The sequence below is a fragment of the Leiobunum rupestre genome, chromosome 2, assembly GCF_980474605.1.
Source record: "Leiobunum rupestre chromosome 2, qqLeiRupe1.1.hap1, whole genome shotgun sequence".
Classification (NCBI taxonomy): Eukaryota; Metazoa; Arthropoda; class Arachnida; order Opiliones; family Sclerosomatidae; genus Leiobunum; species Leiobunum rupestre.
Genome location: NC_143385.1, coordinates 41882478 through 42170835, shown reverse-complemented (window position 1 = coordinate 42170835; position 288358 = coordinate 41882478). Strand labels below are relative to the sequence as shown.

General features: G+C 36.7%; 2 protein-coding genes and 1 long non-coding RNA gene across 10 annotated transcripts; 2 read left to right on the top strand and 1 right to left on the bottom strand.

Annotated features, from left to right (window-relative positions):
- Window positions 1–96234: 96234 nt before the first annotated feature.
- On the bottom strand, window positions 96235–214515 carry LOC149957549 (centrosomal protein of 290 kDa-like). Of its 8 annotated transcripts, none has more exons than XM_090165617.1 (48): window positions 211186–211274; window positions 210988–211117; window positions 210800–210925; window positions 205546–205670; window positions 204773–204844; window positions 204464–204601; window positions 203675–203812; window positions 198755–198964; window positions 198557–198670; window positions 198418–198486; window positions 195120–195209; window positions 194720–194836; window positions 194090–194383; window positions 193957–194027; window positions 192814–192991; window positions 192504–192577; window positions 191771–191858; window positions 191379–191529; window positions 191073–191287; window positions 190582–190734; window positions 189886–190101; window positions 161130–161360; window positions 158046–158219; window positions 157377–157458; window positions 148144–148383; window positions 147622–147852; window positions 146599–146719; window positions 146134–146463; window positions 144716–145013; window positions 143990–144079; window positions 143214–143417; window positions 142681–142902; window positions 141119–141273; window positions 139903–140080; window positions 139452–139652; window positions 139253–139367; window positions 138900–138985; window positions 129875–130000; window positions 123219–123353; window positions 122028–122153; window positions 121348–121482; window positions 103710–103793; window positions 103059–103256; window positions 102272–102421; window positions 101677–101898; window positions 96890–96982; window positions 96451–96591; window positions 96235–96388 (listed from the first exon to the last, which is right to left on the bottom strand). In XM_090165617.1, exons 2-48 carry the CDS (start codon window positions 211028–211030, stop codon window positions 96296–96298), a joined length of 7143 nt encoding a protein of 2380 aa, XP_090021743.1. In that variant the 5' UTR covers window positions 211031–211117; window positions 211186–211274; the 3' UTR covers window positions 96235–96295. The 8 variants fall into 8 exon arrangements, with proteins under 8 accessions (XP_090021743.1, XP_090021745.1, XP_090021746.1 ...); XM_090165619.1 differs by having other exon boundaries at window positions 103065–103256; XM_090165620.1 differs by having other exon boundaries at window positions 103146–103256.
- LOC149957548 (uncharacterized) lies at window positions 214169–214820 on the top strand. Its single transcript, XR_016478490.1, has 3 exons — window positions 214169–214379; window positions 214468–214555; window positions 214620–214820. It is a non-coding gene; the product is annotated as an uncharacterized LOC149957548 (long non-coding RNA).
- Window positions 214821–269747: 54927 nt separating this feature from the next.
- Window positions 269748–271282, top strand: LOC149957547 (uncharacterized). The gene is made up of 4 exons (XM_090167086.1): window positions 269748–269765; window positions 269838–269944; window positions 270528–270729; window positions 270836–271282. The coding sequence occupies exons 1-4, from the start codon at window positions 269748–269750 to the stop codon at window positions 271280–271282; spliced, it is 774 nt and encodes a 257-aa protein (XP_090023212.1).
- The last annotated feature ends 17076 nt before the right edge of the window (window positions 271283–288358 follow it).

The following is a 288358-nucleotide window of genomic DNA, read 5'->3' as shown; positions in this document are numbered from 1 at the left end:
CAAATACGCTAGGTACAGCACCATCTTTTAACAGCTTTCTTTAATTAACTCGACATGACATATAATCAGAGGTTTTAAAATGGTGAGAACAAACAAAAATGTTTGTCACGTTTGGAGAGTAAATATAATCGCGACGCCTTATTCGCTTGAGCCAAAATTGTCTTGTCACCTGATCTTTGGGTACTTTATGATATGACACCTTTATTAAAATTCATGACTTCGCAATTTTAATTATTAAATTGAAGTTGTAATAGTCTTACAATTTTTGATGGCATTCGCTGCTTGCAACCCAGCACACAACAAACTTTTCCCATTATGACTTTAACCAAGGCTTATTATCACTTGAATATAAATAATCAATATCTTAAAAAAATACTTATTTAAAACTTTCAATTTATAGAAAGTAACACTAAAACAGTAATAAAAGTCTTACTTATCGTATTGATACTATTTTTTGCTCAATTCAATAAAACAAATTTTTTTTAACTTGGAATAAACACTGAGAATCTGAGAAGCATTCCACAGAAATACAATTTCTAAAAAAAAGATTTTGACCAATCAACCACTTCGATGCAAGTGCCATCTATAGGCGCTTTAAGATATTAAGAGACGAACCTATGATGATTGAATAAGTAAAGGGGTCTATCTCAATAGCAAATGGACAGAGGGTCAATCGCGGAACCTTTAGTGGGCGATATAGAAATAGTAGCTTATATTCCCTTTAAGAGTTTTATTACCTAGATTATAGGCTCCCCCCCCCCCCGACCCCGGCTGACTTTATATCTTTTAAGCCCAGCACGTTTCTGGCCCCCGAATGTTGTAAAGATAACACTGACCTAATTAAAATGTTTGATTAAAGATTTTGGAAGAGGTGCTTCAAGTTTTATAAAATAATTATTAACTTGGATCAACAACTTTAATTTAATGCCATAATTTGTGGCATTTAGTTGTTATTAAGTTATCCAGTAGAAAAATATTTGTTACAACATTTTAAACCTTATTGCAATAAAATCACAAACGTAAAACCAACTTAAAATGTAAAACTTTAATACTTTAAATTATACGGTACACAAATAATAACAATAAAAAAACCCCACACGAACACTTAGGGCAGGGAGTACAAACAATCACCTAAGGTGGCGCCCGGAGGGAAAGTGTTTAGTACTGAGGCCGCATTGCCTCTGCACCGCGATGGCGATCCGTTGCAAGAGGAAAGTCACCGACCGATGCTCGCCTGTGACCTCCTTGATCCGACGGCCTATCGAATGGATCAAGGCCAGACCATCCCGCCCGAAGGATCCCAGGGTTGCAACCGTGACAGCAGTAAAGATGAACCGATTTTCCAAGCCCGCGTATTTGGAGTTCTTCCGTAATTCGGCCTGGGTTGCCGCCCAGAGGGGGGCTGAAGAGGAAGACGCCAAGTAGGACGGGGATAGAGGGTCGGTGCACGTAAAGTCCCAGACCAGGGATTTTCCACCGGACCATGGGACCAATGTCATGCCATCGGGTCGTTTCCCATCGTCCCGCGACAGGCCGGGGGGTTCAAGAATGGCCGGAACACCGGCAGAAATGAGGGCGCGTTTAAGTAGGTCATTGACGGAGCCGTGGCGCGACAGCCGACCAGAGCTTCGTTTGCAACTCAAACCGTGGGTGCCCAAGGAGTCCACACGGCTACCACAGTTGCAAACGTGCGGGACACAAATGTCGGCACCCAACCGAAGGCCGACAGCGATCCGGAAGGAGTCGTCGTCTAAGAGCGTGCCCAAAGACGGCGAAGGAAGGGCGTTTAGGCAACACCCAGAGTCCGCGGAGCTGACCGAGAGTAGCCGAGCTTTGTCCCTGTCGTTGGAAGTACGGGCGGACAACCGAGTGATAGACAGCTCGACAAGAGGGGCCTCCCACGCGCGTTGATGACTTCGGAGATCCGGCCATGGCAAGACCGCACCCGAAAGGATTTCCCACTGAGATGAAGCGTCGGAAAAATCTAACCCGTTAGGGTCGATAGATGCAGGCAGAATAGCGCGGACTAAGGCCTCCACGCTGGATACCGACGAGAGATAGGCGGGGAGAGCGAGAGTAGAGACGTGGCGAATACCCAGGCCTCCCCGAGACACGGGAAGTGACGACTGTAGCCAAGGTGCCTCGACCATGAGAGTGTTCGTAACTGTTTGCAGCGCCGAACGAAGGGTTTCGTCGAATGACGTAAGGCCAGAGACGTCACGCCAAACGGGGGCGCTGCGGAGGAGATACGATAGCTTCGGGATAGCAATTGAGTTTTTCAATAGAAAAAAACCCTGATGGGCAGATATTTGCTGAAGATTTCCGACCATGGTAATTCAAGGCCTCGGCCTTAGAGGACAAGCAAGTGGAGATAGCCTCGTCCGAAAGGGGAGCTCCTATGAGGATGTATTCGGAGCGCGATAATAGTTTAACGCCAGGAGCCACCGCATGGAACATAGATTGGTAGTGTTGAAGGTCAAAGCCGCCGGGGTTTAGGAGTAATAACTCGCATTTGGAGGGGTTGAGCTCCAGGCCGATATCAGCGGAAAGTTCTTGGAGAAGTAGCAGGTCGTCGAGGACGGAACGTGGACTGCCGCCCCGCGTTGAATCATCGAAGTACCAGATGTTAAGCTCAGATCCCATGCGGGAAGCCACTCTATGCACAAGGAGGCAAAAGAGCGCTGGACCCAATGGGTCGCCCAGCTGAACACCCCGTTCGGATGACAGGATTGATTCACCGTAGGCGAGATGTGATGTCGCCCTATAGCATTGGCGTAAGAACCAATAGAGGTCGGGGGTATCCTTGCGAACGCATTCAAGTAGACGGTCTCGTCGGATCATGTTGAAAGCGTTTAAGAAATCGACTTTTAGTAAAACAGTGGGAGCCTGATGAGGGTGGTTAACGTAGCGCCAGGCGACGTGAGCCGCGGCTTCGCCCCCCCCTCCCATGAGTACCGAACCCCAACTGCGATGGACGAAAAAAAGGGCCGAGAATTGGCGCAATATGCGAGCAAGCTAACTTGGCTACCAGACGCCGAACGGTATGGCCAACAGCGATAGGACGGATACCCCCGTCCTTCTTCTTGAGAGCGCACAGGGAGGCGCCGTACAGCACAGGGCAGATCTCCTGAGGGACGAGGCCATCGAGCATAAGATTACATAGTCTCGTGAGCGACTTCAGCAGACAATCGCCGGATACCCCAGAATTTGGGCCTGCAAGATCCTTGAGGTGCTGAGGGGACAACGAATCGAGGCCCCCGGCGGAGCCGGCTGGAAACGATTGCAGAGCTGTGCGGACGGCTGAGTCAGAGACGTTTAAGGCAGACAAAGTTGACCGATCATTTTAAAAATAATATGTAACTTCCTGACTACAAAAAACCAACTAATTTCAAACTTGAAAAAAGAAGTATTTTCCTAACAACTTATTACCCCTTCAACTAGTAACTCGTAATATGCTGACAACTTGAGCCTACTTAATACCAAGTTAATATCAACTAATAATGTGTATACAAACTGAAATCCAACTTATTTTTTGGTAAGTGTAGATTCAGGAGAATCGTATTTAACGTAAATGTTCATTACATCAAACCATTCATTCACTGTTTCTATGAATTCGGCTGTTTTACTCGAGAGCCCCATTCTTTTGACAGCTGTTGCCACGTTATGAGATAACCTTACATTTGGTCTTTGTATTTTAACACAGTTGAAATGCATAGTAGTAAGTTTTGGGCACATTTTGATTTCACCATTATCTTGTCTAACCATTTGTAAAACTGGTTCGTCTGAAATTTTTCGGTCATCAAGAATAAATCCTGTATCCAAAAACCAGTTTCTTATTAACTTTAATAGATGGGGAGCGTCAGCAAAACAATTTTTTTCTTAGAGTCAGTTGGGTTTGAAAAGCATGTCCTATTTAAAGATACCCCTAATTATCTCCGAAACCCCTAATTATCTCCGAAACCCCTGATAACCACCACCCATATCATTTACACAGGCGACTACTTCAACCCCCGCTTTTTTCAACTCTAATATGGCAGAGGATAAAATAGCCTAAAGCCCGATTTTGACTTGGCGGATTTTGGGGCGGAAAAACTCGGTGTCGACGGCAAGCGATTTTATCGATCCGCTCTCCGCCAGCGGTGACGCATTTTCACTAGGCGAATTTTATCGGAAGATTTTTGGCGCTTTTTATTCCGATTTGGAAAACGAAGCTCGTGAGTCGCCCCTTCGAAACCACGTTTGCGTAGGCCTAAACATGGATGATTTATCAGACAACAACGAATTAATAACTAAAGCACATATAAGCCTGATAAATTTCCTTTTATTCTACACCAATTATCGAGTTCAAAAACAGAGCTGATATGAAAGGTCGGTTTGGGTAAAAGAAATTTATAAGAGAAAACAACCAGGCTACTTGGTGAAAGAAATTTGATTTCGTGATAGGGAGAACCATTTTCGGTATGTTTACTCAATTTTACTTAAGGTAATTGATTAATGAAATATACTAAATTGTATTTTCGAAGGTTTTTTCGGATGTTGGCCGATCAATTTGACAAGCTTCTTAAATTGGTAGGACCAACCGAGGGGCTGATCACTCCGCGTAATCGGTGTACAGAGCCGTACCTTTGACTGTACTAATGGGATTACGCGTATTCTTTGAAGTCCCTGCCTTTGGCAGTGCTAATCTAAGCGTAATCTGGTGTACAGACTTTCTAAGAGTGGTTAGCCCCTCGGGACCAACAATAGCAAAAAAGGACACTAAGTTTAGAGCTGCCATTCCCCTAGCTGAACTAACAGTGCGGTAATTTAATTTAATTGGTATGGCCAGCTTAACAGTAAACAAAATTATTAACTAGCTTTTTTCAAACCTAGGTATTTGGCAAGTGGTGATATGAAAATAAGTTTATCATTTGGATTTAGAATAGCAATATCATCCAAGAAACATGCGCTTCAATTTGGAAAATATTACAGCCACTTCATATTAAAATGCTACCAAACGTACCCGAATGGTTAAAGATAGCGGAGGGTTTTGAACGTAGGTGGAATATGCCACATTGTTTAGGCGCTATTGATGGCAAACACGTAATGATTGAATGAACTGCGAAATCTGGTTCGAAGTACTTTAATTATAAAGGCACATACAGTATTGTTTTACTAGCACTGTGTGATTCCCAATATCGCTTTACAATGGTGGATATAGGAGCTTTGGGTAGTCAAAGTGACGGGGGCATATTTTCTGCCTCGTTGTTTGGACATAAATTGAAAAAATAACACATTGATACTACCAGAAAATCGTTTGTTACCAAATAGTGATATTCCATTTCCCCAGTATATTGTTCAAGTCGAGCGAGAAGAGTGATCGAAAATTCTTTTGGAATTGCTGCTGCACGATGGCGTATATTTCGCTAGGCTATTAAAGCCTGAAAATTTAGATAATATCATAAAGGCAGTTGTGTGCCTTCACAACTTTATGATTACTGAGGAACTGAGTAAAGTGCCCCAAGAAAGAAAATACGATTGTCCTGGATTTTCAGACGCAATGGATAGTGATGGAAATACCATTGAAGGTCAATGGATAATGTAAAATTCAGAGAATATACTCCGTGACCTACAACCTACTTAACGTACTAATCATCATAGCGCAAATGCTAGGAATTTAAGAAATACGCTTACTAATTATTTATGTAATGAGGGGCAAGTACCCTGGAAATTAGAATATGTTAATAGATCATAACTTAATTACTGAATACTTAAAAATTTAATCACTATCATCCTCTAATTGATACAAAATGTTTTCTTTTTGGTGTCTAAATTCCCTTTGTTTTTTTTGGTTTAATTTTTTAAACCTTTGCATTAAAGAAGAAAAATAGTAAAATTCTTCCCCTTTGTTATTTTGGTTCCCTACTAAATTTTGTAAACACTGTTTTGTCTCATTCATCCATTTCATCTAACTTTCGATTCTTGGTCAAGGTTGGCTTTTTGCAGCCATTCATATGACTACTAGTTGCATTAGCACATTCCGATGGTCAAAGTCCTTGGATGATTCATCTTCATTGGATAAATCTCTGCAATTACTTAGATTGGTTAATTATCTTTGTTACAATATTAATTTATTATACAAAAGGTTTACTCATTAATTTTAATCTCCAACATTTTGTGAAATATTTTTGAAGCAGTTGCATCATTATTTCCTTCATTGTTAGCCTCACAGTTATCCATATCCGCTGTGAATTGTGGGCCATCCATATTTGTCGTAGTACTAATAATTATAGAAATGTTCATTGCAACAGATATTGGTTCATTATAGGGCTGTGAGAGTACTCGGCCTCAAGTCTGATTCGGGGACTCCTACTTTAAAATCGTGTTTCTCGAACTCAATCGGGTACCAGAGTTCGTCACCAAGGTTTAAGTGGACTGAGTTTATATATAAAATTAAAATTACCCAGAGAGTTCATTATTTTAATACCACTTGGAAATTAGTCAAGATCATAATCAATAATTAGTTAAAATATTGGACTCTGAAGAGTCAAATATCCATTTCTTTTGAACTCAAAGACTCGAACGAGCATTAACAAATTGGAATCGTAAAATTTGGATCATGAAGTGTAAAATTTAGATCCCTGGCATCCTGGTAATCAGACATTGATTGTACTTTGTCAAGATTCACGACTAATTCGAAAATTCTTTTGGAATTGCGGCTGCACGATGGCGTATATTTCGCCAGGCTATTAAAGGCAAGCCTGAAAATTTAGATAATATCATAAAGGCAGTTGTGTGCCTTCACAACTTTATGATTTCTGAGGATCTGAGTAAAGTGCGAGCCGCTTCTGAGCCATAGCGGCTCGCTTCCTTTCGCTACTGTCCATATTTTCTTCAAAACGGCTTTGGACAGTATTGGGTACGAAATGCGGCATAAGCGGATCAGTAGCGGCGCCAGCAATAGGCCGGGGTAGGCCTGGGCCTACTTGAAATTTTGGTAGGGGCCTCTATAAGTCGTCTTAAGGGGCCTCCAAAATGTAATATATGGGCCTCCAAATTATTTAATATCAGAAAATTCTGTAATTTGTTTGCGAAATAATTTATTTGGGTATTAGCCTAGCTGATTATTATTATTATATTAATTTTCCAATATTCAATGCGAGTGATTGGCTTAACGACACTGCTGTTTTTATTCCTTTTAAAGGTACGAGTAACTTTTCTTTGACAGTAGTTTATTTTTTAGTTTTAATTTTTCGCGAGCGTTACTATATAGAAATTGTATCTTTAATTTTATCTTTACAAATTAATGGTTCTTAAACTTACTTAACTTAGTGTACCTACGAACATTCATTTTCGTAAAGTTGTAAGTTCTGATGTAAGGGATGTACATGCGAAGTACTGAAGGAATTAATGTAAATTGATAGACTGGAATTCAGTGGTAGAAATAAGTAAATAACCACTCATTTGTAAAGTGTTATCGGTACACAAAAAAGGATCAACACACACTCAGTTTTTAGTAATGTTTATATTCATAATTAACTCTAATTTTTCGTCGCGTACCCATTTTACCCACAAATTGCACCACTTGCTTAAAAAAATTAAATAATCCACGTGGACGGATTTGAAAAAATTGTGGTGGGTGGGGGGGCCTCCACATGGTTGGCCTACCTCCCCATAAATCCTATCGCCGCTACGCCCGACTATCTAGAGTTGGTACCAGGTGCTGCACGCCCAAGTCACACATGCTTTTATTCTCAGAGCTAAAACTATGCCCTGATATATCAGCGCTTATAGAGGGAAGGTTTAAATCGGGCTCAATATCTTCAAAACGCCTTTTCTTTCTTTGGGCCTTTTCTCTTTCTCTGTATTGAGGATCTTTTCTTTTAGCCGCGATCCTCTCTCTGTCCTTCTTTTTTCTCTTCTCTCTCTTCTTGTCGTCAGTCATTTAACTCAAAATCGGTTACAGCTCAAATTTTTCCCAATCAGGTAACACTTACAGTACTAAGACCTTCTCGTGTGTGCAGTTACGGGTTTAACCCTTCTCCTGCTTCGTTAACACTTTTTTCCCCTGGTTCGCTACCAGTAGTGTAGAAAACACGACTAGAATAAAAGTTTTAAACGCGAGTTTAAATTATGAAATACATCTTATTTATAAATTGCCACCTGAGAATAGAAAGATCATCACTCTATTTCGAAATTAAAAAGAGATGACTAGTTTCTCAAAAGGTTTGAGTTTAAAAATAAAGGTACAAAATTATTTAATTAAAGAATATTAATTCACCGTCTAGTTCCTAAAAATGTTTCAGTTTAAAAATAAAGGTACATCATTATTTGGTTTTACCAAGAATGGATTTTTTTATATTCCGGGGGAATGATTTATTCAGACGCTTTTCAGCATTGTCTCCATCCCCCCCGCTCTCCCAACGCGATTTCTCGCCTCCGTCCCGCGTCGAAATGATGCCAGCATAGGTGGCAGTTCATTAGTTCCTTACAACTTACGTCTCCTGACGTGGATCCTTTCCCGCCTCCTGTGAAGAAAGCTTAACCCGTCCATGGAGCTCGCGGACGGAAGGAATATAAATAAATATTTTCTTGATTTAACCATACAGGAGTAAGAATAAAGAGTGGAAACCTCGGGGCCTTCAACATATCAGAAAAAACCCAATAAATACACATGTTTTGAATTTGAAAAATTTAATAAAGGTGGAAGACAGTGGTAGACTTTTAACAAGCGTACTAGCAAAGTCTATCAATGATTATGTTTTCATGAGGGTAGCAAATACGGATTTCTTTAGCACGGAGTTTTGGAAAACCGAACTACCTTTCACGAAAACACCCGCGGCCCGTATTTTGTGGGAAGAAGTGTATTTCAATACAATGAAAACGCTTCAACACGCATTTCAAAACACATTAAAGGGAATGTTTCTCTTATAGTAGTGAAACGGGGCAATTTACTGGACACCAGAAAGGGTAGATTTGTTAAACGTATGGTTCATTTGAGGCACGGGCCGTGTAAGTTAAATATCGAGGATGGATCTTCAAGAGAAAAAGAAAAAAAAAAAAAACAATGGTCAGATGGAGACACGATTTTATTAATGAATTTAAAATTTTGGATGTATTAGAATACTTTAGTGTTTAAACAACTCGCGGAAATATTTAATAAAGACGTGGATGAAACTCGCTGGAAATTATTAAAATCACAATATAATAAGGCGAAAAGAACCGCAAAAGTTTCGGGAAGTGGAGCGATTAAAGGAAAATTTTACGATGAAATTGCTTGACTTTTGGGCAATCGTCCAATTTCAAATATGGATTCGATTTAAGTTTGTGCGTTTAGACGTCCAATTATGGGTCTCAGCACTCCAGCTTGCCCATCTCAGATGCAGCTCCACACGTTTACGCTGAAACGCCCGCTCATTTTTGTTCTCGTCGTGAATCTCGAAAAGTTCCGTTGCTTTATTCGTCTAGTTACCCTGACGGTTGGCGAATGCTTGGAACTTTGAAAAGACTGTAGACATAAAATGTCTAAATATTACTTAAAAATGTAATTTATAAATAGTTTAAACCTTTTCTTCTGAGAACAAAATGAAACGAGCTAAAACATCTCGTGGCCAGCGCAATAGTTGTCGACAGAACTCCCGTCGGACTGCTTTATGTCGCGGTGTTAGAAACGGCTTGCATTTATTTTATTAATGTTCGTAATCTAAAAAAGAAATAGAGCTACCAAGGGAAAACGTATAAATACAAATGCAAAGTAACAGTGGCGTAGCGTGGGACATTGTCGCCCGGGGCGGAATCATAATTTGCCGCCCATTTGACGTCATAAAAATAATGATGTTGGTGTTGGTGAGAAAAAGTAATAATATGAAAGAACTGAGCGAAAAATATTTATTTCAAAACCATATAATATAGTACGTCTGTGTTCAAATCGTATTACCATATGTAACATAATCACTCATAAGTATGCCATAAAAGCATTTTCGTTAATGAAACCTTGTTCAAGGGATATGACGTAAGCTACGTCACTTATAACTACATGACGAAATATGCGTCATCAACTTTACTGATGGGAAACGGAAGTTAGTGAGAATTCCTCACGCGTTTCTGGCTTGGCCCATGTCAAGTTTAGCTCGTGCCTCGCGATCACATGATTTCATTTCCATGGTAACCTTTTCAATAGCGCAGGGATTATAAGCATTTTTGCATTTTTGGGTCCACTCAATGGATGCTCCGCGTGAAACAAGGTCTCATTGAATTTTTTTCAATGAAAATATTATCAAGAAGCATACTTATGAGTAATTATGTTACATATGGTATTACACTATAAAAATAACGTCTAAAATTCAATTTTTCGGGCCTTACGCGCAGTGAAATAATTTATAACTTCGTCAAAGTTAATTTCGTCCGTCACACTTTGTTCTATATTGACAAAATGGCCAAATTACTCAATCTTATGGAGCTCATGGTAGACCTCAAGTAATTTTTTATTAATTTCAGCTTTGAGAAGCTACGTTCACATGAAGCAACACTGATAGCTAATATATACTAACATCAACAACAATCTAACTTAAAAATTAAATTTTTAATCAGTCTGTATTAACAATAATAAATTTTGGAACTAGTATGTACTAACAACAATAATCAAAAATGAAACTATAACCAAGGAGGATAGGAAGAGAGGCGAAGTAGAAGGGATGAACGTGCCAAAATCATCCTTGTAAAAAGGGGCAATTTTGCCGCCCTCCTAATGGTGGCGCCCGGGGTGGTCCACCCCCCCTCGCTACGCCACTGCAAAGTAAGTAAAGGTCCTCAGTTCAACGCTTCCCAAATACTGAGAAGTAAGCCTGTTATCAGCGAAGATCAACGAGTCCAAATTATAACCTTAGGACAATATGGCGCGTCTTGGGTGGACATAGCAGCAAGAGTTGGATGTTCTGTATCTGGAGCGAGATATCGATACGCGCAATTTTTGTGACATGGAACAGTAACTGTAAGTTGAACTTCTATGTATTGGACGTCATTGCTTTACCAAATTATGTTACCAAACTTTAGGGTTTATAATTCCAATAACATTTATTACTTAGGACCGACCTAGAAGTGGGCGTCCAGGTGTTACGACGAATGCCGAAGACGGAGTTGGCAGGAATTGTTGGCTGGGATCTCTCAGAAAACTCAGAGATCGCTGGGCGTTAGGTGGTGTAAGAATCACTGCCACCACTGTATGGCGCAAGCTAAAGAATCGGGGACTACATCGCCGACGTTCCTTATGTAAGCCGTTTCTAACGCCGCGACATAAAGCAGTCCGACGGGAGTTCTGTCGACAACTATTGCGCTGGCCACGAGACGTTTTAGCCCGTTTCATTTTGTTCTCAGAAGAAAAGGTTTAAACTATTTATAAATTACATTTTTAAGTAATATTTATGTATTACATTTTATGTCTACAGTCTTTTCAAAGTTCCAAGCATTCGCCAACCGTCTGGGTAACTAGACGAAATCTGACGGATAAAGCAACGAAACTTTTTGAGATTCACGACGAGAACAAAAATGAGCGGGCGATTCAGCGTAAACGTGTGGAGCTGCATCGGAGATGGGCAAGCTGGAGTGCTGAGACCCATAATTGGACATCTAAACGCACAAACTTACATCGAAATTTTACGCGACTCCATGTTACCGTCGTTAGCGGTCATATATGGATTGGGCAACGCTGGAAGGTAATGGCATATCGGGGGTAATCACCATTATCATTATAATTAGATCATTTTTTGTTTTTATGGTCTTTTTCATTCACGATAATTGCCCGGCTCACACGGCGAGGGTAGTCAGAGAATTCTTGGAAGGAGAAGGAATCGATTGGCCACCTTTGTCTCCGTATCTCAATCCCATTGAGAACTCCTGGGCCTTAATCGTGTCTCTAATGGACAAAAGAATTCCAACCAACGTCGAAGATCTGAAGAACATGGTCTTCGACGCGTTTAACAGAGTAACGCCGCAAAACTGGGCCAATTTAACCAGGTCGTTTCGTAGACGACTTAGAGAGTGTTTAAGAAGGAGTGTTTCAATACCCTATTAAATCTTCGTGAATTAATTTTTAAAATAGAGACTTTAAAAAGCATTCCTCGAACTTGTAACCGTTTGTATTTGGACTTGTACAAAAAAAATTATTTGGCAATTTGACATTTTTCCGAAATTCAATGCAGAGACCGCGGAAAGTCAGTAGCGGCGCTAAGGGTGGGCTGAAGTGGGCTTTAGCCTCCTGCATTTCTGAGAGGGGCCACATATTTATATTAAAAGGGCCACATATTTATATTTAAGAGGCCAGATATTTAAAATTTCTTTATGTTTTTATTGCCAAGTAAAGTTTTTCGGGGGGAAAAATCCTTAAAAATCAATTAGTTTACTCAAAAAGATAGTAGACCATAAACAGATAGATTCGGGAGGCGAAGGGAGCGGAAATGGAGAGAAAGTTTAATGAACAATTGAAAGAAAAGAAAGGGGCTTGAGGGAATTTCGGGAAATACCCCAGCGGGCATGCACGTCAATGCTCGGAATCCGACGCTCGGATACAAGCTCAGAAGGGGTCCAGTAGACGCGACGATAGCCACAACAATAAAACGACCTTGCTCTTCTCGCTTCGTGGAAAATTCTGCGGTTTTTCGATTTCACCACTTTTGCGAAATATGGTCAATGCCAGGCTCGACCGCTAAGCTGCTTTTTTTTTAAAACATTTCTCTCCATTTCGTCTTGAGCTCCAGAACGAGTCAGGTCTATTTTGAAAGTCTTCCTCGAATTTTAAGTCTTTAGTCTTTCTGTTCTATTATTTTGGCAAGAGCTGACTTCTACCTCCTCGAGGTTTAAAGAAGCCCTAATGCGCTTGTTTAAAATATAAACACTTAGCTAAATGACTAGTTGATAGTTTAATTTTATTTCAAATTATTTCAACAGCCTTTTAAAGGCTAATTAACTATTAATAATTAATTTTTCCAAACAGCCTTTTTCAAGGCTAGCTAACTATTAGTAGCTATATATTTTGAAAGTCTTTCTCGAATTATAAGTAGTTTAGTCTTTTCTGTTCTAATTAAAAAAAATTGTAGAAATGAGTGGGAGAAAATTTCCGTCCGGAAGCCAAAGTCGCAAAAAGCGAAAACCAGTCAAGAATTTTTAAATTCTCAAAAAGGAGCTCTAAATAAGTACTTCAAAACATCAATTCCAGTCTTAAAACAAACTCAATTAAATGCAATTGCGAACAAACTTGACTTACCAACCACTACTGAATCTTTAAAAAATCAACTTTCCCACAACGAAAACAAATCGCTAGAATCCGAACCAAAACAAAATAGTACTGACAATAAAATAAGCTTATTGAAGGACGCTATAGGGGTTCATGTTGAAAGTAATCTTTCAACTAATAAATCGAACGATGTTATAAATAAACATTCTATGTTGAAAACGAGTCAAAATGTTTTCGATAAAGTTGTAGAAGGCATTGAAGAATCAGTTAATGATAATATCTTAATAGGAGCTCCTAGTGAAAGTGAATCAAACAATTCAAATGACATTGCACTTTCATTTGTCGCTTCCAGGAATTCCCGAGAACGCCATGAGAATAGCAGTATCGTGCACCATTTAACTCCTGCTCTATCTGATTTAAATTCAACTCAAATTATTCCTGACATTAGTATCGACATGGATTCTCCACTCGCTCAACCAAGGCTCTTATCATTTCCCCAAACGATTATTAGGGGTCAAAAACGAAGTTTCAATAGTATTTATGTAAAATATCCCTTTTTGGAATATTCTGTAGAAAATGACATGGTATACTGTTTTTGCTGCCGTCATTTTCCAAGCAGTGGTAAAAAAAACATATTTCACAACTGGTTTTAAAAATTGGAAAAATATGAATGAGAAATTTCACGAACATTTTACTTCCGAGAAATCGACCCACCAATTAGCGGAAACGAAGTACATACATTTTTTACAGTCTAAGAAACGAGGAGCTATAACTTCACAGATAAATAAGCAACACCGTTTAGATACTATTCGAAACAGAGAAGTTTTATCCGCCCATGTGCAAATTGTTTTAACATGCGCTCAACAGGATATCGCGTTAAGAGGGCATCGAGAGAACGACGATCAGCAAAATCGTGGAAATTTCATTGAAATCCTAGAATTTTTAAAGCGCATTTCACCTGACTTAAAGAAAAAAGTAGATAGCATGCCCAATGTAGCAAAATATACCCACGGATCAATACAAAACGAGCTTATTAACACTAGTGGTGCACTTGTTCAAATAATGTTTATTCAGGATATTAATGATTCGGGTGGTTTTTACGCAATAATTGCTGACGAAACTAGGGACAAAGGCGGTGTAGAACAACTAAGTGTTTGTGTTCGATTTACCACCACTAAGGGAGAGGTTCTTGAAAGGTTTTTGTCTTTTGTTGATTTACATAAATTTGACGCTGAATCTTTATCTTCCGCGATTATTAATATTCTTTTATCAAATGGGTTAAAAATATAAACTGTGTAGCGCAAATATATGACGGAGCGAGTGTAATGAGTGGAAGTAAGTCGGGAGTGAACATTAGTATTAAGGATGCTGTGGGTGGGATGTGTCCATATGTGCACTGTTACGCCCATCGCCTAAATTTAGTTTTGGTGGATACCTGTAAGAATGTACCAATAATTCGTGAAACACTTGGTTTGTTACAGGCAATTTATACATTTCGAAGTGAGTATTTTCAAGAGGCCCAAAAAGAGCTTGAATACGATGTAATATTAAAATTACCCCAGAGTTGTGACACTAGATGGTCCAGTAAAAAAAAATGTATACTTTAGTATTAGCTTTAGAAAACTTAATTGAAAGTGGCAAATCTGAGGAAGCAGCTTCAAAATTTTAGCATTTTATTAATGGTCGTAGCATTAGAAGAGATTTTAGGCGTAACAAATGTGTTGTCTGAATATTTGCAAAATCCAAAAGTAGTTATAACTCAAGCCGTAGCAATTTGCGGTGACACAATAAAAAAGTTAGAAACAGACCGAAATTATGAAATATTCGATCAAATTTGGGATGTTGCGAAACAATTAGCTCTCTCAGCCTCAATTCCAGTACCAGAAAAGAATAGTTCCGTCAAAGTACCCATGAAAAGAAAAATTATTCAAAACAAAAGGTTAAAAGGTACCATAATAACGGGTACTATAGGAAGTCGGGAAACGGAGTTCAAAACTATTGGCGACCAACTTAAAGCAACTTATTTTGAAATTTTAGATAGATTCGTATTAGAAATAAAAAAAAGATTGTTAGAAAATTGTTCTATTTATGAAGAACTTTGCGCATCAGACCCAAATTCGAGCGAGTTTTTGAACGTTGAAAAAATTACTGCGTTTTGTCAAAACAACAAAAGATTTAATTTTGAAATGGAGTCTCTGAAAAATCAGGTCAACGTTGCTAAAATGTTATTTAGTACCAAAAGCGGTGAAAACACAGAAAGTTTGCAAACCCAGCTTGAAACCAATGAATATCTTAAACCTCAAAATTTGCAAAATGTTTCCGATTGCTATAAATATTTATTGACAAGGCATTCCCAGATCTCGTAAAATATTTTCAAATTGTATTATGCATACCTGTTGCTAATACTATTTCAGAGCGTAGTTTTAGTACACTTAATAGACTCGAATCATTTTTAAGAACAACAATGTCTGAAAATCGATTAACAAATTTAGCCTTGCTCTCTATAAATAGAGATTTATCTAATAGGTTAAGAGACAATCCTTTGTTGGTTGTTGACAAGTTTAGTAAAAAAAGAGAAGAGTGCAATTTATACTTTGAGTTAAATTTTCAAATTTTTAAATATGTAGAAGCTATAAGAGACATATTGGAGGGCAAGCCACAGCTGCCACCAAATTATAAGGGGTAACTAAAATGGTAAGGGTCACAAAATTCTTAAGGGCCACAAAATATTTAGCCCACCCGTGAAAAAACTTTAGCGCCGCTACTGCGGAAAGTGCTACAAATGTTTCTCAAAAATCTATAAAAAATCTTTATTTCCTCAGAAAATTCTTAAAATACCACTAGTGGCTCTATTATTGGCGAAAGTCCTCGAACGCGTCGAAGCAACCTTGCCTCGAATGAATCTAGTTTTTACACCATGTTGATAGACACAGTAACTTATAGTTTTAACATTGAAACTTATGATATTATGTTAACTGTAGTCAAAACAAACTTTGGCGGAATCGGTTTAGGGAGTTAAATGGTGGCAACAAATAATCATATTTTTCTACACCAAATTTTTACTTTTATTGTTTCCATTCTCGTCAAGCCTTTATTAATTGTTGTTGAAAGTCTATCAATATTCGGAAGGAATGCCAAAAAGGGACAGTTTACGTCTTTTAGTTTTTCGCAAATCAAAACCAAAATTGCAACCGACTAATGCTCCTCAACCGTTGGTCGTAGAGCGATGACAGTGACACTTTCTAAATATGAATCGACCACCCTGAATCCGAAAATGCTGGTTTCAGGGGCGTTACTCCATTATTAAAAGAGTTGTCAAAAACGACATCTGGCGTTCCCGCCGAAACAATTGTTGCTTTGAAAAAACCGACCACCCCACGTGAAAGGAAATAAAAAACTATTAAAAATTGCGTATGGTTTTATTTTTCTATCGTTTACACGTTTCGAGAAAATTTAAGAAAAATGCAAAAACTCCCTATGTCGAAGACTTTTGTAACAGACTGTGTGTTCCGTACAAAAGTGTGTATTTAGATTTTGTAAAGTAGTGGTAAATAAGATCATGAAAAACAAAATAGTGTTCCCTGACGAAGAAGCGGTTCGGGTAATTTCGCAACAGTTCGAAACAAAAGGTTTGATGCCACAAATCATTAGCGCAATCGATGGAACACACATCCCAATATTACCTCTGACAGAAGGATACCGGGATTTGGTAAACCGTAAAGGATGGCCGTTGTTGACAACAAGTTCAGGTCTGTTTAAATATCAAATGAACTTATTTCCTTGAATTCCTTCACTTTCCATATTTTCGTGAACAAAAATTTTGAAGAAGTTCTTCCAAAGGTGCGAAATCAAACAATTTATTTTAATTAATACACACGTGAAATGAACGTGAATAGTCCATGAGCCAGTAGACACCCAAAATAGGACTTTCGATAACCAAAAAAGTGGCTAATTTTTAATGTTATTTTCATAAAAAGGGGTGCTTTAGATATGCAAAAATCGGTGGTGTGGGGTTCTATCGCCCAGCTATCCAAGATGGCACCCATTTCAAAATGGCGTCGATAGAGATTATTAAATTGCTTATATCTCGACCGCTATTTAACTGATTGTCATGAGCAATACACCAAATTAACGAGAAGTGTTTGTCGTAAATTTTATGATTTATGACGTTTTTTCATAGATGGCGCCATCTAGCGGCTACATTTAATTAAAGATATTTTCATTTTTTTGAAAACCGTTTTTTTACTTAAATAATGAAAAAAATTATATTAATTTTTTTTAACAAATATATATAAGTAGCTGAAGATTTTATCAATCTTTAAATATAAGTACTAGTCACCTATCCTAAACGGAGATATATAAATAATCGTACAGGGGGGCGATTTTCTAATTTTGAGGTTACTAGCATTGTATCGCACATAATCTCTACCAGCCACCACTTGTTCCGTTCTTTACGTATTAGCACCTTGGTGTTATATTTCTACTAACTCTCTCCTTCGATTTGTTGTTTTCCGGGTCGAAATTGAAGGTCACACTGTCAAAGTTCAGCCAACGATGCCCCATATATACTGGACGCTTTTAACCTGACCTTTTTTCAAGTCAATTTTGTATAACTCTCTCGCTTTGGCAATTGTTTCTTGTTTTTGTGTAAATAGCGATATATTTTTGCTTCGACGGTTTAAAAAGTGTTTTTCAGGGATTACCTCATTTTTCAACCACAGTGTTTATTTCTATGAGCAATTGCGTGAAGGTTGGATTTTTCCGTCCATGTTTTAAACATGTCGAAGATTTGTGAAATATGTAACAAACGGTCAGCTGAAAGTGAGTCTAAGTAGATCGCAAGATGAGAGATCGTGAAAAACCCTTTGTGACGCTGCTAAAGTTAGATATTTTGAGCCTATTCTTACTTTATCAAAAGACCCCTCTACTTTATTTACGAACGTATACTACCATCGGAATTGTAGAGCTAGTTTCACGTCGAAGACTGACCTTGCTGTATTAGAACGAGAACAAGTATCGTGTAGTCAAGGTAACAGTTCATCACTGGAAATTAATCCTAGACGCTCATCCCGAAGTTCGGAGCAAGTTGCCTCAGGTTCCACAATTCTTGAAAAAATTTGCATATTTTGTCAAAAAACCAAGTACTTAAAAGGAAAGAACCATTACTACAATCCGTGGAGCTAAGGTCGGATAAAACTGCAAGAGAAATCGCCACTGAAAGGTGTGATAAAAGAAATTTAGCCATTACATCCAGAGACATTATCGCCGCGGAAGCGCATTATCATAAAACGTGTTATAGACTCTACACGAAGAAAACTACCATTACAGTTTCGGAAAAGTCTCAGAAATTAGAAAGTCTTGATGACTACCAACAAGCTGAAGAAGCGTCTCTTAAGAAATTATATCAAAGTCTTCGGAATGATTTATTTTTAAATGCACCAGTGTGGTCGTTGAAAGACATTACCGCCAACATGATATTATTTATGGAAATAAATGGAGTTCCAAACCAAGAAGTGACCGAGTCAACTAAAAATCATCCGCGAAGGCACATTGAAGAAGAATTCGGTAACTCTTTGCACTTTATTAACGTTAATCGTAGAGTCTTTGTCAGAAAAGATAATTTATCTTTGGAAACCCTTTTTTATCATTTTGTAAAACTCAAGATGAAATACGAGACATGCCTAATTTATCCAATGTCGAAATCAAATTTTCAAGAGACAGCTATCTCCCTGCGAACTGAAATTAAAACGTCCATTCCGGAGTAGCATTGGCCACCCCAACCCGAAGAACTTAATTTGGACTACTTGTCAATACCTCAGAACCTAATGACATTTTAAAAAGATTTGCTTTGTGGTACTAGTGCCAAATCAACTGATCGAGTAAAACGACTTTCATGGTCCATCGCGCGAGACATTATTTACGCCGTAACTACAGGCAAAGTATTTACTCCGAAGCATATATTACTACCGTGGGTAGTCAAAACACTGACTTGAAACGTTGAATTAATTAAAACATTAAATAGACTAGGGCATTCCTGTTCGTATTCTAAATTAGAAGAAATTGACACAGCACTATGTAGCGAAAAGACTACAATGACAGCACCGTTTTACTTAATGGCAGGGTTTACCCTAACGTGCCTACTATACTGGCGTTTGACAATATAGATAGGCAAGAAGAGGTTCTTAGCGGTCTGGAACTTCTCACCGCGTAAACGGAATTATTGTTCAACGCACGTCAGCTTCGTGTCTCGCGCCAAGACCTTTGTCACAGCTGAATAGACAGGAAAAAAAAGAACCATTCATACACCCGATAAACCGATTCATTTGTACGTTGTAGGAAAAAGGAAGGGTCCACGACCCATTGAAACGCTAGATATCAGCGCGCACAAAACCAGTAACTTTTAAAGCTTAAGTTAAAGATTTTGTATGGTTTATGGTACGAAATCTTCATCCCCTCGATCAAAAAATAGCATCATGGACTGGTTTCAATATCTTGACGAGAAATAATATCGTTATCGACACCGATACCGTCGGATACTTACCTACTATAAATGCTCCAGCGACTGAATTGGCGACTGTTCAGGAAGTTTTACGAAACTCCTTGGATATTAAAACAGCGCTAAATTTGAATAATATCGCCGTGGTATTTGAACAAGCTTTATACGCGAAAATCTCCGAAATAGTATGGGCCAATCAAGAGGCATTTAGTGGAATTTATTTAATGATGGGGAACTTTCATACTATCTGCAACTTTATGTCAAGTATTGGGAAGATGTTCGGCGATGCGGGACTTCGTGATTTAGCAGTCGAGTCTGGCGTAATAGCAGAGTTGTCGATAAACAAAGTACTAGATAGAAAGCAGTATAATCGCGCAGTTTGTTTTCATAAACTCATGTTTGAAGCTCTCTTGAGAGTGGCGTGGAAAGGTTTTCGTGCGAGGATGGGAAATCCAGACGACCCAACTAACGAAATTTTTAATAAAAGTCTAATCGTTTTAAAACAAGTTGGCCAGAACACTTGCCAAGAAACGTGTATGACTGCAATTTCTGAGGAGCCTTGCGAGGCGATTATTCGAGAGCCACGGATAAAAAGAGACGAAGCGGATATTTCTTCAATTATTGACCTATTAGAGAACACATGGACTAATCCTTTTGGAGAAGACCCGTCCGATATTATTATCATTTCTACCGCTACTCGAGCTCCTTTGGACGTAGCGAATGATCTTTTGTCTGCTAGAGAGAAAGGCGACTCAGCCTATAAGTCTTTCCTCGAGAATCGTTTGTCGAAAGGGTCAGGCTTCTACGATCCAATTAAAAAGTTGAAACTGAAGACATTAACTGACATGAAAAGACCAATTCGTAAAGGAAAAAACAAAGAAATCACTTTAAAAGCTGACCAAAGACTATTCGCGAATATGCTTCTCATATCAGAAAGTCGAAAACTGGATATGCAATCTTGATGATTTCAGTCACCCTTTAGGACCATTACCGTGGACGTTGTCGAATCCCGACGGAACGATGAAAAAAACCAACAACGCAGTGTTAGCGAACTATCTAGAGAATCAAATAGCCCCCGTTTCTGTTGTTGCTGTTCCAAACTCTACAATCATAGACGGTATGTCATTAATTTAAAAACTCCAAGGCGACAACCACACATTTGACGAGCTGTCGGATAATTATAACAAAAACAGTTCTTCGAACTGAAAAAACAGTTAAGAGCTCGTTAGAGGTGCGGCCTTAAAGGGACACATATTATTTTTTATTGTTGAATAATTTGTCAAATTAATTGAAATAGAATTAAAAAATACTCCTGTGAACAACAGAATGACGTCATTCTGCTTTCAATACACAGTCCACTGCTCCTCCAATAAATCCAGGTCAAATTTTGCCCACAAAGGTATCCATATTTATATTTATTATATAAAATTTATTATTATTAGTTTATTAGTTATTTATTGCAGTAATCTGCAACAAAAAATAAACTAATAATAAAATTTTTTAAAATTTTAATGTTAAATGAGTAGTGAAGAAAATAACGAGCTCAAACGAGTAGCGCATTAATAGGGCTACACGCGTTTACTGGCTGTGATACGGTTAGCGCTGTAGCCGGTCAGGGAAAACTAAAAGCCTTAAAGATTGTTACTTAAAATGAGAAATATCGAAAGGCAGTCGATGACCTCGGTTCCAGTTGGACGCTGTCCGAAGAGACTTTTAATGAAATTCAAAAATTAACATGCCAAATGTACTGCTTAAACACGAAGGTGACAGATGTGAATCGAGGGGCTAACCACTCGTGAAATCTGGTGTACAAAATTTCTGAACTCTCTTATGAAGTCTGAAAAATATTCTCGGAAGTCTTCTGTTATCTCACTTATTTCATGAAGTCTTAGAAATTTTGAATTCCCAAATGAAGTCTGTTAATTTCTTGTAAAACTACCTGAAGTCTCGTGAAATCCTAAAAAAATGGTAAAACTAAACTGAAGTCCGACGAAGTCTCTGCTAATTCTTTTTAAAATAGAGTGAAGTCTTAAAAATCTACTCGTATTCCCACGTAGTCCCGTCTAACCTTAGTGAAGTCCGATAAATCTCACATCTACATTCTTCTGGCGCAGTAGCGACAACGTTGTGCACTCTTCCGCAATTATTACGTTGAGAGATGGCGGTGCCATACAGCGTACGAACCCAAAAGCCGGTAAGATTGAGCCACACGTCGCAAGCTTTTCCCTTACAGTTTGGCGGGAAAAGAAGGACGCTCGATAGTCCCTTTGTCTTGAATTCACTTGGGCTAGTCATTGCTATAATAATTATGTCTTTAAGAGCTTCTAGTTTCCACAATAACCCGCTAGCTTGATCAGTTTGGAGCATACATAGTGTGAAATAAATTGTTAATAATGTCTGGAAACGAAAGCCTCGAGGAAAGCCAAGTAAGTGTCATTAATCCTATTTAGACTATTTTTATTTACTGACAAGGAAGGTATCAGCTGGCCGGTTTTTTGAGCACAGTTTTATGACCTTTTGAAATTTTGAGCTTGGTAGAGCCTGTAATTTCCTATGGAATTTTACATGCTAATTTCATGGGTCCCAACTCCCCATATGAAAAATTTTAAAATTGGACTTTTGTCAGGCCCATGCCATACAGGGTTAAAAGTGGTCATTCAAAGATAAAATTGGTTAAAATGGACCATACCGAACAGTGTGAACCGGTAGTGGTCAAGATGGTCAAACATGGTCAGTTTGGGTTCGGAGCGTCCACAATGGGCAAAATGGACAGTTTGCGATGGGAATACACGAAATGTACAAAAATGGCTAGTTTGAACTGGGAGTGGCCTCAAAATAACAAAATTTTAGAAAGATATGATGTTTTTCGGTTAGGTATTTTCGCTGTATTTAAAACGCATTTTAGGGGTGAAAATAGGGACCTTGGGCGACGAAAACATACATACTATCTAAGAGATAAATTATAGTTTTGTAGGGAGATATTAGAGAAAATAATTTGTGATCCCGGGTTGCATTTACGAGCTTTTGTTTGAGAAATTCGCCATGATTTTTTGGTTCCGTTTCACTAGGCAAAATTTTACTAGTTATGATATCACTAGGTACGGTTCCAGATGTCCCAACGATGTAATATAAAAATGGGTCTGGTACGCCCCCAGTCTATTGGTTCTCGTAAGACCCATTATGTACATAATGTTTAATTTTCATATCCATTTTTTGTGATACAGTGAGCTTTATTGAGATTAGGCGTTTTTTTTAAATTGAGATTTTAGGGAAACATTCGGGTTTTTCGGAATAAATTAAGTTCGTATTATTTCAGTTGATACGAAGTTAGTAATGTTTTGCATTTCAATTGTATATCTTTTGTCATCACCCCTACTTTAACCAAAACGTGTTCAAATCTAGGAATATATAGAATCGTTCTAGGTAATATGCACTCTTTTATATCCTTATTTGTGAGAGCTGCCATTTTATTACAGGTCTGATTTCAAATAGTGCATGCGACGTCTCGAGCTGATGAGCACGTGCAGGCGCCCTTGCCTGTACTATTTTAAATTAGGCCTGTAAGGAAATGGCCGACTTCGTAAAAGAGTGTATAGCTATTGTAAACTTCACCTTAAAATGTTAATTAAACCACGCATTAAAGTAATTAAGTTAAGTTTAATTTTAGTATGTTGTTTTGTTTGCCATATTATTTAAAACAATAGTGCTATAATAATTTGTATGTTAAAGATTTATAATTATATAGCGATATTAAATGTTTTAAATCATAACCAAAAATTGTATTCCTATTTAAAATTAGACAAGCCCATAGTTAATAAATAACATAATTAATTGTCAAAGGAATAGGTTCCATTTAAAGTATTTGTTATATAATTTAAAAGAAAACTTATGCCTAGAATGTATTTAATAATACTTAGAGATAATGCCTGTTGAATCGATATTTAACGTTTTTCCCACAATAGTCATAAGATAAGTTATTCTCCTTTCAAGTCACTCTGACGTTTTTCTCGTCCCCACCCCCTTCCTCCCTCCCTTTGCAGGATAAATATAGACCGTGGTGTTGTTGCAGGCTGTCGCGACATAATCATTCTCCCTGAATAAGTGCATTTTTGGTTTCTTGTTAATTCAATTTAATTTAATGTAATATAATTTATAACTTTGAAATTGTCATTTCATATTTTAATTTTTTGGTATTGTTTGGAAATAAATTAAATTAGTTAAAATTGTTCATAAAATTACTAAGGGGCCATACGCAACGAAAAAAGAGGGGAAGCTCTGTAAATATTTTACTAATTTAAATTAATTTAAAATTAAGTTTATTTGTTCAAAAATTACGAACGTAATTTTGGTATTTATTTTTCATCTTCAAACGAGTTTTCAAATCGATAAACACTAGTTTTTAAATTCTGATTACATTACTTCATTAAGTAAATATTTACTTGAAAACACTTAACTTTTATTGAAATTTGATACGCAATTTCTCAAAAAAATGCCATTTAGTACGCTGTTGAAACCTCACTGAAAATTTAAGGAAAGGGCGAGTTCCCATTTTTTCACTTAATTATTTTAAATGCTTCGGAATTTTGCTAGAAATACAAGCTTTACACGCACACTTAATGATCACGTTAATTTCAGGTTGAACAACATTTGCCTAATATGGAGGATAGGTTTTGGAAAGTCATTAAATGTGGCATGGGAGTCGAAATTCCGACGTACTTGAAAAATTTGATGAAAATGATGGGGTTTGATAACCCTTACTCAGTTAAAAATATGTCTTCTCAAGATATAGAAGACATAGAAACCTTTGGTCGGGAAGAAATGAAGCATTATCGACTCTCAATTACGCGATTTGTATCTGGGGGAACACCAGCTCACAAAACTTGAATAGAATTCAAAAATTCCAAAAAAGAATCCTACGTTCGATCCACAAAGCCCCTTATCTTGCGCACACTGAAAAGCTATTCCGGGATAGCAAAATATTAAATGTAAGCCAGCTGTATAACTTTGCTAGTTTAACCTTCCTATATAAAAACATCAATTCCGACCTAAATATTTTCGAAAAATCTACCCAACCCCGAATCAATAGAGCAAACAAACTCCTAAAAGAACCAAATTGTAAAACGTCCAAAAAAATTAACTCAATTTTCTACAAAGGTGTTAAAAACTATAATAATCTGGAAACTAAAATTCAATCGGCCTCGTCGCTGTGCAAATTTAAAAAATTAGTTAAACAAATGCTTTTCACTACGGAGATGCCTTCAAATTAAATTAATAAAATAAATAATTTAGCCAAATGAAATGTATAAGTTTAAACGGGAACCGGTAAAATATAATGTTAATCAATTTTGAATTTTTTTGTTTATGGATTTAATTTTGCTATAGTTGTTGTTATGTTGCTTTTTAGCTAATCTTATATATATATATATATATATATATATAGTTATTTTTTTTTCTTTCTTTTCTTTTGTTTTATTTTGTCTTTTTTCGGACAGTATTGTAGAACTTCTTTTAGTTTTATGTATTCGCCTTTTTGTATAAAAAAAATGTATTTCTCCTTACAAAGGGCTTACAAGTCGCATGATGACTTAGCCCTTAATTTTCCACCTGTACACAAAAATACTGTGAAAAAATAAACTCAAACTCAAACTGAAAGATTATTACGGAATGTTTTCAACAAAACCAGAAAGCTTCAGAATTCCGCCAGGTCACAAGCGCCTTCTCAATTGTATAAAGAAGTATGTTGAGGATAAGCCAGACAACTATTTTGGTACATTTAATTTGTTGGAACAATTAAGTCAAACTAAGATTGCTCGCCAAAACAAACCCAAGAGGCGTGGCGCACTTAATACCTCGCGCAACGATGATACCTATTCAGAAATAAACGAACCAAGTAACCTAAAGGACTCTAATTCAAACACGCGAGCAAACACAGAACAAAAGGTTAAATGCAGTGAAAAACTGTTTTTTAACAGATCCCAAAAATGTTGAACGGTTCTCTCAATTTGAATACTCAATAATTGAGCTTACACCATATACCGGTGTGGGGCATGTTACTTGCCCTGATTGCCAAATTTGTATTACAATTGCAACGGCCACTAGCAAGAGTGGGTGTGGGAGGTGGATAACTTCAAATTATTCAAGGCACGTTAAAACGCACCTGAAGAATTCCAATCCAAATGTGAAGAACACGCAGAAAAACACTATTATCGCTCATTTCGGTTCAAAAAGACCCAATGACAAAGATACTATGGAAGTTAGTGATAATGCTATGGACGTTGTTGATATTACTACGGATGAGAGTTCTAGTCTCGAAATTACCTCCAAAAGGCATTTCGAACATTCGCGTGAGCCAATTACTAATTCAGCGCGCGAAGACAGCGGACCACCAGCTAAGAAAATCAATGTACAGGCTTCGGGGGAAGAAATGGAAGCAATTGAAGTATAGCAGATCGGAGAAACGAAAACTTGAAATTCAAGATCAAAATCAACCCTCAATAACCGAATATTTTACAGTAAAAAACGCTGTTCAACAGTTGATAAAGAAAAATCACGAGCGGAACGACTGCTTTACACAGTACATGAACTGCGGCAAGAACATACATCATAGGACTGATCCAAAAGAAAGTTTGAATGTTCTGTTGTCAGGGTTATTAAAAATTGCAAAAGAAAATTGCAAAAAAAACAAAGAAGGAAAACGGTACAGTCAAACTATAAAACGTTTCTGTACGTATCTTTTCTTGATTGGTGGACGATTGCCTTACGAGACATTACAGACAAACCTAGATCTCCCTTCGGTTACCACAATTAAAAGGTGTCTAAGCGTAAAGGGACCCGAAATAATTGAAAGCAAACTTCGAATGGCTGAACTTAAAGCTTTCAGTTTGGATGAGTGAGGACGCTACTCGTATAACAGGAAGGATATAATATGATGCGAAAACGAATCAAATTGTCGGTTTGGTCGCACCAACTAATATCGTGACAGGTTTTCCCGGCCGAATCGGCTAAACAAATTGAAAGCCATATTCTAAATCGGGTTCCGGCATATCTAGCTTATGTTATTAGGGCCCAACCAATTGAAGATAAATCACCCTCATTTTGCTTGTGTATATTTGGAAGTGACAACAAATTTACCGCGGCAGACGTAATTTCGAGATGGAAAACCATATTAAAGGCCGCTAAGGAGCATGAAATAGAGGTCCTTGGGTTATCGTCAGATGGCGATAGTCGCCTCCTTTAAGCAATGAGACTTACGACGAAGCTACCACTGCCACAACCTTCTAATGGGAAATATAGAGAATGGTTTCAGGAAGACAATAACCCAGAAATAGTTTGCGTCCAAGATACTGTTCACATAGGAACAAAATTCAGAACTAAACTGCTGAAAAATTCCAACATTTTACCTTGCGGGGAAAAATCATATCTTTAACGCACATCAATGTCCTAATGGAAACATTTCCAAACGATCAGCACGGTCTTTCCAGGAGTGACCTTAAGCCGAAAGATAAAATGAACTTTCGAGCAGTCGAGAGAATAAGCGCTCAGAGAGTTTTAGATAATCTAAAAAATCTACCTGAGTATAGGTATTTGGTAAAATTTTCAATTAATATAGGTAAAAGGTCGTTTATTTGAAAATATTGGCCAAAATACACAAAAATCCGATTAGTACAGAAACAAGTTAGACTACTATCTTTTTAAAGATTTACTTTACGCGCTTTCCTCATTGCGAAGTCCTTGATTACGTTTTAATACGACAGGAGCCGTGCTATGTCGAGTTCAATCGATATAATTGCTAGACCAGAAAATCTTTCTTGGCCCATCGTCGACCGCAGGTACGTTTTTATCAATTTGAGCTTACTGAAGGACCTCTCACAGGAAGCTACAATCACTGGCATAGTTAAAACATTTTTATAGCGACTACTACGTTGGGAAACATTTCCTTTAAATCCAGTTCCACTATAGCTTTAAGAAGACCCAGACTAGACTGGCATTCACATTTATCAAATAACTTTGTCGCTTCAACTTGACTCTTCAGAAGCATTTATATCTGCAGAATATTTGATACTCAAATCAGCTGCACGTTTTTTTGTTTTTTCAACTGGATATTGTAATATGTGTTCTACCGTCCAAAAATTGAAAAAGTTGTGAATGTTGTGTAGCTTTTCGAATCGCCATGTTAATTCAGAAATTATTATATCTATTGCTTCATGTATCTGAATTTTGAATCTTTGTTGCGGGGTAATGTTGTAGCCAGCGTCTGAACTTTCGCCTAAATCGTGTCTTTTTACTCGCTTTCTTCGCTGTTCAGGAAAATTGTCTTCAATATCACATTCTTCACAAACTTTTTTTGCCTTTTCGCAAACATTGTCCACAGTCTCGCGAATTTTCTGAATCTGCCTTGTTAGTCCCTTGATTAATTCAGAGGCTTTGTCTATAGTAATGGTTTTCGACTGTAGATCTACATTCACTCTATCAACAGATTCTAAAACTTGATCCCAAATTTTCAGAGTGCATATGAATTTATAATTTATTAGACCCATGATGCTTTTAGCTGTAGCGATTGTTTCCGCATTATAGTCGTTGGTAGTTAAAAGCCTTAGCGCACACCAGATTTGGGCTATTTGCGTGTTTAAAGCTTTGATGGCTCTAGCTTTAGAGTCCCATCTAGTGTCGGCGTGTTTTTTCAAAGAAATTTTAAAATATTTTGCAACGGTTCGTGCGCCCTCCGATAGAGGCCGCCACGCCCCGTGCAAGGTTCATCGACAAGCGGTAAGATGACCGCATAGGGGCGAGTTTAAAAATTGTTGCTAAAGTCAGTTGCAGGCTAAGAAAGACAAAATAAATAGTACAATCGGCGCAAGGATACCTCAGATCGTTTCCGGTCATTCCACCGCGCGAAATTTGAATTTGGCCATTTTACGGTTAAATTCGAATTTTGCTCTTTTCGTCGTCTTTTAGCGCCATCTAGAAACCAAAATTGGAATCTTTATTTGTGGTGGCGAGCAAATTTAAAAGATAAGACATTCCTATCATTCTTAAATTTAAAATAGTATGTATAATTATTTAATTTTGTAAATTTATTTCTACGTCTTACCAGTTAAATTGGCAGATTCTTTTAAAATAGTTACCATGCTTTCTTGGGGCTAACGTTGTCTTAATGAGCTATAAACGTTTATAATTATGATTTTATTTTTACTTTTTAACAACAAACCTTTATCGTGATTTTTATAGTAACCTTTTGGGCCATTTAAAGTATTGGAGCTTCCATTATCGAACTTTCTTTAGCAAAATAATTCAGCTGTATTCAGTAATTAAACTCATGACAACATGAAATTAAAAAATAGATTCCAATTTCGGTTCCTAGATGGCGCGAAAGACAATGAAAATCACGAAATTGGAAATTGACCGTAAAGTGGTCAAATTCAAATTCCGCGCGGTCGACTGGCCGGAAATGGTCTGAGGTATCCTTGCGCCGACTGTACTATATATTTTGTCTTTCTTAGCCTGCAACTGACTATACCACGCGTAATAAGAGCCGAGCGTCATTATTTCGAACGCGTTCAGGACTGTCCAGAAAAAGCTGCCACCACGATGACCTCCGCTTACAATCGGCACGAGATAGACGGGTTAGACTATATTGTAAGTTATTATTAAAATTCAAATTTTGTTTGTTCCAATTAATAAAAGCCAATATTAAACGCACTCCATTTATGTCGTTATACCATAAGTTAAGCCTAACCAGGAACTGAGTCCGATCTATAACCGTTGGTCTCGAATTGCTCGTTTGATTATTAAAATAAGAGTAGAGACCGGTTACTGGGGCTCGAAAAAATTCCTGGTTGGGTTATTGTTAGGAACGACGATTAAAATGGATTTCAATGGGTTCGCTCAAATGTTGGCGGCCGCGTTACAAACAAGCCGAGGCCGAAGGAATTGTCCTGCAGCAGAAGGCGAAACGAAAACGCGCCTGAATTTATCATGGCCCTAAATGATTTTAAAAATTACAAAGGCTAATCTGATGAAGCCATGTTGCGGATGTTACCCTTAGTATTAAAAGATCGCGCTTTAGCTTGGTATCGACAACAAGCGGCAGATCTTGAGGGGGTAACTTGGCTACAATTTCAGGGAAGATTTCGAAATTATTTATTTCCCTCCGAACAAGAAGAGACCATACAGGGTAAACATGAATCAGTCGATAACTTATTCTGTCGAATAATTAAGTTAAATCAGTGAAGTTACGACCGCAAAAATAATAAAAAATATTATAAAAAATTCGAAACAAATAGGCCTAACAATCGGGAGACCCCTACGGCGAAAAAACTGGCACCGCCCTCCCGAACGAAACAACGGCCCGCGAAGAGATTAGGAGTATTACGAACCCTTTTGGTCTTTCATTTGACTCAAAACCCAACTTGGAAAAATCATATACCAATTGGAACTCAGTGGTAATTATTGATTTTTCAATTGGAATATATGTACCCCAATTGGAACCAATGCATCCTCCATTGAGTCCAATTAATCCCCGGTTGGGATGGTGGAATACCAATTGGTACCAATATATCCTTCAGAAAAAACTATATACACCAATTAGTTTCAAATTGTGGCCAATGGGTCTCTCATTTGGCTCAATTGGAATATGATGGCTCTAATTGGAGATTAATTGGAAATACAATACCCAACTTAGAAAAATCATCCCAATTGGAACTAATGCATCCTTCACTCAGTTAAAGTTTGTTTGTAAACCAAATGGGTTCTAATGGTTTCAATTGGAACTCAATGGGCTCCGACTGCGACTGGGTTTTCTTTAGAGTATCATTTGGAAACCTAATGGGCTCTAATCATTGATTTAAATCACCTATTATATTTAAATGTAATTTTAAATGTCAATTTAGTGAAAATTCTAGCTACAGCCCTGGGTTAGTGATGGCCCACTGCCATACTTTTTCAGACATAATTACTGTCAGTAAAATTAATTTATCAAACAAATACCCAACTTGTTTTTTTTTTCTATTAAAGTCTCCTCAGATTTTCTTTATCATCCAACTAAACTGACTGTAATACAATTATTTAAAATTTATCTTTAATATTTCCTTGCAAATTCACCCGTCTTAAAGGTAAATGCAAACAACAACCAATCGAATGCTCTCCCTAATTACATTTCTTGTATTGTCACAGTCATATTCGTTAACGTAAACTGTAAAAATATAATGTTATTGGCAAAGTGTTACTCAATTCATTAACTGCTTAACAATGATACTATCATAACAGTTGTGGAAAATTCAATGCATTATACAATGTATAATTCCTGTGTGAGTACGAAAACCACGTATCATGAAAAACATGTTTAGTTCTTATACTGGAGTTTCTCGACAAGTGTACAAATAGCGTAAATGTGTTGATATAAAACCAATTTGAACCACTGTAAAAATGCAATTGAAACTATTATCGACCTCTAATTGGGACCACTATAAACCTCCAATCGGAACCACTACATACCTCCAATTGGAACCACTATAAACCTCCAATTGGAACCACTAGAAGCCTCTACACTATAATTGGAAAATCTAAATATCCCATTTAAAAAAAACAAAACCATTTGGAAAATAAAATTCTACAATTGGAAAAATGAAATATCCCATTTAGAACCAATAAGCAAAACCAATAAACTCTACAATTGGAAATCAAAATATCCCATTTAAATACAATAAACAAAACAAATTGGAAAAACAAAATATCCCATTTAGAACCATTAAAAAACCAATTTAATCCATCAACAATACCAATGTGGAAACAAATGGGAATGGTCCAAAAATACAAGTGGAACCAACTAATCGTTACCAATGTGTAAAAAACAATTGGTTAAGGGAAGACCATCAGTTGACCCGCCTATTGCTATCCAAGTCAATTTTGTTCATGGTTCTCGCATTGCTCGTTTAGACTCAGGGGCAGATGTCTCGTTTATGAGCCTAGAGCAATGGCGGGAAATCCAGGAACAGACTTCTAGCAAGCTTGACCTACCGACTCTAGAGGAAATAGTGTATAATATTGGGGGATGGAAGGAACACGTTTACGAAGGGTTCTGCCAACGTAGCGTTTAAAATTCAAGGTCGACAGTTTGAGCAATAATTTTTAATAGTCCCTTCCCTCCTATGCGATTTCATCTTGGATCGAGACTTCCTGAAAAAGGGATCGGCAGTTTTAGATTTCGGTCTAGGTACTTGTACCCTAGGAAATCTAAAGATCCCATTTTCAAAGGGAGACCCGCAAGAGGGACCCTCTCCCCTAGTAATAGACGATATAAAAAGGCGGTCAATCAAAGCTCTCTTAAATACCACCGGCGTATGGAATTAAAAACACTTCTATATAGATTTCCCGAAGTCTTCTCTAGAAAAAAGGGAAAAACTAGTCTAGTTTACCACGAAATACACACGGAAGACGCGCCTGCGGTGACAAGCCGCCCCTATAGGGTTAGTGAGGAAAAGAGGCGTGAAATAGAACGGCAAATCCAACAGATGTTGAAAGACCAAATGATTAAACCCTCTATAAGTCCGTGGGCGTCTCCGGTAATATTAGTGTATCGAAAATGTGGGAAAATTCGCTTTTGTGTGGATTATCGAAAATTAAATAAAATGACACGAAAAGATCCATATCCCCTTCCACGAATAGAGAAAATGCTATGTAGAATGAAAAGGGCAAATTTTATAAACGCGCTTGATTTAAGGTTTGGCTATTGGCAAATAGAAATGCATCCCAATAGCGCATCCAAAACCGCTTTTGTTACGAAATCTGGCAAATACCAATTTAATGAAATGGCGTCAACGTTCCAAAGATTAGTGGACGAATTATTCCGTGGCGGAGCTTGTTTTGATGTGTGTGTTTATTTGGATGACATACTAGTTGTGTCGGAGGACTGGGATCAGCATTTAAAAACTCTCGAGTATGTGTTATCCCAATTAAGAAATGCCGGCTTAACCCTAAAAATAGAGAAATGCGAATTCGCTAAAAAAGAAGCTAAGATTTTAGGACACATTGTCAATGAAACCGGGATACATATAGATAAATCCCGATTCGAGGCTATTGAAAAATTTTATGAACCTCGTAATGTAAAACAAGTTCAACGCTTTTTAGGGCTCACTGGGTGGCATTCCCGTTTTATTCCACGGTACTCGCAGAGCCACTGAATAAGCTAAAACGTAAAAATACTCCTTTCCGTTGGGCAACCGAGCAACAACGTGCGTTCGAAACGCTTAAGGGAGCGATATATCGCGCTGGCCCACTTTCAATTTATTGGTATGAATTACTACTTGAAAACAAAGTACCTTAAAAATTATTTATTGTCAAAATAATACAAAATTTATTTTTGCATTAGTGGTTAATTTATCACAATTCCAGAAGGAAAATAATTAATCCGGAAAGAAACCTCTCCTAAATCCCTTATAATCGCCGCCTGGACTAGGGAAACGTTGACGAATTTTTAGTACTGTGCACGCAGGCAACACTAAACGGTTACCCACCCCCAATCTTCCTTAAAGCCAAAGGCAAAGGTTTGAATATGCCGCAAACCGAAGCCTACTATGTTCAATGATGAGCATATCTCTATCTAAGAGAAGTTCATTTCTCATCCGCAGGTTTAGAACTAGGACAAATGTTTCCAAACACAGGAGACGAAACTCCTTGGAAGTGGTTAGACAATTTGGGTCACGACAACATTTATTTTCTTCCTCCCGGGGCATAGGGCCACAAATAAAATTTCACCTTTTCGTTGTTGGCACCTTTTTTGGCTTTGGTGGGTTTGAATTATTGGTTGCAGTTTTATTTTTTTTCGGGGTTCCTGCAGATTAGAAGGGCTTTTCAGCGTGGGATACTGTAGCAACAAGTGGGAAAGCCATTTATTCCGGAGGCAAATCAAGATCATCGGCAAGTTCGTCAGCGTTCATAGCTATTTGAAAGTATAATTAGTAAAATTATTTATTTTCATATTTTTTTTTTAATTTTACCATCTTTTGTCATGCACTCAAATTCTGGTAATAGTTTACCGAGGCATAAGAGAAGCCTGTCTTTTGCATCAATTGACATGTCCTGAATTATTTTCTACCACAGAAAAAGTTATTTATTATGTTTAAAATTTATAAAAGTTAAAATTTTGATTAAATTGATTAATTATAACTAATCCGAATATTAGCAGTATGTTCTTCAAGACTTTTGGTGAGCTTGTCCATATAGCTTGGGTCAATTGCTGACATCGCCTCTGTCAGCAGTTTGTTTCCTTTCACACCTTTTTTCACTTTAGACCGAGATGGTGCTTTGATAAGTTTACCCTGCTGCTTCCCTTCCTGATGGTTGTCGACATAATGCCTTTTCCTGCCAATTTTGCAAGCCACAAGTCGTCCGCCAAGGTTTTCCTTATGATGAATTATTATTGAACTATTATTGAAAAGTTATCGATATATAAAGTTATGGAAAACAAATTTTTATACCTGGTCACTTTCATCCAGTTCTGAGCTGCTGCAGTCCCTTTCAATGCATTCTTCAAAGTTTTGGTTTGTCTAAAATAAAAATAAAAATGTTATGGCCTGTTAGAATATTATACAAATGATTGTAAATTTTTTAAATACCTTTTCGAGCAGTACATTTGGTTTTTGGATCATTGCTTCTGGTATAAAATCTGCATCTTCTACTTCTTCAGAAGAGCACGAGGAAGGACCTGTAGACGCCTGATCCAGCTCTTCTTCCGAACGCGATTTATAGACTTAAGTCGAAATATACTTTTTTTTTCACTTAGATTTTTTGGAAATTCCCACAACTTGTTTTTACAATCCACCTGAGTTTTTCCGACAGACCCACATGTACACGAATCGGTACAATTTTTACCCGCGGCTTTACAAGGACAAACATTTCTTCCTTTTAACCTAACGCAATTATGTTTACACGCACAACTTAACTCCCAATTAACTGTTGATGCCAATTTAAGCGCAGTTGGCATTTCCATTGTATTTAAAAATATGACTAACCGACCCTCCACACTTAAGCAATTAATCCAAGCTCCACGTGTTGATCTCCGAGAGTGAGGGAGGTATAATGGGTATATAATGTTTTAGATAAACCTACAGATAAGAACAGATGGTGGGAAAAGTTATATGTTATCCTCCTTTAGTGCGTTTAGAAGTTTAAAAGAAAACAAGATGATCAAAGACACGATAAAATTGCCGATGAAAATATGATTTTTTGCATGTTATAAACGTTGCTGTATCTACACACCTTGACGACGTTTACCTCGCATAGTTTTTGCATTGTATTCTACACAATTTTATCCACGAGATAATTCTAAAATTACTTGCATTCACTTGCACTCTTTTACAAAAAAGCCATTTGAAAATGCCACATTTTGATGAAATTTGAAGCTTTATATTCAATTTTCAGCGGTTTTATTTATTATAGACTTACCAAACTTTCAAGTAACGTCTATGACCACCCTTAACATAAATTGCGCAAAAAAATCCCGAAAAATTCCGTAAAGAAAACGTTTGGCCTCCTGGTGTCACTTAGAAAAAAATGATCAATGTTTTCAGATTCTACGCACAAAATCACATAAGAATATATAATGTTATGTTACATTTTATCGGTATTTAAATTTGGCCGTAAAAAGTCGATTTTAAAACACCGTGCAACGGGGTCTTATAATCTTACTTTTCCAGGGAGGGAGACATTGGTGGGGGGAGCATAAAAAACGATTCCTTACGCCCTCACCCAGTCACCCTTGCTCTCTAACGAGTCTCTGTTCTGTTGGAACGGCCTTGAGAGATAGGTTAGCGGATGTTCGCCCAGCGGGGCATCTCGTTTATTTTAGCGAAGCACGAGTTTTCTGGACGGTGGACTTCGACCTTGCGATTTTTATAGAGTAACGCGCGCGACTCGGCGATCCGTCTTTTTCAAGGGTTATCCCTCAACCCGAAAATATTTTATTGAAATAAGTTTCCCCTTGTGAAGTTGTGACCCATTCAAGGAAATGGCAGCGAAAAGTATGTTTATTCTTATGACTAATTATTATTGGTATATGTTATTATGTATACAGTATACTAATAATTTTAATGCAATATTAGGTACTAGGTTCAAAGTTAGCATAGGAGATGCTTTTTCGTTATGGAAATTGGAGCGTGAAAAACGGGGAATGTCAAATGAACTATTTGCGCAATTTCTGCTTAGAAAATTATCAGATCAAGCTAATTGTGTCGATTGCTAGTCAGACTGACATAATTCATAAAGTGGAAACTTCGACAATGGTTGATTATTCATTCCGAAACCCGGCGACATTCAAACGGGCATCAAAAAGGCGTAAGCTATTTGATTATTTGATAAAGTTGTAAATAATAAACAAATATTTAGACCTAAATATTTTTTTCTCTTTCAGCCTTGGCAAAACATTTAGAATTGGGCATTTGCATTGAATCGGATTGTGAAACTCCACAAAAAATTAAATCCATTCCATCAGCATTTTCAACCCCTTTTGGATGTGCAACACCCCTAAGGAATAATTCAATAAAACGAAAAATTATGTTGGATGAATCTGATCTTACCCCTATGTAAGAAAATATCATATAACTGTTCAAGTTTAACATCAATAACTATAATTTAATTACAGTCCTAAAAATTTGAATGAAAATTTGAATAGAATCGAATCGAGAGGGTTGGAACGGATTATTTAGCGAATGGACTGGAAAATATTGAGTATGTAATTTTTTTTCAAACATTCAATTAAAGTAATAAATATATAAAACTGTTCAATTAGTGAAGAAGATGAAAATGACCAAAATTTTTCAAACAATTTTACTGATGGTGGAGAAATTGGGAGCGAACTAGAAAAGGTAGATGGTTCACTAAGTGTTTTTCTTTTGTAAAGTGGAATTATGTTAATTGACAAGCTTCTTAATCTTGACAGACGCTGACAGATTTTCCAGATAGAGATGATTATGACTCTCTGATAATTGACGAAAATGAGGTAATAATCGTAGTTAAATGTCAATTTGAGAGATCAAAATTATAATCATATTTATAAATTAGGTTCATCCAACCGAACCGCCATCAGTAGAAAGAATAATATCTGAATCTTTGACCCTCGTTCACCTTCCTACCCTAATGACACTCCTAAAAAAGGCGAATGGTTCCTCCAAGTGTTCTGGGTGCCAGGAGGAAGTTCAGTACAATACAAGATATATGGGAACAGCTGTTCTTGTTAACTGGACTTGTACTGGGCCTGGAAGTTCTTCCAAAAGACATACAAAGGTAGTTTTGTTCACTAGTTATTCTATTTAAATTATTTTTATAATTAATTTATTATTTTATTTGTAATCAATCAAGGGTAATTGGGCCAGTCAGCCATTTGTCAATGAAGTTCCTTCTGGAAATTTAACTGTAGCCAGTAGCATTCCATTGTCAGGAAACATGTTTGGAAAAATCGCCTTATTTATGAGGCATGCAAAAATCCTTTTTTTTTCAAAAAAGACACCTACCTTAAGTAATTTTCAAAAAATTTCTATGCTAGGCTTTACTATAATGCAACCTAATCGGCATGAGGGAGACTTTGGGAATCAACGCCTGGCGTGTATTGCTTTCCCCCTTGAAGAATGTTATTGTTATGAGAGGGTTGGGGAGAAACATGGGGTACCCGTTATCCCTATTATACGCGCATAATTTTGCCTGTAGTCGTCGTCACGTTTTCCAGCGCGGGACGGTCAGAAGCCCCGCCAGGGATTTTATGCACGTAGGCCCAGCCTGAATTAGAGGCCCCATCTATAATGTTTATTTAAAAAATTCCCGAGTTTCAAGGATTTTTTTATTTAAATGTTTTAAATTTTGACATGATTTCTATTTTCCCATTGAATTTTTTAAAGGCATTTTAATCAAGGAATGACACTCTTCGATTAGTTTTTTTTTTTCAAATTCGTCGACTACTAACTTTGGGTTTTCTTTTAAACAATTCGACAAATCACGATTTATCGACAGTGTAGCCAGATTTGAAAGCCTAAATTCTCCCATAGTTGTCCGTAGACGTGTTTCAATTCTTTTGAGTGAACTGAAACTTCTTTCTGAGATTCTATTTGCCACAGGAATGCAAGAAACAATTTTGTAGTATTTCACTAGGTCGGGGAACCCATCTGCCATTTTAATTATATAGTGGAAGCAGTCGATTACGCTGGTAAATTTCCTGGGGATAATTAAATTTCTGGCTATTTTAATTTGGCTTTTTAACGAATTCAGGTCGAATTGAAACCGATTGTAAGTGTTACAATGGGTTACGATATCGTTTTCGTTAAGAAAGTTTTCCGAGTTAGGGTCAGACGCCATTATACCTTTGAATAAGCCAGAGTTTTCCAATTATCGAATTTTCATTTCTGAAATAAATTTATCAACTAATTCGAAATAGGTGGACCTCAACTGGTCAATCAGGGTTTTTGCTTCCGTTTCCCTGCTACCCGTTGTACTCGTTACCACACTATGTTTTAATCTCTTGTTAGGGATTATTTTACGTTTCCGTAAAGCTATCGGTTCGCTGTTACGATCAGGTATTGCAATAAAAGCAGATTCTGCTATTTTAGTAGCTTCTACCCAAATTAAATCAAAACGTTCCGAGTTGCTACATTCTTCTAAGGTCTTAACGGTAGCTTGGCAAATGGCAACGGCTTCCGTTAAAATAACTTTCGAACTTTGCAAGTATTCCGACAGGGAATTCGTTACGCCTAATACTTCGTCTAGTGCGACAATTAATATTAAGTTGTTAAAGTTATGTAATTGGGATATATACCCAGCTTCCTCTGGTTTTCCGTTTTCAATTAGATTCTCTAACGTTAAAACTACGGAATCGAGTCTATTTCTAAAATAACTAACACCTTTTTTTTTACTCCACCACAGAGTGTCGCAGCTTTGTGGCATTTTAAGTATCTCATAGCCCAGATCTTTTTGGGAGTTTTCAAAATATTCGCTTCTAATAACCGAATTGCTTTGAAAATTGTATATGGCCTGAACCAAACCAAGTAGTTCCCTAACTGCCAATATTTTGGAGCAACAGTCAACTAAAACTAAATTTAAGTGGTGCGCGTAGCAATGCACGTACGGACAATGTCCGCCTACTGCCTCTTCTACTTTCACCCTCACTCCTTTTACGTGTCCGCTCATTACACTTGCCCCGTCATATTCTCCAGTTTTAAACCACCCTCTGTCAAAAGATTTATTATTGCCAAGCTGATATTCTCAGAATCGAACTTATGTAAATCAGTGAAACCTAGAAATCTTTCTACGACACCTATTTCTATTCTAGTATATCGAATACAAACGCTTACCTGCTCCACCCCTGCATTGTCTCGGGTTTCATCGGCAATTACAGAGTAAAACCCACCGGATTCGATGACCTCTTCGACAATCATTTTCCTTACTAAATTTGCACAAATGTCAATTATTTCATTTTGTACAGTGCTGTGAATATATTTTGCATTATTGGGCATACTCTCGCATTTGGCTTTCAAATCAGGACATTTTCTTTTCAGAAGTTCTAAAATTTCCTCTGTTTCCAATTTTATCGGCAGATGTATTCCCCTGAAGTGCTAAATCTTGTTGAGAACATAAAATTATGACTTCCACGTGTGCAGATAATACCTCTATTTCTAATTACGTCAAGTCTATGGTGGCCGTTAACCTGACACGCTATTGATCCACGAGATTTTAATTCAGTGTAGTCTAAATACATTCTATAGGCTAGTTGGTGGGAAGATTTATTCGAAGTGAAATGTTCTTCGAATTTGTTCGCCATATTTTTCCAATCCGAAAATCCGTTCACAAATCCAGTATTTCTACTGCCTAGAAAATGACGGCAACAAAAGCAGTAAACTGCATTTTTTGCAACTGAATACTCAAGCATTCGATATTTGTCGTACCAAGAAGAAATGAAACCACGATTTTTACCACCCATTAAAGTTTTAGGAAAAGGATTGAGTTTAGGCTGAACTGGAAGGCAATCTTTATCTAAACTAATATCCAATTCGTGTAAGCTCACTTCTGTTAAATTAGTTAAATGTTGCACATCGGCAGATATAGTAGGGTTTCTAATAATTTCGGCTTCATTACTTAGTGCAATGTCTAAAGCAGAACTGACGTTTGGAAGAACCTCAGAAATATTACCACCTTCGAATTCTAAACCCTCTTTATTTCCCAAGCTTTCCCCGGGACTATCATTATGACTCTTGCCTGACGATTTCAAAAAACGTTCCATTGCGCCTTTCTGACTACTAACAACACCATCTTCTCTCTTGCACTTCGGGCGTTTTTTGGCCCCAGATAAAAACTTTCGGGTGCTCATATTTTAAAACTTAATTTAAAACCTATTCTAAACGAAGCTTGTAATAGCTTAGTAGTCTCGAAAAGACTGTTTGGATAAAGCAGAGCTATAGTATATGTAAATATAATAGCTAATTAGGTTTCAAAAAGGCTGTTAGGAAAATTAAGCTATAAATAACAAATTAGCCTTGAAAAAGGCTGTTAGGAAAATTAAGCTATAAATAACAAATTAGCCTTGAAAAAGGCTGTTTGGAAAATTAAGCTACAAATAGCTTATTAGCCTTGAAAAATGCTGTTTGGAAAATTAAGCTACAATAGCTTATTAGCCTTTGAAAAAGGCTGTTTGGAAAATTAAGCTACAATAGCTTATTAGCCTTGAAAAAGGCTGTTTGGAAAATTAAGCTACAATAGCTTATTAGCCTTGAAAAAGGATGTTTGGAAAATTAAGCTACAATAGCTTATTAGCCTTGAAAAAGGCTTTTTGGAAAATGAAGCTACAAATAGCTTATTAGCCTTGAAAAAGGCTGTTTGGAAAATTAAGCTACAATAGCTTATTAGCCTTGAAAAAGGCTGTTGAAAAATCAACTATTAAATTTAGTTAAATTCTGGTCAAAAGAGACTCGAAATTGAGAACTATCTTGCTCAGGAGACGAAAACGAAATGACGATTGACGAAACGTGAGGCCCTAATCACTGACGGACCCCGTTCGATGGTCACTGAAATCACGTGACTTCGCAAAAGAGGGAAAAAGGGGAAACCCAAATTCCTCAATATTTGAAAGAATAACCCCATCCTATCAAAGCAATAGGCTTGGGCTTTAACTCTGCTGGGACGAGAAAGAGAGAAATCCAGTTTTGGCAATCCCCCCCTCCGGTCCTCTTCACTGACGTCGTCAAATTCCAAGAAACTAAATGTCTTTGTTGTGTGTATTGTAGCTTCTCACTGACACCGAGGCAAAAAGACAGGTGTCCCTGCACTTTGCACATCGGCAGATATAGTAGGGTTTCTAATAATTTCGGCTTCATTACTTAGTGCAATGTCTAAAGCAGAACTGACGTTTGGAAGAACCTCAGAAATATTACCACCTTCGAATTCTAAACCCTCTTTATTTCCCAAGCTTTCCCCGGGACTATCATTATGACTCTTGCCTGACGATTTCAAAAAACGTTCCATTGCGCCTTTCTGACTACTAACAACACCATCTTCTCTCTTGCACTTCTGGCGTTTTTTGGCCCCAGATAAAAACTTTCGGGTGCTCATATTTTAAAACTTAATTTAAAACCTATTCTAAACGAAGCTTGTAATAGCTTAGTAGTCTCGAAAAGACTGTTTGGATAAAGCAGAGCTATAGTATATGTAAATATAATAGCAAATTAGGTTTCAAAAAGGCTGTTTGGAAAATTAAGCTATAAATAGAAAATTAGCCTTGAAAAAGGCTGTTTGGAAAATTAAGCTACAAATAGCTTATTAGCCTTGAAAAAGGCTGTTTGGAAAATTAAGCTACAATAGCTTATTAGCCTTTGAAAAAGGCTGTTTGGAAAATTAAGCTACAATAGCTTATTAGCCTTGAAAAAGGCTGTTTGGAAAATTAAGCTACAATAGCTTATTAGCCTTGAAAAAGGCTGTTTGGAAAATTAAGCTACAATAGCTTATTAGCCTTGAAAAAGGATGTTTGGAAAATTAAGCTACAATAGCTTATTAGCCTTGAAAAAGGCTTTTTGGAAAATTAAGCTACAAATAGCTTATTAGCCTTGAAAAAGGCTGTTTGGAAAATTAAGCTACAATAGCTTATTAGCCTTGAAAAAGGCTGTTGAAAAATCAACTATTAAATTTAGTTAAATTCTGGCCAAAAGAGACTCGAAATTGAGAACTATCTTACTCAGGAGACGAAAACGAAATGACGATTGACGAAACGTGAGGCCCTAATCACTGACGGACCCCGTTCGATGGTCACTGAAATCACGTGACTTCGCAAAAGAGGGAAAAAGGGGAAACCCAAATTCCTCAATATTTGAAAGAATAACCCCATCCTATCAAAGCAATAGGCTTGGGCTTTAACTCTGCTGGGACGAGAAAGAGAGAAATCCAGTTTTGGCAATCCCCCCCTCTGGTCCTCTTCACTGACGTCGTCAAATTCCAAGAAACTAAATGTCTTTGTTGTGTGTATTGTAGCTTCTCACTGACACCGAGGCAAAAAGACAGGTGTCCCAGCACTTTGCGGCCTAGCATGACGTATTTCCCCCTCCCGGCGTCACCATCTCTTATCAGTCAATTCAAAAAAAAAGTTTTTTCAATAGGAAAATCTATAATCACGGACAGCGTTGCCAACCGTACTCTAATTATACAACATTTCGATAAAATTAACTATCGATTTTCTTCGTTTCCAATCTGTTATATTACTCTCAGTTGGCTAAAAATGGAAATATCAAATCTTATTTTACAAACTAGTAACTAAAAATATTGAGTGTTATAATAGGCACCGTTTCAAAAATTTAGAGGCCCCCAAAGTAGGCCTACACTTTTTCAACGTAGGCACGTTCCTACTTGTGCCTATTGCTGGCGGGGAGCCTGGGGACGGTTTTCTGTAAAAGGTGGAGAGAGAGGAAGTTTCGCGAACCAGATAATTGACTTGGGTTTGCTACCCCAGAGTATGGGGGAAAAGGGGGCGACACGTGGAAACAGGAATTTTTCGCGCGGGAATATTTTCTGTAAAAGGTGGAAAAGAGATAAAAAGTTTAACGAACAGTGCAGGGGGGGGGGGGTTGACAGAAAAGGTAGTAGGAATCGATCTCTCTCCATAGACAATAGCAACCCGGAATGGTTCCTTCCCCGCTTTCTGTCGGCCCTCCTCGGCAAACTGGAATAGGCTAGCCAAGGTAAATAGCTTCCTTCTCTTCCGGGTACCTAGGGGGAAAGGGGTATCTCTTTATCGCGTGGGTGTCTAGGAAGTATGCGCGCCCAGTAATAGTATAACAACTGAGTCGGTTCTAGCTAAGACTGTTATGCATTTAGACTCTAATTATGTATTTTATTCAAAAAAATAGTTACCAAGATCATTTCATATGCCCTGCCGTTAACGAATTTTGGCGAGGATTACAAATTGAAACATTTATGGAATTGAAAGGAAAGGATTTAGTTATAGCTGGGGATGGCAGAATGGATAGCCCAGGGCATTGCGCAATGTATTGTTCCTATACATTGGCTGATATTGAAACCAAAAAAATTATTTCTATTCAAACTGGAGATGTTCGACAGGCAGAAGGAAAGAGTGCTAACTTGGAGATAAAAGCATTTGAAATGGCTTTTCGAGAAATTTATGATTTATGTCAAGAATATGAATCTAAAGTTACAGAACTAGTTACTGATGCTCATACTGGAATTAAATCACTCTTAGGTTAGTTCAACATATTTTCCTATTAATTAAATTGTAATCAAAATTTAATTACATTTTAGCCAGAAAGAAAGGAATTTACGCATTTGTGAAACATTCATGGGATATTTGACATGCTTCAAAAAATCTCTTAAAAAAATTAGTTGAAGCTGCTAAGCAAAAAAATTACGAAGACCTCAATCATTGGGCCCCTTTAATAAGAAACCATTTTTGGTTTTGTGCACGTGAATGTTCCGGGGATGTGAGCATTATGAAAGTAGGTTCGGTATTAGAAATATTATTTACAATCATCGGCAATTATTTTACATTTTAACTATTGTCATTTCAGGCTCTGTGGCAAGCACTGTTAAAGCATGTATGCAACGAACATGAATGGCAAATCCCTTTATCATTTGGAGCTCCGACATGCTGCATGCATGAAGATCTGACGGAAGACCAAATTGCATCGCACAATTGGTTGGAACCAAACTCTCCCCAATTGCACGAGTTGAAGAAAGTGATCAACAGGCCTTATCTTTTGAATAACTTCGGTTATAATGTCAATTTTCGGTAGCGTTTCTTTTTCAATATTACACATTATAGTACCAAGATTGTATTTATTTATATTTAGGAAGAATGATTATTTTGCGACAATCGCAGGGCACGTTGATCGCCTTTCCCCCATCTCGCGCGGGGGGAAAGACAAAACGTCACCGGCGTTTGATTTCCATCGCGTTAGGTGACGTAAATTTTAAGCAGCCAATGAAATACTGGGACTATTCGTTTTATTTTAAGCGGAGGAGCGTACTGGGGGGACCAACGGGTGGATTGAGAGAAAGGCTAACAAGTCGGCCCAGGCCGTAATATTAGTTCCACATCAGTGTATTCGAGTGAGCAAACCCATACACCCTTAGTAGACACAGGTAGTCAAACTAATACAAAAACTGTTGAGGCTACGTGATTTCTTAACGTTGGACAGAGCAGATATTTAATATGGATTATTAACAACTGCATAAATCATATTATTGCAAGAATGTATTTATGTACTAAGAATATGGCAAGACGGAGATTCTGTCCCCATGGTCGCATACTTTTCAGCTTAAGGGCCTCTAGCCAAAGTGCCAGCCCATTGAACTTAACATGTTTGATTCTAGCAAAGCAGACTTTTGCAACACGCCCTAAGTGCGACTGCTTTGGATTTTTTGGTCTCACTCTTTCAAGTAGACGCTAGCGTAGACGATCCAATCTTTTACTTTTATTGTTCTATGAGACCAAATTGTTTTTTTCGATCACTCTCCCTTTAAGGGGGTTGATCGGAGGGGGCGGAAATTAACGGCACTGCGTGCGCGTCAAAGAGCTCTATCGAATGAGACCAACTTGTTTTTTTCGGTAACTTTCCCTTTAAGGGGGTTGTTCGGAGGGGGCTGAAATTAACGGCACTGCGTGCGCGTCAAAGAGCTCTATCGAATGAGACCAACTTGTTTTTTCGGTCACTTTCCCTTTAAGGGGGTTGTTCGGAGGGGGCGGAAATTAACGGCACTGCGTGCGCGTCAAAGAGCTCTATCGAATGAGACCAACTGGTTTTTTTCGGTCACTTTCCCTTTAAGGGGGTTGTTCGGAGGGGGCTGAAATTAACGGCACTGCGTGCGCGTCAAAGAGCTCTATCGAATGAGACCAACTTGTTTTTTTCGGTCACTTTCCCTTTAAGGGGGTTGTTCGGAGGGGGCTGAAATTAACGGCACTGCGTGCGCGTCAAAGAGCTCTATCGAATGAGACCAACTTGTTTTTTTCGGTCACTTTCCCTTTAAGGGGGTTGTTCGGAGGGGGCGGAAATTAACGGCACTGCGTGCGCGTCAAAGAGCTCTATCGAATGAGACCAACTTGTTTTTTTCGGTCACTTTCCCTTTAAGGGGGGTTGTTCGGAGGGGGCTGAAATTAACGGCACTGCGTGCGCGTCAAAGAACTCTATCGAATGAGACCAACTTGTTTTTTTCGGTCACTTTCCCTTTAAGGGGGTTGTTCGGAGGGGGCGGAAATTAACGGCACTGCGTGCGCGTCAAAGAGCTCTATCGAATGAGACCAACTTGTTTTTTTCGGTAACTTTCCCTTTAAGGGGGTTGTTCGGAGGGGGCTGAAATTAACGGCACTGCGTGCGCGTCAAAGAGCTCTATCGAATGAGACCAACTTGTTTTTTCGGTCACTTTCCCTTTAAGGGGGTTGTTCGGAGGGGGCGGAAATTAACGGCACTGCGTGCGCGTCAAAGAGCTCTATCGAATGAGACCAACTGGTTTTTTTCGGTCACTTTCCCTTTAAGGGGGTTGTTCGGAGGGGGCTGAAATTAACGGCACTGCGTGCGCGTCAAAGAGCTCTATCGAATGAGACCAACTTGTTTTTTTCGGTCACTTTCCCTTTAAGGGGGTTGTTCGGAGGGGGCGGAAATTAACGGCACTGCGTGCGCGTCAAAGAGCTCTATCGAATGAGACCAACTTGTTTTTTTTCGGTCACTTTCCCTTTAAGGGGGGTTGTTCGGAGGGGGCTGAAATTAACGGCACTGCGTGCGCGTCAAAGAGCTCTATCGAATGAGACCAACTTGTTTTTTTCGGTCACTTTCCCTTTAAGGGGGTTGTTCGGAGGGGGCGGAAATTAACGGCACTGCGTGCGCGTCAAAGAGCTCTATCGAATGAGACCAACTTGTTTTTTTTCGGTCACTTTCCCTTTAAGGGGGGTTGTTCGGAGGGGGCTGAAATTAACGGCACTGCGTGCGCGTCAAAGAGCTCTATCGAATGAGACCAACTTGTTTTTTTCGGTCACTTTCCCTTTAAGGGGGTTGTTCGGAGGGGGCTGAAATTAACGGCACTGCGTGCGCGTCAAAGAGCTCTATCGAATGAGACCAACTTGTTTTTTTCGGTAACTTTCCCTTTAAGGGGGTTGTTCGGAGGGGGCTGAAATTAACGGCACTGCGTGCGCGTCAAAGAGCTCTATCGAATGAGACCAACTTGTTTTTTTCGGTCACTTTCCCTTTAAGGGGGTTGTTCGGAGGGGGCGGAAATTAACGGCACTGCGTGCGCGTCAAAGAGCTCTATCGAATGAGACCAACTGGTTTTTTTCGGTCACTTTCCCTTTAAGGGGGGTTGTTCGGAGGGGGCTGAAATTAACGGCACTGCGTGCGCGTCAAAGAGCTCTATCGAATGAGACCAACTTGTTTTTTTCGGTCACTTTCCCTTTAAGGGGGTTGTTCGGAGGGGGTGGAAATTAACGGCACTGCGTGCGCGTCAAAGAGCTCTATCGAATGAGACCAACTGGTTTTTTTCGGTCACTTTCCCTTTAAGGGGGTTGTTCGGAGGGGGCTGAAATAAACGGCACTGCGTGCGCGTCAAAGAGCTCTATCGAATGAGACCAACTTGTTTTTTTCGGTCACTTTCCCTTTAAGGGGGTTGTTCGGAGGGGGCGGAAATTAACGGCACTGCGTGCGCGTCAAAGAGCTCTATCGAATGAGACCAACTTGTTTTTTTCGGTCACTTTCCCTTTAAGGGGGGTTGTTCGGAGGGGGCTGAAATTAACGGCACTGCGTGCGCGTCAAAGAGCTCTATCGAATGAGACCAACTGGTTTTTTTCGGTCACTTTCCCTTTAAGGGGGTTGTTCGGAGGGGGCTGAAATTAACGGCACTGCGTGCGCGTCAAAGAGCTCTATCGAATGAGACCAACTTGTTTTTTTCGGTCACTTTCCCTTTAAGGGGGTTGTTCGGAGGGGGCGGAAATTAACGGCACTGCGTGCGCGTCAAAGAGCTCTATCGAATGAGACCAACTTGTTTTTTTCGGTCACTTTCCCTTTAAGGGGGGTTGTTCGGAGGGGGCTGAAATTAACGGCACTGCGTGCGCGTCAAAGAACTCTATCGAATGAGACCAACTTGTTTTTTTCGGTCACTTTCCCTTTAAGGGGGTTGTTCGGAGGGGGCGGAAATTAACGGCACTGCGTGCGCGTCAAAGAGCTCTATCGAATGAGACCAACTGGTTTTTTTCGGTCACTTTCCCTTTAAGGGGGTTGTTCGGAGGGGGCTGAAATTAACGGCACTGCGTGCGCGTCAAAGAGCTCTATCGAATGAGACCAACTTGTTTTTTTCGGTCACTTTCCCTTTAAGGGGGGTTGTTCGGAGGGGGCTGAAATTAACGGCACTGCGTGCGCGTCAAAGAGCTCTATCGAATGAGACCAACTTGTTTTTTTCGGTCACTTTCCCTTTAAGGGGGGTTGTTCGGAGGGGGCTGAAATTAACGGCACTGCGTGCGCGTCAAAGAGCTCTATCGAATGAGACCAACTTGTTTTTTTCGGTCACTTTCCCTTTAAGGGGGGTTGTTCGGAGGGGGCTGAAATTAACGGCACTGCGTGCGCGTCAAAGAACTCTATCGAATGAGACCAACTTGTTTTTTTCGGTCACTTTCCCTTTAAGGGGGTTGTTCGGAGGGGGCGGAAATTAACGGCACTGCGTGCGCGTCAAAGAGCTCTATCGAATGAGACCAACTGGTTTTTTTCGGTCACTTTCCCTTTAAGGGGGTTGTTCGGAGGGGGCTGAAATTAACGGCACTGCGTGCGCGTCAAAGAGCTCTATCGAATGAGACCAACTTGTTTTTTTCGGTCACTTTCCCTTTAAGGGGGGTTGTTCGGAGGGGGCTGAAATTAACGGCACTGCGTGCGCGTCAAAGAGCTCTATTCATGCCCTTTCGATCTCAATGTACACCTCCAGGGATATTGCCACGGTAAAACTCATCACGGATGGTGGTGGAGAGGTTACTATGGCATCGGCATACCTACCGTACGACAATGCTTTACCCCCCCCCCCTCGCAGGGGATGGCCAAATTGGTCAACTACTGTGAGAGTTCGGGGAGGAGGCTGGTCATCGGTTGCGATGCTAATGCTCACCACGAAATCTGGGGCAGCTCAGACTGAAACCAGCGTGGTAAAGACTTAATGGAATATCTGGTTAGTACCAGACTTCACATTCTGAATAGGAACAATGTACCAACTTTTGTTACTTCTATCAGAAGTGAGGTCATTGATCTCACACTGTGTACAGCGAATGTCGCAGATAAAATCAAGAACTGGCATGTGTCTAACGAACCGTCTTTGTCGGATCACAGACACATTTGCTTTAATATTCTGGTCAAACCTGTATGGGCTTGTACCGCTATTCGTAACCCTAGGGGCACAGATTGGTCCGGTTACCCTTCTTCCTTAAGGGTAATAAGCCACGGCTGTCATCGATGTTGGATTTTGATTTGGCTGTTGATCGCGTTCAACAGTCCATTATCGACTCCTATCACCGCAATTGTCCAGCAAAGCCTGCCAACCGGCCGAGGATAGTGCCTTGGTGGAACAACAAGATTGGCAGGCTGCGCAAGGAAACTCGTAGGCTCTTCAATAGGGCAAAGAAGGGGGGTGATTGGGATGCCTATAAACGCACCCTCATCACCTACCAAAAGTCTATCCGCGATGCCAAGAAGGATTCGTGGAGGGACTTCTGTGAGAACAGAGTGGATGTTCCCAGTACGGCCAAATTAATGAAAATTCTGGCACATGATAATACTAAGCATCTTGACACCATTAAGTTGAAAGATGGTAGTTTTTCCACGTCCGGTAGGGATACTCTGACACATATGCTAGATGTACACTTTCCGGACTCTAAGCTCACCAGCAATGGTGGCAATGGCACTCGCCCTTTGAGGATCAATCGAACCAAAAGGGAAGATTGGGCAGTGGCGAATAAGGTCGTCACGCATTCTAGACTTATATGGGCTGTAAAGTCATTTAAACCCTATAAGTCCCCGGGACCGGATGGGATTTTTCCTATCCTCTTACAGGAGGGCAGTGATATTCTATGCCCTCTGCTGCTGAGAATCTACAGGGCTTGTATTGCTCTAGGGCATTTACCTAGCACCTGGAAGCTGTCTCAAGCAATCTTCATACCCAAACCTGGTAAATCTCATTACGTGGAAGCTAAGGCATTTAGGCCAATTAGTCTTACCTCTTTTATCCTAAAAATTCTGGAGAAAATGGTGGACTACTATATTAGAGAGAAGGTTCTTTGCAACTCTCCTCTGTCGGCTGCGCAGCATGCCTATCAGAAAGGAAGGGCTACTGAGACCGCCCTACATGGTATCAGCAGCTGCCTAGAGAAGGCAATTGAGCACAAGGAAATTGCGCTAGCAGTTTTTCTTGATATTGAGGGAGCCTTTGATAAGGTCTCCAGCGCAGTTATACTTAAGGCTGCGAAAAGGTTTGGTATCAATGACACATTGTGCCTTTGGATCAAATCTATGTAACGGACCAGAAAGTGACATCCTCCTTGCTGGGCGACTCCCTTATGGTCTCCACCAGTCGTGGTTGCGCACAGGGGGGGGGGGTTCTTTCTCCCCTTCTGTGGTGCCTGGTGGTGGATGAACTTGTTCGGAGGTTGAACAGGGGAGGATGCCGCTGTTACGGTTACGCTGATGATATTGCTATCATCAATACTAGGAAATTCCCGGTAACAGTGAAGGACGTAATCAGTTGAGAGCTGGTGCAGAGAGGTCAACCTCATGGTAAATCCTAATAAAACTGTCTTGGTTCCTTTTACTCGTAAAAGGATAAAAGGCATGTTCGAGGGTATTTTCTTATTTGGAAAGGACCTAGTGGAGAGCACCGAGGTGAAGTACCTCGGGGTTATCCTGGATAGCAAACTAACATGGAAGCCACACCTTGACTATATAGTCAAGAAGGGCAAAATGTTATTTTGGAGAACTAGAAGTGCAGTTAGCAAGACCTGGGGCCTAAGCCCCAGAGCTGTGCACTGGCTGTACACCATGATCATCAGACCTATCCTGTCTTATGCAGCTGTGGTCTGGTGGCCAAGAGTTATTTTAAGGACTAAGCAGTTTGATCTGCGCACTCTACAAAGGCTGGCTTGTGTCGGCATTACAGGAGCCATGAGAACATCCCCAAGCGCTTCTCTGGAAATACTCCTGATCATGCTTCCTCTCCACCTTTTTATTGAGGAAGCTGCCTTTTTTGGTGCTTATAGGCTTAACCAAAATGGCTGGTGGAAGGCTAATAATTGGGAGCAAAGCCACACCAAGCTTTTTCGGGATATTTCCAATCAGATTCCGATTCTGACAATGGGTTCTGATATGATGGTTACTAAACTTCACTTTAGTAAACCTTTTGAGGTCAACTTCCCTAGCCGTGCGGAGTGGAGTAACATGACCCTCGGTACCAGAGGAGAGATCGTCTGGTTAACTGATGGGTCTAAGGCCCACTATGGCACTGGTGCGGGGATGTACTGCCTTACTAATAATTTTGGCTTTTATAAAAGCCTAGGGATACACACTAGTGTATTCCAGGCGGAAATTTTTGCCATTTGCTCCCGTGTTGCTTACTGTTTACATCAGGGGTATCATGGGAAGGTTATCCAGATTTATTCGGATAGCCAGGCCGCTCTTAGAGCTCTTAGCCAGTATAGTATTCTTTCTAAACTGGTTCTTAGCTGCTTAGATCTCCTCTGCGCTCTTGGGTTGCACAATAAAGTTCAACTTTGTTGGGTACCTGGGCATCTTTGGAACGAGAGGGCCAACGCCTTGGCCAAGGAAGGTGGGAGGGCTGGGTTCATTGGGCTAGAACCTGCTCTCCCCATCTCCTGAGGACTTGTACGCGGCTTGATCTACAAGTTTATGTCAGATCGTCAACTCAGACAATGGTCTGAGATTGAGGGTCAAAGGCAGGCCAAAGAATTTACTCTTGGCCCTTCTAGGGAGAGAGCCAGAGAATTACTCTCGCTCTCTAGGTCTAGTATTAGGATTGTCATTGGCCTACTTACAGGCCACTGCCATCTAAACAGACATTTAACGCTTATTGGGGTAAGTGATGACCCGATTTGCAGAGCTTGTCTAGCTGAGGAGGAAACTGCCTCACATGTACTCTGTAGCTGCGATTACTATGCAGCCCAGAGGTTTGAGCATTTGGGTATGCATCGGTTGGAGACGTATGACGTCTCTAACATCACGGCCAGGCAGATTTTAAGCTTTGTGTCAGCAATAGGACTTGTTTAAGTCACCCAGTTTGGGGATGCACAATGGACCTTAGGTCGAAGTGTTTGGCTTGCCACCCCACTCAATTATTATAATAATAATAATAATAATAATAATAAGGGTCTCGTCTTAGCTCCTGAATTAGACAATATATTTCTTGGTCTCGTCTCGTGCTCAAAATTTTATACTTTTTTTTTGAATGGTCTCACCCGAGGCTCGAGATTTAATGAAATTTAGAAGGGAATCGTCTCGGGCTCAAAAATTAATACGAATATTTAAGGACTCGGTCTCAAACTCACAAATTGGCTCAAAATTGAGACGAGCCCGTGCAGCTATGGTAAAATACGGTGACCACGATTATTATATCTCGTAAGCCTCTATTGTTAACTAATTAACTGGAAATGAATGCAATCAAATAAATAATATAAATATATTTAAATGTTAGAACATCTTATTTACAAGGTATTAAATTATAACGTTAATACTGAGCTGAGGAGGGAACCGCCACTATGCCGCACTACAAAAAAACTAAACTCTATTTTTTATCAAGGCGTAATATTATATAATATGTATCACATCAGTATTGAGGGAATAAAAACAGTGGGCGCCGTCTTTAATGCGTTTAAAAATATAATAATGAATAACTTCTAACTTTTGTATGAAACTGTGAGATAGTGTTTGAATATTATATGTTTTTTTTTAAAGTGTTTTTTTAATGTTGTTTTTTTCGGTTTAATATTAGATATGTTAAAAAAATGTTTACTTAATTAAATTTGTTGTTTTAATAGCAAGTGGCAGGGTTATAAGTCGCTTGAAGACTTGGCCCTTTAACAACTTATGTATAACTAAAAAAAAATTAATAAATTTGAATTTGAATTTGACAGCCTTACTGACCCACGTCAAATAAGCAACTAACTTTCAGACTGCAAAGGCATAATACATAATGACTATTACACCTAACTACGGCAACATTAGTATACACAGCACTTCACCACATCATTAGTAACCATTCCATAAGGTTAATGTCATTAGTCCTAGTTATATGGTAAAGTCCAAAAAATCCAATTATAACACCTCCCCTATTTTAACATACTAAAAAATATTTAACTTTAACTGAGACACAATCATTAGAAAAATACACTATTACTTAGTTTACTCTGAGAGCGATAATAATTTTATAAAGCCTTCTAATTTCTCTCTATTTAATGATTTCGTAAATATATCCGCTACGTTATATTTCGAGGTAACATATTTTAAACCGAACAGTCCATTAGCTAAATGATCACGGACGAAGTGGTACCGAACATCTATGTGTTTAGATTTATTATTTTCCACACAAGTTTCGCTATAAAATATCGCTGACTGATTGTCACAATGCACTTATGGATTTAATAGAGGTAGTTCAAAGCGATAGAGTCCTTTGGTAATGATCTGTGTAATCCAAATCAGTTCTTTCACTGCCTCAGATAACGCTATATACTCTGCCTCCATAGTAGACAATGACACAGATTTTTGTTTTAGGGACCTCCATGATATGGGACAAGAACCTAGAAACCAAACATACCCGCTGATAGATTTACGTACATCTCTATCAGCACACCAGTCACTGTCTGAATACATAATTAATCTTAGTTCTGAATGTCGTTTATATATAAGTCCGTAACCCGCAGTGGATAACGCATATCTCAGTACTTGTCTAAGTCGCATCCAATGTTCAAAACCCGGGTTATTATGGAATTGTGAAAGCGCGATAACCGTGTATAATATATCGGGTCTCGTCTTCAAAGCGATGTATAATAAGCATCCAATTAATGATTGGTATTCTTGGATGTCTACTTCACCCGGCTTATCAGGGCAATCTTTCTTCGTTAAGAATGGAAACCGTATCTTCCGCATCAATATTAAATCGAGTAGCTACCGTTTTAATATATCGTGTTTGATGTAATTTCATTGACTTGTCTTCCCGGACTTCAAAATCCACGCCCAGTAATTTCTTAATAGGACCCATGCATTTGACTTCATACCGCTGAGCAATTCTTGCTTTTATCTCTTCTAATATTTGATGATTCTTCGCTATTATAGGTATGTCATCGACATACACAAGAATTATAGCCTGCCCAGGAATACAATAGACACAGTTTGTGCGTATGACTTTCTGAAAATCAAGTTCGCCAAATGTTCGATCCAGTTCTTCGCACCATTCTTTACCACTTTGTTGAAGGCCGTATAGTGATTTTCTCAGTAAATAGCAATGTAGCACCGGATCATGAGCTTCAAAACCAGGAATCAAATTCATATATATCTCCCTATCTAGACATCCGTACAGGTATGCATTTTTGATATCCAGAAGTTCATGTACCCATCCCAACTGGCGAAAATGTCTCATCAAAATCAACACCCGCAATCTGGTTATATCCCTGAGCTACCAAGCGTGCTCTAAAACGAGTAATCTTGTCTTCACTATTTTTCTTGATGGCATATACCCAACGGCATCCAACTACCCTTTTATTACTGGGTCGAGGTACAACTTGCATGACTTTCCGTGTATGTAGAGTCTGAATCTCGTCATTCATCGCCTCTAGCCACCTGTCCTTTTCGGGTGACTTCATGGCTTCCGGATAATTTTTAGGTACCAGTACATCAGTACAGAGTGCTTCGAAAGGTTCTTTTGGTTTTGGTGGTATATCTACCGCTACTGGACCTGATAGTAAACTTTCAAAATTCTTCTTACAGAAATCAAGATCATCAAAGTCTGTGAATGGATATTGAAACATTGCATCATCTCTTGATAATTTCAAATAATGTATACCGAGATGATTTTCATCAAAGGAGACGTGTTTACACTCTAAGACCTGGTTTTCCTGAGGAAACCAGATACGATATCCTTTCGTATGCATAGCATACCCCACCAGTATGCCTTCCTTAGCACGTTGTTGTAATTTACTTTGCCGTTTTTGTTTTGGTATATGCATAAATGCAGTACTGCCAATCCTTTTTAAATGTCTGGCACTAGGCTTATGTTTAAACCATCTTTCAGCTGGGGTTGCGTCGCCAAGTTTAGAATGTCGAAGACGATTTCTGAGATATACTGCTGTAGATACTATTTCAGCCCATAATTTCGCTGGTAATTGGGCATCTTCAAGGATCGCTCTGACCATATCTAAAAGCGTGCGATTCATCCTCTCTGCGACGCCATTCATGGCGGGAGAGTAGGTATTTGTTTTTTCGTGTCGAATGCCCTCCTTGCTACAATACTTTTCGATATACCCAGCGCAAAACTCCATCCCATTATCTGTACGAATAGTTTTGATATGGTGTCCAGTTTGCTTTTCAACGTAAGCTCTATACTTCTTAAAGCAATCAAATATTTCATCTTTCTTAATCATGATATAGATCTTCGTATATCTACTAAAGTCATCTCTACTATTGTAAAATAATATCTGGCACCGCCTAACGAAGGGACCTGAGTTGGCCCCCATACATCCATATAAAGCAACTCTAAGCATTCAGTACTTCTAATGTCGTTTAGACTCTTATGCGGTTGCTTAGTACTTTTCGCCAGCTGACAAGGAGCACACATTAGGAATTCCCCCTTCATATGATCGAGTCCATCTAACATTTTGTGGTTAGACATATACTTTAAATCAATAGCATTGATGTGTCCTAAACGTGCGTGCCACAATTGAATATTATTATGCATACTAGTTGCAGAGCTATTATCTTCCTCCGGGGGACCATCAACCAAAGCTTTAGTATCAAGTACATAAAAGTTATTTCTTAATTTGGCCTCAAAAATTTGGCCTCAAAAGCTGGATGACCTTGAGGGAAAAAGCCAATTAACCTTAATTCTTCAAACACACCCTTCCAGCCTGCATTATCCATGCATCTTCCTGACAATAGATTTTTCCGCATAGCAGGTATATATATTACATCATTAAGATGAATAAAATTAAATTTCCCATCAAGTGCAACTTCCAGCCATATAGACCCACGACCTTCAGCTTTCGTCTTTCCCTCGCCTACCGAAACATCCTGAATCGCACAGGATTGGTAGGTATAAAACCATTCTCTACTATTACAGAAATGGTGCGTTGCACCCGTATCAATAATCCATTCTTGGGTAATATCCCCTGCACTATATTCAGTAGCAAACATGCCACCTCTATTCACGGTAACATCCTTCCTTTTATCTTTATCCTTCCCTCTCCATTGACTTTTCCCTTTGCCCTTCTTAAATCTGCAATCAGCCGCACAGTGACCATATTTTTCACAATTAAAACAAGTTCCTCTAAAACCTCGTTTATTCTCATGCTTGCCGTCGTCTTTAGGCCTAAAATTCGTATTCTTCGCCACTAAAGCTCTTGAGTTATCATGCAGGGTATTGTCCTTTGCTACTTGTCTACCATATTCTGCCAATAACATAGGCTTTATTACATCGGTCTTAAATGTTGCATCTTCAAACAGATAAATCTGCAACACTAAGGGACTATATTCTTCGGGTAACGACCCAATTAACTGATAGGATAATTCATCATCCGCTACTTGATTCCCGGGATTTTCTAATTGATTTTTAATATTGTATAAACGCCCAATAAACGTGGCCATACTTTCACCTGGCTCAAAAACTGTACCAAAATTTTTTTTTCTTAAAACTGCTATTCTAGCCCTTGTCTTTGCCTGGAAAACATTGGCTAATGCCTTCCAAATTTCCACAGAAGTATCTGTACCTTCAACTAAGCTTCTTAGATCCTCACTAACACTTAAAGCAATCAGAGCATATGCTTTTTCATCTCTGGCCTTAAATTTATAAATAACATCTTGGGCTACTGGTGCAGCAGTAGTACTAACAGGTACTCGTTCCTTTTCATTCACAATTGATAAATAACCATAATGCTTTAATAATTGTTCCATTTCATATCTCCATGATTTATAATTAAGAGGATCTAGCTTACGAATGTGTCGAGATAGACTCATGCCACCCTCCGCCATAGTTGAAGTACGCAGTCAGCACGTGGGTTGCTTGTGGGCCTTTGATGTCCAAACAAACTATTACGCATTTCATTCCAAAACCACGCGTGCTACCATGTTAACTAATTAACTGGAAATGAATGCAATCAAATAAATAATATAAATATATTTAATTGTTAGAACATCTTATTTACAAGGTATTAAATTATAACGTTAATACTGAGCTGAGGAGGGAACAGCCTTACTGACTCACGTCAAACAAGTAACTAACTTTCAGACTGCAAAGGCATAATACATAATGACTATTACACCTAACTACGGCAACATTAGTAATCATTCCATAAGGTTAATGTCATTAGTCCTAGTTATATGGTAAAGTCCAAAAAATCCAATTATAACATCTATGAACTAAATGTATTCTATCGTAAATTATGATGACCACGATGCTTTCTCTCGTAATCCATGAAGAACACGATGTTTTCCCAGAAACATCACAGGCCAACAGTGGTTTTACGCAAAAATCTCAAAGGTCGCGATGTTTGCTCTCGAGAAAACAGGATAACATTGACATTTTCTAAGCTAAGTTGAGTCAAATACCATATGAAGAGCAAACAGTTTACGGATGGGTTTAAAAAATCTAAATGCGTTTAGGATCAGATTAATCCAGAGGTGGGCAAAAATTGTGAGTGCTCGTTTTTGAAAATAACCTCACAACGAGCGAGAATCTCAAATTCGAAGGTCAGCTGATCTGTCTCAGAAACTTGCCAAACTGAGCGAGCTCTAGGCGAGCGCGAAATATACTTCTCAGTCAGTTATGGTTCACGGCGCGTTGAGAGAGATCGGCCGATCTTCGAACGAGTCTTCTCATTTTTAAGAAATACTCCCTCTAGCGGCGTGGCGGTTGGTTCAGATGAGAGAGATGACGGCGCGCTGTGCAAGATGGCGCCGAGAGAGATATTTTTATCGTATTTGAACGCTAGCTCGACGCGGGTCTTGATCCCACTGAGGGACGCCGAAGTTTGTTTACGCCGGACCGCTTACAAAGCGGCGAGCAGACTTTTGGAAAATTCTATGATTTCTCTTTTATTCGTATACGCGTGGCTTTTTTAAATAAAAAAATACCAAGAAATTAAATGAAGTATACGCGGATCTATTTTCACATTTGATGGTACCAACTCGAAATCAACGAATATAGAATGTATACAAGTGACATTTAATTCATAAATTATATTTCGGGAACGACGAATAAATTTAATTTTATCTACTATTCAGGCCTATTCTCTGTAATGAAGCATATGTCGATTTTCCGAAAACAGTCAATCTTACAAAATCTCGACACATATATTATATATTAAATATAGCTCGCAGATGGCCGTACTTAAAAGCCTAGGTTTTCTTCTGCCTATTACCATTTAAATTAAATTTCCTGCCAAACAAATACCATGGTGGTAGGCCAACGTGTTCCGCGGTTGGCTTACCACCAGGGTATTTGTTCGGCGGGAAGTAAACTTAAAGGGTAACAAGCAGAATTCTAGGTTTTATCTGACCAGCTCTGATTTTGTCTACTCTATTGATAGAATGGTCAGGGCCAGTGCATTCAGTAGATCTAACCACGAAGTTAACTAAAATGTAAAATATATGAGTGAACCCATTTTTTGACAGTGCGGGATGCACGTTCCTGTAACTAGGTTTCAAATTATATTTAATCGCAACCAAAAATTCAGTAGCGGCGCTAAGGGTGGTCATTTCTGAGATTGGCCACAGATTTATATTAAAAGGGCTACATTTTTATAATTAAGGGGCCACATATGTAAATTTATGATTAATTTTTAAGAACAACTACATGTATGTCTGAAAATCAATTAACAACTTTGGCCTTGCTCTCTATAAATAGATAGTTAACTAGTAGGTTGAGAGACAATCCTTTTTTGGTTCTTGACGAGTTCTTTTAGAATAAAAAGAGAAGACTGCTCTGAGTTAAAGGGGGGGGGGGGCACAGCTGCCACAAAATTATAAGGGGTCACTAAAGTTGTAAGGGCCATAAACTTATAAGGGATCACAAAATAATAATCTTTGAAATATCATGTAAATTTCGTGAAAGTTAATTGAGCCGTTTAATTGTATCCAACTATTGGTATGCAAGAAAAATGTACAGTGTGAACAGAAAATTTTAAACAATTGTTGCACTTATTCTGTTCACACTATGAAAATTTCTTGATTACAATTGGTTGGATACAATTAAGTACAATTTGTACAGTGTGAACTGCACTATATACCGATGTTTATAATGAAATATCCATATTTATCCTATGGTTATGTGAAATAGATTGAAGAGTGGGAGAGCGTATAACGTAAAGGCGGACTGAAACACCTCTGAAACTTTGTAATGGCGACTCGGGGGGGTTAACTAATCGTTTATTTCACGCTTTGACGGGAAAAAACTAGACTTAACTAAAATCAACAAAATATTTATTTACAAGTTTTAAAATCGTTACATCTTGGAGGAATAAACTGAATCTCTACACTAGTTTATATACCCGATACATTATCTTTTTTATCGTATTTCGAAGTTGTTCCTTATACTATTGTTTTAAATCTATAATTAAGGGCGTTTTTATCTATTCTTTAAAGTATACGGTTTTTATATTTTAATTAAAGTTTGAGTTAAGTTTTTAGTAAAAAAATGTTTTAACAGGTTATACTAACGGGCTTACGAAGGCGGGAAATTCAAATTTCAATACCTTTTTCTCTCATTAAATAATCACCTCGAAATTCTGATGTGATTTAATGAAAATCGAGTTGCATTATGACGCCTAATTTCGAACAATTATTGTATGAATAAAGGTAGTTGTAAGTGGGAAAGACTTTCGATTAAAGATAAAAAAATATATTATCAAAATAGTCAAATATAAAAATAAAAGGTCTCGCATAGGACCCCGTATTAACGTCATTGTCCACGAGATAAGAAATATAATGACCCTAGATAAGGATAGCTGCGCCATATTCGTTTAAAAATATTTTTACGAAACTAATTTTGAATAATTAGTGGTAGTCTACGAAAGTATATGTTGCGAGTAAATACGTCTTTCGTATAAGACATATATTAGTGGATTTCAGATTTATTTAAACCTCGCCGTTTATATAATATCATGAATATATCTAGCTAGATACATTCTTGATAATATTAATAAGTTTACAAAGTGCAGAAACCTTTAAAAAAAATGCAAGAATAAGATGATGATATATACAGAAGTAAATAGAGGAAAGGGTCCTTTTTACTTTTGGCACGTGCAAGTCTTCCATTGACATCGAACTCATTTTCCACGGAAAATCGCGGATGAATGCATTGTTTAAAAAACCGCTTACCCTAATTTTAAACTAATTAATGAATATCTAACAGGATTTACGGCAAAAAAGCGCAAAAAGTCCGAAGAAGTGACGCCTCACCAAACCCAACTAAAGGGCCACTTCCCCTATTTAGTTACTGTTTTGATACAACCTTATCCTAGTGTATGAGCAAAGAATTCTTTGGTATGAGATTGCGGCGAAGTCTATCTTAACGCGATTTAAGCGATTACCAAGCTTTTGCTGCGTCCAGTGTTTGTATCAATGCATGCCTAGATAAATTTTGGCATACCAAATTAACGTAAGCCTATTCAAACAAATTTTGATATACCATTTTAACATTTGTCAAGAAACCTTAAATCAAATCTTGATGAACAAGCTTTTTTGAACAGTACCAATATTTTCGAGGCCAGTACGTTGATTTGTGCATGGAATAACGTTATTCCATGAATTGTGTAAATGTTTACCCACTGGAGGAATACGTCCAGGGGGCAAGGTGGTATTTTAGGGGGGATTTGGGATTCCAACCCCCGAAATGTTGTGTTGATGACCCCCCCCTCATGGAAATTTTGACTTCAACCCCCCCCCCCCGAAATGAAAGCCTGGATACTTGTGTAGGTAATGGACGCGGACGGTGAGAATAAACCCTTGGAGATGCTTATAATGGGACAATTGGGCGCCGGTCTGTCTAAACGGGAAGATAAGCTGTTTGGCCAATTTAAGTCAAAATTTAAAGGGTCTACGTATTAAGTTGTAAATTCATCCCAAATTTCTCCAAAAAATTTATTAAATCGTATATCGGTCAATAATAAAACCAATACGATAAAATGAGGAAATACGAAAATAATGAGAAATTATGTTCGAACAAATAAATTTAATAAATTTTAATTATTTACAATATGACACCTTTTTTATTGGCGATATGGAACTATTTTTAGTTCTCGCCTCCTTCTAACGAGGGGTCCAACACGGATTGCTGGAGGACTGGTACTATCCAAGCCACCGAGCTCCCAATACCTTTCCGGGGTTTTCGGTGTTCGATGGCCAGCTCGGTGCTTGGATACGCGATTCATAGCCGCTCCTCTCTGGTCAAGCGGCAATTCTTCGTAATACTGGGGAAGAAAATAAAATAGATCAGTAAATAAAAATCACTCTATGATGTAAATTTCGATTCTCGAGAGCAGCTCTCGCTCGCGGTCCTCTGAAACTGAAATTAGTTCAAGAAAATTAGGCTTTTAAAAAAAACTTCCACTCGCTGATAATAAATAATAATTTATGGTAATCCATAAATATGGAGAGCAATTCCGCTATGTCCGTCATTCTATTCGAGATATGATATTAGATTTTCTATAAAGCAACTAAAATTTCAAAATATTTACCTGAAACGTTTCAGCGAAAAAAAGGAACTATATTTCTGAGCGTGCAAAATTGTTGGAAGAAACATGAAATGAAGTGACAAAAAGTCTGAATGCCTACCCCGAAAGGAAAGTGGATGGTAGATTTAACGCTAGGTAGGGCATCACATTCATTTCCATTTTCCGGACCGATTCCCTACGAAAGGTTATGACTTTGGCGATGCTACCGAGTCTTGATCTTTATGGCGACGATTTGACTGCTTTGCATCTGTTATAACAATTCTAGATAATTGTAAATTGGGGGGGAGTAGGTTAAATATCAACCTTCTTGGTTCCTGTCCGAGATGAAGAACGATAAAAAAACCCGGTCAAGTGTTCTCCCGTCTCGGAGGCGCCGGGATGATTTCGACAAAAGAAAGTGTAACGGATTCAGTCACCAGATGGTGACTGAGCCGTTATGCAAGCCCGCGCCCTATTATTATTTTTAGTTTCGCCGCCAGGGCGACTCACGGCGCTTGGTGGCCAATATAAAGGTGACTACACCAAGTGCCGTGCCCTGACTGGTTAGAGAAGATTGTCCAAATTGACAGACAGTTGTTATTCATTTTTTGTCCCAAGAAGAAGGGAAGTAATATATAGAGACATGTCAAGTGAAGGTCTACATTTTATTGTAAGTTGTTAATTAATTTTCCTAAGAGGGAACAATAAATCTTGTTCTTATTTATTTTACCGTGTCTTGATTCCTTATTATTAAGCCTTGCCTCTAGCGCTCCCCACATTGTAACCGTTACCGTCTTGACGTGACTCATCTTAATCAAGATACGTTAAATTCGAACTGGGAACGGTTACACTGGCACCCGAACTGGGGCTAGAGGTGTCTTGAAGGTAATTAATAAGAGGTTATCGAGAATTTGATTTAATGTCGGTACAAGATTTTATCGCGGGGCTCGCGGCCGCCCTAACCCAACACCAAGGCCCGCCGAAGCCGACGCACGACTTGAAATATTCCGGCACCGCTGAAGAAAACGCGGCCGAGTTCCTTTTATCGTTTAACGAGTATCGGAAATATAAGACATTATCGGACAACGCCGTAATAAACATGTTGCCCTTAGTATTAAAGGACCGCGCTCTGTCGTGGTTTAGACAAACGATAACACCTCTTACTGAAAATTATAACGTGACATGGGATTATTTCCAACGCGCCTTTCGATCATATTTTTTTCCTCCTGAACAAGAGGAGGACACGTTGATGACAATTTTACAATCGGTCCAGGGAGATCGCGAGACCGTTACTGAATTCTTCAATCGTATAATAAGCTTAAATCAAAGGTTAGCGACTCCACAACCCGAGCAATCGCTAATTGCTGTGTTAAAACGAAACGTTCAACCCCAAATCCGTTTACAAATTGCGCTAGTAGAATTCACGCAGTTAAATGTCCTCCAGGCAAAATGTGTCACCGTGGAGAACGCGATAAGGGCTGTTGAAGAAAACACCATGAATTTGAAACCCAAACATGATAGGTCACAGGCGACTACTGCCACCGATACGGGCAACGTCCCTCTACAAAGGCGAAATGCCACGGCACCAGTCAGTACATCCCACCCATCGAGGGGCTATTTTTCCTCAACGTCAAATCAACCCAGAGAATTTAGAGCAAATACTCAGCGCCAATCACCAATTGCCCCCCGGACGAAACACGTCGCAATATACGCGTTGCTATAATTGCCGAGGTTACGGACATATTTCGCGCAATTGCCCGAGAAAAAATAGGTCAAACTACGGCGGGGATCGCGACGGGGGAAGCCGCGCTCCCGGCGAGTCAAGAGGCCTATTTCCCCGAAACAATTAGCTATTTTGAAACGAAAAGCGGTAGGCCCTCCTGTGGCGATAGAGGTTGATTTTGTTCATGGGTCGTTTAACACTCGTCTTGACACTGGGGCTGACGCTTCTTTTGTCAATCTCGACCAGTGGCGACGGATCCAAGAACAAACCTCTGCGACTGTTGCCATTCCTACCAAGGACGAACTCGAGTGCATAATGCTTGGGGATGGACGCTATACCTTTTCGAGGGGTTCCACTCAATTGTCCTTTAGTATAAAGGGCAAGGTTTTTGAGCAGGAATTTTATATAGTGCCCTCCCTGTTATGCGATTTCATCCTGGGACGAGATTTTCTACAACGGGTATCGGCTGTGTTAGATTTTCAGACAAATACTTGTCGACTTGGAAATCTAACGATTCCGTTTATAGAGGGCGCCCTTAGGAAGGAAGTCGCGCCGCCAATATTTCATACGATTGATATCGCCGTCAATGCGACATCATTAACACCCAAAAAACGTCGCGAGTTACGAAGTCTGCTTCGACAATACCCCGAAGTATTTTCGGAGAAGGAAGGAAGAACCAGCCTTGTTTACCATGAAATACGCACTGGAGACGCGCTGCCCGTTAGTTGCCGCCCGTATAGAGTTAGTAATGAAAAGCGACGAATAATTGAAGAGCATGTGAAACAGATGCTAAAGGACGGCATTATTCGTCCGTCGATCAGTCCTTTCGCCTCTCCAGTCGTATTGGTTCATCAAGAGGGAAACAAGGTTCGTTTTTGCGTTGACTATCGCCGACTAAACAAACACACGCAAAAGGACCCTTATCCTCTACCACATATTGACGAAATGTTACGCAATATGAAGTCGGCCAAATACATAACCGCTTTAGACCTACGGTCTGGTTATTGGCAAATTGAGCTACACCCCGACAGTACCGCGAAAACGGCATTCGTTACCGACTCCGGTAAATACCAGTTCGAGGTAATGCCGTTCGGTGTCTCGGGAGGTCCATCAACGTTCCAACGTCTAGTTGATGAACTTTTCCGAGACGGAATGTATTTCGACGTTTGCGTATATTTGGACGATATATTGATAGTATCTGACTCCTGGAATTCCCATTTAGAATCCCTTGATTACACATTGAATCAATTGAAGGGAGCCGGACTTACATTAATGGCCGAAAATGTAATTTCGCTCGGGGAGAAGCGGTTGTCTTAGGTCATATCATAAACGAGACCGGCATTCATATCGACAAGTCCAAATTTACAGTCATCGCGGAATTTCCCGCTCCGCGAAATCTAAAAGAAGTCCAACGGTTTTTAGGCCTGACTGGATGGCATTCAAAATTTATAAAAAATTATTCCCAGCTTGCTGAGCCCTTACACCGTTTAAAGCGAAAGGGAACTCCTTTCACTTGGGGGGCTGAACAGCAGCGCTCCTTCGAGGCCTTGCGAGAAGCGATTTATCGGGCTGGGCCGTTATCTACCTATAGGTCGAATATTGCTTGTATTCTTACTACGGATTCAAGCGACCTAGGCCTCGGCTCGATGCTCTCGCAAGTCCAAGATGGAGTTGAAGTACCCTTGGCATACGCCAGCCGCCTTCTTAGCGCGGCGGAACAGAAGTATACCACGACAGAAAAGGAATGCTTAGCCATCCTGTGGGCTGTGAAAAAGTTCCGGCCATATTTAGAAAATCTTCCCTTCACAGTGGTCACGGACCACAAATCTCTAACTTGGTTATATAACGTCAGTGATCCGTACGCTCGTCTTGTACGATGGGCGATGTACCTACAAACCTTTCATTTAAAATGCAGTACAAGAAAGGGGTCGAGAACGTGGTAGCGGACGCTCTCTCTCGCGCCCCGGTAACCTTATGCGCCATGGAACTTCGTTCCGGAACCGAATCCGATAGCGAAGCAGTCGTCCTTCCGCCGGCCCCGCATGCAATGTTCAATGCCTTCACGCTTGACGACCTCCGCACAGCTCAATTGGATGACGCTGAAACTCGCGATGTCATTGATCGTCCTGATTCTTCGAACGAGGGATCACGATACGAGATCCATAACGGTATCCTTTATCGAAGGGCTTGGGGCACTCTTCCGAGGAAGATTTACCTCCCGGAACGATTCCGTCGCGAGGCAATAAGGTTGCGGCACGACCATCCGACAGCCGCCCATCGTGGTCGTGACAAGACGATCGCGAGGATCCGATATCGTTATTTCTGGCCCACTCTAGTGAAGGACGTGACCAATTACGTTCGGCAATGTCTGGTATGCCAGCAATATAAAAGTCGTAACAGAAAAACGCCCGGTCTGATGACGTCCACGGAGCCGGTTGCGCCATTTGATACGGTCGGGGTCGACATAATGGGGCCCCTTCCACTCAGAATCAAACGCAACCGATTTCTCATCGTATTTGTGGATTATTTCACAAAATACGTTGAAATGGTTCCGGTCAAAAGAATCACGGCCGACATCTGTTGCGACGCGTTTAGACAGTTTATATTGCGCTGGGGTTCTCCTTGTCACATCTTCAGTGATCAAGGCCGACAAATTACTTCGACATTGTGGAAGGACACATGTAAACTACTAAAGGTTCATTGTAAACTAGGGATGCACCGATATGGGTACATAAAGTTATGTATTTGTACCCCGCCGTTCCGCTAGGCACTACGGCGGCCCACAACACTCAACCAGGTCCGGACAAAATGCGCTTTGCGAAACAAACGTTCGGCCAGTGAGACAGCTATAAAAACCGGCTCACATATGGCAAACAAACGCCCTCATCACGGCCCAACAAAAGGCGACACCATGGGCCTGCCCGAGAACCCATCCTCGCACAGCTGAGGGCTAGAGAGACTTTATCATTCACTGCAATTACCATCCCCGATAAGGTTATCAAATGAGAGGTATGGAGCGAACCATCGCGCGAACCCAAAGTCCGAGCCCAGCAACCACGAACACACCCGTCCCCCCTCCGGCTGGCGGCGAAGGGGGCGATGCGAACTGGCGCGCAAGCCCAGAAATCAGGCCCGGCAGCCGCGAACGACACCAGTGACCCCATTAAAGACAATCCGGATAGGGACAGTGATACCTGTGCAAATCAGCCGCAGGTTATTAGCCATACGTTGCCCGGCTCTCGCCACGAGGAGGCTTTGCAATCAGGGTTTTCAAGAGAGCCGGCCGATATATCGGCTAATCGTGGCCGATAATATCGGGCGATATATCGGTCTAGGATAGCCGATATATCGGCCGATATTAACAAAGTTACCTATCACAATATTATGCTTTTTTGTTTACTCTCGTAACCACCTGTTAAAAAATGATATGATCTAAGGCTTTTGGAGTCTAAAAACCACTTATGATTCCTGACCGTTTTGGACGCGAATAATTATTTCCTACTACAGCGATCAAAAAGAAACACTAGAAAATGTTTTTCTAATACCAGAAATATCGGCTAATATCGGCCTCGCTTAAGCCGATATTGGCCGATACCGATATTTGAAAAATTAGCCGATATATCGGCCGATATATCGGTTACCGATATATCGGTGCATCCCTATTGTAAACTGACTAGTGGTTACCATCCACAGAGCAATATCGTGGAACGTCTTAATCGTGTCATTGGGGAAATGGTGTCGATGTACGTGGGTAACGAGCACCGCCATTGGGACGAGTAGCTTGAGTTTTTGCAATTTGCAATTAACTCGGCTCCCCAGGACTCTACCCGTCGATCACCATTTTACCTGAACATGGGATGCGAGCCACGATTGCCCTGGACCGTGGAAGACGATGTCCCTCCATCGCTCTCTGAGTTCGCGGATCGCACCCTAGCCATCCAGACACTTCACGATGAATTGGAGCGATCCAAGCTCATGATGCAACGTGCCCAAGAGCTTCAAAAGAAATATAGCGACAGGCGTAGAGAGGATGTTGAACTGTCTGTAGGCACTCTGGTTTGGATTGAAACACACGACCTCTCTCAGGGCGCGGCCTTCCATGCCGCGAAGCTTAGCCCAAAATGGGAAGGACCGTTCAGGATAATCCGAGTGAGGAGTCCACTCGTCTACGAGTTGGAGGATGCCGTCACTCACGAAAAACGAGGACTAAAACATATTAGTCAGCTGAAATTGTACTGGTGTCACAGTAATCCTCGACTCAGCAACGATGTGGAAGCCCCGACGTCCACCAGTGACCCTTCAACCTCACGCATCCAGACCACCCACCAGGACAAGCCTTCTCAAAGGGAGCCAGAGTCGTCTGATGAACACCACCCCGACGCAGACAACGACGAGGAACCGACGGACGTTCCCGATCCACCAAGACCGGAGCAGGACGGATCGACCGCCGCTCCGGAAGATGAGGAAACTGAAAACGATCCCCAAGGCGATAACTCACGAACCGAGGCGGTGGTTGGATCCATTGACAAAAGTGATCCGCTTCAACTACCGTTTCGCCTCGGTTGGATCCGCGAGTTGTGTCATCGCACGAAGGTTCGTCCGAAGGGACCAAACCTCGACGTGTATTATTATTCGCCCCTGCACCCACGCTGCACCCTTCGTTCGAACCCTGACGTTCGTCGCTATCTGCAACAAAACAAAATTACCAATCTGTCTCCGGCCAATTTTTCATTTGCGAGAACGGCTATCTCCCAACCACCTTGGGAGAGAGTGCGGAGGGCTGGTGAGAAACTGAATTAATTGTTATAACCTTTTTTCAGGGATTCTGCCAGTCGCACGAATTTCTGGCGTATCGTCCCATCGTCGAGGACGATGCCATCTCCGAGATCATACCGGTTTATATTGATTTTTGTCCCTCCCAGTGGACCTCATAACGTCGACACTGGCGATCTCCTTAGGGTACACTTACCCGTTTGCCGACTCACCCAAAGACCAACTGTCAGCGCTACACGCCAGAAGCCCCAACGTACCGGAAAACATGGTGCTCGGCAGAATCAACCAACTGATCGTAGAATACCATGAAATACGCCAAACCCTCTCCTCAGTTCTCGTACTGCACGACCATCGACCTCTTCTCATGTTAGGTCCTCTGACCTTACGACTTCTACGTTTACAATATTGTCCCTGCACCTTGTGCATTGAAGCAAATGGAGGCTTACGCCGTTATAACACTATCGCTTCCGAATGTCATCGCCAACCCTCCTTGCAAAGGCTACCCAGTCATTTGGGGGTAGTGTCAATACCCCAGGACAATGTACCATTGACCAACGACGAATGGACAACCTATGTCCCCCATATCGGTGTATCAACTCCTCCCAGATCTCTCGCAATTACCAGCGACAACCAACTAATTCCAGTCAACAGCACACAGCGAGTGCGAATGAATACACGACCCACCGTCATCGACTCCTTGAGGCAATCCCTGAAACGACTTCGCCCTTCATCCGACTCTGACGAGAGGGCGCCAGACTCTCCGGGTGACCACGCAGAAGGTCTCACCGATCATGTACTCCTAGACGACGTCATCACCCTCACCGATGACGACGACGAGCTACTTCGGATGTGTGAGACATTGCTATCATCAGGAGTCATGAATGAACAATTCAGCTCGGACAGCTCCGAATCGGACGGCACCCTCACAAGCTACTTACTACGAGTTCCCTCCCTCAATAGCGTCCAACAAAACATTCCAGAATCCCAGGGCAGCCCTCATGCATTCGGCCAGCCGTCCCCAGATGTGTTTCTCCCCCGTGCCTCAACCTCTTCCAAATCGACAACCTCTGCTTCCACGACGCAGATAGACGATCCTACCAGCTCCTCAGCCGAAGCTCAACCTGAGGACGAGAATCCGAGGGATTTATCGAAGTGTAGGTGCCGTCGGTGTTGGAAGCTGGGACACCTCGTAAGGCACTGTCCCAAAAGGCAGCGACGATCCTCAACTGCGAAATAGTCGCACATGAACCCTGATGTTCTCATAGTTCTAATTATGTTCCTGTTCTACATAATTGATGTAAAATTCCTCATTCCTTCACGTTGATGTCTCTTTTTCTTTTGGTGGGAGGATGTAACGGATTCAGTCACCAGATGGCGACTGAGCCGTTATCCAAGCCCGCGCCCTATTATTATTTTTAGTTTCGCCGCCAGGGCGACTCACGGCGCTTGGTGGCCAATATAAAGGCGACTACACCAAGTGCCGTGCCCTGGCTGGTTAGAGAAGATTGTCCAAATTGACAGACAGTTGTTATTCATTTTTTGTCCCAAGAAGAAGGGAAGTAATATATAGAGACATGTCAAGTGAAGGTCTAAATTTTATTGTAAGTTGTTAATTAATTTTCCTAAGAGGGAACAATAAATCTTGTTCTTATTTATTTTACCGTGTCTTGATTCCTTATTATTAAGCCTTGCCTCTAGCGCTCCCCACATTGTAACCGTTACCGTCTTGACGTGACTCATCTTGATCAAGATACGTTAAATTCGAACTGGGAACGGTTACAAAAGGATTAAACGAAAGTTTTTAAACCAATATTTTTCGTACGAACCCACTTTTCGCGGACGACAACCCGTCGCTTTCTGGATACGGGAATTTTCAGCGCGGAAAGCCCGAATCACTGGCACGATCCGTAAATTATATGGGGTGGGGGACTACGCCAAGGTATACGCTAAGGGAAGGTTATGTCTCGGGTTATGTGTAGACTAATAAGCAGTAGACTATACTGTCCACTTAAGCGTTGCGCACTTTTTTGCGAATGGCAACCAAATTATACGATTACAATAGAAATATAAGAACATTTTATTTTAGATTCGGTTTTCAATTGTAATTAAATACAAACATTTGTTTAACAAATTTTTATGTTTTTAAATTAAATTCCTTCCATTTAATTATAAGCTAAAAATAATATAATTTTCCACAACTTACTTAATATAGTTTCAATTTATATGTCCGATTAATTTCCAACCTAAACTAACGACGTAAGTTCCCACCAACAAAGTTTCGAATTCCTTTTAGCCGTTTTTTATGGTTCTTCCGTTGGAAATGGTGTTTTTGTATTTTATATGTTGTTGTTGTTATTATTATTATTATTATTATTATTATTATTATTATTATTATTAATTAATTAATTGATTGATGTCTTATTATTTACAAAGATTTTCTATTTATATCGTACATCGTCCCAGTCCCACATAAGCAATATTGCTTGTGCGTGGGTGGGATTCTCTTACATTAAACAAATATCATACAAAGGAATAAATTAATTAAACAGTATCTCTGAAGACTCATATATAAATTACGATTCTAACATTTTACATAAATTTTCCATGCCAACATCAATTAACCATTGTACAATTTTAATTTTAAATACATTTAATGAGTTACATAGTTTTATATTGTTGTTTAGTTTATTATATATTTTCGGGCCTAAATATGTGACATGTCTTTGACTAATACCTTTATGAGTTCTAAATTGATTAACATTTCTCATTTCAACGTTTCTAGTATTATATGTATTTTGACATAATATCGGGTCTTTTATTTTATATGTAAATAATAAAATTTGCTTAACGTACAATTGTTTAACCGTTAGGACTTTAAATTCATTATATATTTTTACGCGACTTTCCAAGTAGTGGGCTTTGAGACAGATACGTACAATTTTATTCTGCATAATATCAAGGGGCTCAATGATTGAATTATACGTTCCCCCCCAGCCTAACATACCATAACCTATTATTGATTGAATCAGTGCAAAATAAACAACTCTTAACCAATGGACAGTTAGGAAATTACGCATTGAGTAAAATTTGTATAGACACCCTCTAAGCTTTTTAATTATCATATTAATATGATCTTTCCATTTCAAAGAACTATCTAGAATAATACCCAGATATTTAATTTTAAATACTCTTTCTAATGTTAAACAATCATTCGAGCAATTTGTACAATTTGTAGTTCTATGCACTAGGATTTTATGGTTAAGATTATTTTCAGCTCTAGCTGAAAAACAGATATATTTAGTTTTATTAATGTTTAATGTTAAGAGGTTTATATTTAATAATTTATAGATCAATAGTCATGCTATTTTGTGCTTTATCGAAAGCTTCAAACCAAGAATTTCCTTCAAATAAAATGGCTGTGTCATCAGCGAAAGATATTAATATGCCTGGGAGGTTCGTATTACATAAGTCATTCATATATATCAAAAATAATATTGGACCAATCACAGTACCTTGAGGAATACCATAAATTAATGTTGTCGGGTCACTTAAAGTATCCAGAATTTTTACTGACATTTCTCGGTTTTCTAAGTTGGTTTTAAACCATTGTAGAGCGATACCTCTCACACCAGCTTTTTCCAATTTTTTTAAAAGAATAGAATGGGACACTGTATCGAAAGCTTTTTTCAAATCTAAAAAGATGCCGATTATTTTTTTATTTTGGTCTAATGAGCTATATAATTTTTTTGTTACTTCTAAAATAGCATCGTTTGTGCCTAATTTATTTCTAAAGCCATACTGAAAAAAAGTTTGTCTTTTCAAGAAAATTAACTAATTGTTTTTTATTATTTTTTCAAAGATTTTTGAGATATTACTTAGTAATGCTATGAGTCTATAATTTTCACAATTACTTCTAACACCTGCTTTAAATATTGGTACAATGATCAATTTTTTTAGAATATCAGGGAAAACCCCTTGTGTCAAGGATAAATTGATTATATGGGCAAGAGGTACAGCTATGCATTTTCTTAAAGTTTTCAGTGTTTTAATATTAATTTTGTCATGTCCCTTAGACGTTAGTTTTTTTAAGCTAGAAATGCATTCTTCAATGTCTTTCGGAATAACTGGTTTGAAAAAATGGCTCAACTCTTGGTCCCGAATATTCGCAATATAATTGTCTAAATCACCATTAACATTTCCTTCAAGAATATTTTTAGCCAAATTAGGACCAACAGATGCAAAATATTCGTTAAACACATTAGCGACATTTTTACAACTATCTTTCACAAATATATCTTCAACCCCGTTGTTTATTTTATCGATGTTTTCATATTTTTTATTCCTGTTCGTTACTTCGTTTATTGTATTCCAAATCAATTTGGGATCTCGGCTGTTTAATTTTATTTTATTTTCAAAATAATTATATTTTACGGTTCTAATTAGGCTTGCCAATTTGTTACGATATGTTTGATAATAATTTCTGAGGTTGGAATTAAATGGTTCACGTCTAACTTGTTTCAAAATACAGTCACGTTTGCGAATTGAGATCAACAATGCATTAGTAATCCATGGTTTAAGTTTTTGATTTTTATAACAAAGGCTAATATTTTTTTAGTTATCGCAGCGTTTATGTTCTTTTGTAGAATTTCAACGAACAATTTAGTCGCTGTGTTGCAGTCAATTCCACTAGTTATACTGGACCAGTCTTCGTTTTTACTATTAGATAGTAAGAGGTCATAATTCAAGAAAGGAATTTGATCATATCTTTTCTTCATACTATTTGCATTATTAACAGTTCTTAGGTTAGGAATGTTAATAGCAACTGCGAAGTGGTCTGTTATATTTATTTTATGGGTTAGCGATGAAATATTTGTAGCGCCACCATTTTTTAAAAATATATGATCAATGGAGGTTATAATCGAAGTTATTATTTAGTGACGCTAAAGTCAATCCAAATTTAGTAAGAAATTTAGTAATGGGGTATTAGTGATACTTATTAGGGAAATTGCACCTTAAATTTTCGTTGGAATTTAGTATTTGTGTGAATTAGGAAAACGAAGTTATTACGTATTGAAATAACCAATTAACCATTACGAAGGAAATTGTCATTGACAATTTTGATAGAAACTAGTAATGACCAAATTTGCAGTAACGAAGTTACACTTATTTCTTCGTATGTATTATTTTTCTGTTACGCTAACTGATATATATAGTCAATGACATTAAACGATTCTTGAAATCACCTAGATCTGTTTTAAAAAGCCCTTGAACTGCCTGTAACTGAGTAAAAGCTTCCTAAAATTAAAAAAAAAACACCTTTGTTAGTCAGTCAGCCATTAGACTTGTGATTTTTGAAATGGGAAACAATTATGACGTTTCTAGCTATTGTATAGGAATTTTCTTAGACCTGGAAAAGGCGTTCGATAGTGTCCCTCATAAAAGACTTTTGCGCAAACTTGAAAGGTTAGGCATAAGAGGAATAGCTCTTAACTGGCTCAAAAGCTATTTGACTGGAAGGAAATGTGTTACGAAAATTAATAATAATTTATCTACTCCAATGGACATATCGGTCGGTGTACCCCAAGGCTCGATATTATCGCCTATATTATTCAATTTGTATGTTAACGATATTACAAGTCTAGTCCCTCATGGTCTATTAACATTGTATGCTGACGACACTGTCCTTTTGTTGAAAAATGCCTATCTGGAACCGCTTATTAAAACCGCAAATACATATTTAGAATTAATTAACAATTGGCTCGAAGAAAATGGTCTTAAATTAAATAAAAAGAAAACAGAATACATAATATTCTCAAATATCAATAAAAAATAAACCAGAGCCTGTGTAAAATTTATGTAAAGGCAGTAGAGTTAAAAAGAGTTTTAAAATACAAGTACCTAGGAATCTGGTTTGATCATAGGTTGAACTGAACTGATCATATCAATTCGCTGTGCCAAACATTATCATATTCTACCAATCTAATTAAAAAATGTAAACAATTTTTTCCACGAAAGTTGTTATTTGAAATTTATTACTCGTTTTTTTATTCGTACGTTATTTATGGCATTGTTACATGGGGTAATACATCAAAAAACAATCTGAATAAAATTAAAGTACTACAAAAACGAACATTAAGATCTATTTTTAATGTAAAATGGAATTCGCCAACTAAAGAATTGTATCAAATATTTAATTATTCCTGTATAAATTTCATCTATAAGAACATAAATAATGGACCAGAATATTTATTTGAACTGAAACAAACGAAAAGACTGACGAGGTCAGAACAATTTATAGAACCTCCATATTGTAACACATCTAAGAAAATAACCTCTTTATTTTACTTTGGAGTAAATATTTACAACCAAGTACACAATGTTCTCGAAGAATGTAAAACTTATCAGACCGTAAAACGCCTTATAAAATCGAGCGTTTTAAAAAACGCATAATGAGTCATAAAACGTTTTTAAAGTAACTAAATTGATCTTTTGGTTTTCTTATCAGTGATTACGATATGTTAAAACAAAAATCATTTTTTATAGTATTGTTTGTTAGTTAATTTGTTTTGAATATTTGTTTTTATTTTTTTTTTGTTATTGTAGTTTTTTTTGGTTTTGTTATATGCAAATGTACACAAGAGGGCTATAAATCGCTTGACGACTTGGCCCTCAACTCCACATTAATGATTTAAATTAATAAAACGTTTTTGAATTTGAAAAAAAAGTGCATTGTGTCGAGATTTTGTATGATTGACTGTTTTCGGAAAATCGACATATGCTTCATTACAGAGAATAGGCCTGAATAGTAGATAAACTTAAATTTATTCGTCGTTCCCGAAATATAATTTATGTATTAAATGTCACTTGTATACATTCTATATTCGTTGATTTCGAGTTGGTAGGATCAAATGTGAAAATAGATCCGCGTATACTTCATTTAATTTCTTGGTATTTTTTTATTTAAAAAAGCCACGCGTATACGAATAAAAGATAAATCATAGAATTTTCCAAAAGTCTGCTCGCCGCTTTGTAAGCGGTCCGGCGTAAACAAACTTCGGCGTCCCTCAGTGGGATCAAGACCCGCGTCGAGCTAGCGTTCAAATACGATAAAAATATCTCTCTCGGCGTCATCTCTCTCATCTGAACCCACCGCCACGCCTCTAGAGGGAGTATTTCTTAAAAAATGAGAAGACTCGTTCGAAGATAGGCCGATCTCTCTCAACGCGTTGTGAGAGCTTTCATCTGAACTAACCGCCACGCCGCTAGAGGGAGTATTTCTTAAAAATGAGAAGACTAGAAGGAAGATCGGCCGATCTCAACGGGGGCGCATCTCTGATACTCGTTTTTGGAGAGAAAGTCGAAACGCAGAGAGAGAGGTAGCGAGGCATTTGACCAGTGACGTCACTGGCTAGATTTTCAAGAGAGCGATTTATAGGGTGGCTATGTTTGTCTCTATCTTCGTCTGTCTCTTAAGTCGCGTTTCATTCTGGAATGCGAAGTATTATTAATTTTGTAGATATTTAGAAAATCGATATAATTTGTGGAGTTAAAAAAATTGCCTTTAAAGTTGGAAAGAACTTTACAGAGATAAAATAGTATATATATATATAATATATAATATTTTTATTTATATAATATAAAGTATAAATATATTCGTATATCCCACTCATGTAGTTTTATAATTGTCTTAGAAATTTACCCAAAAAAATCGGACTGTGCACAGGACTAAATAAAGCTATTTACGTCACTGAAAGGTATTATTTATTTAGCTTAAAAGCAATCAAAAGTGGCGTACAAACAGGAATCCAAAAAAATTTAGAGATCAATTCCATTAAAGAAAGCAAAAAAGGTGTTTTACAAAACCTCAATTCATAATTGTTATTATATTTAGTTATCTTTTTTGCCTGCCTCCTGTTTTGAGAGTCGGAAATAAACTTGACATTTAAATACTTCATTCGTACAATAGTTCGCATTTTGACATACGCGAGTATAATTTCTCTGGGGTATTTGGTTATTTTTTCAGAAATTATATTTGTTAAATTTTTACAAATATCTCTTTCTTTGCTCAAAGAAATGTCTTTGGAATTTTTGACTTCGTGAAATTTTATAAATTCCAATTCCATTAATTTCGTATCTTTTAGGAAGTTTTTGGAAGGGATAGTGATACCGCCATAACTCAGGTGTTCCACCCATGATGGCACCATATAATTGTGGTCGTTGCTTTCAATTGATTTTAAATTTAATTCTGGGTACTTATCATGAAACTATTTGGCTACCCATCCCGTGAGGTACTCCATTCCACCTTCTTCATAACTCGTCAGGATTAACCCATTTTCTTTATTAAGCGTAGAACTCGTAGAAGGCAAACTTAAAGGTAATTCATTTAAATTGAGAGGTTGAGACTCGGGTTGAGAACCTGCTATTTTACTGATTATTACCAGAGGTGGCCTACGGATAACTTTCGAATATTTTTTTACAGGGGATTGTGTCGGTTTTTTAAAGTAATAGTGCCCTGTTTCTCGGTAGTAAATCGATCTACGAACCCCAAACAATCTAATTCTCCATTTGAATCTTCAATGTCAATGGCGTCTACGGAAATTTCAACCCGTTTTAAAATATTTGTAAAAAAATACTCATCATCCGATTGAGATACCGTGTTAGTGTTTGATTTTAGCACCCCAGGGTTTTTCCCAAGTATGATCATTCTAACTCTGTAGATCGCGTTGAGAGGAGTTGGATGGTCATCTAAGCCTCCACGGGTTCTTAATTGTGAAAAAAAAATTCTAAACAATCTTGGTTGACACGGTGAGTTAAGATATATTTAACGCTGAAGTTATCCCTAAGGTAAAAATATAAACTTATCATTGATTCAGAGGTCATGATGATACCTTTTTGGAATTGTTGAATATTTTTTTTGCCAATGACAGTCATGGACTTCATAAAATTAACCATTTCCTTCAGTATTTTAACTTGTTCTTTTTTGTGAACCCCAAACCCACACTTCGGAACTGTCGTATCAATAGCAATATAACTGTTCATAACATCGAACCACTGGTTTACTAAATCTAAGAAGTCTGCCGTTTCACTGGCAGAATCAGTTCTCCTTACAGCAATCGCCACACTGTGATACAATAATTCAGCTGCAAGTCGAACGTTTTGCCTTTGTGTTTTCTGGCATTCTAAATGGAGTGTAGTGAGCTTGTGTAGTGATTTTATCTCTGCATTATCTTTTTTTAATATTTCTAAAATTGGTTTCTTGTCTATAATACACCCATCGTTCAGAAAACCATAATCAATAAACCAGTTCCGGATTAGTTTCAAAGGATGTGGAGTATCAGCAAAGAAAAACAATTTTAAATCGGGATTTGATGGGTTTTCTATGAAGGTTCGGTTCATCGAAATTCCCAATGACCTCCATAAACCCTGATTACTACCCCCCATGTCACTGACACAAGCCACAACTTTAAACCCAGCTTGATGTACCTCTTTTATTGTTGAAAATAGAATTTCTTTCGTCATACTTGTGTCAAACCCAAAATAAATGAGCTGCTTCCAGCTAGAAAGTAGCCCACGTACCATTATAACCTGCAATTGCTGGTGTTCACCAACTATCTGGTTATTGTTTAGGTCATATTCCAACAAGGGTCTTACTTTAACTTCATCAAACGTTAGTGTAACAATTTTTTCCACCTCTGTCATATTTTGGGCATTGGCTTTCATTATTTTTAAAACGTCACTTAGAACTCCCTGACTAAAGTCCAATTTTGCAGCATGTCGCTTAAGAGTAGCTATATGTGGTAATGGATAATTTATTTTCTCCCTAAGATAGATATACGCTTTCTTGCTTAAATAGCGTAGTGCAAATGCATTAGCAAGGTCCTCATCCGACCATTCCAACTTCTTTTTCCCTTTTAACCTTTAATTTGAACTGGGGTGAAACATTTAAAAATAATACCTTCATATTCACGATTTAGTTTTGAAAGTTTGATGTTTTCTTTTTTTAGACGTTTTACATCTTTTTGGAGTTTTTTGTTAAGGACATCTGAAGCCGCTAAATTGTATTGAATACTTTGAATTTTTTTGCTCTTTTTTATCAATTTGAAACAAATATTACTGATACTTCGATTTTTCTTTTTAAGTTTGCCTTCTAAAATGGAATGTTTTTTTATTGCCTCTTGCAAATCGCATTTGCATGAATTAATTCTAGGGGTTATTAATTTACCATCTACAAATGTTTCTGCACATGTGCGACTTCTGAACAACGATTTCACTGGTTGGGAAGTATTTGTGAAATTTACCTTATTTTTGGGATGTTTTTGCGTTTCTTCCAAACTTATCACAGTTTTAGGAGTATCTGTACCTCTCATCACCGCATTGGAGCTTGTATTTTGGAAGCTTATCTCAGAGTCTGACATATTTGGAAAATGTACTACGGTGGTTAGGGTTTCTTCTTAACTCACAGTTTTGGGGCTTTCTACAAAGCTCATAAAAGCGTCAGAGCTTGTATTTAGAAAGCTAATTGCGGTTTCTGGGGTGTTTGGCACGCTTCTCACGGTTTCGGGGGTATTAGGCAAGCTAATCACAGACTCTTCGGGTTTAGACACACTAATCGCAGATTTGGGGGTTGAAGACAACCTTATCACAGATTCGGGAGTGGCAGAAAACTGTATCATAGATTCGGGGGTGGTAGACAACCTTATCACAGATTCAGAGGTGTTTATCAAATGTTCGGTGGTCATAGGCGCGTTTACCAAAATTTCAGTGGTCTTTATCAAGTTCGTAAAAGGTTCCGGTTGAGATAACTCTAATTCAAGTGATTTGCACTCATTCTGAATAGGGCGAGGGTGCGGAGAGTTATTAATATATTCATCGCTATTCCGTGTTTGGCTCTCTCTTGACAGTCTTTGAGTAGGGATGGTTTCATTTAACGGAAGTTTTAAAGTTGGAATTGCATGAATTTTTAGCCGTTTTTGGTTTTTTGATTAATCAATTCTGCTCGGAAATCTCTCTAAAAGTGATCTGCTGAAAAGTGGTCTGAGCACACTCTAGCATATTTTATATTTATTTTTTTACTTTCGTTTTGAGGTCCTAAACATTTGGCTAACCAAATAACTTGAATATTAGTGTCAGATGGGAATCGATGCGATGAAACAAGTGAATTTGAGTTAAAATAATTTTTACAGCCAAATACAGAACATTTAGTTGCAGGCATCGCTATATTTAAAAAATATTAATCATTAAAATTAAGCAATAAGACATGCAGAAATTGAGGTCCTAAACATTTGGATAACCAAATAACTTGAATATTAGTGTCAGATGGGAATCAGAGAGATAAGGGAGGTGATCTACCGATAGGGGTCCCCGCGGGCGGGGGAAACGGGGGTGAAACAGGCCCCTATGGGGGTAAGCATTCCCCCCCTTCCCCCCATTTTGCGTACATTTTCGGCAGGTCAAGAGGTTAGATGATTTACGATGTTATACCACCTCATAAAACCTAGGTGGATCTCCCTATTCGGCCGGCGGTGTGGACTGACACGATGTTATGCAAACAGCTATAAACCGTTAAATAGGCCCGTCAAAACCCATCTGTCATAGTGAATGTCGGGCACCTCTCTTTCGAGTTGGTAATAAATAGTTCAATGTGTTTCCGCCGACAAACACTTTCAAACACTTTCGTGCCCCTAAGGGTTGTAAAAGGGTACCGTATAATAGCGGGAGGTCATCGGTAAAAGTGTTTTGGAAAAAAAAGAGCAGAGTGTATACAAATTATATGGTTTTATTAAGATATTTTTCGAGTACAGGCTGTATAATACGATTTACATTGAAAATACGTCTTTGGAAATGTATTTTATTTATATCATGATAATTACGTCGATCTTCGTAGGGTATATACCGAAGTTCACTCAAAGGGTTGAAACGAACCATCTGAAAGCGTTTTTACGAGCATTTTCATTAAATGTTCTACCTCGAGGCGTTTGATGGTAAGAGTTACGATTACGTCGTCGCCGTGTCCCTAGGGGGTGGTTGTGGGTCCGCCGGAGATGTATTTTTCGGATGGCGGGATATCTTGACGCTCCAAAGCTTAACGAACTTATTGGGGCATGTAAAAAGCGCGGTGCCACAATGGTATCAACCGAGTCAACTACATCTAACCTGCCAGCCGAATTAAAAATGCCGACTGAAAAGGAAATGGCTGCTCTGATTTATTTTCAAGAATATTGTAAAACTAATCAAATTCATAATATTAAAACCGTTGGAAAGAAAATGTGAATAAACGTATTTATATTGAATACATTGTTATTTTTAAAGGTGACCGTATAAAGTAATTTTTACATTGGGTAAATTGACACTTAATATTTTTAAAATTATAAAATACGTTTATAATATTTTTCCAACGTGGGCGAATGAATGGACACAATGAACTATTAATTACGTAATCTAAAAAAATGACGCGAGCAATGAGAAATAACGAGTCTGATTTATAAGATAATAAAAAATATTTATTTTTACAAAAAAATTTTATAAGATGATATATTACAAAAATTATTTTTCTTTTACGAGTCAAAAAAATATTATATGGTGATACAAAAAAAATTAAAATGGACATCGTATTTGACTGTCTATTTCAGCGCGGTTCTGGGTAATCCAGTCGGCGAAAAGTAGACTTCGTTCCAAAGAACACGGTTGTCGGGTGTTTAGAGTTTGATGTCGGAATAGACATTTCACTAGCGGGGGCGTATCAAAAGTCGCAGCTCGGGGACAGTCAAAAGTTTCCAAATCGTATATGGCGGTCTCAGTATAATCGGCTAAAAATTTACACTTTACGTCTCCTTTTGTAAAAATCATATACGCACTCGATACAGCTGATATAAGGCAGGCGGGTAGTTTATAATAGTGGAGATACCCCGCGGTCCGGCAAATACCGTGAAGGTTCCTAGACACCCAGCCGTTTTGTCTTTTAATGGCGTTCGGAAGTTGTTGTACTGGATAGGGTTGTTCGAAAGTCCAAGCTTGAACGGCGGGAGGGGTCGATACTGTTGATATAGCTAGCTCCTTCACGACAATGTCGGTGGCCTCTCCGCCGGAGCGTGAGGCGGATTTTCCTAGTAGAAAGTCAAATTCGACAACGGCCATTCTCGCCATGCCACCGACACGATACTGAGGGTTTAGTTAGGAATAAAACGGGGTATAGTCGCGCGACGGGAATTTATACTCCGTTTTTGATGACGTAACAGGTTGTTAAATTTTCTCGTGGCCATTATATCATTTTTGACGTCTCTTCGTGAAAAACCCTTAAAGAAGCTTTGGTGACTTCTACGTTTTGATCGGTGACGTATATAAATCAGGCAATAATGTCCGCAAGTGACGCTCGTTGTCGATTGAAGTCGCCGCTTGTTGGGCGTGATTTTTCTCGAATTTTGTTTTAAAAAAAGTTTAATGGCTGGCAAAATGGGCCGTAGCGCCAACGAGTCAAAATACCAAGCCCGTTTTAATTTATCAAGGTAAATCGCGACCCAATGACTGCCCGGTTCATCGTGGGGGTCGAGATTTACAACTAGTGACGCTGGAAAAATATTTATCTTATCGGGTAGACAATCCGAGGCGAATACGCCCATAAAATTGCGCATATGTCTCAAAATGTCTAAAATCTCGGATCCGCGCATAATTACACGTTTTCAATAGAAACGTTACGATCTTTGTCTACGCTAAAGCTGGCTTGAAATTCGGCAAAAACTGGTGAACATAGAATAACCAAGATAATTTTCCACTATAAAGCCAACTTTCCTTACATTTCACTATGAAAACACTGAAGCTTCTTTCAATGCGATAACTTTATTACATGCAACTTTTTTCCCAGAATTACAATTATTGAATCGAAAAAAATATGTAACCACCTTAGAATTACCAAGCAGCCCCCACCATGGGTATACAGACAGCCCCCCCCCATTTTCGGTAGGTCAATAGGTCAGATGATTTATCTGACACGATGTTATGCAAACAGTAATAGGTCGAGCCTTTGATGTTTTCGCCGACAAACACTTTCCATTATTTTCAAACACTTTGCGCGTGCGTCTTATATGGGCCCTAAGGGGTGTAAAAGGTAGCTTACCCTTAATAAAATGGGCACAGTGGGTGTCCCCCCTCGCTAGCTAAAAGTGTCGTTTTGAAAAAAAAAGAGTCGGTAGGTCAATAGATCAAATACCGATAGCTGGAGGATCTCCCATTTAGCGTCCCTATTCGGTAGGGGTGGTGGAATCATCTGACATGATGTTATGCAAACAGTCAGTAGTAATTTAACCATCACTTTAAAAACTTTGCAAGTCTGAATAGCTGTGTAGAGTACTATTAACAGAGATAAATATTTCTTGGTTCAGTTAATGTGATGATTCGAGTGAACAATTTGCATATGTTAAAGTTATTGGATTGAAGGAAACTTCAGTGTTTTCAGGGTGATAATTAAGGGAAGTTACCTTACAATATAGTTGAAAATTATCTTTTTAAGTCTGTGAACACCTATAGAATATGTTAGGAAGTGAAAAAATTTCATTTAGCAAGCTTTTCTTCAATTTTGGTATCCACCCTGTATCATTTAAAAGCTCAAGCATTGTTTTTATCAAGTTATTTTTAAACATATCTTAAAACAAGCTTCCCTAAGTCTGAATAGCTTTGTAAGGTAATAATAAAATAGCTAAATATATTTTGGGTTTAATAATTGTGATTCTTAGTGAAAATTTTGCATATATTACAGTATTAGGTTGGCTAATTATTTTTTTAACCTGCTACCATTCTCAACGGGTGAACATAGAATAACAAAGATAATTTTCCAATATATTTAAAGCCAACTTTCCTTACATTTCACTATGAAAACACTGAAGCTTCTTTCAATGCGATAGCTTAATTACAGGCAATTTTTTCCCCAGAATTACAATAATTGAATCGAAAAATTATCCAACTCAGCTTATCAGACTTGGGCAAATGGTTTTAAAGTGATGGTGTTAAATAATAAAATATACTTCAGCTTTTGAATAAGATTTTTTTCTATCCAACCTATATCATTTATATAAAAGCTGAAGTAATTTATCCATTCAATTCAACAAGCATTAAAAAACCAGGTTCAAGTCAGAATAGCTGTACTAATAACGTAGAAAATGTTTTTGGTTCAATTGACCTGATGAAAAATCTTCATAGGGTAAAGTTACTGGACTGATGGAAGCTTCAGTGTTTTCAGAGCGAAGTCTTCTATTTACCCCCACTGAATATGGTAACGAGTGAAAAAATTTCATTTATGTCCATTTTCAATTTTTTTTGTATCGCATTATAATATTTTTTGGCGCGTAAAAGAAAAATAATTTTTGTAATATATCATCTTATAAAATTTTTTGTAAAAAAATAAATATTTTTATTATCTTATAAATCAGACTCGTTATTTCTCATTGCTCGCGTCATTTTTGTTTTTAGATTACGTAATTAATAGTTCATTGGGTCCATAATAACGTAGAAAATGTTTTTGGTTCAATTGACCTGATGAAAAAGTTTTATAGGGTAAAGTTACTGGACTGATGGAAGCTTCAGTGTTTTCCGAGCGAAGTCTTCTATTAACCCCACTGAATATGTTAACGAGTGAAAAAATTTCATTTAGCAAGCTTTTACTAAATTTAAGTTTGATATTTTGAAGAGACTTTAAACGGTTTTAAAATTCTTAATATATTTATTTAAAAAATCCAAAGTTTAGGAGGAACTGTTCCTCCTTCTTTCATCCCAGCATGTATCCCCTTATATCATGGTTTCTCTCCAAAAAATAGCCAAAAATCTTAAATCAGTAGGTCTCGATCCTATTTATCACCCACCGCCCAAATTGTCAGCTTTATTATGTAATAACAAAGAACCAACTGCCCTCCTCGACAAGGCCATCATTTATAAAATCTCCCGTGATTGTGATGATTATTACATTGGGCAATGCCGTCGCCCATTTCATCAAAGACTTAAAGAGCACAAAAATATAAACAACCCGTACAATAATTCTCCCCTTAGCGAACACCTTCGTGTTTTTGGGCCATAATGCTAGGTGGGACTCAATAGACATACTAGCTCGACCAAAATTATATAAAACTCATTTTAATGTACGCGAATCCATCGAAATTTAAAAAAATAAATCTGGGCAATGTTTAAACCATGACGATGGTCCCTTTAACTTATCCACGTTTTCTCCACTTTTTAAACGTGTTTATGGTCCTCACCCTCTCACACACACAACAAACCAATTCCTCCTCTCGCAGAATCCACCCATTCCGACAATAGTAGCCTCGAGCGCGAACGAAGATATCGAGCCCGTTGCTGATATAACACTTCGACGGGGATCGACTCGCCTTCGGGAAAAAACGCTCGCGGCTAAAGAACAGTAACCTCCACTATATGTATGCATAAATATTTTTTCGTCCCAAAGTTTTACCATTGCACTGTCAGACTTGTAAAAATCCCTGAAGAAGGAAGAACAGTTGATCCTAAACGTTGGATTTTTTAAATAAATATATTAAGTATTTTAAAACCGGTTAAAGTCTCTTTCAATTAAGTATTTTTAAATATTTGAATATCTGAATTGTATTTTGTTGCGTTAAAAGTAGAGTTTAGATGTATATTCGTTTTAAGAAATACTCGTGATATAGGTTCAAGTGCCAAGCATATTTAAGTACTACAATGATATTAAAATAAAGTTTAAAAATATTTCCATTCTACCTTACTTTAACAACGAATATTCTATGACGTCAAAACACTCAAATCCATGTTTCAAATTCAAATTAACCGCGCAAAATACTTAAATCTATGTTTTCATTTGATTTTTAAATTAACCGCGACGCGCCCCCAGACCGCGTCCCCCCAGGGGAAATCCGAGCCACAGACCGCGTCCCCCCGGGAAATCCGCGCACGCGCGCAAGACGGCGAGGTGGGGAGGGCTTCGTATATCAACATATTGTGTTCAGGCCAACTTGTTCACTATGCTATATTGTTTTACTAGTCACTACATAATGTCTGAGTTTTACGCGCACTGTGGTTTTCGCAACTTAGCATTAATATATTACCATCTCTGTATAATGTATATAAACTATGTATAATATTTTATTTCACAAGGCGTCGGTTAACGCAATGCAGTTTCATTAACATCTCTGCAAAATATCGCGCTAATCATTCACTCAATCAGCTAAAGCACATATCGTGATGCCTACATGTAAGTCGTTCCGGATTCGTAGGTATGTCTCTTAAATAAATAACTAAATAAATAAATAAATCTAACCGTCATATAAACATAGGTAACTACACATATTACACTTTCATTACTTGAAACTTCAGATTAGCTATATTGTATCGCTAATTAATCCACTGAATATTTTAGTAACCGTTTTGTGAATAATTCCAAACCGATTTAGTTTTGTTTGAAGTTACGAGCAGACCTGTTTCAATAAAGTATTAAAACGGAATTTATTTTTCCTGTGTGACAGAGAAAAGATTCGTTCATATCAAAAAAAGGTAACGTTGTCCATCGCACGTTAATGCGAACTTGTCGTATTGTCGAAAACGTATACCGTTAAATTGTTAAAGCTCTTAAAGGCTGGTTTCCACTAGGGCAAAAAGGACAAAACGGCGACAGTCGACGCAAATACTTCCCCCCGAGTTCATCGGTTTCCCCTTTCGATAATAACTCGTGGAGGTTTAAGATAATAATATGTAATGACTAAAGTAGCTAAACGCTACTAGTAAGTTATGACTAACGTAGTTTAATGATAATAGTAAGTAATGACTAAACTCAAAAATGAACCATGGTTAATTTAAACTAGTAAATAGTAATTAATATACTATAGAGACAGATACTTCATGGTTTAAAATAAACTTTTATTAAAAAGAATATTGGGGAAGCTTTTTGAGCCCACTCACTCCTTTTCAACCCAGATAGAAATGGCGAAAAAGTCCAAATACAAACGCGTAAAAAGTCATAACCTGGGCGACGCGCGTAATCGGATAATACATAAATATAAATTACTTGATCAAAACGTTTTACGAATAATTTTAAGAGCTTTATCTATTGAATAAAAGTTAACCATCCCCGACCTCAATGGTGGTATCGCCTTAGATATAAGAACCGATATGTTCGCGAATTCTGACAACGACCATAATTTCAAACTATGTTTTTTTATATTTTTTCTTTCTTTCTTTTATTTTGGTTAATTATATATAATTAAAATTGAAGCTGAAACAAATTTTAAAATGACTTTGGTTTCCAATAAGACATGCTGAACATATATCAGTCGACTATAGCTATCTCAACAAGCTTATAACAAACGTTACCATTTTCAACCGTTAAAATTGTTAAAATAACATAAAATCTGAAGTTTCTATACAGATGTTTCAACTCCCACAGTTAGCGTAACTTATATAATTATTATTTTATTTAATCATTTATTTATAATAGAATAGAATAGAATGGTAAAAGTCACCACCTGGGCGGATTTCCCGGGGGAACGCGTCGCGGTTAATTTAAAAATCAAATGAAAACATAGATTTAAGTGTTTTGCGCGGTTAATTTGAATTTGAAACATGGATTTGAGTGTTTTGACGTCATGGAATATTCGTTGTTAAAGTAAGGTAGAATGGAAATATTTTTAAACTTTATTTTAATATCATTGTAAATATGCTTGGCACTTGAACCTATATCACGAGTATTTCTTAAAACGAATATACATCTAAACTCTACTTTTAACGCAACAAAATACAATTCAGATATTCAAATATTTAAAAATACTTAATTAAAAGAGACTTTAACCGGTTTTAAAATTCTTAATATATTTAGTAAGTGTTATATGAGCAACGGGCTCGATATCTTCGTTAGCGCTCGAGGCTACTATTGTCGGAATGGGTGGATTCTGCGAGAGGAGGGATTGGTTTGTTGTGTGTGTGGGAGGGTGAGGACCATAAACACGTTTAAAAAGTGGAGAAAACGTGGATAAGTTAAAGGGACCATCGTCATGGTTTAAACATTGCGCAGATTTATTTTTTTAAATTTATAAGATAATAAAAATATTTATTTTTTTACAAAAAATTTTATAAGATGATATATTACAAAAATTATTTTTCTTTTACGCGCCAAAAAATATTATAAAGCGATACAAAAAAATTTAAAATGGACATAAATGAAAAAAATCTTATTTAAAAGCTGAAGTATATTTTATTATTTAACACTATCACTTAAAAACCACTTTGCCCAAGTCTGATAAGCTGAGTTGGATAATTTTTCGATTCAATTATTGTAATTCTGGGGAAAAAATTGCCTGTAATTAAGTTATCGCATTGAAAGAAGCTTCAGTGTTTTCATAGTGAAATGTAAGGAAAGTTGGCTTTAAATATATTGGAAAATTATCTTTGTTATTCTATGTTCACCCGTTGAGAATGGTAGCAGGTTAAAAAAATAATTAGCCAACCTAATACTGTAATATATGCAAAATGTTCACTAAGAATCACAATTATTAAACCCAAAATATATTTAGCTATTTTATTATTACCTTACAAAGCTATTCAGACTTAGGGAAGCTTGTTTTAAGATATGTTTAAAAATAACTTGATAAAAACAATGCTTGAGCTTTTAAATGATACAGGGTGGATACCAAAATTGAAGAAAAGCTTGCTAAATGAAATTTTTTCACTTCCTAACATATTCTATAGGTGTTCACAGACTTAAAAAGATAATTTTCAACTATATTGTAAGGTAACTTCCCTTAATTATCACCCTGAAAACACTGAAGTTTCCTTCAATCCAATAACTTTAACATATGCAAATTGTTCACTCGAATCATCACATTAACTGAACCAAGAAATATTTATCTCTGTTAATAGTACTCTACACAGCTATTCAGACTTGCAAAGTTTTTAAAGTGATGGTTAAATTAGTACTGGCTGTTTGCATAACATCATGTCAGATGATTCCACCACCCCTACCGAATAGGGACGCTAAATGGGAGATCCTCCAGCTATCGGTATTTGATCTATTGACCTACCGACTCTTTTTTTTCTTCAAAACGACACTTTTAGCTAGCGAGGGGGGACACCCGCTGTGCCCATTTTATTAAGGGTAAGCTACCTTTTACACCCCTTAGGGCCCATATAAGACGCACGCGCAAAGTGTTTGAAAATAATGGAAAGTGTGTGTCGGCGAAAACATCAAAGGCTCGACCTATTACAGTTTGCATAACATCGTGTCAGATAAATCATCTGACCTATTGACCTACCGAAAATGGGGGGGGGGCTGTCTGTATACCCATGGTGGGGGCTGCTTGGTAATTCTAAGGTGGTTACATATTGTTTTCGATTCAATAATTGTAATTCTGGGAAAAAAGTTGCATGTAATAAAGTTATCGCATTGAAAGAAGCTTCAGTGTTTTCATAGTGAAACGTAAGGAAAGTTGGCTTTAAATATAGTGGAAAATTATCTTGGTTATTCTATGTTCACCAGTTTTTGCCGAATTTCAAGCCAGCTTTAGCGTAGACAAAGATCGTAACGTTTCTATTGAAAACGTGTATTTATGCGCGGATCCGAGATTTTAGACATTTTGAGACATACGCGCAATTTTATGGGCGTATTCGCCTCGGATTGTCTACCCGATAAGATTAATAGTTTTCCAGCGTCACTAGTTGTAAATCTCGACCCCCACGATGAACCGGGCAGTCATTGGGTCGCAATTTACCTTGATAAATTAAAACGGGCTTGGTATTTTGACTCGTTGGCGCTACGGCCCATTTTGCCAGCCATTAAACTTTTTTTTAAACAAAATTCGAGAAAAATCACGCCCAACAAGCGGCGACTTCAATCGACAACGAGCGTCACTTGCGGACATTATTGCGTGATTTATATACGTCACCGATCAAAACGTAGAAGTCACCAAAGCTTCTTTAAGGGTTTTTCACGAAGAGACGTCAAAAATGATATAATGGCCACGAGAAAATTTAACAACCTGTTACGTCATCATAAACGGAGTATAAATTCCCGTCGCGCGACTATACCCCGTTTTATTCCTAACTAAACCCTCAGTATCGTGTCGGTGGCATGGCGAGAATGGCCGTTGTCGAATTTGACTTTCTACTAGGAAAATCCGCCTCGCGCTCCGGCGGAGAGGCCACCGACATTGTCGTGAAGGAGCTAGCTATATCAACAGTATCGACCCCTCCCGCCGTTCAAGCTTGGACTTTCGAACAACCCTATCCAGTACAACAACTTCCGAACGCCATTAAAAGACAAAACGGCTGGGTGTCTAGGAACCTTCACGGTATTTGCTGGACCGCGGGGTATCTCCCCTATTATAAACTACCCGCCTGCCTTATATCAGCTGTATCGAGTGCGGATATGATTTTTACAAAAGGAGACGTAAAGTGTAAATTTTTAGCCGATTATACTGAGACCGCCATATACGATTTAGAAACTTTTGACTGTCCCCGAGCTGCGACTTTTGATACGCCCCCGCTAGTGAAATGTCTATTCCGACATCAAACTCTAAACACCCGACAACCGTGTTCTTTGGAACGAAGTCTACTTTTCGCCGACTGGATTACCCAGAACCGCGCTGAAATAGACAGTCAAATACGATGTCCATTTTAATTTTTTTTTGTATCACCATATAATATTTTTTGACTCGTAAAAGAAAAATAATTTCAAATCAAATCAAATCATTTTATTTTAAATTTGTTACATATTTTTGTAGTAAGAGGGCCAAGTCAGCATGTGACTTATAGCCCTCGCTTTTTTGAGTAAATAAAAACTATCAAATGAGGAAAAAAACTCGTAAAATTAACAGTTAAATGTAAAGTTAAAAAAAAAAAGAATGTAGTTACATAACGGAACAACATTAAGAAGTAAGCATTATTTTTAGATTGGAGCTCATTACCCAAATTATCGTTTGAGATTTAAGGACTCCTTAACATTATTTGAAAAAGTCTTCAAAAGCTTGTTTTTTAAAAATTCGTTTAACAGAGGAGTAATTTTTTACATCTTTTATCGTTTCATACATTTCATTATACATTTTTATACCGCGATAAAATATTGAATTAATTGATTTTGAAGTTTTACATATTGGTAATTTCAATAAATCATTATTTCTGGTGATTGTGGTTAAATTGTTAAGTGTAAATAATTTTTCTTGGTCAGTCGTAATATTTTTGTGTATAAAATTTAAATTTGCATAATTGGTATATATTTAACAAGTTACTTTTTTGAAAGAGTGGTTTTGTAGCGGATAACCAGCTATTATTATAAATCGATCTAAGCGTGCGTTTTTGCAGTACTGTTATTCTTTTAATATTATTATTGGTTGTATTACCCCAAACTGCTATTGCATTTGTAATAAAAGGATAGAAAAAACAGAAGTAAAGGTCAAATAATACATTTCTAGGGAAGATTTCTTTGCATTTTCGTATTAGATATGATGAGTTCGATAATTTATTACATATATAATTTATGTGTGCATTCCAGTTTAATTGATTGTCGAACCATATTCCTAGATATTTATATTGGAGTACTCTTTTAATTTTTTCTCCTTTTATATATAAGTTACACATTGAATCATCGATATATTTGCCTTTATTACAAAAAATTATAAATTCCGTTTTGGTTCGGTTTAGCTTAATACCGTTATTTTCTAACCAATTGTTTAAAATGTTTAAGTAATCATTTGCAATTTTTATAGCCACATCTAGTTTAGCGTTACTAATTAATAAAACAGTATCGTCGGCGTATAATTTTAAAAGACCTGGCAATATATTTGTTATGTCATTGATGAATAAATTAAAGAGTAATGGTGACAAAACTGAGCCTTGGGGTACTCCGATAGTTATTTCATTAGGTTCTGATAGTGTTTTGTTTAATTTTGTTACACATTTCCTTTTTTTCAAGTAACTTCTAATCCAGTTTAGCGCTAAACCTCTTATACCTAATCGCTCTAGTTTTTGTAAGAGTCGTTTATGAGGGACACTATCAAATGCCTTTCCGAAGTCGATAAAAACCCCAAGGCAATATTGCGAAAGGTCAAGAGCATTAATAATTTTTTTATATACAGTGGTTATAGCTTGCTCCGTACCCATACCTGACCGAAACCCAAATTGGTCTGTTGATATAAGATGAAATTTCTTACAGAACGAATTCATTCTTAACAGGAAACATAATAATATATCTTAAAAAAAATTTTGTAAAAATAAATATTTTTATTATCTTATAAATCAGACTCGTTATTTCTCATTGCTCGCGTCATTTTTTAGATAACGTAATTAATAGTTCATTGTGTCCATTCATTCGCCCACGTTGGAAAAATATTATAAACCTATTTTAGAATTTTAAAAATATTAAGTGTCAATTTACCCAATGTAAAAGTTACTTTATATGGTCACCTTTAAAAATAACAATGTATTCAATATAAAAACGTTTATTCACATTTTCTTTACAACGGTTTTAATATTATGAATTTGATTAGTTTTACAATATTCTTGAAAATAAATTCCATTTCCTTTTCAGTCGGCATTTTTAATTCGGCTGGCAGGTTAGATGTAGTTGACTCGGTTGATACCATTGTGGCACCGCACTTTTTACATGCCCCAATAAGTTCGTTAAGATATTCGATAATTTTATCATCTGACATTTCCTCGGCCTCCGTGTAATGGAGAGATTCACTCGCATCACAATCACACGCCAGATCCGAATCTTCTTTCATTGTATTACACGATAAATGAGTCATTAAATGTTGTTTGAAACCTCTCACGGACCGGTATATTTCCGCGCATATCCAGCATTTCTTTGGTACCCTAAGCGGAGACATCTTCCTCTTTCCCATAGCGGCTGACTTATAAAAACCGCAATGCATCGACGTAATCTTTACGGTTCATGGTGTAGATTACGTCATCTTTAGTGAGTCATTTTTAAATTACGTCATTTTTATAGATTACGTCATTTTGGGGTTTAGACCCAGAAATATTATTCCGTAGCTCAAAGAGAATCGGGATGGCTAGTCACGAGGATCTAAACACCGTAACCGGTCGGCTAGAAACGTTCAAGCAATGGGACAACGTACACGTGAACAAGGAAGACTTGGCCCACGCCGGACTTTTCGCTGTAGACTCGGACGGCATAGTCGAATGCTACCTCCGCCACGGACAGTTGGGCAGTTGGGAAACCGGCGACGTACCCCAAGCGGAACACGACAAATTTTATCCCAACTGTCCGTCACCCGCCGCTTTGGAGGGTCAAGATATCCCGCCATCCGAAAAATACATCTCCGGCGGACCCACAACCAGCCCCGAGGGACACGGCGACGACGTAATCGTAACTCTTACCATCAAACGCCTCGAGGTAGAACATTTAATGAAAATGCTCGTAAAAACGCTAATTTCAGATGGTTCGTTTCAACCCTTTGAGTGAACTTCGGTATATACCCTACGAAGATCGACGTAATTATCATGATATAAATAAAATACATTTCCAAAGACGTATTTTCAATGTAAATCGTATTATACAGCCTGTACTCGAAAAATATCTTAATAAAACCATATAATTTGTATACACTCTGCTCTTTTTTTCCAAAACACTTTTACCGATGACCGCCCCGCTATTATACGTTACCCTTTTACAACCCTTAGGGGCCCGAAAGTGTTTGTCGGCGGAAACACATTGAACTATTTATTACCAACTCGAAAGACAGGTGCCCGACATTCACTATGACGGATGGGTTTTGACGGGCCTATTTAACGGTTTATAGCTGTTTGCATAACATCGTGTCAGTCCACACCGCCTGCCGAATAGGGAGATCATCTATTGACCTAAAATGGGGGGTTACCACCTAGGTTTTATGAGGTGGTATAACATCGTAAATCATCTAACCTCGTAAATCAGCTAACCTTTTGACCTGCCGAAAATGTACGCAAAATTGGGGAAAGGGGGGGAATGCTTACCCCCACAGGGGCCTGTTTCACCCCCGTTTCCCCCGCCCGCGGGGACCCCTATCGGTAGATCGCCTCCCTTATCTCTGGAATCGATGCGATGAAACAAGTGAATTTGAGTTAAAATAATTTTTACAGCCAAATACAGAACATTTAGTTGCAGGCATCGCTATATTTAAAAAATATTAATCATTAAAATTAAGCAATAAGACATGCAGAAATTTAATTTAAATCGGGGCTGTCCAAAATCGATCTGATAGATCGAAATTTTCAAGGTCAAGTAACAGAATAAACCTAAGTATGACATTATATACGAATCATAACGTGTTTAGGTCTCAAATTTTAACAAAACTACCTTCAGAATAAAAAATAATGTTTAAAATTCTTTACGATTCAACTCGCGGAGAGTTGCTCGTAATGATTTATATGGTGATTGCCGAGACAGACTATCATTACATAATTTAGCGTTGGGAGAAGAGGAAGTGTCATACTTATTGTTATTATGTTACTAAAAAAATCAAATGGTGTATATTAAAATTAAAGTCAATATGCGAATGCAGTATTTAGCAGTGGCGTTGCTAAAAATCGGAGATCGGCGAATGTGAAAGTTAAAAGCCTAGATGGGATTAAAATTTAGTACAGTCAAAAACGTACATAAACTTATATACTTAATTTTAAGTATATTTTACCAACATTCTAAGTATTAAATCTTATGAATTGAGCTAGTTTAAGAATACGGCCTAATATACAGCTTTGATATGAAAATATAAACGTTTTGGAAAAAAAAGTTAAAGATTTCCGTAGTGTACTGAAAATTAATTGTAAATTAAAAAAAATACTTACAAAATATACAATTTTAACAGGAAACGCGGCCACGTGTTTGCTATATAATCATAAACTAAACGAACAGATCTATCTCGGATAATAACCATGAACCAGGCCCAAAGCCTTTTTTTGATAAATACCGCCAAAGAAAATTAAATAAATTAAAACAAAAGTTTCGCTCTACTACCTTAAATTAATCTGTTTAAAAATACAGAATGATATAGGCATTTTTCGAAAATACCAACAACAAACAAAATAGTGCTGTTAAATACAACGTGTTATAACGTAAATAAAAATTCAATGTTTTGTTGTATATAGCCAAATTGAACTACTATAACGATAAGTTGAAAGACCTGTAGCTGGAATTTTTCCTTTTTCTCTTTGGCGCCTGCGCAGTGTTGCTATAACCAATATCATTTTCCGCGGAGTCTTGTTTCGTTTTATTCTGACCAACGACGTCACCAGACTAGGGGAAACCCACCCTCTCGCGCGGTTGCCGAAAACTAGTTTCCCGCCACTTTTATATGCGCCAACCTATATGTGCCGCTTGTAAGAACCTTGGGCCGATCTCTCTCAACGCGCCGTGAACCATAACTGACTGAGAGGTATATTACGCGCTCGCCTAGAGCTCGCTCAGTTTAACAGAGTGAAAATCTGATCGCTTACCGTGAGCATTATCTCAATTGATCAAGCATAGAAAAAAAAATGAGTGTTCATTTTGGAAAGTTTCTCAAATTTTTTGCCTACCTTTGGATTAATCCAAGCAAAATCCAATCCGTAAAATTTTAAGATATAAAATTCCATACCCGACAAATTTGTCCATTGTTACCGATTACTAAGCAATCCGTTCAGGCTCTGTTACCAACATACGAGAAGCGTAAGTATTATTGGATATCCAACATATTCAAAGATTCTAGAATAGCTTTAAAACCATTACCCAATGAAGTATGTCATATTCCGTTTTAAAATGGCTGAATCAGTATTAATCAATAAACTCTGATATATTCATGTATAATTCCCAATCATTTCAAATTGTAAATCCACGATTATGAATTTAAAACAAATTTTATAAAAAAATTAAAAATCAATATAAATTGATACGTTCCCCTTCTCCCCCTCGTATGAATTTGGTTATCTTTCTTAAAAAAAAGGTTGTTTTAATTATGGCACCATTTCGAAAGAATCATCAATGAAGCGATTCACTACTAGTAATAACTCCATTTCACATTTCCTCTTTGCATTCGGTGCAACCTCTCATAAAAGTTCTGCTTAATATCTAGCAATTGTTTCTGCTATATCATAAACCTTTGCCCTTGAGATGTCTTGGCCAAAGCTTTTGAAACTAATCGTAAATTCCTAGGTGATATTTTCACTTGCCAAATATGCTTTCTTCTAATTCAACAGTTTTACCTACAAATGTTTTTGGCGAGATATATAAATCCCGAGACAAAAGATTGACATTGTACGTGTACAATCATAAGAATATCATGAAATTATAATTACGAAACATGAAAACAATTAAATTTCTCGAATCTATTTGGTCAAACCACTGCTTTTTGTTTCTGTAACTTTTTTTTCTACTGACATCTCCAAATAAAATCATCAATTTTCCCTTCCTGGCTTGAAAGCACCAATTCAACACACATTTGTTACATTCGCATGATGCAGCCAAAAGTTTATTTCCTTTAAGCCTTTTATTCATAGCCTCCTTTAACCGACACATATAATAGTATTAATGGTGCAAAACTAATAGGGATTTTCTTTGTTAGTGCTTTTCCATAAAGAAAATACTTCGATCAAACCAAGGTTTTTGAGCATTATTTTAAATTGTAAATAGGCACTAAATATCTCACAATAATATCCTCAAAAACTATTAAGAACTATTACGTTTAAGGGGGAAGAATACGGTAAAAGCCTCTTTTTCGTTCAAGCTGAACGTTTCAGTTTTAACAATTACATAATTGAATTATATTTTTCTTATTAGGATGAACCTTCCTCTAGTGCTTAAAATAATTTTGATAATTCTAATATTAATAGTTAACGAGATATAAGGTCCTAACTAAAGGGTAGTTTTGGCGCTTGCCCAACTTGTTTACCTCCGGGGGGTCCGAATTAAAACGTAATAACTTAATTATTTTAAGCACTAAAAAAGGCTGTTCTACACCTAAATATTAATTTTATAAGTTAAAAAACAAAATTAAAAAAGTTCAGCTTGAAATAGCGCGAAAGTAGACAATGGCCACTGTAGTCTTCCCCCTTAAGACATATCTTATCACGTATTAATCTGACAGAAATCTTAAGAACACCATTCTAAATTCTGTCTGGCGCTGATCGTAACGTAGCGATGGTCAGGAAGGGGCTCACGTGTTTACACTTTTCATACTCGCTTTATTATTTTATTTCCTCCTTAACATAACATAACAGTAGCATAGCCTACGGGGACACAAGCTCCCCAATAAGTATGGTCGTACATACAAATATTTTTATTATCTTACTTTTTTCAATGGTGTGCCCCCCCCTCCCGAAACCAAATCCTGGCTACGCCACTGTAACTTAGACCAAGTTTACGATCAATATTCCCACAAAAATATGATTTTCTTCTAATTTTCAGGCGCATGGTAATTTTATCAGAGGCTGAAGTTTTCGTCTATGTAGGTAAAGCGCCTTAAGGAAGGGATTGAAGATATACACCAAGTTATCAACATCAATGGCAATAAAGGTTGCTAGCACACTTGGGCCTAGGGTATTAGTTTAGCTGATTATTGTTGAATTTTATATATAAACATGTTTATACCTATAGATATATTAACAAATAAATCAGACGATTATGTATTGAAAATTTAATAACTTAAATCATAGTGAGTGCGGTCCAAAATCCAAATGGTACAATAATAATCAAGAGTCTGATTTTTCTTTCATTCTTAGCTGTATTCTTAATTCAGCATTCTCTCGTAATAAAGTGTCAAAAATGGACGGTTTGTCTTCATCCTGAATATTAAAAGAGGATTAGTCATAATTTACACACTACTTGTTAAACAAAAAAACGGTACTTTTATGTGTTGAGGTTCGTATTGCAACAGTTTGCCAAGGAGCCATTCATTCCTGTTCTCAAATTCACAAAGGTCATCTTTAAGTTTTCGAATGAGATCATCAGAATTAGTGGCTGATGAATACTTTTCGAGAGATTCAATCTATAGTAATACATGATTTTGAACCTTATAAGATTTTATCTCTAAGCCAAAAATTGAAAATGATTAAAAATAGGAAAAATATTACTACTTTTAAGGCCAAAATAAATTTTGGGAAAACTTTATATTGGGAAATACCTATAAACTTAACTAAATTGTAAAATTTAAAATAAATCTTGTCAGAAAAATTTCAATCCCATCATTACTCTAAAGTGATTTTTACGAAGACCGCCATTTTATGTGATTTTTTCATTTAAAAAAGTATGTGACATTGCATCATTGATAAAGCTCTATTGCATACTTTCAGTTTCAATTGACTGCAATCAACTCTTAAGTGTTCTTCTCTTTCAGTTTGATCTTTCAGTACATCCATAGAGTGCTGCAACCGATCTTTCTGAAAACAATAGAAATATACAAGAAAATTACCAAAACATTCATTTCAAAACTGTGAAAGTTAACTGTAATGTTACGGTGGGGCAATAGAAATACGTAAACCATGTTCATTAAAACAACTGTTTATTTCGTAACATAAAACTCAAATAAAGCTTAAACAAAACAATTACAGTGGGGTAAGGCGCATAATTATGCTGTCGAATAATCCTTTAACAAACAGTACAGCTATATATATCAATTTAAAGGGTAGATAAAAAAATCGGAATGAACCACCTAGTTTTTCATGTTCTTTAACAGAACCGTAACAACACATCCTCCACGACTTTTATAATTACTAATACAAAGTTAAATTCATAAGTCCAAACGTTTCGGTGGTACCACGGCTCTGCCCGATCTTGTGGTGATGTGTGGATTTCTGTTCAAACGCCGTCACTGGACTTGACCTTGGCTGATTAGTTGAACTGATTGCTAACGCTGACGAACCAGTGTCATTCTGATTAACATTTGAAATGGTACCAGAGACAGAATCAGGACTGGACTCCAATTGTAGCTGGCTGGGACTGGATACATGCCCTGGCAGTGACTGGTCGTACCACGTATCAATCTCTGGTCCAGGTAGCGGAATGATATGATAGCGATTCCGTTGTAGCTCTCCCTTCGACGTTGGCGCTCAGCTTACCGGATAACTCGTCCGTCGACTCTTTTGTCCAGAATCCACACTCGACCTCCGTCCTTCAAGTCACGGACGCCATGGCGACTGTCGTAATTGGTCTTCTGTGCCAACTTGGACTGCGCTTCTTTTTGAACGACAACCTCTCGTGGTGGGATGGCTGGAAGGAGACTGGAATAACGGATCGGAACTGTTGTACGTAGTCGTTTGTTCATCAGGAGCTATGCCAGGCTATAGCCGTTCGTTAAAGGAGTAGCACGATACGCTAGAAGCCCTAAGTAGAGGTCGTTAGACTTCTTTAACCTGCCTTTTACGATCTTGACAGCGGCTTCTATAAACCCGTTGCTCTGCGAATATTTCGGACTGCTGGTTACGGACTTGAACCCATACTCCTCCGAAAATCTCTTGAATGCACCAGTCCGTGTCGTCGCCAACTGTGACCCATTATCCGATCTAACAATCTCAGGGATACTGTATCTCGCAAAGATAGATTTAGTGGCGTTGATTATGGTACCAGTCATCTGGTCCTTGAACTGGATCAACTCTAGATCGCTAGAGTAGTAGTCAGATATCAGGAGTAACCATTTAGCATCACAGTACAGGATATCCATGGCCACAACCTGCCAGGGTCGGACTGGAAACTCTGTCGGTATTAACGGTTCATGACAATTCGACGCTTCTTTGACGCATTATCCGCAGTTTTTTATCAACTCCTCTATTTCCTTGGAAATTTCAGGCCCCCACACTGATTGTCTGGCTCGGTCTCTACATTTTACAATACCCATATGGCATTTGGTCTGCAATACCGCTAGTAATGGCTTATGGTCCGTCTCCAGGTTGATCGTGATGCCAGTAACGAAGTCTTTAAATCGCTTTTCGGCATCAGTGAGAGACTTCGAAGCGTAAGCAATGACCTTGACGGACCCATCTGACCGTTTCTGTTGAAGTAGTGCTCCAATACCGTAGTTTAAAGCGTCAGCCGATATGGTCGTCTCCCTTGACAGATTAAATATACCCAAAACTGGCTTAATAACAAATGGAAACGCCTCCTCCTGCGGCGGACCCCAAGCGGCTGTAGGTTCTCCGCCATCTTCGGAATAAATTTTTGTCAAATAATGAATCATACCCAAAAGTCTTCTTACTTCAGAAATACTAGACGGTGGCTTCATTTCTTTGATCGCCCTGACCTTGTCCATATCAGGCCGGATACCAGTGTAACTAATCGAATGTCCCAAGAATTTCAAAAACTCTGCTGAACTAACATTTTATAGTAATTCCGTTACTTGCCAATGTTGCTAAAGACCGTCTCAAGTGTACATCTTGGTCTTCAGTATTTGTTCCCCAGACTAAAATATTGTCTTGGAGATTCACAGCTTTGTCTATACCCTCGATGCATTTCCTGATTCGCTTTTGGTAATGCTCCGCCGACGAACTGAGACCAAAGGGTAACCTGGTGAAATAATATCTCCCGTACGGCGTTATAAACGTTGTGAGTTTCATTGAATCTTCGAAGAGTGGTAGTAGCCAATACCCGGAATTGCAGTCTAGTTTGCTGAATACCTTTGCATCAGCCAACTGACCCAAAATATGATCCACCACTGGCATTTGATCCTGTTCTTTAGCAACCTGCTTGTTGAGTCAACGCAGATTCTGATATCCCCTGACGGTTTCCGTACTATGACCATTGGCGCACACCAATCAGTGGGCTCGTCAACTGACCTTATGACACCCTGCCGGATCATCTTTTCAAGTTCCTCCTTGAGTTTTCCCATTAACGGAATCGTCACTCTTCTCGGGGTTGTTAGAGCATACGGTTCCGCTGCTAACTTTAGTTTGATTCGATATTCCTTAGGAATTTTTCCCAAACCGCTGAACAACTGCTTGAACTCCCGCTGTGGACAGCTGGTCTATACGACCGCTCTGAATGGCTTGTAATCCTAAGAGAGGACCCATCAGATGCTTTATAACGTAAACCTTGTCCTCAATCTCCACCACGCCACACGCCAGTTTAACTACGGCGAAAACAAGACACTGTAACTGCATCTGACCAGGACCAAATAACCTGACGGCTAGAAATTCTTTGATTAATGACTCTGGAACCGCGTTTGCCTCCATTCCTGTGTCCGCTTTAAACTGAAAGTTCGCCCCATTGACAGCGACATCGACCATCCACCGGTTTGATTGTATATACTCGGACACCGCCCCTAGAAATGCATCAGACTTTTCACCTGACCACTTTTCCGTTCCAGTAACCTCCTGAAGGCTCGTGGACTTAGTACGCCATTGCTTCTGGAAATTTCCCTTTCTATGACACCTACGGCACGTTGCATTGAATGCTGGACACTGCTTCAGACCATGGCTCTGACTACCTCAACATCTTGTACAGGTCTGTTACAACTGCTGCCTTTGGACCTTATCATTTCCTTGAAGACTTCTCCTCGGTCTTTGTCGTCGACCTTTTAACTGGTTTTGAGAAGTAGCTTGCAGTTACTCCACCATGGCTGAACTTGACCTTTAGTACCCATCTCGACTTGTTGTCGGTTGACCGCTTCAACCTGTTGGGCTTTATTTACCGCTTTTCCAGGTGTTAAATCCGTATCAAACTGTATTTGCCGTGACAGGGCTTTGTCCCTGATGGTCACAACAAAACGGTCTCTGATCAAGCCATCATTTATCTCACCAAACTCGATTCCCTTACAGCCTGATTACGACTGTTAAACTTCGCCCTCTCATATGGAATGTTCCGCTTGCCGACAAAGTGGTCATCGAATTGTTCCATCACCTTGTCGTATAGTAGCCGTTCCTCCGAGTTGAGCTTGAAGGCTTCAAAAACATCTTCTGACTTATCTCCCATAATGTATAAAAGTGCATTCACCTGCTCCTCCCCTGATTGTTTCTTCAGTCCCGAAGCTAGGCGGAATCTCTCGAAACGGCGTTTCCAAGCGCTCCATTCAATAGGATTGTTGAAGTTGAATGATTCCGGGGTTGAAACCGGATACAGAGTTCCTGCCATAAAGGTAGCCAAAACGCTATCCGAGGAAAAACAGACCTTTGTCGCTTTTTTACTCTCCTCTGGCTTCAACTTGGGCATAGACGATGACTACCGGAATCACTGAAACGTTGAGTAATTCTGACACCATGTAATGTTACGGTGGAGCAATAGAAATACGTAAACCAGGTTCATTAAAACAACTGTTTATTTCTTAACATAAAACTCAAATAAAGCTTAAACAAAACAATTACACTGGGGTGAGGCGCATGCTGTCGAATAATCCTCTAACAAACAGAGAAAACGAAGCCTTAGGCGCTCGGTTAAGTGTTGAAAGTGTCTAATTTATTTTTTCCCGTAATTTGTATATGTGTTGTTACAGTTTTTCATGTTCTTTAACAGAACTGTAACAACACATATACATAGACTTGGGCATAGACGATGACTACCGGAATCACTGAAACGTTGAGTAATTCTGACACCATGTAATGTTACGGTGGAGCAATAGAAATACGTAAACCAGGTTCATTAAAACAACTGTTTATTTCTTAACATAAAACTCAAATAAAGCTTAAACAAAACAATTACACTGGGGTGAGGCGCATGCTGTCGAATAATCCTCTAACAAACAGAGAAAACGAAGCCTTAGGCGCTCGGTTAAGTGTTGAAAGTGTCTAATTTATTTTTTCCCGTAATTTGTATATGTGTTGTTACAGTTCTGTTAAAGAACATGAAAAACTGTAACAACACATATACAAATTACGGGAAAAACTAAATTAGACACTTTCAACACTTAACCAAGCACCTAAGGCCTCGTTTTCTCTTGGGGATTCAAAATATACAAAGCAAAAAAATTACAAAAACCACTTTTACGTAAATTGCGCATTCTTGGAAACAATGAAATAATTAAAATTGGTTTTTTTAGCCTTACAGTGTCAGGAGCCTGAAAACACAAATTGGTGGTTTTACACTGCTATGTACTCAAGTTACCAAATTCTTTTTTTACATTAACTCAAATTATTTAAATCATCTTTACCAGTGAAGCTAGCTCCTTTTCGAGATTGACAATTTTTTCTTCATACATTTTAGTAACGACATATGATTTGTACTGTCTTGGAGTCATAGAGTGGGGAGAAGGAATTTGCTTCTTCAGAGTTGAAATTAATTTGTCCTTTTCTTCCAAGGAATCTAACACCCTTCTGTTTTGTTCTGTTAAGGTTTTGTTGCGCTTCCGTACCTCTTCAATCTCATGTTGATGCTAAATAAAAAATAAAAAGGTTCGTTGTAAGATTTTGTCAAAGCTGTAAATGCAGCTAATTTGTAATTAATAATTCTGCCTTTGGAAAGGTGATGAACATGAACAAAATTGATTTGATTTAATCCCAAATTTATTATCAATTTATTTTTATTTTATTTTTGATTCTTGACAAATTGATTATTTATTTGCATACAGAGGTAATATATATATTATAATTTTAATAATGAACATATTATAACTTATTTGGTCTGCATTGGTAGTGCTATCAAAACTACTTTTGTACATTTATATTACAATTATACATTAAAGTGTAATCATTTAAATAAATGATTTTTTTAAATCTTAAAATCAGACAATCCTAATTTCAACATACCCTTTTAATTTCATTATGAAGTCTTTTGTTTTCTGATACAATTTTGTATGTTTTTCCATCTAACAGCCTCTTCATGCTTGAGCTTTCATTATGTTTATGGTTGAAATCAATGCTTTCTGATTTTTGAACTTCTGTTTCAAGGTTTTTATCCTGTAATTAATTTAATGGGAATGTATTATTGATATACAGTTTAGGGCATCGCAAATTTTTGGGAATGGGCAGAATTCACAATTCAATAATTGTTAAAAAAAATTGTGCCACCTTTAATTAGATATCAGGCAGAAACGTTAGTATAAATGAGATAAAATTAGCAAATTTTTTTCAGTATAGTTATGAGCACACGTGTTTATTAAGGGTTTTTGTATACAGTACCAAAGGATTACAATTTCGACTAGCTGTAATGTCAAATGTTATTTACCGAAAGCACACATATCGGTTCAAATAATTTCCAATACTAAATATCCCCATAATGATCTTATGGATATAGAGCACATTTATTCAAAGACAATACATTATATTTTTGTAATTTATATAGTTATGGAACGTAATTCTAAAAACCATAAGATAGATGGCGGTAGTGTATCTGATAAACGCCCCATTTACTTTTTCAGTCATTTCTAAGTTTCGAGGATTCTCACTAAGTGTTAATTTAAATTTTCAAACTTCATTCCCTCTTCAATGTACGTGGAGAATAAAGTTCAGTTTAGAAATGTTCCCACACTTTTGGTAATAATCAGTATTATTATTATCATGCCTATGGAAAATTAGTTGTTAAATGTTTATTTACCCTTACATTTTTCAACTTGGAGGAGCTTCCTACATTGGTTAGTTCTTGGATAATGTTATCTTTATTTTTTATATCTGATTTCAAAACCTCGATTAGTGATTGCAAAGTTGAAATTTCCATTTTAAAACGTGGAATATCAATTTTAACTTTTTCCATTTCTATTTTCAGCTCGAAATTTTCCTCTGACAATTTTAATACCTGAAAAACAAAAGAACTGATTCTTATTTTAATGAGTTACATAAGAGGGCCCTAATTTGTATAGGTCATGTAAAATGTTTTTAGTTTAGATAGTAATAACATTTATGGTTAATCAATTAGTCCTTGATTGCTATCAGCTCATCTATTTTATCTATATTGTGATTGTTGCCATAATATGAATAGTGTTATTCAGATGACCAATGAATATTCATCCAACATCCACATACCGGATGCCTTTTTGGTCTGTATGGCTAACTACCACTGATACATACTTAGTGGCGCCTCCTAGCAGTACCTAACATAGCTATTCATGTATGTAGACATCTCAACAACCATGATTTAAATGTTAAGTTCACTGATGTGAAAAATATATTAATGTCAATTTTAAGCGCAGCCCTTATTTTATTGCTTAACCATTTCGTGTAAACATAATGCATTATGCAATATACATACATGTTTTTGTAGATTGCTATATTTCATCTTGTAGCTGATAGATGGATCATCATTAAAAATTTCTCTGGTCATATTTGCCATAGCCTAAGTATAAAAAATATATTTTAAAGAGTTCTCTTAAAATACACTCCCAAAAATTAAAAATATCCAGATTTGTTAAAGTTCGTGGCCATCTATACTGATGAGCTAAATGGGCAGGGTACCATGATTCTAGGGTTAAGTCAATTTAAGACCGTGGAAAAGGCCTATTTAAAGCTGGCACCAAAGTAAAAAATAACGAATCAAGAATGCATCTACCTAACTACATACTTTATAACCCCATTGAAAAATCCAATAATGTCACAACATGATCTTGGCTCTAAGATTATTTTGCCACCGTACCAGCGATAGCTAAATGATAGTCAATCATTTAATATCACGTGGAACATAGCTTAGTTCCACCATAAGTAACATAATTAACATAGGTATGACAAAGAACGAATTCGGTGAATGATAGTCTGTCGTGGAGTTATTGCGAAATAGAAAGTTATAGAATAAAATAATATGTTATTCTCCCCTAAGAACCTATTTTAACCCCGTTACCTTTAATATGTTGTGAAAAACCAGTTTTTTTTCTCGTGAAATAATGTAATTTACTCTAAAAACCCTAATTTCTTCCCAAAACTCTAATATATCTTTATTTTTTAAAATAGATTTTCCCACTCAACGCCGCTATTTTTACTCTGGCCCCATTAGTATATATCAATACACCCTTTAATCTTGTGAAATAAGGTATTTTACCCTATAAACTCTAAACTACCATTAAATAATCCTATTTTCCCTCTAGCATACATCTTTTACCCACCCAAAGCCCCTATTTTAACCCGTATCTTAGGTTCGGTCACGAATATTTTTATTCATGAATATATAATAGGGTCGGCTGGTAGTACCTAGAATTAGGGTTTGAGCTTATCTAGTGACGGCATTAGTCATGTGTCCGGAAATAAAAAAGGATAGAAGCTCGTGATTTTCAGAGTTTGAAGAAGCAGTGACAAGGCTTAAGGTTACCGGGCATATTGTTTTTACTTCCTAACACTCCTCCTGGATCTATGATCCCTATTCTTTTATGATGTTGGTGCATTCGTGGACTCCGCAGTACTTTAGTTAACTGGTCGGCAATGTTCAGTTCTGAACTAACGTATTTCAATCGTATTTTCTGGGTTTCAATCAATTCGCGTATATACAGGGTGTCTTAATTTGATCGGCCCAGGCGTTTTTCTCAAAAACTATAGTTGCTAGAAATGTGAAATTATCAGGATATACTCTCTCAGGGAGGACCCTTTTCTTTTGGAATTTACAGAAAAATCGTGAAATGTTTCAACGTTTTGAATTGTTTTTTGAACGATAGGTGGTAGACAAATATTTTCAATCAACAAGTTGTAGAGCGTACTCGAAAACCTTCAATGAAATTGGTTTAGTCAAAAACGGACGATTTTTCATAGAAATAATACGTAATGAAAAAAAAGTTGGTACTACCCAAAAAGGTTTACGTCTCATGCAAAAGAAAGAGAAACCTATCTAATTTGAAATGATCGTGTTTGTAAAGATAAAAAAGGGACTGTTTTTTAAGCCAAATCATTTTAAATAATTATTTAGAGAAAATACAATTTACATAGTAAAATTCCAGAATTAACGCATATTATTTTAAATGAGGTTCAATAATTCCACCGTCCGCTGTAATACAAATCCGTGCGCGATGAAGCATATTTTGAAACGAAGCACGGACCATCTCGGGAGTTACGAGTTGGAACGCTGCGATGATTCTCTGCCGTAGATCTTCTTCGTTAGTGACAGGCGTTTTATACACTTCCTCCGGCGGGGCGAAATCTGGGGACCTAGGAGACCACCGTACTGGACCGTTCTTGCCTATCCATCGCCCAGGGAACTCGTTGTTAAGGCACGGCGTTTCTTTCTTGGTGGGCAGGTGCATCGTCATGCTGGAACCAAAGGCGTGGGACGTCGACTAATGGCACATCTTCGCACTCGTCTGCGACTTCATTTTGTAGAAAGGTCAGGTAGTTCTGCCCATTGAGTCGACGCGGAAGAAAAAATAGCCCAATAACGTGATCTCCCAGAAGACCAGCCCAGACGTTTAAACGGAATTGTACCTGATTGTGGTGAGGAAATCGCCAGTGCGGATTTCTATCACTCCACATGTGGTTATTTTGGCTGTTAAACGGGCCGTCTCTCCAAAAGGAGCACTCGTCGGACACAAGAATCAAACGGAGGAAATCTTCGTTTCCGTCGTCCATAGTACAAAATCAGTTACAGAAATCCAGCCGAAGTCGCTGATCACCATCGTAAAGTTCTTGCTGGAGCGTGGCACGACATGGGTGATAGTTATGACGGTCAAGGACACTCCAAACGTAGTACTTTGACAAGTTCAAATCAGAGCAGGCCATTCTTATGCTTGCTCGAGGGTAGGCGACAAAGTAGGCGATGACTGTGTCTTGCATGTTGATGTTGTCATTGCCAGGTCCGCCGAATCTGTGATTCACGTTGCCTTCGTTTTCAAAGTCACGGACAGCACGGAGAACAGTCTGGTGATTTGGACGACTGTCAGGATACAACATTTGAAATAATCGACTCACTTCACGTGCATTTCGTTGACCATCTCCGTAGTATAATTCGACCATCCTGGACCGCTGTTCACAGGTATAACGAGGCATCTTTTTATTTTACTGGAGTATGTTCAGAGTGTGATAATGTTAATAGATCTATGCCATAACGTCATTGGGGAAATATTTAGTATTAGTGGTTGGCAACCCTGTAAAATCATAGCGTGCTCATTCTTGTTTTTCTTTGTGTGGTCTTACTCCTGACCAAGCCGTTTTATCGTTCACTCTACTGTATGTAAAATGTATATTATTAACTATGCCTAATTTAACTAATTAAATAATAAACTACTCATTATTCATAAAGAAGTTATATTTATTGAACCCATCTACAACAAATGGCATCTCTGCTGGGGATCGAATTAGGGTTAAATTAGGCTTCGCATTGAACGTCATAGACATAATGGCGGATGGAGAAGCAGTATCGTTTCAGGGCCAAGTTGAGAAATTAGACTCAAGTAACTACCGAAATTGGCGCTATGAAATAGAGATGTTTCTTAGAGGGCAAGGTGTATGGGAGATAGTAAACCAAAAAGAAGTCCCACCTGCCTCTACGGCAGCAGCTTACGTGATATTCAGATATAACCTTCAAAAAACAAAGGCGTATGCCACTATTGGGCTTGGTTTATCCCCCATTGTGAGGAGTATAGTTGATGGCGAGACAACACCCGAAGGGATGTGGGAAGCCCTACGAAAGGCGTATGAACCATCATCTCGTGCCCGCATTGGGACACTAAGGAAACTTTTCTATAACATAGAATATGAAGAAGAAGAATGTTTCGCCAGCCTCCTCTAATTGTCTCTTGGCATAATTGATACGTCCTATGAAGGCCAGCATACATTTTTCACTCATACGTCTCTTTATATCACTGTTCGTGATTTGTTTCGGTTGGGCACATGGACGTTACAAACGCATATTTATATGGGACATTGGATGACAATGTATACATGCGACAGATTCCGGGGTATGAAAAAGTAGATCCAGTTCACAATTGCTTGAAATTAAAAAGGGCCCTCTATGGTTTACCTCAAAGTGGCCGGCAATGGTTTAAAGAACTGGACAATAGTTTCAAGGAACTGGGTTTCTTCAAACTGTATGGCACGAATTGTGTTTACTTCAAACCCTCCGGCTTGATAGTTTTAGTTTATGTTGACGACCTTGTTGTTCTCGCTAAAACCGCAGGAGGGATACAGGACGCATACAAGCTATTATCAACAAAGTCTTCATTGAAACATCTTGGTCCACTCAAGAAATTACTTGGGGTCATGTTTGACTTCCGAGATGATGGGACACTGAAAATGCATCAGACTCAGTACATCAATGACGTCGGCAAACGATTTTTTTATTACCGAATGTAAGTCCATCAGTCTACCGATGGTACAGAATACGGTTTTAACAAAGAACTGTCCAACGACAGAAGAAGACAAAAGAGATATGCAAGACATTCCTTATCCAGCACTTATCGTATGCTTATTATTTATAGCACAACGCACTCGGCCAGACATTATCTATTCAGTCATCAAATTATCACAATTTAATGCTAACCCCGGTCGTGTTCATTGGTTTCGGTTGCAACAACTGTTGCGATATGTACTGAATACAGCAAACTACGGACTGATTTATAGTCATATTGATAATCCGCCACTGATTCTCTATAGTGACAGCGATTGGGGTGCGGATATAGACAGTAGACACTCTCATTGCGGATTTGTGGTCTACATGGGTTCAACACCAATTTCATGGAGATCGGTAAAACAACAATCTATTGCACAGTCGACAGCTGAGGCTGAATATGTAGCGCTAACATATGCACTAACTGAACTGTTATGGCTCGAGTCAATTCTTAATAACCTTAAAGACTTTAATATAAATTGTACTAAACCTTTGGTATTGTGTGATAATCAATCGGCTATTGCCCTTGCTAAAAATAACCGCGAGAATCACCGTTCAAAACATATCGACATTCGGTATCGATTCATCTGTGAAAAAGTATTTGATGACAAGATATGTAATGTGAGTTATGTGAAATCAGTTGACAATCCTGCAGATATTTTTACGAAAACCTTAACTAAATCTCTTTTCCGTCATTGTTTAACACTATTAAATTTACGAATTTGACTTCAAATTGATATGTCATAGAGGGGGAGTGTGATAATGTTAATAGATCTATGCCATAACGTCATTGGGGAAATATTTAGTATTAGTGGTTGGCAACCCTGTAAAATCATAGCGTCCGCATTCTTGTTTTTCTTTGTGTGGTTTTACTCCTGACCAAGCCGTTTTATCAATCACTCTACTGTATGTAAAATGTCCACTTTTGTCCGGGGCTGGTTGTTTTAGGTGGCCGCTGTAGTGCTTAAGGCGGAGCAGCGGGGTACAAATACATATACTTATGTATGTAAAATGTATATTATTAACTATGCCTAATTTAACTAATTAAATAATAAACTACTCATTATTCATAAAGAAGTTATATTTATTGAACCCATTTACAACACAGAGAATGATTTTAAAACGAAGCGGTGTCTCTTTAAATACTAAAATGGAGCCTCACTTTAAGCGACAGAGTAGTGCAAAATAAAAAAAACATGGGAAATTCAGTTGGCATAAATTAGACGGTTTCGTGTAGAGGTAAGCGGGCGCAACACTTTTAGCGGGCTCAAACGACCGCGGGCAGAGTCCCTATGGGCAAAATCCCTGTTAATGATGTTTGAAAAACGTGAAACGGGTCATATTTGGCTACGGGCTCTTGCCCGTTTACAATATCGGCCTTCCTCCCGAACGGAAAGTTTTTTTTATCAAATGCAGGCCCCCAATGGCGCTTGTAAGAATGGATTTTGCAGTCAGATTGGCGTTATTGTGTTTGAAATGTTTTTTTAAGTGAAACATAATTTTGTAGATCAAATCAAATTTAAAAATTGAGGGCTGACGCCTGTGTTTTGTAATGCAGCATGGTTTGCATCCGCGATAATAAAATACTATTGCTGAAGCCTGCGATTGTAAAATACGCATTACCAAATACCGTGATACTAAAATACTATTACCGAACCGCCAAAATTAATTACTTACACTGAGGATCTTTATAGTTAAATCAAAGAACTGAAGCCCCAGATAATCAAGTCATGTTACAGAAGCGCACAATAAACAACTATAATTTGCAAAGCCCGTGATCTTGCAAGATAATGGTGAGACAAGTATAAAATTTTAACAGGTAATATTTGCAACGAAGCCCTCCTTAATGCGCAAAATGTTGTAAACTGGTACAAAAGCCGGTTTTTGGCTCCTTTTTAAGTCCAAAAACTGAAATTTTTTAAGTCCCAATTTCGCCACTAGGGGACACAGCCATTTTAAATGAAATAAATATGTAATTTTTAGTTTCATCTAACAATTATTTAATTTTAACGAAATAATGTATTGCGCGTCATAACGTCGTCTGGTCTGTCGTCTTCCGCCCTCCCTCTCCCCTCTCTCCCTTTCCACATCGACGTATTCTAACTTTTATTCTCAAATGAAGGTAACAATAGGTGTTAAAGTGTAGCAATTTTCTTAACTTTTCAATTTTATAATTTTAAAGTGAGTATAACCCAAGCAAGGAAGGTCAGCTACGATGACAGCGGCGCTGATTTACAACTTAATCTTCTACGCTCGTGTCTCTCACTCACGGGGAAAGATATAGTTTTACCCCCCAATTCCAAAAAAGTTATACTCTCTTAAAGTTAGTAAATAAGTTATTTTCGGCAATAGTATCCTGCTAAGATACATCTTTCAAGTAGGAAGATTACCATTATAGGAAGATAAAAATTCATCTCTAAAGACGTGTAGTTTGTCTTTAACATCGACAAATCAAAATACTAGTAATTACATTACATGTTAATTCTGGTATCTAGTCGGGTGACGCTGGAATCAAAACTCATTTAGAAATACCTAAAACCAAAATGTCTATATGAATGAATGAATGAATGGATTTATTCGGTTCGCGGTATACAACGCGCCCTTTTAAAACAGGGCGGCTCCGCTTTGGGGAGCACAACCAGCAATTATTTTGAGGAGCAAAATTTAAAAAATACAATACGTAACAATTGATAAAAAGAAAAAGAAATATTTAGAGTCTTCATCCGCTACTCTCAGCGAGATCTCTTGCCGACTTCTTTTGCCAGAACCATTTAGTGAGGAGATGTTTTAAAAATGGCGGGTTCCACTCGCTATCCGTAAACCCCATGATGTTTTCCAAGGGCAGATAAAAGGACCCCTCTCTCCAGTCTTCGATCTCCGGAAAAATCGCCAGCGCCGGGCATTCCAGAAGGACGTGTTCTAGCGTTTCTCTTTCAGCTCCGCACTGTACGCAACGACTGGAGCTGCCAAAGAGCTGTTCGCACCTATCGCCGGTTAAAAGGGCTCCTGTCCGCGCTTGAAAGAGAAGACCACTCGACAAACTCCCGTCGTAGAAATCTTCACTGCTCGGCTTGGCTTTGTTCTTGTAAATCTGGAGAGACCTGTGATTCGCGACCTTTTTTTCCCACTTTGCTTCGGCGTTCCTGTCTACGTCTCGATCGACATACACATTCCACTGAGCCTCCGTGAGTGCCTTAAACCGTTCCGTACCAACACCATAAGCCCGATCGAGATTAGCTGTTCGTCGTTTAAAACGGGGGACAAAATGGCTCGTGTTACGCGCGACGATGTAAATCTTCTTAGCAATCCGGCTTGGGGACATAAACTTCAACCATCCACGGTATTTCAATTTGCTTCGGGCTTCACGTTCAACCATGAGGCTCCAGCCCATTTCACCTTTGATGGCCGCGTGCGCCGCCATCGGTCCAGCACTTAACGCGTAACGACCGACCTCGCACTGAGCGTAGTCGAGAGAGTCTTGCACCGTTTTCGAAATGTCAAGAACCTCATTGGCGTAGGTGAGCACGGGGACAGCGACAGTCTTCCACAGAGTTCTCGCAACCGAATAGGAATTGTACGAATTTGAAGCTAAATTTCGAGTCATCCAGCGGAGTTTGTTTCCTTTAGCCACCAAGCCCGATTCCCATTTTTCCAAATAATTTATTCCTGATGAAAATACAACTCCCAGATACTTATACGAATCAACAACTTTTATTTCCTTCCGCTGTAGAACGAAATTGCGAGTACAGGTAGATGACGCTGAAATGAGCGGCAGAACGTTCGATTTTTCAATACTAAAAGACAACCCTTTCGCCTCTCCAAACCTTGAACACTCATCCAATAACAACTGTAAATCATCACTACCGTTGGCCAACAAAACTATATCGTCCGCATACATTAAGCATGGTATGACAGTGAATTCGCCATCAACTAAGTATTCCTGGTCGTCGTACTTAGGAAGAGAAGCACCCACTCTTAACGAGGACAATTTGATAGCTAGTTCATCCAGAAAAATGACGAAAAGTAACGGGGAGAGTGGACACCCTTGGCGTAATCCGATCTTGCTTTCAATGGGGGGGGGGGGGGGGGGGGGATAATAAATCTAAGTAAAATCGAGAAAAACCCGTGAAACTCCAGACGAGTACAATTGTTTACGCACTGTGCGAAAGTCTATTCGTAGCATATTCATAGAACCAAGTTCATTACAGTAAGCCAACGCAACCTTTGTGGTTTTTTTTTCGGTATTCATAGTATAGTAAAAATCAGTATAAATGCAATACAGAACAGACATAGTCAAATAATTAAAATAAGTATATGATAGCTGATGGGGCACAACATATTTTAACTTTCGTCTCAGACTAAAGACTTGCTAATATGAATGGCAATCAGTAAGAACCAACTTAGAAATTAACACCCCGGGGTGGTGCTAGCAACATCAGTTACATGTTTCTTATATACATTAAGAGGCGAACTGGCCACGTGGGTAAGTGACGTGGTCTGACGAAAAATGGTAAAACGCCCATCAAAAAAGGGGACAACAAAGCTAAACCCTAACAAATGTGAAAACATTATAAAATGATACTCGGACCAATTTAAAAAGAAATGCGCGACACTCGGGCGACATCAACCTAGAGTCAAAAGTAAAAAAGTAATAGCCGGAATTTCCAACTCGAATGCTTATGTGGTCCGAGTTTTGCACATTTTTTTGATCGAAGACCTATCGGTCATTAATAAAGGTAATGGAACGTGATTATTAAATGTCAAACAAAGTCGGATTACAAGTTGTTTCTCTTCTCAAACTGGGTTCAATACGCAATACAATATGGTCGTAACTGTTACAATTAATTTTGGTCGGTTATGATATGAACATACCATTCACTCTAACAATTGAATTCATCGGGCTAGTGGGTTCAGTGGGACAGAAAAGTTCGCAAAGACTAATCAGGGTCGAGAGATGTATAAAGACTTCGCCCATCGGTGGGATACCAAAGGAAGTATGACCACCTCATGAGACCCTTGAATACCCTCTCTCCCTAAATGCATGGGATAAGTCGACATTGCCTTCTACCCAGCGCTCGCTACCTGATAGCACGAATCAAGTATGTCGAGATACGTTACTTTTGAAAGAATTTCGAAATAAGAATCCTCAAATGATTCTACATTAGAATACGTCACTTTTAAAATCAATTGAAACCATCTTTTTGTACACATCCATTATTAGATTATCATTGTTATTATCTTAAACGCAAAATTTAACCATGGTTAATTTAAACTAGTAAATAGTAAGTAATATACTATAGTGACAGATAAGGAGCGAGTGCGGTCGAAAAGCTTCCCCAATATTCTTTTTTAATAAAAGTTTATTTTAAACCATGAAGTATCTGTCTCTATAGTATATCATTATTATTATTCTAGATTAAAAACTCGTTTCTCTCAAATAAAGGTATTAAGATTCGCTTGAGTCTTGCTCTAAGGTAGCGCCTTTCCTATTACTAAAATTGTCTTAACTGTAGATGACGGAATATTGACGTTAAAGTATTTCGTCAAATATTTCGAAAATTGTGCTGTTGCTAGTACAGCCAAGCCAGACGAGTATATTTGGTCCAAGTAAATGACGTTTAACAATATTATGCATTTTTGTGTAATCGATATATATCGCGGGCAGTTACCGCCTTAACAATGGGGGTTTCTGCACTGTTGTTGTAATACCGTCTTGCGACTTTTAAATTTGTACGTTACAAGCTCGCGCCCAATATATGTTGCTATTTCATAATACTACCCGAAATAAGTGCGCGCGCTGTACCCAATAACCTGCCCGAAGAGGTTTGTACGGTTCTACCCTACGCCTGAAATATCCCGCGGGCGTAACAACGTACGCCAACATACGCTTGTTTCAATGAATTAATGAACCCGCTTTTATTTTGTCAGATAGGGAGTCCGCCCAACCGTTTTTTCAAAACGCAAGGCTTTTTAAATATCCGCCGGCTTAAGCAACGGTACGGGCTGACCTTATTCGACCCGCGGCCCACTCGTCTTTAGTTTCGTGGACTTCTTGCAACATTCTTGCCCCAAATAAGACGCGTGAATTCTGGAATTCTACTATGTAAATTGTATTGTCCGTTTTTGACCAAACCAATTTCATAAAAGGTTTTCGAGTACGCTCTACAACTTGCTGATTGAAAATTTTCGTCTACCACCTATCGTTCAAAAAATAAAAATTTCATGATTTTTCTTAAAATTTCAAAAGAAAAAGGTCCTCTCCGAGAGAGTATAGTATATCCTGATAATTTCAAATTTCTAGCCACTATAGTTTTTGAGAAAAACGCCTGGGCCGATCAAATTAAGACACAGTGTAGAAACACCTTTATGTGTTTAGAGCGGTTTGACGTAGTTGGATTTTCGGCCAGTAGCGCCACCAGCGGTAGGCACAAGTGGAATAATTTGGGCGTACTTAGCTGGCCTCCATTTTAAGAACTATGGGCCTACTTGGGGCCTCCAATCTAAGAAAAGGTGCCTTCTAGGGGTCTAAAATTCATTGAAAAGATGACTAGTTGCTTTCCTAGAGGTTTAAAGAAGCCGTACTGCGCTTGTTTTAAATAAAAACATTTCGGACTAGTTTATATGGTTAGTTGGCTTTTTTCAAGCTTTTAGTAGCTAGATATTTTGAACCTAACTATTGGTTGTGCCATTCTTAAAACTAGTTTTTTTAAGACTATAGTGGTACCATTTTTAAAAGGCGTAATATCTGTAGTTGTTTACTTTAAAAACTAAAACAAGAATGAGTTCCCGAAAGTTTATGTCAGGGGCCCAAAAACGCCAAAGATGTAAGAGAGAAGCGAGCATAGTTAGTAGTCAGAAAGACGCAATGGAACGATTTCTTCAACCGTCAGCTAAAATAAATAATCTGAATTCAGGGGACTCTAGGTTTTACAGAGACTGTAAACAGTAAAAAAAAATGTTGTTGACATTTTACCCAATGTCGATGTCAGTCCAGCTAAGGAGGTAGTTCTAAATTCTGAGTTATCGTAAATTTTGGTTGAATCCTCTAATAGAGCCTCAAGTGTGAATATAGACAATTCAAACGTAAGACGATTAATTGCTCTAGATATTAGTTTAGATAACGATTGTCTGCCCGTTCAACCAAACCTCGCGTCTTTTCCCAAAACCCTAATGGGTGGTAAAAACCGAGGATTCACTTCTTGGTACACCAAATACCAAATGCTCGAATATTCTATAGCAAACGATAAAGTTTGTTTTTGTTGTCGGCATTTTTTAGGTGGCAGAAATACGGGATTTATTGAGGGGTTTTCGGACTGGAAATATATGGACAAAAAGTTCGAAGAACACTTTACTTCGACTAAATCTTTACACCAACAGTCTTATAAAAATATTCAGACTATTTGGAATCGAAATCTAGAGGCTCAATAGTATGTCAGGTTGATCAGCATCATAAAACAGACGTTGCTAGAAACAGAGATGTCTTAGCTGCTCACGTGCAGATAATAGTACTATGCGCCCAACAATATCTCGCTCTTCGGGGGAATAAGTCGGACGATGTAAATGGGAACAGGGGCAATTTCGTAGAAATTTTAGATTTATTAAAGAGAAATTGTCCCGACTTAAAAGCCAAGTGCGAAAGTATGCCAAATAATGATAAATACATACATAGCACTGTCCAAAATGAGCTGATTAACCTTAGTGGAAATTTTGTTAGGCGAATGATGGTAAATGATGTTAATGAATCAGGTGGTTTCTGTTCGGGTAATTGCCGATGAGACTAGAGATAATGCGGGAGTAGAACAGCTGAGTGTTTGCATTAGGTATACTAGAAAGTAAATTGGCGTAGTAAAGCGATTTTTAGCATACACAGATTTTTTTTAATAATTAGCTAACCTAATACCCAAGGCACCACCCTAGGCCTAAGTCATCGAGCGACTTTGCATAAGATCGACTCTGAAAGCATCAGCTTGGCTATAATTACCCTTTTGACGGAGAATGGACTGAAAATTGAAAATTGCATTGCTCAGACTTATGATGGGGCCAGTGTAATGAGTGGGCACGTAAAAGGGGTAAGGGTTCAAATAGAGAAGGCAGTAGGTGGAAATTGTCCGTATGTCCATTGCTATGGCCATCGTTTAAATTTAGTTTTGGTTGAATTCTGCTCCAATATATTCGCGGTTGGGGAATTACTCGGACTAGTTCAAGCGATCTATAATTTCCAAAGCAATTCAGTTATTAGGAGTGAATGTTTTGATAATTCTCAAAAAGAGCTGGGCTACGAAATAGTACTTAAAATGCCACAAAGCTGCGACACTAGCTGGTGGAGCAAAAAAAACGGTCTTCGTTACTTCAGAATAAGATTTTATTCAGTTCTATTAGCATTGGAGAACTTGGTACATATTGCAATTACAAAACCTCACTAACTTGATTTTGATTACGGCTTTAGATGAAATATTAGGTATTACCAACTCCTTGTCGGAATATTTACAAAGTTCGAGAGTCGTTCTAACTGAAGCTATCGCTATTTGCAAAGCTACCATAACTTCCTTAATGGAAGTAAGGAACCCCGAAAAATTCGACTTAATTTGGGACGAAGCTTCTAAGTTAGCAGAATCCGTTTTTATCACGGTTGCCGATCGCAACACTGCACCTTTAGCTTTAAGAAAACGAAAAATTATCCCTAATCAAAGACTAAAGCATAGTGTGGTAACGTGTACAACAGAAAACCTATGAACTCGTCCTGACCAATTTCTTGTAAAAGATTTCGTATACATGTACATTCTTTTCCGCATTCGCTCAAAGCAACAAACTCCGCTTTGACAGTGCTCAGTGCTGTACATCTCTGCTTCATGCTTGACCAACTAACAGCTGCTCCTCCTACTTTAATGATTTATCCGCTAAATGATCGTCTGTCGATAATATCCGATCCCCAATCCGAGTCTGTGTGTACTTCTATTTTCTTTTGACTCTTCTGGTATGTCTTCTATCCTTCACACCCTGATTGATAGAATGTGTCTCGCATCACCTAGGTCTTTGACTTCAAACTGACCGTTAAAAGCTTTCTTTAGGTTTGCAATTTCTTCTAGTTTTACGTATAGTACTAAATCGTCCACATAGGTGGTGACTATTAATTATCTATTTGTGCAATAATATACGCATGGATCCGCTCGAGATCTTTGTAGCCCTTGTGACTTGAGGAATTTATCGGGATGTCTGTTCCACAATCTTCCAGATTGATGTAGTCCGTATATGCTCTTCTTCGATTTTAGAACGTTATCTTCTTCGTATAGGTTCGGTTTTGTAGGAATATTAGGGAATGTGCTTCTCAGTTCATCGCACAGTTCACGAAAATTCTCGGGTATTTCGTCAATATCCGCGTTTAGATACTCTGCTTTTATGTCTAAATGGTGTATGGCAAAATTTTTCTCAGCAGCTATCCCGAATAAAATTATCGTGGTCTTCATTTGCACAACTGGCGAATACGTTTGGTAAAAATCCAATCCAGGTCGTTTTGTATTGCCCAATGCCACTAATCGAGCTCGATGTCTAGCTAAATTCCCTTTTTCGTCATATTCCGTTTTAAATATCCATTTGCTGCGAATTGTCTTTTGTTTCGGTGTCTCAGAAAATTCGAATGTTCTGTTACGTAAAAGGTTTTCCGCTTCTTCAAGCGCGGCTTGTTTCCGTTTCGAACTATCTGTTCTACCCAGTGCTTCTTTTGGAGTTTGAGGGTCTGAATCTCTGGTCAATATCGCCGTGTTACATTTTGGTTTCTCATCTACAACGTAATCTTTCATCCAGGGTGGTCTTTTGGGTGGTCTGCCGGTTCTCGATGTCGCTTGCTGTGGGGTTTCTTCTTCATCGTCGCCGGTGCTACCGTTTTCCTCGTCGTCCGAAGTAACATCCTCGTCTGAGGTACCGTTCGCGTCCTCTTCAGGAGAGCTTCTCGAAGGCAAGCTTTCATACTCATTTTCAGACTCGCTATAAGGTGGCGTCGCGTCTTCAGGAGTAACCTCTGGTTCATTGCGCTCCACATATTTGTATTGTTTCCCTTTTCTTTCTGAGTCTTGAGAGGAAAAACATTTTCCTCAAATGTTACGTCGCGGCTTATGAAAACTTGGTCCTTTTCTGGATCCCAAAGTCGGTATGCTTTTGCATGATTGTCATATCCAATGAAGACGCAAGCTATTCCCTTAGCAAATTTGGTAGATTGGCGTTTGTTAACCGCCCAGGTTAGATATCCAAAAACCCTTAGGTGCGATAGGTTGACGGGTTTACCCTTCCAAAGTTCTAAGGGAGTTACACCTTTGTTCGCGACTGTTGGGCATCGATTTCTGACAAAAGTGGCAGTATTTACAGCATCAGCCCAAAATGACGTGGGCATTCCATATTCGAGTAACATACATCTAGCTGTGTCAAGAATCGTCTGGTTTGATCGCTCCGCTACGCCATTTTGTTGGGGTGTTCCTGGGACGGTTAATTGTCTATCTATTCCCAATTTCATTAGATTTGCCTTGAAGGAGTTTCCTAAATATCCCCCTCCATTGTCGCTTCTAAGTACAACTATTTTCTTTCCTTGGAAATTCTCGACTCTTCTTCGGTATTCGTCAAATTTATCTTCAACTTCGCTCTTTCGTTGTAACATGTGTACTTCTGTATATCTCGTGTTATCATCTATAAATGTGACGAAATATTTAACTACACCTTTAGAAATCGGCGTTATAGGTACCACCACGTCGGAGTGTATTAGTATTTGTTTTAATTTTACCCAGCATACAGACTTCGTAGTTGCCTTCCCTCGACTCTTCATCAATTTCTACAGATAGTGTGTTTTTTGTGCCAAGCTCTTGAACCACAGCGATATGTAGATGACCCAACCGTTTGTGCCATAGGTCTTCTGATTTTGACTTCGCGTTAGTCAACCATGTTTTGCGTGGCTTTGTATTGTTCTCTTCTCTGAAATTATACAGGCTGTCTTCGTTCTTTCCTGTGGCGATGACGTCACAATTGTTAGCGATTGTAGCCTCTTGGTTGCCAAGTGAAACATTGAGCCCTTTTCACGTGATTTGTGACGCAGATAATAGGTTTCCTCCCAAATCCGGTACATATAGCGTGTCGCGTAAGGTTAACATCCAACCTCCACATTCTTGGTCTAGTACAATGCGAACGCTTCCTTTTCCTGTACTTTTTAAAGTTCCTCCACCTGCTACTTCAATGTCAGTTTCGAGGTCATTATAAGAAACAAATTTAGCACAGTATGACGTCATATGGTCCGTTGCCCCACTGTCCATTATTAATGGCGCATATTTCGAAGTTAAAATGTCTACGAATTCACTCCTAACACATTCATCTGCTAAACTTGATAAATCCCGAAACATTATTATAGCCCATCGAAGCTAATTCCTGCTGCTATGACCTATCGAGGACTTAATAAACGTCATTTCCTAGTCTCTCCTGATTGGAGCTTGGAAACATGTAAACGCGTCACTCGGCTCATAAGCTACCACCCTTTTCAAAGCGACATCGTAGTAGGGCCATTCATTGTTAAATATATTCATGGTTCGGTCTATGGAAAAAGGCAAAAAAAATTTATTTCGTTTATGTAGGAAACCCGACGAAGTAAAATTAAACTACAATTTGTGAAAAACTGTACTGTTAAATTGTTATTTTTATATATTTCCGGAACTACTCCGTGTTAATTTCTTTTGGCTTTAACGATAGGGTTGATAAATGCCACAGAAAACGCGTCTAAATCTCAAATTTAAAAAATAAATACCTTCAGAAACACAACTCTTATTTATAATGGCCAGTTTTAGGTTCTTATGAATCATTTTGCAAAGATAAGTGTTAATTTAAAGTTTTTAAGCGATAAAATTTCGAATAAGCCTTGACTATGGTGCTAAGGGCTCGCGGCGGAGATTTATCCCCCGTGGTTCCAAGTTTAAAACCGTTCACGCACGGCTTGTGCGCATTCATGATGATATTTATTTCAGAAATGCATAGTTGAGGATGTAGCCACTAGGGGGTGCAGATTTTGAATACCTACCTCTTAAAATAACTGGTATGTGATTGTCAAAAATTTGGCCCAGACCTTTGCTTATGGGGACCTTATGATATCTGCTATTTGATAATCATACCGTAACCATGACCGTAACTCGGCCCTTCCTACTCTTTCCGTTCGCAAAATAGCTGGCTAGTTGGATGATGAGAAATAAGAGCGTACACGCGTTTAGGTTTGAAATGCGAAAATAACTAACTTCTGAATTAGAGCCAGTGTTTATAATAGTAATTTTTGTCTTCCAATTATATAATTCATCATTATTTTCTAAAAGTAAGTGTTATGTAAACTTTGGAAAGTATTTCAACTTTCAATAGGCCTTGGCTGGTTAGTCGAAAAGGCTGCCAGCGGTCCGCGGATCGGCGGCGATTTTCCAGGCATTGCCCCCTGGATTAAGAGAAGGCCTAGAAATCGTTTTTCTACAGGGGGCGGCAAACATTTTTTACACGCTCGCGAAACACTCAGTAGATGGCGCAATTTCCAACCTTTATATCGAGACGATCAAGGCGGGAATTTTAAATATTATCGCATAAGCCAATGCCCTTAAGCAATAGCAGCCGATCTTTCGCTGTCAGCCTGACTTGATGACGTCAAAATGGAAAGATCTAGGGCCATCTTTTGGCCAACAGAGGCATAAAACTAAAATTGATTTTGCCAGTTTAAAAAATTCAACACCTGGCCATTTCTAGGCCTTCTCTTAATCCAGGGGGCAATGTTCCAGGCATCCTCCAAATACTACGAGCAGTTCGCGGAGATTTGTCAGTCCGTCGGTAGGTCATTTGGCGAAACAGACTAGGAGATACAAACACAAGGCAGTGTTGTGTACAAATTTCATTGGTCGAGCCTTTACACTGACGTTTTACGGGCGAGGGGAAGACAATTTACGAATTTTCTCCTTCCGACGGCAGCAGGCGCTAAAGCGTCTAACCAATGAAAAATGAACACAAGAAAATGCACGACTTTTGTTGGGTTGCGTTCTCTTTGTGTGAGGTTGAGTTACTCCTAGCTATCATTACAAAATTTGCATTGGGTGAATAGAAAGTGTCATACTTTTGTTTATTATGTTACTTATGCTTCCACTAATGACTGAAAGTTCAATACGTCAAAAACAACTTCATTAAAAATAAAATTTTTTAAGACAATAATAATAATAGAGTAATGGCAGTGCTACGTCAAACGACGTCACCCATGCTTTTTCCTATTCATAAAAAATTCGCGCCCACAATGGCGGCCATGGCCAAAGCTACGGAGTGCTACTAATCTATAGTTATTAAGATCCTTTAAGTTGAATAACTTTGTGAGGAAATTTGTTTAAAAATTGGATAACAGAACATGATGTTCAAACTCAGAAATACAAATGTTAATTATTTGCCTTTCAACTTTTTTTACTTTTACTTAAATATTTGGTAAAATATTATAACTGGTTGGCATTGGTTTTGAAAATATAAAATTTCGGTCCCTTCAGCTGCCAAGGTCCACCACCATTTATTTTCACAAATTAAATTAACATGATATTAAAAATAATGGTCTTACCTCTTTTGATACTGTATATTTAGCAAGCTGTTTTTCTAATTCAAAAATTTTCTCCACAAGAATTTTGTTTTTGACTTTAAATTCCTCTATAGTAGATGGATTAGGTCCAGTTGCATTATCTTTATCATTCAAAACCTGAAATATATTTTTTTTAATATTGTGTTTGAGATTTTATAGCATTTTACATTGGACTACATGACATTCACACCAAAAAAGTTTGACATAATTTCTCTCAATTCGATTGAGAGAAAATGTAACATGTTCCAAAGGTTTGAGCAAATTTATTATTGAGCTTAAAATGAACACTCAAAAAATTGGTAAGAATGGAATTTGGAACGTGCAAAAAACATGTACCAAGAGTTATCTCAATCTGTTGATCTGTCAAAAGCAGCAGATCAGTTTCTAGAAATCTGAAAAGTCAGGAGCAATAAATGGATCATGCAAAAATTGATGAGAGCATATCCATACAAGCATGCAATTGGAACATGAAAAGTTGATTGAGCATTTGATAGTAACTACATGGCGATAAATTTTACTGCTCTGCTATCTATTAACAATAATTAATAAACCAAGGTATCCTAATGTACCAATGAACAAAATAGCAGAAGACCAGCAGCAGAATGTTTAGAATTTCAGGGAAGGGTGAAATATTTTATAAAGTCTATAGCAGGTGTACAAACCTGTTCCAGTTGCGACACTTTGTTCTTGAGTTCTTGAACTTGTATAGACTCTGATGGACACGTTTTCAAACTCAAAGCTTTGACTCTATTGTCAAGAATAGATTTTTCCTTTCCAATTTTAATTATCTGTAAATGTCAAAAAATTAAAAACACAAGCACCATTTGTATCTGATTATATAGGGAAGGTTTATAAAATGTCAATAGTTATAAATATGCGATTTTTATAGCAATAAAACATCCATATTTATAAAATCATAAAAAATCGAAAACTTGATAATAAATTTATATTTTATAAATCATACATGTTGGATCAGCAAGGAATCTAATGTGTTGATTTAAAAATGCACAGTGAAACTTAAAGTATCTTTCGAAATGAGTATGTATATGTATTGGGTACCTCATAAAATCAATGATTCTGTTTCCATAGTAACATTATTGATTAACTGGCCTCTAGAAGTCCCATACAAAAGCTTCCACTTATCAGAGGTTTCAATTCATACTTGAACCTTCTAACAGAATGAAAATGTGAAGCCTTTTTTACTTACAGCATCACCATGGCACAAGAAGTTTTTTTTCAATTGTAACTCTTTATAATAAGGGAGAGAGTTGAATAAGCAAATATTTTAATTTATATAATTTGTAAACCACCCCTAATGTCTAGGTATTTTATTGGGGAACAATAGTGACTCTTACCCCAATAGGTAGAAAGTTGACGACTCCATGAAATATAGTCTTATAATAATCATAGTATTACCTTAAACATGGTAAAAGGAAGATGGATAAAGTTTAATTTTTTTAGTATATTACCAGGAAAGTATATAGGTGTATATCTCTATAGTTTCCTGATATTACTTATACAATTATTGTACCATTTTTAATATGATTATACTACTACTCAAACCCTCTTGATTATGTAGCAAACATTGAAATTGTAAAATTTATAATTTTTGGCAAAATCTCTATGATGAGAAAGGTATAGATCTGCTCTGGCTAGGCTGAAGATAGCACAATTTAACAAAAGTGGACAGTGCATGCTCAGTATTATGTGCACCATATTCAGCAGAGTCGGAGTAAAAATGTTCCTCATCATTTTTTAATCTAAATACCTTTTTGATAGGTCATCACAACTATAAATTTTAAGTGCCATCCCTTACACACTTTCTATTTAACTTTAAAGATTATGTATCATACCTGTTCTCTCAAACTTTTGTTTGTTTTCTCAATTAAATCGAATTCTTGATCTTTGTCTTTGTTTTTTGCTTTCAGCCTTTCAATAGTCTGTTGCCATTTTTTACTTTCCTCCCAACGTATTAACTCATCTCTGGACTAGAATTAAAAAATAAAATTATTCTGATAAGTAATAAGAAAATGAAACACTTGGTACTAGGGATGCACCGATATGGGTACAGCCGATATATCGGCCGGCCGATATATCGGCTAATCGTGGCCGATAATATCGGCCGATGTTATCGGCCTAGGATAGCCGATATATCGGCCGATATTAACAAAGTTACCTATCACAATATTATGCTTTTTTGTTACTCTCGTAACCACCTGTTAAAAAATGATATGATCTATGGCTTTTGGAGTCTAAAAACCACTTATGATTCCTGACCGTTTTGGACGCGAATAATTATTTCCTACAACAGCGATCAAAAACTTTTTGATCGCTGTTGTATGAAATAATTATATAAATAATAATTATAATCTAGTGTTTCTTTTTGTCAAAAAGAAACACTAGATTGTTTTATTTGTTTACACTCTTAACCCCCTGTCAAAAAAAATGGTATGATCTAGCGTGAGATCATGCACCGAAGGAATCAAAGGTCGTTTTTACTTTTTACTTTTTAGGTGTAGAAACGACCTTTGCTTCCCGAACGTTTTGCACGAAAAATATTTTACCCACAACGGCGCTCAGAGCCCATATTCAGTCTTGTCGTGTTTTCGCTTTGTAAAACTTCGACATTATGACGAGTCCTATTTGGAAATACTTCAGTAAAACTCTCGATGTATCAAAATCCAAATGTAATGTCTGTGAACAATTGGTTTCCCGAGGCGGATCTACGGCAAAATCCGCTACTACATCAAATATGATTTCGCATTTAAAATGTCATCATAAAGAGGAACATTCAAAATTTTTGGCAGAATCTGAAAAGTTAGCCAAAACAATCAGCCATCATCATCGGCAGGTAAATTTTGCTACAGCGTCGTCCTCTTCCCAAATGACATTAGGTGAAACTTTTGAAAGAAAAAGAGCATTTGATCCAGATCACCCTCGGGCAAAAGAAATTACAAAATTAATTTCAGAGTTCATTGCTACGGATTATCAACCGTTTTCTGTGGTTGAAAACTTGGGGTTTCGAAAGCTAATCTCGAATTTGGAACCAAGGTATACCATTCCTTCTCGGAGATATTTTCGTGATACAGCGCATCCAAAACTGTTCAAAGCGGTGGAAGATGTCGTACGCAACCAATTAGAAGAACTAACAATGTTAAGTTTTACTACTGATTTGTGGACGTCAAATGCTAATAACGAAGCGTTTATAAGCTTGACTGCGCATTTCGTCAATGAAGATTTTACTCAATGTGATCTAGTGCTGGCTGTAAAACATGCTCCTGGAAGTCACACATCGGCTTTCATTGAGGAATTATTGAGTTCGATTTTCCAGCATTGGAATATCACCCTAGAAAAAATTCACGCCGCTGTAACCGATAATGGATTTAATGTAGTTCGAGCAGTGAAAGACAGTTCTTTTAATCACATTCCTTGTATGGCACATTCATTACAGTTAGTAATTAATGACGGCGTATTAGTTCAGAGGAGTGTTTCAGATATATTGGCTATTGGAAGGAAACTAGTTGGCCACTTTAAACATTCCCAATTGGCAAGCAACCGCCTTAAGCAAATTCAAATTGACTTGGGACTTCCTCAGCATGCGCCAATTCAAGATGTTCCCACCAGATGGAACAGTAGCTTTTATATGTTAGAAAGATGTTATGAACAAAAAGAGGCGTTCAGTACCTATAGCGGGGAAAATAAACTTAACTGTTTCACTAAGTATCAATGGTCCTTAATTGAAAAAATTGTGAATTTATTGCGACCTTTCGAAGAATTAACAAGAACTGTTTCTCAAAAAGACGTTACCGAATCTGTGAATATACCAGCTGAATATGCTTTAGAGAAATTTTTGTCTAGTAACGAAGGCGACTTCAGTGGCGTGCAGACTATGAAATCTGAACTGCTGTAAAAGCTTAAAGCACGATTTAGTTTGTTAGAATCAAACAAGGTTTGTGTTATCGCCACTATTCTTGACCCAAGGTATAAGAATAAAGTTTTCAGAAGTCATGAAAGCGCTGTTTTGGGAAAAGAATGGTTGAAGGACTTAATACAACAACACCAAAAAGATCGTCAAGAAGAATGTGATATAAATACACCGTTGTCCCAAGAAACCCGTGCAAAGGTGAAGAAAACGGATTTATGGAGCTTTTTAGAAGACATAGACCCCGATTCTCAGCCAGAACCTATTGAACTTAGTGAAGAAGTTTCGAAATATTTCTGTGAACCTCTAATCGCGAAGACTAGCAATGTTTTCGAATGGTGGTGTGTAAATAAACAACGATTTCCAATTCTTGCAATCCTAGCTAGAATATATCTGTCAGCACCTGCATCCAGTGTTGATAGTGAAAGACTATTTAGTACAACAGGAAAGATACTTACAAAGTTAAGAAATAGACTAAAGCCGAGTGTTGTGGAAGAACTGGCCTTTTTAAAAGGAAATGTAAGGTTGTGGCAATAAATGTTTTCCATTAATTAGTTAGTTGAGTATCGCCTTTTTTTAAAGTTTTTCCTGAAAATGTTTTTCTAATACCAGAAGTATCGGCTAATATCGGCCTCGCTTAAGCCGATATTGGCCGATACCGATATTTGAAAAATTAGCCGATATATCGGTTACCGATATATCGGTGCATCCCTACTTGGTACTTAACAAGTTTAATTATAGTAATTTAAAAGTAATGAGTTACATGGAGTTCCTGTTAACTATTATTACTATTAGTAAACTATTTCTACAATTTACTTTTTAATATTTTACAATTGTATTTATTTAATTGAAATTTACAAAAAAAAGGAAAGAAAAAACAAAAAAAAACTAGAGGTGGACCAAATAGTCAGAGATCCTGGCAGTTATAGAGATGCGAAACTCCGCCGAAAACCTGACAAAAAAATCAGGCGTCGCTGCGATCGACAAAAATTTGAAAAAAAAAAACTGGTTTGCTTAGGGTGTAGGGAGTTTCTCATCTCTATAACTGCCAGGATCTCTGAAATAATCTTCCAGGGAAGCACCCAGCGGGAAGGTGTGCAACACCGAAGCGGCATTACCGCGTTGAACGGCGACCGCGATGCTCTGGATATTACTTGTAGACCTACAAAAATATTAGTGTAAATAATGTAGTTTAAATAAGATAATTATTTTAAGTTAACACGTACGTCCCCTGTAGCAAATTAGAGTCGGGCCGACGTCGGCCAAAGGTACTAAACACTAAAGTCGGTCGGCCGACCTTTGGATTTAGGGTCCAAATGTCCTAGGGGTAAAAGTGTCAGCCGCCTACAAAACGTCGACTCTTTACCGCCTTTTAATAGAACTGTTAAATATATTTCTTTCCAAGTCAATAAAGAAGACTAATCTTTGCTTAGAAACAACTCATTTAATGTTAAGTTAATAAATTATATATACATTATAATATACTACGCATTAAAACAGTGGAACGGAAATGTGAGCTGCCATTCTATTCAGAAACCAATCCAACACGAGACTAAGATAAATAGCAGATAACATAATTACAGAGACATGACAGTGTTGCCAGTTAGTATGATAAATAATTCCCTTATACTGTCAAAGCACAAACCACATATTTTAACACTCCCCCTCTTTGACAGTATTAATAATTACTTCAGATTTAACATTCTAACACAATTTATGAAATTCGTCTTAACTAACAATTTGGTCAGTATATCTGCAACATTATCAGTAGTTTTTATATATTTCATAACAAACAATCCCTTTCGTACGTGATCTCTAATAAAGTGATACTTTATGTTGATATGTTTCGATCTCTGATTTTCGATATTATCTATAGAAAAAGCAATAGCTGCCTTATTATCACAATAAACAATTGGAGTATCAAATACTAAGTTAAAAGTTCTAAGTTCTGTCAATAATGGTAATAACCACAACAGTTCCTTCACAGCGTCAGTCACAGCAATATACTCTGCTTCCATTGATGACTATGATATGGCTTTTAGTTTAGCTGATCTCCAAGATATGGGACATGATCCATAATAAACCACATAGCCACCTGTGGATTTTCTCTCATCGCGGTCTGAAGCCCAATCACTGTCACTGAAAAGTGTTATTTGACTGTTTACCTCATACTGGTAATGTAGACTATAATTGACCGTAGACACCACATACTTCATCAGTTGACATAAATGAATCCAGTGTTGATAACCAGGATTGTTATTAAATTGCGATAAGGCGATCACCGATAATAGTATATCCGACCTTGTCCGTTGAGCGATAAATAGTAGAGAGCCAATAAGCTCACGGTACGGTATTTTACTCATGTGATGTTTCTCATCTTCACTCTGTGGGCTGTCTTTTCTTGACAAAATTACAGTTGCTGGCATTGGTAAGCCAGCAGGAACCTCAGTGCTGATCTGGAACTTTTCACTAATATGTTTAATATAACTTGACTGATTTATCTTCAATGACCCGTCTGACTGAAAGTTAAATTCGACTCCAAGTAATTTCTTTACTGGTCCAAGACATTTGATGTCGTATTTCGTAGACAACATTCGGTAAATACCTTCCATAATCGTTCCATTCCTAGCCAAAATGACTAAATCATCAACATACACCAGTATGATGACTTTACATGGGATAAGATAGATGCAGTTGGTTCCAATCAACTTGCTAAAGCCCAATTCTTGAAACGTTTTATCTAACTCAAGATACCACTGTCTCCTACTTTGTGGTAATCCATATAACGCTTTGCGTAGCTTGAGACAGTACCTCTTTTTATCCTCCGTTTCGTAACCAGGTATTTGAGCCATAAATACTTCATCGCTATATAGATATGCATTTTTAACATCCATATGATTGTGAACCCATTGAAAGGCGACAACAAAAATAGCCAGGAAAAGTCTGATCAATGAAAAGTTGACTACGGGGGAGAAGCTCAAATCATAATCCACTCCTTCTGATCGGTTAAACCCCTGTGCCACGAGTCTTGCTCTATATCGAATAATTGTCCCGTCACTATTTTTCTTAAGCGCATACACCCACCTACAGCTGACTATCTTTTTGTTTTCTGGTTTCAGAGATGCCATTCTATTCAGAAACCAATCCAACACGAGACTAAGATAAATAGCAGATAACATAATTACAGAGACATGACAGTTTTGCCAGTTAGTATGATAAATAATTCTCTTATACTGTCAAAGCACAAACCACATATTTTAACCAGAACTAAGAACCGACTTGGAAACGACCTCATCCCGACTTAGAATCTACTGTATAATTATGGTCTCTGTTACTAGGTACACCGGGCTATAAATTCTGACACACTGTATAATTACGTCGAAACGACTTACTTTTTTATTTTTTAAGTGACTGAAAATGACCAAATAAAACCGTAAATATAGCTATATACATGTATGTAGTTGGTCAAGTCCCATGAACGGGAGTTAAACAAAGAGTCTATTTCCGTCAATCGGTAAGCTCTTGAATCTAGAGTACAGAGTTCTAGAGTTTCTTGGGGCTAAGTAAAAGTAACGAATAAATCTTCATTAATAACATCTTAGCCTAACATATTTAGCTATACGAATGTAACCTACTTGAGTTGCGAGATTTTTGATAAGGAAACATTCTCAGATTGAATATATAATCTTTTTCGAAAAAATATAATACAGAAAGGAAGTTATTTTAAAAATATTTCAATTTGTTTTATTAAATCGCTAAAATTTCACAGTTTTGAGCAATTAATTGGCAAAGCGCGACCTTAAATCGACTCTTTGTACTACAGGGTTAATAATTAAATCTAAGGCCTATTTTAAGTCGGATAAAGATCGGCATACCGACCATAAATAGTCCCAAAAAGGATTCACGGTTTTAGTGTCGAAAAACGTTCGGACGTTTTTAGGTCGGCATTTGGTCGTCGGCTTTAAACCGACTTTTCGACCGTACCCCGTCCCTAAAACGACTTCATGTGCTACAGGGGGTGTTTCCATGTAATAAAACAAAAAAATTCAAAGTACAAATTATTTTTATCTGCGTCACACTCTTAAGCATTATAATACTTTATTGGCAAGCGCGTTTTGCACATGGACTTCAAATTCCAAAATCTGTAATCAAGTGTGTGCTCTCTATCTTCAATAGCTATAGCAAGTGACATAGAAAAAACATTTACACATGACCACCCGTATTTTATGGAAACACCTATCCAGTTTTCTCTGATTCTGTATTTTGTCCATGCAATCCCTGTAATACCGTGCAAGATTTTTCTGTTAAGGGCCTCTACTAGATTTTTATGGTAAAGTTGTGAAAAAATTGTCATTTCGACTAAAAACTCTATTTTTAAAGTACATTGGGAGATTCCTACTTCCTGATCTGTAGTAATATGCAACACTGCACTAAATTTAGTGCTAAATGTTTGTTGAAACATCGTCAACTAGCTAAATCAGTTTTAGTGCTGTTTGAAACAACTATTGAAACTCTACAAATCTTCTGTAGCTTATTAGTATTATTCAATTTTTTAAACGTGCAGTGAGTTCTAAGCTAATAAAATACCTTAAGTGACTTATCATCCACATACGGCTTTTCAGGAGGTTCATGCCTACGAATTTGCTCCTCTAGAAATCGAATTTTTTGTTTTAATTCTGCAATCTCTTCAGTGTAAGTTTCTTCTACAGGTACCTAAATTAAAAAAAAATAAAAACAATTTTTTTATGAAAATACTTGTTTCCCCTACATCTTGTAGAGATCAGTGTGAATGTCTCAAAACTGATATTGAGCTAGAGCAGGGATTTCAAGGTGTGGGTTTGAACTCTCCCTGATGGTTATGAATTCATGAACAATGAGTTAAACGTAAAATAGATTTTTCCTATTGAAGGAGTTGCACAGTGGTTAATAAATTAACACAAAATCAAAGACAATGTGTAACTAGCGCTCTGGACTCCAACATTTAAAATAAAATTTGGTTGTTTGATGCAAGTCTTCCCTTTTTTTGATAATTAAACATTTTTGTTGCATTATTACTATGCCTACCAAAACAAAAAATTAGATTAAAATAATAAAATACTGTAGTTTGACAAAATGATGTAACTAAATCTTACTATAAGGATGATATAGCAACAAATAAGAATTATAATAATAATAATAATAATAATAATAATAATAATAATAATAATAATAATAATAATAATAAAAGCTTTTTATTCAGATATCCTTTTCAGTTACAGTGCTTTACAAAAGGGTCTGACACGTTAAATTAATTTAATATTAGTTAAATTAAATCATTATTTGACCAATAATCCAAGACACTTCTATTAAATATTTTTAAATTTCCACAATTCTTAATTTCATTCGGCAAAGAATGCCAGAGTTTAATCCCATTTTCTTTGATACTTTTACTATTTAAAGTTTTTTTTTTGAATTTTCTGAGTTTCTATAGAAGTTATTGCCACTATGATTATGAACTGTGTTACCCTTTGGGAACAATATCAATATATAGTCTGGGTGGCTATAGTTATGAACTTTATACATAAATTGCAATAATGCAAGAAAGTATATCCTCTCTAAAGGCAGCCAATTCGAAGTCTCTGTACCAATATAGGGGCAGAATCTTGTTACTTTATTTACAAACCAAGCTCCATAATGATAGATTGAATTGAGTTTTTTTATTTGTTTTAAACTAGTTGAAAAGTAGAAGATTATCCCGTATGTCATTATTGGTAAGATTAGAGATTTATATAAAGTATTTAAAGTCTTCGTATTTAATGATCTCTGTAATGGCCTAAGAAGCCACTGCCATGATTTCACCTTATTAATGGTGTATTCGATATGTTCATCAATCATCACCCCAAGGTATTTAAAAGATAAGACTTTTTCAATATTATGATTTGGTAACGCTTTTATATCTGGGTATACCGATTTAAGCTGAGGTGTGATCAGCATAAATTTTGTTTTCATTACATTTAGTAACAACTTTCTATCTAAGAGTTTTTCCTTAAGATTTTTAATATCTGACTCTATCATATCCATTAAAGATGGTACGTTAGTTGATTCGTTTAATAGCGAGTTGTCATCGGCATATTCAAACGCGATACTTGTTGCTAGACAGGTATGAATATCTGCAGTGTAGATGTTAAAAAGTTAAGGTCCCAACACACTTCCTTGGGGTACTCCACTGTGAATAATTAGAGGAGGTGATATGTAACCATCCAATGCAATGGCCTGACTTCTATGAGTAAGATAAGATTTAAACCAGTTATTTGCATTTCCCTTTACACCATACCGTTCTAGAATATTAAGTAGTATATGATGGTCCACTGTATCAAAAGCTTTGATAAGTCAACAAAAACCAATTAAGAATTTTCCATTTAAAAGACTATAACTTAAAATTTAAATATGATTCTAAAATTGAATATATTCAAAACCACCATGTGAGATATTCTAAATACTAATTTATACGTCAAATAGTTGATAAAAACAGTACTTTCAATTTAACTTAAATTGGGTAAACCCGAAAAACACAATAAATTTTGGTACTTTTTTCAGTAAATTCATCTAAATTGGACCAAGTCGATTAAATTGGATAAAAACTAATAAATTAAAAAATATTACTTTAAGTAAATGCGAGTTAAAGACGATAAGATGAAAACCTAAAAATACATAAATTGGGAACATTTTAGTATTTTTGGGTTAGAGACACTATTATTGGGTGAATTCTTCTGCGTAAATGGGAGCAAGTAAATGCTCATAAATGGAGGTAAGTAGAAGCAGTTGTGAATAATTTAAAAAAATATAAGTTTATGCAGATATTTGACTAAATTTATTTATTTTTAGGTTTTCATCTTATTGTATTTACTTACATTATTTCTTTTAATTTATTAGTACTTACCTTATTTAATAGACTTTACCCAAATTTAGATGAATTTACTCAAATTAGTTATAACTTACTGAACACTACTTTATCTTACCGAATTTCACTCGTATTTTCCGTAATATATTTGTAGGGGTACGGGAGACCAAGGTTTGGCCACTGAGTTATTTGTTGTCCAACCGAATTGAAACCACAGGATTCATTCTTAAAAACTCTTTATTAAACCAACCGATTATAAATTAAACTTTAATACAGGAAGTAAGTCGATCGTTGATCGGTCCCAGGATTCGCAATGACCTCGGACTCTCCAGCACATTCTTTATATCCATCCGAAAGCCCGCTGTTGCCGACCTTTGAACTCCAGATACGGCCGACTGCCGCCGGACTGGTGGCGCCATCTCTCCACTCCCGAGGGTACTATGAACATAAACAAACACACCGAGGCTTCCCGATACGGCTCCCCGTTACATCTCCCCCCTCCCCAAAAAAGGGAAGCCTCGGGCTAAAAAACACCAGAGGAAAAAACACCATTAACAAGGAAACCACGGGAAAAGCAACTTTATTCAGGGGGAAAAAAACAACCACCCGAACAATTTTTAATCCGACAGATAAAGTCTATAAAATTCCAGTACATTCCGTAACAAAACCGCCGCCAAAGGATCCACCTCACATCCCCTCAAAGATGCCAACCGACCCACGAGCACCCCCAAAATCCCCGGCAACGGAACCGAAATGTCCACAAAATAGTCCGCCGGAAGACCCCAGGAACAAACAACGGTGCCGCCGACTCCACAATAATCCGGCCCACCGATATCCCCCGAAAAACTTCCCTCGCTGGCCCCAACGATGGGGACGTCGCCATAGGCGAATACCCCAACCAAAGGTTCGGAAAATACCCCAAAAACTGGTCCGCATCCCACCGAGACCCCGAAAATTGTGCAGAAGAACATGATGGGGCAGAGACGTGTTCCCTCAACAACCAACCAAATTACCATGAAGCCTCCCAAACAGTCTCAAACGGAGGACCCCCAACAGGTCAAGACGAAAAAAAGACCCCCGTCCAAACCCAACACTCGATCCTGGCTAGGATGATCCCACTATAGAAATCTCATAGGTAACTAGAATGCCGCCGCCTACGGCCGAGCTTGATGCCAGTTCGCCTTGAACCTTCAGCCAATGAGAGGCGTTTGGCCCATTTGCCAGTTACACGGCAGCATTCTAGTTACCTATGAGATTTCTATGGATCCCACAGACCCGTCGCACCTGAGGACCCGACCGCAATTCTTCCCGAACCGGCCCCGGGATAATAACATAGACATCGCGCCGACGACCCACCTTCCGATAAAGTCCCAGCAAGAGAACCTAACCATTGGCACAGCTCAGTGCATTATTCGCATAGTCGATCGTCGCCCACAAATCGCCGATGAAATCCATCCCCCAGATACCGTCAAAACAAAGGTCCTCCATCACCCAGCAACAACCACCCATCGCCTTAGTTTAAGACTAACGGACTCCTGCAATCCAGGCCCAAAAAAACCCCAATCTTCATGGCATTCCACCCAGAATCCCAGTACGGTAGAAAACAAGACAAAGATAATCAAAGACATACATCGTCGGGAAATTGAGATCGGGACACAACACCAGTAAGTAAACTACCAGCGGGATAAATAACCTAGCCCTGCTCCTTGGACTCCCTGATTCCTTTGAAGGCCTGCAGCCCGACGTTCCGCCGGTATCAGCTAAACCCCCAGTTTGAGGATGCCCACCAAGATGTTACGCCGCTGTCCGAACCACCGCAACCAATCAGCTTCGTCCCCAAGATCAGTGGGTACCCATTCCAAGTGCCCAAGATTTCCCATTCCAAACGACGACAAGCCCGCAAACTCCGTCCCACTAAGCCACCGCCAAAGACCCCTCCGTGCAAGGCCAAAAAGAAGTTTCGAACGTCGTTACGTCCTGCCAACCAGGCCGCCACGGGAAACCACCCTCTGCTCTCTCTCGAACCCGCGCCTTCCTAGCGTGACGATTCCGAACCATCCCGATGCCTTCCGGAGGACCCAAAGGAGACCATTCCCCTCCAAAGCCCAAACAGCCACCCGGATTGTCAGCTAAACTCGGCTCAGACCCGGAGCCATTCCAAAAAACCCAAAATAAAACCGTCCAAAAACCCGCTTCCTCGCATATCTCTTCCCGTAGAAACAGGCCACAAAAAAACTCCACCCATTAAAACACAATATAAAATGAGGAACAACCCCAATAAAACGGAAAACCAAAGGAATTAACCTACATTAAAAAAACCCACAACGATTAAGATTCAAAAATAAAACTGTCCCATATACCAAAGGAAAAAACGTGGCGAAAAAAAAACTCGGGAAAACTCCATGACTCACGACTTTCAATATCTCGGCGAACGACTTGCAACGGGCCCCGACATACTATACCCCTAAGAGAAAAAAACCCCAGTTACCTACCGTAATATAACTACCCCAAAAACACATGACAAGGCCCTGCCCCCAGGTCCACCCTGCCACAGGGAGCCGAACAAAGAAAACGCAGCCATACCCCGCCCGGAACCAAGAAGACTCAACCCGCCAGTATGTATGTTACCAACGTGATAAGAAATCACCAAAACCCTGCTCCCTGGACCCCCAATGAAGTTGACGGAACTGTTGACCAACGTCCCCACCCGGTGTAATAAGCTTCCAACCACCAGTTTGATGGTGCTCACAGAGGGAAACCGTAGCCAAAACTCTCATCCCCGAGATCAGCCAGGTGAGAACCATCATAATGCTTCATCTCCCAGTCCCAGACGACGACAACCACACCAACTCTGACCGGCTAACCCCCCAACAACGTTACCTCCGCGCAAAGGTCATAGCCAACCCGTCCTGATTACCACCGCCAGTACGCCAGCCAGGCCGCCATAAGACACCATCCTCTACCATCCCACGACTCCGTACCTTCCTGAACCATCGCCAACCATGGTGATAGACCCGGAAAAGACCAATGTTCCAAGTCAACCCGTCGATAAACCCAGAATTCTCCAACCATTGCCCGTAATATTGCCCCACCAATTAATACCAAAACCAACGGACCCCAGAAAGAACCGCCACCAACCATATCTCCCTTTACGGAAAAAAGGCTATAAAGATTCCTTACTACCATTAAAACTTGCTATAAACCCCGTTAAAAATAAACCATGACCATCGGAAGATAGGCCTCATAGAACATTGTATATATCAAAAAAACCCCTAAAACCAGCCCATTCGCCATAGGAAAGCCATTGCGGGAAAAAAACTCCAAGACTTACGAACAAAAAAAAAGGTATCTCGGCGGTGTCTCCAAAAATGTAGGGGTACGGGAGACTACTGAGTTATTTGTTGTCCAACCGAATTGAAACCACAGGATTCATTCTAAAAAAACTCTTTATTAAACCAACCGATTATAAATTAAACTTTAATACAGGAAGTAAGTCGATCGTTGATCGGTCCCAGGATTCGCAATGACCTCGGACTCTCCAGCACATTCTTTATATCCATCCGAAAGCCCGCTGTTGCCGACCTTTGAACTCCAGATACGGCCGACTGCCGCTGGACTGGTGGCGCCATCTCTCCACTCCCGAGGGTACTATGAACATAAACAAACACACCGAGGCTTCCCGATACGGCTCCCCGTTACAATTAACATTTACCTTAAATTATCAATATTTACCCAAATTAGTCGACTTTGTCCAATCTAGACGATTTAAACCAAATTAATTAAAATTTACCCTTTACGAAATATTACTGAATTTTTAGTTTCACCAAATTTATTGAAATTGATCGAATTTAATCAAATATATTTGAATTAACTTATTTTGTTCATATATTCAAAAATACTTCAACTTACCCCAATTTATGAGCATTTACCAGAGCTCGCTCGCATTCACCCAACAACACTAATATGTTCCCAAATTCTATATTTTTAGTTATTCATCTTATCGTATTTAAATCGAATTTATCTAAAGTAGGGCAAAGTGACCTAATTTGAGCCACGACCAATTCTGAACCACCTTTTTAAAACTCTTATAAAAAATCATAGGTTATAGCTCGAACATTTATTTTGAGTTTTAAATAATCCACCAAACCTCTTCGTTCTTGTAATAAATAATGTTTCCAAATAGATGGCAGTAAATATGTAGAAAACTCAATATTATTCAACCAACCGAATTTGTTAAAAGCCGTCATGCGCACCTTGGTAATTAAAAACCAGTGTTGAGTTCCCGCCAAATTTTTAGTCAGAACCTTCCCTTCGAGCTCCAGAAAACCTTGAATTTTAATGCATTTCGTGATAGTAATTTAATGTTACATCGCATTTCACGTTTACGTAAGTAATTTAGTTTATTTTTATAAATAGTTCTAAGTTTAAAAAAATATAATTCTTTTAAAAAAAATCGTTTTTAAGAAACTATTCGATTTGCCCTATTCTGAACCTACCCTCGACCTATTGTGAACCAATGTAGTCCTATTTCGGACCTAGCAATTGACCATATCTGGACCACTGTATAAACCATTTCTGGACCGGTTCAGAAATGGTTTATATTTGAAAAATGCGGGATATTTAAATATATTTAAATGAAACTAGTCAAAACAGAGGTTAGTCCGGTATTATATTTGTAGTACGATTAAATTTGTATTAATATCTCAAGTAAATGTTGCATTGGTTTAAAAAAAATGTTTCCGTGCAGTTTTATTTTTAATACGTAGGCCTATGCCTATTTAAAATATTTGACCTAATTTTAACTGTTTTTAAATAGACCTATGTCTAGAAGTAGGCCTATAGTTTAAAATTTTGGTTCATTAATAGAAATCTACCGGTCCACTTTAGGTCACCCCGTGGTCCACATTAGGTCGCCGCCCGGTTCACTTTAGGGCATGTGGCCCACAAATGGTCAAATTGCATATATTGAAAAAAATTAAAAATTAAAAAGTTTCAAGGACGTCCTTTTTTTAAACTAGAATTTCAAAAACGCAACAGTTAAATCAATAGTTATAAAAAAAATTGTTTCTATTTTTACGAATATTACCTTTTAAAATTGAACTTTTCAAGCGCAACAAAAAAGGTGGTCCAGAATTGGTCACTTTGCCCTAATATTTTTTTAATTTTTTTACCGTTTCGCCTTCCCAAATCGTATCCCATTAAGGATGTAACACGATTAGGGTAAGCGGTTACAAGTTAGGGTTCGGGCTACGCCAGTCTTATAAGTGAAAATCACCACATGAGTTGATTCAGTCAAAAACAGGTTTAATATTCAGAAAAATAATTACACTTCCAATGACATCTGAACTACCTCGTTCAGCCATAATAAATCTCGGGGAAATCATTATAAAACAGAAGGAAATTCTTAGGGCAAAGATTAAAAACATACCAACGAGGGGATACAAAACGTGATAATGTGGTGAATCGAAAACATACTCAATAAAGTGCATGGTTAATTTAATCAAACTTGGTTACGTTATTATACATTATTTACAAGTGAACATTACTAAGCGCATACTACAAAACCAGCTGAGGGAGTGATGTGAGGGGGAGGGTCGGGTTGCCAGATCTACAGCGCTGCCAGATCATTTCATAGCAAAAGCCAACTACCTGTACATTACACAGACTATATACATACACTAGTATGTCTCATCCTTTAGCGATATATCTATAAGGTAACGCTCTATTATTAAGGTAAAGTTAACCCAACAAAACGTTGACCCGGAATCCTCACGGGCAACCATCTCCGGGCGAGACAAGGAGAAAGAGACAAAGAAATCGCGTGGCGCAGTACATTTATACTGCCCACGCTAGACTGCTATCCCTCTAGCGGCGGATAGCAAAAATATAACTAAAAAATGTTTATAAAAAATAGGAGGGTTCACTGTAACGGACACGGACGCCATCCGGCGACCGGATCCGTTACAATTTAATAGTATTTACCCAATTTAATCGTCTTTGTCCAATACAGACGAATTAATTAAAATTAACGTTATTACTTATATTGCCAAATATTTCTCGTATTTAACATAAATATACCAAAATTTATTGTGTTTTTTGGGTTTACCCAATTTTTTTAAATTGGTCCAATTTAGTCGAATTTATCTAAATAAATTTCTATTTTGTTAGTTTAATTAGCAATTATTCACAAATATTTGAACTTACCTCAATTTACCCTACCTCGCACGCTTTTACCCAACAACATACCAATTCACCCAAAAATAGTCTCTCTTACCCAAAAATACAAAAATTTTCCCAATTTATACATTTATTTAATTTCAATTTTTTAATTTTTTTTCATAGGGCCCTTGAAATGTGTGATTTTCCCATGTTAAATCACATAGATAAATTTTGATTTGGTGTTGTCAAAAGCCTTTTTGGTTGCCATGGCGAAACGAACGCCAAGTGTAACTTTTCCCTTAGGGAATTTTGAAGTTACGTTAACGTCTACTAATTCCCCGAGTTTAAGCAAAATCAGTGGGTTATACCTCGGGTCATATTTAGGGTATTTACCTACTTGTCAATTTAATTTAGCATCAGTTATACAAATCCTTAGACTAAAAGAGCACTAAAGTGTCAAAATGTTTTTCTAGACCCACTATTACCAATGAAGTAACAGAACAAACTCGAGTCCCCTTATCTTGCATCACTTATACAAATAAAATTTTCCTGATTATCATAAGGTTTACTTACATTCAAAGAATGTCTGGCTCTCTCCAGTTTCTTCTTAAGATCTTCATTTTCTTTGAGAATTTTCTCTAAGAAATCTTCATTTTGCTCTGAAAAATATACAGGTATTTTTCTTTTAAAAGAATAATAATTTTAAGCTTTGTCTCAAGAAAATTGATCATATTAGAAGCTTTTTTGTGATTGAAATACATGAATTTATGATTAGCTAGACAAATTACTCAATGACTTTGATGGTTCTTTATTTTTATAAAAAATCTCTATTGCAAAAGGCTGCAATTGTAATTTTAAGTATACCATGGTTATTTGAATACTAACTATAACAGTGTTTTGATAAACAAAAATTGCAAACGTATTACCTGAGCTCACTTGTACAGCATCTAGCTCAACAGACAATTCATTTAGCTGCGTATCTTTTAGTTTCATTTCTTTTTTAAGGTTTTCTTTATGTTTTTCAAGAATAATTATTTTTTCCTAGAATTAACATCATCAACTCCATTAAATTCATAAAAGCCATTTTACTATCGGTATTATATTTAAGAAAAACAATGACCGTACTTCATACTCTTTGTATTTTGGATCATCGGATGTTTGAGAACCCATTTCTTTTATTTCAGTTTGACCATTAGATCTCATTAAATCATCATAAAATTGAACACTAGTTGATCGTTCTTTTGTTACTGGCACTAAGGGCTTATCTGATTCTTTAGAAAGGGAATCCATTTTGGTTTTAAGCTTATTTATTCCCAAATTCAACTCCTGTTAAAAAGAAAATAATTTAAAAAAAAACAAAAATAATTAAGAAAAACAGTTTTTTTCAACTGCTCATAACAACCCTTCCTAATCAGAAGATTCACTGCTAAAATAGTTTACAATTACCAGTGCTTGCTGAGGTTATCAATAAAGGTGAATAAAATAGTGAAAATCTGTTTTGAATAACATTGGCCTTCAACAGTGCATTGTACTTGAATCAAATTTTTGGTAACACTGAAATAACAGAAAGTCTTACTCTTAATTGTCTTTCTTTTTCATCAATTTGTTTCTTCAAATCTTTAATTACCGATTTGAGCTGAGATGGATAGGATTTAAGTTGCGCTTCAAAATTTTGATTTAGTTTCTTAGTTATTAGTTCGTGTCTTTTCACATCCTCCACACATTGTAACCTCTTAAACATTTCATTTCTAGTTCTAAAAAATATTTTAATTATGAAATGACAGAAGTGAAATCACTAATTAATTGTCAGTCTCTAACCCCACAAAACTAAATAACATAAATATTTTTTTAGTGCGGAAATAATCCTGATCATGTAATTCTATGGAGTAAAAACGCGAACAAGTAAAGAGACCAAGAAGTGGGGGAGAAAACTAAGCTTTATTGTAGAAATATATGCGGTACTACGGGCGATATTCCTTCAAGGCGAAAAACTTTATTAGGACTAACCGACAATTTGAAAAAGTTTAAAATTATAGTTCTATCATTGACTGAAACTAAACTGAAGACTAAGAAGGGAAATCATACCATGATCAAAGTTTAGTTGTTCATCATGTATTTACCCCCCAAAATTTCAAGAAAAACTATCACAAGTAATAATTTTTGTTAGTGATTACAAGTTTCCAGAATTAGTAAATTTAAATAATTACCAAAAATGTGCAATGGTAGTTAAATCATTTGTTGGATTATATCTTTTCTAAACACATTGCCATAAATAGTATAGTTAGTTCAGAGTTGTATTTGTGAGACACCAAGACAAAAAAATGGAATTTCATATTTTCCCTCAGTGATTTACTTTCAAACTATTTGGCATATGCAACTATGAAATTTCAGTGTCTATTCTTGCTAAGACAGATTAAATTCTGAACTAATTACAAGCTTACAATGGGTTGGTTCAACTGGTTCAGGATATACAAGTTAAGCTGTTGTTTATCAGCTATATTTTTTTGAGGCATAAAAAAAGCAGGAATAAAAGATAAGCCATTGTCAAAGTCAATGTGTTAGTATCAAAATAGTTTTTGTTTTGGCGATGCTCTAAACTATGGAAAACCATTAATGGTATATGCCATATTAAAACCAAACAAAAGTGCTGCATTTTATTTAGTCATATGATTAAATTTAATAAATAATAATGAATAAAATTAACAATGTAAAAAAGAAGCAAAGAAATAATTAATAATTCTGAGAAATCTGGCTTGACTTAATTAAAAGATAACAAATCAAAGAAAACTGACCTCTCTTGTTCTTTTACAATTTCCTTTGTAAGATTATTAGCTTTTATTTTCCACACATCTGTCTCGTGTTGAGCACAATGAAGTTGCTTTGTAAGATCAGATATTTTATTTTGACTGATTGATAAAGATTCTTCTATATCTGTGACTTTTGAAACCTGACAAAAATTGCATAATTACCATAAATAGAAAATTATCCAAAGTGTATAATGAATTGTAAATTGTTAGTTTTATAGTAGCTCAGCTAGGTTAAGTCCCAATCCACTGCCTAATTGTATTGCAGCTCTGAAAGTTTTAATAATTTAAAGAAACTCTAACAAATAGGCAGAACACATTTAGATTAGTAATATCTTATGTAACATAAATCACATAAGTATGCCATAAAATACTTTTCAAAAATGACAAGATATGATGTCAATTACGTCACTTCCAACTCCGTGATGAAAAACGTGTTCTCAGCTTTAACATAAGACTATCATGGCCCCCCAAAGTTTGAAACGAATGGGATTTTAACGTTTGGCTAATGACTGGCCAACCTAGCTACATGAATCCACCTGGTGTTGAAAAACCGAAACTTATGCACAAATCAACCAATGTATGCTATTGGAAACTGCTTCGTAGATAGCTAGAAGTAGTATAGGTGGTAGAGGTAAGGGGGATTGGGAGGATTTGCTATTATTCTCCGCCAGGTAGCGTAGATCTTATTCTTGGTTTTTTTCGCACCTGTCTAGTGCAGAATTCCAACTTAGGAGTGGGGGCTTGATAGGTTTTACTGATTGGAAACTTAACGCACTAAATTCCTAGCGAGTTTGTAACTTTAAGATTTCGTTTCCATGGTAACCTTTTCGAAAGTGCCATGATAATAAGAATTTTTGCATTTTTGGGTCCACTAATTGTATGTTCCATGTGGAACAAGGTCTCATTGTATGTTATATTTATGAAAATGTTATACAGAGGCATACTTATGAGTAATGATGTTGCATATGGTAATATGTGGGGTGGCGGAGTGGTTAGCACTTTCGCCTCGCAGCAAGAGGAGCCGGGTTCGATCCCAGCTTGTGGCACTGGGTGAAAACTCGGAACAACTCCTTCTGCGTAGAGTTTGCAAGTTCTCTCCTCACTGGTTTAAGGGGTTTTCCCCCGAGATATTCGGTTTCACCTTCCATAAAAACTTGTTAAGGTTAACGGTAATAGTTAGTGTAGGGAGCATTGTAACCCAGCCACCTGAATTAATGGCTTCAAAAGTCGCTTGATGACTTAGGCCTTAGGTGGTGTCTTGGGTATTAGCCTAGCTGATTATTATTATGTTTGAAATTTTTCAATGATGACCTATCTATGGCAATGAAATTTGAGATAAATAGGTAACTAGGCGTCATTTCTCAAAACTACACAAACTCAGTGCATGAGGAATTATTCAGCTAAAAGTTATTATTTCTTCAAGTTTTTCAAAAGTTTCAGTTAAATGGCTGGTAAGTAAATTCAGCATGATGATGCTCAATGGGACAGAAATACTAGCTAACCAATAGAAAGTAGCTTCAGAAACCATAATTTGAAGGTTAACTTACAAGATTGGAATTAAGTTCTTCCATGAGCAAATTTTTTCCTTCCTCATTAGTAATTTTACGAGATTTTGACAAAATAGCTTCTCTTTGGGAATCTTGAAGTTTATTCTGGATATCAAGAAACTCTTTCTCATGCTCCATTTTTTGAGTTAATATGTCATCTTTTAGTTTATTTAAAAGTTCTTGGTATCGGAGAATACTCTCTTCTTTTTGATTCAAACGTGCCTGTAAAATTTAAAAACGTTATTACCTTGTACGATAAAATTTATTTGAAACACCTTACGCTCATTATAAATAAAAAATAAAAATCACGATATATGCGAAAATAAAAACTGTTTATATTTTAAAAACAACATTGTGCCGAAACTAGTTGGTCTGTTGTTTTTTAAAATAAAAACAGTTTTTACTGACGCATTTATCTCGTGATTTTTATTCTTTATTTACCTTGTATACAAAATCACCAGCAAAATCATAATTTTACAGAAACTAAAATAGTGTAAGAATTATTTCACTATTTAACCATTTGTAATGCTTACTTGTAAGCAGTCAATAGTAGTACGAGCCACAGTCAAATTTTGTTTAGATTCAAAATAGTCAACTAGGTGTATTTCACTATCATTATTAGATTGCTGAGCTTGTAAACTAGATGGTATTCTTGCAATGAGATCATTCAACGCTTCTTCCCTTGCTTTCAAGGTATCTTCAGCTTCCTTAAGACTTGCTTCCAAATTTACAACAGCCTTCAAATAAAAATGTAAGTAACTAAACATGGATATCTTTTAAAACAAAGTCATTGCCAAAGTTTAAAAACAGCGTAACTTCAAGAAAATCAAGTTTTGTTTAAATAAAATTTTAGTTTCAAAATACTAAATAAAATATAGGATACAGCATTTTAACTGTATAATGAAATGAAGTATAGTATGGGGAAGATAAACCCAAAATAAGTTCATAATAGAGTTACAATAAAATAAAAGTTAACACATCAGGAAATGTAGTATGCTTTCCATATTTGCAGAAGTCAAGACCAATATTTCTTTATCTAAAATTTTTACAATGTACAGGAATAAAATTTAAGTATCAAATAAAGAATGTAATCAGAATAATGAATTTTTTATTAACGTACATAATTGTCAAAAAAATATTTCATTTGATATGTGTCTTAATATTTTAGTAAGCTCTGAAATTTTAGGAAAATTTATCCAAAAGTGTAAATGCATTTAATCAATTTAAGTCAATTAAATAATAATAATACTTTTTAAAAACTAAAGGCAATTATGTAGCACGTCAATAAATATAATTGTAGAATATTTACTTCTCTTAGAACTTTCACCTCACTACCAGATGATTCGGATTCTTCCAAAGGTTCACTTAAAACTGAGTCTTCTTCCATATTGCTGTCAATCTAGAAAACACAATATTTTATAAAACAAGCATAAATCAACCAATATAAAGGTTTAAATGCTAGGACTGACAGATAAGCAATGATGCATAAGAAAACCATAGTTTTGAAAAGTATGTTCTTTGCTAATCAGTGGCTTTATAACTTAATTACGATATTAGGTACTGTAATTCTTTTGCCATTGTCAGGGCCGGCGTTAGTGCAAGACAAGCGAGGCGACTGACTAAGGTCATGCGCTTCACAGTGCTTTCCAGGACCCCCGCTTTCAGTGTAAAACTATTTTTGGGCCCCTATTTAATATCTTGCTGCCTAGGGCCCCACACACCGTAACGCTGGGCCTGGTCATTGTAAATCACTTCACACAATCTCCATAAGAAATTTGCTAATGTATACAATTTATTTGGTTTCATAACTTGATAAATGCAGCTATTTTCAATTTTCTCTAAATAAAAGTGTTTAAAAAATTCTAGTGGTATTCTCAACATAAATATCTTTCACTACCATCTGAGATAATAATAAAACTTTGCGGTCATTAGAAAGAACTTAAGAAGATATTAACTATCTCGCATTCCCGAAATTTGATCATATATAGAGTGAAGTCAATGTATTTAAGGCAATATAATTTTTAAACCTTCTTACCTGAGGTTCTTGATCTGGCTGACTACTCTCAATAGAATGAAGTTCTTGAACAAGAGGAATGTTCATTTCCTCATTATTATCCCTGATGTTGGGAAGATTTTCTAGAAATTTCAAATCCCTGTTATCAATTTCCAGATCCTTTTCTCTAAGTTGAGCTTCTAATTTCAGATTTTTTTTTTCCAGGTACAATAGCTTCTGTTCAAATTTATTAATTTCTTCTTTGTAGCTATCAACCTTGCTGGAGAGTCTTTCTCCCATTCTTTTGGCATGAACTTCTCGTAATTGTACAATCTCAATTCTATCAAAGAAATAAAATTAAAGATAGCAGCTATAACAAGATCTGACCGCCATTGGTAGTGAGGAAAGGTCAAGCGCACAGTGGCATAGCAATAGTAGTGTACAGTGGTGTGCTACACAATAAAATGTTTCTATTTCTATGGTATTTGTATTATTTTTTTGTAATCTGGTATATTTTGTAATATTAGTCTTATTATTTCATAGTATTATAGTATTCCATAAAAAAAACGCACATTCAACTTTTCCGCCATATGATAGTGTCCCAACACCATTGTCCAAATATGCAGTGTCATGTAGCCTGCTATACTAATAAAAGTGAGAAATAACTGGAAAATTGTTGGATAACGTTCGGGGTTTTAGAGACTTTTTGAGTCTTATAAAAAAATCCTTTGTCAAAAGACGGAGATACTGAGACACCATTAATTAATCGATTTTATTGGGGCCCGGCCAGAATACTTACACCAGGGCCCAAAATTTTACGCTACAAATCAGACCTGGGCTGCTAACCGGCGATCGCCGGTCAGATTGGGGCCAACTCAAATTGGGAGCCAAAGTGGAAAAATTTGGCATTAATGGGAAATGGGGCCAACACGATTGCATAGCCGGTGGGGCCAACTACTAGCCAGTCCGGCCTTGCTACTAATCAAACTAATTGATTGAAGATTCACTTTGGAATTTAGGTACATAATAAATATAGGAGATAGTGTCTCTTCAATCCTTATATGGAGGATCCCTAAGGTGGGTAGAAACACAATCGAAAAAATATTTTCAAACAAATGTAACAACTGCTTTTTAATGTAACAAGAGAAAACCACCCCTAGCTTCCTTTAAATATTTTGCCAGAAATGGGTTGGTCCCTTAATCCATCATAAAAACAGAACTTTAACCTCTCCTCTCATAAGCAAAAGATAAATTTTTGCAGACGAATATAAATAAAGGAGACTACTACATGTTAGACATTATTTTTCGAATTTTAACTCAATATATGAGCAATACCATTGCATAATTATGCATTTTTTTTTGAGAAAATTAGTTTTGTGACTTTGGATCTTTTAACCAGTCTAACCAAAAACCAAACAATGCTGTCATTTATCATAAATTATAATGTACACTAAACCTACCTTTTATTCCATTCCATAATCTTCTGCACTGCAGCGGAACCAGATTTGAGAGTTTCAATACATTCACTAGCAGACTGCAGTTTAACATCAAGTTTAAGTTTTTCATCTTCAATTAAAATCTTTTCTTCAGAAACTTGATTAAGTATTTTTTTTAGATTTCCATTTTCACTCCTTAGATTTTCAGCTTCAGCAATTAAGTCTTCTTGTTTGGAAACTGGAATGGATGATGAAAACTGTCGCCGTAGTTCAAATAGAATACGTGTTAAAAATAGGATTTTATTTCTTGCTTGGTTATGTATGTTGAAAACTTCATCTTCTTTAGAAATGCACCTATTAATAGTTAATATTTTATAGTAAGCATACTTATTATTTTACAGTTTTAATTCTAGAACTGATAGTATATTATGTTTCAAGATAATAATAAACTTCTCTAGTAGAATATACCCTATACTTCTGATAACTTACTTTTTTTGAAGACTAGAGACCCTTTTCTCATTGTTTTCAAGTTTTTGCTTGTACGAAATTATATCCTGTTGAAGTTTAGTTTCATTAAGTTGTAAATTTATTACTTGTCGATGAAGATTACCTGTGAGGGAAACAAAAAATTATATTGAATAAATTAAATAAATTAAAAATTATTTAAATTATATTATCACAAAATCTGATTCTCAAAATATGACAACTTAATTAGAAACGTAAGATAAATTTATTAGAGAATAGCGAGCAGCACTTTTATCTAGATCTGAAAAACAAATTAAATTATAATATACTATAATATAATATAATATGATATATAATATAATATAATATGATATATAATATAATATATAATATAAAGCAAATTTATTTTTAATTTTGTCAAAGAATATCATAATGACATGAGTGGTAAATTTTAAAAATATCAAACTTATATAGTACAAAAACGCTGAATCATCTGCAATGCAGTGCTGAATTTAAAGTATGCCTCAAATAATTTTCTTGAAATTATCAAGATAGTACATAATTATGGTAGATCTGGTATTGAAAAAGATAGGCTTTTAGATCTAAAGAAAGTTATTGGGTATTTCGTTTTTTTGTAATTTATGACGTCTATTTTGAGAAATGGGCTCTCAACCCAATAGTGTATCAAGATAAACAATGTCACTATAATATCAACGCAATAGAGAATCAGTCTGAAATTACTCAAAAGTTTCTTTCTACCTTATGTTTTAGAGGACTTTAAAAGGTCTCTCACAATACTGAAAAATGTAGTCTAAAATGCTATAAAAGCTCAAAAAATACACTAAAAAAGTCTAAACAAGGGATCATAATCTTTATTCAGTGGCGTAGATAGCTAAAAAAAACTGAGGCCCAATGCCAAATGGAAAATGACCCAATCTATACTTATACCACTCACAGTTTACTTGCAACGGAGGACTGCTGAGCTTATGGGCCCCAAATGCACTGTATTGCGTGCATCACACATTAAAAATTATAATAGACTGTTACCAATGAAAAATCTGTCATCATTTGACGCTTGCAAATCCAATAACAGATTTCTTGACAGTTCCAAATCTTTTTCGGTTATTTCCCTAATTTTCTCAATGGCTTGAATCTGATTACGAGCAGATGTTAAAGCAGACTTGTAACGATCAGCTTCTTCTTGGTTATTAAGTACTTTTTGTTCCAATTCTAAAGCTTTGCTGTTAAGTGCGTCATGTACTTCTATACTAACAGATTCTAAAAAAATGTAAAACTAATTACTTTTAATTTACAGTTACTGTTTACTAATATTAAAATCAAATGTTTGCCTAATAAGCTAAGCAGATATTTTATGATTCATTTTTAATTTTCCCACCAAAACCATTAGCTAGCGATCTTACATGCGCATTTGACTTTAAATCCAGAAATGGCATTTGCTACAATGTCTCAGTTCGTGGTATTACTAATTTGTAAAACCAATATTCAGTTAAATCAAAAGAAGGGTCCTTTTCTATTTTCAAAAACAATGAAATTTTAAATGATACATACCATTAAGTTTTTCCTTAAGTATTCTTTCACTATCTCTGAGCTCTAATGACTGTTTAGTTAAATCAGTAAACTTCGTTTCAAGGTTAGAATTCCTTAGCTGCATGATATCAAAGGACTTTTTTAACTGGTCATATTGTAAATTTATGTGGTCGGCCCTTTGGTGTTCATTAGATTCTTTCAATTTCATAATTTTCAGTTCATTTAGAAGACCTTCGCTGTGTGTTTCATTAAATTGGCACTCTAAGTTGAAAAAAGTTAAAGTTGACAGATAAATTGTAACAGTCTTTGCCAAAATTGTATGTATACATTTTGAATGTCTTATAATAACACTGTAGTGTCGATATGATACAAACCAGCACGGTTTACAGCCAAGATTTCAACTTGTGCCAAGGTAAGAATTATGTGCACTGATTCAACATTGATGATTTACATTTTCTTAACAATCAAAACAGGTGTTTTTTAAATCTCACGTCCATACAAAATAGCATGTATTTATACAGAGGGTGCTCACTAAATAATATAATTTAAATAACATTGAAATAAAATATGAGTGAAACCAAGCAGTATAAAGTAGTACAGTATGTCAGTTGGCAGTATAAAATGTATTTATAATTTGTTCGAAAGTTTTTTAGTCTTTAGAGACTTTTATGTAATTTGGGAGACATGTACGCTGCTTAAGAGGTTCGAATCTTGCGATGCAATTGCAATAGTGGCCTTGGCTATGGTATGGAAAACCGCAGGGGTTTGGTTACGTACCTGGTTTTGGCAAGAAGAACACAGCATATAAGAAGCCGCTTGACACATGTTCAGGGTAGACCGTTTTTGACCCTCAACATAGATAACGTTGTATATCAAACATAGTTATTTTAAATAAAATTAAGCCTCTGCGATCACTTATATCAAGTGTTTCTGACCCTCTACTTGCGTTTTTGGAGGCACCACTGAGATCTCTTTGTGGTGGTGAGAAGAGGTTTTTTTTTCTGTGCTTGGCCCAGAGGTTGTTGTGTTTAGTGTTGGGACCTGAGACTTTTTGTTTTTATATTGGTTTTTATTACGTACATTTATCCTTTATTAGTTAAATAAAATTTTATTCATTTTAGTATTTACAGGGGTTCTTTTTAAAATTACGCGGGAGCAAGATTGGTTTGAAACTCCGTAGACAGCGTCTTGGGCTCAATCCTGCGCTGAGGGAGGTAGATAGGGATTTGTTGAATTTGATCTCTGGGCGACTGTCGGCTTCAGGAGCTGTGCCTAATCCAGGGAGGGGGCAGTGCTCTGTCTTTGACTTCTTGTAATGGGGGGGGGGGGACCTTGGCACCCCAATGGAAAACCCATTTTCCCAGCTGGCGCCACACGACTGGTTTTGGCGGGAAGAATCCGCTATCAGAAGGAGCCGCATTGCCTTGTGAGATTCATTCCTGACCTGGAGTTTGAGCGAGCGATTTCGAGTGATAACCATTTATGCTTTGAATTAAATACGGAATTAAATAGTTATATTTGTATCCAAATAAAAAAGGTTTACTATTTTTTGACCCTACAACCCCCATACACTTGCATTCAAATCCTGTTAACAATGGAGCTGGGATTCATTGACCATTGGATGGGTTAGAATCCTCTGAGGTACTGTCTGTGGGTGGACTACCAGATGAAGCTGGAGTTTGGGGAGAGGAGAACATATCCTGTTCCAACAGGCTGTCGTGCGTTTTTGCTGCAACCTTTGCGGGATGAGGCTAAGTTGTGGTTCCGCGACTGTAAAACACAACTTTCTGGGGTCAAAACCTGGGATATCTTTGTGTGTGAGATTCGGGATTGGTTTCTTTCTTCTGACAGGGAGTGTTCTCAGGGCGGAATTGTGGGGGGTGGTTCAATTGGCAGGGGAGATAATTACTGATTTTCGTTGGCAGGTGGTTGCTTTGAATTCCCAGTTGGAAATACCATTACCTGAGTCCAAGCTTTAAGTTTGTTGCTATCCAGGATTGACCATGGAGTTCGTGTCTGTTTCTCCCGCACGACTTGTAGTTCTATTTAAGATTTTACATGGCCTGGGGAGAGGGGTGAAATGGTGGTTCCTGTAGAGGTGGTTTGTTTTCACGAGATACGGGAGGCTCAAGGGGCTGACCCCTTCTGGGTGACAGTTAGGGTGGAGTCGGGTACTAGTCCGGAGTTCGGGATACGGGGTTGTTTCGCAAGGCTATAGATAGTAAGCCAGCCGAGGTGGTTCTCCCTGAGTCACTACAAGGGCTGGTTTTACGGGCTTTTCACGATCATCCTTTGTCTCGACATACGCCCGTCTTCCGGCTCGGTTTTATCATCCTGGCTTTTTAGTGTGGTTCGCGATTACGTGAAAGCCTGTGGGGTCTGTCAACGCTATAAACCTTTAAATACTAAAAGCACGGGTCTAATGAAATCTTCCTGGGGATCTGGTGGGGATCGACATGATGGGGCCTTTTCCTGGGACGAAGAATAAGAACTAATTTATGGTTGTGATTTTGGATTACTTTACAAAATACGTGGAGGTATTTCCTGTTCGCAAAATCACGTCTATCACCGTCAGCAAAGTCATGATACAATATTTCACACGCCATTGTATCATGAGGGCTTTATTGTCCGACAATGGTCCACAGTTTAATTCTTGGTTGTGGGCTAATGTGTGTCGCCTTTTGCATATCCAGCATAAGTTAACAATTCCTTACCATAATAAGTCTAATCTAACGGAGTGGGTTAACAGGGTTCTGAGGGAAATTATTAGCATGTATGCGGGGTATTGTCATACAGCATGGGATGGGGATTTGCCTCTTAAATTAATAGTGCGGTTAACGAATCCACGGGATTTTCAGCATGGATATGAGCCTGTGCTTCTTTGGGATAGTGGTAGTACTCCTGGGAGTCCTGACTTTTCGGAGGAAGATGTAGTTAAGTATGAGCTGGGTCCTTTGCGGGAACTTCAGATGTCCTTGGATCGGGCTCCGGAGATGAATTCCCTAGCGAGTGTCCGAAACCATCGCATTTCTAGGGCGGCTTAGCGACTGACTCCGGTTTCGTATTGTATATGGTTACTGGGGAGCTGGCTTGGCATATTAATGAGCTAAAGTTGCACCTTTCGGCCGATTCCCAAGATTCTGAGATGCAGATGGAGGATGTCCCAGATTCCTCTCTACCTTCTTAACCCCTTTCGGCGGAGGTGCCTGTTGTTGTCCTGGTTGACCTACAGTCCCGCGATGGTGACTCCAAGGGGGAGGTTCCTGAGCCGGGTGTTCAGGCAGGGGTTGAGGTGCCTTTTGGGGTTTAAGTTGATCTGGAGCCCCAGAAGGGTATTATGGGGGAGGTTTCTATGCAGGGGTCCAGGCAATTGTCTCGGAATGCGATCCTATGATTAAGAAAGGGTTATTTGGCCACATCGAGTCAAGTTACGTTCCAGGCGAGCTTTTAGCGTCGCTACCCGGAATATATGTGGGGATCTGAGTGTCGATTATTGTACTTTTTCTCTCCGGCCGGTAGGTGGCCTTCCGTTTGAGAAATTGCGGGTTGCATTGTGGTAATGTTGTGTACACTCTGTTAAATAAGTCTTCGGCCGTTGGGATTTTCGCACTTATTTGCGATTATCTCAAAAACTATGAATGATAGCAAGTTGAAACAAATTTTATTTTTAATATTTTACTAATATCTTTCATACCTACGTCTTGATTCACATGTAGCATTTCCGCCGGAAACGCGAAATATCGTTTTCGACAACTTTTTTAATAATGATGTTACGCCCCTGAAACCTCCATTGTTTTCCGGCTACGTGAAACGGCTGCTAAGATATGGCCTATTGAAAATTCGGGTCACATTCGGAAAACTATAAAATGCCTAATTAATCAATATTATTAATCCGGCATATAACCACAGCGTTCCAACAACTCGTTAAATCAATATTTATGCTTAATGATGAAACGAGGAAAGTTGTTTTTTTCCTCAACAATAAGATATTATTTCTCGGTCGCCTCGAGCATTTTAGAATTTTCCGAATGAGACCCAAATTTTCAATAGGTCATATCTTAGCAGCTGTTTGACGTAGGCGGAAAACAATGGCACTTTCTAAATATGAATCGACCCATTAGAATCCAAAAATGCAGGTTTCAGGGGCGTAACATCATTATTAAAAAAGTTGTCAAAAACGATATTTCGCGTTTCCAGCGAATATGGAAATGCTACATGTGAATCAAGACATAGGTATGAAAGATATTAGTAAAATATTAAAAATAAAATTTGTTTCAACTTGCCGAAGACTTATTTAACAGTGTACAGGCTTGGGGGGGGGGGATTTCCAGATGGCTTCCCGTGCTTCGCAGCCTGGTGGTTACGACATACTGCTTTTGGATTAACCCGTGGGTAATATCAGGGATTCTGACATTCTAGTGCCGGAGACTGCTGGGTCTTTGGTGAGATCCGGGTTCTCTCCGGAGACTTATGGATTCTGCTCTCGGAACCTGATCTGGGATCTGACGTCCTTGTGAATGTGGGGGGTGTATCACTGGTGGCCATTTCCGTTTCTGACTTTCAGTAACTGGATGGGTTTTGCTATGTGCGCAGGTTACCAAGCGGCTAGTTCTGCCGCCATCGGTAAATCTTCCATGGGCTGTGTTTCCAACTTGCTCTTCTGGCTAATTTGCCAGTTGCATTATATCGTTTTTTACAATCTTCCGGGGTTTGGGTCATTTTGGGGGTCCCTCCTCATTGCGCTTCGGCTTCTCGTTCCACGGAGCTATTTCGGGACTTGGAGGCTCTGCTGGCCTATCGTCCGGTTATTGCGGTGAGGGCCTGTGGCTTGGATATGGACAGTGTAGGGGTATTCCCTTTCCAGATCAGCAGGAGAACTTCCGCGACCAGCTTCTTTTGGCTCGTCGGCTGGGCTACCCTGTGATAGTTCAGTGTTCTCGGGCTTACCGTGAGGTGGAAATATGTCGGTCCCGTTACTTCCCTCATAACCATTAAATTCTGTTGAACAATTGTGGCTCGACGATTATCTAACGAGGGGTCAGACATTTACCAAAATCCCGTACACTTTGTCTAAAATCGCCAAATCTCTCTTTATGGTAAGTTAACATTGAAATCCCAAAATCACTTAAAAAAATAGTGATAAAATCGCCAAAATTCAGAAATCCCGTACAAAATAATGCTTTTCCTAACGCCTATTTTGGGTTCTTTCCTATGGCTACTTTTCCTTCCTTGGGAGGCGTCCGGTATGTCTTTAGGTCTTTGCCGGTAAATCGTATTATTGTGGATTCTGCCTGCCCCCTGTTTTCTCCTGTGGGCTGCTAGGTACCACGGATTCTGTGAGAAGGGGTTCCGCTTCCTGGGGTGACGCACCATCTGGTCACCCCTTTTTGGGCAGTTACGACGGTATGTCCAGCAGTTGTGTGGGGTGGTTTTTTGTTAGGGGGAGGGGGTACTTTCCTGTGTTCAGTACCGCAACTAGCCCTTTATGCGCCCGCGGTGTGAGCTTCTGTAACTGCACCCTTGAAAAATGCAGTGTTGCCAAAACTGGGTCCTAGTCTGGTCATTTCTGCGCCCCTCCCGGGTCTGCGCCCGGTGCCGGGGCACCGCTGGCACCGCCCTAGTTACGGCACTGCTTTTGTGTTACATTTTTTGCTGTGGGGAATGATGTAATGGGGGCCTTGGCTATGGTATGGAACACCTCACGGGTACTGTCAGGTGGAGCTCTGGCCACAAACCTGGTTTTGGCGGGAAGAACACCGCATATAAGGAGCCCCTCGACACATGTTCAGGGCAGACCGTTTTCGACTCTCTCAGGATACCGTTGTATATCAAACATAATTATTTCTAAGTAAAAGCCTGTGCGATCACTTATATCAAGTTTTTCTTCATTTGAACTGACCCTCTACATCCCGTGTGCACTTGCATAATAAAGCATGCCGTTCTAGCACCTCTTGTCATAGCGGTGTACGTCCATTGGTTTTTGGAATATAGAGACATAGAGTTGATATATGATGATAAGAGTCCTTTCCGTCCTTAGAAAAATAGGCAGACCAGATTAATTCTTCTTCTAGTCTTGAGGAATTGTCACGGGAGTTTCAGATGCACGTAGTCAGTCGATGTTCTTCTTTAAACTCCAAGTATAATATTTACTATTGTGTTTTGTAGCTAGACTTGAAGTTGGTCTAATCAGTAGCGCCGCCAGGATTTTTTCCCAAGTAGGCGCCGATGAATTTAGAGGGCCCCCTCTACGCAATAATTTCAATCGATAATTTCACGTTTAATTTCTTTTAACTAAACTCTTCGTTTTGAAAGAGTTCACCGTGTTTCTTATTACAATTATGTGAGGCTAAAATTAAATTATTTTTTTCACTTAACCAACATTTAAATATCCAATGTCCCCAATTCCAATAATCCCTTATTTTAAATATTTAAGTCGTTTTACTCAATGAATGACACTCTGCGATTAGAGCTCTTCCCAAATTCATCAATCACTAACATCGGATGTTCTTTTAAATGATTCGATAAATCTCGATTAATTGATAACGTGGCCAGGTTGGAAAGTCTGTCCTCTCGCATTGTTGTCCGTAGACGCATTTCAATTCTATTCAAGGAACTGAAACTCCTTTCAGAAATAGTATTGGCCACGGGAATACACAGAACAACTTTATAGTACTTAACTAAGTCGGGAAAGCCACCTTCCATCGCCATTAGATAGTGATAACAGTCTGCTACGCTTTTAAAAATTTTCGATTTTATTAAATTTCTGGCTATTTTAATTGGACCTTTCAATGAATCCAGGTTGAAATTAAAGCGAATGTATATTTGGCAGTGGGCTAGGACATCATTTTCAACGAGAAAGGTTTTCCGAGTCAGGGTCAAACGCAGTTATTCCTTTAATTAGGCTATTATTTTCTAAAAATCGGTTTTTCATTTCTGATATAAATTTATCGATTATTTGGTAGTAAGTTGATCTCAACTGTTCATTTAAGGTCTTTGCTTATGCAAATCTGTGTATGCTAAATATCGCTTTACTACGCCAATTTCCTTTCTAGTATACCTAATGCAAACACTCAGCTCTTCTACTGACGCATTATCTCTATAGCTACCGGCCCTCCTCGTGGGCCCTTTTCACCCGAGCCCCGGGGATTTTGCCCCCCCCCCCTCTGCACGGCCCTGATCATTCGCCTAACAAAATTTCCACTAACGTTAATCAGCTCATTTTGGACAGTGCTATGTATGTATTTAGCATTATTTGGTATACTTTCGCACTTGGCTTTTAAGTCGGGACAATTTCTCTTTAATATATCTAAAATTTCTACAAAATTGCCCCTGTTCCCATTTACATCGTCCGACTTATTCCCCCGAAGAGCGAGATATTGTTGGGCGCATAGTACTATTATCTGCACGTGAGCAGCTAAGACATCTCTGTTTCTACCAACGTCTGTTTTATGATGCTGATCAACCTGACATACTATTGAGCCTCTAGATTTCGATTCCAAATAGTCTGAATATTTTTTATAAGACTGTTGGTGTAAAGATTTAGTCGAAGTAAAGTGTTCTTCGAACTTTTTGGCCATATATTTCCAGTCCGAAAACCCCTCAATAAATCACGTATTTCTGCCACCTAAAAAATGCCGACAACAAAAACAATAAACTTTATCGTTTGCTATAGAATATTCGAGCATTTGGTATTTGGTGTACCAAGAAGAAGTGAATCCTCAGTTTTTAGCACCCATTAGGGTTTTGGGAAAAGACGCGAGGTTAGGTTGAACGGGCAGACAATCGTTTTCTAAACTAATATCTAAAGCAATTAATCGTCTTACGTTTGAATTGTCTATATTCACAATTGAGGCTCTATTAGAGGATTCAACCAAAATTTACGATAACTCGGAATTTAGAACTACCTCCTTAGCTGGACTGACATCGACATTGGGTAAAATGTCAACAACATTTTTTTTTACTGTTTACAGTCTCTGTAAAACCTAGAGTCCCCTGAATTCAGATTATTTATTTTAGCTGACGGTTGAAGAAATCGTTCCATTGCGTCTTTCTGACTACTAACTATGCTCGCTTCTCTCTTACATCTTTGGCGTTTTTGGGCCCCTGACATAAACTTTCGGGAACTCATTCTTGTTTTAGTTTTTAAAGTAAACAACTCCAGATATTACGCCTTTTAAAAATGGTACCACTATAGTCTTAAAAAAACTAGTTTTAAGAATGGCACCACCAATAGTTAGGTTCAAAATATCTAGCTACTAAAAGCTTGAAAAAAGCCAACTAACCATATAAACTAGTCCGAAATGTTTTTATTTAAAACAAGCGCAGTACGGCTTCTTTAAACCTCTAGGAGGTAGAAGTCGGCTCTTGCCAAAAATATTAAAACAAAAGGGACACTAAATTAACTGACTGAGAAAGACTCGAAATGTAGAGAACTGCTTTGAAGAAGCGCACAAAATGAAATGAAACTCTGGTATAAATAATTTCTTAACCAGCCTTTCGAACACGTGACCCAGTGGGCGAATCAAAAAACCCCAAATAAGCTGGAGCTTTCCAGTTTTACCCCCATGGTCGTGGCCCACCCCTTCTAGGACGATATTGCGCTTATCGACAAACGACATTCTTGACAACACGGTAGCTCTCGGTCGAACTGGTGTCAGGTGCGGGGGACCCTTTCTCGATTTACATCTTTTTTTTTGGGGGGGGGGGAGACATTTCGCTCTTTGAACTTGCCACGAGGTGGAGGGGAGCTAAGGTCCGAGGTAATTTTTACGTTTTACGATAACGTGTGCGGCTTATGGAAGCAGCTGTTTTTCCCCCAAATAACAATGATCCCCGTTTACAAATAAACCCTTTTTAGGCTGCGGGAGGGGGGGGGGGGCTGAGGGGTCTTGTTTTCAAGCAAACCGGCCATTCAGGAATAAAAAAAACTGGTAGTTAACTAGTCATCTTTTCAATGAATTTTAGGCCCCAAGAAGGCACCTTTTTCGTAAATTGGAGGCCTAAAGTAGGCCTATAGTTCTTAAAATGGAGGCCCCCTAAGTAGGCCCAAAATCTTTCAACGTAGGCCCGTGCCTACTTGTGCCTACCGCTGGCAGCGCTACTGGGTCTAATAAATAGTTTTTTGCAGTTACATACATATTGTGTCCGTAGTCTTAGACCATAATTAGAATACAGTAATACAATTTTAAAGCAGCCTTGCGAACTGAGCAGTTACTATACCAATACACAGCAGAGTGAAAGAATATATGGCTTACCTAGAATGGCAAGTTTTTCTTCTAAAAATTGGTTATCTCTGCTTAATTTTTGATGTTCGAAACTCAATTTCTTCATATCATTCTAAATAGCAATACTTATTCGTTAAAAATTTAATTAAATTTAATTAAATATATATATATTAATCTTATAAACTTTGATTACAGCTTTATGTTAAAGGAACTGGCAAGGGGAGCATGGCAGGGGGAACGAAAATGCTGTTAAAGTTATTTTAACGTTAAGAAAGCTTTCTAAATAATAATAGCATAATTCGCCCTAGATTTAGAGTAAAATTACATTAAAAAATCGCTTGATCACTTAGGCCTATGGTGCTTTGAGTATTAGCCTAGCTGAAGAAAAAAAACTGAATTCCCTTTCCTGACCTTTCCTGAAACGAGCTACTTATTTAATCCATAGTACTATAGCGGTTTTCAATGGAAATTTTCCAAGCATATTGGTCCTTTCCCCTCGAAAAACAGCGTCAACTCTGACGTTTTTTTTAAATTTTCACCCCCCCCCCTCTCCCTGTGAAGCTCCCTTTGTCAGTTACTTAAAACAAAAAATAATTAAGGGGGAATACTAAGCTTTATTTTGTGAAAGTAATAGGGTATTTAGGTCAATAGACCTTCAAAAAGACCTAATGAAACCTAATCCCATTTAAATAAACGTACTTCAGTCTCCTTATTAATATGATTGTGGTATTTGATTTCATATTGTTGCTTGAGAAGCTTCTGATAATTCTGATTCAATTCAAGAAAGTTTCTGTTGGCATTTTCCAGCTCAGACATTGGAACACAATCATCCAAGATCTTTTGTAGAGCCAATACTTTACTATGAGCTCTTTCCTGATGTAAGAAAAAAAGGCGATTTAATTTTGCATCTGAATAAAAAAATTTAAACACAATGGTTTTTAAAAAATGAAATAAATGCTAATTATTACTTATAATGATAACACCAGTATATGGACTTGGCAGCATGACGTCACGCCCTACCTTTGGCTATGGCCGCCATGCTGGTAATAATTTTTTTCCCAATTGGAAAAAGCATGTAATTTTTCTCACTAGCGACTAGGCGAAACAACGCTCTCTTTACCCTTTCCCAGCGGCTGCCGAAATCCACCTTCCCGCCACTCTTACAAGAGCCTTTTGAATTTGGTAAACCTACAAGAATTTCAATTGCACAAAGAACATTTTAATTTGATACCATAGATGGGCCAACCTCCGGAGGGAACGTCGGAGGGCTGGAGGACATAATGTTAATTTCAATGAAGCCCTCCAATCCCTCCGGAGTTTTGCTCATCTATGCTTGAAACCCAACAGCTATCGATCCTTCTGGCCCATGTGTATTTGTCAGAAATACCAGGGGGGGGGGGCAAAGGTTTATAATACTGCACCGCACGACTCCGGCTCAAAGTAATATTTCTAGTTTTCGAGATATTTTTTATTGAAATTTATCCCACCAATTAACGAAAATTCTATTTTTAATACTTGAAACTAGTTGACCTAGTATATAAATTAATATTATTATGATTCTAGTAATTTAGAGTTTAGAATATCCAAAACTCTTCTTCTTACATTACGATTAGGTTTTATATATTTATTTTGGTTTTTCATGTTATCTACAGAAGATGCAACTAAATTTCTTGTCCAGGATAGTATATAATATTGGGCGTTCAATATTATTTTAGCATATATTACTGCACCCTAAATTGTGCAAGATATCAGACTTTGCAAAAAGATTTATTAATTAATTTTGGCGGCCCTGGTTCGAATGTTTTACTTAAAGGGCCCCGAACTCCATCTATTTCCAAGTCTACTAGAAATCACAAGGAAACCCGACTGAGTAGCTAGGAACACGAAAACTCGGTAACCTGGAATAAAAACGTATATTCCCCCATTACGAGCTCTCCTCTCTATCTACGGCAACAGACTGAACGCCAGCCAGAATCTTGGACATAAGTGCTTAGCGACCCATTTTATCTAGATTTTTTTAAAAACTCGTCTGTTAATTTTCGAATATCAAGAGCTGGCTGCGATTACATTTAATAATATAAATTTTTTGTGTGAAACGTCTGTTCGATTTCAACTCATTCCATTGCAGACTCCATCTCACGTAAATGTCCGACCACTCAAAAGTTTGAACGGATACGCGGTCTTAATTTACTACCGCTAATTGCGCCATCTACTCTGAAACATAACTATCTAAAAAGCAAATTGAAAAAATAAAATTAAGAAGACATTTATAATGAGGTGTTAAATTAAAGTATGTGTATCACAACAAATGTAAGGATATGTCACGTTATACCAAGAACCCATAGACGTACTAAAACACGCAATTATAGCTATTAAGGCCGTCGTGGAGCCTCCTAATCTATATTTCAAAATAAGCTCCGCCTTTTTCTTTGTCTAATTCCGTAACTCCTTCCGCGCCATCTACTTTGCCAGAATATTAAAAGTTCTGGGAAAAATAAAAGGTCGCTAATTCAGGAACAAAGCATGAGCCTTCTAACAGAACTAACTTCGTAATCAGTTTTAATAGCAATACAAGTAACAATAGTGGTAGAAGCTAGACTATAGCTTCGCCTCCTAAAAATTATAGATTAGGAGTCGATTTAGGAAAATCCCCATTCCTTTGTTCTTAGTATGTCTATGGGTTCTTCATTATACTGATTCAATTGATTTAGAATAATTTAATATTGCAACATTTTTCGATTTCAAAGAGTAACTCCGTATCCTAATTAGTTAGTTTATTCTATATAAACGAAATTGTCAGTCTCAATTAGAAACCAATATCTTTTAAAAAAATGCGTTGGAGACCGGCTCATGAAGCCGGTTTATACACCTTGTAGCAGAAGCCTTATTGGGCAAAACCGGAGACGTGCGGCGCACTGTTATAAACCTTTTGTCCCCCCCCCCCCCTGGTATTTCTGACAAATACACATGGGCCAGTAGGATCGATAGCTGTAGGGTATCAAGTTAAAATGTTCTTTGTGCAATTGAAATTCTTGTAGGTTTACCGAATTCAAAAGGTTATCAATTAAAATAACACAATAAAAATTAAATTTCCAAAGCCTTTACAAAGTATAAAGAAGTGCCAGCTGTTTCGTGTAACCTTAAAATCGAGCTAAAAATTGATTCGTGTGTAAACTATAAGAATAAATGGTTTTGGTATTTAATTTTGTGTGTGGTGGGGTGAATTTCAAAAATTAATACCTCGAAAACTACAAATATTACTTTGGGATTTTGAGTGATTGTTATGTATTCGATAGCACAGCTTTTGAAAATGCTACAATCGTTTATCTACGATTGAGGTGTCTGGGCGGGGTCATAGGTCAAATTATTTAAAGGCCCAGATTTTACTGCAATTTACGTCACATAACAACCCTGATTAAATATTCATATTAGGGTACTCTTTAAAATGAGATATTATATGTGATTTTGCGAAAATTACTTCATAAGATATAGGAGAAAACATTTAGGGGGTCAAGGTGTACTTTTGAAAAAACACTTATGCTGTATCTCGTAAACGGCTATACCGATCGTTTTGAAACTTTCAAAATCTCTTTCTTAAGCCCAAAGAACCCTATATGCAAATTTTGGAAATCGAAAGGGGTCAGGTGTTAAAATAAAAAAAAACTAGGCGTTTTGTCACGGAATGACCCATTTGTATAATATAATTGTATGTATTATATTTATATTAGGTAGCCCAATTATTTAAAGCTTTAACTAACATGGGATATAGACAAAAACAATTACCTTATAACGCATATAGTATTTAACCTTCTCCGAGCAAGATGTCTCCATATTAAATAATTCTTTCTTAATATCTTCATTTTCTTTCCTCAGTTCATTTTCCACCTCACTAGCAATTGTTAACCTTCTTGTTAAACTATTTACTAAACAAGTCATTTGTGTAGTCTTTAAAGTTGAATCTGAGAGATTTCTTTTAATTTCACTTTCATCTTGGCCTAACGTTAAAATGAGATTCTAAATGAAAAAAGGAACATTGTTGTAAATTAGCAAAGGAGACCATTCCAAAAATCGATAAGGCATATTTCTTAAATTGAAGAAAGGAATTGTAATTTTTCAGAATAACAATTACCCGAATTAATTTTACAAAAAATTCAGTCAAGTTCGCAGTATATATAATTAGGAAACTTGTAACGGATAATAAACCGTTCTACCAAAAACTATAAATAAACCATGATAGATGGCGTTAGTAGTAGGTCTATGCCAATAGAATAGACTTGAGTAAAGAAACCTTTCCATAAACTGCAACCTTCAACCTCTTCATGGTGGAAGGGAGTAAAAGGTGGAGGGGTTACCCTTCATGCTGGCCAACTAAGGTGTGAAGTATCGTGCTGAGGGCTGAATGGTACCGGGAAAGCGAAAATACGCTATCGCTAACGATCCCATTACTTTCCTTCATTCTTGTGGGATTGTTCATGAATTCTGACAAACAAAAACAAAACCCAAAATGAGCAAGGGTCTGCTCCCGTCTTGATGGGGAGTCTGGGTCATCCTTGGATGTTACCCGACACTCAAAAACGTTGCAAAGCAATGCACAACGCAATGCTTGCTAAGGAGGAGGATCAGTCATCCTTTGATGGCAAAGAAACCCTTTAACTTAAGAGGCTCAGGTCGGAGGACTCCAATCCCTCGCCTGGGTCTTCCAAATCTGCGGCCAAAAATGCTAAGGAGCCTCTGCCTCTTAAGTCATACAGTGACGCAATAGGGTTGCTTAAGATGGCTTCCCGAACAACCTTATCACAGAAGAGCAAATGACCACTGTCCAGCGTAGGATTATGGAGAGAGTTGATGGGACACCTTCGGGTGAACCTCTTCCTCTCATCAGGAATTACACCTGGTGATGCCCAGTGGCGGATACAGAAAAACCTTAAAGGGGGTGGCGCTAAAAAGACATGTTGAGCTATGGGTTTAAAAAAAAATCATTCAGTCATATGCAAAGCTTAAGCGTCGAGGGGGGGCGTGGGCCCCGAGCCCCATATATGTATCCGCCACTGGGGATGCCTCAACTGGGGAGTAGTTAAGGAAGGCCTTTGACCAGAATGACTGTGTTTTGGTAAGGTGGATGCGTTTTCTCTTGAGCTGTTAGCAATACATGATGGTATTTGCTGGTTAAGGACGCATGGTCAACGTCCTGGTGATGGTGCAACGGTTTTTACAGATTGTCTTTTTGCTCTTAACGCATTAAGCAATCATAAAAACAATCATGGTTTATGCCATGATATCCGTAAGGTGTTAAAACGGATGGAGACTCAAGTCAACTTTACTTGGATAAAGTCGCACACTGGGTGTGCAGGGAATGAAAGGGCTGACTTTCTTGCAAAGTCAGCAACCGATCTTCCCGAGGAGAAGGAGATGAAGCCAACTAAGTTGGTGATTAAAAGGTGGCTCAATGAGGTGACGACTCAAAGGTGGCAGGAGTCGTGGGATGAGAGTGAGAAGGGAAAGGTAACTAAGAGGTACTTTCCTAAGGTCAATGGTAGCTTCAACACGAATTACTATTTGACGCAAATCCTAAGTGGACATGGTAAGTTCCCACTCTACCTGTTCAACTTGGGTCATATTGCATCGCCCAAATGCATATGCGGTGCTCTGGAAGCAGACTCAGAGCACTATGTTCGTAATTGTCCTAGAACGAACCATTTGTTAAGGAGACCAATCCGCGAGAATGTTCTTCACAATCTGGATAACGAAACGATCAACGATCTTGAACGCGTAATGCGTTATATCGTTGTGAATTTTGACGAACTCACGAGTGAGTCGTGAGTAGGAGATGCAGGTATACGGGTGTATACCGTTGTGTGTATGTGATTTAGGAAGCATTTCCTATCTTTGTATACAGGTCGACGGCTCGACCGGGACAGATGATGAGTAACCCCTGTAATGCTTTGGCGGTGCACGGGGTATATAAATACAACAATCTGATGTGTTTTGGAGGGCACGAAGCTTTTGGTACTAAAGGCCAGTGAACTACCGAAACCAGTTAAGGTCATCTTCAGGACTAAGGACGTCTGGACGAAAAATCCAGAAGTCCTCCTAAAGCGGTTGTATCTTTACTACAACCAGCTCAATACGAGTCGTTGGAAAGTGGTCACCTCTGTCTGTGACAAGAACTTCAACCGCTGGATTTTTCCAGATGGTTGAATAGTCTGGCGCAGCTTTGAAGGAGGCAGGATTTTCTGCCTACACAGAGGCGTATAGGGGGACTTCATTTTGCAAGTCCTTAAAAATGCAAAGACCCCAGCGCATTAAGTCGTGGCAGAAGATTCTGCTACTGAAATGTTGGACCTTGATCTGGCATATTTCCGACATTAAGGTGGTGGATAACACCTCCACCGGGGCTTCAGGTGGAGATGTGAGTGATCTGGCTGGAGAGGGGGGCAAGGTTAGTCCAGTACCCACCCCAATCTGGTGAACCACTTTGAAAGACTGGACGTCATTATATTCGATGACTTGAAGTCGTTACAGAACGGAACGCGCTGCAGTCGTGAACTCACATGTTACGTTCGAACTTATTTTCTCCGGTGAACTTAAACCGCGTGGAATTATCACCGCACTACACTGACGATTATTTATAGCGGTCTTAGTTCAGCCGAGCTCCGAGCGACTCTCCTTTTTTTAAAATTCCCATGGGTTCCTCGAAACCTCGTACGACCACACATGACCACGTCAGATATTAGTTCGCGCCCATATTCTACGTCATTGGTTTCTTTTAAATACGGTCCACATTCCATTAATACCATGACCGAGAGTTTGGAAAGTTTTTGGGAAAAATACAGTCTTTTTCAAAACTAAATCCCCAACTTTAAATTCCTTATTGACGTGCTTTTTATTATAGTTGGCTAGTAAGTCTAGTCTAGTTGGTGGAAAGCGAATACTTGGGATAATAGCCACACCAAGATCTTTCGGAAAATTTCAAGTAAGTTACCTGTCAACCTAATGGGTTCTGATATGATGACTACGAAGCTACATTTTAGTAAGTCTTTCAATACTTATTTTCCAAGCCGTACAGAGTGGGCCAGTCATAGTACCCTTGGGGCCAGAGGAGAAATCCTCTGGTTTACCGATGGGTCTAAGACCCGCTCTGGGGATGTATTGTCTTACTAGTAATCTCGGCTTCTCTGAGACTGAAAGCCTTGGCGTCTATGCTAGTGTTTTTCAGGCGGATATTGACGCTATCTGCTTCTGTGTTGCCTTTTGTTTTAAAAAGAAGCTTCATGGCAAGATTATTTATTCGGATAGTCAAGCAGCCCTCAAGGCTCTCAACCAGCCCTCAAGGCTCTCAACCAGTTTCAGGTCTCTTCTAAATTGGTTTACAGCTGTTTGAACCCCCTCTCGGAGCTAGGCACCAACAATAAAGTTCAGCTCTATTGGGTTCCTGGCCATCGGGGGTACTATGGTAATGAGAGGGCCAATGTCTTAGCCAAGAAGGGGGCAGAGGCTGGGTTCTTTGGTCCTGAACCTGCCGTTCCTATCCCCTCTAGCATAGTTTGCGGCCTTATCTCTAACTCCATGGCTGACCATCAACTCAAGCTTTGGCTTGAGATGGATGGCCAAGAGTTTATCTCGGGCCCCTCTAGGAAGAGAGCTAAGGAGTTGCTCTCGCTTTCCAAATCAGGTTGGTCTTTGGCCTACTAACAGGTCATTGTCTCCTTTACAGACATCTTTACCTGATTGGAATCAGTGATGATCCAATCTGTAGGGCATGTCAGGCTGAGGAGGAAACCGCCTCTCATGTGCTTTGTAGGTGCGATTACTACGCGGCCCAAAGGTTCGAGCATCTTGGTATGCATCAGCTGATTTCTATAATATGCCGGCCAAAAGGATTCTCCGTTTTGTGTCGGATATTGGGCTTTTTAAGTCTTAATGTTCGGGTTTGCACAATGGACTTCTGGTCGACGTGCGCGAATGGGCATGTCCTTAGTCCTTCACCCCTTCATTAATAATAATAATAATAAGTCTAGTCTTAAAATGAGTAAGTAGAGCTTGGGCTTGATCGTTACTTATTTCAGTTTCAAGATGAAATTGTGAACCTGACACAGTTACTCCCGGTTATCTGATTTATCTACCTAAAAATAAATGCGCAGGCGAATAACCCGTTGAAACGTGGATCACGGAGCGCATAGAAAAAGCGAACTGTTGAACGTAAACATCCCAAAGATCGTGATGTTCTTTAACGTATTCCGAAATCATGAATGTTAAGTTTCTATTCACGCGTTCTGACTGATTGGATTGTGGGTGATAGACGGCCGTGAACCGTTGCTTAACCCCTAATGTTTCTAACGTACTTTGCAGAAGCTTAGACGCGAATTGGCTTAGATTGTCACTTAAAACTACCCTTGGAAGCCCATACGTGGTAAAAACCTCCTCGACCAACCTATCGACAATAAGCCTAGCAGTTAGGCGCCTCAAAGGAAATACCTCCACCCACTTAGTCATGTAATCAACGACCACCAAAATATATGTATGGCCTTTTCGACTTCTAGGGAAGGGACCTTTGAGGTCAACGCCTATAACGTCCCAGGGATTTTTGCAAACTCTCAGTCATGGTATTAATGGAATGTGGACTGTATTTAAAAGAACCCATGACGTAGAATCTGGGCGCGACAACTAATATCCGGCGTGGTCAGGTGTGGCTCTACGAGGTTTCGAGGAACCCATGGGAATTGTAAAAAAGTAGAGTCACTCGGAGCTCGGTTGAACTAAGACCGGTATAAATAATCGTCAGTGTAGTGCGGTGATAGTTCCACGTGGTTTAAGTTAACCGGAGAAAATAGGTTCGACGTAACATGTGCGTTCCGTTCTGTAACGACTTCAAGTCATCGAATATAATGACGTAAGAAATATCCAAGGTCAGCGTAACGCCATGCCGTAAGATCATCGTCAATCACCGTTGCTGCTAATTGACCAAGGAGACAATGAGCGTCGCCATCACATCGATGATATAAGTACTGTGACTATAAATTCCCCACTTCCACAAGCCAAGGATTCGTTCCACTAGGTGGCGTTAGTTAGGTGCAGTGAGCGATCGGTATTTCGTATACCTAAGTTATTTAGTACTACTACTGTTCGAACGATTAAGACTCATCAAGTTAGTCATCCAGGTTAAGTACCACAAATATTACTATTGTTGTTTAAAATTTACCACATAGCGGCAGTACACCGATTCTTTTGGGGTTACGTAACCATAGGAGTAGTATTGTATGTATATTCATGGGCCCATTTAACAGTGAATTAGCGGACATTCGTTAGGCTTATACCGATGAGACAACAATAGTTACTTTGTATAATTACTTTCAATTAAATATTCATACCATTTTGTTCATTAATTCCCCTACAGTTAACGCTTTTGCTTAATTAGATTGAGTAGGTTTTTGTCTAGCATACTTCACTAGGCAGGATTTGATTAAGGGTAACCAGGATTTATAATACAAACTGGGGGTCCAACAGGGAAATAATTAAAAAAGGGATTTTAACAGAGGTGGGCAAAAATTGTGAGCAGCTGTCCAACATGAACGCTCATAATTTTTTACCTTGATTTTTCAAGTGAGCGAGTGTTCACGACAGGCGATCTTATTTTATCTATCTTCAACTGAGCAAGCTCAGGGCGAACGCAGAATAGTTTTTTTCACTGGCTGATAAATCACGGCGCGGTGAGCGAGATCGGCCGATCAACGGGCTAATCTTTTCACTTTTGAGCGATAATCCCTCTAGCGGCGCGGCAGTTTTTCAGTTGAAAGCGAATAGCGGGGCGTCGAGAAATATCTCCCTGATTGACGGAATTGGATGTTCAATTTTGAAAACTAGTAGAGGGCTAATCTTGATCACGCTGAGCAATGGCGTGGTTTTTTCCTCGAATATCGTTCACCGGGAGGCGAACCTTCATTGAAAATATTTGGTTTTCTCATCGATTTGTCTATTATTTTTTTAATAAGTGGCCGTTCGAATAATTGTTTACAAAACGATTTGTCTATTCTAAAATTGGAAATATCTAGGCGGTAATAGAAACATTACTGTTATACTTTAAATATTTCACACTTTATAATTATTAAGCCTAGTTCACACTACAATTAATTGGGCCACTTAATTGTATCCAGCGACGGAGTGTCTACGATAAACGCCGCGCGAAATTTTGTTTCACATTCGATATACCGTTAACGCTCAACTTTACGTTGTTAATTTTCCGTCGAGTGCAGTGGCGTACCTAGGGGAGGGCGGAGGGGGCTGTCCACCCCGGGCGGCATTTTCTGTAGGGCGACATTTTTCATTCAAGTAAAGAAAATTGCCTGTTTTTAGTAATGGTTAAAGTTTATCCTTTTCTCGTAGTGAGACTAGCTTTTTGTTTATTTGGCCAGAATTAATGCGTATTCTTAGTGTTTTTGTACTTTTGCTGTAATATTTCAAATAATTTGTAGATAATAAAGCAAGGTTACTAGCCTTTAGAACACCATTATTCGTTAGGGTGTGCCTACAGTGCCTTGTATTGTAGTTTTTACTGTTTTTAACGATTAAACGATGGAAATTGGGAGGGCGCCAAATTCGTGATGCGCCCCGAGCGTCAAAGGGTTTAGGTACGCAACTGGTCGAGTGTGAGAACAGCTTTGAAAAATGCGAAAAGAAAACTCGCGTATAAACCTGTGTAAGATGGACAATGTTGGAAGTTGCGGGGTTTGTATACTGCTCCAAAAAATTAGGTTTATAATAAAACGTAATTGCAAAACTAGCTTATATGGAAACCACAACTCTTCAAAAATATAACTTTCATGAAAATCGGACAACGTTATTTCGACTTTTAGGTGAAAATATAAAACCACGTAAATTATTCCGAAAACCATACTTAAAATTAATATTAACAGATATAACGGAAAATATAGGTTCGCTGAATCTTAACCTATTCATTTTTTTGGCCGTTATCGGACCTAATTTTAACAAAATATCTACCACACAAAGCGAAACCACCGAACACCGTAAATTTGGCAATGTCCAATTTCTTGGGCTCCGATTCCCAAAATTTATGAAGGCTATTGATGCAGTACATTCTTTGACTTTTCTAGCCCTAACAAGGGTATGTTGGCATACAGTGCTACGCCCGTGGGTTACTTTAGGCGCTGGCTAGAACCGTACAAACCTCCACGGGTGGGTAATTAGCAGGCGCGTGCCAACGTTTTTACGAAAGCCGTGCAAAAACAAGATGTCTGGACAATTTGGTAAAAAACCTATTATTTACGGTAAAAACCTTCGAATCCTGAGTAAACAACAACTTTGCCCAATATATGCCCGAAGAAAAGTAGCTAGGGTGGTGCCCCCGCTGTGAAATTGAACAGGGGCAAGTTCTGGCTGTGGATTTAAGTAATATCGAAGGTAAAACCGTGAACAACGTTTTTCTTTGTGACGTTTTGAACCAAATTGAAATCTTGAAGGAATTGTTTGAAAAGATTTTTATTTAACAAGCATCTTACGGGGGATCGACCATTGTTATACAGGGTGTCCACTAAAAAACGATCCAGGGCAAATATATCAAAATCGGTTTTAGCTATGATTTTGAATTTTTCATGTCACATAGCACGCCCAGGGGCCATTGAACGATGAAAATTTCAATGTCCTTGAACCATGTCTTCAAGGTCATTCAAAATCTCACTTCAGAACCACTGGGTTTAGAGATTTTATGCTACCACATTCTACCTCTAATAAGCTTTGACCCGATGTAAATTGACCAATAAGATGAGAAAATGAAGAAAGAAAACTGGGTGGTCATCAAGCTAAAAATAACAAAGATTCCACGCTGGTTCGTTAATAAACTCAAGACTACTTTTGCTAGGGTAACAAAAGTTTCAGAACCCACTTAGCAAGAGGGGACAAAGTAGAGTAGTGAAAGTTTTTCCTCATCAAATTTTATGTCTAAATAAATTTGAACTGACTTAATTTCATCAATTGGGAGCTTAAAAATTGAACGCCGATTAAGCTTTCTTTTATCTGAATTGGTAGATAATACGAAGGTCTATTTTCATTCAAATATATAAACCCATGGATGATATCGCCATTGATGACTTCTTATTGTATTATTTCTACCAATAGGATATTATTAAGTGCGATAAAACCAATCATTACATCTTGGAGCGCAACTTGCTAAAGAAATGGTACAAGCATTTTTTTAAACATATTACAGGTTATTAAACTCATAAGTTACATAAGTTATGATTTATAAACGCTGTAAATATATTTTAAAAACAAATTATAGTATCGATTGTAATTAATTATATTCCACTATTTCATAAAAAAATTGCCACACATCTTAACCGACAGAATTGTTTACAAAGCATAATGCTTGTCCACTTCATCGGTGTGTACCACGTTTTCGCAATATTGTATAATACGATACTAAAATGACGATTAGTTCCCGCCCCCTCCCGTAGATATTGAGTAACCTGGAACTGAACCCTCGTAAAAAATTAAAATTGATTTTATATATAAAATGTATGGTTGATTAGTTGGCAACGACAGTCCTACACAATTTTACACGGCCACCAGTCCTGTAAATAAGGCATTAAAAGTCGCTAGCTGACTTGGGACTGTGGTGGCGCCTAGGGTTTTAGCCTAGCTAATTATTATTAAATAAAACGGACACTGGTAAAAAGCATTACAAGCAGGGTCAGGGACGGACTGGCGCCTTTTTTGTGAGGTGGGCACTGTTGACTTGTGGCCCCATGTCGAACTAAAAGGTAATTGTGGTCGCGGCCCCGTGGTATAGCGCCCACCTTCCTACCGGGTCAGTCCGCCCCTGAAAAGGGTACAGTTTATCGTAAAAAAACGCTATCATTTAAGTAATGTTTGCATATTTCGAATAAAAATTAACAGTGATTAACCGATAACAAAAATTGGCAAAATTGCACTACAGCGGCCTCATGTAATTTCGTGTTTTTTTTTGGTGGAGAATGTAGCACTTGACGCGTAGATTACGAAACTAATTTTTTTTGGGGCCGCAAATGATAATTAAATTAATTAACTTAATGTTAAAAATGTACTAATTTTAGGGAATTACCGTGTTTTTGTATTTTTGGGTGGCGGAGAATGTAGCACTTGACGCGTAGATTACGAAACTAATTTTTTTGGGGCCGCAAATGATAATTAAATTAATTAACTTAATGTTAAAAATGTACTAATGTTAGGGAATTACCGTGTTTTTGTATTTTTGGGTGGCGGAGAATGTAGCACTTGACGCGTAGATTACGAAACTATTTTTTTTTGGGCCGCAAATGATAATTAAATTAATTAACTTAATGTTAAAAATGTACTAATGTTAGGGAATTATGAACTAATTTTAGGGAATTACCGTGGTTTTGTATTTTTGGGTGGCGGAGAATGTAGCACTTGACGCGTTACTAAACTCCCCGTATTGGCGCCTGACGGCGCCGCGCACTCGCTTCGCTCAAGCGCTGGGGGCGCGCAGCGCCTCCCCAACCCCATACTAAAAAAAGCGATGGGCCATCTATAACGCGACCTAGAGGACAGTACCAAGCCTTACGCATCAAGTATGTACTTTTAATCTCAACCATTAACAAAGTGGCCCAATAATAGAAAACACCGAGAAAATTAACAAAAACTGTAAAAGATTTGATAAAGTACGGGAATATCACTTTGTGGCCCAAAAATACAAAACACCGAGAAAATGAACAAAAACTGTAACTGATTTTATACGAAAAGGGAATACCACGTGGAATTCATTAGGACACCGAAACTGTGTTGCCGGCGAACACACGACGGAAATAAGTACAACAAAACACGTGCAAATGCCCAAAAATTAGAAATTTAAAATTACATTAAAAAATTAAATAATCATTTGCGGCCAAAATCTACGTGACAAGGTCTATCAGGCGCAACCAAAATTAATATAAAATTCAATGAAAATGAGAAATTTTTAAAATTAAAAAAATTAAGTTAAACAATTAAATAATCATTTGCGGCCAAAATAAAAATTACCCTCGACATCCACGTGACAATGTCTATCATACGCAACGAAAATTAATATAAAATTCAATGAAAATGAGAAATTTTTTAAATTAAAAAAATTAAATTAAACAATTAAATACTCATTTGCGGTCAAAATAAAAAATACCCTCGGCATCTACGTGATAAGGTCTATCAGGCGCAACCAAAATTAATATTAAATTCAATGAAAATGAGAAATTTTTAAAATTAAAAAAATTAAGTTAAACAATTAAATAATCATTTGCGGCCAAAATAAAAAATACCCTCGACATCTACGTGACAAGGTCTATCAGGCGCAACCAAAATTAATATCAAATTCGATGAGGCCGCTGTACTACACTTCACCCCAAAAATTTGTCAGCTGTGCCTTCTAGCGGCAAAATTAGCTTCCCTTTGGGAGTTCAAGCTTTCCTTAGGTGGCATTTGATAGCCCGTAATGGCGTTATTAAGCACTTTAAAAATCATGGGCTACTTTATTTTTTGTGTACATTACATTTTTGTTTCCAGAAATTTTTTATCGTATATTTTGCATTGTTAAAGCTTGGTTCCGATTCATTCCGAACAATGATAAAGAACAAGTTAACCATTGTAACGTTTCCGGGACGAATTGGGGGGGGGCGACAACAATCACAAAAAGAACCAATAAATATGCCACTGTATTCTAAGCTCAGTTCGCACTATACAATTAATTGGCCCACTTAATTGTATCAAACTAATTGTAAGGAAGAAAATTGTATACAATGAACAGGACAATTGTAACAATTGTTCCCACTTTTTCCGTTCACACTATACAATTATCAGCCTTACAAATAGCTGGATACAATTAAGTGGCCCAATTAATTGTACAGTGTGAACTAGGCTTAATAATTATAAAGTGTGAAATATTTAAAGTATAACAGTAATGTTTCTATTACCGCCTAGATATTTCCAATTTTAGAATAGACAAATCGTTGTGTAAACAATTATTCGAACGGCCACTTATTAAAAAAATAATAGACAAATCGATGAGAAAACCAAATATTTTCAATGAAGGTTCGCCTCCCGGTGAACGATATTCGAGGGAAAAACCACGCCATTGCTCAGCGTGATCAAGATTCGCCCTCTACTAGTTTTCAAAATTGAACATCCAATTCCGTCAATCAGGGAGATATTTCTCGACGCCCCGCTATTCGCTTTCAACTGAAAAACTGCCGCGCCGCTAGAGGGATTATCGCTCAAAAGTGAAAAGATTAGCCCGTTGATCGGCCGATCTCGCTCACCGCGCCGTGATTTATCAGCCAGTGAAAAAAACTATTCTGCGTTCGCCCTGAGCTTGCTCAGTTTATCTCTCTCTCTCTCTGAACAAGATCAACCGACTTTCGAATTTTAAGTGCTCGTTCATTACTAGGTTATTTTCAAATTTGAGCGCTCGTAATTTTTGCCCATCTCTGGATTTTAATGGGTAGGCCCAAACGGATTTCACCAGGCGGGCGCCATTCAATCTACACTGGAGAAAAACAAGTGGCCTAATCCCATATGCTATTTTTAGAAACACTAAAATATAGTTGAGTGGAACTATTTCGTCAAATCAGTGACTACAACCAACCTGGTGATGACTTAATGGAATATTTGGTTAGTACTAAACTACATATTCTCAATAAACATAATATACAAACTTTTGTTACAAGTAATCGGAGTGAGGTTATTGATTTAACTTTGGGCACAGAAAATGTTTTACCGTCTGTGACACAATGATATGTGTCTAACGAACCGTCACTTTTGGATTATAGGCAAATGTTTTGTAAGACCCAAAAGGGGGCGCTGTAGTTAAAGGGTCGAGGGAAGCGCCCTACGCCGCCGCCGCCGATAATTTTTAAAGCGCCGATCGCGCCGCTGCCGATTGTTCGAAAATCGGCGCACGCCGCTGCCGCCGATACAAAGAACGGCACGCCGCCGTTTCTTTTTTTTCTTTATACACTTTTTTTTGGTATATTAAGCTTGTTTTTCATTTACGCGAAAATAACTACATTTGAACACGACGTCGAACGTCAAATTTTGGTTTTCGGATTTCGGTCGACGCAGAGTAACAACATTTTCACTTACAAGGAGAGTACCCGACGTGTTTATTGCAGATTTTGTTCAAAGTCGGCCACAATGTAGACCTATGTGAGATATGAAATTTCCCAAAAGCAGACGTTGCACTACCCATTCGATTTGCCATGGCGACCAAAAATGTTTTTGACTACTTAAAACAAAAATATTTTTTTCCCTTATTTTACTCAAAATGTGTTACAAATTTACACCAAAAATGTTCCAATTTACCCAAACTTGATGACATTTACCTAAATGTGGTCCAAATTACCCAATTTTTTTTTAAATTTCGTAGCTAGGACCCTGTGAAACCGAGAAAATCCCATGCTTTTTTAAATGGAGATTTTTTTGGTTTTAAGTGGTCAAAAACATTTTCGGTTGCCATGGCAAATCGAATGGGTAGTGCAACGTCTCCTTTTGGGGAATTTCATATTTCATATAGGTCTACAATACGGCCGACTTGGAACAAAATCGGCAATAAACACATCGGGTACTCTCCTTGTTAGCGTCAATAGATTCCAGCATTGCTATCTTGGCTATAGAAAGAGTCACTAATATAACCAAGGCATATCCACATTTTAATTATCTTTAAATTTAAATGTTGCTTGGTTTATCGATATGTTTTCTAAAATTTCATTATAATAATCAGTGGCGGACTGGGTCTAATATTTTTTGGTTGCTAGGAGACTAAGGGTCCCAGCTTTAACAACTATAATGCTACCATGTTTTAGAGGTCGGTGTTTGGATAACAATTAACCGTTTGTTTGGATAATATCCATTAACATTAATTATCCAAAAAATAATCCGTTATTTTTGGCTTTTTCCCATATTAAATCGTTTTTGTCCATGGATAATATCCATGGATAATCGGTTAACCGCAATTTTTATGATTAATTGAAATTTTGCAAGTTAATTTATCTGCTCCGCCGATCTCTATCATGTTTACGGAGGCCCACTTCATGAACGGTCCATGGGATCCACGCCATCGGGCAGGTCACCTTTATGGCCAATCCGAGACTGATAATAATTTTTTACTTGAAATTCAATAAATTAAGCATTTGATATACTGCATTTTAGACGTCCAATACGTTTATAAAATCACATAATAATACCTTAAATTATATTTAAATGGAAAATAACACATCAAAATCTAGCAATATGTATGTTCACCGTGCGATGATAACCTTCGGCAGCAAAAATGATATTATTCGTAACTCGGATTTATTTCTGATTGGAAGGCTCAGAGCGTCAGTGGCGTAGTCAGAAACTCGTTAAAGAGGGTCCAAGAATGTTAATATTAAGAGGGGTGTCGAGAACGGGGTGTCAATTTAGTACAGTCAAGGTAGGACCAGGGCGTTGACATTGAACCTTCCTTGTCTACGCCACTGCAGAGCGTTATCGTGGAGCACAACAAAAAAAATAAAAAGCCAATATCGAGCCTTCAATTGAATTTCGACCCGGCATAACTGCTAATAATTTTGGTTTTCGTTTGACGTCAGGCCAGTGGCCTACTTCGGAAGGACCAAGGACTAATTTATGTACTTCAAAACATTAAAACAAACGTTTTACAAATTAAGCCAGTCCCATGTGTTTTCCAGCTGCCGAGCTACATTTGTATTTTCCTTCCCCTCAGCCCTTTTCCTTCTTCCCCGGTTATCAGTAGTTAGTTAGTTCCTAACTAAATGTGCCAGAGCGCACATTTCACAATCGCCCGAAGCAAATATTCGGGAACGGGGCGTCCCTTTGCGAAGTACATTAATAAGTCCATGGAAGGACTAGTACGAGTTGGTATTTGCCCTTGCCCTTCTGGTCGCGTGTTTTTTAAACTGTCGCTACAAGAAATAGCTCTAAAACTTAAACAAACGCCGGCGTACGCCGCCACCGCCGGTATATTTTGGGTCAAACGCCGCCACCGACCCATATCAGATCAGCGTAGGCCTCTAATCGTAGGTGATTAATAAATAGGATTTATCGATTTACTTAGCTTATTTTATTGGATTTATATAAAATAGTCCGTTACAGTTTTTTTGTTTAGATCAAACCTGCTCACGTAGATACCGATATTCTCAATCCTAGATCAACTAATTGGCCTAGGTATAGGGAAGACCTTGATCTTCATTTACGATGATATGGTTCTAAACTGTCTGGCAAAATCGACCTCGCAGCCAAGGTTAGTTCCATGGTGGATTAATAAGATTGGTAGACTTCGCAAAACTAATCGCGAGCTTTTCAAAAGAGCAAAGAGGTCGAGTGATTGGTCAGCCTTTAAGCAGACCCTCATTTCCTATCATAAGGCCATCCAGGACGCTTTTTGGATGCATTTTTGTGAGAGTATCTCTGATATTCCCAGTACGGCAAACTAATGAAAATTATGGCACATGACAATACAAAACATTTGGATACTATTAAGTTGAAGGATGGTAGTTACTCCAGTTCTGGAAATGCAAAATTGAACTACAGCGGCCTCATGTAATTTTGCTTTTTTTGGCGGAGAATGTAGCACTTGACGCGTAGATTACGAAACTATTTTTTGGGCCGCAAATGATAATTGTTTTAATTAACTTAATTTTAAAAAAGTTTTAATTTTAAGGAATTACCGTTTTTTGTATTTTTGGCGGAGAATGTAGCACTTGAAGCGTAGATTACGAAACTATTTTTTGGGCCCCCAAATGATTATTTTTTTAATTAGCTTAATTTTTAAAAAAAATTAATTTTGTTTTTTTGTAGTTTTTCTTTTGGCGGAGAATGTAGCGCTGGACGCGTAGATTACGAAGTTATTTTTTTGGTCGCAAATGTTAATTTTTTTAATTAACTTAATTTTTCAAAAATAGTCATTTCAGGGGATTAGTAACGTTTTTATAAAAAATAGTTCCGTCGTGTATCCGTCGACACAACTTTTCTGACACGCCCCAGCCCCATTCCGAGCATTGACGGTGGGCCTTCTGTAATCGCACCTAGTGGCATCGTAATTAGTGAAATCGTATCAACTCAAATAGTAACTCCCCTTATTGGCGCCTAATGGCGCCGCGTACTCACTTCGCTCAAGCGCTGGGGGCGCGCGGCGCCTCCCCAACCCCATACTAAAAAAAGCGATGGGCCATCTATAACGCGACCTAGAGAACAGTACCAAGCCTTACGCATCAAGTATATATTTTAATATCAACCTGAAATAAGCGTTTGCGGCCCAAAAATACAAAACACCTAGAAAATGAACAAAACTTTTAATTGATTTTTAAAGTACGGGAATATCACTTTGTAGCCCAAAAATACAAAACACCTAGAAAATGAACAAAAACTATAATTGATTTTATAAAGTACGGGAATATCGGGAATATCACGTTAAATTATTAGGACACCGAAACTGTGGTGAAAATGCCCAAAAATGGCAAATTTCTAAAATTACATTAAAACATTAAATAATAATTTGCGGCCAAAATAAAAAATACCCTCGGCATCTACGTGACAAGGTCTATCAGGCGCAACCAAAATTTATGTAAAATTCAATGAAAATCAAAAAAGTTTAAAATTAAAAAAATTAAATTCAAAAATTAAATAATCATTTGCGGCCAAAATAAAAAAATACCCTCGGCATCTACGTGACAAGGTCTATCAGGCGCAACCAAAATTAATATAAAATTCAATGAGGCCGCTGTAGTTCACTTCACCCGGAAACACTAATGCATATGCTGAAGGTTCACTTTCCAGATTCTAAAGTCACTGATACAGATGACTCTTATGATATTCCTCTTCGGTTCAAGAGAACTAATAAGGTAGATGGAAATGTGCCAAAACAAGATGTCACTCACTCGAAGCTTATGTGGGCTATTTAATTCATTTCTATCCTACTGCAGGAGGGAATTGATGTTCTCTGTCCTGTGTTGTGTAGAATCTACAGGGTCGCTTTGGGCACATACATGGCTCTTGGAAGCATTCAAAGGATATCTTTATTCTTAAAACCGGGAAAACTAGTTATCTCTAGGCAAAGACATTTAGACCAATCAGTCTAACTTCATTTCTCCTAAAAATTCTGGAGAAAATAGTTGACATAAAATAGAGTAGGTTCTTAGTGTTACACATCTCTCTGATGCTCAGTATGCCTATCGAAAGGGCAATTCAAAGAAATAGGGTTAGCTGTTTTTCTGGACATCGAGGGGGCTTTTGATAAAGTCTCTAAGGCTGCCAAGTGTTTCTATATCATTGATACCTTGTGTCTATGGATCGATTATAGTAGGAGTGTCCCCAATCATCAAGGGTTTTCCATGTACAGGTAGAGTGGCGCGCGTGTACTTCGCGCTGATTGGCTGGCGCGGGGACCACGCGTTTACTACGCGGCGCGTGTACTTCGCGCTAATTGGCTGGCGCGAAATTATTCAAAATGGCGCTGATTGGTTGGTGTTTTGGCGCGAAAAGGGGTCAACGCTCCTTTAAAGGAATTCCCAGGCTCGCTCAGCTTTTCCATTGTTTACGCCGTGACAGGTTTGATTGATTACGAGCAGGTGTTGAGCGGCGTAGAAATAACTTAGCGGCGCAAATACCTTTAGTGACAATACTGAGATAATCGCAAATACCTATTAATTATGTTATATTTCTCGAATTATTACGTCAAATTGAGGTCGCGCATTCGCTGGAAAAATGGCCGGGTTAGTGAAAAATCCTTTTTTAGCGACGTAGAAACCGGTTCATACCGCTTTCGTGCTAATTAATCATTTCGACAAATTGAATACACCTGTTAATATTCGTTAACTGTCACGCGATTATATTGTTCCTCCCCCCACCCCTTACCTAGCCAGTATAAAAGAAACCGCGCAACGGTCAATTTCGCAGAAGCGACGAACACCGCCCTCACTCTCCCCCGACGACTCAAGAAGATCAGCAAGATGGTAATTATGTTTTTGAAAATATTTTAGCGAGATTAGTTTTTAATCTCTATATGTCTTAGGCAGCCCGAGACGACATTAAGCTCGATTATGACAATCCCCCATTAGTACCAGTGCAGTTGCCCGAAGTATACGCTAGAAAATCAAAATCGGTGAAGTAATTAAAAAAAATAAACCTCGACAATCATTGAACGAAAAATCCGAAGCTGGGAAAGGGGCTAAACAAGACCAAGAAAAATTAACAAAGAATACCACTTGCCACGATATTGTATTAGAATTCTCCGAGCTCGGAGACTTGGGCGTTAAAATAACGACCTTTGACCAAAAAATATATATAGATATAAGGCGTTACGCCACGCACGTAGCATCCAGTCTTCCGCAACCGACTAAACAGGGTGTATTCGTTAAACTAGAATCAGGACCCCAGCTTAAAGCAGCCTTAGAAGACGTCAAGGGCCAAGACGCCGTTTACCTTATTGAGGGCGATAAATTAGAAATTCGCCATAGCCAGGCCACCGGTCACACTTGCTTGACCAAAAATTCTGGTTCCTCATTTGCAAAATCGCTGACCCTATACGGAAGAAGAGACATTCACGACGTCCTGCGGTTATTTAGGGAAGTGACTCAACGCTACGACGAAATTCGTAAATTACAATGATTCAAGAAGCCCCTCTCGATTTAAGTACCAGGTTTCGACCTGAGAACTAATATTCGGTTACTAAAATTATCTCTCGGACTTCCAAAAAATACAAATGTAAAACTTTAGAATTCAAGTGCGAGTTTAAAAACTCAATTAAACGAAATTTTCCAATCCTTATTAAACGGAATTAGCGATGAAAATCAGGGTTATAGTCGTATCAGAATAGCGGTCAGTTCGGACGAACTCGAAGAGCCCATTAATTTCCAATTTATGAACCTAAACGAGTTGACGGCCGATAGAATTTTAAGCGGTATCGAGCAGGTAGCCCAGTCCCATAAGAATTATACTTTGAAGCCCCCCTAAAATTCGACATAATTCTTCTGCAAGACACCAATATGAGTGGTAGTCAAAAAAGTATTCGCAACCGGACTATTGAGTGCTAAGATAATTACATTGAACAGGGCAATACCTTTATTCCAATTCGCAATTCTGATAATCTGTGTTTTGCCAGGGCTGTAGCTGTAGGAAAATGCCTCGCTGACTACCAAGAATTAAAAAATAAAAGCCAATCCCAAAATTTTAATATCCATGATCTAAATTACATTCGTAATGTCAACCATCCAAAACAAAAAAGCGGCCTTGGCGTTACACGGATTGTCAAAAGTTCCTCCAGGTCCTGTTGAAATAAAAGACATTCCTAAATTCCAAAATGTCTTGCCAGATTATCAAATTATCTTACTCGATTCCGATTCCAATTTTGACCCAATTTATTTAGGGCACTTTCAACCCAAAAAATCTTTCTCCTTAAATTAGGAAACCACGTCCACGTAGTGAGGTCTTACGCCGCCATGTTCGGGGAAAATTTTTGTAATTTTTAACTGTTATATTATTACACTGTATTTTTCTTATATATTTTTTGTTTATTTACTATGTTTTTATTTTTAAATTTATTCCGCTCTAACTGTTAATTTATTTAAACTGTTATCAAAGTTATTGTTAATAATTATGAATTCGAAAGCAATGATAAATAACACGCAAAAAGGGCTCACAAGTCAACCAAAAGACTTAGCCCAACAACCTTTGTAAAATGCAAATTCAAATATCAAATAAACTTGAACTTGAAAAAGGGTACTGTCCATTTTGTTTGAAAGTTTTTGGGAATAGCAAAGAAAAAAGATGCACAATTGCGAGGGTCCCGTTAGTTGTAAGCGTTGTCTCGACACGAATATTTCCCATACCGAAGCTAGTCAACGATGCGCCAGCTGCTTTAGATATTTTTCGGGGGATAGGTGCTTCCAAAAGCATATAGAATTAGGCACGTGCGACAAACTCAAACGTTGCCTGACTTGCGGGAAAGAGTTTGAAGGAGACCACGTATGCGATTTGAAATGTCGCTACTGTAAAATTAAGCACCCGAAAAATTCGTGTTTTGTTCAACCTATCACGTTACCAGAAAATTCCACCAGAATCCATTACTTTGATTTTGAAACTTTAGTCGACAATGACGAGATTAAGCCCGTTCTGCTAATTACCGCTATGCAAGACTGTCCTTACTCTGAAACGTACGATTACCGTACCTTTACCGGCTTTAATTGCGTCGAGACGTTTTTAGATTACTTATTGCAGAGTCAGGTCGTTGCAAAAAAGGGTAAGACAAAATATTCAAAGGTCGAACCACTTTTTAAAAACATTACGTGCATTTCGCATTTTGGGTCTGGATTTGACAGTTTACTCGTATTAAAAGGCGTTCTAACCCGGTCAATAATCCCCGAAGTTATCTTTAAAGGCTGCAAACTTCTCGCGATGTTTCTGTCCAAATACAATATAAGATTTATAGATAGCTTTTCTTATTTTCCAGCCCCTCTCAGAAGCTTCTCCAAAACCTTTAATTTAAGCGAAAGCAAGGGATTTTTCCCGTATTCCTTCTTAAAAAAAGACACCTTAGACTATATCCGTTATTTTGTATTATCGACTAAGACTATAGTAAAAATAGATAAGATAGGTAGATTTTAAAATAGAGGTCTATAGCTTAGGCATTGCAATTGTTTAAATAAGTTGTTTTATAAATTCACAAGTTATTTACAAACATTGTAACTCCACACTCCTTAGCTGAGACTGAGAGAGCCCGAAACAACGGCAATTATGAAACTAAAACTTAAAATCGACTCAAGTCCGAATCAAGCGTTAAGCGAGAACCACGTCAGCGGCATCAGCCGAAGGTCATTCGGATCATTCTATTGTTGCCCATGAAAAAAGGGAGAGAAGGAACCTATCTATTTTATATTTTTAGGATTTAACGGGGTGCGTCGGCGAGAAAATTTAAAATTACACTACGAAAACATAACCCCGAAAAGTGGAAAACCCCGACTTGATTTGCGACAGTCGAGGTCGGGGTCGGGGTCGGGGTCGGGGTCCCCGTACGAACACTATTTTGGGGACGTCACCTAATTCAATTACGTCAAAATAATAGTTCTTTTATAAATTCCTATGCCGACTTGGTTAAAATTTTAACTGATAAAACGAAAGAGCTGACCGATTTAAAACTCCTAGAAAATGGAATGGCTCTCGTGACGACCAAAGATCACGAAGACCGCGTCCCGGCTTATCGTAAAGGTTCCCCAACTGTGGGCATTTTCGTCGCCTCGTATCGGCATATTAAATTATATAATCTAATGGCTAAAATAGGGCCTAATTTGGCCTACAGCGATACGGACAGTTGTATTCTGATACACGATAAGAAGTTAGATTTAACTTTATCAAGCAGCTTGGGCGGACTTACGGATGAATATACTAATGACCCCATTAAAGCTTTTACCACGATAGCCCCCAAAGGTTACTCTATCTTGTTCGAATCGGGCAAAATTTTAACCAAGATAAAAGGCGTCACTCTTACTAAAAAAATCAGACCATCTTAAACTTTGACACGATAAAGCAGTTGGCGCTCGAGAACCGCGAATTAAAATACCGAGTCGAGATTCCCTTTAACGTGAAAAGACAAAAAACCGGGCACTTGTATCTCAGACAAGCCGAAAAAGTCGTATATTTTTCAAAGACGGTACTTCTATTCCCTACGGATATTCATGTCCCTCACACGCCTAAAATTTCAAGCCCCCTGTACCTTTCTTTTGGCTGGCCCCAGTAAGTCGGTAAAAAGTCACTGAACGTTTAATCTCCTGAAAAATAAAAATTTAATGTTCGACAATCCACCCCAAAAAATTTTATATTGCTACAATCTTTCGAACGATCAATTTCACGAATTAAAAACCCTCGCCCCCGAAATTGAATTCCATAAAGGGCTCTTTAGCGAAAAACCCGAAGATTTGTTTGACAAAAGACAAAACAACCTCTTGGTGCTAGACTACCTTTCGAGCGAGTGCTTAGACAACGCACTGGTATCTGAACTTTTTCGAGTGTGTTCGCATCATCTGAATCTGAGTATTGTATTATTATGCCAGAACGTCTTTGGTCAGGGTAGATTTTCGCGCGACATTTCGCTTAACGCCTCATTTATAGTCCTGTTCCGGAGCCCCCGTGATCCATCACAAATAAAACATTTAAGTCGACAGATTTTTCCGCATAACCCTAATTTTCTGAGCAACGTAACGTCGGATATGCCCTATTCTAACGTGGTTGTTGACCTACAACAAAAAACTCCCGAATTTCTAAAAGTTAGAACGCAATGCCTCATAGAGGAAGGACCGATGCTAGTATTTACCGAAAATTAACTTTTTTTATTTGTTATGTACTGTTTTATCATTACTAGCTATTCTATATTTTACGTCATTCTGTAAAATGCCTTTGCCTAGGTCAATTATAGAAAGCCGCCCGTATCTAACCCTATTGAAAAAGGATTCCCCAAATCAAAGAAGATTTCTACTAAAGAACGCCACGCGAGATCAGGTCGGCTCAATCGCGAATATCTGTCATAATATTTGCCGCGGAGCTTTACCCGTTGGCGAGAATAAACGACGGAAATTACAACGATATAAAAAATCTATTAGAAAACTAGGTCAAAGAGATCTCAGTGATAGTTATCGACGAAGAATTCTAGTCTCGCAAACGGGCGGTTTTTGGGGGGCGATTCTCGATTCGCTCATCCCGCCAATCTTGGGTCGTATAATTAATCCGGCGCGATGAAGAAATTTGTCTTGCTACCCGCTGATAGCTATTTATCCGATACCGAAAAATTGCTAAATTTAATACAAGAACACATGACAAATCCGTTCGAGACGGTGGTGAAGAAGAAAAACTACGAGAATATCTGGCAATGTTGGCGCGGTATCTTAGAATTAAAGATTACGACGGCGCTCCAGCCTTTGCCTCCTTCTTCGAGTACGTTAGCGCCGATACAGTTGCCACACGGTGCGATCTACCCCCAAACGCCAAATCAGTTCCATCAACTGTTCGCCGCACCGCCCGTGCAACAGGTGTCAACGTACAGCAACCTCTCCGCCAACTGGAAATGGCAATTAACAGGCCCCTCCCAGAATCACCGATAAATCGTGGAGATTCTACACCATGGCAGAGTGTCTCCGGCATTTCGGGGTTGGACGAAACTAAATCGCCCGATTACGCCCATAAAACTTTAATTGCAGCCCCACCGCATCTCGTGACGTCACGAAATATTCCATTCAAGCCTGACGTTGCGAGTACTCCAGACTACCAAAATGGGAAATGGAAGAACGGCGCCAGCAACGTTTTTACTTCGCCCGCTCGAGCTGAGATACGTAAATCTCGAAGCGAAATGAGTCTCGATGAATATAGCACGCCAACTTTCAAAGACAGCAGCTACAAGCCCTCGGAATCTAGCCTTCGTAATACGACCGAACCTGTTTCCTTGCCTTTCGTAGGACGGCTCTTGACAAGAAAAGAATAGCCAACCCGCCAAGGTCGCAAAGAAAGACGCCGGGCGTATTCTAAAGATCGTGAAATTAATGACTGGGAAATTAATGAATGGGAAAATTAATGTTTTTTGTAAAACCATGTTTATTAAACACTATTGATTACAAAATCTGTTTTCGTGATTAAATAAATGTACACACAATGCCAATAGCGAAATTACTTCGTTCATATATATTTCATTATTATACATTTTTAAAATTTTCTTATAGCTTAATCCAGCAGACCTATTTAACAGAAACGAAGCGACGTGCAAACCACAAGTTTCTTGGTTCATATCTTGAATTATATTTTTATTATAAAACCATTTCTGAGCTAAATGATCCAATTTAAAACCGAAGACAACAAAATGTTGACCGAAAGAACAAAACAAATCTCCCGTGCGTTGTCCTTTCTTATTTTTAGCACTGACGAAGATTCCTATCCAATGGCTTCCCGGCATGGATGAGTCTTGTACATTGGCCAACAAACAAAAGGGCTTTTTTTTCGGACAATCTCGAGGTAAAGTATCTTTGGAAAATGTGCCCAGAAAAAAAGGTTTGGTTCTCGGGTCGCATTTTAAAAAGGCGTACAATTGAAAAGTATTCATGGCAAAACCCTTTGAATTTCTTCGGGGTAAAATGACCCCAATATTTTCTCGTTATTCTTGTCCTTGATATGGTAGAGCGGACGGGGTTTATTTATCACCTTCGTTATAGTAAAAATCTCTTTGTCCCAATATCCTCTAAATCCCTTATGAAATACTTTGCTGGTTTTTGATAGGCGCACGTGATCGCCAATCTTGAATTTCGGTTCCTCTCTTTTCACTTTCTTTCCAAATAGTTTTTGCCAAACAAGATGCTCATTGGCTAAGGTTACTTCGCTAGGTCTAAACCCGGTCGTGCGATGAACGCTGTCGTTATAGGACTTTACAATTTTTGGTAGTTCATTTATAAATTTTTTTCCTTTACTTTTGGTAAGAAATCTGTAAATTTTATTTTTAAGCGTCCTATTCACTCTCTCGCATACGCTGCTTTTTTATCGCCGTAACAAACGAAATGCTTAATCCCCTGGTCCTTGAAATAGCGTTGCACGGTACGATTTAAAAATTCAGAGCCTTGGTCAGTGTTAATTTTCAAAGGCTTACGTTGTTTGTGGATTTTTTTGAAAGTCTCTAAGATATAATAATAATAATAATAATAATAATAATAATAATTAAATTTTCTATCTTTGTGCAACGTATACGTGTCTTGGGTGAGCGCCCAATCTTTAATTTTTTTCTTGTAAATAGAGGGTAATTTTTCGGATAAACGTTTTAGTCCTCCCAGACTTCCGGGATTTTCTGGGTCAAAATAAATATATTCTATATTCATGTCTTGACAGTTCAATGTGTGCTACATTATTAAATGAAAGACCAGCAAAGTTTACATTTTTATACATTTTAATGGAAATTTTTAATACATCAACTCTGATAAAATTTCAGATTCATTTTGCATGATATTATGATATACATTTTCTACCCCCAGTTTATAGTCGGGAAAGTTCGCGTAAAACGCCTTAATTACTTTGTCATAGTTCATGAGAGGTATCGCAATCTTGACTTTTTTCGAGTCTTTCGCAGAAATGTGACGCGGTCACTTTACAACTAATGTGATGGGCCAATTGATTATGGCAGGGCAGGTTTGGGCATGCCTCGGTTAACGTAAATAATACACTTTTTAATTCGTCTAAAATAGACATTTTCATTCCTTCAAAAGCGCCTATTCGGTCAGTTATATCATTATCGAGACTCGTACGGATAATCTTCAAACGATCCCAGGCTTCTTTATCCAGGGCGACCCCGTTGGCGGAGGAATACACAACGTCGTAATTTGAATTAGACCCGCGAATATGGCCGCGAATATCAATAATTCTTCCACGCTGACAGAAGAACCCTTCCAACTTGACATTATCCGACAACCACCTATGAAAACGTATAGCTTCTGTGGTGTTATTGAAAAATCTTTCAATTTCTTGTTCATAGTTCCAGAGATTCCACACTTTTACGCTAAAATTGACATATTTTCTATGTCCTTGACGGTTAATTAAAATTTCAGGCTCCGCGAGATTCGCCGATAAAAAAATGTCGAGTTGGTTGGAGAGAAAATGGGGGCGTGTCATTCTCAAACAAAAGCTCGCGTCGAACTAATCGAATAGAAAACAGGGTGGCTAAATTTTCGATACTATAAATCACCTTTCTGTCCCGGGTAATTAAAATCTCGTTATCAAATTCAAAGTACATTATACACACGACATTAGTCGGTAGAGGGTCTTTCAATTGAACATCTAAACGTAGAGACCCCTGTCGAGGAATACTCGTATGATCAGCCGAGGCGTTCTGGTCCGCCGTCATATCGAAACTAAAGACCATGTACCCCTCCTTAAAATTCGCAAAAATTTAGATAATTACCCCTATCTTCGGAAGCTATGTCCATTGACTCGAATAAAGCCTGATAAGGTAAACAGTAATTTGAATTTGCGAAATCCATTTGAAAGCCGTCAGGAGGGTATCTATCCGGTCCGACTGGCAAAGATAAGTCAGTGATATTTAAATGTTCAAATTGCAAGCTATTTGTGGTCAATGACCCGTTAAAAGCTTCTTCTTTGACAAAAACTACAACGGCCCTTTTTGGTATTCTCCCGAGTATTACGTTATCACGATTTATGTTTTTCAGACCCTGAGCGATAGAAAAACTTTTCATAATTGTTTGCGTAATGGGATAAATCGCTGGTATTCCGCTTTCTAACATCCTAGCGTGGGCTAAACTTATCTGCGGAGCCACCTTGACTTTAGTAACATATAAATACGCCTGTTCTAAAATTAGCTTATAATCTTTTCCCTGCTCTAAAGCTATTATACAAGTTAAACGAGGGCTTCTTACTAAGCGGAATCTTACGGGTAGTTGATTGACAATAAACTTATTCATGTGGCAAATATCGAGGGGTAAATGGCCCATTAACTCAAACGTGGTCGATTCTTTCGTTCGTGCGCATCTCTTCAGCATTCCGTTACGATCATTGTTAAAAAGAGGTTCCCACATGTCTTGCGGTTTACAGCTCAAATTCATATAAAACATTCCATTCTCCAGTTGCGTTTTTTAGCGTCTTCACCAAAATTCAGCAATTTCGCCAAGTACGCGTTATATGCCGAAAGATTATTTGTAGATTGTACAGAAGTGTCGCCCAGATAAGCGTCGATTTGCGAAAAAAGAGTTCCAAGAAGATTATTCGTGACCCCGACTTTCACTTCAGTGGCTGGTACGTCTGTACCATCGAAATGCACGAGTTTCATTTTTAGTTTGAGCATAGTTTTGGATAAATCAATGTATAAATCATCAGATGCCGGAATAAAAAATTCGAGATCCATTGTCGGTCAAGTTATTCGTGGATAGATATCGTATTTCGGTTGTAGCTAATATGTTGGTATTTAACACGGGTCGTTCGAACAAGTCTAACGAACTTAGCATGCCTTCTCGAAGCGCCATTGTTTCTTATCCCGAAAAATGGTCTTTCGTCCTTGATTTTTTCGTTTTCTTTTTCCGTTTTCTAGGAGGCGCGCGTCTCTTACGAGTTCCACTGCCTGACTGGGGCTTACTCATTCTGTCAGCGGCTTTATGTAACAAATTGCTTCCGGCTAATCGTAAATTGTTGCGGATCTACACCGGATTCCAAATCACCGAACATACGCTTTCCGAGACCTAGCGCTTCGCAGCGCAAAGGTGTTACCATCGGTGTAATATATCTCATTAATTTCTTAAATATTCCACCCAAACCACGCCCTCTCTGGTAAACGGGGCCGGCAAACACTCGTCCCCCATATTGAGACTTATAGTAACGGAAATAACTGTCACTCTCTGACATCTTTCTTGAAATGAAGTCGAAAACGACCGTCTTCCCCGCGTTAAATATCAAATTTTCTCCAAAATCAGTTTTAAAGTCTATCTCGATCAATTCTAACTCTCTAGATTTAACCGGGTAATAGTCTATTTTGTCGTATACAATAGAATTATTACGAGGCTGATCATTGCTCGCTAACGGTATAATTTTCATGAGAGGAGCGAAAGTATCTCCGGTATACTGGGGGTATATTAAATTCGAATATAGATAAAGCGTACTGGCTCCTCGGGATAAGTCGGCGGGGTAAGTACTGTCTTGACCAACCAGGTCAAAATCGAAATCCGTAAATCCTAATAATTCTCCTAAACCTTTCTTACTCGATTTGAAGAAAATAGTCACAGCCCCGTGATCAGCTCCTACATGGATTGTGCCATTGGGGTTTATACCGAAATGAACGAGGTTTCTCACGTGATCAGGGATAGTGTTTGACATCGCGTCAAATATTGCTTGAATACTTAAATAAGTTCCAATCGGAATATTACAGTCAACTTCTACGTTGCGTGTAAAAGTCATATCGCGTAGATGATTTTCTTTGATTTCAATATATTTAGATGATTTAAAATTATGCTCTTCGTATAGGGGGTTACCGGTTTTGACGGCTGATATACCCCCGATTGAAATCCCGTGTCATCCTTGCCCTCGAAACATAACAGTTCTTTCAAAGGTCCGTCAGGAATAAATAACTCGAAATTGGTCTTCTTCTTTTTGGGGTCCGCGGGGTTATGTATTGTCGGATCGTAAATCCAATAAAGTCCATCGGGTTTTTCCCAGATTTTTAAAGAAATGTAGGCGTCCAGTCCATTTTCCCTTATTCCTTCGTTAATAGCGCGTACAACTTTTTTAATCAGACTAAATTTGATGACAAATCCGGCAGTGTCTTTTTCGGCTTCCAATTTAGCGACTTTTAATGAGATTTTATAAATGTAAGGTCGTTTTTTATAATAATCAGCGGCTACCGTTTTTAATTGAAAATTATTAGTTTTATCCGTGATATTTTCCCAGTTGGGAGGCAAAATTAATTCTGACACTCCAACAACAAATTTGTCCGGTAGTGTTATAGAACGACCCAAGTTTACTTTAAAGTTTGACTGAGTATTCGCCGGATAGAGCGTTGACCCCTTTTCGCGCCAAAACACCAACCAATCAGCGCCATTTTGAATAATTTCGCGCCAGCCAATTATCGCGCAGTACACACGCCGCGTAGTAACCGCGTGGTCACCGCGCCAGCCAATTATCGCGCAGTACACACGCCGCGTAGTTACCGCGTGGTCACCGCGCCAGCCAATTATCGCGCAGTACACACGCCGCGTAGTAACCGCGTGGTCACCGCGCCAGCCAATCAGCGCGAAGTACGCGCGCGCCACTCGGCGGGGGTCAATGACCCCGAGTTTCCTGACTTTGGGGGGCGGAAAATTTCGACCCCCCCCCGCGCCACCTGCCGGAAGTGACCTAGTTTACACACAGGGGGGAAGGAAGCGGGGATTTCCGGTGCCGACCCCCTTTCTACCTGTACATGGAAAACCTTTGATGATTGGGGACACTCCTACTGATTATATGTTGACTGATCAGGTTGCGATGGCCTCCTTGCTTGGCGAATCACTGATTGTTACCACTAGCCACTTTTAATATAAAATGTAATTAGTTGGAAATCATAAAAAAGCTAAGTTTAATTTTGAATATGTCTGCACTATTTATTCACTGAAACCAACAATACTCCGCTGGCTCTGTATCCCGAAACCCCAGTCGCTACCAACTACTAATGGAATAATACTAGGTTTGAAGAAACCCGCAACTCCCAAACATCATTTGCAAGTCACCTAACTAGATATTATCAATTGGTAGATGCTTTCTTAAGAAGCATTTAAATTTAGCTACACACGGTGATGGGGCCATGAATAGACAAGTTAATAAGACATGTCTACCTCTCAAATATTTCTTATCATATGCAATATCCTTCTGTCAAGTTAAATTTTATCCAAATTGATCATGTCTTTATGGTGAAGAATCCAAGGCTTAAAAAGGGGGAACTTTGTTTGATAATAAAAATTACAAATCTCTACTACAGATCAACAGTTTATAAATAAAAACTTGTAAGTACCTCATAGGCTTCAAGTCTTGTTTTAAGAGTTTCTCTTATTTGCAGATCTGCTTCCACTTCATCTCTCCAAAGTCGTTTCTCTTCATGAAATTTGTCCCAGTCGCATAACAAATTTTGATACAAAGTAGGCTTGCTTGAAAAATCAATTAAAGCATGAGTTGGTGTTCTCATAACTTCTCCTTCACTAATGTCCACGTCAGATCTATTACTTATCACCTAAAAGTAAATGCGATTTAATATTTATTAAATACCTCATGAATGAAATTTATTTTATTTATTTAATTATCCCCCTTCCATTCTTTGAAGTGACATCTTCATTAATTACTGTCATGCATATGGGAGTTTCTCTGTGTTTTCACAATTCATTAGTTTCAATTGTAACACTACATTTAGTATTTACACTCGTAAAACTAAAGAAGCCAATTTCCATAAAACCAGGCTTGAGTTATGACATAAAAATCAAAAACTAATCAACTAAAAATCAATCAATAGCTGTTATAAATTAGTATCACAAATAATATTAATGAGGATGTTGCTGGTAATCCAAACATATGAGGCACCATTGAGTTTCACAAAATGGCAACATTAATTAATTAAGGTCTAATAGGAGTGAAGAGATATTTTATTACTACTATCCTCAGCATATAAGCAACATTTTAGTAGGGATTTGTTAATCAAAATCAAGTACATGCTTACAGAATCTGTTCCTTCTGGTGAAATTGTGATATTGTGATCCTCTCTAGGTACATCATCATGTTTCTCATATTCATTACCTTCACTTGTTAGTGACTTATTTGATTTGAGTAGATCTGAGTAATTGGAAATTGCTTCATTTTCATGTAAATTTATCTAAATGAAGAAATTAAATAACCTTAAAATTTTTTCTTTGCACTTGCACCATCATAAGTAACATAATAAAAAATATTATGGCCTATGTTTATATTGATTTCTTGGGATAATTGGTTTTACAACCCTTTTTGGCGATGATGCCAACAAAAGATGGTTTCTAAGTCTATTTTGGGCCTGACTGAACCAAATAGAACAAACTGATATCCCAAAATAATAATTAATTACGGTGTTAAAAAATGTATATTCAAAGAAATTTGAAACAAAAAAGCTTGCTGAGATAATTAATTACATTTAACCCCAAATCTTGGGTCTTTTAAGAAAAAAAATCAAACACATACTTTTTGATCTCCTTTTGACAGTTTACTTAAATATAGAAGAGCTTGTTTTCTAGTAAATTTTAATTCACTTCTCAAAGATTCATTTTGACCATGAAGTTGATCTATTTGACTTTTTAAAATCCAAATAGGATCAAATCTACCAGCAAGATCTTGAACGTCAATTGCTTGAACAAGTTTTTCGAGAGAAGGGCATTTTAAAATAGCATCAGCTTTTCCTAAAAAATGTACTTCTTTTTATTGACTTGTCGACCAAAGCCTTAAGCTTTTGACAGCTAAATTCCCAATTTGAATTACAAGAACTCTTACCATCTTGCTCACGAAGCGCTTCTAAGATCTCCTTCATTCCCAGATAAAGACTTTTGTTCTCTCTTTCAAAATTTAATAACTGAATCCTCAAATCATTGTTTTCAACACGTACTTTCTCAATTGTCTCTAAAACACTATCTAATTCATCCCTCTGTGAAGAAAAAAAAACTACGTATACAAATTGAAAAGTTACACTAAATAAAATGTTTTTATAGCAAAAAAATAAATCCTCAAAAGTCTTTATCAATTTTCCCTGAAATTTTTTATACCAGAAGCCTAAACATATGTACACAAAAAACTCGAATATCGAAACTACCACATGTGCAAGGCTTAGAGAGAACACTGGTTCCATAGTAACATTTGTAATTAGCCTAACTTTATATTCTACTTACATTCAAAGAAGTTTCAACTTTTAAATCATCACTTTGAACCTTGTTCTTTTTATTGGGTTGTGATAAAGCTTCATTTGACTGAAATGTCCTTTAATAAAATTGAAAGCTACAATTGGCTACTGAAATACAATTTACATATGTAAAATAAAATTTCAATGAGACCTTGTTTCACACGGAACATACAACAAGCGGACACAAAAATTCAAAAATTATAATCCTTGGGCTATTGAAAAGTTTAACATGGAAACAAAATCACATGATCGTGAGGCACAAGCTAAACAAAATTCTCAAAGTCAGAAACGCTCAAGGAATTCCAAATCCGCTTCACTATTATGGATATCCCGTGAACAAGGTTTCATTAAAGAAAATGCTTTTGTGGCATACGAATTATGTTACATATAATTTTCTTCATGAAATTAAACAAAGGAACAAAACACAATCCATTTTTCATTACAATGAATTCTCCTAACTCAGAGGGTCAAATAGAATGTTGATTTCTGAGAGTAACTTTTAGGCCAAATAAACTCCCAATTTCACAATTGTTAACAAATGAGGTGGTTTAGAACTTGTTTAATTTACCTAATTTAATCAGTAATAATTTTAATTATTTTATTTGTACAAATAAAAGTAATCATAAAATAAGGGCATAATGGTTCTCATCTTAATTTTTTAATTTCCTTGCAATACAAAAAATATGAAGAAATAATTTTTTAAATAGTCTTTTATGCTGTACCTTTTACTGTCACACATCTTTAATTTATGCAGAGACGTCTTTAACTCAATGTTTTCCTCTTCAAGAGCCTCAACCTATAACAATAAATTAATTAATATTGTTAACAACATATTACAGTGCCATTCAGGTATTTAAAAATGTAATCTTTGAGAATTTTTAAATTCCTGGTAACAAATCTAATCTATAGGTTTATGCACAACCAAATAATTAAAGGAATTTTAATCATAAATAAACATTGAAATTTAGTTTAAATCTACAATAAGTAAATTGTGAAGGAATTTGTATTCACAAAACCCAATAGTATCAATACCTTTTGTTGAAGCCTTTGGGAAGCAGGATAGCTCTGTACTGTTCCAAGTTTTGAAACATAAGAAAAACCTTTTCTGGGACTCATATTTGACTTCACTCTTAGCATATTGTTCTCTTCAAACAATTCTCCAAGCTGCAAATCTGCCTCATTAATCTGCTGTGTCAATTCCTCTATTTGCCTAAAATATAAATATAATTTAAGGTACTGGTATTTTATATCTGTAAAGTTGTCTGTCGTTTGCCTACCCAAAATTAACACAGCACAATCAAGCAACTTTTTCTTATTACTAAATTACCACAGTTAAGGCATTATGAATACTCAAAGTGGGAAAATAATTTCAGCAAGATTTTTCATGTTTAAGAGCAATTTGGTATCCTTAAGTTCACTAACATAAATAATAATAATAATTAGCTAGGCAAAAACCGAAGGTACCACTTTAGGCCAAAGTATGCTAGAAACCTTTAATGCCTTTAAATTCGTGGCTGGGTTACTATGGTACAATAGATATTATGGTTAACCTAAAACCTTTTTATAGAATGGGAAAACTCAACACAGGAGTTGTTCAGAGTTTTAACAGTGCCACAAATTGGGTTGGAACCCGGCGCCTCTTCTAACCACTGCACCACACCACTGATAAAATGATCATATCTTCTGAATATCCAAAACTTTTTAAGAAATTTTGATACCTCTTATTTATTGTATTTTTGTTTTCACAATTAAGACTTTTTGTTCTAATTTTTCTAAGCTCATGACCACTTAAGCATCTTACACCAGGGTATCGTGTTATCCAAAATATCAAAAAGTTTCCTTAATTATATGTAGAAGGAGTTTAAAATGAACCAATAAATAAATGGAATACAACTAAACATTTTAAGAACAGAAAACATTTTATTCGCGATATTTTTAAAAGTTTGTAAACATCACTGTCCTTAATGTACCCGATAAATTAGTATTTATGAAAGTAATAATTTCCACACATCTACTCGTTTTGCAATGTATGATTTTTGGAATGTGCTACTGGAGAAGTTATTCGAATATTTTAGGTGGGGCTTCAGATATATTTTAGGTGGTTCAAGCACCCCCTAAAACACTCCATACTACATTATGTTCAGTGCATTAATTTAAAGGGTAAATAATTCTTACGTGTTGCGTAATCTCATTTGGTTTTTGCAATCTTTTATCTCTGATACTGCTTCTGACAACCCATACTCTCCCTAAATAGAATAAGAAATTAAAATCCATAACATAATAAAAGTTTATGTAACATAATATTTACAATCTCATAGAGTCTCATTCTAGTTAAAGCATCACTTAGCTCTTGATCTTTCGATTTGCATTCCATTTCAATCACTTTGAGTTTATTCTTTAGTTTCTCTAGAGTAAAAGATTTCTCTCGCAGTTCATTCTGGGCCTCTATCATACTAGCCAACCGGCTTCCAGGACTTAACGGAACATCACTTTTATTCAATTTAAGCTCATTCAAAAGCTTGCTATTTTCTTCTAGGTCGTGCGTTGCCAACTGAAGTTGTTGTTTCAATACCTCAATCTGAGCATCACGATCAATCAATGCCTATACGGAACAATTGTTGATTTATAGGTTATAAAAATAAGAAACTAATTATTTTATGGTCTCTCAAAAAGTAAAAACTAGGTGAGAGAAATAGGCTTCTACCCAACAAGGGAAACAAACCAGGGCTAAACAATTTGAATATCATTATAAATATTATCTTTACTACACCCGTATAAACAAATGATCAAATCTCCGCTATAATTGTGGTAAAACATGACTGTGAAATAACTTTCATAATAATTGCAATTATGTAATTTTCATTCTTTAAGTAAACAGCTTGAATAGCGATATGCCCATTTCAAAATAAAATAGCTGTTGCATTAAAATTGCTCATACCTGCTTTAGACAAGAAATTTCAGAATAGTTTATCCCACTTAGTTCCAACTGCGATTGCAGTTGAGCTACAAGTTGTTGTAAATTTGACATCTCAGACTCTTTACTTTTCAAAATATTCTAAATTAAACATATTAAAGTAAAAGCTTAGTAAGCATATCAAGTAACAGCATATAGTAGGTTTGTCTAACTAGGAAAGAACATCTATAAAATTTTTAATTATTTTAAAATACTTAGAAAGAACTGTAGGAGTAAGTTATCAACCTTTCACAAGAAAAATACACTTGATTAGCTAAATTCATTACATTGCTGTTAAAATATCAACGCTTATATTTGCACACCTAATTTCCATTCTATAGGTTAGATAAGCATTTTAGTGTTAAAGGAAAACTATAAACAATACCTTCCATTCCTCCACACGCCTACTAACACTCTCCAAAAGTTCTTCATCCTTTTTAGATTTGCAGTTCAGCTGATTTGTAAGATCTTCAATCTATGTAATCAAAATTATATTATTACAATAATAAATGAATATATTTTCTATTAATATTGTGAATGGACAGTGGAGTAGCCTGAAAGTTGTCAGGCAAGGTTCGAACAAGGGTCGAAAAACTACCTCGGGCTGAGGGCTTAAAAATGCTCGCCTCGGCACCGAGGCGGAGGCTAACTCGTATGTAAAAAAACAAGCCTAAAAATAACGAATTTTACCGAATTTCTGTGTTGATTCGAATTTTAGCGTTCCTCTCAAGTCTCAATGCACCCCTTCAATGATTCCCACGGTACCCTCCCCTCCCCTTAAAAATAAAGTAAACCGTCCCGTTATTTTAATTGGTTTGGTAAAACATAAGAATTTTGAGTCTCAACGCGATCGAAACAGACGCCAGACCGCAAAAGGCATCCAGGGTTCCTGCTCAAGGATGATCCACGGAAAAATATAGTTTTGCTGTTCAAACTGAGACGTAATTAGAGTTTTTAATAAACTCATAGGATCCTTGGTTCCTCGGCTAAAATTAGAATACCCTCGGGCCGAGGCTGAGGGTCTTCTAAATGGCCGAGGCTGAGGCTCGGTTAGATCCTTGTTGTCAATTGGGACATACTTATGTCAAATTACATTTAATCTTATAAAGTAGAAAATGGGAGCTAATTTAGAACCATCAAAGATAAAATATTTTAGCTCAAATCAGTGGCATCGCCAGGATTTCAAAATTTATGGCGCTCAAGCCCTGGTGAGGGGCGTCTCACTGAGGGGGATGGAAAGGGAAGGGAACCCCCCTCCCAAAAAGGCTTGAAAAGTTGTAACATCGAGGCTGACTAGGCCCAATGAAGTTTTTGATGCCATTCTTAGGAAGCATTTTTAAAAAAATCAAAGAAACGTTTCGCCAAGAGAATCAGAAAAATTCTTATATTCTAGGTGGCACCTTTTGGGAATTCTAGGTGGCGCTCCAGAAATGTTTGAGGTGGTTCAAGCACCGCCTGAAACACCCTCAAATAGAGGGGCAGGTCACTTCCTTGATTAACAAAGCACCCCTCAATAGATTAAATCCAATTTAATCGTGATTATTTTGATTAAATTCAATTTAATCACATTTAAGTTGATTAAATCGCGTGTAATCATGATTAAATGATTAAATCCTGATTAAAAAAATTATATTGTGATTAGTATGATTAAATAGTACTTAAGTTTTTATTTTAATGATAAATTCTCGATTTGACTGATTATAATGATTAAATCGTGATTAAAATGATACTATTCCCACAAAACTTCTAACTTTATATGCAGATGATACCATACTTCTGATAAAAAATTGTAACTTAGACTATCTTATTAAAACTGCAAATGAGTATCTTCAATTAATAAATATATGGTTGGAAAATAACGGCCTTAAACTAAATAAATTAAAAACTGAGTACATGATCTTCTCGAACGCTGGTAAAATTATCCGCGATGATATATGTACAATTAAAATTAAAGGTGTAGAAATTAAATGCGTGTTAAAATATAAGTACCTTGGAGTTGTGTTTGATCACCGATTAAATTGGAATGATCATATAAATTATATTAGTAAAAAACTGGCTAGCGCCTCGTATGTAATCAAAAAATGTAACGACTTTTTTCCAAGAGCTATTTTGTTTAAACTTTACTACAGTTTTTTTTTTTGGAATAGTGGCATGGGGAAATACCTCTAGTAATAACATAAAAAGAATAACTGTATTACAGAAACGTGCCTTACGAAGCATATACAATTTAAAACCAATATCCGCTACTAAACCATTATACGAAAAAAGTAAACTATTAAATATAAAACAAATCTACCAGTATTCCTGTTTAAACTTTATTTATAAAAACTTAAAATTTGATGTTAAGCCAATGTTTGTTTTAAATGCTATTAAAACCGCTACAAGAGCAAAAACAGCAATAACACCGCCGCTCTGTAACACAACAAAAAAAATCAACTCTATTTTTTACACGGGACTTAAAAATGTTTAATCATATGTATAATAATTTCAAAGATTTAAAAACATAGTCGGCGATGAAAAGATTTTTTAAAAGAGAAATGTTAAATTAAAATTAAAATTTCACGAAATTCTGTTAAGTTTTTTTAACAAAATACTAACTGTTTTAAATATTTTACTAATCGTTTTTTAAATTTATATTTACTTCTGTTTTTGTTATTTTATGATATACTTGTAAAATGAGGGCTATAAGTCGCATGAAGACTCGGCCCTCTAATACCTTAGACAAACCTAAAAAGAATTAAAATATTTGATTTGATTTTGATTTGATTTTTTTAAATGATTAAATCGTGATTAAAATTATTAAATCGTAATTAAAATGATTAAATCGTAATTAAATGATTAAATCGTAATTAAAATGATTAAATCGTAATTAAAATGATTAAATCTAATTAAAATGATTAAATCTAATTAAAATGATTAATTCTAATTACAATGATTAAATCTAATTAAAATGATTAAATCTAATTAAAATGATTAAATCTAATTAAAATGATTAAATATAATTAAAATGATTAAATCTAATTAAAATGATTAAATCTAATTAAAATGATTAAATCTAATTAAAATGATTAAATCTAATTAAAATGATTAAATCTAATTAAAATGATTAAATCTAATTAAAAAGATTAAATCTAATTATAAAGATTAGATCATGATTAGAATGATTAAATCTCGTTTAAATCGTGATTAGATTTTCTAATCTTGATTACCCTGATTTAATCATTTTACTATGATTAAGACGCACCCAAAATGGAAGTGACCTGCCCCTCGGTTACAACATGGAACGTCCCCTTGACTGCAAATGTACCAAACTTTGTTTTGCAATATAAAAATTTGTTTTACAAGATCAAAAAATATATCTTAGAAAATTTATTGGTAATAAAGCTTTGCTGACTTCGAGGAAGAATGAACTTCTTTATTTATGGAGCATGAAAAAGGTTCACATTTCTGCCACTAGGTTTAATAGAAGCTATAGTTACGTTAATAAAGAAGACGTAGCACTTTATAGCAGTCATTTTTTCATTTATTTCATACTACCTTTTAATTTACCAATAATGATAATAATTAATTAAAAAATTTTTTGACCGTGTTTCTTTATACGAGTGACCCTTTACTTTCCTGAAGACATATAAATGAATAAGTAAAATTTATCTATGCACAAAATGAAAAATATAACTTATTACTTCATTCTCTAAGATCTTGCTTCGCTCCATAAGCTTATGTGCGTGAGATTCTGATGAATCAAATGCTCCCTTACACCAAGAAAATGTGAATTAAAATATCTTGAAACATTTTCTTAAAACATGAAATGAGCCCACTTACTTTCAATTTAATGTAATCCTTGGTTATTTTATCCATTTCATCAACTGCCTCAATTAATTTTTCGTGGAGCTGACACTTTTGATGTTTTAGCTCTGAATTTTCAGTTTCCAAAACCTAAGTTATAGATATTGTTCATCGATCGAATGTGAGATTATAATTCATTTAGCATAGTATTCAAAAAATTTAAATTGTACGTACTTTAACATCACCAAGTAACTGATGAATATCAGAATTCTTGGACTTAATTTTGGTGAGAAGTTCTTTCTCCTTTAATTTGTTTGATTCCATTTTAGTGTGTTCTAAATTTTTGGTCAATGATTTACATTGATCCAACTCATCTTTTAACTTTTCAACTTCTTCAATAGATAAAATATGTTCTCCTTCATATTTATCAACAAGTTGAATAGCCTACAATGGAAAATGAAGTTAATATTTAAAAATATCCAAAACTTTATATTATCTAGGGCTATACAAATAATGATATTTCTACAATAGACTTTTCAATCGTGAAGTTGTGCATTTCATTAGACATTGCAATCTCCAAAAGACCACAAAACAATGTTAAAAATATTATAAATTGATACCATTCTACATACTAGATTAACACAAACACAGCGACATGATATTTACTGCAGACGATTTGTTTTTATAAAACTCAAAAAGTGTCTACCAGTTGATGAAAATTCAGCGTTTCCCATTGGGACTGCTCCAAGATTGATTCAGATTTGAAGGTTTTAGCTCTGAGGTGGCATGGGTGCAAGATAGAGCCACTCACAATGAAATACAAATATTAAACAGGGCGGCGTATTACCTGCTACCAAGCAAAAGAGTGTTAAATTTATATTCCATTGGCAATCCAAGCAAGCGATCTGAAAATTCATTCTGCCTATCGAAATGGAGCAGCTCAGATCAATCCATGAGGAAGCAACAGGGTCAATGGAAAATGTTAATCTGTCTCGGGGCTGCTCCTTTTTTCCCAATGGATGATGTTTCTTTTTTTGGAGATATCCGAGACCGCTAAGAGCAGCAAAATGGTAAGCACTATACGTGTTTGCTGCTACATGACTCTGGGGTAAATCCATGTCAAATCACCCGATGGCTCCAACGGCACCATTTTCGATTTCGTTTAAACTTTAACCACTTATATTATAGACCTTTTGAGCAAGAAAGCCAAATTTTTAGCTCTGAAATCGAAGTATTTTTGAAGATACCAATTTTTAAAATAACCTTGCAAGTAGTCGAGTGTTTTGAAAAGTACAATTTTGTCATTTTTGAGCATTGATATCTAGAGATCGGTTAATATCACGTAGATGGAATTTTTTATAACGATTTTACCGGTGGTAAAGATAATTAAGTAATCATTACGAGGTTCGAAAATAGCGTCGTTAATTTTATAAAAATCGGCGAATGTGCCATAAAAAATCGCATTACAGGTAAACAGACCAACTTCGTCGGTCTTTAAGACATCGAAAGAAATTTTTTTAAATTAATTAATCGACCTAAATAGGTTGAAATTAATAAAAAAAAGGAACCAGAATTACTCGCGGAACTATACTTTTGGAGTTATAGTAGTTCAAATGTAACGTTTTTCTCAAAATCAGGAAAACATGGTAGTGAATAGTTTTAGGCAATGTCGGACAGTGAAACACAAAATAATGTTGATACCATCTGAAAGTACATAATTCATTAGATAACATATGACACTTTTATCTTGTGTTTCCAAGTCGTTCAAGGTCAAACGTTAAGGTCAAAACAAACCAGATTTTTAAAGCTTAAAACTGAGCACTCCACGTCAAATCAACCAGGCCCAAACCACTCAAGTCATCGAATTTGATTAAATTTTCTGTGCAGTTGTTGTTATGGGTAAAACTAACCCCTATACAGCAAAAGTGCTGAAAAAGGTTTATTTGGAAGTTATGGGATAAAATATTTGTTTCCAAAAATCCGTTGCACCCAAAGAATTAATAGCTATAACTTCAGTTCTAAGAGAGATAAAAATGTGATCGATGACTAATTTTAAAGGTAATGAAATCCTTAACACACCATATTATAATTATTAAAAAATAAAAGGTTTAAATATCTGGAAATTTGAAACTTGGAAGTAAGTTATTCGCGGATCCCCAAAATAGCTAAATTTAGCAAAATTAATTTTTGGCCTCTATCGACTTATTTTGACATAATACATAATCTGTTAAAACATTTTCTTGGGGAATTAACGTTTAAGGAAGTTACAACCAAATTACCGTACCCCCCCCCCCCCCTCCAAGCACTTTTAAATTTATTTTTCCTTCGGGTGTTATTTTTATTTACTTCATGAGATATAAAAATTGAAATGTTATTATTTTATTACTTTTGGAATTACTAGCAAAATGTTACTGCACGGTTAGTACGGACATATGTAACATAATTACTCATAAGTATGCCAATATATAACATCTCTGTATTAAAAATATCAATGAGACCTTGTTTCACAGCCACAAAAAAGATCACGAACAAATTACGCGCAAAAGCAGTTTAACTTCCTTCCCTCCCCGCCAGACCTGGTTTTGATGACAAAAAAAGCAATCATCAATTGGAAAGTTACGTCAATTACGTCATATCCTGTGAACAAGGTCTCATTGAGAAGACGTTCTTTTCGGCACACTTACATATGATAAAATGGTAAAAGAGGGTAGCTCAACAACAAAATTGGTACCAACTTGCAATATGGCCTAAAAATTCAATTTTGGTGTCTAATAGTCCTTTAAATAAAAGGTCATTAAAGCCGATTATAGAGTTTGTGCTGTTGCGACTGGACATATAACTCGTCTGTCTATGGTTTCCCTTCATACTGCCAAAGCTGTGAATTTTCTATTCATAGATCTGGCGGCATTTTTCAACAGGGGGCAAGACAGTCAGAGAGGGGTTTATTTATAAACGCCCATTTGAGGATCTGATTAGTCTGCAGTGATGCGGTATACACAACATAATTTGGGAGGGGACAAAGGTGGCAAGTGGGGCAGTTTCCCCCAAAATTTGTGACCAACGAATTGGACCGTGTTTGGTGTTGTACTGGATGGTAGTTTTCACGTTGAGTCGAGTGCTACCAACCGTTTCTGAGTTAATACCGAATTTGCACTGAATTACTTGTTTTTTTTTCTAAAAAAACAAATTTAGGAATTGGGTCGAGTTTGGTATCGTTTCAGTAGTTTGTTTTAGGACTAATAGTTTCGGACAAAAAGTACATCCAAAATGTGTTTTTTATGGAAATTTCAATAACAATTGAAAGGTTATATCAAGAATTTGGCCAGGGTCAACGTATTGTTTAGTGCCGATTCAAATGGGACCAGCCGCAAGTCCTTAGGGTGAATCGTTTCCGAGTTATAACGAAATATTTCGTAAAATTGGCATTTAAACCTCCAAAATGTACTCTTCCTGCGTACCGTAATGTGGTTGTAACTTTGTTAAAAGTTACGCCCTCCATGAAAATGTTTTAACAGAGAATATAATATGACGAAGTAAGTCGAGAGGCCAATTTTTTTTTTTTTTAAATATAGCTATTTGGTAGATCTAAGTTTCAAATTGAAATTTTTTCAAAAGTTTTACAAAATTTTTAAAATAATAATATGATGTGTTAAGGGTTTCATTACCTTTAAAATAAGTCATTGATCACGTTTTTATCTCTTTAAGAACCGAAGTTCAGGGGAGGGCGACACTCATTAAGGGGCGCCAGAAACTGTTTGGCGACCTTTTGATCAAGGAACGAAGTTACATTTTAGGAATTTTTAAAGCAAAAAGGGCGCCATTCAAGAGATTTTCCCAGGGCACCACAAACCCTCGCTATGCCACTGCCGAAGTTATAGCTATTTTATTCTTTGGGTGCAACGGATTTTTGGAATATCGCAAAACAATTATTTTATCCTATAACTTCCAAATAAACTTTTTTCAGCACTTTAGCTGTACAGGGGTTAGTTTTACCCATAACAACACCTGCCCAGAAAATTTAATCAAATTCGGTGACTTGAGTGGTATGGGCCTGGTTGATTTGACGTGGAGTGCTCAGTTTTAAGCTTTAAAAATCGGGTCCGTTTTGACCTTAACGTTTGACCTTGAACAACTTGGAAACACAAGATGAAAATTTCATATGTTATATAATGAATTCTGTACTTTCAGATGGTATCAACATTATTTTGTGTTTCAGTGTCCGACATTGCCTAAAACGCGACTATTCACTACCATGTTTTCCCAATTTTGACAGAAACGTTACATTTGAACACCTATAACTCCAAAAGTATAGTTCCGCTAGTAATTCTGGTTCCTTTTTTATATTCCACGGCTTAATTTCATCCTATTTAGGTCGATTAATGAATTTAAAAAATTTCTTTCGATGTCTTAAAGACCGACGAAGTTGGTCTGTTTACCTGTAATGCGAATTTTGATGGCAAATTCGCCGATTTTTATAAAATTAACGACACTATTTTCGAACCTCGTAATGATTATATGTTATCTTTACCACCAGTAAAATCGTTATAAAAAATTACATCTACGTGATATTAACCGACCTTTAGATATCGATGCTCAAAAATGACAAAATTGTACTTTTCAAAACACTCGACTACTTGCAAGGTTATTTAAAAAATTCGTATCTTCAAAAATACTTCGATTTCAGAGCTAAAAATTTGGCTTTCCTACTCAAAAGGTCTATAATATAAATGGTGCCGTGGGAACTTTTCTTGAAATCGGGTGATTTGACAAGGATTTACCCTCTGATTAAATTGAAAAGATTCATTGTATCCACTTGGTGGCGTATTTTGTAAATAATCTAAATTAGTTATATATAGTCAGGATACTTCACCTTAAAGGAACAGAAAGGGGAGCTTGGCAGGGGGAACAACAATTCAAAAAACGTCAGAGGTGACGCAGTTTTGCTGGGGATGTACATAAACGCGCAGCTCCATCGTATTATAGCGGTTTTCAATGGAAATGTTCCAAGCATATTCCTCCTTTCCCCTCGGGAAAAAAAACCCAAAACCGCGTTTAATTATTATTTTACAGATTTAGACGAAGTTTATATTAACTATTTCTGCTCATAATTCTGCACTACATATCTAGAAGGAATTGAGATTATTTTAAACATACTTTATCTAACTCTTTCTTAGACTTTGAAAGCTCAGACTTGAAGGATTTAAGGTCATTCTTCAATGTATTATTTTCTTTTTCCAACTCCTCAATTTTCAAGCTGGAATTTAGTACAGAATTACTAAGATTCCCTTCGCTCTAAGAAAACAAAAAATATACTTAAGCATTGTGCAATATTAGAGTAATGGAAATATTTTACAACTATATGACTATTTATCCATGTTATTCCTATATAAAGACTATTATGGAAAAAGGAAAATATTACAACCCAAACCCTAAAAATACTAGAATGACAAATTTGTTTATCCTCCCACAGTGTGGAACTAGCAAAAAAATTGCATCCATATATTATAGTGGAGTGAAGCTCTTCAGCTTCCTGGCGGAAAGGATTGGAATCAATAATAAATATTACCTCTTTAAACGCAAACTCAAATCTTTTCTGCTAGGGGATGAAGTCTTCAACTTAATATCTGGATGACCTTGATACCCCTTATAAATAAATGATCTTACATCAATTATATTTTAATTAAAAGTGTATTTTTTCTTCTATCCCTTTTAAATGTTTTAAAATGTTAAAAAACTTTACTTTATGTATATCTAATTTTAATATTATTATTTCTTATTTTTTGTTAAATGTATTATGTATTTGTGTCCTTTAATATAATGTAACAAACAAAGCGGGCTTACAAGTCAATAGTGACTTAGCCCAAAAAAAACTTGTTAAGAAAACCTAAAAATATAAATAAAATAATTGAATTGAATTGAATTATGGCCTAAGGCGAAAATTACCTTGAAATTCTGTATTTGAACTTGAAGATCTTCTATTTCAGCAACAAGTTCCTTTTCTCGACGGGCACTTAGCCGCCCTTGGTTTTTGGCCATTTGTTCAAGTTCTTCCATAGCTACTTCAGCTTGAAGACCTTTCAACTAAGAGGGAAAAAATATATAATTTATTTTCTGTCAAGAGAGAGTTTTCTGTAGTTCTTGTGTTTCAAACCTTCCAGTCAGTATCAATTTGGCGACTTTGAGGGGGCGAAACACAGGAATCTGGCCCTACCCCATAAGCATAGCAAAGATCTACAACTCAATATATCATACCTGAAGAATGTTTTTAGTGATCAAGAAAAGCTTTTTGAGCTTTTCTGAGTCAATTTCATTAATAGATCCAAACTAAAAAAGACGAAATTTCAAAATTCTAAGTAAATATTTTTATAGTACCGGCAATATAGGTTCAAAGGGTCCTGACCCAGTACAAATACTTGTGTTTACAAAACATCATAACTCATTAGTGCAAATGGTTCGTTACACTATTATTTAACCTAACCCTTTTTAATTACAATTAAGATAATAAACAAAGATTACCAAAATTTTAAAAATTTACCAGAAAACTTTTATTTCAATTTTCCATAGTGATTAAAAATACAAATAATGATCAATTTATAAAACTCACTCAATATTGTTGTAATTTTCATCCTCAACTAATATATCAAGATTATCATTGGTACAATAAGAAATATAAGTATGCCACTGTATAATATCCCCATAGAAAATATTTGGAATTTATATTTCCAAATTATAATAAGTCTTTCCTAATTTCTATTACCCTTCCCTATAAAACTTTAATAGTTTCCATTTCATGGCGGTGTTCAACTACAAATGTTCAAATATAATGCAGCAGTACGTTTCACAATATATGTATGCAGTAAAAATGGAAATGCCCTCATTTTCACTAGTAATAATACCAAAATTTATATTGTATGAACAATACTTGTTTTATAAGAATGGATTAATTGCTAGATATGTATAGAATGACTCATTTAGATTGCCAGTATTAATTAGTTAAATTATTCATAATTCAAAAAATACATAACCTTTATAATTTTCTTGTAAAAGTAATCTGCAATATCATCACTAATCTCTTCAACGTTACAGTTCAAAATTTCATTCCAATCAATTGGTGCCATCATGCGGTCAGAAGGAAAGATAAACGTTTCCTCTATTAAATGAAAAATTACAAAATAGTTTTTCTATTAAATGTTTGCTTCATTAGTGTATAAAACTATCTAAACGGATGAAATCTATGATAAAGGACAGGTAGCCTATTGAGATATTTTTACAATGATAGCAAGATAAATATTTTGGTGGTAAGTATCTCCCTATACTGCTGATGTTATTAGCATGAAATAAGTGTCTTCATGACTCATACATTTGGAAAGAAAAAAGCAATTGGGAAAACTTCAAACATTTTCCATACAGGCAAATTTGTATTGCCTGCAAATGTTTAGCCATGATGTGATGAATACTTCTGCTTATTGGTAAAACCATACTACAATGCTTTATTTATAAAATATTACATTATAATTCAAGAGCCATAACAAAAAAAATCAGTAGGTAATAATCTTTTTAAAGTAGTTTAATTCTTAGTCTCTTAATCTTCCCTTTAAGCTTAAATTCATTTTTTCTTGACTCTTTAAGAGTATCTATGAGCTCAATCTTACTAAGATTTCTAAAAAGAGTTTTATAGTACTCTGAAACATGCTCTTTGCTTAGTACCGTAGAAACACCTTTTTCTATTAGTTTCTCTTACAAGGAGAATGCACTTTCTGCTATGAACACTGTTGGTGATGGAACAGATAAAACCATCGGATGAACTTGAATTGAATTGAATTTTTATTTTTCTATTAAAAAATGTTTTACAGAGATTAGAGGGCTAAGTCATCTTGCGACTTGTAAGCCCTCCTTTAGGTATTTAGTTATAATGAGTATTTAAAATAAAACAGCAAGAGTAAAAAAAGGAAAAAAATAAAAAAATAAACTATATCTATATTATATAAAACTAAGTTAATTTAAATTTACAGGTTCCAAGAATTAGCCCTATCATTAGAATAAATTCCGTCAGCAATACTTGTAAATATCAGTACTTAAAAGCATTTGTTTGATAGTTTTTTTGAATTTCAAAACATTTGTAGCACTTTGTACATCGGGAGGTAAAGAATTATAAAAGTTCCATATATTCAATTTTACCATTTCCACAGCATGTTTTATAGGTACACAATTTGACTAATAGCTTTTTCAATTTTTGTGGCGTCTGAATTTGTTTTGGAAATTCAGATAGTATGATTTCATCAGTTATCACACTGCCTAAAGCTTCAAATAGAATGTTAAAAGATTGGTCAATTGTAAAACCTAACAAAGGCACACCAGTTTCTTTAACTTTCATGATTTTAAAACCATCCTTCAAGCAACATATAGACCAGTAAAAAGGAGGTAAAAAATCTGTAAACAATTCTTCAACATGCTGCTGATTTTCAGACATTGTTGTTTTATCATGACTTTCTTCCACGTAATTACACTCATTAAACACTTCCAACTTCATTTTTCTTTTAAGCTGATGTTGGATGTATGTTGATAAAATGAATCGTTGCCTCGAATAGGGCTTTTTTTGTCATCTATTAAGCCTGGTTGCTTTTCTCCTCATAAAACCATTGCTATTTTGGATAAATATTCCACTTCTGAAATGATAGAGTGACCTCTTCGTTGGTTAGCTTCGTTAGAAGGACTTGACGATGAACGAATTTAACAATTAACTTTAGATAAAATACTAGAACAATTTTATACGTTGTAATGTTGAAAACTGAATCTAAGAGACTTTTCTCATAAGCGCGCATTACCATAGTAACTTGAAGCATAAGCAACAAAGTGGCCTTTAAAGATATAAAGTAAAGAGAGTTAACATCCGTGCGATTTTTCTGGATGTTCTCCATTATTACTGCTCTATATGACTCTATACCTTTTGGCGAGACCAGGGTTAACTGCTACGGCTTGCTAGATGTGGATGCTACTTGTTGCTGTGTTACTTCGTTGGATTGCTCTTCGGTTCGCCATGAAAAATAATTTTTTTTAATCAGCTGGCTAATACCCAGGCACCACCTTAGGCCAAAGTCATCTAGCGACTTATTATGCCTTTAAACAGGTGGTCGCAGGGCCGTGCTTAGAGGTCTCGCAGCCCCGGGCGAAATGCATGGGCGAATCTGAGTGTAGAGGCCCTCCGGTATATACATCCCTATGGGAAAATTTTAGCAGCCCTGGGCGACTGCCCGGCTCGCCACCCCTAAGCACGGCCCTGGGTGGCCGGGTTACAATGCGTAGGAGGGTGGTAGCAAGCCCTACATGCCACGCGAGCCAACAGCTCCCTACACTAACTATTACCGTTAACCTCTACAAGTTTTTTTTTACGCTCCCATCACCTATATTGTTAACGTTGACTATACAATTTCGCCTTTGATAGCCGTTCGGTTTATTGAAATTTCATGTTGCGGATATGTTGAAAGCAGCCCTGGACCAAATAGTTCTTTCTAATAATTTTTTTATGCTTGCCCAACTTGTTAGAGATGGGTCCCGGCACGTCACGATAACGTCATTTACTGGGGGAGTTAGGGATATTTTTTTTTAACCTAGGGCAATGTTCGAGTTAGAGAGCTTCACGTCGTATCTAATTACCAAATATTAATTAAAAGTAAGTCAGTCCATTATTTTACTTTCTATTATTACATAATAATCAATAATATAATTTTTGTAGAAACCCTTCTCTTATAGCACGATGAAGATAAATTAATGCCCAGATTTTAACCTTGTTGGCTAAGCCTAGGTCCAAACAAATGCCGTTTATAGTATTAATCTAGTCTACAAGAGTGCTAAGAATTTTTTATTATCCTTGTTATTGTGATAATGAACTCGAAAATTTCGAAGTAAGTTAACCCTTTTATAAATCAATAACCATGATGTTGGTAATTTTAGCCGAAAGAAGTGCGATAAAGCTAAATCTATAAATATTGCCAGTAGAAATTTGGAGATTTTTTAATTATAGGTCCCTGAGCCCAATTTTTTGTATTTTATTTTTTAAAAAAAGGTTAAGATGCTCGGGATTCAATGGTGCAAATTTTTTTGTCGGTACATCCATGGAACTAATAAATAGCTACGCTTAGGGACCCTTCACTTTGCCGATAAGCGAAAAATGACCGTTACCCTCGCCATCTCGCGGGGAAAATTCTATAACCGGAAATATTTTTAATTCATTGGAGCAAACATACCCTCGTGCTAGTCACATGGCGGCGCATTTTGTTATCTTCGCCATGGCTTTGCATTCTTTGCAGTGAACGGATTCTTAGTTAATAAAATGTCTGCATTTTCATCACACACTTATGATCTAATATTTTCCGAGGGCCATTCTTTTAAAACAATCCCGCTTCAAAATAGGCCTATAAATGTGTGTTTTGACAATTTATCCACAGATTCTTCAGGTAAATACTTAAATTATTGTTATTAAAAAATTGCCAATGTTTAGATTTATATATAACAATACACTTAAACAGATGACAATGAGTTATGGGTGAAATATGGAGATACAGCTATTGGTTGTGATGAAAATTCTCAACAAGGCTCACCTAAGAAAAGTCCTTCTAAACCTGGAGGATCGGGTCTAGTCAATACAAATGTGTAAGTTAAATTAAATACTGATAGACCTTTGTGGCATCATCTGCTAATTAGTTTCGAAAATAATTTATCTAGCCATGTTCCTAATCTGCAAAAATCTGGGAGTACGGGCCTGACTAATTCAACTCCGTAAGTTAATGTACAGTAATAGTTTTTGTTACACCCTCTGCTAATTGTTCTTACTATTATTTATCTAGAAATGTTCCTATTATCGCTAAAGAAAAGAAAAGAAAAAGTGCAAATGAAAAATTTAAGGATAGAATTGTGGAAGGTTTGTATTATAAATGCCTAGGGGCGAAAAAAATAATTTAATGCTTTATTTTACACTTGTAGCTACTTTTGGCTTTTGAGTAAACACGTGACAATAAGTGCACTTCAAATGAGAAATTATTCAACATTCCTTTTAATTTTCATGAAGACTAGTTTTAATAATGACATTTTTATCTTCCAGAACGGAATTATGATACAATGTTTGCTAAAGTATTTCTACAGTCAAAGAAAGAAGCTTTGGAGGAGTTGGATTTCTTTTCCGGAGTAGATAGAAAAGATTTGAAAGAATGGATTGTCAAGAATTCAGAAATAAATAGTACTATCTTCAAAAAGTTAAAAGAAGAGTTCCAAAACCTTTTTACACAGATACAAGAAGATAAACTCTATGAAAATTTTAAAATTTTTTTAAGAAACTACAACTTTGGAGCAATTGCGGAGGAAACTCAGTTTGTGGTACTTATTGCATTAAACTACACCCATGTCTAAAACAAATTAAGATTTTTTGGTAATTTCAGAATTCAGATTTAAAGATTCCTGAAATTGTTATGGGCCTGCATTTGTTAACTCAACACATATACGAGGTGGGCATATGTTATAAAAGTCTTCCTCTGACGCAGCCAATTGTAAAACCATTTCAAGTGCAAGAAATGGACTCAGACCTATACTACGTAATAGGATTTCTTATTCGGAAACTCACAATGCCTAAAAGTTCGGAGGACTATAAAAAAATTGCCAAATCAGTTTCTTTATCTGACAAATCCCTTGTGCCAATTGAATATAGAAAATGGACAGAGGCACAGGATAGGGGTGTGTTAAAGTACCCAAATGTACAGTGTTTCAACCTGTTTAAAGACATCCAGGCCCATGTAGGTCTGTACTACAACGAGAGCTTCACTACATCTAAAAAGAAAAAATGCTTGGAAGCAATAAAAGGTGATAAAAACATTGAAAATAAGTGGAATACTATTTCTACTGAAGCTGGCGTTGATAAAGAACCAGCCTCAAAAATAATGGACATGTTTTTAAAAACTTATATCAATACTGTCGGGAAAAGGCCATACAAATAAACTGAACAATGAATACCAAGCCAGAGTTAGAAATAAACAATTGGCGTCCAAACACAATTCAAACGAAAAGCTTCGCAAAAAAATAATCGAGGAGGTAAAACAGGAGTTAAATGTTACGCACAAAATTATTTTATAGTCATTGTTTCAGCAATAGATTAAAAAACAATTTACAGATCTTAATTTTTTATATTTTATTGTGTATTTGCTCCTTGAATTTTTAATTTAAGTCTTCCCTCAGCCAGTGTCTGTAGTTTAGGTGCTGTACAACTATATTTATATACAGAGGGGTTCGAACCCGCTTTGCAAGCCTGTCGTTGTTGGCTGAAATACTGTTCCAGCGGGTCTTGGTTTAAATGATCTGTAAGAACAAATTTTGCTCCATTCTCCAACAGGAAAGGCACCAATTCCAGTACGCACTTTGCTATTGGATATCAAATTTCAGTTAATTAATGTAAGTCAAAACACAAAAGAATTTTAGCATACTTGTTTGCCGCAGCCCAGATAGTGTCTCCTGGCTCAATAACATTGTTTTTTTTTCTTTTTCTTTAACTGGAAGGTTGTTTACGTAGGTCTCCCACTTGTCTAAATAGCCCAAAAAATTATTTTTCAGCCACTAAACAAAAGGGAAAAAAACTTGCATATCATCACACTGTTGATACACAACCGCTTAAGAGTACTTACATTTAATCTCCAGTCATTTATTGACTTAAATGGTCATACATTGATATTGCGCGTATGGTAGCCTTCCAAAAGACTACCCACATTCATGATATCAAACCACAAATTGAAATTTTTGATAAACCTAATTAGTTCTGGACAAGTATTTGGAAAATAAAGTTTTAAAGCTTGAGCGACACTTTTTGATAACACTTGCGTAGCGTATTTTACTTTCATCCGGTTTTTTCCATCTAAATGTTTTTCGGATAGTTTATAAAGTTTTCTCAGATTTCCCTTGGCACTATCAATGCGGTAAAGCTGTTTAATGGTATCCCACATTAAATGTTCACCATTAATTTTCATTTTCCGACATGTCGAGTTCGTTTTGCTATTGAGTAAACAATTTCGCACGGTTTTTATGAGGTGAGGGGAATCAAACAAAAAAAATGTTGATCTCTCATCATTACCGGAATAGGGGTTTTTGCATTTGTAATTTCCATTCATAGCGAAGCATTTCCGATTGGTTGCAGCGCCATCACCAACAACGCACAAAATTTTTATCCCACTCAATTCCAGCTTCCGAATCGCTTCCCACATTAAGCTGTCAAGCTTTTCAGCGATTAATGCGTTGGTTGCAAAATGAGCAAAAGGAAATTTATACCCGCACGTTATTCATCTAACCATAAATTGGAGAACATGTGTTACTATTGGTTTGTCTTTGTAAAGTTCAGACTTCATTTCATTGAGGCGTTGTTCCACGTTGTTCAATTCTGTGAATCCCACGAGATCTCCATTTTCAGCTCTGTACACAAGTTCCTCTTGAATTTTTATCTCATCCAGAGCAAGGCAGAAAAATTGGCGACCATTTGAAGTTAATAATAATTTTTTAACATCTGCTCTAAGTTTTCCAAATACTTCAGGCTTAAACCCAGTTTGAGTTCCTATATCTGAAGAATGCCGTCTTAAAGTGCTTTTTGAGGGCAATTTAAGTATTCCTGATTCATTGAGGACATTGTAGAGACCGGGAGACTTTTCAAACATGAACAAACACCATTACATGACCATAGGATGCCATCGTCTTCCATTAGGGTTTTTCTGGAGCATTTTTAATTGAGTTGTCAAAAATAAACCTGCAAATTCACTATTGTTTTTGTTCCAAGAGTGAAGTTCTTTAATTGGAGGATCCTGATCACTTGTGGTTTCATTATTCTCTTTTCCAAAATGCTTTTCTAAAATTTCCATAAAGAAATTGTGTTTGTCATCTTCCAACTCTAATCCTGATTTGTCAATTTGCTTCCCGATTTTCTTTTTCAGCCTCTTTATTTTGCCTTGGAGCTTGAATTCAGAACACTTGGAGTGCCTCAATTTAGAAATCAATTCGGCTTTGGACAAATTTTTGAACGGCGTGATGCTATTTTTGCACTTATTTTTCCTTCTTCGGGCAATAACTCTAAAGCAAGAGTGCAGTTTTTACTATGAACTGACCCATCTTGAGTTTGAAATCCTAAAGGCTCAGAACGATTCTTAAATATTTTGATATATTCCTCTTCATTGTTGCCAATGCAAAATTTTAAACTTGATGTTTCATTGATAACTGTGTATAACTCATCTAGACTTTTAATGCACTTTGGCATTATTGATGTAGCACTCGTATCTTTAAAAGTACATCCATAAACGACATAGTTTGCATCAAAAAGGTTGTTGATTGCAATTTCAAAAATTATTCCACCAGTTTTTTCATCTATTTTCTGAATTTTAAATAAATCTTCCAGCCTGGTGATGGACCAGCCAAGGGGGCAGTTTAATTTTTCAAATATTTCACCTAACCCATTAGTGGGAATTTCAGAATTTGCCTGTATTTTGTCTGTTACCACAGCATTTTCACTAATATTGGAGGATTTTGGCGTAGAAGACATTACATGGTTACTCTCAAATGTTTGGTTTTGTTCGCCAAACATTTCAATCTCTTCAACTTCTAGACTGGTTTCCATCTTGTCACGGAGAAAATTATTTGCACCCGGATAAATTTGTCTATCTTCAATAATTAGTGAAACCAAACTGTCACCGCCACTGCCATTAAGGATTTGCGAATCATTAGATGCACATTGAGGTAATTGATCCTCTATCATTTCTATATCCTTGTCATGTATTTGGGTTTCCATATTTACAACTACTGGGGTAGAGCTGCCACAAATGCGATATGAAGGTAATATGGTAATATCTGGTTCTAAATTATTTTTTAGAGGTTTCAATATTGATACCAGCACCTACAAAAAGAAAGTCGTTTACTTCTTTATCTTAAAACATTCCTTAATGCTTCAAAGTACATACTTTTCCATCATGGACTGGATCGGGATATTCCAATGTAGGGCCTTTCATACCAACAAAATGTTTCATACATAAGTAAGTCTCCCCACTAATTCGTGTCATGGGATAGTCGTCCCTTCCAAGAAATTCTAGCCATTTTTTGTATTTCTCGAGACTCCGTTTAGGCTTGGGGAATGGAATAAAAAATACTCCATTCATGTGTTCCTTGTGACCATAATGAGAGTCACTTTTACAATTGCGGTAAACGCAAATTTTGCTTCTCATTTTCTTAGGCAAGAATGTTTGTTAGAAGTCTAAAACTGATATTGTAATGGATTAGTTTTGTGTGACCTTTTGGTCAAATACTGGCTTACCAATTTAATAGAAGATTGGAAACTCATAGCTCATTTCACACAGGTGCCCACATGTGCTGGGTGCCCTGGTTCATTCCATGCAAGAATAGTATTAGACTAACACAAAGATAACTTCAAATTGTCGACGTATTAATTAATAACAAGTACAGTACATAATATGAGTCTTGAATAAACAATAATGCAAAAACAATTCCTCAAATTACTGGAGATCGAACCATAAAAAATTCAAATATTATTCGTAACGTTTACACTTAGGGTAGGAGAGAAACGCTAGATGTCGCAGAACTCAATTTCCGTTTGATCCAAAAATGGGGATAAAACGGGGAGTGACAATCCGTAAAAGTGAAACAGTGGATCACGGCGCGTTTGTAAGGCGTTGGTAGTGAAGTGAAGGGTCCCTAAGCGTAGCTATTTATTAGTTCCATGGTACATCGGAAACAATTATTCGTGGAGTTATGGAAATTCAACGTTAAGCCTTTGTTCCCTATGTTTTTGAGCATTGCACTGAGTATTCAAGTGGGGATTCTTTAACAATAGGTACTTTTTTGTGTGTTTTTTTGGTTTGTTATTTGTCGAGGATTACAATAATGCAAAAAGTTTTAACCGCAATTTATTATTTAAAAAGATATGGTCAATGTAAAATTGTTACTTACCAGCAATTTTTACAACGGAAAATACGACATATTTCGAGATTTGTGTACGTGTTGGATGAGGTAGGACTGATGACGAGGACGATTCTTTAAATTCCTAGATTTTAATCCTTTTTGGATAACGTAGGGCTGATGACGAAAAAAAAAAGGCTGAAATGCCAAGATAAAGTCTTAGTACCTGATGATCAAGTGTGTACAGGAAAGACCCGAACATGGAGCGCAACAAAAACACAAGGAAGTCTAGCTAAAAATTCGTTCGACACACTCCTGGAAAATCATGCGATACTCTTAAAGAAAGAGCGATCTGTCGCTAAAATTACACTGATGATTTAGAAATAAAAATGTTAAATTCAATAAAAAATAAGTACTTTGATTAACATTTTCGGGCTTTATCATTTACCCTAGGATTACTAAGCCTTAGTTTTGAATAAATTAAATTTTGCACACCTTTATAGCACAAAAATTTATGAAGAACCTAATTTGTATATAAAAATATTGAATTTTGCCACTTAACACAATATTAAACAAGTTGGCAAGCCAAAATATACCTCTCCTCGGAAGAATTGTCTCTAGTGGTATTAATATATCGAGACGTTCCTTAAAGATATCTCCGCAATTCAGAGTTATTTACTAAAAACTTAATCCCGGTTCAACCCCGCCCGGTATAAAATTTTAATTTTAATTAAAATAATTGAGACGAAACAACCGAGTTTAATTTATTCAGAATAATATAAATTAAGTAGTTACAACAGCGAGTTAGACGTACTAAAACAATTGCACAATTGAATTTAACCCTATTTACAGAACAAGTTTATCAGTTAAATATAATACGAAGCAAATTTTAATGAAAGAAATATCTACAGAGGGTGTTTGTATTTTTCTCGCTTACAAAATACTTGCCGCATCTTTAACGCTTATGTTATTTCACACTTGGCCTTGATGAAGATACCGTAGAATAACTATATTCGACATCTGGTAGTGCCATAGTGGACGACTGTTGACGCTGTGACACATACCGCATGAAAAAGACCAATACCGTCCAATTTCCAATATCATATAATGACTCGCACACCCAGGAAATCAATGACTGCATTAGGAATCGTAAATGTCCAAATATCCATACCAATAAAAGTGAATTAACAAGAAGCAAAAAAGCTCGTGTATCAATAAATGACCGTAGACGGAATAGTTAGGGCTCTTTATAAATAAAACAAACGAACCCAATTGATGAACTGCATTAAACATCTTAATCAGTCGAGAAAACGTTTAAAATAAATTACGAAGTAATGACGACCCAGTTAAAAACCCAGACCACTATGTAAACAACTCGATATTTTCTTCATAAATGAACTATTACCCTTGAAAACTAATACGCTAAACACACACGCAGTAGATAAAAAAAAAGACTGAAAAACTAAATAAATTACAAAAAACTAACGGGTTCTACGCTTTAACCATTTTATCTGCTGACTGCGCTAAAACAAGACTTGACCTTTAAATTTTCAGACCTAAAATATTTAGACTTTAACAAGTTCACAAAAATTAAAAAACAAAGTTCAATAAACAATATATACAGATATTGTATTCATCCGTTTAGTAAAAAAAACCCCGCCTTATCACAATGGTTCCTTTACATTAAAATACTAGAATATTTAATTAAATATAAGACTAATATAATTTATAAATATTAAATTAAATATAAGACTAATATAATTTATAAATATTAAATTAAATATAAGACTTATATAATTTATAAATATTAAATTAAATATAAGACTAATATAATTTATAAATATTTAATTAAATATAAGATTAATATAATTTATAAATATTTAATTAAATATAAGACTAATATAATTTATAAATATTTAATTAAATATAAGATTAATAGAATTTATAAATATTTAATTAAATATAAGATTACTAGAATTTATAAATATTTAATTAAATATAAGATTAATAGAATTTATAAATATTTAATTAAATATAAGATTAATAGAATTTATAAATATTTAATTAAATATAAGATTACTAGAATTTATAAATATTTAATTAAATATAAGATTAATAGAATTTATAAATATTTAATTAAATATAAGATTAATAGAATTTATAAATATTTAATTAAATATAAGATTAATAGAATTTATAAATATTTAATTAAATATAAGATTAATAGAATTTATAAATATTTAATTAAATATAAGATTAATAGAATTTATAAATTCATACGTCGTGTATTTCCTCTATAAAAAACGCAAATTAGCAATGACAATTTAAATTACAATATTTTAATTTTCCTATATGTACAATAATTATACAATCAGTTTTATTAGTTTAATTATAAACCAACGACTACCGGGCGACCTTTCACGAGCTGCACTTACTCCGATCCCTGGAACTAGGCTATGCCTGAATTTCTCTAATTCTCCGGTAGAAGTCGGAGCTCTGCTGATATATTACTATATGCCTAGGGGGATATACGGGCCTGATTCTCGGATCGTACTTTCGATCGTATATCGTACCGACCGACTAAATATCGTACAAATGGCACCTCTGGAAGAGTGAATGGGGGTTATATCATGCGTCTGTGTTCAGCAATATCTAGATACACGATATCTAGCTACGTTTTTAGGTACTTTTTTTAGGTACAAGATACTATTGTGGGTAAAAGATTCTAATTTTTTTCAGGCGAACACAGATATATAAAAATATCTTACACATACCTTTTTTTTCCGTATCTGTTGCAGCGCGCCGCCAAGTGAGGCGGTTTAGACGTTTGTCAACGAGCGAGTAAGTAAAAGAGAGAAAATTGCGCCAGGCGATAGACCAAATATAGGCTAACGTTTCTTGTATTGTAGTCTACTACACTATAGTGAGACTAGCTCTCAGTACAACTTACCCGGATAAGATTCGTTATAAACTTATAATACCTACATGGAGCCTACTAAGAAAACGAAATTTTTAGGTAGGGCCAAGGGCTGTAATTTTTTTTCTCGCGAAGTTCTAGGTAGGGCCAAACCAATTCTAGGCAAGGCCAGGCCCTACCGGCCTCCCCCCTGGTGACGGCCCTGAACATTTGGTGGAAACCCTGCCATTGAACATTGGCTTAGCCCTTCATCGCTAAGCCGCTTAAAAGGTTTTTTAAACATTTCGTCAAATTTCGCCGAGCTTTAAAAATTTTCTGGCAAAAGCGGCTTATGACGTCGTTCATGACGCGTCGGGAACATGCTTTCCCTCACCCCTTTTTCTTGCCCCCCGATTTTATAGAAAGAACTATTGGTCTCTTCCGTGTTGTAGCTCTTTGTCAAAGGTGGTTTCATACCAAATGCGTCAATATGACTCGTGAAAAATACCGCCGTATTAGCTCCGCAAATGAACGTTACATTAACCGACATTCACCTTACCCGCGTTCAATGATTCGTTTTTCGCTGTTGGTGACTCTTCAACACGTTTTGGTACTGGCCAGTCAATTTCAAAACCACCGACACGTTCCAAAAATGTCATATTTCTTCTCTCTAATGTGTGTAGCGTACGTAACAAGATCAAGTACTTAACTCTTTTAAATTTGGAACATTACGATGTTATTGGTCTCACTATGACGTGGATGGTCCCTTCGGTTCTGGGCTCGGAAATATTTCATCCAGACTATGTTATTTTCGTTGCGACTGTCCTACGTGTGGAGGTGGGGTGCCCTTCTTGCTATTCTTGACTCCCTTCATCTTTTTCCAGTGGAAGTGGCAGATGAATTACAGGACGCAATTTTCTTGACTTTAACATGTGGTACCCGAACAGTTGTGGCTATAGTTGAGCCTACATCTCACGTAGTTCTTCCATGGAATACGTTTACAGACTTTGTGACATTCTTGGCTTCTTACATGAAACTATTCCACCTCATGAGGTTTTCTTCTTGATGGGAGACTTCAACCTGCATGTTGATTGAACGAATCCGTCTCTTAGTCCTGCAATGGTATATTGTTTTCGATACTGTGATCGTATTGTGGCATATCCAACTCGTAAAAGAAGTACACTAGACTTGGTTTTTATCAACTACAATTGTTTCCTCAAAGAGATTGACAGTAAAGCCAACCTACCTAGAGATCATTTCGCTATTTCTCGCACCCTTAACTTACCGAGGCCATTTGTTCAGCGGATTCATCATACTATACTCAACTACAAGGATCTGTCTGAGGGAGATGGTGTTGAGACTGTGTCCTATGCTCCGTGGGATATGGTTTTTACTACAAGTAATGTCGATGAGACTTGGGAATTTTGGCTACTGAAGTGTATAGGTAAAAATGTTAGTTACACTCACTACCACTAGAGGGCGCGTCAGGGGATTTAGAAATACTGAAAGTGCAAAAGGGCGTATTTGGTTCAGTCCCTGACCGGGCAAGTAATGGAATTTAGTACCTCAATTTTAACCTTTTAATACTTAGAATAATAAAGTGTATTTTAACTTGTAAATGATTGCCATTCATCATACAACAACATAAATACAACAGTTCAGTGGATTCGTCGTACTATCCTCAACTAAAAGGATCTATCTGAGGGAGATGTTGTTGAGACTGTGTCCTATGCTCCGTGTGATATGGTTTTTACTTCAAGTAATGTCGACGAGACTTGGGAATTTTGGCTGGACAAAGCGTACCCCTGGATTATTGGTGACCATATCCGCTCAAAATCCAAGATACCACCGGCTTCGTCATTTGAAGTACAGAATTGTCAATTATCATGTCCTTTGGAGATTTATTTTACCGTAGTTTTACAAGTTGGAGCCTGACTTAACTCTACCTTCCCTTAGACCTTCGGAGAATGGTTTCTCGTTTTCCTCAGTTGACGCAACTGATGTACCTTCGGCCTAACAGCGATTAAAGAACGGCTCAGCCTGCGGACTAGTTGGTATAACTCCTAGACTTCTCAAGATGATGGCTTCAGCTATTATTGACCCCTTGTGAAGCTTTTTAACTTGAAGCTCTCGACGTCTTCGTTTTCTCGAGTTGGAAGCTTACTAATGTCATTCCAGTCTCTAAAGGGTCTGGAAAGCGTATTGATCTTTCGACGTCTATCATCCCCTCTTCGCAGAGAGTGCTATACGTGAGAGGGAGAGGGAAAGAGGGACGCATTCGTTTACTCTTTACACTCTCCCTCAGAATTTCGCCCATCTCTGCTCTAGATAGCTCTTATTTTGGATATGTCAAGGAGTAGGTAAAGTAGGACTCTTGATTGAGCTTGTATTGGTAGTTAGACAAATGTTCCAGGTATTTATAATGATATTTATTTTACAAAAGTGACGTTGGAATGTTAAGCATTGGTACAATTGTTATAGAATTAAAAAGGCCTGAGTAAAATTGCAAAGAAATAACATAATACTCTAGATAGAGCTTATTTTGGTAGTTATACTATAGCAAATATTTTGGAAACGGCTACCGTAAACTGCGTAATTTGCTTCGCATACTTGTTAGACTTTTCTAAATACAGTGGCGTACCTAGAGGGGGTGGAAGGTGCGGTCTGCCCCGTGCGGCCTTTTTTAATCAAGAAAAAAAATTGCGTGTTAACGTTTAGAGTTTTCTCGTAGTGAGACCGTTCTCACTAGAATTTTGTTCATTTCGACTGAAAGAATGCGTATATATTCGTACTTAATTTTGCTGTAACGCAGGACACCTGAAAATTTTGGAAACTGGAAGGGGCGACAAATTCGTGATCCGCCCCGGGCGTTAAAGTGTCTAGGTACGCCACTGACTAAATATTATTTTTGACATTTTGAAAACGACTACAGTAAACTGCCCGGCGTATATGCATTTTTCACATTTATTTCACTTCTACAAAGAGTAAGTATAATAGGACTGTATAATGTAGATGGCTTATTTATCACTTTTTTGGGTAATCTCTAGTTTTTACGATAAATAAAAAAAATATTATACCATTAAAAATAATTAATTGTTAATCTAAATTTTAGATTAATAAAAACAACGTTGAATTATGATTATTTCATTACGTAACTACGAATGAATCAATTACTTATACAAATATTCGACATAAATATAAAAAATTTAGACAAATTAAAAAGGGCCATATGTTACACAAAAACAGTTCTTTGAACTGAAAAAACGGCGTTTATTCTTTGAAATATTACGGCTAAGAAGGGGCAGATATTAGCAATTTATATTATATGAATATTAATTAAATTCGAGTTTTTCAATTCCTTCTATCAGTATTTTGGTTAAATATTTATCAGCTTGCCTGATAATTAAATTTTCACATGGTCATATTTGACAAATATTCTCTAAAAATGGTTTCATACTTTTTAGTTTTATTGAAAAAAACTTTGGAAGGAACTTCTAGCTCACCATACGATAACATTTTTGCCCAAGAAGGGAGACAATATGTATGATCCATTTGGTCGGTATCATTTAAGTTTAATTGGAGAACCTGTAAGAAATAATCAAGACAGTCCTGGTTTACTTTTGGGGTCAAAATATATTTCACATTATATATAAATCTTTCAAAGACTGAATTGAAAGTATTTATGCCTTTTAAAAGACCTGAAGGTAGGATTACATATTACTTATTAAAGAAGTCATTTAATTTAAAACTGTGTATTGTTCTTTTAGGTGGTTTATATATCCACACTTTGTATATAATAAATTATCTCTTTGTCTCGAATTTAAAATATAGAACCAGTCATTAACTGTTTTTATAAAAGATGCAGTTTCTTCATACTTAATTTTATCCTCAGTTGATAAATTTAATTGACTAAATTTTGAAATATTTGTAATGGCTGTCGAAACAGTGTTCGATAGCAGTTCTGCAGCTGCCCTTACATTCTGCCTTTGAGTACCAAGACAATCTATATGGCTGTTAGATAGCTTATGGCACGCTTTAATTATTTTGTCATCTAATTTTAATAATGACTTATTTGGTTCAACTCCAATTTTAACATCATTTAATGCAAAACCCGTTTCTTATTAACTCAAAGCGTGAGGGGCATCTGCAAAACAAAAGATTTTATCATTAGTTACGGGATGAGTGCACCAGTTTCGTTTATTATTATTAACTCTCACTCCTAGCTCTCTCCACATGTCAGACACTAGAGCTACAACATTAAATCCTATTTCGTGAACTTAAAATATTATACCAAACAACTAGTTTTACTGATTTAGTAATTTTAGTGTCGAATCCTAAGGCCATATTCAGTTTCCAGTTACTAAACAAGCCTCTTAGCGTTACGACTTGAATTTGAGAATGTTTACCCACTTTGGGATCATACCCATATTGGTACCTAATTTAATTTCATCATAAGTAATGACTGACAATATATCCATTTCTGATTTACTGCCCCAACCACTTTCCGAACTCCATCACTAACATCAATTTTAGATGAATAACCTTTTAAATTTGACAAACCTGCAAGCGATATTCGCATTTCTTTTCTTAAAGGGAATATAACCTCAGGTATTTGGTGTGGAACACCAACGTTTGCAGCTTTGACCGCTCTAGCCTTTGACTACAAAAATGTTTGGCGCCACTGTACAGGGAAATTTTAAAAATTGAAGGGGTCTTCCATAAAGATTGCTTTGCAGGTTATATTCCCTTTAAACATACGCTCTTTTACTACAATACCGAAGTGCGATTATGCGAATGCTTTATTCAAACCATCTGGAGTCGAGGCTACCATATTTTTACCCATTAAAAGTTTAACTCCGCTGTCGGAAAAAAGTTTCTTGCATTGAAGTAGATCATTGCGTTCGTTTTGTGGTTGCGACTTAAGACAAATGAACTATTTCGTTAAGTACCTAATGGAAATGTCTTTCATCAAATATTCTGCTTTAGCTCTAATTTGCTGCGTCTGCGTTACTGAATTTTTTTCGTATAATTTACGACTTCTTTCTAAATTTTCTAGCTGGGTTTTGAGCCATGAAATATTTTCTTCTTTATCACAACCACAGAATTTTGTAGTTTTAGGTACGATGCAATTTGGTTCATATTATTTTAAAGTGGCAGGTACATGGAAGTTATAATTTTCTATTGCATTTTCTGCAATCTTTTTAAATTCCCTTTTCCTGGCACGTGACTGCATATTGTTTGAACTACTGGAGCCATTAGGTTCTTGATGAAAATTGTTAACTTAACTGATGGAGAAGGTGAAGCTTTTAAAATTTTAGCATGACATTTTCTTGGTATTCCGGTTAACTAGGTATCTCAAAATCTTCAGGAAGAAATTGCTCCGAACAAACATGAGATGTTGAAGGATTAAACCGATCAGCTCTGCGACAGCGTACAATCTAAATTTCCCGGCGTACTTTATCTTTGGGAAATGTATAAAAGCTTATGTGTTCTGTTTTTGGTGTTTCTTTGGTAGTTTTTAAGCAATGTTTGCAAACCTCAACTGCACACAGTCATATTTAGAGCAATTTTATCTAAGCATATAGATTTGCGGCCCTTTTTAACAATTTATATTTAGAGCTGTTAAAAATATTTTAAAAACTTAACTCTTAAAACAATTAAAAAAACTAAAACCTTCCAAATAGTAGCCTAGGCCTAAGTTGTATTAGTATGCTGTTCTTAGATATAATTATTAATAGAAGTAAAACAATTCTATATCTCTAATAACTAATTTTATTTTGTGTAATACTTAATTAACACAAAGCTTGAAAGTTTTAACAATTAGAGCCATTACCGCGACGTCGGTTGAGCGCTGTGCGCTTTTTCCCTCCAAAATATTATTATTATTATCATCTAAAAATATTATTCAAATTGTACAGCAAATGGTATGTTTTTGAAATTATTTCTATAATATTATTGCAATAATAATTGTAGTACCTCTAAGCAGACAATACTCTACCAAGTTTGAGTAATAGAAAGGATGCTGAAGGTCTGTATCAAGTTTATATTTTATAGTCCACTGTTTAGATTGATTATATAATTTTTGGTGCTTTTACCTAAAACTACGGTTTCTTCAATTACACTTATTTATTTATTTATGACCAAAATAATTGTTCAATAAGCCTCAGGTGGGCTTTTTTTTAAGCATCGCTACAGAAAGACGCAAAAAAAAATAAAGGGAGAGACGAAAATTTGGAAATAGAGGTTAAAAATCAAGTAATGCGAGAGGAATCTTTAAAATGAAAAAAGGCAGAGACGGGGTGGCGAAACGTGTAGCGATTGGGGATAGAAACAATCTCTTGGGGAAGGTAATTCCAATCATTAATCACACTACAGGAAAAATGATTTAGACTCTGAGCGCTACGAACTAGGGGCTTGGAGAGTTTTAGGGAATGGCCCCGAGTTTGAGAAGAACTAAGAGAGAAGAAATCGTAAAAATTTAGATTTAAGTTTTTGTAGAAAAAATCTTGTGACTGTCGTCACCGAGATTCGAACTCATAGATAAACGATTAAATCAATAAAATATACGGTGCTAGCTTGTAATATTGTTTATTTTTAAATAAAATTTATTGAAAAAGTGATATGCATTGTCAAATTTCTTTACTTTAATCGTGTACAAGATTAACGATAAAACGAGCTGGCGAACACCGTGATCGACAAAATGACTAAAAATCTTTATCTTCATACTTTTCAACTGACTAATTTTTCTTTAATTCATATACACCACTCGTTTGGTTCTAACACCATTAAGTACTTTTTGGGTCGAAAATAATACTTACCCTGTAGCACGAAGAGTCGATTTAAAGTCGATCTTTGGTCGTAAAGTAGCTTTTCGGACCTGGTCCAAATACCGACTCTAAAAGTCCTAAACGTTTGTGAGATAATAGGTACCTTGTAAAAAACGTTTTTGGTCGTTTTAAAGTCGGTGTGGCGACTCAACATTTTGGACCACTTGCCGACTCTAAAAGTCTTAAGCATTGGAACTATTTAGAATCCGAACGCCGACCTTGAATTGTTATAGCTGTCCTGACTTGAAAAAGACATTACACATTTATAGCCCAACCAACGGTCGACTTATATCCGACATTTTATTGGCCAATTAATACCTCAAAACTGTGAAACTTTTAGGATTTATTAAAACAAATGGAAATATTTTTAAAATAACATCTATTCTGTATTATATTTTTTCGAAAAAGATCGTATATTCAATCTGAGAATGTTTCCTTATTAAAAAATCTCTCAACTCAAGTAGGTTATATTCATATAGCTAAATATATTACGGTAAGATATTTTCAATGAAGATTTAATAGTTAGTTTTTCCAAGCCCCAAGAACCTATAGAACTTTGTACCCTAGATTCAAGAGCTTTCCGACGGAAAGAAATTCATTGCTTACTCCCGTTCATGGGACATCACAATTACATACATGTATATAGCTATTTATATAGCTATATTTATGACTTTACGTGGTCATTTTCAGTCATATAAAATATCAAAAAGGAAGTCGGCCCGACTACCTGACGGTGTCGGGCCGACGTCGTTTCGACGTAATTATACAGTACATTCTTAGTTGGGATGACGTCGGTAATTTTGGGTATTTATCTTGATCGCCCACCGATGTTTCGGAGTACATACGACGAACATTTAAAGTGGGCAGAAGTCGAACATACGACGTCGGGCCGACCCTAAATCAAGTAGGACATTTCGACCCTAAATAGTGCAGTGGGCCAACGTCCACCCGACTCCGCGAATTCCGGCTCCCGCCTACGTCGGCCCGACTCCGATTTGCTACAGGAGATGATCCTTTTCTCCAGACAAATGAAACGATAGCGTTGACACGTTCCTTGGCAGATCTGGAAGACAGGAATATCGAATTAGTTCGAGTTGAAACTGCTGGCGCTCTGTTTAAAATATTGTAGAGGAAGAAGAATTTTATTAATAATATTCAGCTATACTAATACCCAAAAAGAGTAAACATCTAATGGATTATAAAGATAACAAGTTGGCAAGCCAAAATATACCTCTCCTCGGAAGAATTGTCCCTAGTGGTATTAATCTCTCGAAATAACCCTTAAAAATATATCTCCGCAATTCAGAGTTATTTACTAAAAACGTAATCCCGGTTCAATCCCGCACGGTATACAATTTAATTATAATTGAAATAATTGAGACGAAACAACAGAGTTTAATTTATTCAGAATTATAAATAAAGTAGTTACAACAGTGAGTTACACGAACTAGAACAACGCACAGTTGAATTTAACCCTATTTACAGAACGAGTTTATCAGATAAATGTAATACGAAGCAAATTTTAATGAAAGAAATATCTACAGAGGGTATTCGTATTTTTCTCGCTTACGAAATAACAACACAAAGAAACTTCTTTAAACCACTTCACACGAAAAAATGAAAATGAAAAGCTTACAATACCGCCCAAAAGCTCAACACAATCAAAAAATTAAAATACAAAAACCCAATCGACCAAACTTTGGAGCCAAAACGACCAATAGAAAAATATATAATAACAACCCAATCAATCAGAGCAGAGCAGAACAAAAATAATTAATAGAAAAATATATAATAACAACCCAACCGATAAGGCTTCAGAGCCAGAATAACAAATGGAAAAATAAATAATAACAACCCAATAGATCGGGCTTCAGAGAATCAATCCAAACACCACCTCAATAGAAAAATTAATAGCACCTTACCTTTGACAAAGCACAGAAAAGGCACTTCACTTAATTTTAAATATTAAACGCCAAACCAACACCACCGCAATAATACAACAATATCACAAATTTTAAGTCGATAAGAATAAGCATTAATAAATTACGAACTGTTGACCTAGTTATAATCAAATTTTAAAAATACGACGTATACACTTTGAAGGTTCCATCATAAATGATTCTTTCCGAAAACGTAAATGTTCTCAAAACATTAATAGACAAAAAAAGTGACAAAAAGGGTTCCTCCAAAAAAAATTAACCATTTCGCGGAAGAAGTAAATAATTTTAAAAGAATAAAAGATAAAAATATATACAACAGCAAAAATAAAACGTCAAATAATAGAAGAAAAAAATCTTTAACTCCATTCATTAAAAAACACTAAACAAAAGTACCAAATTGAAATTAAGCAACTTATTATATTGAACAAAAAATTCAAGACTTTATTAACTATTATGCTAACGATGAGTGTCTTATTTGAAGTATAGATAAGGAGTTATCGTTGGTTCTGTGGTAGAGCGCTCAACTGCTTAACTGAACGGCCCGGGTTCAAAACCTGGGTGGCGCTTTTGTTTTTTATCAACAGAGAAGACGCTACATTAAAATATCTTCGATGCAAAAATTGAAATCGAACACGAAATTTCGTTCTATATAAATAAACACCGAAATTTAATTCTCTATTAATTAGTAATATACACCGATAAATCTGAAAGTCTAATTTCCGAAGATGCTTAATAAGTATCGGTGGTTCTGTGGTAGAACGTCCGCCTGTCATACAGGAGGTTTTGGGTTAAAATCCCGCTCGATACGATCGCAAATTGACACTAAGACGAATACCGTGAACAATTGGTGGAAACCCTGCCATTGGAAGTGGAGAGGTAGCCATAACACTCAGCACTCGATCCGTCCCAAAAGTCAAGAATAAGAAGAGGTTGGAGAAAAAACGCGTATACATACAAAACACAAACACAACCGTCATAACACAAACTCAACATTCCCACCCAACACATAAACATTACAAAAAAATATCCAATCAAACTGAGTTAAAACTGCCGCGACGATGAGCGTTAACGAAAAGCAACAACCAAACCCAACTTTGTCCCCTCGGAGAGGTAAAAACACAAACTGGGAATAGAAACGAAGAACGTAGTAAACTGATATTAACATTGAATGGTCCACATACAAGTGGAAACTAGAATGGAGCACATATCTTGCGCCCTTCATTTAGCGAAGCTATAACGACTGAACTTTGTGGATCCAGTTAAATGTTTAATCACTTGCTTAAAAAGTTTGATCAACAATAGGTGTATTAAAATTTTGATAACAAATCACATTCTGAAGCAGAGTTTTGTAGATGGTGCGTTGGTGCTATGGTGAGCTGGAGGGTTTCCTTAGGAAAAAGGCTATACCTTGATGATATCGTCGGTACTGACTTTTGTCAGAGTTAATTCAATTATCAAACTTCATTTCAAGACGGTACTGGCGTTTAGCCTCTAAAGCGGATTTTAGTTCTGGCGGGCAAACTTTAATCTGGTTTTTAAGGAATATCAAATTCTAAATGGATTGTTTACAAAAAGCAACGGAAAAGTATTGAAATTTTCATGAGAAAAGAAACTAACGATGCTTCGTTGGTAGTTTTTTTTTAAATAACAATGAGTCGTGCCGCAAAATTCTCCGGAGATCTAAAGGTTTTAATTTTAGAATACATGGAGGCTAATGAACGTTTCATTAGCCGTAAGTTTGATGCAAACTGTACAAACGAGGCGTACAGTACACCGCGATGTGGATTAGTCTTGTCCAAAGGCTTAATGCTTGTGGTGGACCGTACTGGAGGTGCAGCTTCAAAAGAAGCAATGGAAGAAAGTAATTTTCTTGGAATAGAAATACTGTTACTTCTATTACTTATACATAAATAATCAAGAGTTTGGCTGACTGGAACTTCCCAAACCAGAACTAAGACAACTGAGGAAGGTCGAGCAAATGCTGGGCAGCTCTTGTTTATTGAGCGGCCTAGGGGGTACATTTGGGCACTACGAAGTACAAGAAGCTAGTTTTGGGGTAAGTATTCTTTCATGAATACATTTCATGCTAACATTTCTTGGTTTTAACAACAGATAATTGAAGAAAATGGATGCGGCATGGCTACTTTAGATCAAAGTCCCGCAACTTCTTAAACAATGGCTTCTCCATATTCAGTCCCTTTCGCCCATTCTTCTCCCACTGGCTCCCATTCCCGCAGATCTCCAAGATTTAATCATAGTTCACCAGTAGCGTCGGTGAGTTCTTATCACTCCCAAGCAGCACCGTAACCAGGATTTGATTTCAGGGTGGGCACGCAATGGAAACAAATAAAAAAAAAAATTGTACATACAACCATACGGTCCAGGGTGGGCACGGCCCGACCGCCCCCCCCCCTGGTTACGGCCCTGCTCCCAAGGTGAAAATATTTCTCCAGCTGCACGAGGTAAGTAGAAAATCATTTACTTAAAAAATATTTAAAATTTGTAAAAGATAATTTGGCTTAAAAGGTCGCAACCAACAAAGGCAACAGGGCCATATGTGAGGGCTCAACAATTTATCGAGAAAATAAATTCAAATCTTGATAAGCAAAGGAGAATTTGTATTGTAAAAACTATTTTGGAGTTTCATATGCTTAGTTTTAGAGTTCTTGGTTGCTAGGTAACTTTTTTCAAAGATATCTTGAAGCCATTGATGCCTTGTATATGTGGGCATCATGAGTACACCCAGGAAACTTAGCTTTGACGTTCAAAATTTCCAAATCACAATCGCAAACGTAAATATTTGAATGTACATGTATATTATTTATATATATAAATAAAGCTTACCAATTGCACATTTAAGGAATGGTTTCCTTTCCTGTTAATGTATAAATGTTCACGATAATTTGAATCTCGTGAATTTGGAGCAACAATTGCAATGTGCGTACAATCTATTGCAGCAATGGCTCCCCGGAAATCTGGTCTTCTCCATAAATATATACGCATTGTTAAATTATTATTTCTCTGCTATGAGAAGATTTAATAATTACCTCAACTTTGTGGCTTCCCTTTCCACTTTACTCAGTGGAAATTTTATCAATTTTGGCATTAAAATGTTGTTTATTGCATCGGTTACTTGATGCAGACAGCGACTGACCGTTGCCTGACTGACATCAAGAAACAAATCTTGGCCAATTGCTTTCTGGTAAGCATAAAATGGAACAGCCACTAACGCCTAATGAACCATATCATTATTAAAACGCTAATAATTACGAAATTTAATTCTTAAATTCATGGCTCACCTTTGAATCTACAGGGAGATCCGTAACTCCTACGTTGGAAGCGTTTGATTCTAACGTTGCTTTTAGATTCTCACAAATCTCTATTACTAAAAACTTATCTAGGTGAAATAAACTTCTAAACTAATTTTCCGAAAGTTCAAAAGCTTTTGATCTATCTCTTAGAACTCTCTCCCTCCCTAAACTCTTCGTTTCTTCCATTTCGGACAGTCGCCAAAACTCAAAACATGCGAGCTGTAAAGCAGCCATTTTTAAAATACCGCGATTCGAAGCGAAAAATGACGTCATAACGACAAAGAAACGCGATTCCGACATCCCCAGCCCTGTCGTTATAATTCGCTGGCGATACGGCGATGTCGAAGTGAATTTTAGAGACCAGAATAAGGCTTTCGCCGTCGATGTCGTTATGGCGATATTTTATCGATTTCGCCATAACGACATGGCTATCGCCAAGACAAGAATAGGCCCCCAGGTCGGAATTCGAGGCGGAACAGGGCTTTGAATGCCATTTAAAAATGGTATCACGTTTTTTATTGTAAAAATAATAATCGGAAAGATGAAATAAGTTATATAATTAATTTTATAAATTAAACAATGCCTTTTTAAAGTAATGAATAATTTCTTTAGGTTCAGGTTCTCAAGACTGCGAAGATGACTATGAAATTGAAGAACCAGAAGCCAGTGGGGCCTTATTCCATCTTGTGCTCGAGGTATATATTTCATTTGGGTTTCTTCTTTTCTGCTTCAAGACATTTAATTGTTCAACTTTTATAGTTTAACTGATATTGGTACACAGGAGATGGAACAAGACCAAGAGTTTCATTTAGCAGATATTAGTGAATTAGAGGAAGCGGGAAATGTTCCGATGTCTATCAGCTGTACTGAAATTGAAATCGCCCAAGAAGATCTGGAATAAAATTCTACACGGTCTCTTAAGAGAATGAGAAATCCCCTAAAACCAGGATTTTTTTAACTTTCAGGAAAAGTCTCAAGGGGAATGCATTTCAAGGAATATCAAATTCCAAATGGATTGTTTACAAAAAGCAACGCAAATTATGGAAAATTTCATGAGAAATGAAATTAACGATGCTGTGGAAACAAATGTAGTGTCGTTTCTTAAAAGAGGAATAACCTTCCAAACAGTTGCATCTCACAAGCTAACGTCTCCGTACAAAGTTGACCGTGGAAAGGTAAAAGATCTCTTGAAACTGTGTCGTTACATGCCAACAATGTAGCCCAATTTTATCTCAGTTTAAGAACATTGGACGATCGAGAACTTTGGTAAGAATAAGTCGCTTTAGCATATTTATTAAAGTCACGTTGATTAAAATGAATGTATCTTAAACTCGTTTTAAAAATGTTCTTGTAATGAAAATAAATAAATCATTCTGGTATTTGATCAGTTTTGATTTTTTTATGCCACAATTTTTTTTAACTACCACAATCCTGCCTTTTTAACTATTAATCTAGGAGTTACCACTTTATTACTAATAACATATGTAACATAATCACTCATAAGTTTGCCATAAAAGCATTGTCAAAATGACCTCCGCCAAGTTACGTCGTTTTTGCTTTCAGGCGACGAGTGTGTGGTGTCTTGTAGTCAATGTAGAGGTATTCACCCGATGGTTTTACACACCGAAACCTCGCGTTCTCAGACTCGCCGGCTTACGAAGGCGTAAAATACGGACGGAGAAAAGGTATGACTCGGATTTATTATGGAGGAAGCATATCTACCACGGCAATTAGTGAACCATATGACGTTGGATAGCCAGATAACATACACAGTTTGTGATTTAAATTCGAAGATTTATCCCACCATTTTTAACTCGTGTCGTTATTCGTCCCAATGTTGATTAAAACGAAATCCCTCTACTAAGCAAACCACAGTTCATTACCGACAGATGGAGTGAACACTTAAATGAGATAATACAAATATATTGTATATTTTTCTCCACGAAAGACGAAATTTTAAATTCGGATAATTGCGATTAATGGGAGTATGAACATAATTATGGTGGATCAACGTTTTTCAGATTTTGTAGAAGAAGAAAAATGTAGTTTTCAAGTTGGTTACGTTTGATATACTAATCAAATGAATTTCAATAATTTTTTTAACCATGGAAGTATAATTTTATTTTAAAGGGGAACGGCCAAGCTTTTCCAAATATGGCCTTATTTCCGTATTAAAAGATTAACAAGACGGTTAATATACTAACACGTACCTTTTTTTGTCTTGAAAAAATAGCTTTTGGCCCAAAAAGTTGAAACGAAAAATAACGCCAGGTGTTTGGGTTTGAATTTTCGCCGCCATCTTGGGAGCTGCCGCCAGCGCCCCTAACCCCGTATGAGCGATTCGCGAACTATCCTAACTTTTAAAATCGCGCAATTTAGGCTTACGTCTCTTATAACGGGAACGCGCCGCGCGTGCGAAACAATTTTTTTGCGTCTTCAGCAGCGCGCGCTTTTACGTTGTTTTTCTGTCTCACCAACTTCCCACCAGGTGTCGCGGCGGACGCGCGCTTTTCGATTTCCCGAAATTTCTTTATTTTATTAGAAATTAACCACTCAATATTTTTGATGCGGTTTTCACCATAAATTTTAGTTTTTAATGGGCTATAGGGCTATCTAACTGGTTAAAGCTTGACCATTCCCCTTTAAGGATATTTAAACGCTAACTCTGATATGAGTATTATCCCTCTGAATAAAGTAAAAGTCAGATTATTGAATGACCTTTATTAATACATTAAACAATTTAAATAATAATTATATTCGAATCTTCGAGGAAACCAACTACAAAAGAAGATAAACCATTAAATCAACTTGTTGAAACCTGAAAAATAATTCATTATAATAAACTGAAAAAGTAATAGATTTATAGTGTTTAATTAATAAAGCAACATGAGTTTGAAGACCAAAACTTTTACAACGTCATTTAATACCATCACTAAATGATTTGATGTTATTTATGATTGTGCATTACCCAGCTTCACTTAGTATCATACTTTTGAACATTGTTACTTATGATTGTACGTTTCACAGCTTCATTCTTAGTCATACTTATAGATATTCTTACTTATGATTGTACGTTTCACAGCTTCATTCAGTGTCATACTTATGGATATTCTTACTTATGATTGTACGTTTCACAGCTTCATTCAGTGTCATACTTATGGAGATAATTACTTATGATTGTACGTAACACAGCTTTAGGCTATTGCGAAAAGGTGTGTACACACCTTTTTCCAATTCGCCGATCTCCACCGAAGGCGGAAACAAAAAAGTGTGAAAGGTGTGTCGATCACTGCATTGTTTAGTCAATTAGAAAAGGTGTGTATTTTGCGATACACACCGTACACACCTTTTTCCAATTCGTCGATCTCTACCGAAGACAAAGACTCGTACAGCGTTATTTATAACCATCGCTAATTGATATTAAGATTTCACTTAGTATCATACTTCTGGATATTGTTACTTATGATTGTACGTTCAACACACCATTCTTAACTCCATTTAGTGTCATACTTATGGATATAATTACTTATGATTGAGAGTTTCACAGCTTCATTCGGTGTCGTACTTACGGATATTCTTACTTATGATTGTACGTTACACAGCTTTGGGCTATAAGAAAAGGTGTGTATTTTTCGATACACACCGTACACACCTTTTTCCAATTCGTAGATCGAGTCGCTTAACGACGAAGGAATGCGAGTATGTTGATGAAAAACTGTGACAAATTGTTTGTGTTGGGAAATTAGTCGTTGCGAACGAGAGAGAAAACCGGTGTGTCGGTTGTGTACGGTGTGTGAGGTGTTTTTTAGTCGGGGAGTTGAGGGGAAAAAAGTGTGACGGGTGTGTACGGTGCGTCGGTGTGTCGATTAGCCAAGCCCCCTTGGTTTGAAAGAATTATTAAATTGCCTTAAAAATTCGTCTGTTACTGACGTCACCCAGATGAGATCCCATTGATTTTTAATAGGTTCTCATCTCAATGACGTCACGATTTTCGTTAGCAACGAAGTAGCCAGCCTTAGCCCTTAGCATAGCCGTCTGAATACATCAGGCCATATAATACCAAATGCCATAGGGGCGGCATGGTGAATTTCAATTTGTCAACAGATGGCGACTATACGCTAGAAAAATATCAAAAGTGACGTCAGCAAAACCCGGGAAATTTGATTTGAAATAAAAAAGATATTGAAAATGAGCTAGAGCCGAGATTTCATAGCACTCAACTATAAATATAATTATTTTTTAATTTAAACCTACGATAATTTATTGGAACAGTACTTTTTTCAAATATTTATTTTTATTTCAGGAAATAGGTAACACTAATGAATCACAAGTTATACTTTTAATCAAATAGTAGTAACATTAATTAAAGCCATCTCAATTTTATTTTAGAAAAGAGCTAGCATTAATATATCACAAGTTATGCTTTAAATCAAAACACTATAGACGCTAAAAGAAATTATTCGCTCCAAAATAAAAACCGTCAAAAGGAAGGGTTTTTAAATTAAAAACGCGTGAATCTCGATGATATCGCCCATTTTTTCGTCGCACGTGTAATTATTTATTCTGATAATAAAATAGAATCACGTGGGCTTAGCAATATTTATCCGCATTTGTCTTAGCCAATAAGATTATCCCTTCCGAGCAAGCACGCGCCAATTTACACAATATAACCGTTGAATTTTTCAAATCAATTTCTTTTAAGATCTATTAACATTAATATTAGTATTCGCATCCAAAAGTTTCAATAGGTGGCGCGCGCGCCGCGTCGCAATTTGAAAATGTGGGGGAAACAAACTGAGCGCTCTGTAGAAAGACGCGTTATTTTTGAATTCGGAAAAACGCGTTTTCGCCCTGTTATTTTAGATTTTAACAGCTAAATCGGTTGTTTATTTAATTATGAGATCTAAAGTTTATAAATATTGAAAAATGGTATAATATTGTTCGGTACCTGGTTGTTAAAACAACGCGGTAATGGAAGGCGTAAGATTTCACTTATTCCCTAAAATTCCGAAACTTGCCAAAGCCTGGGAAATAAAATTAAAAATGGCTAGGAAACCCTCGAGAACTATGGTTGTTTGTTCGGCCCATATCGAACCAAATGATTACAAAACCATTCCATATTGTGAAAATTCAGGTAATTAATAATATAAAGTTGAACGTAATACATTGTTAGATATTAATCAATTAATAATATCGTTATAGGTCGAATTAATTGCCCCCCACGTTTAAAACCTATGGCGTTACCCTCCAAGAATTTACCAGTAAGGAAACACGACAAGCCGAAAATGAATCATCTAAAGAGAGAAATATTCGATACGAAAAAAGGCAATCGAACGGAAATGTTGCAAAAGTAGATAATTTACCTAGCGACAGTTCAAAAAATCGAAATAATGATACTGAACTCGATGTCGTTCGTTCCGCTCCGGAAAAAGATATTTTAGAGTTGAGTAAATGTGTTGGATGCGAAGATCTGATAGAAACTGCAGATAAAAGTGTTAATGTCAACACCTTAGAAGAACATTTATGCCGAGTCTCAAGTTCAAATGGAATATTAAACAAATCTTCAGTGTCTTCTCTGACTGGTCTTCAATCGATTGAACTTTTCCATTCCATAGTTGAAGTACTTGACGGTAAATTTCAGAGCCGAATGGCTATGAGTGTTTCTGACCGAGTATTACTAACCTTTATGAAACTAAAACTGGGAATTTCGCACTCTGCCATCGCCGCCCTTTTCAGAATAAGTCAGCCCTTGGCGTTCAACTATTTTAAAATCACCCTCACTCAGCTTACTTCTGTCCTCGAAGGAGCTGTCAAATGGCTGGATAAAGACGCGATAGTAACGTCAATGCAAAAATGTTTCAAGTCCTACGAAGATACGCGCATCGTTTTGGACTATTCGGAAGTTCCGATTGAGAGACTTCATTGTTTACAATGTCGCGTAAAAATCTACTCCCATTACAAAGGTTGCCATACATGCAAAGTTTTAATTGGCGTCGCTCCATCAGGAGTTATCACGTTTGTAAGTAAGGCCTATGGAGGAAAGTCGTCGGACAAGCAATTGACTGATGAAAGTGGAGTACTGGACAGGTGCATTAGTTACGTAGATGCGGTAATGGTGGACAAAGGTTTCGCAATCGACGACCTGTGCGATGAGAAAGCTCTGAAATTAATCAGGCCCCCCTTTTTATATAAGAAGAAACAGAAGCAATTTACTCGAGAGCAGTCCCTGAAGTCCTCCAGCATTGCTTGCGCGAGGGTTCATGTAGAAAGAGCTATCGAACGATTGAAGAATTTTAACTGCTTCCAAACTAAAATACCTTGCGAATTGTTACCATACGTAGACCAAATGTTTACAGTAGCTGCGGCTGTCGTCAAATTATCGACTCCGATTTTGGCTGATGACAAGTTTTAATTCAAACAAAATACAACTAACACTTCTTTGAAATAGATATATATATATATATATATATAGATATACATTCACATATTAAAATTAAATATGAAATAAATTAAAAATTATTATTTTCAAATAAAACCGAAATTATTATTTTCAAATAAAACTTAAATTATTATTTTTAAACAAAACCCAAATTATTATTTTTAAATAAAAATTAATACAGTAGAAACAAATTTAATAAATCACCTTTAAATTTGCTAGAAAATAAATTATAAACAGTCTTTAACTTCATGTAAATTTTCAAATAATAATTAAAATAAACTTCCTGTAATTTCGGTAATAAGGAACTTAGAAATTTATCATCTCTAGGAACATTGACAACCCAACATTCATCACTCTTCTTAGAATAAATAAGTAAATTACATTTTTTTAAGCCTAAGATAGCCAGATTTAATTGAATTTGTCCGTAATATTTTTTTCTTGGTTTAAGAATAAATTTTGAATCCTCAGTTTTCTTTATTAATTTAATATCACCTGTCATTTCATTAATTGTCTTGGAAGCACCAATAGGCCGTATTATAAATTTTTTTGGTCTTAAGCAACTTGTTAAAATTTTCCGGGAAATACGTCACAAATAGCATGACCGGGAAGCTGCACTTCCAATCGTAGCCTATTTTTCGTCTACTTGCTGATTCTATTTTCTGGAGGAGCCGAGTTGTGTGAATCTTAATTTCTTAAGTTATCAATTAAAATATTTAGACAAGAATGGAATTAGATGTATCCGAAAAATTTAAAAAGTAAGTAATAAATTGTTTTTTACCGATATTTAGGCTTAATGCTACGTTATCTAAACGTAGGCCTTCTGTGAAGACATCAAAGAAGAAAGCTGTGAATAACAAAGTTGCCTTACCAAAGGGAAACTGGACAAAACAATTAAAAGTCATTCCATCAAATTTTAATGAAACTGTTATCACAAAGCATCATTGTGAATCGTTAGCCAAAAAGCACCTTACACTTGGCTATCGTATGTTTAAGGCCAGTAAAGTTACAGAAGTTTTGTTTAGTCTAGGAAAGGAAGCCTCTGTAGTTTCAAATGTTTTTATAAAAAGTAAAGTGGAAGCATCATTTACATTGTCATGCAAATATGATGTGGCAATTAAGCTTAACAAGGTTACTGGGCAAGTTGATTCAGCGTGGTGTGGCTGTAAAGCAGGCAATGGCGGAGTATGCAAACATGTGGGCTCAGTTTTGTGGTATGTTTTGGATTGTGTTAGATCTGGCAAAACCTTCGTTCCCGATGACTTAGCTTGCACAGAAAAGGCTAGAGCTTGGAGTGTACCCTCTGGAAACAAAAAACTTTCAAAACGCACCTTCGCTGATTTGGAATTTATAAAACACAACCCTACCCTGCTTCATGAAACAATTTTGAAAATTTTGGATGTCTTAAAATTAACGCTGGATGCCGCAATAAAACTAGAATTAGAAACTAGGGGGCAATCAAATTGCGCTCTCTGGAAGAACGAGCGTAAATGCAGAGTTACCGCATCCAAGTTCGGTTTAATTTGCAAGCGCAAGAAAGATGTCAATGAAATTTTTCTGAAATCAATTTTCAATGGTACAGATCTGTCTAGAAATAGGTATGCCCAGGAGGGACTTAATAATGAAAATACTGCTACCAATAAGTATAAATTATTGCATCCAGGAGTGGAAACATACGAAGTTGGCCTATGCGTTAACCCTAGTATACCCATGTTAGGAGCATCCCCAGATAGGATGGTATTTGACGGAAAAGAAGGTTACTGGCTTCTAGAAATCAAAACTTTGGCAAAATACAAGGAAAAATCAATAAGTATTGAAGAAGCCGTGGAGAAAGGTGAACCAACTAGCAAGTTTTTAAAAAGGGGTGAAAATGGTGAATATTTCTTGGACCAGGACCATAACTTTTTTATCAGATTCAAGGTCAACTTGGATTAACGGGACTGAAGTTTTGCGATTTGATAGTCGACTGTGGAGATGACAAACCATTCATCCAACGTATTAATTTTAATGAAAAGTTTTTTTACGATAAAATGGTTACTACATTGTTGAAATTTTATCTTAATCATGGTATATCATTCCTTGGAAATCTAAAGTGATGCATATTTAGTTATGAGGGGTTCACTAATGAAACAATTTTTTACCTGAAAACTGATCGTACCTGAAAATTCATGGTTCCTTAAAAATATTTATTTATTCAGTGAGATTTAAAACAAAAAAGTTAATTAAAAGTTTTACATGGAATCAACGCTTTTTCTGTCTAACAAGGGTTCATTACAAAAATTCACTAAATAAGTGCATATTTTCCATATCTTGTTCAACTGGTTGTGCATTGTATTAGGGAAAATGGTACTTAGAATGTGATATTCTTTGACGCCTCTAATAACCCTTTCAACATGAATGCGGACACTAGCTATTTCTCTAGTGTAAGATTCTTCATCTATTGATAATTGAGCTTCATTATTTAGGAAGGGGGGCATGTTTAATTGCACTCCTTTTTCTCTGAGTAAATCCGCAATAAGGAAACCCCTATCAGCCATTACCACATCATCTGGTTCCAGTAGATCTATTAACCCCGAATCTTGAGTTAGCTCAACATCAGACATACGACCGGGAACTAAATTAGATACGAAGCTAATAAAGCCATTCGGGGAGATACCTATAAGTCCTTTAGCTGTATTGTGGGTTTTGTAGGACGACCATGTGTCACTCTGGGTTTTGAAATCATTTGGTTTTTGTATAAAGAATTCCGATGCGTCAATAACCACTCTGGTTTTAGGAAACTTGGTTTTAAATTCTTCCGGCATAAATCTGTCAATGGTTTCTCGAGATGGCCATATACGAAACTGTGTTAAACGTTTCGCTAACAAGTCTATCCAAGTTGTACAAATATTTGATACTGTAGCTTGGGAAATGCTGAAGCGATAAGCTAAGTCCTGCTCAAGTAATCCAACTTTTAGCCGGCATAGTATTAAAAATAGTTGATCTTGAAATGATAGTTGCATCGGACGTCCAACAGTTTTACCAGGCCACCTTTCGAATTTTCTCTTGTAACCCTTAGCTCCATTATACAACTTTAAATCCGTTAGATCAGGTTCAATCATGCAAAACAAATCTTGAAACACTTCTTCACTTCCACAGCCTGTGTAAAATTTCAACTTTGATGGAGAAGGGGCCACGTTTTTAAAAGAAAACCTAGTTTCTTCACTCTTGCACTTTAAAAGATTAATATCATTTTTATATTTTAAATTAATCATTTTAACTGCTTCTATTTGCTTATTCAAATCCGAGCAAACTTTCTCTAACTCCTTCAACGCAAGTACATCGCTTCTTAAATTTAGATTTTCATCAACTAAGCCTTTATTCACTGATTTTAGTTCTTCATTTTCCCTCCGTAGATTTTCAATTTCAGTCTCGTGTATTTGACAGGTGTTTTGTAGGTTTCTTATGGTGTTAGTTATCGTTGCCAAATATTGGTCGAGGGAGTAGGTATGATCTGAAAAGTATATTGTTTTGTTAATTTTCATGTTGTTTTTAAAAAATTTTGTGTTACGAACCACTTCTATTTATTTGTAAAATATCATTGTTCTCTTGGTCAGGCTCGACTTCAACGGACATAGACTGACTAGTATTTAATTCATGTGGCACGATGATTTCAGCTATTTCAAATTCGTTAGATAAGTCTGGGTGATCTCCAAATGTCACGACAGAATGCAAGAAATATTTTGGGAACTTGTCAAGGTATCCTCTGCGGCCTGATATACTAAAATGATGCCCACAAACGGCTTGATATTTTAGCCCAATAGGTTTTCTAGAAGGCGTGGTCCATGGACGGTTTTGATTAGTTTCTAGATATTGCAATGTGGTTTTTTCTATTATTTCAATCCACTGCTTTCGAAGAATTTCATCCTTTGGAAATGGGCTAAAACTTGTGTTGGGAGTTCGGGTTGTTGATGACTTACACCCAGGTACACAAAATCTAATTCCAACCATTTTTAATAACTTTAATTAATCGGTCAGTTCCGCACAGTTTAAAAATAAAACGAAACGGCACATTGAAATGATTCAATAACAGCTCAGATTCTCAGAAGTTCCCAAACAAACCAAGGGTTAGTGAAAGCTTTCCAAAACGAACCTATTTCATAAACCAAATTAAATTTTTAAAACTTATTTGTGTAAAAATAATACTTACGAAAAGATTTCAAGGTAAAGTTTCTTTATTAAAAATAAATTAGGCCTTCCGACGGTAAAGGTACGATGTAAATATTTTTTACTCGAGTTAAAAACTGAAAATGAGGTGGGTGAGCCTCCCTACTATACGAGACTTAGTCGAAAATTTTTACGGATCTGAACTGACCTATTGAACTAGAAAATTTACCCAGCATGCCTTGGGAATTTATTATACGGCCTATTACCGGGCATTTAACTTCAATTAAATGGTCTGAAACTACTCCTCAGGAGATGCTCTAGGTGAATTACTAATCCTATCTTCGTTACCTTCTGATTAAACTTTTTATCATAAGAATTTATCCATTAAGCTCATTTTCAACCCCATATTTAGTGTCTGCATTACCTTTGAACTTTGAATTTATTATTTTTTTTATTTTTTCTGTGGGATCTTTCTGGTAGGTGTAAAGTTCGTAACATTTACTAGCTGTAATTCTTTTGAGACGCTCTTCTTTTCATAGGCTGTTACACTGTTGTTTAGTTGAAATATAAATTTGATATATTTACGAGTTTGATAAGATACGAGTTTGATAAAAATCATTTAAGTTTTTGGGAAGTTCATTTAAAAATCGAGCCAAATTTTCATTTAAAGTATTGCCAATTATTTCACATTTAATCATACGGGTTAGATACTACTTAATAAAGCTATCATTACGGTTTTCGCTACTCTGCGGTTGACTTTGAATTTGAAGAGGAGCAGGTTTTGATTGACTAGTTGTATTAGGCTTGGGGAAAACATGCTTGTGCAATGCAGTTTCATATTGGGTGGAATTTAGAAATTTCATTAAAAACTGGTTTTTCTCCTCTTCACTAAAGTTTACCTTTTCAAATTTGGGTTTCTTTACGCAACACAAATCCGTTATTGGCATACCCTTATGCATTTCTGAAGCAGCTGTTTTTTGCACTTTCCCCCACTTTTGTTTTAAGCCGGTACAAGTTATTTTTTCTTTTTCAATGTATTCAGTTTGATTAACTAATAGTAAAACTGCTATGCAATGCTTACAGAACCCGCTACTTCCAGCAAGGCAGGTACAATGTACAGCAAACTCTTTTGCATTAATTTCTAACGTAACATGATGAGGTTCCTTTAATATACCACTTGTTTGAAGAACCAAAGCTTCTATTTGATGGCCGTTCTCTAAATTCTTGGAAACACCCGTTACACTGCACGATATTATGTATTTGCTTTTAAGTTTCTTTTCACCCTCCTGTAGACAGTTAACTCGGTTGTCATTGTACTGAATTATTTGTGGTAGAGTCAGCGTAATTTGTACAAAACCTAAATACAAAAATCAGGTATTAGTTCTAAACTTATAATTTGCATATTTCGCTAATATAAATATGAAGTTAGCACACACCTGATGATTCTCCTTAAACACTCTCCTCCACTTCTTCTGTAAATTCCTCCATACCTTACTGATATAACGCGTAACTAATTTTAAAGTTTAAATTTCTTTTAACACTTGAATAACTACCAAAAACCTAAAAAATTCCAGGTAATAAGTTACATTTTGCTAAGCATACTTCGTTCTAACAAAAAATCCTTCTCGAACGCAAAAAAAAAACAGCCTTGAAGTGTCAGCTGTGGACGTTCTTCTCTATTGCACCCCCTGTTTGTTTCCCCTCGATTTTAGTTTAGAAAAATTCCGCTTGGTGGTACTACTGAAACTTTCGGTTGCGAATAGCCGTCCAAATAAATGTATTCAGACGGGTATGACATTAGTTATCACTAAAATCGCTTTTGGGCTCAGGTACAAATATATCACAGAGTTAAAAACTTTCTCGACAGCGGTTTTTTGTTATATTTCTTCACTCTTTCTTTAACATCAGTTACGTCTTTGGCATAATTATCCAATAGAGGTCTAACATATTTTCTTAATAGCACCTTACTAAGATTTTCATACTCATCACACACACACTTAATAGCATTTGTGAAATATGGTAATATACATTCTTCTAAGATTTCCAGTGTGTTGTGTCTTGATAAAAATGGCAAAGCAGCCATAACAAAATCAGTTATAGCTAACAATACATTTACCAAAAAATTACTAGGATATTTTAATCCTCCACGGTCTTGGTAGTTGATATATGTTAATATTTTAGAGTTGTTCCTGGGCTGGTAAAGTAGTTTCACACACTGAGGACACGATGCAATTTCTTCGGAAACACGTACAATAAAACCAGCTATCATGGCAATTGCTGTGTTTCTCAACGTGACTGGACATTAATCTTAAATTAACAGAAACATAGGTTAAAAATCATATTTTTATACGTATTCAGACCATTCTTACCATTAACATTTATTTTCTCTATTCGCTTGAGTATTCCCAATACACAATCTGGTAGTTCTTTAATTGAATTACCTTTTGACCACTCAGACTTCTTCAAACTAGCCAAACTTTGGATTTCTTTGAGCTGTTCACTATAACTGCTTTGAAGCTCAAATTCTCTGGTGGCATTGCCATATTTTGAATGCTTGATTGTACCAATTTTAAGTGTTGACTCAATTGTATTAACACAGCTCCGTACATCCATGGCATTATTATAGCCACCCATTTGACGAACATGGCTAAAAAACATCTATCGCATCGCTTGAAGCTTTGCTGGTTAGAATATAAAAAATTCAGAATTGAGAAGATTTCTAACCAGTAGAACAATTGATTTGGTAGTCAAGCAAATGGCTTCGTATGTTTCTAGACTAAATTTGGACATTGGTGTGGTTGCATTTTGCTGAATCATCTCTATAAATGGTAAAAATTCATCTGAAAGCCAATCCAAACGTTCATCATTGACATAAAAAAATGGCAATTTTTTTTCATTTCTGATACGGATCGCTTGATTCGGGTTACAAATATCGTATAATTCATACCACTTGCGAACCATCTCCATAAAATAAATTGTGGCTTCAATAGCACAATCGTTGATTCTTATGAGAGTTTTTAATGCGCTGGTGACTTCCGGAGCAAATAATCTAGCTGCTCTTTCAACATTCATCTTCTCGATATTATTCGGGTAGACATATTTTCGACTAAGAAACCGAACTACTTTGACAATACTTCCTTTCTGAACTCTGTAAAGCTTTCGTAAAAATTCAGATGATATGGTTAATCCTATGAAATCCATATCTCTGTCCAAATGTTGGTTTCTAATGTTTTTTATTATATGGGATTGATCGAATGCCAAGAGAAGTTTTCTGTTGCTGTTGCTTGGGTGTTGAACTTCAAGTAAAAGGTCACCATTTGCGAACATTTTGTAAGAAGCTACGTTTGTCTTAGCATTATCAGAAACAACTCTCACAACTGTAAAGCCTGCTTTCTCAATTTCACAAATGACGTCTGATGTATATTTGTTAAGTGATGTGGAATCTAGCTTCGCTGTAAAAAATACGCTACAGGAATTCGATAGTCACTAGATAATCCTTGAAACAGGAAACATAAAAGATGTGTTGCGAGACAGTCCGTTACTCCAAGTTCAGATGCAGTTGTGTCATTTTCACCAAAGAATTTGCCAAGCTTCCCGTCGTAAACGTATTTTGAATGAATGGACATTTCATCCAAAATTACCGATCCATATTTTTGATGGTAATTTTCTAGCTTCTTAAAATCGGACTTCAACCTTGCGTTTACTAATGTCGTTATGCCAGTTTCCCCAGTGCTGGCTCCTAAATAGCGTTTCAGCATTTTTGGGTCAGGCAAATGAAGAAATCCTAACTATTTTGCATAACGATAGGCTGATGGTGACTTCTTACTCCAAATGCAACATACTTTTAAAGAAGTTTCTTGAAACTTTATTTTTTCTTTCCAAAAGCCATAACTTGTTCCATAACCAAGTTTGCTTTTAAACTACCATTTTTGCAACCATTTTGAATTTGTGTTAATTGATCATCAAGTGCTTTATTTTGTCTTTTCTTCTTTACTTCCATCGTGAGATCTTGAACCTTCCTTTGCAATTTTGATATTGTTTTCTTCTGTTTCACAATAATTCTTCCATGTTTTCGAGTAGAAATTGATCTTCGGGATGTTTTTGATTTTCCAGAACTTACAACTGATGCTTGAACTCCAACATCAACCTTAGATATTTGGCTAGACATTTCTAATGGCGTAGTGAGATTCTGATATGTATTGTCTTGGTCATCTAATGACGTAATTATATTTTGAGATACACATAATGGAGTCAAAGGGTCTTGGAAAACTGACAGACTTGATGAGTTGGAATGTACAGCTTTAATTTGCTTAACAACAGATGTCTCAACATCACTGCTTGAAAGCAGTCTTTTTATGTAATTTGGACTCCGATTGATACAAGGCTCAGGTTCCATAAAAAGCCTTTTCCTTCTTAACTGATGTGGCTTAGAAGTGACTACACTACCCTGCATGGGTTCATTAAATGCCATAGAACTTGGACTTTCTATAATTGAAGTAGAACATATATTGGTGTTACTATTGTTGGTTTGAACTGTAAAGGGTTGATTCAAAATACCAACTGCTAAAGGGCTAAATAAGGGGCTTATTCTCACTGAATTTTGCAAATGCGATAAAATTTTAGCTACATTCTGACCAGGACTTAACGTACGACTTTCTCTGCTTGAAGGAGTTAAACGTGTGTTGGTGCTACAATTGGCTTGAGCTGTGTGGCTTTGACTAGAGCTGCCCTCTGCCATAGGACTTAATGGAGGTCTTTTTCTAGCTGGACTTTCCAAATGCAAAGGACTTTGACTAGCATCTTGAAGTTTCGGTTTTTTTAAAACTGGGGCATCTTCAAATTTTGAAGGAATAGCTTGAGGTAAAAGCCTTTTCCTTTGAGTTGTGCCTAATCTTATGTAGTAATCAGCTTCTGTAAAGTGTTCACTGCATAGGCGAGAGTTATGAGATATAACAACACAATTTGGTTTATTTTCTTCATCCCCAAACCATTTTGCTAATATTAGCTTTCGCCCAAGCTTTCCTCTGAGATTTATCTTGTGGAAAAGTGTGAAAACTAATCCCTTTGAGCTTATCAACAATTTCTTCTTTTGACTTTTCATCTCCAATATTTTTTCTATCGTTTGTTTTGCAGTTTTTTACAAAGCAATACATATACTGGGTACGACCTATTGCTCAAAATATCAGAGAATGCTTAATAGGAACTTTTGGTTTTATTGAATCATTAGAAAAAGCCTAGGCTTAGGCTCAGTTCAGACGCAATCCTGAAATTAAAGGAGAGGAAATTGTATTAACTATTAAGTTTTAATGTCATAATCCTATTGAATAACTTAGAAATACTAATCATTTATCTTTTACATTTAAAATTATAGAAGAAAAATTATTGATAAATAAATAAAACCTACCTTTAAAAATGTTGTCCTACGAAAACTACCCATTTGTTATTGCTAAACCAGGAGATGTTTTTCGATCAAAAAGATAAAATTATGACGTCATTTACAAAAAGTTTCTAGCGTAGAGTCGGCCTCTAGCGGCGACCAAATGCGGAGTCTCCGTGCCAGAAATTTTTTAGTTTTTTTTTGCATTATATGGCCTGATGTATTCAGACGGTTATGCCCTTAGCAACCACATCGTATCGAGGCAACCTTTTATTACTAAAATTTACTAACCTCGGACCAGTGAACGCCGTCTGCTACATTAGAATATCTTGTTTTAGCTTTTAACTGTTTTCAATAGGGTTAATTCAAATTGAAGTGTACAAACTTATAACTTAATATTTTACAAATTACTAACAAAAATATAAAACACCTCGAATTAAATTAACTAACCCCCTCCGATTTAATTAATAAACTGCTCCGAGCAATTCTTAAACTGTTCATTTGCCCACTGCCACCGCCTTATTTCCCACGCTGCTAGGTGACGCAGCGACGCGACGCTGAAGTTATAGCTTTTGCTAAGGGGGTACAATGCGTATCAGTCGGTTGTTAAGCCTATGCTTAAGCATTACTATAGTGATTGTTATGAAATAATTATTTTATATTTCGCTCAGTAGACATCTACAATTCGTAGAATTTACTCTACGCACGGGAAAGCATAAAAAAAACCATTGTAGACATTTAAGAATAGAGAGGCACTTTTTAAATCTCTCGGCCAGCCTTAAGAATAAGACCATTTACACCTGGACTGCAATGAAGATAGGCGTTGTCAGGCACGTGAGATTTATGTTACAGTCTTTTTTACATTTGATCTAAATGGGAAATAATCTAAAAACAGTCGTAGTTAATAGCTATTTAAGTCTTATTTGAGTGTTAAATTTATTTTTAAAAACGCTGTAATGCCAATCTTATTTTAAGACTACTTTAAGTTTAAAATATGGATATTTTACACTGTATATATTTATTTCATCTAGATTAGTGTGTTTACTTTTAAAACGAATTCAAGATTTGTTTTGTTGTTCATTTTTAAGATTTATGTTTTCCTAAAATACTCATCTTACAGTGTTATACCAGTCTTATTTTACACTTGATTTAAACGGACATTTAGCTGAAAACAACAGTCGTATTAAAGAGCTAATAAAATCTTTTTGAGTGTCAAAATTGGTATTTAAAAATATAACTTGTTGAAGACTTAAATAAACCTAATTTAATTTATATTTAAATATTACAAAAAATTATTTCTTAAATAAGATTAAATCCCAATTGATCATTATTACAGCCTAAAAGAAGGGAATTAAAGTTAATAAAAGATGGTTTTGACGAAGTATTTAAATATTCAAATTAAAATTTTATTATTACAATTAGACGTAGTACATGGAGCTAAGGGCTAAGTCAACTCTGTGACTTGGAAGCCCTGATATTTTTATAACTTAGGTAAAAGAGAAAAAAATATACAAGAGAAAAGAAAATAAAAGAAAATAACATTTTTAAATTAAAGTACATAATTATAATTCATTATTAAAAATTATAACTTTTAGTTTCTTTTAAACACTGGTTCTTTCATAGTAATACTAATATTGTGTACAGCAATGTTTAAGGTTTGAAATTGTCGACAAAACAGTCCTTTTAGTTTAATTGTCTAGCGATTTTCCAGGCCCCTGCAAGAATTTGACGACCTTTAGAAGATGCAATGTTTATGTGGTCAGATGAATTTAATTTTTCGTCGAAAGTAATCTCTAAGTCTTTCACTCCATTAACATGATTCAATTTCGTGTTATTTATTTTATAATCGTACATGTTTGGAGTAACCTTCTTCGTATAGGTGATAACTATATTTTTATCTTCATTAATTGGAATGTTATTCTCATTACACCAAAAATAAATAATTGTGATGTCCATTCTCATTACACCAAAGATACATAATAGTGATATCCATCTCGAGATGTTTACAATCGGAGACGCCATTAATTGTTTTTGAGGCTTGTGATCATACGCGAATTGTAACAATTTAGAGTGTTGAAAGAAATCGGGGATATCACAAATGTAAATGTTAAAAACAGCGGCCCCAAAGATGATCCCTGAGGGACGCCACATTTTACATTAAAACCTTTAGAGGTGATTTTTTTCGGTTGGTGAGGTAACTTTTCGCCCATTTTAGGACTGAACCGGCAAAGCCCTTATAAAAGTGACATCTTCTTTATAAGGATTTGATGCGAGACGCGGTCGAAGGCTTTGGGTAGGTCGATGTATATAACGTAAACTTGACTGCGAGAGGTAACAGCTGGTTGAGCGTAGTTAATAAAAGCTAAATGATTAATTTCAACCTATCGTCTTTTAACGAATCCATGATGGGCTGAAGGTAGATTTACTTGAAACTCCTTATACAGGTATCCTTGCATTATGAAATCAAAGAAATAAAATGTAGATGGGGCGATAATTACCAGGATCTCCTTTAAAACCCTTCTTAAAGATCGGAGAAATTACGGAGGTTTCCCAATCCTGGGGAAAGACTCCCAGATGGATAGAGAGATTGTAAATATAGGTCAAAAGTTTAACTAATAGGTCAAAAGTTTAACTAATAGTGCTTTACAGTCCTTTATTATAATGCCCGTTTTACACTTCCCTTTTAGTTTATCTATTGCTTTTTCAATGTCATACTCAGTAATTAAAATTTTTAGTAGATTATTATGATGTTTAGGTTTGAGTGGTGAAAAAATTTAATTGGAATTAGTATTGTCTTCCGATATGACTGAGATTTAGAAAATTCGGTCGCTATTTCGTTAATATTTGTAAGCATACAAATATCATCTTGGGTAGATATTAATTTCCCGTTCACAAAGGACCAACATTTATTTGGATTAGATTTAACAGCGTCATTTATCATAGCAGCGTATGCCTTGCGGTCTCGTTCTAAGAGTACCTTAATTAGTTTTCTTGTTTCTTTAAACCTTACCAGCGCTTTAATATTTGACGACGTATTCTTTGCTTTTTTATGAAAATACTTCTAACGTTTCAACGTTTTCTTAAGTTCATGTGAGAACCAATGAGGATAGCAAAGACTGTTATTTGATGGTACCTTGTACTTCGGAATAAATTTATTAATTACGTTATTCAAATGAGAGGTGAGATTTTTTTACCGCCTCTTCTACTGAATTGGAAAGGTATACATTTGACCAGTCAATAGCTTGAACGTCCTTGTTAAGTGAATAATAGTCACCTTTACGATAATCATAGTTGAAAGCGTTATTACATTGAGAATGTAGTATGCCCTAATACTTGTCATTAAGAGGTGGATAAGCGCCAGCAATTTGAACCTGAACTTAATACTATCTATATTACAGATTTCATGGAACTTTGTAACAAAGTTCCGCTCATCTAATGTCCTGACTGAACCCTACATCTACTCAACTGGTGCCATACAACCCTGTCTATTTTTGATTACTGAAGGCTACAAGTATAATATCTCGTTGGTCTCAGACGGTTATCGTGGTTAATTGGTCATTTATCTGTGCGATTGGTGCAAATTGGTGTCTAATAATCGAAGTCAACATTGTGTGCGGCGTTTCATCTATACGGCGTGCAAAGGTTGATTGTCTACTCGATTTTACAAGTTTTTTTCGTCACGCCCGAGAAGAAGAGTCATTGCCTCTGCTAGAAATTTTTTTTACGTCAACAAGTTTTTTAATTAACACAGTCAATCGAAATATAAGAAGCCTCGCCGATCTCACAACCTTTAGAGCGCCAGCAATTTGAACCTGAACTTAATACTATCTATATTACAGCTAATTTATACTTTGTCTTTATTTTTTACTTTGATTGTTTATGCTGGTGCTCTCATTTGAACTAAAGACCTACCTATTTTTTACAAACAATTATGAACACTGAACCTAGTCTTACCGATATAATGCGGGAACTTAAACAATCCCGAGTAGAAAATAAGGCTGAATTTGAGAAAATTAACGCCACAAACAAAACATTTAGTGCTAAGTTAGATAAGATGTGCAAAAATCCAATGAACATTCGGCGCGCCTCGATGATATTGATGAAAAAATTGGCGAAATACCAGGCATACAATTTGAACTTGAAACTGTTAAAGAAGAATTTAATTTTAAAATGAATGAAAAAGATAAAGAACTTTTAGAATTAAAAACACAGGTAGAGTCTTTTGAAATAGAAAAGAGACGCAATAATATAACTATAGCCGGATTGCCTACTAAACCAGGAGAAGACAGAAACCAACTAGCTAAGGAAGTAATGATAATTCTTAAAGAGCTCCTTAATATCACGAGTAACATCTTACCACATCAAGTATATCGAAGAGGAGAAAATAAGCGTATTATAGTTAAGCTTGATAATCCCCACTTAAAAATGGAAATACTTAGAAATGCTTATAAGTTAAAGAGCTCAAACATCTTCCTGTCCCATGGCAAGAAGTTGCTAGATACCATCTCCGTCAATTTTTAAAATCTGAAGGAAATAGTACGGCAAAATTTCAAACTCAATTCACTGTGATAAAGGAAGGCCAAATTTATTATTATAACGCAGGAAATAACCGTGTTGAAATTAAAAACTAAAAACTAAAATACCTAGAACTTTTTTATTATTATTCTCGTTTTATGAAGATTGTGTATGCAAATATACGTAGTGCAGGTTGTAACCTACCAAAATTAGTTGCTCAATCACCAATTGAAGTTGATGTATTCGCGTTAACTGAGACTTGGTTTAGGAATGATTTTGTGACATATATACCTAGTTATAATTTTTCTGGAATTGGAGATAGAATAGGGGGTGGAGTTGGGTTTTATACTAAAAATGGATTGAAATTCTCAATAATAAAAGAAAATTGTTTTTTAACGAAGCAGTTGAGAGCTATAGTATTAGATTAAGTACTTCCGGTGAAGTTCTGACAGTAATATATAGACCGCATAATTCAAAGCCAGATATCTTCTTGAGTAGGTGTGAAGAAATTCTTAGCAACTCAAGCAAATTAGGCCCGCAAATTGTAGTAGGAGACTTCAATTATGATTTCAATTCGAACACCCCTTGCCCAACAGCCATGGTTTAGTTAAAACTATCAGTCAGCCTACGAGGTTAATATCTGGGAAATGTATAGATAATTTATTTTCTGATATTTGTGGAAAATCTCAAGTCATTGACAACCCTGACATATCTGATCACCTCCCAATTTTTTTCACGTGGGATAAGGAAAATATTGTGGTTCCTAAACTTGTTAAGATTCGAGATTTTTCGTTGAAAAATATGAATAGCTTCGCTAACGAGTTATTATGCATAGACTGGGATAGCTTATATAAGACAGACGATGTAAATACAGCTTATAATTTTTTTATTAATAACTTCACTGTTGTCTATAATAACAGTTTTAAATTTAAAAATATAAAACTTAACAAAGATTCTTAGATAACGGATGACCTAAAAAATCTTATTAAAATAAAGCGTAAGCTGTACAGATTGTTTAAGCGACGTCCCTCTACCGAAAGCAAGTTAAATTATATAAAACTACGTAACATGTGTAACAACCAGATCAGAAACGCTAGGTGCTCCTATATTTATAAAAAAATTGAAAATTCAAAAAATAATAAGGAAAAATGGAAAATAATTAATGACGTCATTGCCACGCCTAAGTTAAAACAAGAAATACCTCATTCTATTACGCCAGATGAAATGAATAATCATTTTACATCTATAGTTGACTCAACCTTAAAATCTGACGCTCCAATTGGCATTGATAAAAACCCTTCAACTTGCGCCCTATTCCCTATCACCGAATTTGAAATTAGAGATATTGTCGACAGCCTTCCCTCGTCTAGTTCCCCGGGTATGGATGGAATTCACATGAAGCCCATACAATTTGCGATTAATGGATTGATCGCCCTTCTACTTTTTATTATAAACTTAACTTTTACTAAAGGTCAATATCCGGATTGCTTAAAAGGTGCCTCGATAACTCCGGTATTTAAAAAAGGAGATCCCGCTATTCCAAATAATTATAGACCCATCTCAGTTCTATCGATTTTTTCAAAAATAATAGATAAATGCTTCCTACTTAGGTTAACCTCCTTTAGCGAAAAAAATAAATTATTATCTCAAAATCAATATGGCTTTAGGCCCGGGAGAGGCACCGAACAAGCAATAGCTAAGGTATTATGAAAAAATTCTGAACGCACTAGATCGCTCAAAATATTGTATCGGAATTTTTCTGGATCTAGAGAAGGCTTTCGATAGCGTCCCGCATACTAGATTACTTAGGAAGTTATCTGTCCTTGGCATTAGGGGTGTAGCCCTAGACTGGATCACAAGCTACTTATCAAATAGGTCATGCTGTACAAAAATAAATCAACTATTGTCAAAGCCTAAAATAGTCTCAGCGGGGGTCCCTCAGGGCTCGATTCTCTCCCCGATGCTCTTCAATCTGTATATAAATGATATAACTAGAATCGTTCCCCTGGAGCTCCTTACTTTATACGCTGATGACGCAATTTTGTTATTAGATAGCGTAGCTCTAGAACCTCTATTAAAAAAATGTAATGAGCTACTTGCCAAAATAAATTGTTGGTTGGAAAATAATGAGGTAAAATTGAATAAGCTAAAAACTGAATACATAATTTTTTCAAACATAAATAAAACAATAATAGAGTCAATTTGTAAAATTTATATTAAGGACACCGAACTAAAACGAGTTAAAAAATACAAATATCTGGGAATTTGGTTTGATGAGAAATTAAATTGGAATGAACAGAATAATTATATATGCAAAAAAATTGCAAAAGGTACTTACTTAATTGGTAAATGTAGGGAAATGTTTCCGAGAAATATATTGTTTAACCTTTATTTTAGTTTTTTTTATTCATATGTAAATTACTCCTTTGTGGCATGGGGCAACACTTCGAGTAATAATTTGAATAGACTATCTGTTCTGCAAAAACGAGCTCTAAGATATATTTACAATGTACCTTGGGCAACGCATTCTCGCCCACTTTATGCTAAAAGTAGGATCCTCAATATATCACAATTATATAGATATTCCTGTATAAATTTCATTTACAAAAATATTAAAAACAATGAAGAACGATTATTTGAATTCCATTCCAAAACATGGACTTCAAGATCACGAAATTATTTAAAAATACCATTTTGTTCCACTTTCAAAAAAATAACCTCTGTTTTTTTCTGGGGTATAAAACAATTCAATGAGATTTACAGTGAAATTGTAAATATTAAGTACATTTAAAAGATTTTTAAAAAACGAAGTTTTAAAGGAGTAGTATATTTGTGTAAAGTTCTTTTGTTCTATATTTATATCTTACATTTTTTTTTGTTTTGTTAGCGCGTTACCTGTTCTTGTTTACTTTTTTTTAATATATAATCAATTAAATATTTTAAACTATATGATGTATCACAGAGGGCTATAAGTCGCCTGATGACTTGGCCCTCTAATGTATAAATTTAACGTCCTTTTTAATAAACTTTTTTTTGAATTTGAATTTGAATGTCCGGTTCCACGAAGGCGACAGTTTACAATGATTGTTATTTGTAAAGCAAGGATCTAAGTACCTTCCTCTGTTGTTGGGGACGTCATTAATCTGGGTCAAATTGACAACGTTAATAAAAATGATAATTGATTCGGCTTAAGGTTTTACAGATGACAAGCAATTGGTATTTATATTTGCTATTGAATTGTTCTGTAAAGAATTCGATACAGTTTTTATAGATTTATTCTTCATATAGAATTCCTTTAAATTCGTTCATAAAGCAATCTAATGGGAAGTTCATAGGGTCGTTTAATTTGTCAAACTCTGAAATATCGGCGGTAACGTAAAAAGACGGGTAATTTGGGTAGCAAGTTTTTAAGCGAATACATTCTACGTTTCCGAGTCCATTTGAATAAAGGCTTTGAGGTCCTCTGAAAGTACAGTTTTAGGTAATCGAGATACAAAGATTCCTTTTTTATTGGGGTCCGAAATAGGTCGGCTAGTAGGTTTTCGGACCGCTTTTTTTAAATCTCCGACTGTTTTCTCCCTTTTACTGTTGATGTCAATAATTGTTTTTTATGACTGAGATTATCTTTTAGAGCATATGTTCTTTTCCTAGAATCGATATTAAAGACTTTGCCCTTAAGTGCGGCTGCGGTGAACGTGAGTTTGTTTACTTTTAAATCAGCAGGGGCAGAATGATTTGTACTTCGTCCCTAATTACGTGTTCATTAACATTGAGGCTTTCATTTTATTTTGACCAAATAAATTCTTTATGTTCTTTGACCTCTATTAGTTCGGTTGTAATGTTCTTCACCTCATTTTCCAATCCTACAATTTGTTCCACTAAATAAGAAATTGTCGAGATAATTTTTTTTCCAAAATACTGTCTTTATCGCGAGTTAAGCTATCAGCCCTGTAGAAATGGTTCGATAGTTGAAAAAAATGTTTCATAGTCAAAGTTATGGACTTTTTTTAGGTTCTTCCTCAACTGACACGTTTAATGGGTCTTTATTAGGGTTTGAGGTCATAATAATCCTCGTTTAATTACTCATACAAAATTTACATTTAAACAGGCTTACTGTTCCGTCGAAGAGTAGATTTAATTCATCTCCTGATTTTGCTCCGGTACAAGAAGTATGAACACACTTATTGCAGGACTTGCAAGGAATACTATCACATTTTGTAGTAATTACTTTAGTACACTGCAGACAAATTTTCCGTAGCCCACTACCGTCATGACTTTTCTTACTGTTTTTAAAACGAAAATATTGAACGGCTGTTATCAGATAAGGCAGCGATAAAAAGCATGATCGTTCGGTACGAAGGCTAAATGTTTTATTTAGTATGAGTATTTTTTGATAGATTTCCAAAACCGAAGGCTGAATACGGTAAATGTGTGCTGTTAAAGCTTTGTGGTAAATCAGACCGTGGTAATGTAAAAAACAATCAAAGCACTTCGTTCATTTGCAACCTATACCGTGTAGCTCAACTAATGAAGATATCAATGAATTTGCCACAGATTTAAAAATGATCTGACAATGTTTTCAAGAAATGTAGATTACCAAGTTGCATTCCGCGTTGAAATAAATGCCCATGGAGAAATAACAATTATTATTTTAGGTAAACGAATCAAAAACAGTCATGGTATTTGAAAAAATGTACCGAGAGAGGCAAAGATAAAGTAAAAAGCCTTTGTGGAAAGTTGTCAGTCATCAGTATGTCTTGGCAATCGTGAGGGTTTTTTTTTCTAAAAATTTAAGGAAGCTAATTAGTCTAAAACTTGATTTTATTTTTAAGTGACCCTCTGGAATGTAAATGAGCAGTTAGTTGTTTATTGGTGAAACCTTTATGGTCACGAAATAAACGATTATCTCATGCTATTCCTACCGAAAGTATTTAAGATCTATAGAACGCAAATTAAAAAAAGCAAGCACCAATATAAAACTGTGAAAATAACTAAACGAATGAGATGCGATTTTTTAATCAGAGCATGGATAGTAGATTTTAGAGGATCGGTAAAAAGCCTGGTTTTTAGCCCCGTAAACTAATCGCTAAGAGTGGACGATACTGTTCGAAAAAAGAAAAAAGATACACCCGAAGTACATTTTTACGCCAAAAGATATTTTTTCACGTTTTTATAGATTAAATGTGATATACTAAATATCATTTGATAGTTTTTATTCAATTAAAAAACAAAATTAAAAAGTACTAAAATTAGATTGCCATTTTGAAATTTTAAGATCACGTGGTACAAACGACCTTGCAATACTCCCTCGGAGTCTCTCGAGCTGATTGATACGCGGGGAGAAATAAAATGCACTGTGGAAAGCTATCGAAAACCTGTCCTCTTAATTCACTGTCCATGATCAGATGGTCACAAATGTTCTTTACTGAAAATTTATAGAAATTCCAAGACAAAACGGGAATGTATGGGTATGTGCAACCCGACATTGAATGTTGTCGTACTTTGCAATCGATTCTCAGCTACTACACAAGATGTTACATAAATCTGATTTTTGACATATACCTTGTATAACCACAATTTCCAGAAGAATGAATTAAAAGGGCCACATATTTATGATTAAGAGGCCACATATTTTAATTTATGATAGAAGACCATAAACAGATAGAAAAATGGACAATGGAAAGAAAAGAAAAAGGCTGAAGGGAATTTAGGGAAATACCCCGGACATTCATGTGTCCCCTCCAGGACGGATACAAGGTCAGTAGGGGGTCCAGTAAACGCGATGAGAGCCGCAACAATAAAACGACCTTGCTCTTCTCGCTTCCTGGAAAATTTTGGGTCTTTTCGATTTCACCACTTTTGCGAAGTTATATAGTCTTTGGTTCCCGCTAAGCTGCTTATTTTTTTAACAGTTTCCATTTCGTTTTAAGCTCCAGAACGAGGTAGTTTTCTTTTGCAAGTCTTTCTCGAGTTATAAGTTGTTGTTTAGTCTTTTTTGTTATATTATTTTAGCAAGGGCGGACTTCTACCTCGAGGTTTAAAGAAGCCTTAATGCGCTTGTTTAATGTATAAACACTTAGCTAAATGACTAGTTAATAATATTTTATTTTTTAAATTATTTCAACAGCCTTTTTCAAGGCTAATTGACTATTAGTAGATATACACTATTTCGGGGCGTAGTTTTAGTACACTTAATAGACTCGAATCATTTTAAGAACAACTATGTCTGAAAATCGATTAACAAATTTAGCCTTGCTCTCTATAAATAGAGATTGATCTAATAGCATATGTAACATAATTACTCATAAGTATGCCACTAGCTCTATTTCTTCACTAACGGTTTGTTTCACAGATATTGCGTCATCCGTACCCTACGTAATATTTGACGTCATATTTGATGTCATATTTGACGTCATCGAATCTCAAATGCCGATTATGTCGTCGTATAATTAGCTCTACGTCTGATAAACCGACGGCCATTATTTTAGTAAAAAATCCGGTTTGAACAACCAAGGCTTGGGAGCTAAAATGAACTACAATATAGTGTCAAGTTCTATTAATGTAATTAATTGGCAAATTAACCAAGTTCTCGGAGACTCACGTTCTAAAATAAATTTGCATTGTCAAATAAAAGAAGCAGGTTTATTGGAAAAAATAGTTGAAATTCTTTTTGAGCTTTTCTGGCGCATCTATAAGGTTAGAGACTTTGCAGATTCTTTTGATCCTACGCCTAACTCTTCTAGGCTTGATATGGGTTTTAATAACGCTGGTGGAATATCCCACTTCGACGACTTGTTCCATTTTCGGAAAGCGATCACTTATTGGTCATTTTCCCCAACCTTTTATTTTTCTAAATTACTCATAATTTAACTTCATCCGCACAAACCGAGCGAGTTTATAAATTTCAATAAAGCTACATTGGGCTGCCTAAAATTCCGACGCAAAAAATTCCTTTTCAATTTAGAGGTTTTCCATTGGCTTAAATAAATATGTTAGTAGCCAATAGTGTGACTCCCAAAATTACTAGGATGAATAAAAAGGTTAAAATCTAATGTAGTCCACCTTTTTACTGGTTCATGGTGAAACAAACCGTTAGTGAAGATTTTTTAATGGAATAAAGGTACAGTGGCATACTTATGAGTAATTATGTTACATATGCTAATAGGTTGAGCGACAATAAAAAATCCTTGGTTGGTTCTTGACGAGTTTAGTAAAAAAAAGAGAAGAGTGCAATTTATACTTCGAGTTAAATTTTTAAAGATGTATACGTTATAAAAGACATTTGGGAGGGCAAGCCCCAAAACTATAAGGGGTCACTAAAGTTGTAAGGGCCACAAAAGTCTTAGCCCACCTGTGAAAAAACCTTAGCGCCGCTACTGAGCGCATGGCAATGCTTTGGCTGCTGAACGTCTCTACCCGGAAAGTTACCCGAACCAGCGCATCCCCGTCTCACGGACTTTTACAATGTCCATCGTCGATTACGTGAGACAGGCACATTCTGGTTACGTTACTAATTATTTTACTTAAACTTCTCTGCGACTGGTACGTTACAAACGTGCTAGAGGCTTTCAACGACAACCCGTCAACAAGCACACATGATGTAAGAGACAAATGGGAGCCAGTATTCGTCCGTTTGGCGGGTCATTCACGAGAACCTTTAGTAGTCGTTTCACAGACAGAGTACAAGCGTTAAATTCGGGAGATTGGCCATTCAGCTAATACCCAAGGCACCACCTTAGGCCTAAGTCATCATGCGACTTTTAAAGCCTTCTTATGACCATCGAGATCAACCAACCTAACTCCACTGGACTTTTTCATGTGGGGATGGATGAATGATCTAGTATACGCCACGCCAGTAGATTCTGACATTGATTTGGTGGCAAGGATCCAAGCCGCTACCGAAAAGATTCGGAACACACCGGGAGTATTTCAACATGTACGCGATTCCCCCCTTCGACGCTGTCGTCTTTGTGTAAAAGTGGAAGGAAGAAACTTCGAACATTTATTGCAACTTGTACAAAATACACATTTTCCTACTTTGATCTTATGTGTTTAATTAAACTCATTGTACATTTGTTTTTGTTATTTATCTCAATTCGCACACATTCGCAAATTCATCGTACCACTGAAATCGCATTTCCCTGCTGCTTGGTTTTGTGCTTGTTTGCAGCCAACTTCCAGGGTCTAGTAGGCCACACTTTGAAGCTCTGGCACTCTTTTAACTCATCGTAGGAAATTTGGAATAAAACGGGCATACTTCGCAACTCACCCTCTACATATCCTTAAAAATTTTGCATAACCCATTGAAACACCCTGTATAATACTTACCACTTTGAGTATCCTCTATGTAATAAATAAAACTTATTATTGTCTATGGTGCGTATGATATGAAATAAAATTTGTAAAAAGACGAATACTCATGAGTATTCGTCTTTTTACAAATTTTATTTCATATCCTCTATGTAAAGCTGCTCTCATTTGCTCATGGTCCATTCGCTATCCCCTCTCCTTGCCTCTTCGAGCTCCTACTTTTCATCTCCACTCATACCTTCGACTCTATCTGAAGTTATACTTCTTCTTACCCTTATACATTTGCTTCTTTTTTCAATGTTTTCTTTAGTGCCAAAAAATACAATTTTTAATTAAATTTTAAGATGATGCCAATATGTTTTTATTTTTTATTTACACAAAAAGCTTACATCCTAAAAAAAATTACCATGACTTTATGGGAAACATCAAGCTACCCTTCTTCAGAATGTTTGCAAAAGTGACTTGGTTTTAATAGGTGCACACTCCTAGGCTTGAAATATTTACAATATTTACAAGTCTTCGAGAACCATCCCTCACAAACTTCACCAATTGATGCAAATTCTCATCAACTGAATATTGTTCATTTTTCGCACAGTGCTTCCACTTTGAGGGATATTGTGACCTCGAAGGGATTACATTTTAGAAGAGGAGGATTTTAAGAACTTTCACCAGAAATATTTTAATTTTGAAAAACCTCACCTCAACGTTTCCCTGCTGTCGAGAAGGCCACGATGTGCAGAATGTAACAGCCAAAACTGCATTTCGCCAGAAGAAATGTGCGAAACGTCTAGCGAGCTTTTACACGACTTTGGCGGGAAGCGAGCGCCGCCCGTGAGACTAGTTTACGGTTAAGGCAAGCGGTTCTAGCCGACCTCCTACAATCAGGACGTTTTGTTATTAAAATATATTTCTTTTCTCTGGTTTATATTAACCAGTTAGAAATTCCCAATTAAAGGATGGAAGAATACCAAACAAACGAGTCTCTAGGAGTAGATGATGGGAGTGAATTATCGGGATATGAAATCCCACCTTAGCCAAAGAAAAATGCAACATCTACAACATCTGAAAGGTCTAAGTTTGTTACTAAGATTAAGAAGTTCGTTGAAAATTGGCTACATTTTAAGGAGCTTAAGTGATGGTTACAAAAATTACTCACTAACATTTACATTTCCAAGTGCAAAGTATGTGAAATTACAGTAGTTTCAGGTAAAACTGAACTTTTAAGAAATGCAAATAGCCAAAAGCATAACAGAATGGATTTTACGAGGGGTAAGACACTCTGCAAACACGGTGTACACTGCCGTACCTTTGACAGTGCTAAATGGAACTCATGAACTCTTGAAAATATGTACCTTCAACAGTGCTAAATGCACGAACTCGGTGTACAGATTATCTTACCCCTCGGGATTTGAAAAAGAACAGGCATAACAACAACATATTGAACTGCCTTAATTATTTTCACATGCAGATGAAGTTAAAAAGGCGGAAGCTATGATCTGTTCATTAGTGGCGGAACTTAATTTTCCTTATAATCAATGGTCATTTTAATGGGATGGTGAATGTAGGTCCATCATCTCTTTAAAGGCCTCTGTTAAAAGTACAAGATGGTAGCTTCTAAAGTTCAGTACAAAACGAGCTAAAAACATTTACCCTTCGGTTTTCACTTAAGAAGTTTAATTTAATTGCCTCGTACTTTTGACTAGAGACGCTGACGTTGGCTGCGTTATATCGTTGCTCACACGAGCGGGATATCATGCCGCCTAGGTTTTGTAAATTAATAAAATCCATCTTTCGACTATAATTAAGTTAAATTACGCGAACGGTAATTTAGGTTTTGAAAAATTCCGTGCAAGAAATAAAACAAAAATCAATCGCAAAAAGTAAATATTTAAACTGTCAATTTCAACCCAATTTGTACATTTTGGTAGCACAAAGAAAAGTGCAATAAATTTGAGATCTATGCTAAATGGTTGACGCTTTTCGTTAACCAAAATTAATACAATTAAACCACAATCAGGGCTTTGATATAGCTGGTATCATTAAAAAGTATGTTTGAAGACTACATAGCTTTAACTAAGCTTTATTTTCTTAAACCTTTATAAGGTTATTTCGCTATTAGTATACAATAGTAGCATTTTGAAATATGAGTACCAGAAAATGTTTATCTGTGTCCCAAAAAACGATAAAAACGGAAAAGGGAAGATAGTTTCGTTAGTAGTCAGAAAGGTGCAATGGCACGTTTTTTGAAATCGTCGGCGCAAAGCCATAACTATAGTTCTGAAAAAAAAACCTAGTCAAAGAATTGGGAAAGGGTTTAGAATCCTTGGGGACTGATAACAGCTGGTTATATAACTGAAAATTTTAAGATAATTATGGAGTGTTAGTAACATAACAGGACTGCCAGGCTTATTTATATCAATAAGTAATCAGGTTTTAATTATTTGTTAATCAATTGCAATTGTCGATTTATCTGCAAAACCATGTTTGACTGACGCAATTTAACAAATTTTAGTATTTCAACAAGCCAATCTGCCAGTTAAATGGACTTTGTAACGTTGAAAAATTCTTCATTCTTAAGAATTAATTCAAAATTTAGTTGCCAGTTTAATTAAATCTTTAATCAAATAGGTAAATTTTTTCCGTTATAAAAATATCAGGCTCGTTCAGACTTTTAAGCCGGGTTTGACAGAGGCGACTAACAAGAAACGAACATTTCTCCAAGAAATCCCTTAGTTGCTTTGCTGTTGGAAATTGGCCAAAATCTTCCTACATAGGCAGATCAAGCTGGTTATAACACTGAAAATTTTTAGTTAATTATGGAGTGTTAGTAACATAACAGGGCTGCCAGGCTGATTAATATCAATAAGTATTCAGATTTTAATTATTTGTTAATGAATTGCTAGTGTCGTTTTATCTGCAAAACCATGTTTGACTGACGCAATTTAACAAATGTTAGTATTTCAACAAGCGAATCTGCCAGTTAAATGGACTTTGTACCGTTGAAAAATTCTTCATTCTTAAGAATTAATTCAAAATTTATATCGATTTCCTAAGTGTGTCTGACATTAAAGTTTTGCCAGTTTAATTAAATCTTTAAACAAATATGTAAATTTTTTTCGTTATAAAAATATCAGGCTCGTTCAGACTTTTAAGCCGGGTTTGACAGAGGCGACTAACAAGAAATGAACATTTCTCCAAGAAATCCCTTAGTTGCTTTGCTGTTGGAAATTGGCCAAAATCTTCCTACATAGGCAGATCAAGCTGGTTATAACACTGAAAATTTTTAGTTAATTATGGAGTGTTAGTAACATAACAGGGCTGCCAGGCTGATTAATATCAATAAGTATTCAGATTTTAATTATTTGTTAATGAATTGCTAGTGTCGTTTTATCTGCAAAACCATGTTTGACTGACGCAATTTAACAAATGTTAGTATTTCAACAAGCGAATCTGCCAGTTAAATGGACTTTGTACCGTTGTAAAATTCTTCATTCTTTAGAATTAATTCAAAATTTATATCGATTTCCTAAGTGTGTCTGACATTAAAAGTTTTGCCAGTTTAATTAAATCTTTAAACAAATATGTAAATTTTTTTCCTTATAAAAATATCAGGCTCGTTCAGACTTTTAAGCCGGGTTTTACAGAGGCGACTAACAAGAATTTCGAAAGTTGCGTTGCTGTTGGAAATTTGCCAAAATCTTCCTTCTTAGGCAGATCAAGTTGGTTATAAAACTGAAAATTTTTATTTAATTATGGAGTGTTAGTAACATAACAGGCTTATTTATATCAATAAGTATTCAGGTTTTAATTATTTTTTAATCAATTGCTAGTGTCGTTTTATCTGGAAAACCATGTTTGACTTACGCAATTTAACAAGCCAATCTGCCAGTTAAATGGACTTTGAAACCTTGAAAAATTCTTCATTCTTAAGAATTTATTCAAAATTATATCGATTTCCTAAGTGTGTCTGACCTTAAAGTGTTGCCAGTTTAATTAAATCTTTAATCAATTAGGTAAATTTTTTTCGTTATAAAAATATCAGTCTTGTTCAGACTTTTAAGCCGTGTTTGACAGAGGCGAGTTATCAGAAATGTACATTTCTCCAAGAAATCGGAGAGTTGCTTTGCTGTTGGAAATTTGCCAAAATCTTCCTTCTTGGCAGATCAAGCTGGATATAAAACTGAATAATTTTTAGTTAATTATGGAGTGTAAGTAACATAGCAGGGCTGCCAGGCTTATTTATATCAATAAGTATTCAGTTTTAATTATTTGTTAATCAATTGCTATTGTCGATTTATCTGCAAAACCATGTTTGACTGAAGCAATTTAACAAATTTTAGTATTTCAACAAGCCAATCTGCCAGTTAATGGGCTTTGAACACTTGAAAAATTCTTCATTCTAAAGAAATTATTCAAAATTATATCGATTTCCTAAGTGTTTCTGACATTAAAGTGTTGCCAGATTTATTAAATCTTTAATCAGTAAGGTTAATTTTTTTCGTTATCAAAATGTTAGTCTAGTTCAGACTTTTAAGCCGGGTTTGACAGAGGCGACTATCAAGAAATGAACATTTCTCCAAGAAATCCCTTAGTTGCTTTGCTGTTGGAAATTTGCCAAAATCTTCCTACATAGGCAGATCAAGCTGGTTATAACACTGAAAATTTTTAGTTAATTATGGAGTGTTAGTTACATAACAGGGCTGCCAGGCTTATTTATATCAATAAGTATTCAGATTTTAATTATTTTTTAATTATCTGGAAAACCATGTTTGACTTACGCAATTTAACAAATTTTAGTATTTTAACATTGATTTGTTAATCAATTTCTAGTGTCAATGTTTCTTCAAAACCCAGTTAAACTAAGCAATTTACCAAAATTTGGCATTTCAACACGGCAATCTGCCAGATAAATGGATTTTTGAACTGGAAATATTCATCATTCTTAAGAATTAATTCAAAATTTATATTTATTTCCTTAGTGTGGTTAACAAAACAGAGCTGCCAGGCTTATTTATATCAATAATTATTCAACATTATTGATTTGTTAATGAATTGCTTGTGTCGATTTTTCTTCAAAACCCTGTTAAACTAAAGCAATTTACCAAAATTTTGTATTTCAACACGGCAATCTGCCAGATAAATGGATATTGGACTGGAAATATTCATCATTCTTAAGAATTCATTCAAAATTTATCTCGATTTTCTAAGTGTGTCTAACATAAAGGTGTTGCCAGTTTAATTAAATCTTTAATCACTTAGGTTAATTTTTTCGTTATAAAAATATTAGTCATTCTTACTTTTAAGCCGTAATTGACCGAGGCAACTAACTAAAAATTTAAATTTCTTCTATGAATTCCGTAAGTTTTTTTGCTGTTGGAAATCCGCCAAAATTTTCCTTCTTAAGCAGATCAATTGGTTATAAAACTGAAAAATTTAAGATAATTATGGAGTGTGACTTACATAGCAGAGCTGCCAGGCTTATTTATATCAACAATTATTCAATTTTATTGATTTGTTAATGAATTTCTTGTGTCGATTTTTCTTCAAAACCCAGTTAAACTAAAGCAATTTACCAAAATTTGGCATTTCAACACGGCAATCTGCCAGATAAATGGATTTTTGAACTGGAAATATTCATCATTCTTAAGAATTAATTCAAAATTTATATTTATTTCCTTAGTGTGGTTAACAAAACAGAGCTGCCAGGCTTATTTATATCAATAATTATTCAACATTATTGATTTGTTAATGAATTGCTTGTGTCGATTTTTCTTCAAAACCCTGTTAAACTAAAGCAATTTACCAAAATTTTGTATTTCAACACGGCAATCTGCCAGATAAATGGATATTGGACTGGAAATATTCATCATTCTTAAGAATTCATTCAAAATTTATCTCGATTTTCTAAGTTTGTCTAACATAAAGGTGTTGCCAGTTTAATTAAATCTTTAATCACTTAGGTTAGTTTTTTCGTTATAAAAATATTAGTCATTCTTACTTTTAAGCCGTAATTGACCGAGGCAACTAACTAAAAATGTAAATTTCTTCTATGAATTCCGTAAGTTTTTTTGCTGTTGGAAATCCGACAAAATTTTCCTTCTTAAGCAGATCAATTGGTTATAAAACTGAAAAATTTAAGATAATTATGGAGTGTGACTTACATAGCAGAGCTGCCAGGCTTATTTATATCAACAATTATTCAATTTTATTGATTTGTTAATGAATTTCTTGTGTCGATTTTTCTTCAAAACCCAGTTAAACCAGGCTTATTTATATCAATAAGTATTCAGATTTTAATTATTTTTTAATTATCTGGAAAACCATGTTTGACTTACGCAATTTAACAAATTTTAGTATTTTAACATTGATTTGTTAATCAATTTCTAGTGTCAATGTTTCTTCAAAACCCTGTTTGACTGAAGAAATTTACCAAAATTTGGCATTTCAACACGGCAATCTGCCAGATAAATGGATTTTTGAACTGGAAATATTCATCATTCTTAAGAATTAATTCAAAATTTATATTTATTTCCTTAGTGTGGTTAACAAAACAGAGCTGCCAGGCTTATTTATATCAATAATTATTCAAGTTTATAGATTTGTTAATCAATTGCTAGTGACAATGTTTCTTCAAAACCCTGTTTGACTGAAGCAATTTACCAAAATTTGGCATTTCAACAGGGCAATATGCCAGATAAATGGATTTTGGAACTGGAAATATTCTTCATTCTTAAGAATTAATTCAAAATTTATATCGATTTTCTTTGTGTGTCTAACATAAAAGTGTTGCCAGTAGAACTAAATCTTTAATCACTTAGGTTAATTTTTTTCGTTATAAACATATTAGTGTCGTTCTTACTTTTAAGCCGTAATTGACCGAGGCAACTAACTAAAAATGTTATTTTCTTCTATGAATTCCGTAAGTTTTTTTGCTGTTGGAAATCCGCCAAAATCTTCCTTCTTAAGCCGATCAATTGGTTATAAAACTGAAAAATTTAAGATAATTATGGGGTGTGACTTACATAACAGAGCTGCCAGGCTTATTTAAATCAACAATTATTCAATTTGATTGATTTGTTAATCAATTGCTAGTGTCAATGTTTCTTCAAAACCCTGTTTGACTGAAGCAATTTTCCAAAATTTGGCATTTCAACACGGCAATATGCCAGATAAATGGATTTTGGAACTGGAAATATTCATCATTCTTAAGAATTAATTCAAAATTTATATTTATTTTCTTAGTGTGGTTAACAAAATAGAGCTGCCAGGCTTATTTATATCAATAATTATTCAAGTTTATAGATTTGTTAATGAATTTCTTTGGTCGATTTTTCTTCAAAACCCTGTTAAACTAAAGCAATTTACCAAAATTTGGCATTTCAACACGGCAATCTGCGAGATAAATGGATTTTGGAACTGGAATTATTCTTCATTTTTAAGAATTAATTCAAAATTTATATCGATTTTCTTTGTGTGGTTAAATTCAAAAAATTTCAGATTCAAAAACGTTTTATTAATTTAAATCATTAATGTGGAGTGGAGGGCCAAGTCGTCAAGCGATTTATAGCCCTCTTGTGTACATTTGCATATAACAAAACCAAAAAAAAACTACGATAACAGAACAAAAAAATATTGAAAAAAAGATATTAAAAAAAAATTAACTAACAAACAATACTATAAAAAATGATTTTTGTTTTAACATATTGTAATCACTGATAAGAAAACCAAAAGATCAATTTAGTTACTTTAAAAACGTTTTATGACTCATTATGCGTTTTTTTAAACGCTCGATTTTATAAGGCGTTTTACATTGTGTACTTCGTTGTAAATATTTACTCCAAAGTAAAATATAGAGGTTATTTTCTTAGATGTGTAACAATATGGAGGTTCTATAAATTGTTCTGACCTTGTCAGTCTTTTCGTTTGTTTCAGTTCAAATAAATATTCTGGTCCATAATTTATGTTCTTATAGATGAAATTTATACAGGAATAATTAAATATTTGGTTTATATTTAAAATTTGACTTTTTTGATACAATTCTTTAGTTGGCGAATTCCATTTTACATTAAAAATAGATCTTAATGTTCGTTTTTGTAGTACTTTAAATTTATTCCCCCATGTAACAATGCCATAAATAACGTACGAGTAATAAATTTCAAATAACAACTTTCGTGGAAAAAATTGTTTACATTTTTTAATTAGATAGGTAGAGTATGATAATGTTTGGCACAGCGAATTGATATGATCAGTCCAGTTCAACCTATGATCAAACCAGATTCCTAGGTACTTGTATTTTAAAACTCTTTTTAACTCTACTCCCTTTACATAAATTTTACACAGACCCTGGTTTAGTTTTTTATTGATATTTGAGAATATTATGTATTCTGTTTTCTTTTTATTTAATTTAAGACCATTTTCTTCGAGCCAATTGTTAATTAATTCTAAATATGTATTTGCGGTTTTAATAAGCGGTTCCAGATAGGCATTTTTCAACAAAAGGACAGTGTCGTCAGCATACAATGTTAATAGACCATGAGGGACTAGACTTGTAATATCGTTAACATACAAATTGAATAATATAGGCGATAATATCGAGCCTTGGGGTACCCCGACCGATATTTCCATTGGAGTAGATAAATTATTATTAATTTTCGTAACACATTTCCTTCCAGTCAAATAGCTTTTGAGCCAGTTAAGAGCTATTCCTCTTATGCCTAACCTTTCAAGTTTGCGCAAAAGTCTTTTATGAGGGACACTATCGAACGCCTTTTCCAGGTCTAAGAAAATTCCTATACAATAGCTAGATACGTCTAGGGCGTTCAAAATTGTTATATAGACACTAGTTACAGCTAGGTCAGTACTCCTGCCTGATATAAATCCGAACTGGGACTTTGATAATAAGTTGTGCTTTTTAGCAAAATAATCTAGCCTTAGAAGAAAACACTTATTAAAAACCTTCGAAAAAAACGATAATACTGAAATTGGTCTGTAGTTGGAGAGCATAAGTGCATCACCCTTTTTAAAAATTGGGGTTATTGAAGTCATTTTTAGATTTTCCGGATATACGCCATTAGTAAAAGATAGATTTAAAATAAATAATAAAGGAGTAATTATATGATCTATCACAAATTTTATGGGCTTTGGGTGTAGTTCATCGAGGCCTGGGGAACTGGATTGAGGTAAGCTATCAATAACTTTTCTGACCTCACCTTCGGTTAATTGAAAAAGCGCACACGTTGAGTTATTAATGTCTACATTTCTCTTGTTTTCGAAATCCGTTTTAGAGTTAATTACTGTGGTGAAGTGTGTATTCATTTTATCTGCGCTAATAGAATCGGGAATAGTTTTAGGTTTTTTTATTCTACCTGTAACCGAGTTAACGAATTTCCATTTCTCTTTGATAGACTTGGCTGTATCTAATTTATTTTTGATATAATTACACCTGGCATTTCTTATGGAATTATTACAGAAATTTCTAGAGTTTGTATAATTACCTCGATTTTCGGTTGTAGGATTACGTTTATAGCGTTTATACCGTGTACGTTTATTTTTAATTGCATGTTTAAGGTTTTCCGTTATCCAGGAGTCTTGTGATAGCTTTATATATTTAAATTGGAAACATTTTTGGTACGCCTGAGAAACTTTATCGCTAAAGAAATTATATGCCTTATTAACGTCATCTAGACTGTAGAGACTTTCCCATTCAATGTTCGATATTAAATTGGCGAATAACGTCAAATTTTTTCAGAGAAATCTCTGATACGTATCGTAGATTTAGTAAGTAGTGAATTTTCATAAGAAAAATATATTGGCGAGTGATCGGAGATGTCTGCATCACCAAATACTTCTACCTTTCCTTTAACATTAGTGAAAAGATTGTCGATACACTTCCCAGATTTAGCTCGGGTGGGTTCGTGAACACTTATATTTAGACCATAGCTCGCGAATAGATCTATAATAGCTAACGGACATGGAGTGTTTGTGCTAAAGTCAAAGTTAAAATCTCCTATGATAGTCATTTTAGATTTTAAAGATCCTAAATTATTTAGTATTTCTTCGCATTTACTTATAAAACCATCAAATGTAGAAGAATGAGGCCTATAGATTACGACAATTATATCTCCTGACGAGTCGAGCTTGATACTGAAACTCTCGATGTTTTCATTAAAGTTCGTATTATTTGGAAGAACATCAAATTTTATGCCACTCTTTAAATAAAAACCAACACCACCTCCAATTCTGCTCCCAATTCCAGTAAAAACGTAATTTGGGATATATGATTTAAAATTATTTGTAAACCAGGTCTCCGTAAGGGCAAATATATCTATGTCCAAATTGAGGGTGTGGGCCACAAGTTTCGGGAAGTTACAATTTGCGCTACCGATATTTGAATATACAATTTTCATAAACACACTATTAGGATATAAAAATTTTGTAAATATATAAATTTAATTTAGTTTAATTTTTTAATTCTACACTTTTTGTTAATTCGCTATAGCGGTAAGTGTTGCCATCCATCTGGATCGTAAACTGTGATGTAAATTTGGCGCTAGAGTTTGTTTTTATAAATTGCCGAAGATGAAAGCGGGCTTTTTCTTGTCGAGGTGTGAAATCATGTGATATATATATTTTTGAGCCTTTTAGCTTGTATGCGTGTTTCATTATTTCCGATTTGATATTGGCATCGTCTAACTTAAGGATTATACGTCTATTCTCTCCCCGCCGATAAATCTGAAAGGGCAAGGTTTTTACTTCCACACCCAGTAGCTCTAAGAGTATCGTATGAACTTCCACTGCTAATTTAGCCCGGTCTTCTCCCGGTTTTTCTGGTATACCGGTAATGGTTACGTTATTTTTCCTCTTTTCTACCTCTAAAGAATCTACCTGGGTTCTAAGTTCCATTAATTCCTTGTCTTTCTGTGCCATTTGTTTACCAGTAGCTTCTTTAAAAATCTCTAGGTCTAAGTGTATATTGTCTACTTCATCAGCTTTCGTTTCAAGGTTAGTAAGTCGCTCCTCGTGTTGATTGATTTTACGACAAATTTTTTCAATTTTAGAGCTAAATTCCTTGTTCGCGTCAAATAGTTTTTCGAATTGTACTTTATTTTCATTTCTACTCTTCTGGAGTTCTTCCAAAAGTAATGTAAGGCTTGGTTCCCTATTCATTGTAAATAAGATATTTGGAACACTTTAAAACTTGGCGACTTTAAAAGGAGATTATTTTTTTTTAAGTTCTCACTCGGCGAAAGTCAGGCGTATAATAGATTAAATTAAAACAGTACCTAACAACGATAGACGCCTTAAAGACGTTGGCACAGTCCGCATTTAGTATTCTAGTTAGATATACTTAAGAGGTAAATAAAGAATAATATAATGGTTTTCGGGCGTACAAGGAGGCCTTTTATGAATGTAATTGTAATTATTTACGCCGGAAAAATATTACAAAAACGGACCGCTATACTGAAATTTTTACCGAATAATATCGAAGTATTTTTTTTTATAAGTATTGTCCGAGTTTGATACACACACGAGAGTCAATCTAAGAATGGCGAGTTCGCGCAACGTATTTTTGGCGGGAACTTCGCTAATCTTTTAAGGGATTTTTTTTAATTAATTCTTTTATACTTTTTTATAGCAGACGCACGGTAGGTTTCTCGTTACTTCGCAGGCTCGAAACAAAACATTTGGCGGTAAAATCCAGGCAACTCCCGTTACTGGTGGAAAGCAATTTTATGAAATTTCGTATAAAGCTAATGTTCCTAGAACGCTAATTAAAGTTCGCAAACGCGATATCGTTCTTCCTGAAAAAAAGATAATATAAGGAGGAGGATGACGACTCTAGTTACACCGACGCTTCCCAAACAATGAACGGTCGGGGTTTTTCTAATTGGATCGCTTTGTAAAACTTTCCTTTTCTTAATAAAAATACTATTCAATCTTACTTTCGTGTCATTTATTAATAGTTCTTTAAGATGGAAGGTGGTGACGTTGAGCGAGATTAATCGAGTCATTCTTAAAATCGCCAAAGATCTTAACCGCAGTTTTAATCGTGTTCATAATTATACTTATAGAAGTCAGTGATTTCGTTTTATGGTATTACCAAAGTTCAATGAATAAAGTGTCGGACCCGGGCTCGTACGGTAGCGTTAACGGGTTATATCGAGCGGTGAAAGAAAAAGGTCTGAAGGTCACTTCGAAAGAGATTTCTTACAATCTGAAGATACGTATACTCTTCACAGTGGCAGATAGACTTGGCTGATTTAAAAAGTCTCACTCGTCATAATAAAGGGTTTCGTTACTTACTATGTTGCATTGACGTTTTTAGCAAGTACGCGTTCGTGGTCGCTACTAAAGACAAGAAAGGTCCAACCATGCTTAAAGCTTTTAAAACTATTTTGGAATCGGGTCGTTCCCCAAAACGCGTCCAAATTGACCACGGGAATGAGTTTGTTTGCAAAGAGATACAAGGAGAGTTTAAACGAAGGCGAATCGAATTTTTCGCCCCCGACTCGGAACTGAAAGCGACGGTAATCGAACGTTTCAACCGCGCATTAAAGACCCGGATGTATCGGAAAATAATACTTTTAAATATATCGATGTTTTAAAAGAAATGGTCGAGCCGTATAACAATAGCTATCACCGATCAAGTGCAAACCCGTTGAAGTCACGTCGGCCATTTCGAAACGTGTTTGGGAAAACCTATACGGCGACGTGGATTATACGCCACCAGGCTCGTACGCTTTCGATGTTGATGACGTAGTTCGGATAAGTGCGCGCAAAGACATCTTTGAGAAGGGATACTTTCCCACGTGGTCTGAAGAACTTTTTAAAATATCCGAAAGGCTACCCCGCAGCCCTCCGGTATATAAGATACGCGCCTTGGACAACGAGGTCATTACGGGGATTTTCTACCGAGAGCAACTACAGAAAGTGGAGAAATACCTAAATAATAGTACTTTCAAAATTGAGAAAGTGTTACGTACGCGACGAAAAGCAGACGGAAGTGTAGAGAAGTTGGTTCGCTGGAAAGGATATCCATCATCGTTCGACAGCTGGGTGCGAGAAATTGATTTAATATGAGTGTTTACATTACATTACCTTCGGACTCGTCAATGAGTTATTTTCCAACTAATACGACCAGTAAATTCCGGACATACTTGGAACAAAATGCCAGTGTCGTGCGCGTTGACTTTAACTAGCCACGTAAAATCTATGGTTAGTAGTGGTTACTTTAAATGATAGAACTGCCGGCTGGCTACTACGGAAAAATCGAGGACCTTTTGGAACAACTCAATTACGACGAAGACGATATCGCCAACGTGACAATACTGAAAAATAACGTGACAGCCGAAGATGATATTTTCGATCCAGACACGCCTGTAGAAGCGAAATACGCGTTTAGATATATCGCTAGAATTCGTCGCGTGGAGTTTTCCGTTAAAACAAATTACTCGTTAACTATACCGGCTATCCTGGCAGTCATGTTGGGATTTTCAAAAGATGCAACGAAAACTACTAGCTTCGCTCAGATCAAAACGGCAACGTACCCAGTTGATTTAGACGCCGGTCTTCATTCTCTATTCGTATATTCCAATATTGTGGAAAGCAGGGCTGTAGGAGACGTACACGTGCCTTGCTCCGAATAGCGAGCGTACAAGGGAGGGACGGCGACACGGTGGACAAGGAATTTTCTCGACCTCCTGCCGGTTTCGGCCAATACGTTTCAATCTATCGAAATTAACGTTATGAGCGAAATGGGAGTCCCCGTCATGTTTGAAAGAGGAAAGGTTCACGTAACCCTTCACTTTAGACCTTGAAGAATGTGGACGCGCGAAATTTTTCGTTAGCAATAACGCATATTTAAAGTACTGGCTAGACTCGGGACGAGTGACAATGACATTTCCGAACGTGTATCAAACGAAGTTTTTTTAATACATTTAATGTTGCGCTCCTTCCGTAAGAAAGGAATCGACTCCTAAGGGGGGGGGGGTGAACCCCCCCCCCCTTATATACGTGCTTGCTCCTTGACGAAGGCAACTTTATAACTCGCAAGGAATTTCCTAATGGAAACTGTATATTCATATTTGACTTGAGTGCCGAACTCATCAGCTCCAACTCGCAGTTCCAGTTGATAAAGAACGGAAACTTACGATTAGAATTAAAGTTCGCCAAGGACTTACCGAAGACTGTTAGCGTTCTATACTACGACAAATTTCAAAATATAATTGAAATAGATAAAAACCGAAACGTAATCTACGATTATAGCAATTGATGAAATGGACTCGGAACAGTTAACCAAAATAATGAAAAAAGACCCGCACACCAAGGGATTGTTTCAATGAGTATTTGCCGCGGACAACCTCCCCAAATTGTAATGCGAAATATCAAATTAATAAGAAATATACCATCCCCTTTCCCCCAAAATAATTGCTGGTCGAATATTTTGGTGATTGGGTGATTCGGTTGTTGGTGTTTTACCCCAGGTAAGGGAAGGGCCCGTCCTTTTACCGGGAGATCTTTGTTTTTGTGGGATAGCGAGGAGATCACAGCGCCCCTTTGACCCCTTATTGATATGCCGACGTGTCTAAGACCAGTTGTTTGATAGTCATTTATATTTCTTATACATTATATATATTATAAATTATTTATTGTGTTAAAATATGCTTACATGTATTATACATATTTTTACGTTTATATTTATTCTCAAAATTGAAGAGTTGGAAAATAATACGCGAGATAAATAACGCGAGTTTTTTTAATAACGCGCGCTCGGACGCGAGCTAAAAAAAAAATAAATAGTAACGGTTCGGATTTTGATTTGAAAAGGACTCCATTTTATGATCGGAGCAAAATAATTGATATTTCAACTAATTTTGGACGTTAAAGTCGTGTTTGTTTAACCTTCGATCTGTAAACGTGTTGACTTCAAGATAAGGACAGGAACAATCTATATTGGCCAATTCGTTATGCCCAACCATCCAGCGGCTACATTCAACATATTGTACGAGATACCATCGCCACCAACATAAATTCTGTGTTCCGCTGTTCCGAAACGTCAACAACGTCGCTCAGATTCTTCCACGGCTCCAACCGGACTCTGCCACTTCGATAAAGTTTCCGCAGTTCAACTGAACATTTCGGGATGAACTTTGTTAAGTAATGGTTGCAACCTAGATTTTACATTTCGTTAATGCCGCGAGCACTGGCCAGTTGCTTAGTTTGATAATATTTCATTTAGTTTAATTAGTGTTTAGGTAGTTTTAAGTTAGCTTAAATGTTTGGTAAGGATATTGAGTTTAAATTAAATCAATTAGTGTTTGGCAATCTAACAACTGGCTTGATACGTTTAATAACAAATTTCTCCTAGACACCAATTTAATACTGAGGACCCTCGCTAACCCCACCATATCACGTTACGCGAGTAGTCCCGGGCGTATTCAGTCATTATTATTAATTGTAGACGGGTACCTTAGGGGTTCGCTTAAGTCGATTGTCCCTAGGTTGAGATCTCCAACATTCGACACCCGCGCTACAAAACACGTAAAAACATTTCCCTCGCTTTACATTGTGAATACGGGGTTATCTAATACAAACGGCGAGCATTGGACCGTTATATACTTTTCACGTCATAGGAATACCGAATTTCTGGACAGTTTCGGATACCGTCACTTTCAACTCAAAACAGTTGCAAGGACATTTTAGCAAGACATGCGGTGGACTCTGCGTCTATTTCGCCTTGTATAGATGTAAAGGTATAAAAATGTATAATATTCTTTCAAAATTTAAAAACGATAACGGAATTTATGTACAAGAGATATTCAATTAAGTTTTTTTCTTATTTCCCTGGTTTATTTATGCGGAGAGGCAGCGGCGGCGGCGCGTATCGCGGATTACCCAAGACACGTTACCCTGGACGCGGCGCATTACCCCGGGTGCGGGCCCTAAAAGGGTTAGAGTGTGCAATAACTGGTGGCTTTACCGGGGAGTCAGGGTCCGGCTCTTTTTTTCGATTGCTACATTGCTTGTTGTTTATTTATCTATAGATTAGATATGAAGGAAAGACTTAAATTAAGACCATTTTGGGATTTTTTAAAAATTGTAAAATTCCATATTTATTTAATCACAAATAGTGTCTCGAAGTACAAACAATTCTAGTAACCATTTGCTTGCAAAATTCAAAACTTAAAAAATGTTGAATTATTGAGAACTTCCGTTATTGACTATATTTAAATTACTGATGGCACTTGAAATGTTCATGTCGACACGTTCTTTCCAATCGTGTAAGAGACATTCATGTTGTAATTGCGACGGGTGATCTATACGACACCCATTACACGAATTTTTAATATACGTGGTGAGCTGTTGAACGACAATCTCCTTAATCGCTTGGTAAACACGCTTACTGTCGTTTAGCAATATCACGACCTGATCATGTTTCTCCAAAAGTCTTTCCCACAATACAAATCCAATGGAAAACCCATTTTTAGTAGGAAATAACATCCCATAGTTTTTGCCGTTGCCGGTAGACATTTCGCGAATATTTAACGTCTTGCGGTCTTGATACGTTTTGACTTCCAGACGCTTATGAGTCGACCCTTCGAAAAATAACGAGATGGGGAAAGCATCGTCGTTTTGAAAATACATCGTGATTTCGTCCTTCATACGATAGAGCTGGTAGTACTCATCCTCGATGCTGGACGTTCCATTTGTAAATCCTAGTCTAATTTTACAGGCTGGAGTGACGATGATCGACTTGCTCGAGGAAATTTTGAAAATATTTGTGTTGTCCCTATAGAGTAACCCAAGTTTTAGTTAAAAGCATTCACGAAAACTAATAAGTTGTTTTAAAAAATTTTATAGTACTCACATTTATTACTGTCGTTATAAATCAGCGTCCGGTTGTGGTTGGAGAGAGAGCTCCGAGAAAATATAGCTCTCTTTCGGTTTCAGCGGCTTTTATACCGTGAATATATCGACCTTTAATACTTTCACGAAAACTAATAAGTTGTTTTAAAAATTTTTATAGTACTCACATTTATTACTGTCGTTATAAATCAGCGTCCGGTTGTGGTTGGAGAGAGAGCTCCGAGAAAATATAGCTCTCTTTCGGTTTCAGCGGCTTTTATACCGTGAATATATCGACCTTTAATACTTTCAGTTGCAGCTTGACCTTATGACGTATTAGTTTTTTCACCACTCAGCGCGTACGTTTCACAATGTTTACTTGGAAATACCAGTCACGTGTTATAAAAGCTTAACTTAGTTTCAGTATTGGTTTCAGAAGAGGTTCGTACACACATTTTATTCGCTGTGTAAACAAACAAGACTGACGAAAGGTATAATTTACTCTATCCTCATACGGAATGACGTAAACTGTCGATCCCCCTTATCGTACGTGTTTACTTTTAGTTTCCATAACCACCATTGATTAAGTTATCTGTCCTCTAAGTACCGATAAACATTACCTTATATCAGCCTCGTATAGGTAATCTACAAAAAGTTTGGGCTCCAATGGCTCCAACTGTTCCAGAAATGGTTAAATAATACTACTACTGAGGCTGACCCAAAATTGTTTCGTTTTTTAGATATTTACGATGTATTTCGTTAAACAAGCGAATGCAAAATATTGTTGTCAAGACGTGCTTTCCTTTGGTTGCAAAGTGTTAAACAATGGCTCATTAGCGAATAATTTCTTCAATTCTGAATTAAAATCAGAATCAGTCATTAGCACATGTCTATTGCTTGTAAATTGTTCTTTATATAGTCTAGATTTGCTTTTTGAGAAAATTGATAGGTAATCGACAGCATCAGTCATAGTAGTAATTGTTGATGTTTTTATGTCATTCATTGCATCCTTTAGAATTAAGAAGAAAATGATCAATTGAAATTATAGTTGGTCATTTGTTCATATTAATACTTGCAATCATTCTTTTTGATCTCCCAACGTAGGTCACCTTGTATAATTTAGAAGCATTAGCAAGAATGCTACTTAAATTTTCAATAAAAAATTTCCTGTCAATACCTATGATGAAAGAAAATTGATTGTGAAACGCTAATCTGATTGTAATAATTTCAGAATAATACTAATTTCTTACCTTAATCTCTTTTCCGTTGCTGGTTCTTAGTAGGTTTTTTAATATTTGCAACTCCAATGCCCACGTCGAAAAGAAATTTTCTCAAGTGGACATTACTAAAAACGACTTAAGAAACCGAATGGGTCTTGAGTTGTTCGAAAGTATTTTGTACTTAAAATTTGGACTACAAATGAAAAATATTCCGTCCACCTTTAGAATTGATTGAAAGTTATAACTCGTCAATTTATGATTAAATAAACTGGTTTTATTTCCCTTTTTGGTTTTATAAATGGTGTTGGTATGTAATATGCTTGGAAATTTCTAAAATAAAAACATATACCATAATATACTGATAATAATACTGATTTTCGAAATATCAATTGGCGGTTTTTTGGGCTTCTTTACGATTTCATTTTGGCGGGTTGAAGGTTTTCAATCTGGCATCCCTGGTAGTATACATTCAACTGTGATAAAGTTTAATTATATATAAATAATGTCTAAACCTTCAGATGAAGAGATAAAAGCTTTGTTAAATAGAAGTGTTCTATCATTTTTAAGTAATAGAAATGCTATAGGTTTAGCATTATGTTTGGTCTTTGTGCGAAAAAACTAAAGTATTGTGTCTTTAACACATTAAAAAGAAAAGGATAGAAAAGATGAGACCATTTGCGATGCAAAGTCGACAAAAAACAATTGGTAGAAGGCCACAGTAATTAAAATTGGACTTGGTAAGCTATATTTTTGAATTATGATTTTTCACTTGTTGTTTGTTATCAGGCCTTATGCCTGAGATTTCAATTGAATTTTTCTTGTAAGTCTTAAAATTTCAGAGCGTGCTTCACTAGAAAACCTTCAATAAGGTACAATAAAAAAATTGGTCTAATAAACAAAAGGAAAAACGTTTTTGAGAAAAAAGATATCGTTAAGAAAGCAAAAGAGGCAACAAAAGTGATCAAAGCAGTAAAGCCAAAATAATAACCAAAAATGGTCAGGCTATTAATACACCAAAATCTATGGAAAAAATATATATCAAAAACAGCAAATGCAACCTCAGGAAGTGTAACTGTGCCTTACTCAAGAGAAGCAGTGGGTACTTCACAGTCATTAGTTCCCGCTACTACTTCATTTCCCTCGAAAGCACTTCTTGCGGTTTCAACTGTGGATTAATTCTTAGCCGAACCAGCAGTTGCCTACTCCTCAGCTCCTGCTATTTCAACTGTCATTGGATTACCCACAGAACCAGCAATGTCATACTCATCAGAACAATCAACAACATATTCATTACAGTCAGCTTTACAGGAACATGCTGGGTCGAGTGAACCATCCCAATAAAATTTTGGTAGTTTAATACGACAAATGCAGTTACTGTGAGATCGAGGCGCAGATTTTCATGCAATTATTTAATTTTACAAGATAACATTTAGTGTTTAAATTAAAGTACTTCAATTACTACAGGAAGCAAATGACAATGTACATTTAGTAGAACATGAGGAATATACTGAGATGATGGAGAAAGGTATGGTATGTAAAACAACTATTTGGTTTTTGAGCACTGAGTTGACAGGAAATTTTGTAAATTTCAGATGGTTCAACTAAGGCTACATACGCGTCTTTAAACAACTATTCAATGAAATGTAGTTTTAGTTAAATATTTAATCATTGATCAACAATTATATGTACTATTTTGTTTTTAACACCTGACAAAAACAGGAATAAAGAAATACATTGCGAAGAAGAAAGCCCTTACAAGTATAATAATGTTAATTTATTCTTGTTAAGAATAATTTAATTTGAAATTTTCTTTCATATCTTGATCTGTAATACGTCCAACAGACTGAAACAATTAGGTATGAAATTTTGAATTTTTGAAATTATTTTTGACATGTTTAAAAGAGCCAAAAAATGGATCCAAAGAAATGAATTAACCGAAAAGGTTAAGAATTTAATATTAATAAAATTATTATCATATTAATAATATAATATTATAATAATTAAATTATATTAACAAAATTTACAGGCTGCAAAAAACAAGTTTTGAGTCACCAAAACGTTCCATATTACTGAAAGTCAACCAAAAATGGTAAAAACTATGCCTTTAATTAATTTTTAACTGAAATTAATATACTGTTACAGGTTGAATTGGTTAATGGGAGTAATGGTCTCGGACAAGGAAAAATTAATTTTTGACCTAACTGAAAATGATCCTGGTAAAATTATGTGCATGATTTTAGCCACACTAAAATTTAAAAACATTAAAAACCCTTAAAGGGTAATTTATTTTTAAAATTTTTATTTTTCCGGAAAATTAACAACACTTATTTGGTCCGAGTTTCGGGTCATTTTGTTTGCTCGAAGACCTATCGGTACGAGCTATTTGTAAGTTTTTAAATTTCTTCAAATTTGCTTAGGGTTTAGCTTTTTTATCCCTTTTCATAATGGACTAATCTACTTATTCGCTAATTTAATCATCCTTTGCATTGCAGTCCATAGGTGGTTCTTTTTAACATTACAACTCTTTAACATGTTTACGTCTTTGGAACTTTTACAGGTACAATGGTCCACTTTCCAGTGGCTCTTGAATGTTTTGGTTGCATTCTGTAATGAATAATAATAATAATTATTATTATTATTATTATTTATAATAATATCATAAGTAACATAAAAAACACAAGTATGACTAGAAAATTATATACGTTTTCACTTGGAATGTCTAAGCCAGACCAGTGTGGCCCTGATGATTCTTATAGAAACGGGCAGAGCTTAATTTTTTCATAGGCGTAAGCAAGCACCGCTTCCTCTAAAAATTTAAATACGCCATTCGTCTTACATTTTACGTAGTTTAAGTATTAGCCATTTATCCGGTCGCATTCGCAATGGAGTGTTAAACATCCCTAGTGCATATAATTTCCTAGTATGACACTTCCCTAATGTTAATCTAATGACTGACCATCCCTACAACTCATTACTTATCTTTGCAACTGCCAGGTAATGGAACATTAGAAATCGCCACAACCAAGGCTTCAAATACAAATTCAAATTAAAAAAAATTATTTAGAGCTTTTTTTTTTCCATTTAGTTAGAGGGCCAAGTCAACTTGCGACTTATAGCCCTCTTGCAATAGACAATGATTTAATATATTTCAGAAGTTAAATAATAACACAAACAAAATTAACAAGTAAACAAGAAAAGAAAAACAAAAGCCAACAGGGTAAAGTGAAGTGCAATAAAAAAGGGGATTAATAATTAAAAAAAAAACTGAATAAAACCAAACTGAAAAAAAAAAGAAATAAGAATCGAGTAATAAAACCGAGAAAATGATCATCAAATTATGTGAATAATAAACAAAACTTTCATATATAAAAACCGTAGATTATTCGTTTTCATAAATTGCCCTTTTGAGGGTTTTCTTGATTTCAGTTTCAGTTTTTAGGTTTGTGATTTTATGGTAGTATAAATTAAATAATTGAACCCCGGCGTAAAATATAAATGTTAATTTTTTGGTTGTCTTGCAAAAAGGAGTTTCTAATAATTTATCTGATCTTGTTGGTTTTTTAATGTTATGTGTTTTAAAAAGGTTATCTGGCTTGAACTTTATACTTTTATAAATGAAACATAAACTCGCAAATTTATAGATTTGTGTTACATTAAGTAGTTTACTCTGTTGAAAGAGAGGTTTGGTATGCGCAAGCCAATCCTTGTTATATAAGTTCCTCAGAGTGCGTTTCTGTAGGATTTGTATTCGTTTGATGTTGTTATTACCAGTATTGCCCCAGAAGGCGATCCCATATAGCACTCGTGAATAAAAAAAACTATAATATAATTGAAACAGGATTGATCGCGGAAATAAATGTTTACATTTTTTGATTAAATATACAGTACTAGATAGTTTTTTACAAACATAATTTGCGTGTTCGTACCAATAATTACACCAAGGTATTTATATATTGGGACTCTCTTAATTTCGTAACCTTTAATAAATATTTTACACAGGGAGTCATTTACCGTGGTTGGTAAATATTATATATTCTGTTTTTGATTTATTTAACCTAAGACCATTGTCCTCAAGCCATTTATCAATCTGGTTTAGATACTTATTTGTGGTTCTAATGGCTGTTTCTAGACAAAAGCTTTCAAGTACCAACATGGTATCATCGGCGTACATATATATCCAGTCCGTGATTGTATCGTTGATATAAAGATTGAAAAGCATAGGGGACAATATTGAGCCCTGAGGTAAGCCGATCTTTACGGGTTTCGGCACTGATAAATTATTATTAATTTTGGTTACACTCATTCTGCCTGTTAAATAGCTACGTAGCCAATCAAAGGCTATACCCCGAACACCCATTCTTTCCATTTTTTGAAGCAGCCGTCTGTGAGGGACACTATCGAACGCCTTTTCTAAATCTAAGAACACTCCGATGCAATATTTGGATAGGTCCAAGGCGTTAAGGATTTTACTGTAAACTGTTGAAATAGCATGCTCCGTTCCCCTACCTGTGCGGAAACCGAATTGTTTCTCTGTGATTAGGTCACATTTATCACAAAATGAGGAGATTGTAGCTAAATAACATTTATCCAGAATTTTCGAGAAAAACGACAGAACCATGATAGGTGTTTCTTTAAAATAAGGGAGATCACGTGTAAATGTTTTTTCTACGTCAATAGCTACAGTTATTGAAGGCAGAGAGCGCGTGCCAGATTTGATCAATATTTTGAAATTTGCTTGATTCCATGTAGATATGAATAAAAATTATCTGTAATGGCATGGAGTAGTTCTCTGGAATGCCGACTTTACTCTTTCTTTTACCTTGAGCAGTCATGTTGGACAGATCTTTAGATGTAAACAGTGTGGCTAAAATCATGCACATAATTTTACCAGGATCATTTTCAGTTAGGTCAAAAATTAATTTTTCCTTGTCCGAGACCATTACTCCCATTAACCAATTCAACCTGTAACAGTATATTAATTTCAGTTAAAAATTAATTAAAGGCATAGTTTTTACCATTTTTGGTTGACTTTCAGTAATATGGAACGTTTTGGTGACTCAAAACTTGTTTTTTGCAGCCTGTAAATTTTGTTAATATAATTTAATTATTATAATATTATATTATTAATATGATAATAATTTTATTAATATTAAATTCTTAACCTTTTCGGTTAATTCATTTCTTTGGATCCATTTTTTGGCTCTTTTAAACATGTCAAAAATAATTTCAAAAATTCAAAATTTCATACCTAATTGTTTCAGTCTGTTGGACGTATTACAGATCAAGATATGAAAGAAAATTTCAAATTAAATTATTCTTAACAAGAATAAATTAACATTATTATACTTGTAAGGGCTTTCTTCTTCGCAATGTATTTCTTTATTCCTGTTTTTGTCAGGTGTTAAAAACAAAATAGTACATATAATTGTTGATCAATGATTAAATATTTAACTAAAACTACATTTCATTGAATAGTTGTTTAAAGACGCGTATGTAGCCTTAGTTGAACCATCTGAAATTTACAAAATTTCCTGTCAACTCAGTGCTCAAAAACCAAATAGTTGTTTTACATACCATACCTTTCTCCATCATCTCAGTATATTCCTCATGTTCTACTAAATGTACATTGTCATTTGCTTCCTGTAGTAATTGAAGTACTTTAATTTAAACACTAAATGTTATCTTGTAAAATTAAATAATTGCATGAAAATCTGCGCCTCGATCTCACAGTAACTGCATTTGTCGTATTAAACTACCAAAATTTTATTGGGATGGTTCACTCGACCCAGCATGTTCCTGTAAAGCTGACTGTAATGAATATGTTGTTGATTGTTCTGATGAGTATGACATTGCTGGTTCTGTGGGTAATCCAATGACAGTTGAAATAGCAGGAGCTGAGGAGTAGGCAACTGCTGGTTCGGCTAAGAATTAATCCACAGTTGAAACCGCAAGAAGTGCTTTCGAGGGAAATGAAGTAGTAGCGGGAACTAATGACTGTGAAGTACCCACTGCTTCTCTTGAGTAAGGCACAGTTACACTTCCTGAGGTTGCATTTGCTGTTTTTGATATATATTTTTTCCATAGATTTTGGTGTATTAATAGCCTGACCATTTTTGGTTATTATTTTGGCTTTACTGCTTTGATCACTTTTGTTGCCTCTTTTGCTTTCTTAACGATATCTTTTTTCTCAAAAACGTTTTTCCTTTTGTTTATTAGACCAATTTTTTTATTGTACCTTATTGAAGGTTTTCTAGTGAAGCACGCTCTGAAATTTTAAGACTTACAAGAAAAATTCAATTGAAATCTCAGGCATAAGGCCTGATAACAAACAACAAGTGAAAAATCATAATTCAAAAATATAGCTTACCAAGTCCAATTTTAATTACTGTGGCCTTCTACCAATTGTTTTTTGTCGACTTTGCATCGCAAATGGTCTCATCTTTTCTATCCTTTTCTTTTTAATGTGTTAAAGACACAATACTTTAGTTTTTTCGCACAAAGACCAAACATAATGCTAAACCTATAGCATTTCTATTACTTAAAAATGATAGAACACTTCTATTTAACAAAGCTTTTATCTCTTCATCTGAAGGTTTAGACATTATTTATATATAATTAAACTTTATCACAGTTGAATGTATACTACCAGGGATGCCAGATTGAAAACCTTCAACCCGCCAAAATGAAATCGTAAAGAAGCCCAAAAAACCGCCAATTGATATTTCGAAAATCAGTATTATTATCAGTATATTATGGTATATGTTTTTATTTTAGAAATTTCCAAGCATATTACATACCAACACCATTTATAAAACCAAAAAGGGAAATAAAACCAGTTTATTTAATCATAAATTGACGAGTTATAACTTTCAATCAATTCTAAAGGTGGACGGAATATTTTTCATTTGTAGTCCAAATTTTAAGTACAAAATACTTTCGAACAACTCAAGACCCATTCGGTTTCTTAAGTCGTTTTTAGTAATGTCCACTTGAGAAAATTTCTTTTCGACGTGGGCATTGGAGTTGCAAATATTAAAAAACCTACTAAGAACCAGCAACGGAAAAGAGATTAAGGTAAGAAATTAGTATTATTCTGAAATTATTACAATCAGATTAGCGTTTCACAATCAATTTTCTTTCATCATAGGTATTGACAGGAAATTTTTTATTGAAAATTTAAGTAGCATTCTTGCTAATGCTTCTAAATTATACAAGGTGACCTACGTTGGGAGATCAAAAAGAATGATTGCAAGTATTAATATGAACAAATGACCAACTATAATTTCAATTGATCATTTTCTTCTTAATTCTAAAGGATGCAATGAATGACATAAAAACATCAACAATTACTACTATGACTGATGCTGTCGATTACCTATCAATTTTCTCAAAAAGCAAATCTAGACTATATAAAGAACAATTTACAAGCAATAGACATGTGCTAATGACTGATTCTGATTTTAATTCAGAATTGAAGAAATTATTCGCTAATGAGCCATTGTTTAACACTTTGCAACCAAAGGAAAGCACGTCTTGACAACAATATTTTGCATTCGCTTGTTTAACGAAATACATCGTAAATATCTAAAAAACGAAACAATTTTGGGTCAGCCTCAGTAGTAGTATTATTTAACCATTTCTGGAACAGTTGGAGCCATTGGAGCCCAAACTTTTTGTAGATTACCTATACGAGGCTGATATAAGGTAATGTTTATCGGTACTTAGAGGACAGATAACTTAATCAATGGTGGTTATGGAAACTAAAAGTAAACACGTACGATAAGGGGGATCGACAGTTTACGTCATTCCGTATGAGGATAGAGTAAATTATACCTTTCGTCAGTCTTGTTTGTTTACACAGCGAATAAAATGTGTGTACGAACCTCTTCTGAAACCAATACTGAAACTAAGTTAAGCTTTTATAACACGTGACTGGTATTTCCAAGTAAACATTGTGAAACGTACGCGCTGAGTGGTGAAAAAACTAATACGTCATAAGGTCAAGCTGCAACTGAAAGTATTAAAGGTCGATATATTCACGGTATAAAAGCCGCTGAAACCGAAAGAGAGCTATATTTTCTCGGAGCTCTCTCTCCAACCACAACCGGACGCTGATTTATAACGACAGTAATAAATGTGAGTACTATAAAAATTTTTAAAACAACTTATTAGTTTTCGTGAAAGTATTAAAGGTCGATATATTCACGGTATAAAAGCCGCTGAAACCGAAAGAGAGCTATATTTTCTCGGAGCTCTCTCTCCAACCACAACCGGACGCTGATTTATAACGACAGTAATAAATGTGAGTACTATAAAATTTTTTAAAACAACTTATTAGTTTTCGTGAATGCTTTTAACTAAAACTTGGGTTACTCTATAGGGACAACACAAATATTTTCAAAATTTCCTCGAGCAAGTCGATCATCGTCACTCCAGCCTGTAAAATTAGACTAGGATTTACAAATGGAACGTCCAGCATCGAGGATGAGTACTACCAGCTCTATCGTATGAAGGACGAAATCACGATGTATTTTCAAAACGACGATGCTTTCCCCATCTCGTTATTTTTCGAAGGGTCGACTCATAAGCGTCTGGAAGTCAAAACGTATCAAGACCGCAAGACGTTAAATATTCGCGAAATGTCTACCGGCAACGGCAAAAACTATGGGATGTTATTTCCTACTAAAAATGGGTTTTCCATTGGATTTGTATTGTGGGAAAGACTTTTGGAGAAACATGATCAGGTCGTGATATTGCTAAACGACAGTAAGCGTGTTTACCAAGCGATTAAGGAGATTGTCGTTCAACAGCTCACCACGTATATTAAAAATTCGTGTAATGGGTGTCGTATAGATCACCCGTCGCAATTACAACATGAATGTCTCTTACACGATTGGAAAGAACGTGTCGACATGAACATTTCAAGTGCCATCAGTAATTTAAATATAGTCAATAACGGAAGTTCTCAATAATTCAACATTTTTTAAGTTTTGAATTTTGCAAGCAAATGGTTACTAGAATTGTTTGTACTTCGAGACACTATTTGTGATTAAATAAATATGGAATTTTACAATTTTTAAAAAATCCCAAAATGGTCTTAATTTAAGTCTTTCCTTCATATCTAATCTATAGATAAATAAACAACAAGCAATGTAGCAATCGAAAAAAAGAGCCGGACCCTGACTCCCCGGTAAAGCCACCAGTTATTGCACACTCTAACCCTTTTAGGGCCCGCACCCGGGGTAATGCGCCGCGTCCAGGGTAACGTGTCTTGGGTAATCCGCGATACGCGCCGCCGCCGCTGCCTCTCCGCATAAATAAACCAGGGAAATAAGAAAAAAACTTAATTGAATATCTCTTGTACATAAATTCCGTTATCGTTTTTAAATTTTGAAAGAATATTATACATTTTTATACCTTTACATCTATACAAGGCGAAATAGACGCAGAGTCCACCGCATGTCTTGCTAAAATGTCCTTGCAACTGTTTTGAGTTGAAAGTGACGGTATCCGAAACTGTCCAGAAATTCGGTATTCCTATGACGTGAAAAGTATATAACGGTCCAATGCTCGCCGTTTGTATTAGATAACCCCGTATTCACAATGTAAAGCGAGGGAAATGTTTTTACGTGTTTTGTAGCGCGGGTGTCGAATGTTGGAGATCTCAACCTAGGGACAATCGACTTAAGCGAACCCCTAAGGTACCCGTCTACAATTAATAATAATGACTGAATACGCCCGGGACTACTCGCGTAACGTGATATGGTGGGGTTAGCGAGGGTCCTCAGTATTAAATTGGTGTCTAGGAGAAATTTGTTATTAAACGTATCAAGCCAGTTGTTAGATTGCCAAACACTAATTGATTTAATTTAAACTCAATATCCTTACCAAACATTTAAGCTAACTTAAAACTACCTAAACACTAATTAAACTAAATGAAATATTATCAAACTAAGCAACTGGCCAGTGCTCGCGGCATTAACGAAATGTAAAATCTAGGTTGCAACCATTACTTAACAAAGTTCATCCCGAAATGTTCAGTTGAACTGCGGAAACTTTATCGAAGTGGCAGAGTCCGGTTGGAGCCGTGGAAGAATCTGAGCGACGTTGTTGACGTTTCGGAACAGCGGAACACAGAATTTATGTTGGTGGCGATGGTATCTCGTACAATATGTTGAATGTAGCCGCTGGATGGTTGGGCATAACGAATTGGCCAATATAGATTGTTCCTGTCCTTATCTTGAAGTCAACACGTTTACAGATCGAAGGTTAAACAAACACGACTTTAACGTCCAAAATTAGTTGAAATATCAATTATTTTGCTCCGATCATAAAATGGAGTCCTTTTCAAATCAAAATCCGAACCGTTACTATTTATTTTTTTTTAGCTCGCGTCCGAGCGCGCGTTATTAAAAAAACTCGCGTTATTTATCTCGCGTATTATTTTCCAACTCTTCAATTTTGAGAATAAATATAAACGTAAAAATATGTATAATACATGTAAGCATATTTTAACACAATAAATAATTTATAATATATATAATGTATAAGAAATATAAATGACTATCAAACAACTGGTCTTAGACACGTCGGCATATCAATAAGGGGTCAAAGGGGCGCTGTGATCTCCTCGCTATCCCACAAAAACAAAGATCTCCCGGTAAAAGGACGGGCCCTTCCCTTACCTGGGGTAAAACACCAACAACCGAATCACCCAATCACCAAAATATTCGACCAGCAATTATTTTGGGGGAAAGGGGATGGTATATTTCTTATTAATTTGATATTTCGCATTACAATTTGGGGAGGTTGTCCGCGGCAAATACTCATTGAAACAATCCCTTGGTGTGCGGGTCTTTTTTCATTATTTTGGTTAACTGTTCCGAGTCCATTTCATCAATTGCTATAATCGTAGATTACGTTTCGGTTTTTATCTATTTCAATTATATTTTGAAATTTGTCGTAGTATAGAACGCTAACAGTCTTCGGTAAGTCCTTGGCGAACTTTAATTCTAATCGTAAGTTTCCGTTCTTTATCAACTGGAACTGCGAGTTGGAGCTGATGAGTTCGGCACTCAAGTCAAATATGAATATACAGTTTCCATTAGGAAATTCCTTGCGAGTTATAAAGTTGCCTTCGTCAAGGAGCAAGCACGTATATAAGGGGGGGGGGGGTTCACCCCCCCCCCCCTTAGGAGTCGATTCCTTTCTTACGGAAGGAGCGCAACATTAAATGTATTAAAAAAACTTCGTTTGATACACGTTCGGAAATGTCATTGTCACTCGTCCCGAGTCTAGCCAGTACTTTAAATATGCGTTATTGCTAACGAAAAATTTCGCGCGTCCACATTCTTCAAGGTCTAAAGTGAAGGGTTACGTGAACCTTTCCTCTTTCAAACATGACGGGGACTCCCATTTCGCTCATAACGTTAATTTCGATAGATTGAAACGTATTGGCCGAAACCGGCAGGAGGTCGAGAAAATTCCTTGTCCACCGTGTCGCCGTCCCTCCCTTGTACGCTCGCTATTCGGAGCAAGGCACGTGTACGTCTCCTACAGCCCTGCTTTCCACAATATTGGAATATACGAATAGAGAATGAAGACCGGCGTCTAAATCAACTGGGTACGTTGCCGTTTTGATCTGAGCGAAGCTAGTAGTTTTCGTTGCATCTTTTGAAAATCCCAACATGACTGCCAGGATAGCCGGTATAGTTAACGAGTAATTTGTTTTAACGGAAAACTCCACGCGACGAATTCTAGCGATATATCTAAACGCGTATTTCGCTTCTACAGGCGTGTCTGGATCGAAAATATCATCTTCGGCTGTCACGTTATTTTTCAGTATTGTCACGTTGGCGATATCGTCTTCGTCGTAATTGAGTTGTTCCAAAAGGTCCTCGATTTTTCCGTAGTAGCCAGCCGGCAGTTCTATCATTTAAAGTAACCACTACTAACCATAGATTTTACGTGGCTTTTATAAAGTCAACGCGCACGACACTGGCATTTTGTTCCAAGTATGTCCGGAATTTACTGGTCGTATTATTTGGAAAATAACTCATTGACGAGTCCGAAGGTAATGTAATGTAAACAC

Excerpts from the sequence above, each read along its gene's own strand:
- LOC149957549 (XM_090165617.1), bottom strand. The coding sequence starts at position 211,030 with ATGTTATTGAGCCAGGAGACACTATCTGGGCTGCGGCAAACAA. Across the intron at positions 147,853-148,143 it reads ACTTAAGGAAAAACTTAATG|AATCTGTTAGTATAGAAGTA; the intron begins GTATGTATCATT and ends ACATTTTTTTAG. Across the intron at positions 139,368-139,451 it reads CAAAATACAAAGAGTATGAA|GAAAAAATAATTATTCTTGA; the intron begins GTACGGTCATTG and ends TGTTAATTCTAG.
- LOC149957547 (XM_090167086.1), top strand. Across the intron at positions 269,945-270,527 it reads AAGCAATTTTATGAAATTTC|CAAGTACGCGTTCGTGGTCG; the intron begins GTATAAAGCTAA and ends TGACGTTTTTAG. Across the intron at positions 270,730-270,835 it reads ACTCGGAACTGAAAGCGACG|CTATCACCGATCAAGTGCAA; the intron begins GTAATCGAACGT and ends GTATAACAATAG.